Below are 236,316 nucleotides of genomic sequence, written 5' to 3' on the forward strand. Positions count from 1 at the left end.
ATCTAAAACCTTGTGACTGTTAAGACTATTTTTTATTTCATAGATCAGAACACATTTCTTTAGAAACATTCCATCTGTGACTAGTTTATGCGATTTTAAGGCACTATTTATGTAAATATCATTTTCAACAGTAGTATATAAGCCTCCTTGATTGATTCACCCAACATGGACCAGATGAACCAGGCTACATTATTGCTTAGACATGAAGAATTCAATGGGACTTTTCCCCCAAACATTGCAGGGAAAGTGTATTGTGACCCGTATTAAATCATATTCACCGTTGAACTTCTAAACTTTGCAGAAAATGCTTTATGGATTTTCTGCAGTGGGTTCATAGCTTCCTTTGCATAGATTTTGACTGTTTCCCCTCTTTTACCTTAAATACACCTCTGAAATTTTCAGCATAACACAAAATGATGTTTCCTGACTGGTATCCTCAGGATGTTTGGGGCCTCAGCTTTCATAATTCCTAGCATAGGCAGGGAATGATTGGAGTCATCGTTGAACACCTGTAGAAAATCTTAACAGCGTTGCGACAAGGCTTGATAAACTTTCCCAATAGGAACCACGTTCCTGCAACAACCACAGCACCTACACAAATGGGCCAGGCCTGTCCTGAGCATTCAAAAGGTCAAAGCGCCAGGAGGAGAATCTCATCTGGTGTCACTTTACCCATCGCAAGGACCGCGAGGATGCCAGGGGCTTTTACCCTTCACGGAACTGCCTTCTGGCAATGCAACTTGCAAAGTAGCAAAGAAGAGTTAGCCGTCTGGTCCAGAGAATTTCGGCGAGTGGCCCGCCAGATACGAAAAATACTACAGTACCGGCTAAGAAATGCCCGCGCAAGGGCCACATCTCTTACCTTGAGAGCCCGGAAACCTCACGCGGGGAAAATTGCGCTTCCACGCCCCGCCAGATCAAGCCTGCAAAAGAAGAGTCGACGTGAACCAAGTGGAAAGTGCCTTCCCAGGGTTCCTTCACCTGCTACCCAGGGAATCGGCCCTCCGGCTCTTCTAACTCATCCCACCCACCCACCCACACTCCCCAGATCCCGCCTGCCCTGAAAGCCCACGATTTCTGCCACTCACCGTGAAGAAGCAACGCGCGAAGAAGCGCCCTGAGACGCCCGGAGCGCGGCTTCATCTGGGCGTCGCGGCGGAAAGCTTCAAGGAACGGCTGCTGGAGCCTGGGAGGAGGAGGAGGAGCGCGCTTGGTCCCCTTTCCCACGGCTTAGAGAAGGTCTCCGCGCCCAGGGAACGCGTCCGGCTGCTGGGCGGGGGGAAGGCGAGGGGCGGGCCCGCTACCTGCCTCGCTTTAACCTTCTTCCAGAACTTCTGCTCTCCCGCTTGAGGGTGAAGGTGACGGCAGCAGCAACCGCCAGACTGGGCGCTTGGGGACGCCACATTAATTATTATTATAATGTTGCCCTTTCTGGAAATACCCTTCCTTCTGTCCCGGTCATATTTGCCTGGTCTTCCAACGGGAACTTTCAAACAGCTAAGATTTCTGCTGGAAAGTCTTGTTAGAGTTAGTTAGGACAAGAGAAACAAATAATAATAATAATAATAATAATAATAATAATAATAATAATAATAATAATAATAATAATAATAATAATAATAATAATAATAATAACCACCTTCTATTCATTAAATAAACTGGATTCAGTAGAAGCATTGTTTTTCATTCGTCTCTCGAAGTGGTTTGCCACCAGTGTTTCTTTCCTAAGGCTGAGAGAGAGCGACAGGTCCAAAGTCACCCATTTTGGCTTTGTGCTGAACAAAATTCCACTGAATTCTTTCTTTCTTTCTTTCTTTCTTTCTTTCTTTCTTTCTTTCTTTCTTTCTTTCTTTCTTTCTTTTCTTCTTCTCCTTCTCCTTCTCCTTCTCCTTCTCCTTCTTCTTCTTCTTCTTCTTCTTCTTCTTCTTCTTCTCACAAAAGCAATCAATTGGTGGCTTCAGCTTGCTTCACTGGGAGCATTTGAAGATAACCCTGTTTGAGAAAATAGCCTGCAAGTGATCATAAACATGTTTTGGTCAACTTGCTGATCAGATTAGTTTCCTCAACCTAGCCAGGACCTCTCCTTTTTTTGCACCTTGAGTCAGTCTAAAAGGCGCTCCCCACCTCAGAAATGGGACAACTCAACCACCGGACAACTTGTTGTGGCCAACTTCCTGGACAATTCATCAATTCAAGTATTTAAAAGAACGTAAACATTATTTTAATTTTTGTCATTCACATTACATTTTGTCCCTGCTTTTGCATCCTTCCTTGAATGATTTCATTCCATCATTTCTTCGATATTAGTGTAACTCTTGTCCTGTTGCAAGTTGGCCTTGGCGAGCTGTCCCACAGCAAGTTGGACACAACAAACTTGTTGTGTCCAACTTGCTGTGGGACAGCTCGCCATGACTAGTTGGCCATGGCGAGTTGGCCAAGCCAATATGGCCATGCCCTATTGCTTTCTTCACTGCTGTACTCTACTCTTCCAGTGCTTCATCCAATTATTCAAGGGGGGAGCAGAGGAGCACAAAAACCCGAGGGGAAAAAAATTCTTCTGTCATCCACGCTTGTTTTTGCAATGAAGGAAAGCTACCGTGGAAGCAACAGGAACAGGAATAATTGTGGAAATGATGGCAATGATGGCGAGAGCTTTGCTGGCAGGAGGGAGAGGGGAATCCCAGGAAGTAGGAAAAAATAGAAGGTCTTACGAATGGGAAAACCTTCAGCGCCACAAAAAATATCACAAAGTCCTGTTTGCATTCCCACTGCAAGAGCCCAGCCAACCATTAATTATTCATTAGCTTAATTAAAATTAATTAGCTCAGCTTCACTAGACCCTGGCACTATGGAAACACAAGGTAGCAATGCCAGGCAGAAGTCTTCATATATTTTTTTCTACTTTTTTGATACAAAAACAGGTAGGCCAAGCTATATAAACTAGATGCCATCTGCTAAGCCATGGTTCCTAGTAAAAGCTAATGAAAGAAGTAACATCCCATTCAGCCTCCCTCCACTTCTCTAATTCTCTAGCTCTCATTTGTAGCAGGCAAAAAAAAAACTGTAAGTAGGCAAATAGGAAAAGTAAAAGTTAATAATACCTCTTTATTTAGGCCCACAGATTTAAAAAAAAAAAACAACCTTACTGGATGCCTTAGCACCAGGCCAGAAACCAGGAGGCCGTGAGTTCTAGTCCCACTTTAGGGTTGAAAGCCAGCTGGTTGATTTTGGGCCAGTCACTCTCTTTCAGTCCAAATCACACCCCAGAGCTGATGTTGTGGGGAGAAGATATTAGGTATGGTCCTACCTTGAATTATTTATACAAATAACAAAAGTTGGAAATGAATAAATATATTTCCCATGGTATATTTCAGTAATGGAAAACTCCCATTGCAAATATTTCTAAGAATTTTCATACTATGCACCTGTTCTGAATGTTGTTATTTATTATCTATTCTATTTATTCTGAGCAAACATATTTAGTTTCCCTTGTGATCATTACAACAGTTCTTAATTTTTCAATCACATTCAAAACTTATCCTTCAAGGAAGCTGCAGCTATTAATTATTCAATAAAATGTGTTTAAAAGTTAATGGTTTGGGTTGAAGAGTTCTGAATGCGCTAAATATTCAAAGCTATGTCAATATTAGCTTTCATCTATAGCTTGTTTTTTTTTAAAGTATAATCCTGAGAGATTTCAGAATCCTCTTACCCCTGTTTAAAGAAATACTTTGAATCACTTTTTTCTTTCTTGTTATCATTCTGTGTGCACTTTTCTTTTTTCTTTGCCCTTTTATCTATTTTTTCCTTTTTTCTCTCCTCCCTCTGCCATCTGCCATCCTTTCTCTCATCTCCTCTCTCATACTTCATCCTTCAACTCTCAAATAAAAGAAGCTTTAAAAGTGGCCAATGCCAGGTGAGAAATTGTCTCAGATAAAAAGGATTTTTTTTAAAGCTACCAGGAAATCTGTTAACAGTAAGAAATTTAAAAAGATATCATTCCCTCTTTGTAGTTAGCCCCCTTATATTAAATTTCCAGCTGTAATAAATGGTTCATTTCATTACAAATGATGAAACAGGACTGACGTCTTCAGCAAGAAGTTTATGCCGTTGTATGTGCCAATGGGAAAATCATAATTAGAGAAGACTGCAATTTTTATTTATTTATTTATTTATTTATTTATTTCCCACCTTTATTATTATACAAATAACTCGGGGTGGTGAACATATCCAACACACCTCCCTTCTATTTTTCCCCACAACAACAACCCTGTGAGGTGAATTGGCTGAGAAAGAGGGACTGGCCCAAAGTCACCCAACTGACTTTCATAGTTAAGACAGGACTAGAACTCACCGTCTCCCACTTTCTAGCCTAGTATCTTAAGAGCTAGACCAAACTATTAAACAGTTTAGACTGTTTTCACACTGTAAACAAACCTTGGAAGATAGGGACAAGGATAAAACCTGCTTTCAAATCTTAGATTATCTTAATAGCCAAAACTCTCTCTTAATAGCCAAAACTCTCAGTCCTAGTGCAGGGAAGAAAACTTAAGTGCTGAAGCTAACCAACAAAATGGTAAGAGAGAGCAAAGAGTCACAGACTGATTATAAGGAAAGCACAGTTTTGTTTTGTTTTCTAGAATAGAAGGGTTACCTGAAAAAGAAACAATTTTAATTTCTTCAGTTGATCCATTAGTTGTAAAAAAAAATCATACTAAATTTATACATAGCTTTTCTGAGACAGGAACTAAGACATCAAGTGTGATGGAGCTCACACAAAAAAGCTCTAAATTAAATCTAGTGCCAGTATTCATCATCCTGTTACTGATTATGGCTAGTTTTGATTTCCCTCTATTTTGGCCATTTCCCCACCCCCACCCCCAAAGAAAACTGGTTGGCTGATACCACTTGCTGTGTGGGTGTTATTGTTTCATTAAGACTCCCGATAAATTTCAGGTGGCCATTTTTTGCCCAATAGGTGTGATGTGTGTGTGGCTAAATTGTGGCTAAATTGATCCACGATTGCTACTATTTCAGCTTTTGTATTATTATTTGTATTATTCAGATTTATTCAGAAGCCTAAAAGGAGGGATAATGATAATGCTACAGCTGGGTCTGGGTGACATAATGAGCCATGATGTAGATGAGTAAACCAACTATATTATTGAGGTATCATAGTATGTCTAACTACAAGGCAGTTTAGCATCTCAAAATAATTTTCATAAGCAATAGCAATAGCACTTAAACTTATATACTGCTTCCCAGTGTTTTACAGCCCCTCTCTACAGAGTCAGCAAGTTGCTCCCAACAATGTTGGTCCTCATTTTACCCACATCAGAAGGATGGAAGGCTGAGGCAACCTTGAGCGGGTCAGGATTGAACTTCTGGCAGTCAGCAGAATTAGCATGCAATATTGAATTTTAACTACTGCGCAACCAAGGCTCTTTCATAAGACTCTAACCCAGGCTTGTCCAACCCGCGGCCCACGGGCCGCATGCGGCCCAGGTCGGCTCATAATGCGGCCCAGTGCCCACCCCAACCTTCGTGCAAGAGGACGAGCCAGTGAGGAGGAGGAGGAGAGGCAGGCGCAAGGCGAGGCGAGGCAAGGCAAGCGCCACGCCAGGCAGCAACAGAAAAGGTGGATGCCATCAGAGCGCTCCTCGTGCCAAGGTAGCCACAGCCCAAGAGTCCCGCTCCACCACCTCCTGCTGTTGCCACCGCTGCTGCTGCTGCCGGAGCTGTTGTAGTGGCTTCTGCCACCGCTGCCACTGCCACCGCCACCAGAGCTGTTGTAGCGGCTTCTGCCCCTGCCGCCGCCGCCACTGCTGCTGCTGCTGCACCGAGCCTCCCGGTCCTCGCCTTCCAGTCCTGCTGCATCCAGCCGGGCCATTTGCAGGAGGAGAGGCAGGCATGAGGCGGGCAAGCTTCCCCCCCCCCCACCCTGCATTCCTTTCTCCCTGGTTGACTATTTTTATGATATCTTATGAAAAAAATGTTTTCTATTGTTTTTTTGGATGATCAGGTATCGTTACTGTTATTTTATTTTATGTGCGGGCCAAACCAAATTTTCATCTTCTAATGTGGCCCAGGGAAGGTAAAAGGTTGGACAAGCCTGCTCTAACCCTTCTTTCAAGCCAGATTTCTAGTAATATCATGGGGATAGGCCTGTAGTTTTCTTGACAATAAGAAATGGTTTGGCATTTCTAAGATTTCTTAATAGAGTAGAGTAGAGTAGAGTAGAGTAGGATAGGATAGGATAGGATAGGATAGGATAGGGTAGGGTAGGGTAGGGTAGGGTAGGGTAGGGTAGAATAGAATAGAATAGAATAGAATAGAATAGAATAGAATAGAATAGAATAGAATAGAATAGAATAGAATCTGGAAGGGGACCTTGAAGTCTAGTCCAGCCCCTGACCCTAGACCATTTCAGACAAGTGGTTGTCCAGTCTCTTCTTAAAAACCTCCAGTGATGAAAAGCCCCAATTCCCAAAGACAAGCTGTTCCACAGGTTAACTGTCCTCATTGTTAAGAAGTTTCTCCTTGATTTCAAGTTGCTTCTTTCCTTGATTAATTCCCAAGCATTGCTTCTTGCTCTGCCCTCTGGTGCTTTGGAAAATAATTTGATCCCCCTCTTCTTTGTGGCAGCCCATCAAATACTGCTATCATGTCTCCCCTAATTCTTCTTTTCTCTAGACTAGCCAAACCCAAATCCTGTAACCAAGTCTCTCCCCAATTCATGCAAAACTTTTCAGAAAACTCTGCACTTTCACATGTTCTACTGTCACCATCTAAATGAAATTACTTTCAGATATGAGTCATCCCCTTCCGCTGTGCACCTTAAAAGTTGAAATTTTATTGCCTGGCTTTTTCATGTAAAAAGTAAACATTTCCTTCAAGTCACCGTTTTTCAACCCAATTCAGCCTTGGAAAAAAAAGACCCGTTACCATGTGTTAAAAACAACACGAACAGAGAAAATGGAGAAGGGCTGGTGCAACAAGACGCTGCCGTCTGTTGATCTCCAGCCACGGGAACTAAAGCGAAGTTAGAGCGCTTGGAAGAAAAGGGAAGTCAGGACAGATGAGGAGGTGAACGAGGGAAACGCCTCCTTTCCCTCTTGACCTTCCTTGACGTCCGCCCGCCTTTCTCACGGTGCTATGCCGCGCCTTCTAGCGGTAGTCCAGAGTTTTGCTCCTTGATCTCTCCTCCAGGACCCGGAGGAAACCGCATCCGCAGTGGGCGCTCCAAGGGACAGGTTAGGCGAAGCAAAGCGCCTCGGGAAGGTCGCTCTCCCTTTGTCATGGAAAGGAAGCTGGCCCGGGAATTCAGGCACAAGGTGAGCGGGAAGCGCTCGGAACGCCACGCCAAACGATCCCCGGGGCGCTGCGGGACCTGTCCGGTTTTTCCACGATTTGGCCATGCGCGGGGTGGGAGCGGCAGCGGCGGCGGCTGACGGAGCGAAGAGAAAGAGACATTTTGCTGGGACTCTGGACTCTTGGTATCCATTAACTCGGGCTTGGCCGAGAGGGATGAGGAGAAAAGGCGGGGGGAGATGGAAACTTTATTTCGGCAGAACGCGGGGGGTGACTCTCCAATTTGGGGGATTGGGTTCAGTTGTTTCGACAGAAGGGAGGAGAGAGGAGAAACCCTTTGCTCGGGCCGCGGGTTGCTTTGCGAAATCCACGCGTGCAGCCCAACCTGGGGATCCCCTTTGAATATACCTCTCGAAGTAGCGGGGGGAACTAGTTCAGGCAGTGTCAAGTTGAGGAAATGAGTTTACGGGAGGCATCCTTATTTTAAAAAGGGTGCCTCTTACCTTCGCTCAAAAGGAACAGACTTCAAACACCTTTTCTTTCTTTCTTTTCTTTTCTTTTTTTCTTTTTTATTTTTTTGCCTTCCCTTCTCCTTGTAGCACGTCTTTGCCGGCGCGCAAAAGACTCGCAAAGCCTATTTGCATTATACATTTTATTTTGTATTCTCGTAGAAGAATAAGAAAAGGAGTGACAATCATGGCAAGTTAACGCAACGTGCGATAAGACGTGTCTCACCTTTTTATAAACATTCTTTGAATACATTTTTTTAAAAGCCTGTGTGGGTGAAAGACAAAATTCTGTTTATTCATTGGTCTTTTTCAAATATAGTATGTGATTTCTTTAGTGGGAGAATAATGGAGGGCAGAAGGGATGACTAATTGAAATTTCCAGTTTTGTTCACTCCTAATGTATGTTTGCTACTTCTAAGAGGTTCCCCCCCCCCCCAAAAAAAGGAATTTTTTTCTAGTCTACCTTTTTGATGTGTTGGCTTACAGTTGCCTTCTTGCCCAACAAGTATGTTTCAGATGCAGCTGTCCTTCTTTTGCAGTGTACAAATCATGAATATTATTCAAAACAGTTCCACTGTAAAAGTGCTAACTTTACATTTCTTTTTCCTCTTAAAAAGATGGTGGTTGCAGTCTAGAATAGGGGTGTGGAAGTTGCATTGGCTGAAGGATCACACCATGCTCTGTGTGGTATGCTAGGGGCCAAACTCGCCCTAAGTAAGTAGGGCTAAAGTCCATTGGGGAGGCTCATGAATGTTGCATAGTGAAATGGATGCCAAAAAGAGTTTGTATGGCATTAGCAGATCTTTTGTTTTGTCCTTTAAGCTACCAAATTCCAACACTGGGGAGGAAAAAAATGGGGGACTGTAATTTTTGGCCCCCTTTATTTTTCAGACAGAACACATACAACCACTAAGCCAGAGTTTCCCCAAAATTGGCAACTTTAAGATGTCCATGTATCATAAAGTTCCTAAGTTGGAAAAACACTGTTCCAAGCCATATTCAGTACTTCTTTCATCTAGAAAACGTTCAGAAGATATCTATGCTATGATTTTAAGTCATTCTTGTTTATTTTAAAATACAAGTTGTATGGCATAATTATTTTTCACGGATTTCCTCCTTTTCCTAGGCATAAAATATATCTAGAGAGGAAAATCAAAATAAATCTTTCAGCGAACTTGGTTACAGTAAAAAGTATTTAGGATTGCTCCTCGTATACAACAAAACATTTCTCCATCATTTGTCTTTTAAACCTAAGAATTAAATTATCCAATATAGCAAAAAAGAGGTAAAGAAATCCCTGTGGATTTTACTCTGCTAGTCATTGCTGACTATAGAGGATGGTGCTCATCTCTGTTTCAAGGCCATTGAGCCAACCCTGTCCAAAGATATTTCCACAGTCATGTGGCCAGAATGATGATAGTTATCTTCCCACTGTAGTGGTACCTATTTATCTAGTCGCATTTGCATGCTTTTGAACTACTAAGTTGTCAGGAGCTGGGGCGAGGATGGCAGCTCACCCTGTTGCATGGCACTTGGATCTCGATCCTGCATCTTAATTGCTGAGCATCTCAATTCAATATCTTAGCCACTGAGCCATCATGCCCCCCATCCAGTTTATTATTACTACACTGTTTTGTACTATATTACACTACACTATGGTATGCTACTACACTATATATCCAGTATAGTATTAGGCCAAATTTTCAGAGTTCCTTGAAGTAGAAATTGGTAAGATGCTTTGTGCAGCTCTTTACCAAAGATACCAGTTAATTAATATTATGTCTGTATCTCAGAACTATTAACATTTAGCTGTGGAGCAACAGACACATTTCAACCATGTGCATAAATATATTTATGATCATGTACTTTGTACTTGTGACCTTTTGTGTTGATAATACTCATACATCACTGAAATTTAATTTGCTTATTTAAACTTCTTGTATGAACACAGTCTATTTCTGTTCGGAATCTTACTTCATTAGCATTAGTATTCAGATACCTAGAACACTTGTCAGGATTAAATTTAAAAAATTAATACTTTCAGTATTTCAGTAACTGACTCTAAGGAAAGTTTTTATTTAAAGCAAAGAATTCAATATAAAAATTAAAAGTCTAGTATTATCCAGGCTAAATTTTGTTATTACATTTCAGATTGAAATTTAGACAAATTTATTTGAAGCAATTATTTGTAATTATTTTGTGCCAATGTAGTGTCTAAGGTCATAGATGGAAAAGGTGATATGATTCTTTTTTTTAAACAAACTTTATTGACTTATATGATTCTAAAGGAACAACTTTAGATTCCAAATGTGGAATTCATCATCATTATTTATGTTTTTATTTTATGTATTTTAATGTCTTAGAAAGGTAAAATGATGCAATAGGGAATGCTAATGTCTTTTGTAAATTTATGTTCTATTTACTATTGCATATTCTGAAGACATTGAATATGTTCAGATTCTTGTAAATATTTTATTAATATATAGGAATGTGTTGCCTTCATCATACTGTATGAAATACTGACAAGTGATTCTTAATTATTTGTTTGTTCTTGGCATCCTATCAAGACAAATAATAAAAAATATCAGTAGAGAGTAAGTATGCATTGCAGATTACTTTTCTTTAGGTTGACATTTCTTACAATACTTTTGTATGCAAACCGTTTACTTTTTTAGAGTGCTGCTATTGCAAGTACTTATGCATATAACCACATACCTTGGGGTCTTCAGGTGACCTGAATATTAATTAAGGTGTATTACACCAAAGACTGTTAGACTGCCCATTCAAGCTATGTTAATCTGGATGTGAAAGTTCTCACACAGTCTGAAGAACACCATAATCAAAACAAGGGTAATAAAAAACAAAAGACTGATGGAAACAGGCCTCGAATCAAAAGATGAGGTCAAATACTGGTAGTCTTTGACTTATGACCATAATCGCACCCCAAATTCTAATTGCTAAGCAAGACCGTTGCTGAGTGAATTTTACACCCCATTTGACAACCTTTTTGCCATAGTTGTTAAGTGAATTACTGCAGTTTTAAGTGAATAATGAGGTCATTAAGCACATCTGACTTTCCCCATTGACTTTGCTTTTCAGAAGCCAGTGGGAAAGTTACACATTGTGATCAAGTGATCCTAAGGCGGGACAGCTGTCATAAATACATGACAGTGGCCAAGTACCCGAATTTTGACTACGTGACCATGGGGATGCTGCAGCAGTCATAAGTGTGAAAACTGGTTGTACATCATTTTTTCAGGGCCATAACTTTGAAGAGTCACTTAATGAATGGTTGTAATAGAATAGAATAGACTTCTTTATTGGCCAAGTGTGATTGGACCCACAAGGAATTTGTCTTTGGTGCAGATGCTCTCAGTATACATAAAGAAAAAATAAAGATGAGGCTGTATTGAAAAACAACTGACCACATTCCGGGACACAAAACACAATGGAGTGATACTGTAACAGCTTCCATTACTGACTCATGCTGTGATTTTAACATAAAGCAATTTAGTATCTTCTTCTCTTAAGTGGCTTTAAATTATATTATAACCACTTAACTCTCAGCAAAATTCACAAATAATTCACTTTTAACAGAAATGAGTAGACCGTGGAAATTCCCGGTTTCAGAAAAATACCCAGAGAAGCAAGCCATTCTGTAAGGTTTTTATTTATTTATTTTAGAAACAGTTAGTAGAGTGGAACTCTTGCAACCTGACATGAGGTGAATTGAACCTGCTGTTTCAGAGAGTGAAGAAAGGATAACTATTTAACAGCAAGCTCAGACACAATATCAAAGTGGAGTGGAATAATTTACTTGATTGCACATCTTCAGGAAGATGGTTGCATTCAGAGAAGCCGGTGAATAGCTGGTTTCGGCCCAGTCCTTCATAGTGGCATTTGCTATCATGGGCTACCTTAGTGAATGGCCTAAACGGTTTTTGAAAATATTTATGCAGATATTTAGTCAATATCAGGTAAGGGAATCAGATACGGTAATGGCTTCGGGATTAATGGTAGAGGGAAAATCTTCAGCATTTCCTATTTATGAACAGAATTATAATGGAATTTTTCATTTTTCAGGTTGACCTCTTAATTGATAATGAAGCAGAGAAAGATTATCTGTATGATGTGCTGCGGATGTACCACCAGTAAGTCTTTTGTGTTATAGTTACTGCTTTTATTTTTGTGGTGTCTTTGCACATGGCTGGACATAAGAGGTACATAGGGGGGAAATCCCTTTATTTTAACTCATAGTAAGCTAGTAAAATCTTAAAAGTATTTAATAAGAACATCAAACACCTACTTGAACAATTGCTTTATTAACTAAAAGGAAAATGATAATTTGGGAAAAATATAATCCATTTGTTAACTTATTCGTTAAACTATTGTATATAGTTTTTAGTAGATCTAAATGTATTGAATTTATGCATTTACAATGAAGTCACCAGTATATTTCGATAAAAATTGTGGGTCTGTAAAAACATTATAATATGAGCTCATGTGCTCAGAACTAATTTAATTGGATCTATGGAATAGTGTTTTGAAGTAGCAGATATATATGGACATGGAAATGTAGCAGTATGAGAAGGATTTCAAATAGTGTGAGCATTGACATCAAAGGCATTAAATGAAAAATATAAAATGATTATGCTGATGATGTTTAAATGTATACATATACATACATATGCAAACAATAATTTTATCCTTAAAGTGTCATATAACTTAAATAATAGTGACGCAGATCTCATTCAGCAAGAAAATACGTATTCCATTTTTGCTCTGTTTCTTTGTTTTCTCAACACAAATAAGATACAATTATAGTTTCATTTTCTACTCATTAATAATTGAAATAGATGTGAGCTCATTTTGTTTTGCATAGAATAAGTGGAAATATTTCTCAGAATTCAAAGGTGAGTGAAGTTTACAGTTTATTTTGTACCATCTCAGCAGAATGATATTTGGCTGTTTTCTTTGTGATTTTTCCCCAAAGATATAGTTTGGCATGGTTTTGGCTACTAATTCATTTTGATTTCCCCTGAGACTGCTTAATTGTTTCTCCATTCATAAAGGCTGGTCTGCAGCTGTTTAGAGAAGAAAGAATTTTGATCAGTTAATTGTTTAAAATGTGGGAGGAACATACAAACATCTTTTCTTAGCTCAATACTTATCTACCCTATACTGGGAAATATTATTGATAATTAAATAAATATATACTATCACAAAAGGTGGGAGAGAATTCACTCTTTCTGCAAGAAGCTGTACTTTGCTTCCTACAGAGAAATTTCAGTATTTTTAACTCCTTTGACAATGTTAGTCCCCATTGATTTTTGCTTCTAGCCTTATCCTATTTGGTTCTTCTTAAAGGGCGTCTCTTTGCCAAGGCTTTTAAAGCTAATACTTTTTATTTTATTATGTTGATCAGGACTGGATCTATATTGGATTCTGTCTTAATTTATGCTTTACATAAGGGATACTTAATGACATAATACCAAGGCAAATGAAACTTAGATTCCTACCCCATGATGGACTTTAATCCTCAAAAATATATAATATAATATAACTGTACCAACATGCATGTACATACATTTTACATAGATGAATAGGCAGTACAGAATAAATTTAACCTTTCCAAACCTGGTTAATACTATGCCTTTAAGGATTTCCAGCTATCATGATCAGAATATCTTTCTAGTTTAACCATATAATTACATAAGTGATTGGGTCCAAAGAAAGTTGCTTGCATTTATTTTGCATTGAAATAAGTGAAATTTAAATTACACATTACTTTCTTTCTTATTTACATTACTTTCCATTTTACTTAGTTTTCACTAGTCATACATGCACAGACACACACATACCCTATATATACTCTGTGTGTGTGTGTGTGTGTGTGTGTGTGTGTGTATAAAACAAAAAATGGCTGCCAAGCCTGACACACAAGATTAAAAAGAACCCAATACACAAGCCTGACGATGGCAGATGAGATTCTGCCAAAATGTCACATAATAAAAGCACAAATATATATATATATATATATATATATATATATATATATATATATATATATATATATATATATATATATATATATATATATATATTTTCTGAGGTTCTCATGGTATTTGTATGTGGATCTTTGGTTATTCCGATTTTCTCCCGCGTAAGATTGGAAATATCTAGGCAATGTTTCGATGAAGTCTCATTCATCATCTTCAGGTGTGTGTCTTCTGCTCTGTGCTTCTCAGAGTAATGTGAGCTTGCAGCTGCTCCTTCCTTTTAACTGCTAGTGGGGATGTGACTTGATTGGGTGGGGGCTCGGCTGTGTTCTGATTGGGTGGGGGGTTGGCCGTGTTCTGATTGGCTGGAGGCGTGTTCTGTTCAGGTGGGGGCTTGGTTGTGCTCGGGTTAGTCTTAGTTGCTGGGGTATTTGAGCTGGTACATATACATATACATACATACATATATACATGTGTGTGTGTGTGTGTGTGTGTGTGTGTGGATCTTTGGTTGTTTGGGTTTTCTCCCGCGTAAGATTCGAAGTATCTTCGAATCAAAAAACCCGAACAACCAAAGATCCACATACAAATACCCGCGAGAACCTCAGAAAACACACACACACACACACACACACACACACACACACACACACACACATATATATATATATACATATATATATATATATATATATATATATTTGGATCTTTGGTTATTCGGGTTTTCTCCTGCGTAAGGTTGGTAGTATCTAGGCAATGTTTCAATGAAGTCTCATTCATCATCTTCAGGCTTCTGTCTTCGGCTCTGTGCTTCTCAGAGTGATGTGAGCTTGCAGCTGCTTCTTCCTTTTAACTGCTAGTGGGGGTGTGACTTGATTGGGTGGGGGCTTGGCTGTGTTCTGATTGGGTGGGGGGGTGTTCTGATTGGTTGGGGGTTTGGCTGTGTTCTGATTGGTTAGGGGGTTGGCCGTGTTCTGATTGGCTGGAGGCGTATTCTGTTCAGGTGTGGGCTTGGTTGTGCTCGGGTTAGTCTTAGTTGCTGGGGGATTTGAGCTGGTGAGCTGTGATCCTGCTGTTTGGCTTCACATTCGTGGTCATGCCGCATCTTCATGGTGGGTGTCAGTTTGCTTCATGTATGGCTCGGAGGGGTTTGAAGCGGGTAGTGATGCAGCTGTAGTGCGGCTTCTGGTCCGTGGTCGTGTCTCATCTTCTGGGTGGGTGTGAGTCTGTTTTCTACATGGAAGTGTGGTGGTGGCATCTTGTGTGGCTCTCATGGGTGTGGGTCTGGTGTCATTCTTCATATATATATATATATCTACATACCTGTACACGTGAAAATCTATGAACGCGCGCACACACACACACACACACACACACACATATATATATATATAAAATTCAGCTTTGTTCGGGTATTTTCCCACGTCATAGTAGTTGTGCTTTTAAAGTTGTAGCAACATTTCAGCAGAATCTCATCCACCATCATCAGGCTTCTGTATAGTGTATACAGAAGCCTGATGATGGCAGATGAGATTCTGCCGAAACGTTGCTACAACTTTAAAAGCACAACTACAGTGACGTGGGAAAATACCCGAACAAAGCTGAATGCCATATATGTAAGTACCCGCGAAAACTTAAGAAAAAAAATATATATAATAATATTATACATATTCTGCTAGTCCTCTTTGAGTGTACCATACAATAAATAAATACATTTCTCTTTGAGTAAGCAGTTGTGCAAGGTGCAGAAGAGTAAAAAGTGCTAACTGCTAAACAAAAAAGACATGAGATATGGAAACAGAAATACACAGTAGTTAAATTTTACAGCAGTGCCATTCGTAGTACTTCTCTATACCATACTAGTTTTGTAAATCATCCATGTTTCCACTGACCAATTCAATCAGATCTATTTCATTTCATATAACATATCTATTTTTTTAGTTTCATTTGTTAATTCTTACCATTCACTCTACTTATAATTTAAAACTTGATATTCTGCATACCATAGTTGTTATAAGATGAACTGATAGATGGTAGATTCTGCAGCTCATCAGTAACTTGATCACTTAAGGCTTTCCTATGTTTTTTTAATAAAATAGAAAAGGTATATATTAGGTTATTAGCCAATACCACATTTTGTGCTAAATACATTATCAGTAGATTTATTCTATACCTTTTCACGATTTCATTCTATAGATCCAAAAATCAGAAGTATGGTAGCCCTTTTTCCAAGTAACAAATGTTATTAAAAATAGTAATCACCTACTTTGACATTTTGTCATGTGTTATAAGTGCATGGGGGAGCTCTTTATTAAGACAGACTAACACAAGTTTCCCAAATTCTGTAGATCAATGAATCTTCCAGTGCTGGTTGGTGATCTGAAGTATGTAATCAATGAACCAAGTCGACTACCATTGTTTGAGGCCATTTGCCCTCTTATCCCATTAAAACACCAAGTGGAATATGATCAGTTGACACCTAAACGAACAAGGTAAGGTTCAACAATATCTTTTGACTATTGGAAAAAAGCATATAAAAGCTAATTCTTACATAAAAACTCAGAGCACACTGTATATGGTCATTCTGAACAGTGTTCTGTATACCTTCATTCACCACCAAAGCACACTTTTCAAATAACTATTTTTTTTTTTGTTATAAAGTATAGAACCACTAAGAGGACCTTTCCTTCTTTTTTCCTGACCATAAAATAGGATGACAGATTTTAGCTGCCTCTTCCCCCTGCTAACCATCTACTTCACAAAAGATTGCAAAATATCATCAGATTAAACTCTACCAAAATCCAAATTCAGGCTGAAATTCTTATCACTAAGCTCCTATTTTGAAAAACGCATTAACAGCTCAACAAGGAGTTTCCCTCCTTCAAATCTATTCCTGCTCCTATAAAAAACCCAGTTAAATGAATGTGTTTTGTCTTTGGAGATCTGGTGAAGAGTAATGACTAGACCACATTGGGAAATGTGTGTGTGTTTTTAAATATCATCCAATAATGAAATCAATAGCCAAATATGAATCAACACGAAGAAGAAAGTATTTTGCAATATATATGTTTGCTAAATAAAAATTTTCTCTAGCAGCACAAGAGCTGAAACAGTTGTTGATAACTTTCTGTATCCTTGCCACAAGTTAATGAGATTGGACTAGCATAGGAGCTCCCAAAAATAATAAAATAAAATAAATTGAAAGCCTGAATAATGAAATTTGAGTGATATATCTCATACTCTTTAAAAGCCTGAAACAATTACAATTACAAAGAAAAAATAGGTGTGTTTGATTTTTAGGAACTTTTATGTTGCCACTGTTAATTATTTGAGTTGCCAAATTGTTATTACAACTTTCACAGGAAACTGAAAGAAGTGAGATTAGATCGTCTGCATCCTGAAGGCCTTGGAATAAGTGTGCGAGGAGGTGCTGAATTTGCTTGTGGCCTGTTTATTTCACAGCTAATAAGAGGAGGACAAGCAGACAACGTTGGACTTCAGGTGAGGAAAAAATATATATAACTAATAGTCTTGCAGCTACCGTAACCAAAATGCATTTTAGAAAGAAAAAATCCTTATCAGAAGAAAAAATTGTAAAGATTGTAACAAATTGGAAGAGATCACTCTACATACCAATAAAAAAGAATGCATACTAAACAAATTGGTAGTACTAAACACTACCATGCAATATCTTTGATTTCACATTGTGGCAAAATGCGATCAATGGTTATCCAACACAGATTAGAGCCCTATATGGAAAAGAAGATGTCAGATATTCAAATCTGAGTTTAGTAAAGGCCAAGGAACAAGAGACAATATTGCTTATGCTAAATAATTGAGAAAGCCAAACAGTATCAAAAAGAAGTCAATATGTACTTCAATGATTATAAAAGGTCCTTTGATTATGTTAATAAAGTTAAACCATCAGATACAAAAGTTACCATTGTATTTGCAACTTTATATCTTTATATACACAAAGAGGAAAGGAGAAGCACACCCAAATGTTGTTTATAACATGAAAGCAACCGCTTATAAACTTACACACGTTTATGTTATGAATAGTTTAAAAAAACATGAATATTATATATTATAAACTAACTCAAGAAAAGCCCAAAAGAACAAAAAAATCCATGTTTAAATAGAAAGCATATGAACAAATATTAAATTTTCCTTGTATTATCATCAAAAATTTCTAGAAATCTGCAGCAAACAGACTCTGCTGATATGTGATTTTAAGTATTAACATAAACTGTGTTCATAATAATCTAACAGAGACATCTCTGAAACTTTCTGAAAACAAGTAAATAAGAGAAGTTGACAGGAGGCCCATTGTTCTAAATTGCTGTCTCATGATAATGCCAAATGCTTCTGAAATTTCATCCATCTGCATTATTTCATTAAATCTCCACACATTTTCTAAGCTGGAAAAAATGTGGTCTGAGAAAAGTAATGAGTAGTCAAGATATCAGTTTCTTCTCTTTTTTCCATACTATTTTGATTCCTCTGTGAGAAATTAAAAGTTTTCTATACCGCAAAAACTACCCGCCTATATATTTGTAACTGAGGAACATTTCTAGCTCTGACCTATTTTCCTGTGATGTCTTCATTTTTTTTTTCCTGAATGGATATTGTTTAGCCTTTTCATGTCATTCACCTTTTCAAAATTCTTCTACCTATTCTCCTGGATACAGATATCTTTGAGGATGTTGTGGGCTAAAAAGAGCTGGAAGTTATTATGGATAATAGAAGTACAGCAAAATGAGAAAATGGAAAATTTGAAACCACCACAGTTCTGCTTCCTATAGTCCAGCTAGTAAAGAGACTGTTTTCAAAAGTCAAAACAAAGCATTTTCTGTTTAATACTTTTCTTTTTAGCCCCATAGTTCTTTAGTGATAAAACAAGCAGCTTAATACATGCTGAAAATACAAGACATAAAATGTTTCCTAAAAGTATTTCCTTGGACATAGAATTTTGTACATAAAGAAGGCATGTTCTATCTTATAATTCCCTCCATTCTAAAACACCTGAGAATTCAAACTTGTTCATTGTTTCTTTTACGATAATGATTGCAATAGCAATTTAACCATCAGCACCACCATCACCAATGTCCTTTCTTTAAAAAAGGAAACCATAGAGATTACAGTCATGAAAAAAAGTTGTCAAAGTGTGGAGTGGGAGCTTTTCAAAATTAGCTTCTGAAGGATAACCTTTAAAAGGTAGCAAAACTATTATCCAAATATAACAAGGACAGATTATTCTTAGTTTGTCTGCCTTTATTAAATGATTACATTGTTGAACCACAGGATACAGGTAGTCCTCAACTTACAACCACAATTGAGCCCAACTGTTGTTAAGTGAGACATTTGTTAAGTGAGTTTTGCCCCATTTTATGACCTTTCTTGCCATAGTTGTTAAGTGAATCTCCGCAGCTGATAAGTTAGTAACATGGTTGTTGAGTGAATCTGGCTTCCCCATTGACTTTGCTTGTCAGAAGATCACATGACCTTGGGACGTAGCAACAGTCATCAGTATGAACCAGTTGCCAAGCTTCTGAATTTTGATCACATGGTCATGGCTACAAAAGTCCTAAGTGTCAAAATTGGCCATATGTCTCTTTTTCAGTGCCGTTAGTAACTTTGGTCACTAAGTGAACTGTTGTTAATTCGAGGACTACTCGTATTCATTTAGAAAGTGCAATGTCTCTTTGCTTTGCCTTATGTCATTGTAACCATGGGCATATTTATTTATTAATTCAGTTTGATCTGAATTAATTGACGTGAATTTGGGCAACTTACAGTTAAATTAATTAATAATAGCATCACATTTCCTCATTAGAGATTTGTGCTTAATAGAAAAGGGGATGAGGATGGTAGGGAAGAGGCTTAATAGCAATAACAGTCTTGCCCAGTAGATGGAGCAATCATATCATTGTAAAGTTTATGGAGCCAATTGTTCATTCCATTATTTCAGTCTGGTCCACAAATAATACTTTGAATCTAAACTAAAATATTCTATGACCTACATAGTTGCTACCCAATTTATTCTAGCAGATCCCTTTGGGCTTAAATAACTGCATAACATGAATAAATAAGTAATCAACAAGAAGATAGGTCTTCCAAATTATTGGTTGCATAACTGTAACAGAGTTATGCCTGAGAGAATATTTAAAGAATATGAGTGAATTATACAGTAGTGAATTTGCCAAGCTATGAAGTAAGACTAAATCAAATGTTGAATTTGTAAAACATATAGTAATCTTCTGTTGATGCTTTCCTTTCTTTTTGCACTTTGTAACCTTCCCCAATTTTTAAAGGATTATATATTATTCATATTTGCACAATTACTTGTGTTTCAATTTATTTCCAAGCACAAGCATGTCAGGGTTTTATAAATAAGCAAGTCTAAGTAATAGGTATTCTAGCTCTGATGTAAAAGTGTGAAGTAGATTTCAAGCTTTGAAAATTACTAGTTTTAGGCCCCATTGGTGGAAAAAATAGCTATAGTAAGACTTAAGGGTGACAGGAGGTTCAGATAAGAAGGAAGAGGAACAAGTAAAATAAAAAGGGACCAATAATTGTTTCCTGAGGTAAAAGTGGGCATGGGGAAATGATATTTGCAGAGTCAGGGGCAATAATACATTACATAGCATCAGGATAACTTACAAAATTACTCTGTGTAATTCATATTCCTAAGTCACCTGCATCCCAGCTTTCATGTGAAGTTCCACGTGATGCCCAAGATACTGAAAAGTTTTTATACAATGAATTGTATTCATGGCCAGCAGTGTATCAACGCAAGTATCTTTTAACTAAGAGATCCCAACATTTTACTGCATGGAATGCCAAGACAAAGGTCCACTCTTCGGAAGCTTTTTCTCAGCAGCAGGAAATTACTAGAACATACATGCTCCCTTGCAATCCATGCCTATTATGTAGTTATTCATTAACTTAAAGGGATGGGTTATGCCTGTGATAGTGAACCTATGGCACACGTGCCACAAGCGGCACACAGAGCCCTCTTTGTGGGCATGTGAGCCATCACCCCAGCTCAGCTCCACCACGCATGTGCACGTACCTGGCCACCTGGTCTTCAGGTCTCTGCCTTCCATGCATGGAAAGCACGGCACATGGGGGGTCACTTGCATTAGGGGCATGTGTGGGAGACACGTGCATGCACGGGGCAGGACACATGTGCAGGAGATGCATGCACATGCATGGGGACAGGGCACATGTGCGTGGATGCACGCACATTGCATTTTGGGGATGCGCGCCTGTGCGCTTTGGGCTAAAAAGGTTAGCCATTACTGCATTATGCTGTTGTAGATTGTCTCCATTCAATAGGGTCCACTTTTCTTGGAAATGCTGTGTTGAGAGTACTGTTCACCATTTTCTAGAGAAAGTCGATGTTTTTTTTTCCTAGAAAAATATTACTGTTTCAGAAAAAAATGAAATCTATATTATAATTAAATATTTGAACCTGTGGCAGGGTTCTAGTGTTATCCTTCTGTAATAGAAGAGTATCTTCCATTTATGGAAGTCATTTTGATATAGTCAGTCCATCTATTATTAGGAATGTGGGGTTGGTGATTTTCACTGATTTTCACTTACAACCCTTGGTTTACCACTCATGGTATTCTTCTCAACATATTTGGCTAATGGTATGGTGATGGGAGGGAAAGGAGCTGGAAGAGATAAGATAGAATGAGTAGCTTCTTATGGAATTGTCCATGAGTAAACTCAATTTGTGTTAGTTAGTAAATAAATGTATTTATTAGCTTTATTCACTCAGTCATGTTCATTTGTTTATGACTTGATAGATATCATTTCACCACCAACATCTGTCAGTAACAGCACTTTTTAAAATTTTGTAAAATCACAATTGAGTTATCAATAATAGTATCTAATTGATACCTTTTCCAAGGATTAGGAATGTCTTCCCTGACTCTTGGCTATGTATTGCCTTTACATTTTGTATGGTAACAAAAAGGAATAAAAAAGCTAGATAACTTATAAGGCACAACCACAATGGCAGATCTATTGAAAAGAGTGGGCCCTGCTATGGCAGCCATTTTATGTTCTGAAATTTTCATTTACATCCAGGATCCGGCCAATGTACTATAAAGAAATTGAATGAAAGTTAGGTTTATAGAGCCAGTTAGCTATTTCTCAGCTAACCTAATCAGCTACCGCATGTTTAAGGAACTTTATGTGGCTTGCCATTTTTTTTCTTACGCATTCTATCCATTTCATAATAGAAAGTGTTTCCCTCTGTACCAGAAGCAATTTCTTTCCAAGGATGATTTGCAACTGTATACTTCTGCTGAAATGTGCTATTGAGTTTTGATTGGTTGATTCCTCTTTATTTAAGGTTGGAGATGAGATTGTTCGAATAAATGGTTACTCTATTTCTTCATGCACTCATGAAGAAGTCATCAATCTTATACACACAAAGAAAACAGTATCTATAAAAGTGAGACGTAAGTACACCTTTGCTTTGAGATTTTTTGTTCCACCTTTATTAATTTATAGGTAACTCAAACATATTTAATACTCTTTCCTCCTCCTATTTTTACCACAACAACAATCCTGTGGGATGGATTGGGATGAGGAAGAGTCAACCAGCCACCTTTCATGGCTAAAGTGGGACTAAAACTCATAGTCTCCTGGTTTCTAGCCTGGTGCCATAACCATTAGATCAAACTGATATGTGATATACTTGCCAAAATTTTATGTTAATTAGATAAGATAGATCTGAGCATTTTGTTAATCACCTTTAAATACAATTTTATTGCAGATGTCGGGATGATACCTTTCAAAAGGTAATGTTTTTTTCTGAAAATGTATCTTTAATGTACAGTATAGATGGTACGTACTATAGTAATTTTCAGTTGTATTTTTCAGTTTGTTAAAAAAAAAGTTCACCTACAAAAAACTAAAAAAACTGCATAGCTTTATACATGTTGTAATACAGATATCAGAGGTAAGTAATAAGTTACCTAATAGGCATTGATTTTATTTTGATAACATATCAATCTTACATCTTGTCATCTGCATATCTTTTCTTTTAGTTCCCCAGAGGAGCCTCTCAAGTGGCAATACGTAGATCAGTTTGTATCTGACCGTGGGGTAAGGTGCCCATTCAGCTATCACAAATTATATCCAGTGGTCTTAAAATTCTTTTTAAAACACCTGTCCTCATTACAGATGCTCTGCACTCATGTTCCTTGCCACTGGACTCACTGATTGGGACTGATAAAAGTTGATATCAAAAATGCCTGGGAACTGCTGGGTTGTTTAATGGGATGAGGCAGATATATATCTATATTTTTACTGAGTGACAGCTTACCTTTTTGTTGTTGCAATTAACAGGTTCATAGAAATAGACAGTGCTTCCCTCATATTGAAATCTACACAATTTAAATACTAGGAGGGGCAATGAAAATTCTGCAACCAACTCCTAATTTTTTTTTTAAAAAAAACGTGAGGGTATTACAAGAATAACTAATTGGGATGAAAGCTGTAAAGATAGCCTGATAAAATGTCTGTTGCTAAGTGACTAGTTTGTCTCCTAGTCTGTTGTAGCCATTCAAATCTAGATGCCATCCAAGTATTTGGACCTCTATATGACTTAAAGGTCAAATATCTGGAGGGTGCCCAGATTGGAGAACTTGGCACTGGCTGAAGAAAACGCTTACTAAATATAATGGCTAAAAGACTGAATGGGAAGATGTGGCTTTAAAGTAATTTTTGACCAACCAGTCTTTCTCACTGTAACGATAAAGAGAAAGAAACCTCCATTTTAGTTTTATTAGCTAAAATGAACACTAAAATGAAGATTAGGTAGTAGAAACCCTTAAGATTCATCTTTCCCACAAATATAGCCTGATAACTGACTTTGGCAGTGGGCATGCAAAGCTGACTATTACCCACAGGACTGATAACATGGTTAAAGTGACAGGATGGAGCAGAATAAAGCAGCTTAACATATCCAGGTTTCAACTTTACAGGTTATATCAAATATGATATCATTTTTGTGGAAGCAATTATACCTATGACAATATGTATTAACTTGGCTTTTGATTTTTGAAGATGCTTCAGAAATACCTAACGTAGCCACTTTTGAGATTTCGAAAGGCTAAGACTGTAGAATTACTTTGATCGCTGAATGAGAGATAATGATCCTAGTCTGAAAAGCATCACATCACAACATATCTATGTAATGTGTGTAATCTATGGGAGCTTCAGCAAATTATGCTCTGCTGAATGACCTTAGTCAGTTTTTCTTTACGCCATTTACTCCATTCCAAATTCCATTCATAGTTTTTTTTCCTTCCATAACCCCAACCCCATCCCAGGTAGCATTTCATCCTCTCTGGATAGTCTCAGACTTCCCTAGATTTGTGTTGTTGTTTTGGGAAAGTTTTCCCCTATTGTTTTCGGTTTTCAAAAAAACAAAAAAAGACCCTCCCAAATCTGCTAATTTCTCCCTTTTATAAATGCTTAATTCAGTTCCATTAAGAGAGGTATTTTAGGATTTGAATATATTCACCATATGAGATAATGACAAAAAAAGGTCAACCTAAGGCATTTTGGTGGTTGAGGTGAAAATGATCTGCCCCCATACCAGCTGGGTTGCAGCTGAATATAAGTTCAGGCAAGAAGATGGGGTAAAAACTTCCCCTGGTAATACGAAGCAGATTATCTGGAACATGCACATCTGTTCTCCAGCAGAGGTGAACAGATATGAAGTTGTTATTACCGCCTTATTCTTAGGCAACTGCCCCATTCTCCTAATCTCAGCTTAACTTTTCCAATATGAGTAAACAGATCATCTAGAGCTTGTGTTTCATCCTGGATTGCAGATGTTTATGAAACTTAGATTCCATTTGAATTGGGAGAGGGAGGCAGTGGAATAACTTCTCTGTTTAACTAATGGAAGTTAGTTCTCTGTTTAACTAATTGCAGTTTCAGAATGCCTGTTGTCTCTTATCTTAGGATGGCCAAAACAGCATTGCAGGTCTTGCATCATCCGGAGGAAAACAACATAAAGAAAAGAAAGTTTTCATTAGCCTAATAGGTACAAAGGGCATGGGATGCAGGTGAGTTACAGCATTTTCTTGTCACTTGTTTCTCCAAGAAATTGTAGTGAGTAAGAATGAGCCATTAATTTCATTTAATTTCAGTTAAACTTGTGCAGAGCTTTGGATTTGATTCCAAAAAGAGGCATTGAAGTGGCTCTGGGAAAAGAAGCAGAGAGTTACAGAAGAGTTCTGTGTTCATAGTCTAGTACACGGGTGTCAAATTTGATAGCATCATGGGCCAGATCACGATGTATCATGACATTTTTTGCTTTTGCAGAGCTGGGGTGAGCATGGCTTGTGCTTGACATATCTGGTCTGTGGGCCGCCAGTGTGACAGGCCTGGACTAGTACTTCAAAATATTTTTTGGATCAGAATATGAAGTGCTGCACAGCCCTGTTAAACGTGTATTTTGCTTTCACATATAAATAATTAAGTATTAAAAGGACTGATTTTAGCATTTTTATTGTTCAAAATGCTAGTACAAATTAATAAGCCCTAAAGCAGAGGTAAACTACCAATATCATGCCTGCCTTCTGGATTGGCATCTTAGTTCTTTGGCATGTGAATCTTTGTGGACATTTTTATTAATTATTGATATATGTCTTGAAAAGAACTAAAAGAGTCACTTCGTTGTAAAAGTAGTTTTCTTTTCATATGGATTAGAATACTTCAATTCTCTTAATTGAATTTATTTGTCCTAATCATAGATAGAGATGCAAGCAAAACATTTGTGTGCTGTAGTCCTTATTTAAACACACAAACAACACAATAGTTCTTCATTTTATTATAATGTATTGTAAAATGAAGAAAGCGAATATTTTGCTTTCTTATCCTTTCTCAGAAAAATCCCCAACCTACCAGATTAGATTTGGTATATAGGAAGAATGGGGAGAGGGGAATGTGATTAGTCTATTCTTGATATTATTGCCATTAATTGGTGATTTTATTTCTTTCATGTTTTGTTCCAGTATTTCCAGTGGCCCTACCCAAAAACCTGGCATTTTCATAAGCAACGTTAAACCAAATTCTTTATCTGCTGAAGTCGGGTTGGAGGTGAATATAAACCATACTAAATCTAATCGCATGGAAATGTTTAATTTGGAAGAAGTTCTAATAGTTTTTCTCTAATATTAAGCACTTTTGTTGATTGTTTTTTTTAGGTTGGTGATCAGATTGTTGAAGTAAATGGTACAGACTTCTCTAACATTGATCATAAGGAGGTAATTAAAACCCAAGTGACCCTACATGACATAGGACCTGTTTCTTCAGGGACGGTTCCTGTTTCCCATTGTATCTGCCCAAGCAGTTCAATCTAGCAGCTATCAGGACTGGAAGCTCACCTTCTCTGTAGCAGTACCTGCCCTTGGGGGAGAGGGTATAAAGTTCCCCCAAAATTCAATAGTTCCCACATAGTAGGATTTCAAAGTGCCTAAAAGAGGCCTTTGGAGATTATAATTAAACGGCCCTTTCTTGGTTTATATTCCCCCCTGGACTTGATGTTCCTTTGTCTTGTGCTGTTTTATGTGTAGTAGAATGTACACCTGCAGCAACAATGGGGGACAGTTTTGATAATGCAGAACTTTCCCAGAGAGCGGCCCAGATTAAGAGACTGCACAGTCCCAAGATGGAGGAAGAGTAAGGAAGAGGTTTAGGATAGCCATACCTTAGAATCTCTCACATATATTAGTATCTCTAGTAGATTAGAAGATTATAACTTTAGTATGGCAAAATTCTGTGCCTTAGCTGCAAGCAAATGAAGGATTGGACTCAATTGATATTATATTATTTCTGGGCCTGACGTTATGTTTACTATATTGTTTTTTGTTTTTTAGATGTTTAACCATTGAAAACTGTCCAGGGTAACTGGGAGTCAGATGGCATATAAACTTAATAAATTACTCAATGTTCCTTTGAATAAAATATAATATAAATATACAACTGATTGATTCAAGCCGATTGATTACCACATCACTATATCTACCATTTACATTTTATCTGATAAAAATTAACCAAAGATGTTGAACTAGGGAAATGTATTTTAATTTATTTTTTAAAAAGACATGTCAACTTTGTCAAAAAATTCTATACACTTGCAATCTTAACATATTGACTTGGGAATTATTCCCTTTGTATTCTGCACAAAATTGCATAATACTCAATCCACATTTCAAAACTGAAAAACCATCTTTAGGTGGTTAAAATAAAAAAAAAATGTTTAAAGTTCCTAAAATAATTGTATCATGTTGATTGAAAAAAATGTTGAAAAGAAAATATTTTGCAGCAGTGTTTATGACTGAAATTAGAATTAGGTTCCCCTATTTTCTAGAATAATAACTGAAAAAATACTACATTAAGAAGAATAAAAAGCCATTCTAACTGTAGTGTTAGTCCTGTAGACTTTTACAATATTTGGATTTTACATTTTAAGTTTTCTGTCATTACCTCCCTTTTTTTTCTTTCTTTTTTCCCAGGCTGTGAAGGTGTTGAAAAGCAGTCAAACCCTGACAATCACTGTTGTAACTGGAGCTGTAAGTATTAATGTCATAGCAATCAGCAAAAGACTTGTGAAAAGTTGTGAAAAGGCTGCTATATGCAGCAGTAAGAAATGAAACACACTCAAAGCACATATCCTGGGATCCCCCAAAGTAGAAAATGTGGGTGGAAGATACAGCCTAGTTCCAAGTTCATGTAGTTACTATCCTAAATGATTTTACTTGAGCTTAAGGAATTTAACATTACAAATCTGTATGTATCTACTTAAAAGTAAGTTGTATTAAATGTAAGGAGGCTTACAGGAAGGCTAAATCGATATAGAACTACAGGCTGGTGAAGTTATAAACATAATATTACCTTTAATCATCTTTGCCAATTCAGTATTATTTTCTCTGCTTATTTTATTGTGTTATGCATTTCTAGAATTATGACAGGCACAGTGTTGTTCAATTTGCTTTTATCATTTTGAAACATGATAAATTGCAGTAGAAGCTCAGTCTAGGGACAATGCAAGGAGAATGCTTGTAGAAATTGAATAGCTTCTGCTACAATTTATCATCCATTTCAAAAAGATAAAAACAAAGCAAACAACAGCATGCCTGCCCTAATTCTAGACATACATTCACATTTGTTTTGGATCACTGCTCAGGCACAGAGGCTGCTTCTATCACTAGCTATGTATAACACCTCTGGTGTTGTGTTCACACCTTTCAGTGTAAAGATATACAGTTACCAGAAAATAGAAGTGAGAATATAACTCAAAGGTAATCAACCACAATAAACAGGAGTAAAATGAAAAAGCATGCAGGTTTGTATTTATGAGACAATCGTGTTTCTAAAATAATTTAAAATGGATTTCAATCTTCTCAAATGCAAATTTCTACAAATGAGATTCAAAAAAACATAGGGCTTGGGCCCCAATGGCACACATAAAAATAAGAACAGAATTCGGATAACTACACCCATAACATGCTTCCAGTGTTTTTCTTTTTATATTTGTTACAGCTATTTGTTTAAAATTATTTCCGTTCTATCAAATTCCCATATTCACATTTTGTTTGTTTATTTCCAAAATAAGTCTTTTAAGTTTTGCAGAGTTTTCCCTGAAGAAAATATTGCAAAATATATTATTTCTCAAAACATTCAAGTTAATTACTATGATGGTTGACTGACTAAGTTGATTAACAGGGATTTAAAACAATGTTTAGGGCAAGGAACTGTTTATGACTGAGGAAGAGAGGCAAAGGGAAGAATATAACCGTGAGATGGAGCGCCAAGAGTTAATGCGTCAGAAGTGGCTTGCCCTGGAAACTAACAAAATCCTGAAAGAACAACAAGAAAAAGAAAAACTGTAAGAAGGGGTCTCATATATTAATGAATTGTCATAATGTGTAACTGCTGATTGGTGTAACCATCAAAACTTAGTTAACTTGATTTCTTTTCTGAAAGCTTTAGAACTTTTCAGTGATCATATAGCATGATAATTTAGCATTACTGTTTCTTACATAGGAAGACTAATTTTGAATAGAAGCATTTTCTTGTCAAAAGGCAATATTACAAAACTAATCAGGAGTAGATGATTATTAATAAAAGAGAATGATTGTAGCTGTTTTCTGACTTTCCACACTAGGGATTTATAATATCGTATAGCAGGGGTGTCAAGTTGCTGGCCCACAGGACAGATATGTCATCCGCAGGCCATGCCCGCCCCAGCTCTGTGAATGGGGAAAGAGTCATGAAATGTCATGATGGCAACATGGCACCACGAGTTTGACCCGTGTCCTATAGCTATAGCAGATATTATAAATCTTCTATCTTCCCTATGATATATTGCCATTACAATGGCTGGATGATGCTAGAAGAGCCTAAAAATAAAGTGGAATTGGCCAATGAAGAATCAATAAAACAAAGTTACATTTTATTATTCAAAATATAATGATAGCAGAAGTAGAATTCTGATTTAAGAAGGTAGTGTCAGCTTTGGAAGCCATATTAGCACCAGACACATTCAAAGTGATACAATAGCATGTTCTTTCTGTGCAATTAAATTACATGCTTATCCACCATTAATCAAGTAAAATGTTGACCAATCAGAAATTTACCTCGCTATTTGTCAGAATCCAATGTATGTCATGGTCACCATTCATCATTAAGTACTCTTGAAGAGAAGCATGACAAAACCAGGAAAGCTTTCTTGGACTCCACTACCATATGCATTGCAAAAAATAAATAAATAAACTGAAATTATGTTTGTAAATAGATCTGTCTTTTTCTGTTAAACTAACACAAAGAAAAGCACTGAGATCATAATACAACTAAGAGTGAAATGAACTAATAAATGTTACATGAAATATTGCACTCCTGGAATAGCAATTAAGTGGAACATTAAAACAAAGTGAGCATTTTAAAAAATATTTTGAGACAGTCTCAGAAGAAATGTCTTCTGTTTATGCTCGAACCTGTTGAAAAGGCCAGGAAATAGCCTCAAAATAGACGCATTAAACATCAGGCTTCCATAGTTCAGTCATCACCTTCAGCCACTTTCAAATCATAAAAGGATGTCTGTAAATAATGCCCAAGTTCAAATGTGTATCAATCCTACTAGTTACCTTTGTCAATCAGAAAGAATTAGAAGGAATAAAACTTTAGCTTCTTAGTAGATAGAGAAGTGTTGCATATCTCACAAAGCTATCTATCTCAGGGTATAATGTCCACCCATCAAACAATAGAACAAGCTTATCGACAGATTGTGACTTTATATATTAAGTATCATTCAATAGTTTCATTTGGGGTATATATTTCTAGGCGGAAAATGGAGATTGCACAGAAGGCTAGTGAGGAAGAAGAACGATATCGTAAAGAAATTGAACAGTTAAGTCATTCTTTCATGCATGCCTTTTCCTCTTGTTGTCCACATGCCTATATTTTGTTTTTAAAAGGGTACAATGACTTTATGAATGACAAAAAGGCATCTAGGATTCATTCAAGTTCATTTAAATCACCAGTGGTAGAAACATCTCTTTGAATGAGCTATAACAATTCTTTCTGACAGGTCAAGAATTATTTGGTTGAAGACCAGATTGTCGTCCATGCCTTCTACCTCTTCTCAAATGGTGCAGGAAATGGACAATTCCAACTCACCAGTCAGTTTTGGCTCATGATCCCCACCTCAGATAAATCTGTTGAATTTCCCAACAGAGTAATAATGGTGTGAAGTGATGCTTTTCAAAATTAATTAATTAAAATGGATTAAAATTGGGTAAATAGGTATAAGAATGGTTTAAGGGGAAGGAGATAAGAGAAGGGTGACTGTAATTCATCCAAAAATGCCCCCTGCAGAATTGTGGCATTACTGTGCCAAATATTTCACAGTAATGATTAGTTTTGAGGAAGAAAATGTCCACCACACACATTTTTCTCTTTTCATAGATTAGTCTCAGGAGTATGATCCACATTGGGATCTTGGCAGACTAAGGAAGTGTGCTTAGGAAATATCTACCTTTGGCCACTTCTACAGATCCTAAGCTGTTCTGTAGAGGGACATATGGGATCGTTCTTCATCTCAAATTGCAGGACATTTTCACTGCAGTCTGATTGTCTGCACTGCAGAGAGCCTCTTCTGAGAATCTGTGAGAATTTATTTTGGCAGAGAAAAATTACCAAGATTGGATCTGAAATGGAAGTGAGGGACTGTTCTCAGTATTCTTAGTGCCCACTGGGATCATTATGATAAATTGCCCATTATATGTATTCTTTCTCTGCAAGTCAGTTTTGATTTTATTTTAACAAATGCCATTTTCACTTAATTATTATTAATTATGCATTAAAAATGCTGGATTGCCTGGAATAGATATCTCTGCTGCTTCTCACTTGAGTTTTTTGAATTCATTATACCTGAAGTATTGACAAATAAGAATGAGAAATTTCTGCAGGCAAACAACTAAGCTCAGAGAGCACTAGGGACCCCTCATTTCAACCCTAGACTACAAATATTCTCTTTTATTGATAAATTACTTTGGGATGCATTTTAAGCAGTACAGACATATATAAACACTAAATACCATAACAATATAAGTTATTTTTTTAAAAAAGCAATTGCAAATTCACTTTCTTGTTCTGACTAAAAACTAGCCAAAGGCCAAGCAGCTTGGCATTTTCTATCATAGACCTAGTCACAGTTCAAGCTTTTGAACTGAAAAGTTAAGTACCTACTTAAATAGCATATTCTGAAACGAGAAGGATTGGAGAGGTTTAATTTTTGGCTGTGTTATACGATTTATTTTGATATGCTTTTGACATTTTTGTTAACTATAAGTGATAAATAATAAAGTAAATAAACTCAGTCTTGCTTGATATGTTTGTAGCACAACTTTATTCTGTCATGAAGCTCAAAATAGTTGCTTTATACAGTATATTGATTGAGTTGTTAATGTTTTAATTACCAACTTTCTAAGTCTCCTGATAGTTTACAATAAACAAGGAATGCTTCCATTTGATTTCTTGTCTAGAGACTGACTAATATCTAAGTCTAGATTATATTTAGTATAAATCTAAACTAAGGTAACTGTATCATGTCCTTTCACCCTACACTCTCTAAAGGAGCAATATTTTCCTCTTTCCCAGAATAAAGGCTGAGGAAGAGAAGTTCAAAAAGCAGTGGGAGGAAGATTGGGGTCATAAAGAGCCTCTAAAGGCTGCCAAAATTGTAACTGCAGAAGTACATTCTCCACCTCGTCCTAAACATCGATGTAAGTAAGATGTTGTGAAGTTGTATTCTTATGTGTAAGAAATGTGCTTCATTAATTCCAGCACAGTATATTTCTAAAATTGTAGGCATGGGGAGAAGCCAGAAATTTGAGCTGTGGAAGTGAATCTCCAGGATAGTTATTGATTTTTCTTCTTTCTGTGTTACTTTGATTAAATGCTGTGCATTCTGAAGGTTTTTTCGGAGGAAAACAAAAAAAATACAATAAACTAAGGAAGAATGAGTGAGTCTTCTTTTGCTTTTCAATAGGAAATAATTTCCAGAAATCCATATTTCTGGGTCCAAATACATAGACTCATTTTAACTGATATTGGGATATATAAATGGTTGGTATTTCAGGTCAATTTATAGTGGCATTGCATGGCACCCCAGAACAAACCATCCATTTATAGAACAAAAGCATGAAAGAATACAGGGCTCATCTTATTCCTAGATATGCCTACATTCTTCACAGACTTTTTGATTCTAATTCTTTCATAAGAACCACCCTCCTGCCCCAAGAATTGTCATTTCTTCTTTCTTTATTTCTTTCTTCCTTTCTTTCTCAAGTAGATGTAGAGGAAACTGCATTTGATCAGTCCACATCAAATGATACAACTGGATTGAAGCTGAAGGAAAGCCAACAGGTTTGCTGTAGCACCTTGACTTCTCTTGACTTTCTTACTGCCTGCACTATCCCTCTTGCTGACAATCATTCTTAAAATTGGACTGCACTACACTCCCTGTGGTTTTTTGTAATTCTCACATTAAGGAAAGCATTAATATTTATTTTATGTGTTAACCAATTTAACTTTATATGATTTTTCAACCCAAGAGGAAAACATGAAATGGCCCTAAATGGAATCTTTGTATGTTCTGTCTCATTACCACTGAAAACAGAGCTGGGGTCAAGGAATAGTTCAAATTAAGTGATTTCTGTCATTAGAAAACTGAGACAGTGTCCTTTGCCTGTATCCTTCTGATTAATTTCCTTTAACAATCATAATAGCAAAGTCCTAGAGAAGATTGGAAGAACTAGAAAAAAGATTTTTTAGTTCGAGAATATCATGCAGTATGCTTCTGAAAAATTAAGTTATAATACTTGGATTAAAGCACATGTATCAAACTAGTCATGAAAGTGAATAAAAATGAAAGTTACTTGTGTATTATGAAAGATTATGAAAGTGAAATGGTTACAATTCTCATAGTCTGAAGAAGAGACTTCTGCCTCTTATTTATAGCTGTTTCAAAGTTAAGATAAAAATGTACTCCATTTGCATTGCTATAATTTTCATCTTTATATGTTGTAATCTGTTGATATCAATATCTATAATGCATTGTTCTCCTTTGCATACCACATAGCTTTTGGATGGTTTTATCGGTATGAGGGAAAATTTCCTACGATTCGCAAGGTAGAAAAACGTTGAACATTTTGAAAAGTTTGCTGTGATCATCTCATTTGAATCCATGTGCATTTTCCTGTAGTTAGGGTTATCTTGATAAGCATGAAAGGAAGGAAAGGTCTGCATGCGTTATAATGATTTATATCCAAACCTGTTGGGTAGAAAAGTATTTCAGTCCTTGCCTGTCCCAAATTGAGCCAATTATCCCATAATAGTGCCTTCTCTTTCTCCTACATTAATTGGCAGAATTTTAGTTCTCAATAATTGGTTTTTAATAATGCAAGGAGATGCTAAAGGAAGGCTGGAACACTCCTTTGTGTGAATAAAAATCCACTGTCTTACTATCTAGTATACTTTATATCTACACAAATAGGTTCTATTTTGTGGTGTGCAGAACTGTAAATAATGCAAATAATCTTATTTGGAACCCTATTGGTTTATGCCATTTCAGTCATCTGACTCTAAGTGGCTTATCTCTGCAAATATTTTCTCTCTCTTTAAGATAATAGACATTGCTTTCCAGAAAGCTAATTTGGTTAAGTCCTTTAAGAACAATGGCTTCTATTAACTCATATTAAGGTAATCAAACTGAGACATATAAGCAATTTAGTGGAATTCCAAATAAGTAATTTGTTATCCATGGAAGGGTTTTGTTGTGTTGTTCAGTTTTGGTTTTGATCTTTGTGCAATTTGTTCCTTTATCATTTTGGAATTATGCATTATATCACCAGATAGAATGCTTCCATTACTTATATGAGGACCTACTCTTTAAAAGCATGCAAAACTGTACGTCTTTTGGGGGGTGGTAGTTTCAGATAGTGTAGTGGGAAATTTACAAGTATGCATGAACCTTGTTATCTCTAGCTTTCCTGCAAAACCTGATGATTTTGTGCCCATCTTACTCATCCTGAGGCTGGGTTTTATGCCTTGCTGCTTTAATAACTGGATGATTGTGTCACAGTTATCTAGGAGAAACTCTGGTGCATTAGTAGTATATATGTATAATTAATATTAATATAACAACAATCCAGAAAGGTAAAGAAAGAAAGAAAGCAAAAAGTGACAGTCTTAGTGAACAGAAAAAAAGCAAAATGCAACTGGAGTTTGAGCTAAAACTTCTCAAGGAAAAAGAAGAGAAGTTGGAAAGAGAAAAACAGTTGAAAATCAGCCGACTGGTTCAAGAGGTATGTTCTTTGTGATCTGTATACCTTTGTTTCCTGTATGAAAAGAGTGAAAAACAGCATGCTACTGACAGATATATTATGTCTGAATGTGTATATACTTAAATGCATTATTGTGGTTGAATATTAACTAACATGACCTAGCTACTAAAACATGGAGAACATAAATTAAAGCTGTAGATTATAATATAACGTCACAGTATAATTCAAACTATATATGTAAAAGTGAACTAGTTTCTTAGTTAGATGATTAAAAGCAATGTGATTCTGAAATGTATTTGATTTGGCATTTAGATTCATTGGAAGACCAACAAATCTTTCTATACTTATGAGCAGATGTGTTGAATACCATGCTATACTTTTTGGGTGTTGTATATCAAAAGACTTCAGTAAAGTGGAGAAATTCCATAGCAATGGAGTAAAATTCTCCCTTTCCAGATGTTCAAATGATATAGGAAAATCAACAAGCCTTTCCCTCTTTCTAACAGTCATGCTTTGTCCATCTGAATATAGGAGACACTTAATGAAAATCAGGGAATTCACTATTACCATTTCAATTTTAACTTGCACACATACCTATTGCTATTTGGGATAAAAAGAGGTGCAAAGAGTAGAATAGCAAGTCCCTCCATATCTGACATGTTGCCACCAAATGTGATTTGTACCATTCCAGAGGTTTTGGTTTGTTCAGCCAAGAAAAATGTAGTGACAATCTCCTGGCCTTCCTCCGTACAGCCATTCATTAGTGCAGTGTATCAATGAACCCAGACCATTAATTTAATGGACAGCCCGTTAAATAGATCACCCATATTGTGTGAACATGACCCCTCTATATATTCTATTCTGAAAATGGATTCCCCTGTGACTTTCTTACATATTTCGAAAGGAATACTGCTTTTTCCACCTGTAATTCTCACCAAACGAGAAGAATAAGTGGTTGGCAGACATAAGTAATCATATGTTTATGTTCCCTAGGAATAAATGGTTGGAGAATTGGATGACAGTTGTTCTTGTGTTTGTTACTTGGGAGTTGAAGTATGTTGGACTGTCTCTTTTTGCTTAACACAGGGATTAGTAGAATGATCACTGGAGACCGTACTCATATATATGATCAATATTTTATAAATGTGATCGAAGGATATTTTATATGTATGAAATAGATAGAGCATGTTAATAGCTCCTCTAAAATACTGATTTATTTGAACAGCTGCTTATATCAAACAACCAGGTATCTGTCATGTATTTGGGGTTTCTACTGCCCCAAGGATAATTAATGAGATGAGACTGGAAGAGTGCCAGAAAGTGCCAGATTCTTGCAGACATTCAGTTGTAAATCACTGAATGATAAGAAATTGACTGTGCAACTCTTAGATATGACTCTATTTATTTCAGCAAACCTTGTTGAGATAAACATATCAATTCGAATCTAACAATCAGCCAATTTTAATACGGAGTGTAGATGTATTCAGCAATTTGCTGAGATTGCAATAGATGAATTACAAAAATATTTAAAACTGCACACAACATTTTATTGCCAAAATATATTTCAAGTGTGCCTTTGAATATAAATTTATAAATATAAACTCTTAAATTTTCTTCTAAAATTATGCTACAACTCTCAGGTGTCTGAGACTGAACGAGAAGATTTAGAAGAATCAGAAAAGACTCAGCATTGGGTGGAAAAGCTCTGTCAAACACGTTTAGAACAAATCTCCTCGGTGGAGAATGATTCTCCTGAGGTAAAATAAGATTCTCACCCACCCAGTAAAATATTTGTTTTGTAATCTTACAAATTGGTTTTTAAGATGTCGTTTGCAGTATGATCTGTAGTAAATCATTTGTTTTATTAGGCGATTATAATGAAAAAAAAGTTTCAGATCTTATGTAAAAATAGACACATCCATTTTAATTCAGTAAAGAACCATATCATGTTAAAGAACCATATCATAAAGAACCATATCATAACCTAGATCAAAGGCCTCAAATTTGTGGCTCATGGGATGCATGTGGCCATCCATTTTGTACCTTGTATGCCTACCAGGATGGTGGGTAGTGGTGGACAAGGTGACTCTTAACTGACAAAAAAGCAGAGCCCAGCTTTGCCCTCAGGGTAGATTAAGGGAGGCTGCATCCTACCTCATGGGAAGCTCCAACTTTCTTTCCATTTTGCCACCTTTGTTTGCCTTTTGCCTTGGCTTGTTAAAAAGTTTCTTGGGCTATAGGAATTGTTTCCTTTAATACAAATTCTTATTTATTGATGTAGAACAGCTAGACAAAATGTCTCCCATAACAAGGATTGTTTTAAAGGAATTGAGAGCATTGGGGTTTTGAGCCTAGTTCCTTGCTTTTTGCTGTTAGTGGAGTTGTATCCAGTCATTTAAGCAAGTGCTGCATTAAAATAAATCTGTCATACTAGAAAACAGGTGCCCGTCCTGCTGTTTCTGCTTCTGCTACCTCTGTGCGAAGGTTTGCTGGTGGCTTGCAGCTCCATACCACTGACCTTGATGATATCAGCTTAAATGATACTGGCAAGCTTTCAAAACGCCCAGCACCTCTGCCTCCATTACCCCATACAGTATCTGTAGCCTCAGTAGCTTATCCGCTTTCTCCATCAAATATTCCAGCTACTAAAGGATCAGCACCAATACCTAATTCACCTTCATGGATTCCATCATCCTCTCCATCTCCTTGGGCACATGTCCCACCGCCTCCTTTCCCTCCACCATCTCCACCACCCATTCATCCTTCCATGCAGACTGTTGGCACTCTCCATCATCCAATGTCCAATCATTTGGATGATAAAACTGGCTGCCACAATTTTCAACCTGGGAGGGCAGAAGATTCCCTGGATAGCTGGGAAGTGATAAACTGCAAAGAAAGGAAGATTAGTCCAGTTAATGCACAAAGCAGCAAGCAGACCTATCTTTCCAGTCCAAAGGTATGATATAGAATATATATTTTGTGGCACTCACAATTCTGAGCTGCTGCTGCTGATTCAAGTTATCAAGATAATAAAATATTTTCCACTGTGACTTTTACCTTGTATGATACTGTCCTGAAGTATTTCTCATGTTTATAACTTTCCATAAGTGCATTTTAATTACCTTGCCATGTCATGTCATCATTTTTCCCCACTATACTGCATGGAAGCATTTTTATAAATTGTATTACTTCCCCTCCCCCCGTCTATACATTACTGAAGAGCTTAAGTGTAGTCCAAGATTCAGGATGAGCAGTGTTGTTTATTGGCAGATGTGATTTAGAGGGTAGAAAAGAAAGTACTGTATTGCCAAGCCCAGAGCAATCAGCACTGATTATTAGCTGTCAAGGGCAGTTCAAGATGCAGGTTGCACCTATGTTAGGGCATAGGACCTATTTATTTGGAGGGATCCACCTCTGTGATATTGGACAGAGTGTCTTATTAAGTGTGTCATCTAGTAGGACACAGAAAGAGTGTTTAGTCTGCATAAAATATACACATCCTTTCTGTAACATTCTTACATTGGAACTCCTCTAGCAATTTACTCCAGGCACCCCTGCCCAGCGTCATCCAGCTGTACCTATAGTGTCCAAACCAGTTATGCTGCATCCTGACCACAATATTGTAGTCAGACCAACAACCAAATCAGAAGCTCTGGTAAGTCTATGTTGATATATTCTGCATGCTTTGAATGTATAGGAGACCAGCTGTCCCACTATCACTGTCACTTTGCTTGCTGTGATTCTAGCTTGAATGTACACTGAATAATTCAGAAGTATTTAAAAATTAAAATATGCTAAACACTTTTTTTTCCACAATGAGCATTTGGTTGGATTAGTTGCAAAATCTCCTTGTGGTTGTTTTGTTTTTTTGTTTTACTATACTTTTGCTCTGTAGCCTATATTAAATTAGTTGAAAGGTTCAGAAATTCTTTAAGTCTACAAAGTAATGCAATTGAGGTGGGGTGAAGCTGCAAAACAGACACTTGCTTAGCCTAGGAACAAGGGGACAAATGGACTTTCATTAAATAACCAAACAAATTGGTGTTTAAAAAGGTTCACTTACCAGCCTATTGTAACCATAAAATTATTGACATTCTTAGATTCCAGGCTTGGAATCAAGGCCTCTGGCAGACCTGGCCTTCCATCTGGTCTTTCCAAATCCTTTAGGTCTCTCCTCCTGTTGCCACCCAAGGTGCCCAATGTTGCCATCTTTTATTGTCTCTTCTACAACCCAATCATCACAAAATCTTTAACAATGAAAGCTCAATGTGTCCACTAACACATAATATGAAATCACTTTCTATCAATTCCCTTGTGGTTACTACAAGCAAAACAGATTATAAAACAAAAATTTAAAATGCAGGACTAATAATAAGATTTTTTTTTCCCATTCAATCATATCCATATAATTCCCTTCAATTTTCTTGGAAAAGTAGTATAGTAAGAATAAAAGATACCATATATATTTGGAGTTTTACTTAGGATACAAACTGAATAAACTAAACTGTCCATATTGTAAAATTTAGCATTAAGTATTAATATCGATATAGAATTAGGCAAGCAGAAATGTAGAATGAAAATAAAATAGAATGTAGATACAAAATAGAAAATAAAAATAAAATGAACAGTTTTCTATATTTATCAATTAGACCATTTCTTGTTCTTTCCATAAACAGCTGAAAGATCATTTTTATACCATTTAAGGCAGGGCTGTCAAACTCCCGACCCATGGGCCGGATGTATCACACATTGGCCACGCCCATGCCTGGTTTACCGAAGGGAAAAAAGTCCCAATACCTCACGTGATGCTGCCGTGATGACATGAGTTTGACACCCCTGATTTAAGGGGTGTCCTACCAGTAAACTTTTTTTTAAAAAAAGGCAATTATCCTCGTGATGTAACACTAAGTATAAGAGCCATAGTGGCACAGTGGTTAGAGTGCAATACTGCAGGCTACTTCTGATGAGTGCTGATTGCCAGCAGTTTGGCAGTTCAAGTCCCACTGGCTCATTGAAATTAAATTGATATGCTGTCCAATTCCCAATGACTGGGCAATTTATCCATAAGTAAGCAAAGTAGACTCTCTATAAACTGCTTGCTCCTCTGATAGAGTAATAGATGGATCAATGCCTGATTTGTAAGAGAAAAAAAAACCATATGGCTATTGCCATGTTGAAAAACTCCATTTTCTTTTCTTTCCAGACTCCCTAAATGTCATTATGCATATTTAGGATAAAGCTAAATCATAAATTGGGAATATAAAGAGTACTTCTTTAAAAAAAAATAATATTATGAACATTTCAATAATAATCTCGTAGAGGGCTGTAAAGCACTGTGAAATGATTATATAAGTCTAAGTGTTATAGCTGTTGCTATTAGTTCTTGAATAATATATCTTTTGGGGTCAGCCCCTTGTGAGTTTACCTGACCTTTAGCTGAAATTTCCATCAAGAAACCGATTAGGTGACTGATAGCCATTGTTTTAATTTCTCAAATGCTTCACAGGACCTGAACAAAAGAAACATGTTAGCTAGACTCTTCATGCGTGTCAGAGCAGAGGCTCCAGAGAATGAAAGTAATAATAAGTCAGTAATAAATTCAGTCAGATTATTGGAGATCTTGTAGTTTTCTCAGAATATCACATCCGAACCTTCTTAATATTTTTGCTGATGGAAACAGCATCAAAAGAGTTTAAATAGTTTTTTCCCCTGTTTTTACTTACAACTCTTCAAATAGCTTAAAGCAGGAAAATGAGCTATTGTTTCAATTTAGGGATAGCTTCATCAGCACATTTAACTTAAGTTACTATTCTAACACTTCTGCTGACAGACTTTTATCCAGCCTCACTTCTTTACCATTGCCAGGGGGTTCTGAATTTAAAGTTCTTGTATTATTCCCTGGCCATAGCACGCTCCAGACTGATGTTATGAAATGATATGCAGAACTGATAAGGATAAACCTGCTGCAAGAAATTGAATTTGCTCTAAGGCTCTACTACAGGTTCACATTAATGACATGAAACTCTAGTCCATTTTATACAAGGCATACAATGAAAAATGCACCCTTTTATTCAAAATGAGCTTCTGAAAACACAGCTACAAATTATTTTTAATAAGCCATTGTGAAATATAATTATTTTTAACTGGACAATTTTTTTAGCTAGTGTATATGCTGTCAGCAGCAGCTTTGGCTATTGTTATTCTTTAGTTTGTACCTCATACACATTATGCCATTATATGTCCTATGGAAACACAGAAGATTAACACTCATTAGATGGGGGTTCAAAAGTCTGCAAAGTTGCTGAAACAAGGGTTGGAAGGGCTTCAGTCCTTCTGTCTTCTGAAAAGGATATAATTAAAATGCTTATGCTTCTGTAATAAATAGTTGGATATGCATTCGAATAAATTCTCTGATGGCAGTATTTGGCAAATTTTGATTGGATGGTAAAACTACAATTTCAAGAAGTGCTTAAATAAGATTTAGAGTATGTGGAAGTTTGATTAGTAGTTGAAGGTGCTGGATTAGAAGCCTAAAGACTGTAAGTTCTTATTCTCCGTTAGGTATGGAAGGTCCCTGAATAACTTTGATCCCATCATTTTCTCTCAGACCCAGGCAATGGCAAACCATTTCTGAAAAGATGGCCAAGAAAACTGCAGTTTGACTATACAGGGGAAACTCGAAAAATTAGAATATCATGCAAAAGTTCATTTATTTCAGTAAAGCAATTTAAAAGGTGAAACTAATATATGAGATAGACTCATCACATGCAAAGCAAGATAGTTCAAGCCGTGATTTGTCATAATTGTGAGGATGATGGCTTACAGCTCATGAAAGCCCCAAATCCACAATCTCAGAAAATTAGAATATTACATGCAATCAATAAAACAAGGATTGTACATAGAACAATATCGGACCACTGAAAAGTAGAAGCATGCATATGTACTCAGTACTTGGTTTGGGCCCCTTTTGCAACAATTACTGCCTCAATGCGGTGTGGCACGGAAGCTATTAGCCTGTGGCACTGCTGAGGTGTTATGGAAGACCAGGATGCTTCAATAGCGGCCTTCAGCTCTTCTGCATTGTTCGGTCTCATGTCTCTCATCTTTCTCTTGGCAATGCCCCATAGATTCTCAATGGGGTTCAGGTCAGGCAAGTTTGCTGGCCAATCAAGCACAGTAATCCCACGGTCATTGAACCAGGTTTTGGTGCTTTTGGCGGTGTTGATAGGTGCCAAGTCCTGCTGGAAACTGAAGTCAGCATCCCCATAAAGCTTGTCTGTGGAAGGAAGCATGAAGTGCTCCAAAATCTCCTGGTAGACAGCTGCATTGACCCTGGACTTAATGAAGCACAGTGGACCAACACCAGCAGATGACATGGCTCCCCAAATCAACACAGACTATAGAAACTTCACACTGGATTTCAAGCATCTTGCGGTGTGTGCCTCTCCATTCTTCCTCCAGACTCTGACTCCTTGGTTTCCAAATGAGATGCAAAAGTTGCTCTCATCAGACAAGAGGACTTTGGACCACTGAGCAACAGACCAGGTCTGTTTATCTTTAGCCCGGGTAAGACGCTTCTGACATTGTTTGTTGTTCAGGAGCGGCTTGACAAGCCCATGTACAGGATCTGTCTGTGTGTGGTGGCTCTTGATGCACTGATTCCAGCCTCAGTTCACTCCTTGTGAAAGTCCCCAACACTTTTGAATGGCCTTTTCCTGACAATCCTCTCCAGGATGCGGTCATCCCTGCTGCTTGTGCACCTTTTTCTTCCACACTTTTCCCTTGCACATAACTTTCTATTAATGTGCTTTGATACAGCACTTTGGAAACATCCAACTTTGTTTGCAATTACCTTTTGAAGCTTTCCCTCCTTATGGAGGGTGTCAGTGATAGTTTTCTGCACAACTGTCAGGTCAGCAGTCTTTCCCATGATTGTGATTCCTACTGAACCAGACCGAGAGACCATTTAAAGGCTCAGGAACCCTTTGCAGGTGTTATGGCTTAATTAGCTGATTAGAGTGGGACACTTTGAGCCTAGAATATTGAACCTTTTCACAATATTCTAATTTTCTGAGACTGGGGATTTGGGGTTTTCATGAGCTATAAGCCATAGTCATCTCAATTATGACACATCATGGCTTGAATTATCTTGCTTTGCATGTAAAGAGTCTATCTCATATATTAGATTCACCTTTTCAGTTGCATTACTGAAATAAATGTCCTACCCACCCCGCCATGCATGCACAGAAGACACCCGAAGATTGGTCAGTGGGAGGCACATGTGTACATGTGTGGCACAGCTGAGCTGGGGCAACGGCTCACATGCCCACAAAGAGGGCTCTGCACGCATGCCATAGGTTCACCATAATGGTCCTACAGGATTGTTTTTCTGTCATTCCAATTAACTTTGAATTGATACATAGAATATGTAAATCTGAAGAACATTTAAATGCATGTGAGCGTGAAGGCGTGGAATGATGCATATCTAATCTATTAGCTGAAAATTCAGTGAATTGTGTTTCTTTCTTTTCAGCCTCAAGAGATGTTTAAAAGGATGGTGTTTTACAATTCATCATTTAAAACTAACAAAAAACAAGTAAAATCCTATTTCCTTTTTGCATATGTGTGTGATATTAGTGGGCTGTCACAGTTTTATCTTTTGTTTCTGACTCATGATATTAAATAAGATGCAAATAGGAAGCTTTGATTTTTTTTCAATGAATACAGGGAATTCTTCTAGATTTTGAAGAAACTGGCTATGAATACAAAAAGATCTGATGCTGTAAATTCTTTGATCATTTGATATTACTAGTGACTCTTTGACCTTTTCATTCAAATATAACATAATATAACATAAGGAATATGGCTAATATTTTTTCTATTCAATTCTATCCTATTTCTACTGGATCCTTTGTTTAAATTAATAGAAAATGTGGTTTGGTAATAAATGAGGAAAATGATGGATTGTATGAATCCACCCAGAATGGCCAAGGTGTCTTTTCCAGTGATTGTAATTAAGGTTGGATTTTGTAAAAGAGTATATCCTGCTTTAATTTTAGTTTTTCTAGTATTAGCTAATTGTCAAAGAATGTTTAGATTTATTTTTTCAAAGACTGTTAAAAATTTACTGCTGTAGGCTTTCATGGCTAATATCTGTTGGGCAATTCTGGACTTCAGGGATTTGTGACCATGGTCTAGAAAATAGATTTCCTGATATTTCGCCAGCAACTGTGGCTGCCATATACAGAGGTATATGCTAGGTAGACCACAGGCAACTGAGCAGGAGCTGACAGGGGTCCCTCTCAATCTTTATTTCCCACAGCATAATTGCTGCCCAATCAGCTCATTCAGTCTCCGGTAAGCTGCCTGTGGTCTGCCTAGCATATCGTATCTCTGATTATGCCAGCCAGTTGCTAAAACCTGATGCCCAATTGTCAAAGGTTCTTACTGTGTAAGAAACACTAGGTAGGAAAGAATGAAGTGAAGGATTTACAAAATCCATTGTTTCTTGGAGGTGGGGGTGGAAGCTGGATCTAGTTGATGCAAATCCTAAGAGCTTCAGGAATGTTTGCTTATCTTTGCTCTCAAGATACCATTGCTGCAACCATGGTACCATGAGCTCTCCATATGTTGCCAGACCTACAGGCATTAACAAGGGACAAAGTGAAATGAAAGTGACAATGGGTGTATAGAACATCTAGCCCCATGTTGTAATGGAATGCATTATGGCCTTGAGGAAAGAGAAGATGAGAAACTGCCTAGGAAAGAATCAGAGAAGAGGGGCATGAACTCTGATTGCTTAGCTATCATAGAAGGAACCTGAGAAGGGACTTGCCAGTGGTGGGATTCAAAAATTTTTACTATCAGTTCTGTGGGTGTGGCTTGGTGGGCGTGGCAGGGGAAGGATACTGTAATATCCCCATTCCCTTCCCACTCCTGCGGGAAGGATACTGCAAAATCTCATTCTTCCCCACCCCACTAACCTGCTTCCAGCTCCGTTCTCCTGTGCAGGGCAACAAAAGAAGACCCAGTCGATCAGCTGGGACTCAGGAGGCAGAGAATAGACGGGGGTGGGGCCAGTCAGAGGTGGTATTTGCCTGTTGTCCAAACTACTCAAAATTTCCACTATCAGTTCTCCAGAACTGGTCAGAACCTGCTGAACACCACATCTACTTGCCCTAATGGATCACGGGATTAAAAGTGGTAGACTTGCAAGATTCGGTTAATGTAGCCTTACAATAAAATATAATTATTTTGTAAAGTTCTGTTTCCTGTTTGGTTTAACTGGGAGGATTTGACATCAGTTTTGTATCTCTGAAAGTCTTTTCAACCCTTTCTTAATTTCTTTCGATGTCTGTTATGTGGTTGAGGGCTCCTGGCCCTCTTCTTTGATTGTTTCATGGCAGCATTGTTCCTGCTGTTTCCTCAATTCCCCTAATGGAGGATTGTCAAACTCCTGGCCCGCAGGCCAGATGCATCACGGACTGGCCATGCCAATGCCTGGTTTAGCAAAGGGGGGAAGTCCCGATACATCATGTGATGATGTCATGTTGACATGAGTTTGACACTCCTTCCCTAATGCATTCAGTTGCACCTACCAAGGGCTATAAATATTAATGATTTTTAGAAGGAAAAAAAGTTGTAGAGATCTAAGAATTCGTTTCAGCAGTTGTCAGGGAGACATCTAAGTTTAGTGCTATGAATGTTAAATCCCTATATAACACTTTATCACTGTTAACCACTGTAGCTACTCACTTTCTTATAAATACTTTATTCTTTCCAACCAACAATGAACCAAAGGACAAGACTTCACACCTTTGTTTTATATTGATTATGCTGTGGAAATTTAAAACTTGCAAGCAACTCAAATGAGTTACATAAGTCTTTCTGCATGGAACAGAAGTTGTAGCTATTCTGTATTTTGAGGCAACAAGGACCTGTTATGTGCCATTCTTTTTTTATGATGTTATTTTAACTGATCATTTGTATTATTTTGATGAGCAAAATATTGGTGAAAATTGTTCTAGACCAACGAAAGAAGTCAAGACTTTATTTGTTGTTGGTTTTTTTATTGCAGACGTCATCATCCTCTAGGTCATCCTAGAGATTATTAGATGTTGTAGCTTTTTCTTGCCATAAGCAGTGAAGGGGATATACTGATAAAGGACTATGGGAACTGGGACTACTATTTTTATCTTTGTTGGTGTTCTGGTTATAGAGGAAGAAGGTCAGGTTAGGGACTTGATTCAAAACCTCTTTTCCTTTGAGACTCCCAAAGCAGTCCAAAAACCAACATACAATCTATTCCTCTTCATATCAATGGAAGGAAAAAGAGCTATAGTAGCAGATCCAAATAAGTATGCTTCCAGACATTCCCTCTTCTGTTCTGTCCTTACGGTAACAACACAATCAAAGAAGGAATAGCAAAAGCTAAACCGCAACATAGATCCTTCCTGCCATCTAACCATACCTCTCTGAAATTTTTTCTATGAGTGACTTCTCTTTTTGTCATAAAACACAAGGGCAATTTTGGCCTTTTGAAATTCTGTTATGATCTAGGAGTCTCTGCACCATATTTATGAGCTGGAGTTCATGAGGAGAGCAAATAGCAAGGAGAAAACTAGATATGATTAAGCCATACTAAAATGAACAAAGTAGCTCTATTCTACATGGAAATGTTATTCCTGTTTAATTCTGCTGTTAGGATTTCTTCCTAAACATTTAAGAAAATTAATTGTCTATTCTAACATTAAGAATGCATTCAAAGTTATCTCCTGCCTTCACCTGGGATTTTCTGACATCTTTCAGTGTTGCTTATTCGAGCGTATTAACACTTATCACTCAAAGAGAAAGCTACAGAGAAGCAGGTATGGGTTTGGGTAGAGGGAGCAATAGAAGTATTACAAGATTGCTTTCAGTGCAGGGATTGGGAGATGTTTAAAGAAGTGGCAACAGATAACCAACATATAAACATGAAGAACTTTGCCATCACACAATCTGCATGTATTCAAAAGTGTATTGAGGAAGTCTGAGTCCTTAAAAACATTGTTGTGAGGGCTAATGAAAAGCCATGTGTCAACTCATAAAACATTTTGTATACATGTTTATAGTTGACAACGGAAAGAAGGGGGGGAGTGAAACACAGTGTGAAATTGAAAGTACATTCCATTCATATTTTCTTCTAAAACTGATTAAATGGCTGAAGCTTCTGCCTCGAAAAAATCTAATTGGAGAGTATGATTGATGACTCTTGGCTTTGGATGTTTTTTTTCATTGGATGATACACCCAGAGGGGTGAGGGTGAGGAAGCAGGATCAAGGGTGACAGTGAATTACGTATCTCGGAGGCTCATGATTAATTGAAGTAACTGCCGGAACCCTGACACCATGGTTGACATATGAGGTTCGCAAGATGTTGAAAGCACAGAATGTCGCTTTTAAATATGTGCGATATGATGGAACTTAGAACAGCCAGAGCTAATTTGAAAAGTGCCATAAAAAGAGCAAAGCAAGCCTATTATTAAGAACATTTTTCAGCACCCAATGAACTTCAGGCATATGTGGCAAGGAATCCAGGCTATTACAGATTATAAGGTGGCTCCATTGAGTTGCAAGGGTGGCACAAACTTTTTAAATGAGCTGAACAAATTTTCAAATAAAGTCAAATAAGACCCCTGCAAGGAAAGCTGTATCCCACCCTGATGAGCAAGTACTTAGCTTACCTCAATCCAGAGACACTGTTGGAAGTTAACATTCGGAAGGCAGCAGGCCCAGATAATATCGCTGAGTATGTTCTTAGGGAATGTGCAGACAAGTTGGCTTGTGTTCTTACAGATATTTTCAATCTTTCATTGCAGCAGGCAGTGTTCCCATCATGTTTTAAGACAGCCATTATTTTGCCAGTGCCAAAAAAGTCTGCAATTATGGGTCTCAATGATAGTTATCCAGTTGCGCTTACATCCATTATTATGAAATGTTTTGAGACATTATTGTATCTAGCCTTCCTCCAGCATTTGACTCGCTTCAGTTTGCTTAGTGTCCAAATCGCTCCACAGAGGATGCTATTTCTTCTGTTCTCCATCTGAGCTCGACGCACTTAGAGGAAAGAAATACTCACGTGCAAATGCTGTTTCTGGCTATGCAGCTAATGAGTAGGCTGGTTTTGTTGCTCAACAGCGAGCACTGGTGAAGTGATCACAACAGCACCTGCATTTTCTGCATTGCATGAAAAAAGTACATCCTCCTTCCCCTGCCCTTATCACTTTCTATAGAGGGACAGTCAAGAGCACTTGTCACATTACATTACACACTGGTTTGGAAGCATTATTGCTTCAGGCAGGAAAGCGGTGCAAAGAGTGATGAGAAGCGGAGAAGATTATTGGAAGTTCACTTCCGTCTATCCAGGACTTCCGTCTATCCATACCATATAAGCGATGCTTGACAAGGATCTGCTGGGATAATACACACCCTCTTCAAAACCTTGTTACCTTCTGGGAGGAGGCTTCATGGTATCCAAAGCAGAATATCTAGATTCAGTCAGTTTTGTTCCATAAAGTATCAAGCTTCCTCTTTCCAATATGTATTCAAGATGGACAGTGATATATGTATGTGTGTATAGGTGTAGGTATGTTTATATGTATGTGTATTGCATGTGTATATGTGTGTTACATATGTACACTTTTGAGTGCAGGCAATGTACCCACAGTAAAAAGATGACAGTAAATCTATCTATGATTTATCTATCTATCCATCCATCTTGTGCCCCACTGATTTTATTCAAAATAGGAAGCTCAGTTATGGCATCTGCAATTGCGATCTTTTAAATATAGCAGTGGCCTGGAATTTTAGCACAAGGATTCCAGCCACAGTTATGTCATAACATAGTTTAATTCCTTGCCTAGGAAGTTCAGTGGAGCTGAGCTGTGAAACAGGATGTTTTGTGTTTCAGAGATTTAAAAATGTTTGTTTGCTACAGAATATTGTTGATGAGTTAAATAAATATGCTTTACAAATGCTTTCTACTTTATGTTTCTCATGACAGTCAGCAGTCCAATATCCTGCTTTTAATTCCCACATGTTCTTCTCTAATTATGATAGAGGAGTACAAAGGTCTTAATCAACATTTATCTAGCCTATGGCCTTCATGTTGAATGGATTAAAATAAATGGTCAATCTAAATGTGAAGACCAAATTCTGGAAACCTTCAGCTTAAATTATCTAACTCTTGTGTTCTAAAAGGTAGATCTAACCTTAAAAGCTTGCGTGATTTAATGTCAGGAGGAACATACAATTTATCTCTTTCTTTCTAGATTTTCTTTCTTACTTCTTTCATTTGATCACTATTTTTATGTAGAGCTTACTACGCATGTATTTGATTGCCAACCTTATTTTCAGGGCTTCCAAAAATATGTGGAGGACTTTGATCCCTACACCATGGTAAGAAGTGTACATTGTAAGTGACCAAGGGGGAAGGGCCTATATGGCTTAGTTGTAACACATGCCATGCATGCTGAACATCCTACATTCAGTACGTGGTATCTACCCATGAAAAGCCCTGCTTGATTAGATGAAAATCCTGCAGCCCCTGCTGGAAAAACCTGCCAATCCAGCTGGGTGACATAGTGTCTATCCAAATGTACCCAGAAAGCTATCAAGTAGGATGCAAAATATATACTTTTTCAGCATTGCTGTCTAGCAATTGTTATTAAAGCATATTCCCTTTTTTTCACTTTTACCATTTCTCTTCATATTTAACACATTTTTCACATCATCCATATATTTATACTATTCTGTAAGATTCCCCTTTATCCATCTTCCAAAATGAAAAATGCCACCAAATTGTAATATTTCCTCATAAGGAAGTGATTTTGATTCAGTAATTTTGGTACAAGTGGAGTGGATAAACCCTGGAATATCAGTACTGATATGGACTAATGAATGATCTCAGTATAAGGCAGGATCCTTTTTGTAACAGAGATTGTTTACTGACATTTGTTTCATTTTGTTTAGTTTTCACCAGACCAGATTATGGGCAAAGATGTACGACTCCTTCATATAAAAAAGGTACTGTTTATGATGGGAGAAAGATATTGTACTTTAATTGTCACATTCAGTAGAGGAATTCCATTTCACAAAATTCAGAGATGAGCCTTCCCACTGAAAAGATAAAACACTGAAAATTAAACTCCAATCTCAGCTGCAGCTATCATAAATTTGTTTTTGTATTATGAAGGACAGCTTCATTTTTTCAGTATAGTTGTTTCTTCATTCATTGGCTTTGAGTCAAATCTTTATTACGGTCATAGACCAATTTGTTGGCATGAAATATTATGCTATTTGAAAGAAAAAGCAAACAAAACTGATGAGGTGAGTGGGCAAGCACAGATAAAGTGGCCATACATGCAGTGAGTGAATGACAGATAAACACATGAATAGATGTCTGTAATTCCACAATTTAATATTCGTTCATTGACACTTCACTGAGGTTGAGAACACTGGGAGACCCTTCTAAATGAACCTGTCTGATCTTAGGAAATTCTTTACATGATCACTTTCCAATACTTCTGCTGCCTTTTGAAAAATGGATAGATACAGTGTGCAATAAAGTCTTTTCAGTGATGATGCATCATTTGTAGAGTATCTTTCTCAGATGACATAAGGATGGACAACCATTCTTTAGTTTTTGGTCAATTAACTAAGATTCTGTTTTTTTTTCCTCTGAGGCTTTTAATCATATCTGTGTTGCTGTGCTTACTTGTTCCTTCTGACTTAATAAGATTTTAAATATTTTCTTTGGTTAACACTGCTGACTGTGTTATTTTCATTTATACTATCTAGTGTTTTCTATTATAATTTTTATTGTAAAGCTTGGTATCTTTTTTATAGAAAAGTAATGCACAAAGATTACACCCACTGGTCTATCCACCAGTGGAACTATGGTAAACCAGATCTTCTTTTACTTACAAACCTTTAATTCCAAATCTGGTTTACAGCAAGAAGGGGAACTCATTTTGTAAGTTCATAACAGAAAATGAACTAGGAAAGTATATAAGGCTTAATTCAAGAAAGGGTGGTTGACAAATACTGTATATTTTTTGAACTCTTTAATAGGAAGGATCATTAGACCTTGCAGTAGAAGGTGGCATTGATTCCCCAGTTGGAAAAGTAGTGGTGTCTACAATTTATGAGGGGGGTGCTGCAGACAAGCATGGTGAGTATCTGCTAAGAAAAAGCTGGAATATAAGGTATCTTAACACTTGTTAAATAAAGTTAGCTTTAACTAGACATTTTCCAAAAGTGCAAATGATATCCTCAGATAGGCATAAACTTATTTCTAAAATATTTACACTTAATTAAGACTAAGTATTTACAGTTTTTTGACTGCCCTGGGAAAAATTATGGTGAGAACAAAGTTGCATGATCTAATTTATTGCTGCAATGGGATCTTTCTGTCATGTGTTCTTCCAACTGCTCAAATATCAAATATTTAACAAAATTCAGATGTCTCAATAATGTATATATGTATTTGAGATAGGTACCATTATAAAAGTTAAAAAAATAAAATGTGCTATTTTAGAACATAACACCAGTGACCCTTCATCTGTTCCCTAAATACTTTCAACAATATTGCTATTGTGGTGTCTGGTAAAATAAATGAGATTGGAACACTAATATGTTTTAATATCCATTATTAACTCAGAATGAAGATAAACAAGAACCACATATAATAAATAGCATAATTAAATAAGGGTAGTGTCATATGTCATAATTTAACATTGTGATAATTCAATTTTAGAAGCTTCTAGTAGAAAAAATGACTGCTTACAGAAAAGCATTTCTTGTGTAGCTAAACAAAATGCCTTATACTGCTATTTTATCTTATTTTTTGTGGAAGAAGAAAAATCAGAGGAGAACAGAACAGAAATATGGGAACGTTAGAAGTTTGCATACAGACACTAGTTGTCTCTATTTTTATTTCCTTTTATTGCATTCATTCTGAAAAGTGTTTTAGTTATTAAAGTATCAGACAGTGATGGTGGAGAGTGAGATTGAAATCCCTAACCAGCCATGACATTCATTGGAAGATTTGGGGCCAATTATAGACTCTCATCCTATCCTACCTCTCAGATATGATATATATATCAGATATATCTTATTTGGAAGTCGGTTTGAATGTAATATAACTACAGTATATCTTGCATAGTATGACCCAGATCTGAACATTCAGATTTTCATTTTCAGTAACAATTTCAGTAGAAGAAAGATAATATGGATTTGCTCATTCCTTTGCCCTTTATTTTCTTTATCAGGAGGTATTGTGAAAGGAGATGAAATAATGGCTGTAAATGGCAAGATTTTGTTGGATGCTAAGCTGGATGAAGCTCGGGCAGCTCTCGCGAAAGCATGGAATGTGGGAGGGGTAAGTTGGAAGGGATGAGTCTCATCTCAAAATTACGTATCAGATATCCATTTTTTCCCAAGAAGTGGCAATAAATAATTCTTAGCCTACTGATAAATTTATGTTAAAAGGTAATTACTCTTATAGTTGTTATACAGGATAGTTCCAGGAATGGTATACAGGAATGATAATAAACATAAGGACAATCCAACTCCTGACAAATAAATAGTTCGAAAACAAACAACTGCAAGTAGATAAATAGGTATCAGGTAACAGCATTCTGTGCACCTTGGTGTATAGTCATGCAGGCCACATGACCACAGAAGCATCTTCAGACAACGCTGGCTCCTTTGACTAAGAAACCGAGATGAGCACCACTCCCTAGAGTTGGACATGACTGTTCTGGAAAACCTTTTTTTATTATCATCTTAAAACTCTGTAATGAAACAGTGAAATATGAAACACGACTTTGCTAAGTAAGGATGGATATTATTAGCAGCCATTATATTTTATTAAAAAATTGTCATTTTAATTATTTTTAAAAATAAAAAAAATATTCTAACCAAATTACAAGAAAGATAAGATAAATAATGAAATAATTGATGGTGTGCAAAAAATATGTGCCAAACAACCAAATTCCTTTTTTCAATGAAGAATAAAAAGTTCACATGGCCAATTAAGAACTGATTTATTTTAACATGAAAGCTATAATATATGCAGAATAATTCGGCATTATTTCCATCCCATCTATGCTTCAGAAGAAATTCCCAATGATAGCCATGTGGCTCATCTTTTATATATATTCATATAATATTTTTCAAATAAAACTCTGTCTAGAATAGAAATTGCTCTTGGCAAAGGAGAAAGAGAGATTCTAAACTGCTTCATTTCTATTTAAGCAAAATGCTTCAGGCATATAATCCATTCTTTTAGTATTCCTTTTTATGTCAGTACATTGCATATTTTTCTGACTTGGTGGGAGGCTTATGATGGAAGACTGGGGGGATTAGTGAACAATGCAAGAGAGATGAAAGCTTCTGAATGTGAGACAAGGCTTTTTTAGTAGCATTGAAAGTGGATCTTGTGGGGGAAAAGAGCATGGAAGGAAATGAAAGAAACTGAAGTAACTGCTAGAAAAAAAATTATAAATCCTTCTGGCAAAATGATTATTCTCCCAAATATAATGGAAGGCAGGGGTGGGATTCAAATTTTTTAATAACCAGTTCTGTGGGCATGACTTGGTGGATGTGGCCTGGTGATCATGTGACTGAGGGGGCATGGCTAGGTGATCATGTGACTGGGTGGGCATAGCCAACTTAAAATCACTCACATCGAGGGGTGCTTCTCCTTGCCTGGCCTCTCATGACCATAGAAATACTGCAATGGTTGCAAGTGTGAAAAACAGTCATAAATCACTTTTTTCTGTGCCATTGTAACTTTGAATGGTCACTAAATGAATTGTTCTAAGTCAAGGATTACCTGTACAAAAATACAAAAAGCTTCTTTGCTTGCAAAAAGCTGCCTTAAATACCAATCATTAGATTAAAAATATCTTCAAACCGGAGATACAGATCAGGCCGGGTACCAGAGCAGCTTGAGGAATTAAAATAGTTAAAATGCAATGATAACTATCAGCAGCCAATTCTTTCACTCATAAAGTGAAACCTTTTAGCAGAGATGTCATTTAAGCTCTCCAGAAAGAGCACACCCAGGACAAGCAATCCTTAGATTCATTTGCACCACTTAAAGACACCAGCTGGTCTCTCTCACCTCACAAGATATCCTTAGGAAATCATCTAGATTTAAGGAAAGATCACATGCCCCCCAGAAAGGCAGTAAAAAAATCAGTGCCAAGCTTGCATCCTGCCTCTTGGAAGTGCACCCCAAAAGGATAATGCCAGGAACCACTAAAGCAGTGAAGGAAGACGCCCTCCCCAGACAGAAAAAGTAACCATATGGCAGGAAAAAATTCAAACACAATACAAATAATTATATCACAACAGTAGCTGTTGCTTGTTAAACCAATTACCAGAACAAATAGACACAAGAACTAGCCAGATTTCTCAACCCAGTTTCTTTCAGGAACAGAGATTGACCTTTTTCCTTCCAAACAAAGCTGAATAGGGAAAATTATCCCATCAATAAACACAGGATTAAACATCACCAAGTACAGAATTAAACTTCACCAAGAACCAGTTTTAGACCAAAACTCAGAAAGGGTATGTAAACTCATGTTTGAATGTCAATCTTTCTAGAAGCCTTGCTGAATATCACTCAACTTGCTTCCTTGTCATTAAAAGCTTCTTTCCAGCAGCTGTGCTTCATTATTCAATTATTTCGTCAAAGTGCTGATCCCAGCTGGAAGAACTCCAACGGGAGAGTATTTCCTCCCAACAGCAGTGTAAAACCTTAAAACAATCCTTCCCTTTAAGAAAGAACCAGCAAAGGAAAAAAAAAACCCCTCCAGAAACAGGAAGTCTATGCGTACTCCCAAGAATGTAATAAGGGTTAATAGAGAGGCAGTTTCTGTAAGCAGGTCAATAAAGATTACACTAGAAACAAAATGTTTCCTTCCTGCCTTCTTTTCAGGATTAGCCCTGTAAAGTGGAAAAAAACAAAAGGAGATTTCTTCCAACAACCGGTTCTCCAAACTGCTTAGAAAGTTAACGACAGGTTCTAGCAAATAGCTGAGTACCGTTAGAATCCCACCCCTGGAAATAAGGAAAGAAGATGTGAAACCTGTTTGAAACATGATGGAAAATATGAAAAGGATACTTGGTGGAAATAAAAAGCAAAAGGAGTACAGGTTGAGAAAAATCTGCATTAGACAATGAGTGAGAGAACGATATTGGATAGTAGAAAAGATGTTGGGTAGATAAAGTGGGGTGAATGGAGGTACAAATAAGAAGTAGGAAATTAGGATGAGAGAATGTAAAGAGTATTTTAGAGTTTTGTGTGAGGGAATCAGAGGGAAAGCAGTTTAGAGATTTGTGTGGAAATGATGGTAATGAAAGTAGACCTTGCTAAGCAACCACAGTTGAGACCAGCAACACTGTGCCATGGTGACTAATCAGAAAACCATATAACCATGACAGGATTATAACCTCACCTCTCATTTAGTTGTTAAATGAGTCACTGAAGTCATTAAGAGAGAGATGACATGATTGTGACTCTGGTAAGTCCATCTGCTTAACTCTGCTTGTCATACACCAGTTGGGAAGAAGGCACATGTGAGTGATCATATGAATGTGGGATACTGCTGTGGTCATAAATGTGTACTGATTGCAAAGTGCCTGAATGTTTGTAAATGTGAGGATTGGTTGCAAAGCTTTTTTTTTTACACTGTGTAGATTTGAATGGTTACTAAATGAGGCAGTTAGTAAGCAAGTAGTAGTCAAAGAGAGGCATTAAAATGAATGCTATAAATGTTAGTGTTCACGAAAAAAGGATGAAAGGAGGTAATTAATGTTAGAATGTTGGAAAATAATGTTGATGATGTTCATTTAAAGAAAAATTAAAGCAGTGTATGGAGACATATTTGTTTAATGTGTGTGTGAAAGCTGCTAAAGTTTCGAAGAATGCTATTATGATTTCCCTACACAAAGGGGTACCAAGATTGAATGCAAAAACAACTGGGGGAATCGTTGGTTAAATCTGCCTGTGAAAGTGTTTGGCAGAATTTTGATAAGAAGGGTTATGAAAGTGATTAGCAAAATTTCATAATTTTTTGCATTGCTTTGTATTGGGGTGGGTATGGAGTTATTGTTAGGGTGAAGATAGAAATGTTTATTTGTTTATGGCCTGTTGTCAAAAATGAATGCTTATTAAAAAAAAAGTGAAAATGTCTGTGTGTAAGATCATACTTCTGTACATGTGTTATATAAAAGTGAAAGTTGAATGTCGCAAAGAATGGAAGGCAACTTAATCCAGGGGAAACAGGGATTCTTAAGAAGTATTTGTAGTAAAACGAGAGATAAGGTCAAGAATTAGTGAGTATTTTAATTAAAATAGATTGGATACAAAAGCATAAAAGAAGTATTTTGAGTTGCTTTGGCGACAGAAAGGAAATGGATGGGTGGATGGATGGATGGATGGATGGTGTGAAGAATTATCTGTATTATTCCCATTTACTTTTTATTGCCTCATAACTTAATTAATTTGGTGCAGTTAATCTTTCTGCATTTTCCATAGAACGTTGCTTATTCAAAAAGGGAAAAAGTAGTGGATATGTTCACTATTTTTTATACCACGTTTCCATAACAAGCAACCTTCTTAATGTGTTGTATAATGAAATCATACTGATGTTGTAATTTTTCATTCCCTGATCAATTACATATCATATTGATTAAGTATTTCTTCCACAGGATTGGATTGACTTGGTCATTGCAGTGTCCCCTCCCAAGGATTATGATGATGAAATGTAAGACTTCGGTATTTGCAGACGTAAATTAGATTATCCTTTTATTCAATTTCAATTGAAGTCCTTAAGTATACCTCTAGTTGTTACCTGTTAAGCAAAATGTAGTCAAACTGGATATATTTCAACAAAGGAAAATTAGCTGCTAATCCATTTGGAAAATAGAGACATCTAAAGAAATAGGTTGAGAGGAAAATGTAGCAGTAAAAATATACAAGTAATATACAAGTAATGAAAAAAATTAATTATCAAAACAACAAGTAGAGAAGCTTTTAACTTAAAGGGCAATTATACATCTGTACTTTAACAGTAGATCTCTGAACTTTATTTATATCTACTGAAGTCTAAACTCATCTCAGATATTGATTCACAGTATCAATAGAAGATGACTCCTTGGTATCATAAATGGGACTGGTTGTTAAACATTTACATTAATTTTATTATGTACATTTTATATGATGGGGTCGGGGTGGTGGAGGAAATGCTGCTACAGATTTTTTTAAATTTAAACCTAATTTCTCCTTCTTTTAAAAGCCACTGCAATCCTGAAAGTAAGTTTAAGCTTAGAGACCTGCAAAAAAATAGCTTCCATCTTTATTTAATATTTCACGTTTTGTGTGTTTAGTGCTGCTGATCCTTAATAATCCATCAATCCCAAGCCAAATGGAAAGGCTTTGGAGGGCATGCATTTGTGTGCAGAGCATGGCTTTTCCTGCCTCTGTAAACAATGCAACATTTTCCCGTGGTTGGTAATAGAGCTAAACTCTTTTTCAAACTCTTTGCAAAATACATATCTACTTACAATTTGCATGCCAATAATAAGTCCATCAAAACGTTCTTTCTGTTGTAACATCCCTATAAAAACAAAATTGATTACATTTTCCTAATTTGTACTAACCATAATCCTGTATTAAGAATAATCCTATATTATAAAATATTTATAAAATATAAATAGTGGCATTTTCTTTAGCTGTTCAAGTTTGATGTGAATTGTTCCACTTCTTTTAAGCTATCTTTTCCATCTAGGCCCATGATGGCGAACCTATGGCATGCGTGCCACTGGTGGCACTCAGAGCCATTTGTGCCGGCACACAAGTTGCAGGCAAACTTACCTCACTGCACAAGTGTGTGCCTCACAACTGATTTTCAGTGGGTTTGAGGCCTTTTTCGGCCTCCCAAAGGCTTGAGGAAGGCTTCTGCAGGCTTTGCAGGCCAAGAACTAGCCCTGTTTTGTCACTTCCTGTTTTTCTGAAAATACCGGAAGTGACGAAACGGGGCTAGTTTTCAGCCTGCAAAGCCTGCAGAAGCCTGCAGTAACCTTCCTCAAGCTTTTGGGAAGCTGAAAAAAGCCTCAAACCTGCCGAAAATCAGCTGTGAGGCGCAGTGCAGATAAGAGGGCAGCGGCAGGGGATGTTGATTGCGTGTGCATGTGTAGGGGGCGTGGGTGGGCGCACATTGCCTTCTGGGTGGTGGCACGTGAGCGTAAGCGCACAATTTTTGGCATAGGAGCCCAAAAAGGTTAGCCACTGCTGATCTAGTCTATTGTTTAATGTGTTCCCCCCACAACAAATAATTCCCAGGATTGGATGCATTTCCACTACACATCAACAAATGTGTTGTGCTGTTGTGCATGTACTAGATTTTTCTGGAAAAGTCTAGAAAAAAATGCTATTCTTAACTTCCCTGTTTTCTGCACAGTTTATATTTTACTTGCTTTTCAATTTCCATGAAAATCAGTCTAGTATTTAAATACCTTGGAACTGGACTGTCAAAAACAAATCTTGGGCTCACAGTGGGCTTTGAATACTGTTCACAGTGGATGTTTGTTCTGTTTTCTTTTTAATTTCCTTTTTCTTGTGTCATATTGCAATGAGTTGTCTAAATATTTTTTCATACATTCTACTTCATACAATTTTCCAGCAGCTCAATCCTACTCTAGCCTAGAAGTACACATAATTGCATTTGTAGGGAATTGATTCCCAAGGAAATAATAGATCCACCAATCTTAAAGCAACAGAAAATTGTACAGGAAGGGGAGTCACCCAAATTTAATATGTCTGATTTCCTTCTTTGTAAATATTCATAGAAACACACAGTACATTAATGATACCTAAGAAGAAGAAGAAAAAATCCATACTAATGTGGTAGTTCCAGGTCCAGTTGTTTATGAACTAGCCCAAGGGGTTGGTCTAGAAGACCTCCAAGGTCCCTTCCAGCTCTTTTATTCTGTGAACTAAGAAAATTATGAATCCATTTGCTGGCAAAAGGAAAGTACAAATAAGTCACTCTTTCTTGTGTTGTATAGTACTTTGGGGCAGTGGTGGGATTCAAATATTGCTGCCATCGTTTCAGTGGTTGTGGTTTGGTGGGCACGCTTTGCATGTGTGCACACACTTTGCATGCACACGCGCACCAAACATGCACTTTGTGCAGGCACCTCGCCTCCTGCAAGCCTGCACAATCTACCAGTTGCTTCAGCAGCTGCCACGCGGCACTCTTCTGTGCCGCGCAAAGCAGCTGCGCTTCAAATGCAACGGATAAAGGTGATTATGGGAGCCCAGATAAGGGGGGGTGTCCAACAGCAGAGCCATTAGAGCAGAGGAGAGAACTGGTTCGGTCTCTACTGTTCATTGCTCCTACCGGCTCTCCAGAACTGGGCAGAACTGGTCGAATACCACCACTGCTTCGGGGGTAATTTGCTAACCATATTTTGGGTAAAGAGATAGCTCATGCAGCTCAACTTAAGAAGAACACTGTATTTTTCTTTTACTACCAAAAACATTCTTATTCCCACATCCTTTGCTAACCTTCACTCATCCTTAGGAAGTCTTAGTGCTCTTGTCATGCTGATATATTTTTTTTAGTTTCTTGTGAAAAGTAAGGAATAAGTGAAGTAAAGAAAGGGGTTCACAGTTTTTGGGGGTTCACAGTTTGCTTTTTCAGTTATCATTGCTTGACTAGATGGACATTAACTGTACTTTTGTACTTTATTCTATTTCAGGACATTTTTTTAACAAAATGAGAGATACCAAATACACCGATGATTCTTACCCAGCTACAAATCTTGGTACAAAAAAGGACAAAAGAAGAAGTATAAACAAGAACACCACAAGATAATTCAAGTGACTCAGGCCAATATGGTTTTACAACAATATATCATGTCATTTCCTCCCATAAGCTATTACTGTTGCTCAGTTATATAGTAACAGCATATAGGTAAAACAAAAAAAAAAGTCACTGTAGGTGATTTAAAAAGACAAATGCTGATTTTAAAACCAACTGCAATTCATACAAAATCTTGTAGTAATTGCCATCATTACAATGGAGAGAGTATTTTTTTTCCATAAGTGATATATTTATAGTCCCATACATAACAGAACAGAAATAAAATTAAATCAGTGGGACTTATTTTCAGAAAATATATATATAGAAATGCAGGGTGGGGGGGACTGAAAAGAGAAAGATGTGGCTGAAAATCAGTTTTATATTCTTTTGGAAAAAAATTTCTCAGTTATAAACTACCTTTCTGCAAACTTTATAGACCACACCTTTTGCAATTAATTAAAAATCTGTCCAATCTATATTCTCTACATAGATTTGGAGAAGAGTCACAAAATCTATCATCCTAAAACTTAAAATATACTATTGCAAAATTACCAAGAAATGTAGTGGGATTTTTTTCCTATGCAAATTGTAACAGAATTCACATTTTCAACTCTCTTAAGAAATTAACATTATATACTGTTATCTTACTGATCGCTTGATGACATTTCAATTAATTAGAGCAAACAAGAATCCTGTAGCAGCAAAACCCACAGATTCCTATTCAACTTTTATCACAAGATCTATTTATCAGAAATAATAAACTTGGCACGATACTAAACATATTTGTCCCACACAAAAGAGATTGCAGTTGCCGTTATGGGAATGATGAAAGCAATGGCAGGGATAAAAGGAGAAGAATAATTAAAATGGAGTGGAGTAGGAAAATATCAGACTGTTGTTGAATAGGAAGATAAATTGCAGGAAGTTTAGCCTCAGTTCTCAGTTAGAAAATTAGGAAATATAATTTGAACAGAGTAGTATGTTATATTTTACTCCATTTTAATTTCATTTTAAAATTATACTATAATTCCTAAATTGCATTTGTATATAGTTTTCAGCAAATTTCCTTAGGATCCAAGTTAAAGCTGTTCATTGCTGGAAAGGCAATTTTAAAGTGATTAAATAATACACTGTTCCTATATTCGGCTAACTTGGCAATCCAAGTTCTGGTAAAATCAATTATACAACTCATGTGTCAGATAAATTATACTAGTGAAATTCTATTGGTTCAGGCAAGGGCATCTGCAGATGTTGGGGTACAAGACACTATCATCAAGTATTTGCCACATTTTACACTACGTCTTCAGATGATTGAAGTACTTTAAGTAATTATAGAAGCATTTGTTTGATGATGGCAGTATGCATGTATCATCATTTTGACATATTCACACTTTGCTACAAAAGCCATTGCTCTAGTTTAATCAAATAATTGCCATATATGAAAACTATTTTCTCTTTATATAGATCAGTTTGTGACACTATGGATTACTTGCATAGTAGTTTTTCATATAACATTGAGCCAAAAAATAATAATTTCCATACTGGTATAAATACTGAATAGATAACATTATAAAGTGTATATATTTTATTTTAGATCATTATTTTATAATCTTCAGATACTACAGAGTATCAATATTTAATTTTAATGTGAACCAAATGTATTAAAATTTATATTCATGAACTTATGTAATAGGCATTTTGGAATCAAAGTCCTATATTGTCAATCAAAACAATTTTTGATTAAAAGAATCATACAAATTTATTCTGAATACAAGTTTTGTATTTGCAGTTTCATTTCAATTTTATTGTAAATATTATGTTGCCTTTAGCATCCTTTTCTAATTTACTTTAAAATATTTATGATAAGCAGTTACAAAAATACAGATTTTGTAAAGATTATGCTTTTGAACTTATGATCTTGAATCTAATTGTTGAATGACTAGGTACCCTGAAGCGGTGTGACAAGATACCTTAATATGGATAAAAAATTCTTAAACTATATTTTAAGGCAAAATTTTGAGATAAAATATGTATTGCCAAATATATGAACTATTCTGAATTTTAATAGCACTCTTACAGTTATTAGTGAAAGACCGCTCACATTACTGATATATCAAACAGTCAAAAACCTTTGAGGGCACAATTTAAAAAAATTTACACATTTGTTTGTTTGTTTGTTTGTTTTGGTATTGTAGAGTAGCAATATTTTGAAATGTGAAATTGATTCTAAGGTATTTTGATATCTGAAGTGAAGGACATGATATCTACCCTCATCTTTTTATGTAAAAAAGCCAGCTGGCTAGCAATTGAACACACAAGGTGGCCTCAAAATCTGCAGCGTGAGGGTGCAGTGTCATACCATGTACAAAAGGAACAAGCTTCTATCGTGACAACAAACTTGCCATCTTTCAGAGCCTCTTCTGCAGACACTGCTGAGGACTATCAGTGGTACCCCTTGTAGTAGGAAAACATTATTCATTGCAATTAGCTAGAATGTATAGGGTAAGCAGAATGACAACTCCGCCTCTATCTCCCAGTACTTTGCCACCACTTCCTGCTTCTCAGGAACTTCAGTCTGAACTTGCAACCTTATATAATTCCTAGTGGTGGATCAGTCATGGAAAAATATCCAGATATAAAAGTTTCCAGATTCAGTTCTTGGAATTTCAGATGATTCAACTAAAGATCTCTGCCCTGTATATTTTTACCCAAACTATAATAGATAGAATATTAGTCCAACAGAGCTGTCTTGACTAAATGATTAGGTATCTTAATTTCTGCATTGTTTCATTTGTAGATTCTGAGCTCATCTTTTCTATACTGCAGCAGATAATAGATAGGAATAATAATATAAAGATTTCCATATACAAAGGACCACGGAATCCCCCCAACTGGAGGAGGAGAAGGAAAAACAGAAATTCAGTTCTCTCTAAGATCCTATGTGATATAGGATCTTAGAGAGAGCGCAGAGAAATAGAAAACTGACAAAACATAGTAAACTAACACATGAAACTTTTCTTGATAGTATGGACATTCTAAAAGCAACTACAGGACACTTTATTCACAGCATTACAAGCATTTAAATAGGTTGTTCACATAATGTAGTTAACAAATATCCCATGGTCATGTGCTGTTACTTAGCTAACATAGTGTCTTATTGATAATCCAAACCCAGAGCAGCTGCCAGTGGGTTAATGGAAACTGGAATGTGTAACTCATTAAGCTTAAATTGACTTGTGCAAACCAATAATGCAGACTTCAGTCTTATATGGCACAATAAACCCCTAATCTGGATTGGAAAACTAAACTTTTTGGGTCACTGTGTTGTATAACCATTGTGTTGCTGTTATATGTATTATATGATGTGCACAAGTTTTTGCAACATGGAATAGCCATGTGCAATCAGCCTCCACCCTTTTTCAGAATATTCCAGTTCAGCATTTGCACCTCCAGACCAAAGTATGGTTTATGGAGCTTCCGTGCCTACTACTTGGCATTAATTGCTTGATTTCTCAGTTCTTTTTCCCAGATGATTTTTTTCTAAAATTTTTAGGATTGATTCTTTTGTATAAAAGTTGAATTCCTCATATGTTATTAATGAATTCTCTTCCTCTGAATTAGTAGTACTGGTTTGTCTACGTAAAGAGATGTAGCCACAATAAGTACCTCTCTTAGGAAAAGACTTTGTCATTGGTCTATAAGCTTATTTCCTTTGAAGCAATGTTTCAAGTTTCTCAGGGTACTTTATTTAATTTAAACTTTAATTTATTTATTTATTTTAAAAAGCCTTGACATCTGTATTTGAGACAATAATCTAGAGAAAAACTTTCTCACAATAATTAAAAGGCCGTCATTGTCTCTTAGGAATTTCTTGGCCATACTAAAAGCATTACACATTTTCCAACATGTCCTCACTAAACTTTGAAAGATAATGAGAATTGCAGAACACAGTCAAGAATTATATGCCACTGTAAATGCTAAGCTACTTATTTTGGCAAGAATTCTATAGACAAAGGGCTACCTTTCTAGAATTTAGGCAGAAATGTAGAAGTTGTAAATGTCTTCACACTTATGAACAGGGACATATTTGAGATTTAGTTTTTAAGTTCCCTTATACAATATTTGTACAGATGTAGGTAAATGTATTGAAATGACCTTGAGATGTTGATTACAACACAGTGTGTTAAATCCCACAGATATCTGTAATCCTAGAAATCCTTTTCTATTATTTAAACCTAGATTAAACCTCAGAGGAACAATGTTCACATATTGTATAAATTATAATTATTCCCAATGAAATACTGTCATACAGTAGAAAAGTGACATCCTTAATCACTTAAAAATGTCAGCAGTATTATTTATTCATTTATGTAATTCTTACATGGCTGCCTATCTGAGTGATCTTAGATGGCCTCAGAACAATTAAAAAAAAATAGAATAGAATTAAAACACTGTCAGACCAGCCAAACTCCTAAACTTGTATCCAAAGAATCATGAATGGAAGGAGAATGCCTCTTGATGCTACTTTTGCACAAGCTAACAAACTTCTCATTGTGTGACTGAGAAATATGATTAAAAAAAATAACAAGGTTGTGAAAATTGTCGCAAATCAATACACCACTGCTGTTCTAAACACAATTTTTCTATGCTTATAGTCATTTTCCTAATGCACAAACGATTTCATAAAGTAATCTCAATTCTTCTCCAGTAGTTATGCAAACATATCACAGAGACGGAAGATGTGCTAAACAATGTTTGGATTTCAGACTTTTTTTTTTTACTTTTCCAGTCTTGTCTCTTTTCCAGGATGCAGGTCACTGAACTCATTCTCTCTTAGCTTCAATATATGTTTGTTTACCCATTAAGAGGAAGCTGAAGAGAGGAAGAAATTTTTTTTTCCAAGCTCAGAGAGCACCAAGGACCACTCAAAGTTTTTTTTTTAATGTGAGACCAAAGTGACAATTAAACTGACATGATTTGGGGTGGAAAAATAAAATAATTTTAATACATAAAAACTTGAAGTGTGTTGAGTTTTTATACTTATTTTATTATTCACAATATTTTTCCTTCCTTGGGATTGGTGATGGGTGCTAAGATAGTCAGTTACATAGCTAAGATAACAAAAGGGCAAGACTATCTGATTGTTAGCAACTCTGCTCTGGTTGCATTAGAATGAAATGCTTTTTAGGTCAGCAATTTTATGCAGGAGTTTTGAAAACATAAATTAGGCAGAGAATATTTACAGAGCACATCACTTCACCTCTTTCTTTTGGATTGTGATTTAAAACTCTGGGTCCAAGCGTTTTAACTCAATTACAAAAGTCAGATAAGAGTTACTGAACATTTACCACTATTTATTTAATGTTTCAAAGCTACCTCTAGAGGCCTTATTTAACTATGTATATGTTTATAAACCAGTCATAGAAGTCAGGAATGTAAGGATAACTGATACAGATACAGATAATCAGAATTGGAAGGGACCTTGTAGGTCATCTAGTCCAACCACCCCCCACCCTACATCATTTCTGACAAATGGCAATCCAATCTCTTCTTGAAGGTCTCAACTGATGGCGCTTCCACAACTTCAGAGGGCAAGCTGTTCTATTGGTTGATTGTTCTCACTGTCAGAAAGTTTCTCCTTGTTTCCAGGTTAAATCTCACCTTGTTCAGTTTCCATCCATTATTCCTTGTCTGACCTACAGGCACTTTAGAAAATAGCTTGACCCCCTCCTCCCTGTGGCAGCCCCTCAAATATTGGAAGACCGCTATCATGTCTCCCCTGGTCTTCTCTTTACTAGACTAGCCAAGCCCAGTTCCTGCAACCATTCGTTGTATGTTTTAGCCTCTAGTCCCCTAATCATCCTGGTTGCTCTTCTCTGTACTTTTTCTAGAGTCTCAACATCTTTTTTATAATGTGGTGACCAAAACTGGATGCAGTACTCTAGGTGTGGTCTTACCAAGCTATTGGGTCTGCGAACTTTGAAAATGATTCAAAAATGCCTTTTGCAAGAAAGACATCTCAGGCAGGTAAAAATAGTCAAGATGTGTCATAATACACATACAGAGGGGCAGGGCTGATCACATGGTTATGGCAAGATCTTGACTTTTATCCTCTCCTTACAGACATCCCTGATTTAACTACTATTTATTAAAGTTGTGCCTAGTTTTTCAGTTCCACGTGAGTCTGGTGGGAAAACTGCTTCCTTTAGGGCCCTCAGAAGCTTGAGGCCAACTGCCTTCCGCACCACTTTCTCTTAAAGGGAAGAATGGATATAGGACAAAAATAGATCCAAGGAATCTACTGTTAAGGGAGCTGCATCTTTCCCTGCCACCTCTTTTCTAGTTTCTGGGGACACCTCAAGAAAGTTGGTCTGCCTAGATGGATAGTAAAGACATGAATGTGAGAACCAAATATTTGTTAAGGCATGAGCAGCCCTAGAAATTGTAATCATATATACATTTGGGGTAAAATGTATTCTGGAAGTCCATGTTTAAATCTGGAGGCAAAAAATATGCAGGAAGGAACAATGTACAAAAGAGACAAAGAGGCTGGCTGGCAAAAAGCTTCAAATAAAGGAACATATTTTGAACCAGCAGCAAGAGTGAAGACAATGAGCCAGATTATCAAAAACCCGAATTTAAAGATTTCACTTGTCTTTTTCATTACCAGACTAAATACAAAACCACATAGTAGCACCAAAGAAAAACAAAATACTCTTAACTTGTATTGAGAATGCTGTTGGCTCATATGTCATAAGGTAATCATGCCGACGTTGCTCTCCATCTGGACACAATGTGATTCAGCTTATTTACACCTCCTTGAAATGACAGCAGAAATGAAAAGCAGACCAGAGTCAATATGCAAGCCAAGCTCACTCCCTAGCAGACACGGCATCTTTTGTATACATGTTTCTAAATACGGTAGTGCAGAAAATTTCCACTGACCCTTGAGTTATCACACTGCTATCAGAAATCCTGCTCTTTTGCAAGGTCAGTGCCTTGTTAATTTTATAAACGAAGACTCTATTCCGTCCAGGCTCTGGAACTTCCTAGAAATTTTCCACAAGAAAAATGACTAGTTGGTTCCAGATAATCATTTTCCTGCATCCTAATTAAGACCATTAAGTATTTTGTTAGAAAAAAGTTAGACAATATGTTGGCATGATAGGAATATCTTAAAAGTACAATATACTTCAAAAATCATAATAATAACAACTGAGAAAAATATTTAAGCTGTATTCCAATTTACATTTTTTTACAGCAATAGCAATAGAATTTAGATTTATATACCACCATCAAACTGTGGGCAGAGTTAGCCTGCTATACTGCACTTTAACCATTGCACCACTAGGGCTCTTTATATAGGTTAATTACAGCTTTTAAAATACATATACAAAAATAGTTAAGAGAGAAATTATATTATAACTTAGAAAATTTTGAAAAATGTTAAATGTTAACATTTCAAAAATGTTAAACAGAAAAGGAAGTTATTTTCAGAAATATTTTCACCAGCACTGGAAAATCACTGGGGCTAAGGGAAAATTGTGATTAAAGAACACAACTTGCTTTTTTAGGAACCATCATGCAGAGTAAGATAACATAATCATGTTGCCTCTGTGTTCGCTAATCAGATATCTCCCACCCCAAAATTGTCCTGTTTAGCTTGGTTTACTCTCAATGGCCTGTAGGAAGTTAGCACCCACACCTCTCCTAGAAAAATGAAACATCCTAGGAAATATTAAAAAGGCAGAATATTTCCCCTAAAAAGAAAAGAAGAAGCTCAGAAGCAGAAATTCACCTCAGAAGCAGAAGTTCACCCCCACCTTTGTCATTGGGTGGGCCATTAAAGCCTCGGTGACAGTATTCTACATAACAAAGGCCTCTATCCATCTCACCACCTGTCTTGGGAAGATTGCTTCATCCAGCACTCAGGTGAAGCCATCTGGTCCAGACAAAGCCTACAAAATTAGCTAAGATCCCCGCCCCTGGGAGTCTGACAGCCAATGGGATACATTTCTTCCACAGAAACAGGAAACACTAAGGTGGGGCCCAACAGAGGGTATATAACTAAGGGTCTCTCAGCCCTTTTCACTTTGGAGTTCCAAGCCATGTGTTCCTATCCACTATTAAACCATCTTTCCAAACAACTTCCATGTTTCCAATGTCTTTTTCCCCACTTGAAACTGAACCCAGAAGGATAATTCTTCCAACAGGCCTCAGAAAAGGACCAAATCTGATCAGTAATCTAATCCTTGGCATCATTTAATAAACTCACTTCAAGAGACCAGTTGACAAAGCTTTCTGAATTTGTTATGCTTGAAACTAAGAGGGTTTGTAACCAGTGACATCATAGAAGTAGTTGAAACCAAACATCTTGGAGACTTACAAAGATGATGGCCTGTTGTGGTGAGGATGGGAAGATGCTTTCTTGATTTTCTTATCTTTCTATTTTCTTTCTTTTTTTTCCTCAAACCTTTTTTTCTTTCCTTTCCTTTTTCAAAATACTTTTGGTATTGTAATTAATTTTTTAAATAAAATTATCTTTTTAAACAGGTAGTTAGAGCAGGATTGCCATTAAAGTTGACTATGCCAACACTATTCATAGAATATTTTTGTTGTATTGAAAGTGATATAGCTTTATAATTTGAGTTTTCCTTCTGTGAATAACAGGCTTTCTGGAAGAAAGAGAAATAATTATGCTGCAATAATGTCAGGTCTCCAAGCTCAGCAGGAGATTGTGAGAGCACAAGGATTGAGAGGCGTGATATAATGTCAGAGTATGAAACCTTTTCTGTTTCTTTCATATCTTCACTAGCAAAAGCTATTTTGTTCTGCTTAAGAGAATGTAAGGATCTCATGTTTTATTCAGCAAAAATCCCATGTCTTTCTTTAAGAATGTTACGATTTAGATATTTGTATTGGGTGAAAAATAAGATACTGATGGGTTTTAATCAGAAAAATCTCAAGTATAAAGATATCTGAAAGGAGCTGACCTTTGTGCTGAATTTTTACCAGATAAGTAATCAGATGAATTTGCTAAGATCCAGAACATTTAATTTTTTTTATTTTTTTTAATACGGTAGAATCATATTTTCATACATACTGATTTGGAGATTTTGATTTTCGTTCTTCATAGAATGAAATAGTGTTTCTCAATCCCAGCAATTTTAAGATTTGTGGACATCAACCTGCAGAATTCTCCAAAGAGCATGCGGTATTCTGTGGAATTCTGGAAAAAGTCCATACATCTTACAGTTGTTGAAGGTGAGAAACACTGGAGTAAGGGAACAAAGACTTCAGGTATGCAGCAGTTTGTCTAATTTTATCTTGCATGCTACGCATACATTAGCTGTACCTTAAAAAAAAAAAAAAAACTTCGAGGGAAACATTTGATGACAACAGAGGTAGGAATATGCAGTGTTAAGTATGTCAGGTTAAGCACTGCTAGTCTTAGGAGACCAGGAACACTGAAGAGCTGTCATAACCACTGAGGATCTTATCCATGTTTCGATGGCCTCTGACTTTTCAGCATTAGCCATACGTCATCAATGATATCTCCTCAGTTGTTGGGGGAAAAATATTTGCAAAACAAAAGCACAAAATGAAATTTTAAGAAAGGAAAAGTATGCGACTTCAATTTTTGAAAGACTGTACTATGCACATATAGCCTATATGTGTCTCTATAAGCATTGTCTATATTCTTAGAATAGCCAGGTGTAGCAATTTAATGTGAATCTAGAACCTCTTATCATCTTTTAACCATAACTTTGTTTGTTTAATATCTTGCCTTTCATTCAGGTGCTCAAGATGATATACAATACCAAATACTTCCTCCTATTTTCCCCACAACCCCTGTACGATAAATTGGGCTGAGTGAAAAGTGAAGTGACCTAAAGTAGCCCAATGAGCTTCCATGACTGAAGATGGACCAAAACCTACTCTAACACAGAATTTTGTTCATTTGGCTCCATTGGCCTTCTAAAAAAATCAAAATTAAATATTCCCAAAGAGAGCATTTCACATTGAATATCGGTTAAATCTGTTGCTTAAATTTGAAATCAGATTATTAAAATATAAAATTAAATTAAATTTAAATTTAAAATCAGCTGTATTTTCTTAAAGCTTTGAAAGTAAACTTTCTTCAAAAGACATTCAACCTGATTTAGCCCTAATTATGAGATTTCATGTTGAAAACTCGCTTCTTCTTCTTCTTTTTTTTTGTAAAGGGCAGCTATTCTTCTGGACAAAAGTACACAGAGTAAGAAGTTTTTATTAGTAATTTTACTGTGTAAGATCATAAGCCTTTGGAATATAACTACCCTCCTTCTCAAGAAAAACAACTATCTCAAGATACGATGGGAGTGGGGTTTCCTTGTGCTGCCCATCGTAGTGCCTCAGCCGAGGCGTTGAAGTTGCATGATAGTGAGTGAGCCGGTGGGTGGGTATAGCTGGGCTTCTTTGACATCGGGCCAAATTCCGCCGAAATAACTACACGGTGCGCTTCCATTCCTATTTTACTATGCACGCTGTTTTTTCCTCTCTGCAAAGCGCGATGTTTTCCCCAGGCAGTCGAGGTTCCAAAGGGTCAAATTCTAACGCCCGCCTGCACTGAAACTATTTACAAACAGAGGACGCGGGCTTTTCCATGCACGGGCGCTTGACCGTAGGAAAAGGAGGGGAGGCCGGTCTTCGGGAGACGTGAGGAAGCGTCTCCTTTAAGTACCGGGCTGCGCCTCCTCGTTCCCTCAGCTGCTCCCGGAGCTGCGGCGAGGCGAAAGCGCTCGGTCCATTGTTTGGGGGGGAAAGCGCAGGCGCGCGCCGCTTTTGGAGCCTCGCGCCTCTGGTCAGCGCATCTCTTCCTTTCTGCACCTCACCTGCCGGCCCCCACCCCCCCGAAAGGCAGGTCCGGCGCGCGTCCTCGTAAGCAAAGCTACCCAGGGCGCGCGCGGGCGCGCGGGCGCGGGCGCGTTCTTCCGAGGAAGCGCCCACGCGTCCGCTTTCCCATGGCTTTCTCCACGCGCGAGTGGGCCGGGCTGGCCGCCGCGTCCCCCAAGTGAAGGCGCGAGAAGAGCGCCGCCAAAACCAGGAAAGCCAGGAGCTCTTCAGCCGCACTTTGTGTCTGTCCGGTCTGGCCTCGTCGCCGCCGCCGTCTCCTCCTCTTCCACCATGCCGTTAGCTTTCTGTGGCAGCGAGCAAAACTCGACTGCCTACAAGGTGACCGACGGGGTGCTCAACAACGGTTGTTTCGTGGACGCCCTGAACGTGGTGCCCCACGTTTTCCTGCTTTTCATCACGTTCCCCATTCTCTTCATAGGTGAGTGTAGCTCTGGGAGGAGGAAAGGAAGGGTGTGGGGGGGTGTACGTGTGCAAATGCTTTCTTAGTTCCTGTCCTTCCGGCCGTTTGCAGCGCCCACATTCCCCAATTCCTAGCAGATTCCCGGTCCTCCTGCTGTCCCGCGGACGGTCCACCCTGTTGGGGCTGCACTTCTGGGTCACCTTCCTTGGCGTCGCCCATCTCCAGCGGTGCTCAGGAAGCAGGAGGACCGGCTGCTCTAAGGAACGGGCGAATTGAAATAAGCGAACTACTTACGTGGGCTGAACAAACCTGACCTGCTTTCTTGCCTCAAAAGTGGGGGGTTTTTTTTCTCAAAAAAAACAAAACAAAACTAGGCTGTTTTTTTTTAATGATACCCGACGATACTTGCAGTATTTGCAAGGAACATTTGATTCCACTGAAGCTATTGGAGACCCAGTGAAAAACTGGATGGAACTCACACATCCTTTCCATGCCATTGGCTGCAAAAAGAATTGCATGGGAAAGAGGAGAAAAGTAAAAGAAGAAATCAGGTCTGTGGAGATTCTCGGTAATCCAGGTCACAGCTGTCTCAAAAGTAGTTTTTTTTTTCCTTTCTCAAAAGGCAACTGGACTGTTTTTCTTTGAGGAAGAAGAACAAAATGTTTTGTTTCTCATCCAAACGTTTTGTTCTTCCTCCAGGAAAAACAGCTCTTTGAGAAAGAAAGAAAAAAAAACTACTTTTGAAACAACTATGACCTGGATTACTGAGAATCTCCACAGACCTGCTTTCTTCTTTTACTTTTCTCCTCTTTCCCAAGCAATTCTTTGGCAGCAGGTGGAGGCAGCGTGGATAGGATGTGGGTTCTATCCAGTCTTTCCCTGGGTCTCCAATAGGTTCAATGGAATCAAATGTGGTTCTTTGCAAATACCACAAGTATTGTCACTTGTCATAAATGGAATGGAATGACTCACGGTGTGAAATGAAATCGAGCATAGTTACTTTTAAAGGAGAGAATCCAAAGCATATAAGTAGAGGGAAATAACAGAAAATAAACTCACTGTATTCATTACGAGTTGTTGTTGGGGAATGACTGTATGGTTTTAATTAGTAAAGTAGTTTTCTATCTGAAGACAGAGCTTTTCCTTAGCATTTCTTAGTTTTAAACTATTTGTACAAGTATCCAGTGTTCCTTTTGGTAAATGGGCAGCTATATAAATTTGTTTAATGAATACAATAAAATTAAACATTTTCGCAGTTAGTACAATAATCATTTCTGCTGCAAGTATGTAACAAAATAATCCAGGGAAGTCCTTGAAGTGTTAGAACTTTTAATAAAACACTTTGAATTAGAGTCCTAAGCTAATGAATCCATAATCACTAACAAATTATTTTGACAAGATGTATTTTTCAGACTTTTTATGTGAATCACAAAGAGCACCAGATTCTAACTTCCGTTGATGTTGCATTTTCTCCCTTAGTGGTTCACTGATCGTTTATAGCAGGAGTGTCAAACTCGCAGCCCATAGGCCAGATGCATCATGTGCTTGCCATACCTGGTTTAGCGAAGGGGTAAAAAGTTGCAATACGTCACGTAAAGACATGACACCGTGAGTTTGACACCCCTGGTTTATAGTATCTCCACATAATAGTGTTTTTGTTGGTAGAGAGTGTTTTTCATAATCATGATGTATGTTTATTTATTATTTTAATCTGCCCAACAAGAGTTTTCTGGATGAATTACAAAGCAATTATAAAGTTTCAAAAGCAAAGTAGCATATAAAGAAAGGCATTATTCCCAGTGATGCTGAATCCAGCCTTCCTGAACTTAGTAGTGGTTAAGGCACCAGGCTAGAAAGCAGGAGATCACGAGTTCAAGTCCCACCTTAGCCATGAAAGCAAGCTGGGTGATTTTGGGCCAGTTACTCTCTCTCAGCAGAATCTACCTCAATGGGTTGTTTTTGTGGTGATGAGGATGGAGTAGTGTGCTTGTTTGTGACCTTGTGTTATTTGTGAAAATAATAACAGTAGGATATAAATAAAGAATTTTGTGTAGAAAATAGTTCAGTCATTTCCCATAAATCCTTCATAGAATTTATAATCACCTCCCCCTTACTCTATAAGGAATGAATATGGACTTCCCAAAGTCCAGCATTCTGAATACTGTACTCACCATTGTTGCTGGATTCATGACTGTTATGAACTTAAATATATATTTTTATTCTCTTCAGAGAAACTAAAACCAAATGGTTGGTTCCTGAATCTATAGGATGGTCTACTTTCAGAATTTCTATGATTCCTTTGAATTTTTAGCCCAACTACAGGGGATCTTTGATTCCTTTGATCTGTCTGTCATGCTATACTCTTAATACAATTTAGGTGGGTTTTTTTTCTATAAATGCAGTATCAGTGCCAAATCTAGTCTTTAATCAAATATTTCCCACTTCTGTGTTTTTGAAAATCTCTTTTATTTTCTTTAAAAAAACAGAAAAGGTTAATTTTTTAATTTCCCAGTGTAGGATACTCATGATAGGAAACTACATCTGTTATTTGCACAAAAATGTAAGGTAATGGTGATCATTTGTTTTTGTTTTTATATTAGGATGGGGTAGTCAAAGTTCCAAAGTTCATATCCATCACAGCACTTGGCTTCATTTTCCTGGCCATAATTTACGGTGGATTTTGACTTTTATCCTTTTGTTTGTGCTGGTCTGTGAAATAGCTGAAGGGATCGTGTCAGATGGGTAAGAATACATAATAGGTATATTTTTATTCTAATATAATTCATTGGACTATTCTCCTTGTTAGGAATTGAATCTTAATTTCACGGTGATTTGCTTGTGACATGTATCCCTCCAAAATAAATAACTGATGTTGTATATATACATGCACAGTTGTTTGTAGTTATCCAGATGATTTTATTTTGTTTGTCACTTTGTTGTGGATATGTTTTCTATAGTTTGATATTCCCATGCCTATAAAAAGATTCATAATATCCAAATAGGAGGCTGGGAAGCACTGTTCTCAATATGTACAGTATAAATCTGAATCCAAGCTATTTAAAAAGGGGTGTAACAAGGGTTTTTTTTTCCTAATAAGAATACTTAGGACCTTCGCCCTACAGTGCTGTTCTCTCTAAATATATGATGAGACCACACCTCTAGAAAGGCAAAGGTTACCAACTTTTTTCACTGTAATGCTGAAGAAACATACACTTGTTACTCTAGAACAGAGGTGTCAAATTCAAGGCCTGCGGGCCAGATCCGGCTCGCAGTGTGCTTAAATCTGGCCCGTGGAGCTGCCCTGGAAACAGCGAAGGACCAGCCAATGGTGCCTCTGCCAGTGAAAACGGAGTTCGGGCAGGCCACACACAGTCCTTCCAGGTTCTGTTTTCGGCCTGCTGCAGCCTGCTCCCAGCAACAATGGAGCTTGGGGGGCATGCATAGCCGTCCCCAAGCTCTGTTTTTGCTGGCAGTGGGCAGCAGGAGGCCGTCTCAGCTGAAAACAGAGCCAGGGGCCCGTTTTCACTGGCAGAGCGCTTGGACCCCCTACTTGAGTGACATCAAGATGGCCACACCCACCCTGGCCACACCCACACAAGGTCAAAGACAACCCTGATGCGGCCCTCAATGAAATTGAGTTTGACATTTCTGCTCTAGGAATATGGAAGTTATATAGTTATATTATTTTATTTAATAAAATGTGTTAATTTGCAAAGGTGCTACCAGAGTCTCTGATTTGGGGCTATCTTAGATTAATATGGCTCTCCTCTGGTAATTATTATTCATTGGTTAGTCTCCTAAAGAATCCTTCCATCCACATTGGGGACAGGGGGATGTATTTTTACTAATGATATCTTCCATTTGTAGTGTTTTCACACCATATATCACATCATGCTGAAGGGATTCCACCTGAAGTGTTATTTAAGTACTTTGGTCTGGTTTGCACAAACTGCTTTTCATTGATTTTCTAAATTTATCTTTTTGTAATTCTGCACTAAAACTGAATATAACAGCTTGTTTTTAACTATTGTTTAAATGTGAAGCATACAATTAAAGGTGCATAAGCCAGTGGGAAGATTGTTGAAAACAGCAGAAAGGTTTAGGAAGAGTTACATCTGAACCACTTGTTGCTTAATTTCCCCCAATATCTAACTAAGAGCAGTTTGGGAAAGCAGGAACTGCAGAAAAAAAGAAAAAAAACATTACATTACAAATTACATAAATATTAACTCCATTCTTTTCACAGAATGAAAAGTTCAGTTAATACTGAAGCCTAGTAATTCCAAATCCTTATTGTATTTAATATTACTTACTACACCTACATCTCAGGAATGAAATTTGGAAAGGAGGACTCTACATTTTTTAATAGTTCAAATATCTACCAGCTTTGAAAGACGAAGCATTTTCTCTTTGTAATAGTCTGCTTGGAAGTTTAGAAACTGAGGACTTTTATACAGCATGTGGGAAGATCACATTCAAAAAGGCCAATGGCTAATCTGGAATGGGTTTCAAAAATTAGAAAGTTAATTTCTTAAGCTTATTTTGTTTCCAAAACTTAGAAATCTACCAAGCACTGATGATCTTCCTAGTTTTCGGTAATGAAACATCTGCAAGAAAGCAATTAAGCTCAGAGAGCATCAAGAACCCCTCAAACTCAGAAATATAACAAAATAACTACATTTGGGCCCCACTCAGTGGGAGATCTGAGATTCAAAAACAATACATTAATGGGCAACTCAAGATCTCTGGACTAAAAATTTTTTAACCCACCTCTTCTTTTTTTTAAATATTCTTCTTTGAAGTGAGCTTATTTTGTGATGAATTAATAATCCCCATGGCCATGCAATTTTCTTGGTAGCAGAATGGAAATACTTAGTATATTTATCCAAAGTTTTGAAATCTTGCTGTTCCTTGGCAGTCTTCCTTTCAAGTATTAACTGATAAGGGATCCTTGGTGCTCTCTGAACTTGCTTGTTTTCTTGCAGACATTTCATTACCCTAACTAGGTAACATCATCAGTGCTGACTTATTAACTCGTTCGCTCTGTTTAGCTTCTAAACCCAGATGAGGTCACCCAGATGTTGTCAGTTGCTGTATGTATTTAATACACCTCAGAACAGTTCCCCTTTTTTCTGTATCCTTACTCCGAATAATGCAAAAAAGTGGGGCTATATAATATTTATCTTATATACTATAATTCTGATATGCTTCCTTGTGTGTGAAAATGAAAATGCTCCATCTGGAGAGAGTTGGAGGTACACACATTCTTTTATGTATATGTATTAATGTTTTTCTTTGAATCTACTTAATAATACATGTTCCCTTTTACTTAGGGTTTCAAAATCTGGTAATTTGCACCTGTATATGCCACCAGGGATGGCATTTTTGGCAGCCATCACATCCATTGTTTATTATCACAACATTGAAACATCTAATTTTCCAAAATTATTGATAGGTATGTATCAGTCATAAGGAATGTGAGTAGCAAGCTTGGGAACATAATGCTTGATTAGATAAGCCTTTGATCTTCATATGCTCTTATGACTTTGCCTGTATTATAGACAAAATACATATTGCCATATTGCAAGAATTTAGAATAGTTTCCTAGTTTTCCGAGAAATGTTCTTGTCTCACAGGACAAGAACATTTCTCAGAAAACTAGCAAACTATTCTAAATTGAAAGGAAGAGTCTGCTTCTCCAAGATAGCATTTCCTATCATGTCTAATATTTCCCATACATTTCTTGTAATATAGTTGTGATGTTAAAACATGAACCATTCATTAAGTTTATACAACTGCATTTTTCATTAATAGTGCCCTATGCCATTTATTTATTTGTTTGTTTATTTATTTATGGGGTTTTGCTGTCATTTCAATGAATTTTAGGCAATGTACAAGCTAATGTATGGCAAAAATATATATTTTCACTGTTACATAAAGCACTTTTTTCAACACATAGTTATCTAAATTTCATGTGTTATTACCATGGTTATATCTTGGAATAAAGATGAAGATTTCATTAACCAGAAATGTATCAGGGAGCTTCCTAATAACATTATATAATGAAGTTTGTCAGATTCTCTCGAAGTCCCTGTTGTAGGATTTTTAAAAATATAATATTATATCTCTGTTTGATTTTGCTTCTTTTATCTTCTCAAAATGATATTCTGAGACATTATTAAACAAGTTTCCCCCCCCATAATGATAATACGTTAAGTCTAGCTATTTATTTAATGGAAGATTTTGATTATACTGCAGCCCAAATATGCAATGTAAAATCCATTTGGATGAATAACCTGTTTATTATTATAATGAAAATAATAAAAAGAGGTAGGCAGTACCCTTCTGTTAATTCATAGGTCAATGATGATTAATAACGCACATTTCTTAGTATGTGATACATTAGATCAGGGGTGTCAAACTCACGACTACATGTTATCACATGACATATCACAACATTTTTCCCCTTTGCTAAATTGGGGGTACACATGGCCAATGCATGACGCATCCAGCCTGCGGGCCGTAAGTTTGACACCGCTGCATTAGATGAATACAAGTTAAAGTAAAATGGATTACACCAAAATGCATTGTGTAAGTCAATGTCCAGAACTCACTACTTGATTCTGTTGTCACCTGCTCAAACCCCCACTCCTTTACCCTCAAACTAACCTCTATTGACCTCACCCCATTCCTAAGAGGTCTGTAAGGAGCTTGCATAAGCGCACAATCGTGCCTGCCATCCCTCTCCTATTGTCCTCAGTTATTAGTTCCTATTTCTTGTATTTAAAGTTATGTTTATTCTTGTTTCTGTTGTATTGTAAGCTTTTGATAAATAAATAAATATTTAAAAAAATAGATACTAGCTGGGCTCACTCACCTCACAAGATATCCTAAGGAAATCATCCAGATTTAAGGAAAGATCACATGCCCCCCAGAAAGGCAGTAAAAAAAAAAAAACAGTGCCAAGCTTTCATCCTGCCTTTTGGAAGTACACCCCCAAAGGACAGTGCCAGATACCACTAAAACAGTGAAGGAAGACCCCTCTCCATATAGAAAAACAAACCATGAGGCAGGAAAAAATTCAAACACAATACTTAATTATACAATAATTATATCACAATAATAGCTGTTGCTTGTTAAACCAATTACCAGAACAAATAGACACAGGAACTAGCCACATTTCTCAACCCAGTTTCTTTTCAGGAACAGAGATTAACCTTTTTCCTTCCAAACAAAGCTGAATAGGGAAAATTATCCCATCAATAAACACAGGATTAAACATCACCAAGCACAGAATTAAACTTCACCAAAAACCAGATTTAGACCAAAACTCAGAAAGGGTATGTAAACTCACGTTTTAATGTCAATCTTTCTAGCTAGCCAAGAAGCCTTGCTGAATGTCACTCACCTTTATTCCTTGTCATTAAAAAGCTTCTTTCTGTAGTTCTGCTTCATTATTCAATTATTTCTTCAAAGTGCTGATCATTGCATGCCGGATGGTAGTATTTCCAGCGGAGTATTTCTTCCCAACAACAATGTAAAAAGCTTTAAAAATCCTTCCCCTTTAAGAAAGTATCAGGAAAAAAAAAAAAAACCTCCTTCGGAGACAGTAAGTCTAGGCATACTGCCAAGAATGTAATAAGGGTGGGAAAAAACAAAATGAGATTTTTTCTAACTACAGGTTCTCCAAACTACTTAGAAAGTTAAGAAGGGGTTGTATAGAATCGGTCAGAACCTGTAGAATCCCATCCCTGCTTTCACTCCAGAAAAGGACACAAATGACACAGTAGATTAATCTGTACAAAGGCTTTTCTGGCCACAACTACCAGCTGTCCACACTTGGAGGAGAGCTGTAAATGCAGGAAAATAATCCAGTTTGCACATCAGTTCTATCTGGGGAAATGTAACCTCTTCTAGAGTTAAAGTTATAATGTCTTCAGTACAGGATGATCCATGTATGTACTTGCTAGAGTTGATCCTCTCTTCATTTCTACACATCCAACACATCCACATCTATTTAGGATTGTTCCTTCACCCTTGGTCTCCACTTGGCTCTCAGCTCTCACCTGTATCTCCAAGAGGCTGTAACACATGCAGCAGTCACACCCTGGTAAACCATCTCAAACCAGGGAAGAATAGCAAATTTCAGTTTGTCTATCCCAGTGTGCTTAGTCTGTCCTGGCAGATTGAGGAGACAAAACTGATCAATGATCAAGAAGACAGGTGTTGTGGAACACTAAGAACACAAGAAGACATTTAGACATCTTGATCTTGATACAGCAGGAGAGGTCACCATCCTCTCCTGTTCATGTCACGGGGTTAAAGTCTCTTCTACCAAGAGAATGGGCCTGCCCCTGTGCAAAGAAATTGACTTCAGAATCACAAGGACAACTAGACTATGAGGCACTCGTGTACTAGAATGCTCAACACAATGTCTACAGAACTGGGGTTATCCATTCTCTCCTATATGGATGTGAGTCCTGAACTCACATACTAACAACAAACTACTGGAGAAATATCACATTCACACTCATTGGCAAGATCATGTCTCCAACATGAAGGTCTTGGATCATGTAAAGTCCAACAGCACTTATTCCCTGATAATGAAAGTTCAGAAGTGGTGGGTGGGACACATAATCAGAATGGATAAAAGTACCATACAGTATGTTTTGCCAGCTGCTCTATGGTATATCGGAGACCGGGAAGAGATCTCAAGGATGTTCATGCAAGCCCAACAAATATGCTGTGAAAGAAATCCCATGTCATTGTGACTCCAGCAAGGGAACTAGAGCTGCAGCTACTGATAGAGCCCAGTGGCGATCCCTGTACTATGAAACCTCCACCAGTTTTGAAGACAGATGCCACCAAAATCTGATAACTGTTGGAAGAGATGGGAAAGGGGTAGTAGGGTTAGTTACATTGGTTAACAATGCAGGTTTTCTAGTAACCATTGTAATCTAATCTATTTATATTTATAACAATCTTTGGAGTGTAAATCCTTTTAAAAATAATATAATTGTATTTTTCTTCAGAAATTTGTCTTATCGGCATCTCAATTACCATTTTTTTATTTTCAACAGCCTTACTATTCTATTGGACTTTGGCTTTTATAACCAAAACAATCAAGTTTGTCAAATTTTGTGATAATAATATTGGACCACGCCAGCTCCGATTCTGCCTCACAGCACTCTTGGTTGTACTTTATGGAATGCTGCTAATTGTAGAAATTAACGTAATCCGAGTGAGGGTGAGTTAATTTGTATGTGCATGATAACTCAGGGAAGAACAGGAGAGAAAATTAAAGAGCTAAGTTATTTCTGCTTTGGCCTTCTGCTGGCTAGAACTTTAGCCAACTGAAATCATTGTGAAACAAGATTTATAAAATTAGCTTGTTCCATAAGATGGTGCCAACAGCCAGACCCTCATTCATCAAAAATACATCTTGAATCAGATTAGATAAATGATTCATATTAGTGAGAATTAATGCTGTTTACCATCAGTTACTTCCAAAACAATTCCATAGTTCAAAAGCTCTATGAATATTTTCTTGAGATGCTCATATACCTATTAAGTGGAAAGATAGAATATCATGTAATATCCAGCAAGTTATATTTAAATTGTATCTTTTTTATGCTATCTGAAGAAAATGTGTTTTGGGCTGGCAAGTTATCAAGTTGTAAACTTTGTAAGTCTAGCTTTACATCAATTTATTTATAATTCGTATTATTTATTCAGAAAGGAAGCAAAATGCTTAAATTTCTCTCTTCTTCCAGGTATTAATCTTACTATGATAGAAGTTATAATTCAATACTCTGGAATTATTGGATTTTAAAGATGCTTATCTATCCAAATTGCGCTTAATTTTTGACTGCTATGTTAAATAGCATCTAATAGAAACATAGCACTAATCTGACAAATATTTACTGTTTTCTCAGTCATGAAACTATTGTAAATTAACTCTAGTTATTATGTTTTTGAAAAATATTATACATTGTAAAAGTAGTTTAGCCAAAACATTTTTAAAAAATCATGTTATTTCACTTTGGTTTTAGAGAACACACATTTTGCTGATTGAATAACTTTTCCACTCAAATACTGGAAAATAAAGAACCTCTTAAATGCAAACTCTAAAATTCATGATTACTTGGTCATCTTCATCAGGGGACTAATTACAGAATAGTGGTAATTGTATCTGCCTTCTCATTAATTATCTTTTTGACTTTATGAAATTTAGAAATATATTTTCTTCAAAAAAACCAAAGAAGTAAAACCTCCTGAGGATCTTCAGGATCTTGGAGTCAGATTCCTGCAACCTTTTGTGAACCTCCTGTCCAAAGGAACATATTGGTGGATGAATACCTTTATTAAAACTGCCCATAAGAAACCCATAGATTTGAAAGCTATAGGCAAACTGCCTATTGCAATGAGAGCTCTGACCAATTATATGCGCCTTAATGAGGCTTTTCAAGCGCGAAAGGTATGTGTCAGTATTCCAGCGATTGCCCTAATTAAATCATGAGTCTCGAGCCAAGCTTCAAAAGAATCCCAAAAATTTATTAGGAGCCACATGTCTGGCATTAGCCTGTATGAAGCCAACTCTGGCACACGTAATTTACAGACACCTGTGACCCTATTTCCCCCCTCCTCCCTGGGTGCATCATAAATCAGATTCTCCAATGGAGCACCTTCACGGACTGGGTGTCATCAATCATGTTCTCCAATTAAGGATTTTCACTGTCAGAAGGTCCAGTAGCTTAGTTACAATCTTTGCAAGATAAGTGTGAAATGTACTTCTGGTTTTAAACTGTCACCCTACTCCTTCAGATTTCCTTCCCCCCACGCAACTCTAAAACAGGCATAGGAATGCTTTACGAATTGACAGTATGACTATAAAACAAACATATTTCAAATAGTATAAAGAGGAGGTCTTTTTAAAACAGACAAGCCATTTTATACACCTTTGAAGGACATTTTTTTGGAAAGCAGTTCATAGAATCCTTTGTTGCCAATTGAGTAGAAGGTATGTCAATATTTAAAATAAAAATGAATCTACTGTAAATTAAATCTATTTTAGAGCTGCCCGTTGGCAAAGTGGTTAGAATGCAATATTGCAAGCTGATTCTGCCCACAGCCAGAAGTTTGATCCTGGCGGGTTCAAAGTTGACTCAGCCTTCCATCTTTCCGGAGTCAGTAAACTGAGGATTCAGATTATTGGGAGCAATATGCTGATATTGTAAACCCAAAGAGAGGGCTAAGACTAAGTGATATTGCTATTGTTATAAAAATGTTTTTCTAACATAAAGTAATACAAAATAGAGTAATTATGAGTTAATTGTTAGACATAGCTAGATCTATAGTTTAATAGTAAGACATGGTTTGGGAGGGTAACTTTAACTCTTTAACCCATTCTTCTATGCCCAAGAAAAGAAAACAATTATGCCTCCTGGTAAAGGTGAGGGTTTATAAAACAATTATTTATGTGTTGTGTATTCTAGAACATGACATTTTTAAAATGTCACCCCCTGCCTGAATTTAACAATATTTATTATTATCGGACAGGATAAAGACACTCCATACCCACAAGGATCCAGAAGTATTTGGTGTGCCCTTTGCTATGGTTTTGGAAGGCCTTTGGCTCTAAGCAGCACTTTCCGTATTCTGGCAGATTTGCTTGGATTTGCTGGTCCACTTTGCATCTCTGGGATTGTTCATGTAAGGAAAGGAAACAGCTCTTTGCATGCCCAGGTACTTCCTTTGAATCATTTTTTAAATGTCTGCTAACTTTTTCTTGGTCCTAATCTTGTTAAAGTCACTTTTTCTAAACTTCAAGTTGTAGAACTCATAGCCTCTGTCCTAATTATATGAGGACCTGTGGGCGTTTCAAATTTACTCTTGCCTTGGGGTAACTGAGTCCTTTTCCTTTTTGTGTGCGTGAGTGAATGAGCGTGAGTGAATGAGTCACTCAGTTTTGGCCTTGACGCCATTCCAACTGGCACCAAGCCACAAGAAATGACCAAAAGGCTGTCAAAAAATAAAATACAGTATTTATACTAACAGTTATATTTTCCCATTCCCAGGATTATCAATTTCCTGTTACAAAGAAGCTGCAGATCTTCCAAATAATTGTGACTCTTGCTCTCACTCTTTTGCTCTCTCCCCACAGCAATTAAGAAAAAAAAAACAGATTCTGTTGTGACAAAACATTTCCATGGAAGTCTTGAGGGCCATCATATTGGGAAAATCATTAAGGGACCTGGTATTGCAAATATATATGCATATATATTCAAATAAAAATATACTAAAAATAAACATCCTTTGTTTTTATATTCCCAGCTAACCCACCTCCCAAAAAAGTTTGTATAAATACAAATTCAAACAAAAACCTTTTGGGTTAAGAAATGAACAATCCTAATTGATGAGTTTGTTATCTTTAAGATTCCATAAACAAGTAATCAATTTGATTGCAAATATGCAGTAGTAAAAGGTTGGCATTTGTATAATAGAGTGGAAATAGAATAATTTCTATAATTGTAGCTTTTAAAACAATATAGTTTCAAGTTCTCTTCATCAACTCAGTTTAGTTAGAGGAAACAATAATAGTATTTTGGACTATAGATTAAAATGTTTAGAAAGAAAAAAGAAATAATATAATTTATTATAGAGAGGTACTGCTTTAGTTCATGTAAGGTATTTAAAAGGTAACCACCTTTGTGATTTATAGTACGATTTAGTGGTTCTTGTGGTAACACAAAGCCTTTTAATGCTTCATCATTTATATAAGCATCATTGATGTACCGTGGCTAACTTCACCATTTAATAGAGGAGCCTTTCTAAAAAAACACACAAAGAATGGCCTTATAAAGAATAATATCAAGCTTTCATGACTTTGGAAGTTATTTTTTAATAATGCTTTACATTTTCAATGTTATATTATTCAACCATATGTTGTTTTATAATTTATGTCATGCTAATAATACTGTTTTCTTTCATAGTATATTTATTTATTTATTTTTATTGATTGATTGATTGAATTTATATTGCTGCCTATTCACCTATGGTGACTGGAGATGGCTTACAGAATGTAAAACCATATTTGAAATAAAATAAAAATAAAAACTAACAAAAAGAATCAAATAAATTAATAAAGTGCAATAGAACAAAATCTGGAAAAAAGTAAATTTAAAAAATCACCCTCAATTCCCACCCCTCGCCCTGACCACAGCATTAATTTAGGCAGCATTAATCATTTATTTTCATTCTAGTTTGCACTAATAATGGATCTTGTTTTGCATATACTTTGCTTCCAAAATTAAATGTATGAATAAAGTGAAGAGAGCGGATCATCTAGTAAAAAATATATTCAGATATACATTTAAACAGCCTGGTGTAGGAGATGACAGGGCAAAGCCTGAGGGTGGCGTCAAATACATCATCAAGCTGGTGTCCCTATGCTATTGAAAGAAACCTAAATCTAGCCCTTCTTGAAGTTCATTGACTCTTATCTAGTGTCAATTCAGATTGATAATTAGTAGATCAGATTTGTGTGTATAGGTTGAATGAATAAACTTGCAATGCTTTTGAATTCTATCCCAGCTCCAGCTTCTTGCCCACATTTGTTTTAAGTAGGAGAATTCTAATTTAGCTAGTTTTTGTTTTGTTTTTTTGAAGTAAATGTTTTATTCTTTCAACTAAATTCCAGTACTACAAGGGCAATAAAACAGTGATACACTGAAAAATTGCAGCAATAAACATTTGCTAAAGACTGATAGAATAAATAAAATCTACAAAAATGAGAAGTTCTTTATAAACCCATTCTTAACCCCTCAAAAAGTCATGGAATACAAAAATGACCTCCTAATTCATATGCACTACCATGGGCTATTTGTTTAGAAGTTGTCCAGGAATTCTAAGCAACTAGTTTTTTATATGGTAAAGACAAAAGTACGTTTAAGGAGAAGCCCAAATTATGACAGTAAAAGTAACAGTATAATAGAACTGGAAAGGACCTTGGAGGGTCTTTTAGTCCAACTCCCTGTTCAAGCAGGAGACCCAAAACCATTCTGGACAAATGGCTATATAATCTCTTCTCTCCAGTGATGGAGCACCCGCAACTCTTGCAAACATTGGAAAACAACTGAAAATATTATAAATAATGAATTGCACTATTAATGAGTTGAGTTCATTCAAACCTCTGTCCAACAGAAGTGGTCGCAATGAATTGCATTTCCTAGAGCTTCCTACCTTCTCCAGAGTCTGCCCAAAGGAAATTAAAACATAACAAAATAAAGCTAGTGCTGTTGAACATTTTAAACTTGGCATGTCAAAGATTCTAAAAATGTGCACCTTGATTTAGTTTGTATGTGATACACACACACCCTGGACAAGAGAGACCTTTCCAGACCAGAGGTGGTATTCAGCAGGTTCTGACCAGTTCTGGAGAACCGGTAGCGGAAATTTTGAGTTGTTTGGAGAACCGGCAAATACCGCCTCTGACTGGCCCCGGCCCCATCTATTCTGAGCCTCCTGAGTCCCAGCTGATTGGCTGGGTCTTCTTTGGTTGCCCTGCACAGGAGAATGGAGCTGGAAAGCAGGTTAGTAGGATGGGGAGGGAATGGGGATTTTGCAGTATCCTTCCCCTGCCACACCCACCAAGCCATGCCCACCAAGCCATGCCCACAGAACCGGTAGTAAAAAAAAATTGAATCCCACCACTGCTCCTGGCCTTCTCTCTGGACTCTCCTTTTCTTTGGACTCTTTTCTGGGGATACTCTAGAAGTCACACAGGAGGGCTTTGCTCTCACAGGGCCTCAGGAGCCTCAGAAAATCTCTCTCTTCATGTAAAGACAAAACAGTCAGGGAGGAAGAGGATTTTCTCTTCTTTTAAGTTTTAAAACAGAGTGAAAAGAAGACAGTATAAGATATTCAAAGTACCTAATTAACATATCTACTCAAAAAGGAGAGCTGATATCGGTAAGATAGGCACAAATGCCTTGGATTCCATTTTAAATAGCCCAGTTCAACACTTTACTTTACTTCTTAAGAACTTCCTTCCATTTCATCTTTCTGCTTCTCAAATACATTCCTGAAGAGTCAGCTGAATGAAATTATCCTGGTGCTTTTGCTTCCAGTCAAGGTTATTCTTGACCTACAATTCTAATACAAAAATAACACCAGATACATACAATCTCTTTAACCGCACCCAAGGGCACTTGAATTATTGTGGACAAGCAAACTTCAGATGCCAAATTTTAATCATTACTATTACCTCTTCACTTTTAACTTTGATTTTTTTAGTATTGAGAACAGACAAGTGATAATCTTATATGCAAAATGAAGCACTTCAGAGCACTATAGGTTCTAATTGCCAGCATAATTCTGAAAATAGCAAAATGGCATTTTCAGAAACATGCCCAATATTACTAAAATGATCATGTAGCATATCATACAAAATAATATGTTCCATTAAAAAGATGACGCACAATTGTTTTGAATCTCCAGCATGTGCTAGTTGCAAAATGTACTTAGGAGAACTTTCATAAATAGATCAAGGGGAGATTTTTTTAATGTATCTTTGTTTGTTTTCTGAATAAGTTTCTGCATCGGAAGAATCACATTCATCGTCTGCCCTGATTCAAAATGCATGCTTTAAAGCTTGAGAATATATATTTAAAAGCTGACCTTATTTTATCACTTCGTTCTTCTTCTGATGGCTTACATAGCTGAATAAAATGAAGTACTATGTTTTAGAAAATAGAAATAAGTATTGGAAATGTAATTATAATCAGGGAACATATTTCCACATGTGGTGGACATGCCCCCATGCATGAAAATATTGGCAAAAAATTAGAATATGGATAGAGGAAATAACAAAACAGAGAGTAAAATTCAAACTGGAATTTTTTTTATTAGGCATGTTAGAACCAAATATGAATAGGAAGCACCAATATTTAATTCTTCATATTATAACGGCAGCTAGAATAAGTTTTGCTCAAAATTGGAAATTGGCTATGACCCCTTCAGAAAATATGATAATCAATAAGGTACATGAATGTGCCGAGATGGATAGACTAACTAAGTTGTTAAAAGATAACCAAGACAGTGAATATTACAAAACATGGGATATCTGGTACGACTGGATAAAGAAAAGGTGATATCTTATGACCTGGCAACATTTTGGAAAAATAAGAGTGACATGTAAATAAATGTAAATAAACTATATGTATGCATATATAGAGTTTAAAATGACAAAGGAGTTATTATAACAATGTATAACACGCTATCAGAAGAAAAGTACAATTGTATCTACTGGTTAAACAACGCTGTAAAATGTAAACATATGTTTTTAATTTCATAACATTGAATAAATAAATTTATTAAAATAAAAAAAAAAGAAACTAGAAATAATCCATGGGGTTTTTTTTGTTTTTTTGACAGAAATAAGGCTGACTTCAATATGGGAAATACAATGAATGTTATTTTAAACCATGAAATTATTTTATAGAGGATCTGGCATTGTAATGTAAATGAAAATTAGATTATATATTTACCATTTTTTTCATTTACATCTTATAAGTAATTTCAGCAATTGTTCTATAGCTTGCTAAAATATATTCCAGTATTCTGCAGTTTCCATTTTGCATTTGTGTTATATTGCATTTATAGGAATTCTTTAAAAGCGAACAGTTTTTTAATAGCCTTTTATTTTGTTTGTTTTTCTACAGACTAAAATAATGGGTGTTTTTTTCATCTCTTCTCAAGAATTCTTGGCTAATGCTTATGTGTTATCGGTTCTCCTTTTTTTTGCACTTTTATTGCAAAGAACCTTTCTCCAGGCATCATATTATGTGGCCATTGAAACAGGAATTAACCTAAGAGGAGCAATACAGGTATTTCAAATATCCTACAGGTTCATGCTGTGACAGGTTCCTATTTTACAGCTAATTTAATGGAAAAAGCATTTTATTAATAAAGGCTAGTATAACTTTGCAGAGGTGATATGTATTTGTATAGGTGGCATCAGGAATGCTAAAGCTCAGATTGAGCTAAGATTAATGTGGTATCAGGAGAATAAGTAAAAGAGCTTCCTCAAATACCTTCAAAATAAAAAGAACAGAATTAGAAAAGGGACTGTCAGTGAAGATGACAATTGCCAGTGAAAGTGACAATATATCAAAGAAAAGGCTGATGCCTTAATAAATTTCTTGATTTTCATCTTGAATACTCAAAGTATTTAATGTCATGTCAAGTATTTGGTACTCAAATATTAAATGTTATTAAAATGCATTTTACTGTGATGACATTAATAATGTGCAACTTTACAGGTGCTCTTAAGGAAACATGGGAGATCGTCCTCTCTATACTTTTTCTTGTTTTACTGACTACACATCCATCATCTAGAATATTTGGAAAGTCATGTTTGTATCCAACCATTTGCTTTTTTTAAATGCACATTCCCCTAGACGGACCAGGATTTCACTCAACAATCTCTTTTTACTGTGACAAACTTTCATGTCCTTGCCTTTCATTATATAAGCTGCAGCTGTCCTACATGGCTCCTGAAATTAATAGCTCATCTGATTTCAGCACAAATAGATCATGGCTTGGGTTTCTATATTAAGAATGAAAAAGAAACAAGAAAAAATGAAGCAAATTGAACCTGTGGCACCAGAAAAAGCAATAATTAATTGCCAAAAATAACCATCAAATTGAAAGTCATTTTGGTGTAGTGGCTAAGCCACCAGACTAGAAATCACAAGGCTGTAAGTTCTAGTCCCTTTTTAGGCATAAAGCCAGCTGAGTGACCTTGGGCCAATCACTTTATCTCAGTCCTACATAGAACATAATGGCAAAATACTTCCAATGGTCTAGGAGTGATATTCACATATTTCTCCTCATACGCCTATAGGATTTTTTAGCCATCTATTTCTAACAAAATTCAAGCCCTATTTAACTTGAAATATTTATTTACAAAAATATCTTACTGGGAATACGTACTCCAATCTTTTTAAAAAAGATTTGGACAATAGATAGATCTCATTATTTTCAAATTACTATGGATTTCTATGATCTAATTGGAAATTATTCAAATGTAACTGGATAAGCTATTATATTACATTATTATTATATATTACTGCATTGCTGTAAAATGTTCACAAGTTAAGATATGAATCTTGAAAATTATCAGTAATACTTAGAATATAATCCATATTCCATATCAATTTATATTCAACATCAGCCACTTGGCATGCAAGCTTTCTTTGATTGCTTAATAGCACAGGGCAATGTTTCCACTAGCAAATTAAATATTAGAAGAGAAAAAATGGTACTCTTACTGAATTATCTAGTACCTTATAATAAATGAAGAAATAATATTTATAATAACTCTGGCTGAGGAATAAAAGTACCAAACTCCATATAAACGTGTGGATAACCATATGTGTACCAATTAATAAAAACAGAGGGGGAAAACTTTTTTTCTAAAACATATTCCAAAAAATTAATTTATAGCATATTAACAACTTTTTAAACTAAAATCAACTCAAGTTTTTCAGTCTGAATTTCTAAAATATTTACTAGTAATCAGAAAGCTTCCTTCTATTTATAAAATCAGATTAATGCAGTAAGAACTATGGAAAAAATATATCCTGTAATCTACATGATAATGTTACTGTTAAGCTATTAGTATCTACATTTTACATCCTTGCATCTAGGATATAAAAAAATAATTTCTAACCAATAAATTTCACAATCTGTTGGAATGTTACTCATTCAGTACTACTATTATGTAAGTCTCCGAGCATGACCCAGTTATAAATGTTATCAATATGCTCTTTCAAGAAGCCTCTTGTATGAGAAGTGAAGAAGCTTCTTGTATGAGAAGTGAAATGTCTTCAAGGAAAAACAAAGAAAGTCCAGTTGTCTCTTGAAAAAAAGTACCTTTGGGACAATAATGGCCTGGATGACTAGAATTTCCATAGATATTCTCGTAGCATGAGATAAGCTTAATTATATAAAAATGCTGCAATATATATATATTTGTATTAGATGTCCGGATGCTAGTATGTAATTTCAGCATTCTCAATATTCTTTTATGTTTTGCTACCATCATGATCAGTTATAAATGTTATCAATATAGAACAAGATATTATTAATATGGAACTTTGCTTTTTCTCTTTCAATTGAAACCAAACATTTTCATTCTAGACAAAAATTTATAATAAGATCATGAGACTGTCAACCTCCAACATGTCCATGGGGGAAATGACTTCAGGTCAGATCTGTAACCTGGTTGCAATAGACACAAACCAGCTAATGTGGTTCTTCTTCCTCTGTCCTAATCTCTGGGCTATGCCTGTACAGGTAAGAAAATGAATGGATTATTAATTAACATTAGCCCATTGGGAACAGAGATCAACGTAGAATGTTTACCCGTTACTCTCCCATGGAATCATGAGATCTGAGTTACTTGAATCTTCCTAGCTTTTTTCTCTAATTTTGTAGTTATCCTGAGGTGAAATATACCTTCCTTTTTTGGAGGACATCTCTTCCAAAAATAACAATTGATGATAGGTCTAGACTCCTCCCTTTTTCCTAAGTACCCTTACCATCCAATTTTAGAATTGTATCGATTACCCAAATCAACGTCCCTTCTCTTTCCATCATTGCAGATTATTGTTGGAATTGTTCTGCTCTACTACCTGCTTGGAATCAGTGCCTTAATTGGAGCAGCTGTAATCATAGTGCTGGCCCCTGTCCAATACTTTGTAGCCACAAAACTTTCACAAGCTCAAAGAAGCACATTGGTAAGTTCTGCTAAGTATACCTATCCAATTTCACAATTTCAGACTATAAATTTGTAATCGCCCCCAAGAATCTCTTTTGATCACAGTGGAATAGAAATATTATAAATAAATAAGAGGGGAAGAAGTATTTAAATAAAAATTATGATCTCAGTATAATCCAAAATTATTTTTTATGCCAATGGTCCAGGAATATTCCAATGAGAGACTGAAGAAAACAAATGAAATGCTTCGAGGCATAAAGCTACTTAAGCTCTATGCCTGGGAACACATTTTTCATAGTAGTGTGGAAGAAACTCGGCAAAAGGAAATGACAAGTCTTAAGTCTTTTGCTCTTTATACCTCTATATCAAGTAAGTAATTCACTTCTTTTTGTCCCTAAAGTCAGTTTAAATGTTTGCATACATGTAAATAAGTTTTCAGATAGTTTACTGCACAGTTCCATGTCAAGAAAACTCCCAAGGCATTAAAATAATCATACACTATAGTCTTTGGAAAATTGGTTTTCAAAGGCAAGATCAATTGTGTGTGTATCAAATTGTAAATCAAAACAGCCAATAGAATGAATTTCTCCTGCTAGTTCATCATTAAATCATTTATTCCATTCCAACTGGAATTCTCTATGAATCCTCAAAAATTCAGTCCAATGGACTGGGTGAATTTTCTTGAAGGTAAAAGGAAAAGAGAGTAGATCCCATTACAGAAGCATTATTTCTTCAAAAAAAATTATGAAAAAGATTTCAGTCTTTTGAGTTTTACTTGAGTTTATCTTTTTGATGTTAGAAATGTATTTGTGCTACACCTTAATATTGAGATAAAGATCCATTTTTCAATATTTTTAAAAATGGACAAAATGTGCAAATCCTCTCAATAGTCTTGAAGATTTAATTAAATGCTTTTCAAGCAGTTAGATCAATATTAGTTAATATACTTGCATGAAGTAAAAGTAAAGCAGTCAGCTGTAGCTCCAATAAATAGTTGGTTCACAGATCATGCTAAACTACTCTACTCTTTTCAAATTGACTGGTTTATATGAAAATCATGATTTAAAAACTTCAATTTACAATCTAAATCCAACTAAAACAAACTCCAATATGGTGTAACATCTTCATATCTGTAGTCAAAACAGAATAATCAAACGTATAATTGTAGATACGTGGATGTTCTTCTGCATAACAGGCTAATGGCTATCCTAAGATAAGAATAAAGTGGCTATAATTACCAGTCCTGTGTCAGGAAATGATGGATTTCCCTTATTTTCCCAACAGGAATACCTCTAGCTTTTAGGCCCATAGCATATTTAATCAATTTTACATCTGAATTGGGATTCTCATTGCAGACAGCTGTTTTATACCAATAGTAGAGAATATGTGCAGCTCAGGATCGAATTGTTGCGCTTCTCGCCATATTTAAAGATTATAAACAGACAAGAATTGTTTGTAGTTAGAAAACTTTTACAGTAGTTTTGCTCTTTTGATTCCACTTAAGTTAATGAAGCCAAGACTGAAATAATTTTAGATTTTTGACAAATGTGAAAACTAAGAACCAAACATTTAATAATGCATAAAGAAGGAATTGACTTGCAATTCCAAATGATCCTCTGAGGAGCAATTTAGCTGCCTATAATTGATTTTTTTTCTCCCTGATACAGTAAATAATGTAATATATATGTCAGACATAAAAATGTAGATATAGAAAGGAGACCATTTCTCCATGAAATTTACTTTCCTATAAATCAGACCTAATGACTACTACTGTTCAACAGTTTTTTGAGGGGTGTGTATAAGCGCACCAACGTGCCTACCGTCCCTGTCCTATTGTTTCTTTTTATTTTTCTTATATATCCATTTCATGTATTCATAACTATGTTTATACTTATACCTGTTATCTTATAATCACTTGACAAATAAAATAAAATAAATATGAATAGTGAATTGAACAAAAAAAAAACCCAAAAGGAAATACATAGAAATGTTGCAGTATTATTGTAATCTTAATCTTCAATATAGTAATAATTTCATTGTAAAAAGGGAATTTATTATAAAATAAAAAATGGCCTGCTCAGGCTTGTGAGAGCCAATAGTTAAATTTTCTGGAATGCTGTATTAAATAATAATACTGATTTTATAGGCTTATTTATCAAGAATTAATTTCCATTTTATTGAACTCATGGACGTAGAATTGGTCTCTAAACTGTAATAAACAGTTTTACAACAATATTAATTGTAACTATGCAATTAACACCAGTGCAGCATTTTAAGTGTCTCATAGTAAGAAAGATTACTACTGTGACATCTGTAAATAAATGCAGTGGATTGAAATGATTAGAAATGATTATAAGTGAAACATTTGATAACAAATAGGAGTTCTTCACTAATTATCTCCAAAAGGATAAATAGTATGTCACCCAAATCTGTTTTTAAGCAGCTGAAAAAAATAAGCAGGGGCAAGAAAAAGGCCCTGGGAAATTTTTCAAATTTGGCTGTACTTAAGACATTAACTTTAGCCTTTAGCACTAGAAAGCTGCTTATGTTTTCCTTAGCTCCTATGAGATCTTATTTATCATGCTAAATGTTCATCATGAAATAAGTCTTTTGAGATGGTGCTACACTGACCTATGATAATAAGCAACCAAATGCACAAAACAGATGGCATATTGGCAATGCTTATTATCATAAGTACTTTAACTCATTTTCTTTTCTCTAGGGAATAAACAATCTTGATGTTTTCCTTTTAAAATTAATCTGCTTGAAGAACATTACTTCAGAACAGAATTCACCCACTTGCTTCCCTCCAGATGTCTGTGAATTACTATGAACACATTTTCGTATTTAGAATAGGCCTTCATAAGAGATCACTATGGGAAATGAGGAAGGGATATTCACCCACCCATCCTTCCATCCATCATCTCTTGTTTTGTTACCTATGATTAAACAAATGTGGAATGCAAAAGACTCAACAACTTCTAGGTGACAACAAATAATACACAATAGTCTTTCTGGTGCCATCTAATAATTGTCCTGATTTTTATAGCTCGGATCTGTACATCTACTTAGTCAGACAAATCATGATTCTTTTTCACTAACCTGTGGTAGTTCATTCAGTTTACCTGCCACCAGATCCATCCTAAGAGCTGGCTTTTGGCTAGTGGGAGAAATTTGAAGAAAAGGGAACCCATAAATTGAGATCTTGAGACCACAATCCTAAGTCATAAGATATAAAAGAAAATGTATAGAAACCAAACAAACTTCATGGCTTAACATGATGTAGGAAGCCAGCCAGAAATTAAATTTGAAAATAGCCTATGATAATGAATTATTTTAAACGTTAGAATTATAAATCCAAATAACTCTCAATGTATATTTAATGTATTAATAGAGATAATGAATTGTCATTGGTATGCAGGTTGTGGGACATTTAACCTTCCAGCTCTGGGCTTAATGTAAATAGCAATAGCACTTAGATTTATATACCTCCCCATATGCTTTGCAACACTGTCTTTGCAGTTTACAGTGTCAACATATAGCCCCCAACAATCTGGGTCTTCATTTTACCCACCTTGGAAGGATGGAAGGCTCATCAGGATTGAACTCCAGGCTGTGGGCAGAGTTTGCCTGCAATATGCATTGTAACCACTATACCACCAGAATCTTTGTATTTGCATTTATGTTAGAAAAAAGTTCCCGCGAGAGGGAGATAGGGAGAGAGAGAAGAGAGATCTATATATTAATTAAGGAACAGTTCTTTATGACTTTCCACATGTAAAGCCAGATAATTCACTTTATTGAACAAACCATTTTTAAGCAAACTATAGTTTAGCACAACATATGAACCCTGTTGAAGAATCTTGTACTTTTTACAGGTTTATGGACACCCTGCAAAATTACAAAGATTGGCGCCCATCTCTACAGCATATATATTAAACTTCCTGAAATGAAATAGCACATTAATCCATGTAGTCATTATGTATTGGTGATACTGTAGCCATCTTCCAGAACTCAGGGGAGAAATCAACTTGACTTATAGATGCCAAGAAATGAATCTCAGTTTTTTTGCCCTAAAACATGTATTTTATAATGAAAATTCTTTGTCTTCCCTCCAAATTTATGTTTAATTAAACCCAGAAGGCTTATCTGTAGCTTATTTTATTAGATTTTGAAATATTTGAAATATTTCCTGTTTAGCTGCTGCAATAAAATTGCAGTGTGAACCAGGAAGCTGAAAATAATATAAGAGTATCCTATTTCTGAAATAAATTGAACAATTTGACAGTTATGACTTGTTCAAATTAGGAAGAAATTTTGGTAACTTAAGTAATAAACCATGATGATTACTATAACAGAATAGATAATTTATATTTTAATGGTCAGCTGGAAAGAAGACCCATTCCCTAGACATAGAAAAGAAACCAGTACAATACATCAAATCTACCTAGAAAATCCCTGGAAATTGCTAGTCATTATTTTATTACTATCTTTCATGGTACAGAAGCACTATCAGAACTGTGATGAATATAGTCTGGATTTCCAGGAAGGAGGGAATGCATTTCAGAGGAATAAGAGAAAACTCAATTCACATGGTTTGTGTGAGATAAAGAGAATAAAAATGGCTTCTCCATAAGAATTTTCAGGCTATATGCTTTACCAGGGTGATAGTTTGCTTTAATTTGGTAAGATTTTATCTGTAGGTGAGGATCAATAAAGAAATCTGCTTGGACATCACAATGTGTCTTTCTTTGAGTAATACAATGCAATATCGATGTATTGTAGCTATTCTACTTGACTAAAAAAACAAACTATCTAAAAGAAAAAGGCACTGCTGGAGTTGCAAATGCATACTTTGTTAAGCTAAGCATCATTTATATCGGGTGAAATGTCTGTAATTATTGGCATATTTTTTCTTACGCTGCACTTTTTTATAGCAGTTATTACTCTTCGAAAGTAAATGAAATGCATGAGAATGAAAGAGATTTAGATACAAATGTATGTAAATGTAGTAAGAAAAAAACATTTTCCCTACAGTTTTCATGAATGCAGCAATACCAATTGCAGCTGTTCTTATAGTAAGTATAAACATTTATATTAAAATGCAACTTTATTTTTTTTAAAATAGAGAAAGATGCCTTTTTAGTAATGAATGTGTTGATTCTTCTTTTGCTGATTTTAAATTATTATGAGGAGATCTGGGTCCATAAAGTTTGTTCATGCTATAGGAAGGAAAAAAGACACTAAATTTCAGCAATTGCTCTTCCCAATAGCTACTAGAAAAAAAGCTTTGCAGAGAGATAAGAAATACAGGAACAACGTGAAAGGTGATACTAAGGACTGCAGTAAAAGATGAAATAGAAATTAAAAAGGTCAGTGTAAACCACACTGGCCTTTCCCGTTATACCTCAAGATTTCAAGATGACGCTGAACTGAAACTCAGCATCATCCAGAAGCAAGAGTACTGGTTTGGAACTAGAATGGATTATATTCTCGATTCATTGGCTGGCAGAGTGATGGATGGGTAAAAAAAGAGTAGCAACTACTTTGTATTGTTTCAAAACCTATGGCAAATCATATCGTTCAGTAAGTTTCTTCAGTCTCTTAACAGTAACTGATTCTGTCTGCTACATATAGGACAGATTTCAGCTCATTCTCATTGTCATCTTCCTTTGGGTAGAACTTTCTTTTTGAACTAATCCAGTAATAAAATACAATTTATTGTCTTTGATGGGGCAAATTCAGGCGCATTTCAAGTCACAATTCATAGACTTGACTCTACATTCAGAGAAGTTTCTTTGATTTCTTTTATTTATTTACTTAATCTGTATGGCACCTATTCCAAATTGTTCTGGGCAACTAATAATAAGAAACACCATCAAGTAACAACTCCCACAAAAGAATATTGCAAACACACCCAGAAAATAAATTTAAAAAGAAAACTCTTATATAAATGGTCTATTTATAGCTGTATATATTATGATGCTTGGTAATCATAGTTCTATAAAAGTAACAGTTCTGCTGATTTTTTGAAATTTGGAACTTCAGTAAAAAAATCTGACTGAAAGTATGTCTTTAATACATAAATGGTCTGAAGTAATGCATTTGTTTTTGTTTTTCTAATAAGACGTTTGTTGTCCATACCCATCTCTTTGTCAATGCTGACTTTTCTCCTTCGGTGGCCTTTGCATCGCTGTCTCTTTTCCACATCCTTGTGACACCTCTCTTTCTACTCTCCAGTGTGGTTAGATCCACTGTTAAAGCTCTTGTAAGGTAAGGTTTCATGAGTGAACTCCCCAAAAAGTTAAGAGACTTGGTTTAAAATAGTCACCTTCATTACCGCAGGAATCACAATTTGGTTTTGATTTATTTAGGATATACTTTTGTGGGTTTTTCTACAAAAGGCCCTTTGTTGTTAGTAAATCATTATGAATTTCCCTAATTACATTATCAGCTTCTCTGGAACTTCTATTGCCAATATTCACTGTAGTATGCCTTGTGATTTTTGTGGGAAATAGATATTAGGATGTGAGAATCAATTTGATGTAGTTGTTAAGGCATCAGCTAGAAACCGGAAAACCATGAGTTCTAGTCCCACCTTAGGCACAAAGCTAGCTAGCCCCAGGAAGCAGACATTTCTGAAAAACCTTTTTAAAAAAACTGCAAAGACTTGCTTTCAATCTCTGAGAATCAGTCACAATCAACAAAATATATAGATGTAGAGATAGAGATATAGACCATTTGTTAATTGTTTAGGGGAAAAATAGCACTGATTCTGCTGCAATACTAAGGAAATATATCTTCTCAATCCTGTTAATAGTATTACAGCTGATGTCATGTTAGAATTAAATCTAAGCATAATTGCTGATGGGATTTATATAGAATAACAGAGTTGGAAGGGACCTTGGAGGTCTTCTAGTCCAACCCCCTGCTTAGGCAGGAATGATTAATCATATATTTGGGTTCTATGCAACTGGATCATCCTGTGAATATGATGGACTAGAAAACTGTGTGGACTGAAGTACAGAACTGTATACAAAACACAATAGGGTCATCCAATCCTAAAAGGGACATTACCAATTAAGGATATGCAATGTTTGCTTAGTAAGGAATATAATGTTCCAAAGAACAGTGGAATGTTCCATGTCATTCTATATTGTTCCATGTCATTCTATATTTCATCTAGAACACTTTAAATTGCTTCTAGTTTAGAGGACTGTTTTACAGAAATTCTCAAACTAGCCTGAAACAGCCTGATACAGAGAGGAACATAATGTGTTATTGTTTATTGGAATATTCCTTTCCCAAATCAGCACATCCCTATTTTAAAAAGTTTTTTTTACTTGAATTTAATGCCACCTATTTAAGATGGGTGTGTGATATATAATGAGGAATACCCAATGACAATAAAACATTTACAATTTATATAATAGTGTTATCATAGATTTTAAAATGGGTTATGTATTCTTGGTAATATGTTTATAAAATCTTAATTGTATTTTCTCGTTCCTCTCTGTTTGCCCACACTCGTACATTCTACACTCTTATATGATGACCACAAATCCACATTAATTCAATACGAATTTTACAGCTCAAACTGTGTATATGCATCCTTTTAGAAGTTTGTTCCTTAATGCTTACCACAATATAATGTGTGTGCAGAATCTGCTGCTTTTGCACTTCATTCTGTGCCTTCATCAAAAAATTTCAAGAAATTGAAGATGATCACTCAGTATTAATGTACTTTTAAATATCTCTATCTATATGCAGGTACATACTAGTTGTAACTAGTGTCTTCTCGGGCACCTTTTCTCTGTCATACTCAGAGCCAGTTTGACTAGACCTGTAAGATCTATGCAGATTATTTAAAAAGAGGCAACCTCTACCTATGGACAAGGCAATATGGAGATTTCAATATCATGGAGTCACCATATTTCCTGAATTTATTCTGTTTTCAGAAGCTATTATCCTACTTTTTTATTGTTATATGTAGGGTTCTTGGTGCTCTCTGAACTTGGTAGTTTTCTTGCAGATGTTTCATTCCCAAACTAGGTAACATCATCAATGCTAGCTAGTACTGGTCTAATGTCTTACACCTACATGTTATAAATATTCTAATAAATAATCAACACCAGACATGAAGCCATCAAAACTTCAAGTTTATACTCAAAGTATAAAGTAATGAAGTTTTTTTTATCATGATTTCAGCAATAATTACAATCCTACAACTTTGTTCCAAAGTATCTTTGGTGGATAGAGTTATTCTCCATGGAAACTGAAATGTGGCATAATCAAACAATATCTAAACAGTTATAAAAGCCCTAAAACTGACATGCAAAGCATAAAGATAAAGTCCTAATAGCAAGTTAGCTTAATATTCTTATTCCTAAAAGGGCAGTTTATAGTTTTGATCATTTCAGTGCACTGTTATGCATCCTTATCCAATCAAAATGGAATCCTTGTCTGTCCAAGGGCTGGACGTCATAATGGGATCAAGGACTGCAGTTTCCTAAAGTAACGAATACTGGTGCTGTATGCAGCAGTGATATCATTTGTTTAGCTTGCTACTATTCTTCTTTTTTCATAGTGTCCAAAAGTTAAGTGAGTTTCTCTCGAGTGAAGAAATTGCAGAAGAGCATGATAAATATTCTGAGCCAAGAAACTCAGACAACCACAGCAAATATCAGATTCTTGTAAGTGTCGTTTTAATTTGATTGTGAAACTGGCAACATCCCATTCTTAAATCTTTGCTTGTACAGTAATGCCAGTACCTGTCACTTTCCTTATAATTAATAGCCACAGTAGTAAAATTTAACATCTACTTATTGTAGATTATATGGTGATTGCTCTTTTTTTAAAGCCAGCAATGGATGATGAGACAGTTTGCTGGTAGGAACTGTCAGCTGCATTGTGAAACAATTGTAGGGGGAGAAATCCAATCCTTATCAGAATGGTTGGGATGCATCTCAGTCAACAGTACTGTGTAAGGCATGCAGTTTGCTGATTTGTTAGAATCCCCTGGAACAGGATTAAATACTCAACAGCAGTAAGAGATCCAAGATAATCAACAACTGCATGCTTAGAAAATGATTTCATGGATCATGCTGCACCATAGTCTGAATTAAGCAGTGGGTTTAAGTAGCCACAGTATCTTGTTTCAGGCATTTTGCTAAGCCATGAACCATGGTTTGCACCCAGAAAAACTTGAGATGATATTTTGCACCTTAGGGAAGGGATGCATCTACTAGGAAACTAACTCATTGTCCATTGCTGACATCTGCATCCAGGTCCCACTCACCATGTTTCTGTCTTCCTGGTCTTGCACAGACCCTCAAAGTTGTTAACCGTAAGAGGCCTGCCAGAGAGGACTGGAGCAATTACAGCTCTCCTGTAAGAAGATCTGTTAACAGCACAGAAGCAGATGATTTTTGTGTAAAGGTGATAATAAGGTCACTCTTTCTAATTATGTTGTTTCTAATAAGTATAAAAGTTCTAGTACTATAGTCCCAAGCTGAGCATACAATCCAAATTTATCTCCTGCACCAAGATTTTTCTCACTAACACAGAAAATAGACGATTTTTGGCAATATGATTATCAGACTGGAAGTTAGGCCAGTTGAAGGAGCTTAGATTAATTGCTAAGAGAGAGAAAATAATAGTTTCCCACCAGAAGTGGTATTCAGCAGGTTCTGACCAGTTCTGGAGAACCGGTAGCGGAAATTTTGAGTAGTTCATAGAACTGGCAAATACACTTCTGACTGGAGATTTTACAGTATCCTTCCCTGCCACGTCCACCAAGCCATGCCCACAGAACCAGTAGTAAAAAAAATTGAATCCCACCACTGGTTTTCACATAGTTTTCTTAACCATAATATGTTGATCACACCACAATTTATGTTCACAAATTACTCCATGCCATAAAACTGTGACGCTCAATAATCAAAATCAAGAAATCACATTATAGCTTAGCATAATGTGTGAACCTAGTCATTTACTCTTTCCCCTCCTTTAAGTTTCAGGCTTAAATTATGCTAGTGCAAGTGTAGCATCTGTAATAAATTTCATGTCAACCTTATTAAGAGTAAATAAAGGCCTCTGAGCAGATTCATTATGCATTCTTCACATTTATGTACGTACTGAGAACCCCCATGTATCAGGGGCTAGAATAAAAGACTTCTGTGGAAACAGTAGCATTTCCAGACATATCTCAAATAATTTTTAAAAATAAACACAAAGATGTTCTCTTTCTGGTATGATAACTAAAATATAGGATTGCATGTCCTCCACCTTTTGTATGAACCTCCACTTACTAACCTCTGTTCCGTAATCTGATTTTATTTTCATATGAATAAAATAAATGTGGATAATTGTAAAATTGGTTTCTCCAACAGTATATGAGGATAATTATCTGTAGAAAGTAGAAATAGGGTTGAATCAGCCTATATGCATTTTTATGTTTAGCGTTGCTCTTAGTTATGCTGCGTAATTTTATCAACTGTTAAAAATAAACAATGCTTAGTTCAGATGAATTTATTCCCAGGAGTATACAGAATTGCTTTACTGAACTAAACACTTTACGGGGAAAAAAGCTAATCTGTGTTAATTTAACCTACTTCTAGTAAAAAAAAATACTTAGAGACACATTATTCTTATAACACAACCGTTCTGTATATGAAGAAGAAAAGAACATTAAAGAATTATGGGGTTTTGGTTGTTTATTACTTTTTGCATAGAAGATCTTATTTTTAATTTAAAAATCAAGATGCAAATTCATCCAGAAAGAAATGTACTGATGAAACAGAGAAATATTTATTTGATCTACTATGTTGTATCATGCATTCTATTTAAAAATTGCTTCTTTTAATTGAATTGGAAAAGCTTGGGAAGGAGCTCATAGACCAGATAAGGATGTTCTGTTCTCTGTTATCTATGAACCAGGTTAATAGATAACAAAGTACATTATTGATAACAGTTGCCTATTATTAATACTTTAAAAAATAAATTTTAAAAGGGAAGATATGTATGATGTTTTGCACCAACATAGATCATTTATGTTCCTGTTGATGTTGCGGCCATAGGTCACGAATGGGTTTTTCACATGGACACCAGAAGGGGTTCCAACTTTATCCAGCGTTGATATTCGAATTCCTCAAGGTATTAATGCATCTATTACAATGATTAGGATTTGCAATTGTTCAAAATCAAGCACTATGCAATAATAAATGGCTGAGCACAAAACAGAAACAGGAGCACAACCATATCTACAACACAGTATATATACTGTACTATGAATAAGGATGATCTTAGCAATATGCATGAGAAGAAAACGGTCCATTTAATGGTCCATTTAAAAATCAGTTGGTTAATTGCTGTCTGGATTGTAGCGAATGTAAATCATCATTTCAAGAATAACATATATATTTTTCTATTATTGCAGGTCAGTTAACAATGATTGTGGGACAAGTAGGCTGTGGTAAATCATCTCTCTTGTTAGGAATACTTGGAGAGATGCAGAAGATATCTGGGAATGTGATCTGGAACAGGTGATTTTAGTTTATCTTTTTAGTTGCTGTGTAGCTTTTTGTTTAAGGTATAGGCCTGTCATATCTTTACTATATATGAATTACATTACTATATCAGTGAATCCTGAAATGTATTGATACTGCATATAGTTACTAAATACCTTCACTTTCCTCATTTAATTAATCCACATGAACAGCTACTGTAGATTCAACATGTGTCTTTGTGTCACCACCAGCTACATGTTCATGTGGGTCACAACCAGCTACACACTTTTTGTATCATTGCACTTGTAACTCAGAAAATTGATCACATTGCAGTAACTTTGTGTCTAATTAAAAAAGAACATTCATTTATCTTCAAACTGTGAAATATATAAAGTTGCTTTAGTGTATCAGACAAAACAGGGTAAGATCATGTTGCGGAGGAAGCGTTGTAATATGTTAATAATTTTTTTCTCTATTATTTCTGATATTACAGCAGCATTCCTGACAGTGAGACTGGGGAAGACATCAGGTATTATAATTCATTTGATTCTGTCATGCAACACAAAGAAACAAAATCATCTAATATGATAGAAGGTGTTTTTTTTTAAGAATCAAAATATTTTTATCAGAAAAATTGTATAGGCTATTTTGATAAGTATGTTTTGATGCTTGGGATGATCAACCACGGTGACTTGAATCCAGAATGAATTACTGTATATCACAAGTGTATGAATGTTGGTCATATTCATTTACTTTTAAAAGTCAAGCATTTCTAATGAGTTGCAGAAATATGTAACAACTACCAAGTTACTGTGTACCTGTTTTGCAGCTCCGACATGGAAACAACTGTTGAAATGGAGTCCAGGTAGAGTATTTTAAAAAATGGTGTTAAAAAACTAAAAAAATTCTGTCAACAAAAGCAGTTTCATTACGCTATAACTGAAAGATCAAAGATCAAAACTGTACGATCTTTTATGTGCTTTCTGTACAGTATAGTGTTATGCCAAAAGAGAGAAATCCATGCTTTCAAGTTTATACAAATGTCTAGATAACTTCTACTAACTTTGTAAACTGAGAAATTCTGTTTTATAGAGAATCTGCATTCTATCATTATAATTCTCTGACTTGCAAAAATCATAACAGTCCATATACTATATCACTGGAGCAATACTATCTGGTGCTTCTATGCTTCTTTGAAAAAATGCTTTTGGTCTGCACTGCTAAGGTAAAAAGCACATTTAACACTGTCACTCAGATTTTGCTGCAGTTGACTGACATTTCTCTGGATCTAGAGAATTAGAAAAAGGAGAAAAAGACAAAGAATTTATATCAAGACAAAAAGGCATTATTGACTAAATGTCTCAATGGTTGAAATATGTAAAATCAGGGAAGAACTATCATGACTAAAGGTACAACATAATAGCTAAATTGTGCATAATTTGGATAATCGCTAACTTGTGCATAATTCAGGAAAATGGCATAGCTAATAAATGTTTCTGCTCATTAAGATGTCTGAATCCTTATCTGTATGTTTATCAATGGAAGTCATAAGTAGAAGTCAAGGATATAAGCATTCATGATTCATATGAATTGAAAATGTCCATTAGCAGTACTTTTTGAAAGAAAAGGTTTTCTCCCAAATTCGAGACGATCTAACCACAGATATCCTCTTTTATATTTAATTAATATGGTGATACATAATCTAGAATGACTCATCACATAATTGTTCAAAGGAATTAATAAATTAAGTTCCTTTTACTATTAAAACATCAAACTGGGACATCTTCCAGGGTGGTATGGCAAACTCAAGATGACTTTGCAAAAGTAGAACTCATGACCACAGCAAAGATCAAAGAAACAACAAAAAGCTAAATGTGATTTTGATCTTAGAAAGTTATAAATAGACTAAGCATCCAAATAAAATTGAAATATTGAAACCTTTATAATAATACTTTGGAATTAATTTTGAAGAACAAACAGCTTCTCATGAGAAATCGATTCTGTTTTGTTTTTTACAAGACAAAACAAAGATGAGCAATTTTATAATTTAAAAAACTGGACACTAGGGGCAACTAAAGATTTTAGGTAAAGAATTACAACTCTGGAATGTTGCAAGACATTATAACAATAAAAAATACTGAAGGAAATTTTTGAGGAATGGAATGAGAAAATAGTAACTACAATATCAACAATGTCAGTAATAACCCTGTTTCTATGGATAGACGATGTCAAAAAGATGTTATTTAAGAAATGACAAATATAGAACAAATTTTATCTGGCAAGCTAGAGATGGTATCAAAAGTGGATTTACAACTGATGGGCCAAGATAACAACTTAGAAAAAGATGTTTCATTGGATATATAAAAGAAACTGACTGAATTTAAACAGGCTCCAGCTGTTCTTCTGCCCCACTGATCTCCGACTCCAAAGGCAACTGATAACTGTCCCATCTCTGCCTCTGACACAGAGCCCTCATCACAGCCTTCCCCAGAGTCCAGGACTGGTCCATGTTCCTCCTCAACCTCCTCACTGTCCATTTCTGCCACCAGCTCCACTGGCCGCTGGTGGGCCACAACATAAGCTGTCATATCACTCATGCCTTTTTTTTTAATGAACAATAGGAAATATTAACTTGTCTTTGAAAGAAGACATAGAAGTAATATTATTGTGAAGAATCATTTCAGTATCTTTGAAAGTGAATAGGTATCATACATAAAAAAACTTGGATGAGTTCTTTTCTTTTCTTTTTTTTCAGAAAAAGAGGGTCAGTGGCATATGCTTCTCAGAAACCATGGTTGTTAAATGCTACTGTGGAAGAAAATATCACTTTTGAAAGCCCCTTCAATAAACAAAGGTAATGTATTTAAGAGCCATGTAAAAACTAATTATAGTCTTCATTATCATCCTGTCAGTAGCATTTTTACTGTTGCCGACAATGTTATTTTCCTAGCTACATGATGCAAATGTTGAGTTGTTGTATCAGTTCTCTCTTTTCCTGAAAAGTCTCTCAAATAATGTATTTTTCCAACCTGGAAAATTACTTATAAAATAAGTAAACAATGGGTTTGAGTACATTTCAGCACTAGGTACTTTTTTTTTTAAGTTATAATATGCCACATTTGCTTCTGACATCCTTCTTTAAGAAGTCATTTATTTATGTTTGCATTAATATTATGAGGCAATACAAGTCATACTCTCAGATTCTGCAGAAATAATATGGAATTACTATCAAATAATAATTCTACAGTGCCTTAGCACTCTTTACTAAATAAAAATTTAAACATACAACTCTCACAGTTCTTCATTATATCACCTTCTCCTAAGCCCTTCTTTTTCCCTTTTTGATGTTTATTTTTTTAGATTCTGCCATCACATTTTAGATCTTTTCAATTTATTTTGTAGTAATCTACACTTCTCAGTACCAATAAATGAATGTCGTGCTCTTGAGCTAAAGTGTTGACAGGCTTAAAGTTGCAAATAATAATTTAGATCCTGAAGCCCCTAAAGGCAGTTATAGATTATATCTCCAAGGAATACAGAAGCAAGGTACACTTCTTTTAGCTTCAAAATATTTGACTGTGAGCTATTAGTTAGGGTATAATTTATTTGCCTGAAACAGGTGGGATTTCCATCGGAAAAGTAAGTGCTTAGCAAGCATGCATTTTCCATTGTGTGACTTTCCAGCTGATTAATCTTCCTTTTAAGTACATGAAATATGCTGGTGAGGCAATCTCCACATGAATTGACAATTACTCTTTCTGTTTCCACAGGTATAAAGCAGTAATTGATGCTTGCTGTCTTCAGCCTGATATTGACATACTACCTCATGGAGACCAAACACAGATTGGAGAAAGGGTTAGTGGCTATATATAATTAGAAAACATTAAGCACCCAAATGTTATCACATGGTCTTAAATCTATAACTGGTGTTTGAGAGAATGGCTTTCTACAGTAAACTCAGTTTCAAATCCAAAGGATGAAAGTGTTATAGTTAATACCCAGTGTTACAGCTTTTCTTCTATCTGCCATGCCTCAATCAATATATCTGACACTGACTGAAATACTATATAGGGAGAGTATATTTATTAAACAAAGCATTTTTTCATTATTTGGAAAGTATTTATGAAAGTCATGTTAGAATAGTTCAATTGAAGTAAGAAGTAGAAAGGCACTTGTTAATAAACATGGAATATATTTCCTTACTGACTGAAGGTTGAAATAATAAAAAAAGAAACTTATACTGCCTTAGGTACCGATGACAATTCTCTCATACTCTAGGAGCTCACATATTCAATGTGTCATCTAACAGCAATAATCTAGATTTGTTATTCATTATTCATCTAGACATTTTGTTCATTGCTTCAGTAGATCTAATTTGTAGTTGATGTTCTTTCATGGACATGGTAGTATCAATAGAACATATAATAGCTAAAATGCAATATTAAAAGGTAAAGAAAAATATTAGAATGTTAAGAGACTGTCCAAGGAACAATAGAAGATATTGAGGCCAAGCTGTGCCATAGAGGTTGACCATTGATATGTTAATTGCAATGTTAATACATAGCATTGTCAAAGGACAGTTATGTGAACTATTGCATTTTAATTTGCATTGATTTATATAATTTCTAAGTCATGAACACTGTAATCCTAAATTGTTACTTCAATCTTACTTTTCCAGCTGTATCCTGGAAATAATTATTACTGACTGCAGTAGCAGCTAATAGGATGAATAATTGAATGATGAAGCACGTTGTATTTTAGAAATAATATATACACTATTCAGATATAATTAGCATGTTTTTTAGAATGAGTATGAAAATTCTGACTATCTTGATTAATAACTTTTTATACTTCTGACTGCTTTACCTTTTAAGCATACCTTGAAATGTCAGGTTTGGGAAAGCATAATTTGAATAATAATGTCTTTAAATTGTACAGGTTTCTAATTGAATTGTTTTATCTTTTCCCCAAGGGTATTAATTTATCTGGAGGTCAGCGCCAAAGGATCAGTGTAGCAAGAGCTCTTTACCAACAGACAAATGTGGTATTTCTGGTAGGTTTCTGTTACTAATTCTACCATCTAAACTGAAAAGGCTTTCCTTTCTCTATAAATGACATACTTCAACCTAAAAACCTAGCATTCCAAAATTCCTGGACTAACAACAACCAATTCTATCAAGAATTCATACTCTGGATCCACAAAGTCATTGGAATATTTTCCCCAGTATGATGCCAGTTCCTAACATCTGATGCATCTAAGACCACAGTGGACAGATGAATTGTAGAAATAATTCTCCGTTGCTGTTTGTTCCATCAGTTCTATTCACTATATAATAAACTAGAGCAGGGGTGTCAAACTCGATTACATTATAGACCAGATCATGAGGTATCACAAAGTTTTTTGGCTTTGCAGAGTCAGGGTGGGCATGTCCTGCGCGGGCCTGCAGGCCACCAGTTTGACAGGTCTGAACTAGACTTTGGATATCACAAATTATCACTCACAATTTGCTATAGTCATAAATTGTAATGTCCTCGCTCTGGGGGAAGGTGCTGTGACAGTGAAGGTGCACTTCTGTGGTCCCAGTAGATGGCAGTGTTTAAATGAAGTAACCCAGTGCTTGTAACCCTATCAGAATAGTCAGTTGCTAAGCAAGGGCTGTTTGTAACAGCATGAGTTCTGGTGCAGTATCCATGTTATGGATCCCTTCTATTAGACAAAGTCATCTAATGAGATCAAGGAAGCATTCCTCCTCTGTCATGGCACCTGCCCTATGGATCCCCATATGTCTAGAGATTTTACCCTGACTTTGCTGGCATTCCATAAGACTTTGTAAAGTCGAACATACAAACAAGCTAAATATACTACTAACATGGGCAGCATCCTGCCCACACGCTTTTATCTTTCTTGGTGACTTCAATCTACCTCATATTAACTGGACCCTTAACGAATGTACAACTGAACCCACACATGCAACCTTCTACAATGCAGTAAAAACTCTGGGACTAGAACAACTAATAACCAACAGGACTAGACTTAACAACTGCCTCAATCTCATCTTCTGCAATAATTTGAATTCAATTTACAGAATACAAATTAAAGAACCCTTTTCCAACAGTGACCACAACATGATTGACTTTTGTCTCAACTTACGTCCACACAAAAATCATCACAATGACGGAATCCCCAATTATACCTTCAAAAAAGGCAACTATGATCTTATAAACAACGATCCCTTATCCCTTGATTGGCAATTTCTATTCTCTGGATGCAATACTGTAGAAGACCATTACAACATATTTTTACTTGAAGTCAAAAGAGTTATCTAACTATATGTACCATTAACAACTCCCAAAACCAGAAAAAACAAATTACCCATAACAATAAGGAAGCTTCAATTCAAAAAGAAATAATTTTGTCGGAAAAACAAATCTGGTCACGTTGCCAACTTCAAAACCCAATACAAAAATTTATGCCACCAGATAAAAACTGAATGCACCAATTATCACATTAAACAAGAAGAAAACCTACACACCAATTCCACCCATGCTTTCTACAATTTTGTAAACAACAAATTAAAAGACTCAAGGTCCATCCCACCCCTGATAGGACCTAATGGTAAAGACTGCAACAACAACACTATTAAAGCCAACCCCTTTAACACATTCTTTGGCTCACTATTTGTAAACAACAATGGATCATGCCCAGTATTTCCTAGTCAAACCACAGACAACTACAATGATCTAATACATATCGATTTTACAGAAGAAAATGTTGAAAAAGCACTACGCAATCTAAAACCATCTCTATCTATTGGACCAGATGGAATATGTGCCTACTTCTTAAAAAACCTATCCATTGCCATAGCCGAACCTCTAAGCATAATCTTTGAAAAATCTTTCAGGACCAGCTCCTTGCCAAAACTATGGTCACAAGCCACAGTCATCCCCATCTTCAAAAAGGGAGACCCCAGCTTAGTTGAAAATTACAGACCAATCTCCTTATGCTGCATCACCTGTAAAGTCATGGAATCAATTATTAACCAATCCATCATCCTCCACTTATAAACAAACAAACAACTCTCTAATAAACAATTTGGTTTCAGGAAAAAACTATCATGTAATCTGCAACTCTTACACTGCAAAAACATATGGACTACACAACTCGATCAAGGCAAAGCAATAGACGCAATCTACATAGACTTTTGTAAAACCTTTGATTCAGTGGTACATGACAAACTACTCCTAAAACAAATCTTATGGTATCTCTGGACACCTGCATAACTGGATAGAAGCATTCCTGTCAAACAGACAACAAATGGTCAAAATTGGGAGCATCCTATTAAATTCTGTACCTGTCAACAGTGGTGTCCCCCAAGGCAGTGTTCTAGGACCAACTCTTTTCATACTCTACATAAATGACCTCTGTGATCATATTAAGAGCAACTGTGTTCTCTTTGCTGATGATGTAAAACTATTCAACACCACAGACAATACTGCTACCCTTCAAAAAGACCTTGACTATGTATCAGAATGGTCAAACAAATGGCAACTTCAAATCTCAACAAATAAATGCTTTGTCCTACATATTGGCGAAAAAAATTCAGAAAATAAAATACAGGCTGAATAGTCAAGACCTTGTTGTTGATCCAAACTCTGTCAAGGATCTTGGAGTACTCATCTCTAATTACCTAAGTGCTAGAGCCCACTGTAACTACATAGCCAAAAAGGCATTAAAGAGTTGTTAACCTAATCTTACGTAGCTTTTTCTCTGCTAATAGTACACTAATAAGTAGAGCATACAAAACATTTGCTAGACCAGTACTTGAATACAGCTCATCAGTCTGGAACCCACATTATGGATCTGATATTAACACAGTAGAGAAAGTCCAGAAATATTTCACAAGAAGAGTTCTCCACTCCTCTACTTGTTGCAGAATACCTTATGCCACCAGACTCGAAATTCTAGACTTAGAAAACCTAGAACTATGCTGCCTTTGGTCCGATCTAAGTATAGTATATAAAATCATATATTGCAATGTCCTACCTGTCAATGAATACTTCAGCTTCAACCATAATAATACAAGAGCAAACAATAGATACAAACTCAAGGTTAATCGCATCAAACTTGATTGCAGGAAATACGACTTCAGCAACAGAGTGGTCAATGTCTGGAATACTCTCCCTGACTGTGGTTTCTTCCCCAAACCTCAAAAACTTTAACCTTAGACTGTCTACTATTGGCCTCACCCCTTTCCTAAGAAGTCTGTAGGGGGCGTGCATAAGCACACCAATGTGCCTACTGTCCCTGTCCTATTGTTTTTTTGATTTTTTTTTTATTTTTCTTATATGTATCCATGTATTCATAACTATGTTTTTACTTATACCTATGATCTTGTAAGCAATTGACAAAAATAAATAAAAAATAAACAATTTCTTCCTGAGTATTGGGATACCTTGTTGGTTTTGCTTTGATATTTTTTGAATGACTCAAAGCCCATTGGGTAGTGTTTTTTAATTGGCTTTAAGTTCTTTTCCTATTTTGGTTTCTGTTTCCATTGATCGTTAATTGTACAGTCGTGTGCTAAGTGGGTGTCCATATTAATTATTGTAGTTTAAGAGCAGACAATGTGTAAAGCACAAAGCTGGTTACTACAAGCACTATATACAACAAATAGTCCTTGCATGGGTTCTTTTATGCTTCTGCCATTTGAGCCCTTTCTGTCTAAACTGAGTTTTATTAACTTTCCCAACTAGGCCAGCTTTGAAATCTGGCTTTTGCAGCTCAAAGCCTTAACTCACTGCTTCTGAACCCTTAGTGTTAATGTTACATGTACACAGTCCAATGATGACAGAGCCCTTTCCCCAAAGGCAATAATGGCATAGTCAAACAAAGTGTTGCCAAAATTGGCTAGTTCCAGTGCCTAAATCCCATCACAACCCATTTTGTCAGCAAGCACTGATTTTAACTCTCTTAGAATATTTAAAAAGCAGAACAACTATAGTGCAGTAGTATTGAATATCTTTAGGTGGATAATGTCTTTGTTTGTTTGTTTGTTTGTTTGTTTAGGATGATCCATTTTCAGCATTAGATATTCACTTGAGTGATCATCTCATGCAAGAAGGAATTCTGAATTTGCTAAGAGCAGATAAAAGAACCATTGTTTTGGTTACCCACAAACTACAGTATCTGCCCCATGCTGACTGGGTAATGAAACTTCTTTATACTGATTTGTTAATTTTAATATGTTCATAAATATTCAAAATTGTGTGTGGGTATGATTCAGCAAGTACTTTTAAATTGTAAAAGTACTATTAAGTACTTTAAATTGTTCTGATTTGCGGGAGGGAATGAAGGCAATGAAGTCAGTAAATTGTGTCCCTGCTACATAAGGGTGTTTAACTTTGGTTTTTATGCCTCCATCTGCCCTTAGTGATTTGTTATATCATTGCAGCCCTCATAGCTTTGTAACTTGGAATTGTTACAGTTCCTGGAAATCTTACCCCAGATAATGTCATAAGACTCTCAGGGCAATTCATGCTTTATTTATTAGTCTCTGCTAAATAATGCAACCAATTATAAACAGCAAAATACATATCTCATTTGCATATTTGCATGTTTAGGACCATATTTATTTGCATTAAACAGTGAAGTATGATTTTGAAAAGAGTAGGTTTTCATTTCCCTATCTCTTCCATTACATTTAAATTATTTTTGGAAATTTATATCTATTTATACTCTAACTTTTAGGGTACTACCTTTTTGTTATGGTGATAATAAGAGAGAAAGAATATAATAAAAATTAAAGCTAAGCTTATAATTATTTAGAAAAAGCACATGTTAAAGTATTGCAGGCAAACTCTGCTAACAGCCTGAAGTACACTCTTAATGGGCTCAAGATTGAGTCAGCTTTCCATCCTTCTGAGGTCGGTAAAATGAGGACCCAGATCGTTGGGGGCATTATACTGACATTGTAAACTGCACAGAGTGCTGTAAAGCATTATGGAGGAGAGGGGTCTAGGTGCCATTGCTATTGCTATTTATGTCTATCTCAACCCCAAACTATGCAAAAGCATAATTAAAATAAATAAATGAGAGCATCATTAAATTACAATGTATTTCAGAAAAGCTCCATTAAAACTGTTAAACAGAATCAATTTGAGACAGCTTCGAGGTCGCCTAAAGTCTTTGAAGAGAAAAAACTGACCACATATCTTGGAGAAATTTTGGTTTCAGTATACAATTCATTGATTGAAAATGAATTATATGAAAACACTCACAAACATTTAATTGTGAGCCACTGCAATCTCCCCAAATCCAATTAATTTTGCTAAAAGCAAAAAAATCTTTCCAATAGATCCCACAGTAGTAGCAAGGAGGATCAGAACAATGTCACAGTATTACAGAATTGTGATGCAGGCCTCATAATGTTGTAGATGTGTCCCAAATCATATATATATCCAAGAAAGGCAGAGCTTGTAATGCAAAGTGCATCATTTACAAGATCTACAACCCCAATGGACTTTTCTATTTCTTTTGTAGTTAAACCACTTATCAAATCAAATCTTTATTAAGATCATTGACCAGCATGTTAAAGCACTTAAGCTTCCACTTGTAATGCATTTTTGATGGCTGAACACAAACAAGTGTAAAGACTTCTTACCATGATTTATGGTTCAACTCAGTTGCCCTGCTAAGTATCTAATGGAAAGGAAAAGCAAGAGGAAGGATGTTGTAAAATACTTAGGGTTATATTAATCTGTTGTTTTCTAAAATCCATATGTGTATTCCAAACTACAAGTGTTAAATATGAATCAGATGACCGGAGTTGACTTGAAAGTTATACACATAATCAATATTTGCCTTACCTTAGGAGTACAAGCTTGCGTTGCTACGTTACCTTATAATGCAGCAGTTTCATCATAGTTTAGTCAAGATGCAATAATCCTTTGTTTCCTCTTGTGAAATTTCCCCAAAATTTTTAAGAACGCTCACTTTAAATAGGTGCAATTTTTAAAAAATATCTATCCTGATTAGTTATTAGGATATTCTTTAGCTTGATTTTTTTTTTAGTTGCAGAGAATATACTATAATTGGTTAGGCATTTTGAGAGTTTGAGCTATAATGTTCTAGATGTGAAATTGAGAAAGACTGATATAGATGAACTAAGTATACAGAATACCATCTTTCTGCTCCTATTTCTTATGGAAGAATTAAATTTTAATTAAATCCCCATTATAACAAAGGCAGCTATTAATGGATAATGTAAAAAAGAAAACATTTTTGCAATGAATAAAAGGTTGATTTTTCCAGATTATTGCAATGAAGGATGGTACCATTCAACGAGAAGGCACACTGAAGGATATCCAGAAATCTGAATCTGAGCTCTTTGAACATTGGAAAACACTAATGAATCGCCAGGATCAAGAGTTAGAAAAGGCCTGTTCTGTTTTGCTTTTCTTAATCTCGGTAGTGATAGGCAAAAATGTTTATCCTAGTATTTTAACATAATTAGATATTAATATTTTAAACAATTATGTTGCATTGGAAGATTTGTGCAGCTACTATTTATACAGTGAAATTTATTAACTCCTGTAGTTTAAATTGTTATTTTAGTGTGCTCTAATCTATCTTGGGAAAATATTTAAAACTGCATAGGGTTTCATTGTCATGAGGTAATTATCTTGCTGGTTGAGAATTCTGAGAATTGAAATCTAAAACATCTAGAATGTACCAGTTCAGGAAAGATATCCTATGTGAATTAAACATTTATAATTTTAAAACACAAAGCAGTACTTGAAGTTAAAAGGAAAATATTAAAACAAAGTGACTCAAATTAAAGGATATTCTTGCATAACAAAATGGTTTATTTAAAAAACCCTCCATGTAAAGAATAATGATGAACAAGTTTTAATTGTGGTGATATTTGAATGGTCATTTTTAAAAATGAAACTTAGTAGTCAGAAATCATATATATTCAGCTTTCTTCGGGTATTTTCCCACATCATTATAGTTGTGCTTTTAAAGTTGTAGCAATGTTTCGGCAGAATCTCATCTGCCATCATCAGGCTTCTGTATTGTGTTCGTCTGTGAGTCAGACTTTTACAGTGGTTTCAGATTTAAATTTGGGGCCAGCCTACTGCTGTGCCGGAATGGTTTTTTCTTTGTCCTGATTGGTTGGGAGTCTTGGTCTGTGTTTATTCGTCTTGGAGTTTGCTGTGTTCTGCTTGATTGGTGTTTCTAATATCTTCTGTCTGTTTTGTGGCTTTTTTTGTGTGTTTTGATTGGCTGGCAACATTGTGTTCCTGTATTGGAGGCTTTTAGTGCAGCTTGGCTCCGAGTAAATGGATGGCTATCATTTGTTAGGAAGCTAGGTTTCATCTGGGTGCCTGGTTGGGGTGTGTTTGAGCTGGAGGTACCAGGGGGGATCTGTTTGTGCCCAGGTGTTTGCCTGGCTAGTGGTGTGGAGATTTTTTTGTTTGTGAGTTCAGGCTTCTAAATAATTGACAGTCTGGTGGAATCATCTCTTCTATTCATGCTTTCAGGTCTTTTTTCAATCTCTATGGCTTCTCTGATAATTCTGTGGCTGGGTTGTCTAAAATCCTAGCCACTATAGAAAGCCAAAACCCTAGCCACTATAGAAAACTGGGTAATATACAGAAGCCTGATGATGGCAGATGAGATTCTGCCGAAACGTTGCTACAACTTTAAAAGCACAACTATAATGACGTGGGAAAATACCCAAACAAAGATGAATACCATACATATAAATACCCATGAAAACTTAAGAAAACAAATATATATATATTTGTTTTCTGAGGTTCTCATGGGTATTTGTATGTGGATCTTTGGTTATTCGGGTTTTCTCCCGCGTAAGATTGGAAGTATCTAGGCAACATTTCGATGAAGTCTCATTCATCATCTTCAGGCTTGTGTCTTCGGCTCTGTGCTTCTCAGAGTGAATGAGAAAACAAATATATATATATCATCAAAACGTTGCCAAGATACTTCCAATCTTACGCGGTAGAAAACCCGAATACACACACACACACACACACACACACACATATATATTACCAGTTCCACTTAGGATACTTCTGAAACTTATCTAGTGTGAATCTTTTCTGTTGAAACACAGTATACAAAATTGTAACTCAGCCATAAAGTTTCAGAAGATTGGAATGGTTCAGTTTACATGTGATTCCATATGCAACTTATCTCCCAAAGTTTCAATCTTGTCCATCACCTTTGAACTTGGTAACATAAGAGTAAGGATATTCCAAACCAGCTTCTGAAACTCATACAATAGTTTGATTTCTTAATTCATGTTAATGGTTAAGCCATTATAATATCATAACATTATATTTTCATTAGGCTCAAATGATAGATGGAATATATGTCCTGGGAGTCCCTTAATTGAATTAAAAATGCATTGCCTCTAAATGTATTTGGCCCATTTAATTTTTAATATCCAAACAATTTTGAAATATAATTATTTGACAGAAAAATATATAAAAAACAATTGTGGTACTCAAATTATCTTGTTTTTCCTACTTTTTAGGAGACTCTAATTGAAAGAAAAACTGTATTAGATAAGAAGAATATTAAAAATATAGTGCATTCTCAAGAAGTCCTACTCCAGGATGAAGAAGAGGATGATGGTAAATTCATTTTACAAAAATATTTGTTTTCATTAACATCAGTTACTGTTTGTCAGTATTTAGATGATAGGCAATCAGAAAATTTTCTTACAACTCATTACTATTGTTCCTGTCAATTTATAGAAGAGATGCCTGAAAGTGATGATGATGATGACAATTTGTCTTCTGTCCTTCATCGAAGAACAGAGATGTCATGGAAAGCATGTGGAAAGTATCTCAGCTCAGCAGGACTTCTCTTCTTGCCTCTGTTGATCTTTTCTCAACTTCTAAAACATTCAGTCATGGTGTCCATTGACTATTGGCTAGCCTTGTGGACATCTGATGCTATTTCTTCTGAGACTGGGAAAAACTGCTCTTTTTGTCAGGTATTTGTAGTTCAAAACTCCCCTTTCCATGACTGTTCTTCCCATCAACTTTTATTATAACTTCTTATAGCATGACTTCAACAGGATGAATTTTCTTCCTCTATTCCACCAACTAGATACACTTAGTCTGGTGCTATTATATCTTAGTCACCAAGCTTGGTTAACTTAGCTAGTTAACCAAGCTAAACTTGGTTAATACTTGGAGGGCGGGCTATTAAAAATACCACAATTTGTAGGACAGACTGGAAAGAAAGAAAAAAATGATGTCAATTCAAAACCATCTGGATATAGTTGCCAAAAAAGCATGGATATATCAGTGAAGTCATAAGATCTTAAAACTTTTTCCATTTTATTAAGAATGATAAAACATATTTTTAATCTCAGACCATATCCAGTGCTTTATGAAAATTGAGCCCCAAATACTGATTACTTTTTTGCACAATAGTCAAGAAAACATGAACTCGGCTGGAAATGATTATCTTGGTCTGACCATATTGAAATAAATCTGTCACAGAATAACTAATTTTATAGTTTTGCAATAGTTTTTTTGTCTCCTTCCTTTTTATAGGAATCCAAGTTTAGCCATTTTTCCTATTCAAAGATCTTCAGCATTCTCTGTTGTGTTGGGATTATATTATGCCTTGTAACATCCATAGCAGTAGAATGGACTGGCTTAAAAGTTGCCAAGAAGCTTCACTGCAGTCTGCTGAATAAAGTTATTCTGGCCCCAATGAGGTATTGTATTATACAAAACAAGAAAACAGAATGCTATCTTAATAAAGTTATGTGCAATCTTTAAATGACTCATGATGTTCAATTGTGTCCTAAATAATTATTAATTATTTAGTTGCACCTTTGCGCATCCTGTAGAATTGTGTTAGGAAAGTACATTTTCCTGTCTCAATGGTCTCATTAAACAAACAATGACATGGGGGAGACCTTATCACTAATGATCTCATAATTTAATGCACATGGGGGAGACCTTATCACTAATGATCTCATAATTTAGTGCACCCTGTTTATATGCTCCTTATTTACCACTTAATCTAATATCATGTTAATGTAATCAAATTAATGTAATCAGCATAATCAAATAGTCTGTAATTTTAATCCAGCACAACATGTTTTACGAATCTTAGTCTATTCTTTTTTCTTTTAATATTTTTCTTCAAGGAATTGAATGGAAACCATTCCAATTGTATATATGGAGATTGGAAGCAAATTTAATAAATAAAATTTAAAAGAGAGAGATTTTTTTCACCAGTATATTATATATATTTGTGTGTGTGTATGTGTGTGTGTATACATACACACATGCATACACAAATATATACACATACAGTACATATATTCCTTGTTATGTTCAAGAAGAAACATAATGGGGCAATAAAGTAGTATTTGTGAATGTTAAAATTAGAAATATATTCCAAATCCTATATTTTACTGTATAATATGGTATGTTATGAAGTTCCATTATTAGATAGTCCACATGCTGGTTATACCATCATAATGTAAGCATTGAAGAGAAGCCTATCGCCATGTCCTTACAGAATTTATGGTGTTTAGAAGCTTGGATGATCTGACTTCATTGAAAGTTAGCATGACAGAAGGGTAACCAAAGCTGAGTCATATAACTCCTGCTTTCTAACTCTGTTTTCCTGTGCAGGGCAACAAAAGAAGATCTAGCTGATCAGCTGGACTTGGGAGGCAGAGAATAGATGGGATAGAATAATTTTAAAAGACCTAGTCAAGAAAGTCTGAAATACATACAAATCAGTTTTTAATCTTCAATATCGTTCTGCTTTTATGCTCTATTACAGATTTTTTGAAACAACACCCCTGGGAAGTATTTTGAACAGATTTTCAGCAGATTGTAACACTATTGATCAGGTACTTAAGAGACAATGGATTCTGATTTCTGTACTGAGTTTCAATACAAAAAAAATAGCAATAATTAGAATGAATGCTACACTCAAATCATATTAGGACCATATAAATAACATTCATGTGAAGTAATATCACATGTATACTATCATTTCACAGTCAAAACATGGATATGTAACATTTCCATGAGGACATCTTCAATTTTTATTCTTAAAATTAAAACCCAACAGTATCATAATATTCAGAAATCAATCCTGCTGAATGTCGTGGATCTTGTTTCTAAGTAAACATGTTTAGAGGTTGTTGTAAATAGTGCAGAACATTCCTAAGTGAAGTCACAGACGTAAATAAAATGGCAACTCTTTCACTGTTTCCAAATCTGTAGCTGGTTAAACATAAGCACAGAGTTTTTGGTTGACTTGCCTTTGGTTACATTGCACATTAGTTTTTATGCCATCAGGTCAGTGGTGGGGTTCAAAATTTTTTACTGCCGGTTCTGTGGGCGTGGCTTGGTGGGCATGGCAGGGGAAGGATACTGTAAAATCTTCAGTCAGAGGTGGCATTTGCCAGTTCTCCAAACTACTGAAAATTTCCACTACCAGTTCTCCAGAACTGGTCAGAACCTGCTGAATACCACCTCTGTATCAGGTATTCCAGGGACTGGCAAGAGATCCTCCTTTGATTTTTATGACAAATGAATATGCATTGAATGCAGTGGGTCAAAGATTGCCTCTTGCATCTCATTATAGCATTTCCAGTTTTTTGCTGTCATTGAGAACCCATTTGTCTTCTGGCTCCAAAGCAGTCTCTCTACTATTGAAGGAGGACTTTTGAATATGGACCAATAAAATTGCTTCATCCCTAGATTATCTACTTATAGCCTGGCTCTTAGGCAAAATATGCTTATTCTGCAATGGAGTCATGGCTGTTTAAAATTTAATTCACCTAATCAGACATTACTTATTTGAATAGTTGGTATTGAGCTCAAGGAACTATCTCCCCAAATATCTCCCAAGCAGGCTTCCTATCCTTCACCTTTGCTATTAAATTTTCCAGCCAGCATGGCAGGAGCTCTATGAGGTGATTTCCATCCTCTGAAATCCACTGAGAAAAATATCTAATCTGTACTTATGAACAGAGAACAGGATGAATCTGTATCATGCAAGGCTTGCTCAGTAGTGCTAATAGTTTAATATATAAACAGATGAACAATCTCTGAAAGCAGCAGTACATCATACAGATGTAATAACACATAATGCACAACACATACAGTATTTAAATCATTTTTCCCATTCCCTTGGTAAAAAACTGTTTCTGCATATAAACTCAAATAGCTGTGGTGGTTTTTATCCCCCTCTGACTGTTTGATCCCTCCTCCTGGATTAGTCTCCAATCTACTTCTCTTTTCATCTCTTCTAGCTGAAAACCTCTCCCAGCCAATTCACTTATGACACTGCCCTCCCTCCCCGCCTCTCTCTCCCTTGGCTGAGCTGCCTGGGGATATTTCTGAATCCTTTGTCCCTCTCTCTTGTTAGCTACAGAATAAAATTTGAGGAGGGGGGAAAAGCTGAAGGAAAAAAACCTTATGATTTTATCTCTTGATCATTCAGTAGATCTTTCTTCCATAACATTATATCTTTGGGTCTTAATATCTTTAAATGTAAATTAATTTAATGTTTAAATTTAACAAAATTAAAAGATGTAATCACATTTAAATTTATCTCGTAGGCTACTGCTTTCTAGCTAGCTCAACCTCCCCTTTCCCCTCTTTTTCTTTGCCCATGTCTCCAATGTCTTCTGCTTGTCTTCTTCCTCCCCTGTGCAGGTGTGTGTATCCCTGGTCTCTGGTTGTACCCATAGCTCCACACCTAACTTCCACACCTCCATTTATTGCCTCTCTACTCGTTAGGGTAATCCACCTCCTCCTAGAAGTCTTCAGTTCTGATTTCCTTCCTAATTCTAAGCTATTTCATCTTTTCCTTGCTCTCATTTCTCACCTGACTTCTTCCAGACCTTTGCACCAGATCCTTAGCGCTCATGATAACTCTCTTAATTCTTAATGTAAAATCTTGTCTTTTTGAACCAGATTCATTTATTTCCAAAATCTACTGCAACCCAACAGGTAAAAAAATTTCAATAGAACATATTTCAAATCAAATATTCAAAGTGTTTGTTAATTCCTTTTGAACTAGAGAAGATCAAACAGAGCGGCTGATTTCAAAGACTTAATTCAAGCACATCACGGGTAACGTTTATTTTTTATTTTTTGTATGTGCCTTTCTGTTTAGCATATCCCTGCCACCCTGGAGTGCCTGAGTCGTTCTACCTTGCTATGTTTATCAGCTCTTGCAGTGATTTCATATGTAACACCTATGTCTGTGATAGCTCTCGTACCTCTCGCCATCATATGTTATTTCATCCAGAAATATTTTAGAGTTGCATCAAGGTAAGAATTCCAAAATATATGGGAAGAATGTATCTCTTTATATAAAGCTATTAAGCGTGTGTGTGTGAGAGAGAGGGGGGGGAGGGAGCGAGAGAGAGAGAGAGAGAGAAAATCCTTCTGGAAACAGAAATGAAAAAAATCACAACTAATCACTTTTGAGCTCATGAATATTCCATTCAGAATAATACCCTCTTGGGACCATATATCTTATTTTACAATTTTAACAGGGTCTCATTGTAGAATTACATTTCTGGGTGACCGAGTTAGATATATTTTATGTTTGCTTGCAAAATAGAATAAAACGCTTCTTGAATTTCAAGTATTACAGGGAAAAATGGATGTTCTCACATATTTCTCACAAATTAATTTGTGTTTCTCTAGGGATCTGCAGCAATTGGATGACAGTACACAGCTTCCATTACTTTCTCACTTTTCAGAGACAGTGGAAGGACTAACAACTATACGAGCATTCAGGTATTTTTTAAAACTCTGTGTTCTTCTAAAATTGCAAGAAATACACTGGTTGTGTCCAGATTTTAGTGACTGGCATAAATTCTTGCCATCATAGAACCAACTGGCTTAAGCAATGTGAGTAATAATGCAAGATTAAACTCCTGTTAGATTTAAGCCATTAGTTCAGCAGTTAACCTGAAACTTTAAACATAACATAAGAATATTCTCAAACTTGCTGAGAGGTTAATCTTTTGGTATGTAGAACAAAGTATTAGCTTTGAATAATTCTCTGAGATAAAACTTTCTCCTTTTTTATTAAAGTACAATTCCATTACATGTTAAAATAGCCAAAACTTGAATTATAAATTGTAGATCATTTAGCACGGCACACACTGCTTCTAATACAGATAGTCCTTGCTTACCAACTGACTTCTTTAAGGACTATCAGAGTTAAAATGGTGTTTAAAAATAGCTTTGTAACCAGCCCTCACATTTGCAATCATTTTGTGATCACCCTTCAGGTATTTCACAACTGGCATACATTTATGACCATTGCAGTGCCCCAGAGTCACATAATCACCATTGTATACTTTTAAAACTAGCTTGTGACAAGCAGAAATGATCAAGAATATAGAAGTAAAATTACAATTTGCAATAAGTGCTGTTTTGCTTAAGAATTATGGCAATTCACTTAATGACTGAATGGGAAGTGGTTTCATAAATCCATTGTGGGTCACATGTCCGTCCACTTAGCAATGGAATTGCTACTCCCAGTTGTGGTTACCATGTAAGCACTAACTATAATTTTTATGGATACCAAGAACAGAGTTAAGAAAAAATGTCAGTTGCTTCTATCTCACCCAGCAGGGTATGGACCAGTAATGGTCCATCAATTGGGTGGGGGAATCAGAAACTACACAATATGCCTCCAATAGAAAATTCCAGTTTCCACTAGTGTAGCATCCTATGTCCTACATGTAGCATCCGTAATTATTTAGCATCTTCCTTCTGGAACTCCCATTGTTTCATTAACCTGAGACAACATTTTTCTTGGGAAAACATTTTCTTTCTTTATGTTGAGTCATTAATATTTTCATTCACATTAAATTGCATAGATGATGCTTCCTGTTTCTGCCATCGAACGGATGGTGAAATGTATGTTGTATACTTCAATTTAAAATTTAGGCACTGGAACAGCGGTCCCCAACTTTTCTGACTCCGTAGACCGGCACTGGTGGTGGCAGCTAGTGGGTGGGGGAGGAGATCGTTTTGCACTTTAATCTTATCCTATGTGCAAAAAAAGCTTCACATGCTCGGCCACTGCTTGCGTGGCCCAGTTCCCAACAGGGTGTGGGCCAGTAATGGTCCATCAGTTGGGTGGGGGAGAATCAGAAACTACACAATATGCCTCCAATAGAAAATTCCAGTTTCCACTAGTGTAGCATCCTATGTCCTACATGTAGCATCCGTAATTATGCTAATGTGCACTGAGTCACCATAGCCTGCAAACTATTTTCAGTTTTATGAACTCCTTGAGTAGCGACATCAAAATTAGTTCTATATTTATGTTTTAATTACTATAATTATCATACATTTGTTAGGCTGTTGGAAATTTTTTCCTGCTAATTAGCATTTTCCTGCTAATTAGCATTTTTTTTACATTTATATGTTGACAAGCAAATTAGACCTACTGTTCCATTATATTTTTTAAATTGTTGATTACTTTCTCTTTTTAATTTCTAGTTTTCCCCTTATGGGAAGACGAGAAAAATTCCCTAACCAATAATGAAATTCTCTATGCAGCTTTGCTAGGGCAAGTCATTTCCCTCATGCTACCTCCTTTATGATATCATTGGGTTAAAATGTCCTCTCCAGATTTCAGATTTTTTGCCTAAAATAATTGCTGGCAAGGCAAACTCTTGTGAATTGAATTCAAATTAGCTGATACACCTCTAACCCAAATTCAACTAGACGTTTATCAGTTCCTGTATTTTATTTACCATCAAACCTCTGTGGGGAACTCAGCTATATTTAGATACTCTTTTCAGCTGCCTTATGTGCTTGTAGAAGTGACATTTGAAGTTTGGATTCTAATCACTAAGCAAAGAACTCAGTTCTTGAGTTTCTAAAATTAGCTCAGTAGTAAAAACAAGTTAAAAAGTTAGTTAGCACCTCTTTGCTTTATTTAACCTAATGCTAACAGTTTCAGATTTTGATAGCTGCACAGTTTTCAAATATAGGCTAATAAGTCACCAACTCTGCATGCTATTACCAGACCCCCCCCACACCTCTTTCCTTTTCTCTCCATATAAATGTAGTGTAGCTGCAGCATAAACCCAGCAATAATTTATTTATGATGAAATGAATAGAGAGTAGAAGAAAAATATGAAACAAATAATTATTTTACGTAGTGTGTCCTATTTTCAAGATTCAATACTTTCACCACAAGAGACTTAAAATACCACAACTGTTATAATAACCACTGTGTTCATCTATCTTTTTTATATGCATATAAAGGTATGAATCCCGGTTTAAGCAGAAGCTTCTTGAATATACGGATTCTAACAACATCGCTTCCCTTTTCCTTACAGCTGCCAATCGTTGGCTGGAAGTTCGTATGGCAAGTACTTTACTCTTGTGTAAATGCCCCCTGCCCAAATCTTTTCTTTTTTTTTACACAAAATTAGTCATTCTTATTATCTTATTTAAGATTGCCAATTGATTTTAAATGGGATGCTCATGTTTTAGCAATTGCACCCACCAGTTTTCAGAAGTTAAAGGTTATTTCATTATTGTTTTTTTTAGCCAGGAAATTCTTAGCTGATTGAATTTATTAAATTAAAGAAAGAAAAATCTGACAAGATTAAACTCTTCCTATGAAAAAAAGAAAAAAAATATGTTTACATATCATTTCTGTAAGTTCTTAATTTAATTCTGAACTCAGTGGGGAAATGTTTACTAATATTATTTTGCATATTTAATCAGAAAACAGACATTTTGTTCAAATCCTTATTCAACCACAAGTGTTATTGGGTTAACTTCTTCAGTTGTTCTCTAGCCTGTCTTAACTCAGCAGTTGTGGCAAAATAAAATAAATAGGAAAAGAACTGGGTTCCCTACTTATAACTTCTTGTGGAAGGGCTAAATAAAAATGTGATGAAGAATAAGAACCATAGTACTTTCTTGGATGTTGGCATCACTCACACATTTCTTATATTTTTAGGAATATATTGGAGCATGTGTGGTGCTTATCGCAGCTGTTACATCTATTACCAGTGCTCAAAGCAATAAACTCTCTTCAGGACTTGTAGGTTTAGGATTAACTTATGCTCTGATGGTAAGTGAATTAAAGAAAAGATATTCTTTCCATTCAAAGGGATGCAATGTGTATTTTCTCCCAAAATGTAGTAAATTGCATGCTGAATTAACTTAAGTAAATCGATTTGGTGAACAATGCAATACGTTTGCAATCATTTTATTCATACGAACAGCCTTATTGCTGTATGGAAGAACTACAAAATATTCAGACTCTTGCATCAGGAGAATCTTCCTTTTGGGAACAGATAATTGTGGTGCATAGTTTTCAAAGCATCTTCTATTTACATGCGCACTGCAAATACTAATCTTATTTAGGTATTGTTTTTAGGTGTCTAATTACCTAAACTGGATGGTTCGCAACCTGGCTGATATGGAGCTTCAACTGGGAGCTGTGAAAAGACTCAATACCCTTATAAAAACAGAGGCTGAAAATTATGAAGGGCTGCTTTGTGAGTATATTGTATGATTTACAGAAGAACCTGTTTAGTTATATTTAATAAAGCGCTGGATTCTTTTAAAAAATTGTGTTTGCTTCCAATGGTTAATATATACATATACACAAGCAAACAGATGTGGGCTATTTTCTTTTTGGATTTAGCTCCAGCGCAGATTCCTCAGAACTGGCCTGATCAGGGGGAGATTCAAATACAGAATCTGAGTGTCCGCTATGATAGTACTCTGAAGCCTGTGCTAAAACATGTCAATGCCCATATCTCTCCAGGACAAAAGGTAATATAAATATTTATCTTGTACACTAATCATATGACAATTAAACTTAATTTAAATAAAACTACATGCAGCAGACGAAACCAGGCAATTATTCCAGAAACATATTCCTTAGATTAGAGCTGTGAATATAAAAATAATGCCTTTTCACCCCATGAGTGATCTCGTTCTTCCTCAGTCTGGGTTCTCTACTAGAAACCCGGGAGTTTGAGGATTGAGGGGAGTATCTTAGTTGTTTCTAGCCCTGCACTCTTCTGGACAGAGCTCGGATGTTATTCCTGGGATCTATTGGAGCCATTCTCCCAGCTTAAGAGTAACAGCCCTGAGTACTCTTACTACTATTGGGACCACTTTGGCTTTTACTCTCTCATTCCTCTTTCAGGTCATTGTACTTGTCCATCTCCACATTCTCCTTTATTCTGATGTTGCTGTCACTTGGCACTGCTACGTGTAACACCACAGCTTTCTTCTACCACAATGTCTGGTTGATGGCCAGTACCTGCTAGGCATCTGGATCTGGAAGTCCCACAGGGGAGAGAGGGAGGGAGATATATATATATATATATATATATATATATATATATATAATTTTGCCCCTTGAGTTAATTTTGATTCCTGGCAAATGCCTGGATTAGTGCCTACAATTTTCTTGGCAACATCCTTCAGTACTTGCCTCCTTCTCAGGATTGAGAGTGAGTGAGTGGCTCAAACTCACCCACTTGGCTTCACGTTCAAAACAAAAATAGAATTCATAGTCTTTTTCTAGCCTGGTGCCTTAAGCCTTCAAAATGGCTCTTATTAATGTTATAATAATATTATAAAGTAATCCTACATAGATGACAATGTATAGTTATCTGAAAGTAATGAACTACACTGAACATAATGGAAGTAACTGCTGAATTTTATATAGGATAGCCCTCCTATTAAAAATGATTCTGAGATGATATTGCTCTGATGAATGTATTTTCTGTTGTATATCTTTGGTATTCTTACTTGGATGTAAGCCCTAGTAAGTTAAGCTACATAATTAGTTTTAGGTAAATATGCATAGATTTATAGTCCCACAACATATAGCACCCAAGACTTCATATACTGTTTTAAGAAAAACCTTTGTTTTTCATTTAAGATTTTTCATTCAAGTTTTTATTTTTCCAATGCATCAGTTAAAATCAATCTTTCCCTTTTTTAAAACCTTTCAAAGCATTCATTAACTTTTTTTTAAAAAAAATCACATGATATGCCATTTATATTTTGTTCTTAAATTTTAAATATATTGTGATCACAATTTGGGATGATATCTCATGCAATAGATTTTTTTTGTTCCTCTCCTGGACCAGCTCTCCAAATTTGTAAAGCAGGACTTGGGTCATTCTGATCATGGACAGATAACATTGTATATAATCTCCCAATTTTTGTCTCAGGAAATTATGAAATTAAAAGAGAAATACTGAAGTGATATTTATTAATTAATAATATGAAAAGGATCCATGATATGTATAAGTGCACTTTCTGTGTAGTAGTATTTCTAAGTGCAAAGTCATTTTTAATAACTTCTCATCTTCACAAGAATCTAACCTGCCACTGACAAACTGTGTTTCTACTGTGTACTTTTAATACTAACCCCTATATCATTCCTAACTCAGATATTTTATTTATTTTTTATTTTTGTTTTCAGATTGGAATATGTGGCAGAACAGGCAGTGGGAAGTCATCCTTTTCTCTAGCCTTTTTTAGGATGGTTGATGCCTTTGAAGGTAAATCTGTACTGATGAAGTAAACACTTCCCTTTTTGTTTTATTTATGGTTGGTTTTCTTTTATAACAAAGGTTCCATCTATCTTTTGTCCATTTTTCTTCCACCAACCCCAATATCTCAAGAAGACATAAATATATATTTTGCTCTTTTTGCTTCCCTCAAGCCCCCCAAATTAGCAAAGGATTATCTAATTTTGATTTCTAAAGTTTTTTAAAAGTGGCAATATAACATTCCTGCCCATTTCATTGGAATAATGGGAGTGGAAGGGACCGCCCAATCCACTTGGATAAATTTTTGTCCAGCCTCTGTTTAAAGTCATCCAGTAAAGAAAAGGTCATCTACTTTCCTAACATTCAGTAGGACTTTTCGTATCTGAATGTAAGATCCACTATCCTTGGCATGCATGCAGAGATGATAAGAAAATTCTCTCACTCTACTTCTTTGTTATGCTCTTCAGGTTCTTGAAAAGAGCTATCACATCTCCCCATCATCTCTTTTCAGGGTTTAGTAAGTATCCCTCAGCCTCTGTTCATAAGACAAAGTTCCCTCCTCAGCCTCCTTATTCTGTTCTACATCTGATTCAGATTTCAGTATTTCATGGACTTGATAACTTGAGGTGGGGCCCTCACCAATGCAGAACAGAGTGGAAAGAAATCTTCCTGTAGTTTGGAAACTACTTCTATTCATGCAGAATAACATTGCATTTTTCTTTGTAGCTGGTATGTTACTCACATTACATCAGCATATGATCAACTACAATTCTAAATTATTTTTAAAGTATTATTTCCAAGCCAAATATCCCCTATTCTATACTATGCACTAGTTACTTTCCCGAAGTGAAGAAATTTCCATTTGTCTCCACTAAATCTCAAATTATTTCATATACTTCTTTAACTTATTGACATTATAAGAGAGAATTCTGTTTCTTTTATATAGAACAGGGGTCCCTAGTACTGGTCCACAGTATGCCAGCTATCAGGCCGCATAAACAAGTGAAGCCCCATCCGCGTGATGTAAGCAACACGCAAAACCACGCCCTCTCCTGCCCACAGAAAAGCCTATCTCCATGGAACTGGTCCCTGGTGCCCCAAAAGTTTGGGAGCCACTGATATAAAATATATAATAATTATAATATTAGCTACTTCACCAGCAAATCTGGAAGCATTCAAAAATTTTATTTTAGGTATGTCAAACATCTAATATCTAACTATTTTGCTAATCGGAATGTCATAGGGTTAGGTATTTAAAGTTGAACTGCTTTGCAATCTGCTCTAGAATTTAGAATCTCCCAGGTTTTTTGTATCATACTGATTGGTCTGTACTTCCCTGGCACTTGCTTTTTCCTTTATTGAAGATAGGGCATATTTATTTTCCTCTAGTCATCTGATACTTCAACCCCAGGACTTCTCAAAATTAATAGTTTGGACAAAATCCTTAGCAAGTTTCTTTACTATCCTACTACCCTAGGATGTAATCCATCTAATCTTTGGCATTTGTACTCATTTGAAGTCAATACGCATTATCTGACTATATTAAGTTCAAGCTGGGATGCTGATTCTACAATGTCTATTTACAAATGCATGGAGGAGTACATAATCTCTTATAGAGAAGATTGAGCCAAAATAGGACTTGGGTAAGAGTGCCTTTTCTTTTGCTATTTTCAATGAAAATTTGATATACTAGTCCTTTATCTTGAATATATGTGAAGAAGCCCTTTTTCATTTTATTTGAATCCTTTGTATCATTTTGAACATATCTGAGCTGTAGCTTTCTAAATAAACCCTACATCTCCAGACCAACCCCATGTACCCCATAGTGCTCCATACCTGTGTGACTTTTTTTGATGTTCACAGTTTAATTAAGCTTTCTGTGCAACTATGTTGATTTCATATGACATATTTCCCTTTTTCCCTTTTTGAAGTTATCTATAATTTTACTTTTAACATGCCCCTTTTTAAGAACTCCTGTCTCTTTCTTCCATTAACTCATCCTGCTATGGAATCCTATTTATCATAGTTTATTCAAATTTACTTTTTAAAATTCCAAAGTATCTTTTACACTTTGCTTCATTTCCCCTTAATATCCAGGATTTCAAGATCATGTGGTCAGTTTCTCCCTATTTTCCTTCTGCTTTATTAGACAAAGCCATACCTATTAGTTAAAATCAAATCAAGATTAGATTATTCCCATCCTTTAACTGCTGGGTGGAAAAAGTTGCCAGGAATTTGCTGATTATACCATCACTAATTAGACCCATCACTAATTAGACTCCATCCTCTTTTTTAAAAGATATGCAATTCATCTGCAACTTTTTCTTGGATGTATAAACATTTAGAAATAAGTTCTTTACAACATATAGTCTCAAGGCCTTTGATATTTATTTTTTCTCAAATCAAAGCAACCCCATCATTCCCATTTGTGCAGCTGTTCAGAAATTGGTCTTTGCTCTTTCCATGTGCGGGTACACATGCACAGCAGCTTGGTTTCATTTCTTTCCCAATGAGCATGATTATGAATACTCTAGTGCTGCTTTTATTACTTAATCCACTCATTTTATCATCATGACATTCATTCACCTTTGGTTCCATCTTTGACATTTCATCCTGAAAATCTTGGTTTTCATTTTACTAAAAAATTGATTTGTTTCATCCTTTAGATGCTTATACATAAATAATGCAAGCCTCTGTATTTTCAAGATTAAAAAAACAGCAACAACCTTGAATCACCATCCAGTTTGAATGAACTTTTTCTCATTGCACTGCTCCAAATCAGAATGTTCTGTTTCTGAGACTTAACAAGCTTTAAAAACATTTAATGTGGCTGGATCACACATTGCTTTAAAGTAGGCAACCTATAGCTCTCTAGGTTAAAGATATGTCATGCTTCCATTTCTCTATTTTTTTTTATTGTTAATTGGGCACAAACATATTTTAACTTTCCAGTCTTGTATATCAAATAATTCTCAGTGACATAAAGAATAATCAAAATAATTGTGGCTTTAAGAGCATTCCATGTTAATTGAATGAATTCTTGTTCTGTGATATGCATGTATTTCCCATCGATGTAATCTCATATCATTAGAAAATATTATTAACAGTATTAACTTTTGCATGTTTTTTTAAAAAACAACAGGGAGGATCATTATAGATGGCATAGACATTGCCAAACTTCCTTTACAAACTCTGAGGTCCAGATTGTCAATTATTCTCCAAGACCCCATTTTGTTCAGTGGCACAATCAGGTAAGGGTTCCAGTGATTAAGTTTAGTCATCCAATTTTCCCAGTTAGGATAAAGAATAATATGCAAAAACTTATTTAAATGCTGATGGAAATTGCTCTTCCATTAATATCAATAGATACAGAAGAACATGAAAGAAATGGGAGAAGATTTTAATGCTTTGATGTATTTTTGATTGAGATTGTGATCTACCATCCCCTGCCTCCACAGTTCACATGTTGCTCAAAAAAAGTTTTAACTTTTCTATATGTGCCTCTTCTTGAAATTTGTTTTAAATGATGTTCTGCTAAATTTTACTCTGAGAATATGAGTCTAATTGTTCTTATCTGAACGCATATGCATAATTTATAATACAAAATGAATATTCATTTTGCTTAATTCCTATCCAAGGAAGCAGTGTCTACAGCCCATAAAATAAACACTGTGCACAGTATGTGTTTATTTTTGTGCATTTTTATAAATATATTTCTTCATTTGATGATGTTGTTCTTAGGCTTTTGTTAATCGTATCCAATTCCAACTTCTTCAGAAATCAGGAATGTATCTATATGATGGTTATGTGGTTACATTTAAAAACTGTTTCATTTGCTAGATGCATACCTTGTATTAAAATAAGACATATCAGTAGTAATAATATATTGTGTTTGCTACAGATTAATAAAAATGCAGACAAGCTTGAGTCTTTTTACTCATGTTTATTTTTATTTTTGCAGATTTAACTTGGATCCAGAAAATAAATGCACTGATAGCACCTTATGGGAAGCGTTGGAAATAGCACAACTGAAACTTGTGGTTAAAGCATTACCTGGAGGGCTAGGTAATAGTTCCTTTAACTGTGGAGAGACTGACACTTAAAACATTTCTATTTGAATTTTAGCTGTTTTAGATAGAACTATAAATAACTGTTTTTATAATTTGCTCATTTTCTTTAGAAATGTCTTCCTCCAGAAAATGCTTGATACTATAGACATAATTTCAAAGTAATGCAGTCAAGTGATCAAGCTATATTCTCAAAGTCTGGCCATATTACCATTGTTCAATTTTAACTGAAGGTTTACTTTTGAGTGGCCCACTATGTTTCCTAAAGGAAGACATTCATAGTCAAAGAGCTGCCATGAGGAAGTCCCTGACTCAAGTTTATTATAGACCATTCCCTTTTTTAAATACTGGGGCTCAAAAGCATTAAGCAAGGATCTTTGCATTCAGTTACACCTGGTAGCTCATAGGCAATTATCATGAATTGGATCTGCAAACTTGGTAGCCAAGATCAGAGCTTTGGTGTTCCTTTGCTTCCCTTTAGAATCCTAGCAATTATATTGCAATGGCTTTCAGACTGCCTTGAAGCTTAGACCTGTGTAGAAGGAATAGCAGCCATTAAATTAAAATTTTACTAGGGCATGAAATCCTCTATCCATTACACTTGTCATGATGCAATGGGACAACAGTATCCTCAATGGGTACATTAAGCAGTGAAGTAAGATGTGTACTACTGCATTCCAAGCCTGTGCAGTCAACTGAAGTTTGCAGTTCATTTCTCCCTCCATAAGACAGAAATGAAAATAAAAATACTTGTAGGGATAGGAAGAAAACAAAACAAAGACAAAACTGATCATTGTAATCTCAGTCCCTGATCATGTGTCTGTTGGGTGTGGTTTTTCCATGCTGGTCAAAGAGATCTGTAACTGTACAAATAGTGTCAATGTGTATGTGCATATATATATAAGGGACAGAGGAACACAATACATGAATTTGGAAATTAAAGGGAAATGACATATTCGGGAATACACGATTGCATAATATAAGTAATGCTTGTGTATGAGAAAGTGAGACTTAGAATGATGAATTGGTATAAGGAAGATATCCATAGGTTTCTATATGACCTTCCTTCTCTAAATATTTGCTTTAATCAGATGCAATAGTCACAGAAGGTGGAGAAAATTTCAGTCAAGGGCAAAGACAGCTGTTCTGCTTAGCCAGAGCGTTTGTACGGAAAACAAGTATCTTAATCATGGATGAAGCCACAGCGTCTATTGATATGGCAACTGTAAGTTCAGGGATTCAAATGTTCCTCATGCATAATGGTTTTAAAAGGAGGCAAAATTCTTTAATGATTATTGAAATACTGCTCAGTGTTACCATGTATGTAAGGGAGTTCATTAATTAATATAAACATTTGTTATCTACTTATGTAGGAAAACATTCTTCAGAAGGTTGTAATGACTGCCTTTGTTGATCGTACAGTAGTGACAATTGCAGTAAGTATATTATATTTTACTGCTTAAAAATATAATATCAATTTAATATCAATATAATATTATCAATTTGTAACTCCAAACCTATTTATTTCCTGTTTCAAAAGCAGTATCCCTTTTATTGCAATTTATATAGACACATTTGCAAATCAATAAGGAACCAGATTGTCCATAATTCTCTGTAAATGGACACAGAAATGGAATATGGCTGACGGTTTGATTTTATATCTCTCTTTCCACCAGTGCAACCAATAGAATAATATAAAATCAACAAGCAAATTAATAATATGAAAACAGAATTAACATAACACTGTAGATATTAAAGTTATCTTGTTCCTTAATGAAAACCAAGGCTGCCTTTTTGATTTCAAAAATAAAGCTAGTGTAAGATTCTCTGTGAAGTGGTATACCATGTGATTTGATGAAAATAAAGTGATAACAACTTGCATGCCAGCGTGTAAAATATTTTCAGCCAAAATGGTATATTATTTTCTGAAATATGACTTTTGAATAGACTAGAATAATGAGAGCCTGCATTCCAAAATATATGAAAGATATATGAATATATGAATATATATGAAAAATATTTGATTGAAGACTTTGTATCTTTCAGAAATAGTTATATGTTGCAATTAAAACTTTAACCATATCTGTTTGTCTTACAGCACCGGGTGCACACTATTCTAAATGCTGATATGATTATTGTCATGAAGAGAGGAGTTATTTTGGAATATGACAAACCAGAAGTTCTGCTGGAAAAAGAGGACAGTGTGTTTGCTTCTTTTGTTCAAGCAGACAAATAGATCCAATATAAGTGATTAAACCATTTGAAAGGACAGTTTTATTATCAATTTTTCTAATTATGTAAAATATCTGTAAATAAAAAATATTTAATAATGAAAAGCTTATTCTATAAGTTCTTGAGAAATAAAGTACAATTGCTTTACCTTTTAAGTGTGAGCATCTTACTTCTCCAGTGGGAGCTATTGAGTTATATATATTTTCTTTTCCCCTGATTTATCACCAAGTTTCATAATAAAAATTTAAAAAGAAATAAAATCAAGTTTGCATGATGAGATATTTAAATTAATGCTCTGCCAGATGTTAAAAGCTAGCATCTTACATTAAGTCATTTCTATCTCTAATAGGCAAAAACTACACCAGCAAAATAATTCTGTAGCTACACCTGTAGTCATGTACATTATGTATATTTGAATATCACATGGATATGGAATACAGTTACAACCACAATTAAGCCCAAAATTTCTCTTGCTAAGTGACACATTTGTTGAGAGTTTCACCCCATTTTATGACCTTTCTTGCCACAGTTGTTAAGTGAATCACTCAAGTTAGTAACACAGGTTGTTAAGAGAATCTGGCTTCCACATTGACTTTGTTTGTCAGAAGGTCGCAAAAGGAGATCACATGATCTTGGGACACAACAATGGTCATAAATATGAACCAATTGCCAAGCATCTGAATTTTGATCTTGTGACCATGAGGATGCTGCAATGATCATAAAGAAGAAAAATGGTCATAAGTCACATTTTTCAGTACCTTGTAACTTTGAACTACAAAGTTTGAGAACTACCTGTACATGTTGGCAGGATAATAGACAATTTTAACATAAAACAGTTTCCCAAATTACTGCGACTTCAAGCCACTGGCCGCTGTACTGGTCAAAAGTAGTTAAATGAAAATATAATGCAAAATCTGGTACACAGAAGCAGACGTTATCTGCCAAAAACTGAACGATTAGCTCCTATTAACAATTTAGCTCATGAAATAAAATAATACAGATTATAATTGCCAAATGTGCATACTACAGCTTACTAAAGTTTTGCATAATTGACCACTGGTAATCATGTGGCATGTTAAATATCAGTCTTCACACTTTTTATTTATTTTAAAATCTCTACATTTCAATTTTAAATTCTATCAAAACCTTTATGGTTCCTAAATATGTAGAAACATGCCATTAGTATGGACAGAAGACTCATCCATGTTTTAAAATATTTTTTATTAAAAGTATTATGCAATAATAAAAATAAGCCTAAAAGAAAAACAGCAAAGAAACAAAGAAAAAAGAGAAAGAAAATAGGAAAGTAAAGTAGGGGTGTCAAACTCGATTTCATTGAGGGCCACATCAAAGTTGTTTGCCCTCGGGGGGCCAAGGTGGGAGTGGCCAGTTTGACGTCACTCGTGTTGGGGGCACCTATGATGGCCTGAGTGCTCTCCCAGCAAAAACGGGCTCCCAAACTCCATTTCAGCTGCGACAGCCTCCTGCAACCCTCTGTCAGTGAAAACTGAGCTCAGAGAACCACACGCAGCCCTCCCAAGCTCCATTTTTGCTGGCAGAGGCACTGTGGGCCAATCCTTTGCTGTTTCCAGAATGGCCCCACAGGTCAGATTTAAGCACCCCACAGGCAAGATCTGGCCCCCGGGCCTTGAGTTCGACACACCTGAAGTAAAGGATCAGCTTCCAATCTTATTTGAAGCAATTCAAATAAATGTATTGTCTATCCTTTCTCTTTAAGATTATATCATAGTTCCCTTCAAGGTTCACTCATTTTCCAGTAGACCCACGAGCCATTCATCCTGAATGCTCTGTTTTCCGACCACAAATTTCTATGCTATTTATACACACTTTTATCGGCCTGCACAGTACATTATGTCCTAAATGTGACAGAAAGATTTTCATTGTATTTGCACCCCATATTATACTTGGTTAAGAAGCGTGCACATGTTGGGGGAGATTCTGCCTGCCTGAGGGAAAGAACACACTTGGTCTGTCAGAACTGACCTGCTGCTTAGCACAGAAAAATAAAGTAGAGAGTCTGTCAAGCTATGGAAAGGGCAAGAGGAAAATCTGCTGATTTTAAAACACACAAGCTGTCAGAAGGGAATCAAGGGGTAAAGAGTAAATATTCTGTATTATCCCAGAATCACTTCTCACTGGATGGTGGTTGCAGAGAAAAATAACAGAAGGTAATATGATGGTCCCCACCTTGAGTTCCTGAAGGAAAGGCAGGCACTAACTCTAAGTAGAGGAAGTATTTGTGGAAGTGTAATATTTAGGTTATGCATCATTGAGATACAATTTGGTACAGGCTACAGTACAGGAGACTGGAAGTTCTAGTCCTTTCTTAGGCATGAAAGCCAGCTGGGTGATTTTGGGCTATTTACTTCATAGGGTTGTTGTTGTGGGCAAATTAAAGAAGGAGGAGCATTAGGTACGTATGCTGCCTTGTATTGCCAAAAAATACTGGGTGGGTGGGTGGAAATCGAATAATAAATAACTGGAGACAATGTAGCACTAAGAAGGCTCCTCTAAGTAGCTTTTTGGCTTAGCTTATCTGAAAGCACAGTCTGAAGACAGTACTGTTCATTGCACTGCTGTTTTCAAATCCTTTTCTAAAATCTGTCATACCAAGTTTGCTTTTTCCAATGATCCTGCAAACTGAACTATTCAAATTTATCAAGAAAGAAACCGAATAGCAGAGGAACTTTGGAATACCATGGGTATTTGGACTACAATCTGTAAAACGTAACTTTATAGTGCAGCCATTGTATACTAAAGTATGCTGAAATTAGCAGTTCGTATGAAATGCAACTTTGTAAAAAAGTATAATACAGATGTGTCCAATCCGCAACCCATGGGCTACATGTTTTACACACACACACACACACACACACACACACACACTATTGTGTGTATAGGTAGTCCTCGACTTCCAATTCACAATTGAGCCCAAAATTTCAGTTGCTAAGTGAGACATTGTTTCTTGCTAAATTGTTTCTTGCTAAATTGTTAAATGACTCACTGCAGTTGATGAGTTAGTAACCTGCTTCTCCATTGACTTTGCTTGTCAGAAGGTTGCAAAAGATGTCACATGACCCACGACACTACAACCTGCATTAATATGAGACAGTTGCCAAGCATCTGAATTTTGATCACATGAACAAACTTTTTTCAGTGCCACTGTAATTTGGAACAGTCACTAAATGAACTTCTGTAAGTCGATTACTACCTGTATTTTATATGTGGCCCAAGACAATTCCTCTTTATTCAATGTGACCCAGGCAAGACAAAAGGTTGGAGAACCATGGTATAAATAATACAATAAAGAAGCTGGGCTTTTATTTCCTTAAGTCAGGTGAATTGCAGATCTGTTGTCCTGCCTCTTTTTCTCACTCCAACAGTAAATTCATACTTCAATGTTTATGTTTCATGTCTGAATAGAACAGCTGTAATAGAAGTATTGTATTTACCTGTGAATCAATTTCACCGACCAGAGATTATATCTTTTCTTTTAGGAGAATATAATTCAAGAAAATCTCACTTCTACCTTCTTAGGGAAGGTGAAAGGCAGGCAACCTCCCAATTATTGGTGCACTGTACCCTTTAATAGACCAGATATCGAATGCTTGAGGTTGATTTTGAGGGGGAGAATGAACACCTTCTCCAACCCACCCGACTCTTAGCGGCGGGCGACACTCTGCCATCCAGGAGTTCTGCCTGCGCTGATCCTGAGGGAGAAACCTTCGCGCTGAGATTCCCCGGCGCGAGAGCGCCCCCTGCCGACTCTATTTGTCTTCGGATTAGAGAACGGGTGGTTCGAGCGAGGCGGCGACCACCGCCGCCGCTGCCACCTGACGACTCCTCGCGTGGGGTTTCCTCCAAGAGCCGGACAACCCTTAGTTGGCTTGCCGCCCTTCGCTGTCAGGAGCAAGTCACGAAATGCCGCCGCCTCGCCAAAGTCGACGCGAGCTGTGATTGGCGTGCGCAGCTGGAGGAGCGGGGAGGGTGGGTGGGTTGGGGGAAGCGGACGGCGCTCGCCGGGACTGGCGGGGCGGAGAAGGGGGAGTTGGGCCAGGGCCGTGCGACCGCCGGCGAAGAGGCCTTGGGGCTCCGTTGGCTGGCGTCCCCCTCCCGCACCCCCCCGCAGCAGTGGCGGGCACGTGGCCGTAGCCGGGGCAGGGAGGGTCGCTGGTGGTGGGAGGGTGGAAGCCCATGCCAACCATGCTGTCCAGGAAGGGGATCATCCCAGAGGAGTACGTGTTGACCCGTCTGGCCGAGGATGTCCCGGATCACACGCGCCACCGGACCCGGGAGCGGCGGGCCAGGTTCGTGGGCAAAAACGGGGCGTGCAATGTGGCGCACAAGAACATCCGGGAGCAGGGCCGCTTCCTGCAGGACGTCTTCACCACCCTGGTGGACCTGAAGTGGCCCCACACGCTCATCATCTTCACCATGACCTTCCTGTGCAGCTGGCTGCTCTTCGCTATGATCTGGTGGCTCATCGCCTTCGCCCACGGGGACTTGGACCACAACACCCAGCAGCTGCACCTTCAAGCCGGGCTCGAGGGCCGGGAGGCGGCGGCGGCGGCCCCCTTTGTGCCTTGCGTAACCGACATCCAATCCTTCACCTCCGCCTTCCTCTTCTCCATCGAGGTGCAGGTGACCATCGGCTTCGGGGGCCGCATGGTGACGGAAGAGTGCCCCGTCGCCATCCTCATCCTCATCGTGCAGAACATCGTGGGGCTGGTGATCAACGCCATCATGCTGGGTTGCATTTTCATGAAGACCTCGCAGGCGCACCACCGCGCCGAGACGCTCATCTTCAGCAAGCACGCCGTGATCGCCCTCCGCGGGGGGAAGCTCTGCTTCATGCTGCGCGTGGGCGACCTGCGCAAGAGCATGATCATCAGCGCCACCATCCGCATGCAGGTGGTGAAGAAGAGCACCAGCCAGGAGGGCGAGGTGATGCCCCTCAACCAGATCGAGATCCAGATGGAGAACCCGGTGGGAGGCAATAGCATCTTCCTGGTCTCCCCGCTCATCATTTACCACGTCATAGACCGGAATAGCCCCCTGTACGAGGTGGCCCCCACCAGCCTCACTCACCACGAGGACCTGGAGGTGATTGTCATCCTTGAAGGGGTGGTGGAAACCACGGGCATCACCACCCAAGCCAGGACCTCCTACCTCGCCGATGAAATACTTTGGGGCCAAAGGTTTGTGCCTATCGTGACGGAGGAGGATGGACAATACTCCGTAGACTATTCCAAGTTTGGCAACACGGTGAAGGTGCCCACTCCAAACTGCACAGCCAAGCAACTGGAAGAAGACCGGAGTATCATGGACACTATATCCTTGTCACCCAAAGGCACCATCAGGAAAAGGTCTGTCAGGTTAAAGCCCAAATTTACCATATCTGAGGAGACCTTATGACAACTTGGTGGACTTGCTTGTGACAGCAGGCATAAGAGACTTGGAGGCAGCCTCTGTTTCATTTTTCAGGTTGGTTCCATCGGTATGTGGACTACATGTAATGTTTGTGGTGCAAGACAAAGTGCGCGACTCAGGGTATAATGTCAGGAAAACTGAGTGTGCATAAAGCTTTCTTCTGTACTGTATTTGCACTTGAGATAGGTAAACCTCTCAAAAAGATAGACATCTCTTTTTTTTTCTTCTTGAGAAATTATTTTCTACGTTTGGGATTGAATTAGCTTTTTTCCACAATGAAGAGGCACTTACACTGTAATCAGCTATTTATACTTACGAAAAGACAGTATAGGCGCAAGGGTGCCCATTGAGGTGGCGATGCTATACTGAATGAATAAATGTATTGATTTAATTCATAAATGATAACTGCATGCTTTCTTTTATTGCCAGTGGATTAGGAGGTATGTTGGCTTATGGATATGCAATAGATGATATAATAAAGTTAATTCCACATGTTGTGTTAGGATATAAGGGGGAAAAATATTTTTTTTAAAGTAGATAATTAGGAGGGAAAGCAGTCACAGTTGTGATCTGCAAAAGAAAAAAATGAATTTCTGAGTAGTAAAATCCTATCCAGATCTACTCAAAAGTAAGTTCCACTGAGTTCAGGAGGGCTTATTTTTAAATCAGTGAATATAGGATTTTAACTTCAGTGGGTTTAGAGTCACCTTTTAGTCACCTTTTGCTGCTATCCCAATCTTTTTACTGTAAAATTAAACACTGTATATTATTTGTATGAATAATATTAAATTAATGTGGGGCACTTTTATATAACTTAACTGCAGGAGTAGCTCCTTCTGTATGAATGTTATAACCAAAAATTGATCTTTCCAACTTTTTGAAAAAGGATAACATTTGAAAAAATATGGATATTTTTAAGGAAAGAATACTGGGTAACCAACTGGTTTTTCATCTTCCTCGTTGCCTTGATTTTCAGTTCCAATAATATTCACTGACAAATAGAAGCAGTAGGGTTGACATATGTGATCCTAGCTGTCATGTGAATTCTCATCTCTATCGAATGACATCATTTAACAAGCTTGCATCAAATTTTATTTATTTTAATTGATGTTTTTTTTAAAAACCCTGCAATGTTGGACCTGGATGAGGGAGAACCAAGATTCAAATTCTACTCAACCATGAAATTCCCTGCTAACCTTGGGCCAGTGACTTTTGCTGTAGCCATACCTACCTCACTGAGTTCTATCTATGCTGCCTTGTCTCTTTGGAGTGAAAGCATGCTAGAAATAAAATAAATATATGTTATATTAATTGATACAGAATGAGGACATATTGAGGTGGGGGGCAATTAACCAGTTTACCAGAATAGGTCAGGAACTTAATTAATCTAACAGATGTACAAAGGTTAGAAACATTAAATTCCATAATTTATTGCTAGTATACAGTTAAGGATTAGGCATGGTGATGTTATCAAAAAAAGATGTTACTTTATTTACCAAACAGCATACTATATGCACTGAACTCCAAAGATAAAGTCTTAATGTATTTAAAATTAGCATGTATATATTTAATTATAATTGCATGCCTTAGTTTTTACTTGTAATAATAAGGCAATATTTTTATGTCATCAGTAAATCAGAAATGTCTGTAACATGGAATAAAGTGGCATAACCATGTTAATTTTATAGACCAATAACCCCAAAATAAAAAGTGCATTTGTTTAAAAAAAATACTAAAGTGTGTGGTTTAGTATAATTGACTATTTTTATATGTCATGTTTACAATTTCTGCATTTGTGCCCTTTTGTTCTAGGGATGTGTGCACTCTTAATTTCCCAGATGATCCTATCAGTCTTTGCAATATGCCTCTATTTATTTATTGTTAAATAGTTTCATATATAACTTTGCATTTATTGTGGTTAAGAAATTTGAGAACTTTAATCAAAAGGTAATAGATGTGCTTTTATTTCTGAATTCCAATCTCTAGCAATGCCCACATATTAATTCTGCTTCTTTGGGAACACAATTGTATAGAATTACTTAATTTTTGGTTAATGTAATTAATTTTATAAAAGGTGGATAATTAAACTCATCCTCCCTTTCCATATCTCAAACCACATAAGAACATTTTTTCTAGCAAACTCCCCTTATTCTAGAGGCTGAATGAGCCATTGCATAGTTTAACTAATTAACTAGCCAATCTTGAGGGTAACTATTTTGTCCTTTATTAAAAGGTATAATTAGCCACAGGAGTTAATAGTGATATAAAAAAGAAAGAAAACAAGCAAGTTACAAGTCAAAACATTCAAATTTATTTTGAAAAAAAATTCAGCTCTGTGTCAACTCATAAAACATTTTCTATACATGTTTTATAGTTGCCATTCATGAATCTTTTCTCAGTCATTCCTGAGGTCAGGAGGATGAAGTTTCAATCTTAATTAACTATAGATGGGCCTCAGAAACAATATCCAAGGAAAAGATTCAAAGGCTAAATAAAAAAAGGTAAAAGTAACTTCAGCATCTTCTTCAGAGATTTCCTGCTGCAGGGCAGTTGTCCAATTCCAAAAACTCAGGGAATCTTTAGAGCAGCCTCTGATGAAGTATGAAGAGCAGCAATCCAGAAATAAAACTGAACAGAACGGCTGTATGTGGAAAACCTTTTCACTCTTAGGCCTATATTGTTTTTTGATCTTTCCACCCAGGAAGTATATCAAAGCCGCCACCACCCCACCTTACACAACCTTGTGTTCCTTCTTGTACAGCCAGAGGGTTATTAATTTTTTTTTGCATATGTGTAGTTGGGGACTATGAACATCATTCAGAACCAGCCTCCTGGACTTTCTAGCATCTAACAGCTGGAACATGGAAATCTACAGAGGTTTCATTTCAGAGATAAACTGAAGCACGTTCTTAATCTTCATTTTGTCCGAGGTGTCTCTGAAGTCTGATTCCAGGCTTGCTTGAGTTTCAAAGTAGTGCTCCACCTTCACCAGAACAAAAAAAAATAATCGGAGCTGTCACTCAAACTCTTGTTAACCTGCTCCTGGTGCTGCTGCATTAGATGGTATCTTCAAATAGTACAGCAGGTGGTTTCCTTCTCTTCACCCCTCATTAACTGTCATCTAAGTCATGGGAACTGTCACATTCAACATCTGTTGCATGCTTTCATGTGGCAAATTTCTTACGCAAAATTTCTACCAGGAAAGATTGAAGAAGCTACTTAGATGAGCAGCGAAACGTTTCAAACAAAAAGAGAAGAAGTCCTGTTGCCATGACTAAACTTCCAAGCAACTCTACTTGGATGACTGAGAATCTTCACTGACATATTCTACCTTGAAACTATATGAGGGGATCTTCTATAGTTAAGATTGTGATAGCATTTGTTCACTTAACATACATTTTCCTTTAACATACATTCAAATCATGGTTTGGTCACTTACAAATTTAGGATGCACATCTATACTTCCAGTTCTATATAAGATGATCACTTTTTTCCTAGCTACTCTTCTGTTCTTAATCTTCCACTTTTAATTAGAATAAGATCAAAACCTACTAATTATCAAATGGACATGGCTTGGAGGATTTCTATTCCAAACGGGATAGGACATTCAGAGCTTGCCAACAAATGATTGCTTAGATTCTGTTTGAACTCCAAACCTCTCTTTGTGACTCCATTATTGTCTTCATTCCATCACAAGGTTTCTCCTAGTCTTCAACTTCTCCTACTATAAGAAAAGCCCAAGCCATCTAGTCTCATCATCTGGGCAGCAGAGAACAAATGTTTGTCCTTTTCCCTGTTGACAGTTCTGTGAATAATGAAGAAATGCTATCACCCACTCTATTAAAACTGATTTGGTTGACATGGGATCAATATTAGTTTAAATTCAAAATAGCTTTGTACTGTTATTAATGGGATATCTTTATATCTGTTCTTCTAGCAATCCCAACAATTTTGAGGCTTTAGTTCCAAAGCGAGAACTGTTCAACAAAAAAGCAGAAATAAGGATTGAGAAATGCTTATGTAGAGCACTTCATCCTTGTGGTTGTTTTGAATCTAAAATTTAAATCGGATCTAAATTTAGTTTTTTGAAATAGTTTGGATTTTTTTCTGTTTTTATGGTGTAACTGCTAGGAGTAATTTTCTGAGTCCAAAGATATGAAAACATAATAAATAAATATTAACCCCATTGTACAGAATGTAGATAACGTATATGTGTGAGAGAGAATGAGGATCAACCTAATCAATCCACTTCAGGATTAAGATCGCTTCAGTGAACATTATAAATGTAATCTACCATCTTGGTTCAATGTGGTTTAGTGGATTTCAGAAACTAGGGTTGAGAAAGAAAGTCTGGTTCACAGTTACCCAGCCAGCTATGCTTCAGCATGGAGCAGAACTTGCATCTTAGAGCATGTGCCCAGCAAATAACTAATGTATATTTCTCCTCAGCTGAGAGATTCAAAGCTCCTCCAGACTCCAAGCCAACTCCTATTAATTCCCAGAGTTTGGAGAATTTCCTAAATTCAGGAATCACCTGCCATGTGGAAAAGTGGGATGAATGCTATGAAATATTGCTCATTCCTAAACAATACATCTCAGAGGGAATGAAGGAACTGTTTTTGCCTTAATGATTTGTTAAATCAATTAGAAAATCAATACAAATGCTATAAACTATAATCTTGGCTGGCCAAGGACATTGAAACATGGCTCAGATTCAAATACATAGGGGCCTAATGCCAAGTGCATTCCTTCACGGTATTGGGTGGGAAATAAAAATGGTAACAAAAACAGAAATATGAGCTATTTGTTGAATTTTGGATAAAATGACATTGTATTCATTTCAATTTCAAAGAAAAAGTCTTTTTTTTTTAAAAAAAAAAGGTAATGCTTTTCAGAACAATAGTTTGATTTCCTAAACAGTCCACACATATCACTAGAATTTAGAATGAATTTTTCCAGAAATAGGATTCTCATTTTTTTTCCTTTGGTGTATTTTATTTATTTATGTATTAAATTTATTTGTTGTCTATCTTGCTCTGGGGCTATTCTAGGTGGCTCCAGGTGCTGTCTTGAAAACTTGAAAACTCCCTCACCCCCACTGCATCTATAGAGATCTATAGAATTCCAGTGAGAGTTCTAGTCCTGCTCTGGGCACAGAATCAGCTGGATGATTTTGAGCCAGACACACTCTCTCAACCCTAGGAAGGACGCAATGACAAATCATTTAAAAAATCTTGCCAAGAAAACTGCAGTGACTTGTCCAGGCAATCACTAGGATCCAACACATAGACACACAGATAACGGGAGTGGGGAATAGTAATTTAATATCTAACAATGCAAAAGCTGCTTAGCAATGGGGGAGGTAGACTCTGCTTTATTGGAGACTGGCTGCTCAAAGGTTTGGGATGCTATAATAATGCATTTCAGCTCTGGTCAGAGATTTAGCCAGATAATCTGCATTTTTCAAGCTCTATATGATTTTTGAATAAAATGGGGGTTATTAACAAGACCAAAAAGACAATAAGGAAACACAATATAAGCAAATGTACAATTTTAAAAAATAAATAAATTTTCAATTGGTCGAAATAAAATGAGGATTTGAATCCTAAAAATAAAAATAAATCCTTAGGAGGTAATCATGCTGCAGTCATCCATTCCCTTGAAAGTAAATCATACAAGTCTGTCTTGCAATGCAAAAGGTTATAGCAGCAGTTTGGTTTGGTTTTTTTTTTAAAGAAATCTAACACCTAAGACAGTGCCAAGGAGTTGATCAAGTGTATGTATCCATTTGGACAGTTCTAATCTATCTGGAGTGTAGGGGACTGGATCCAGACCAGCCTTCTTTCTTAGTGACAGCACCACCCACTGATTCAGTTTTGCCTGGAGAAAGACCATTACATTCTGACACAGTATGCCCATTAAGGTTGAAATCAGCCTTCCCCAACCTAGAATCCTCCAGGCCTATTGGATTACACCTCCCATCATTCCACACCAGTCTGAGCACATTGAGTTTTGGGGATTGTAGTTCAGCATATCCAGAAAGCTTCAGAATGGAGAAGGATGCATGGTTGAAACTTCCTCCTGAGCTGAATAAGGTAGAGCCTGAAACATGCAAGTACCTGGTTTGCCATGCAGGAATCCAGAAACCATCCCATATTTGGAAGTTCAGCACAGCTGATGTCCCATAATAGGAAAGCCTGACAGGCTGTAAGATAACAACTTGTACGCTTAGAACTGAAGAGAGGGAGGGATCTCGCACAATAACATCTCTGTTGTTCTCACTTGTTAGTTATTGTGTGAGTTTCTGGCTAAGCTCAGAGGCAGAGAATTGCAGTGGGAACTCTTCTAATCCATGGTTGGGGGAGATCTTCATGAAGTGGGTGTTCTCACCATGGCCAATCTGTTCAGTGGACAACTCCTGAAGAAGCTGCAGGGATATGTGAACAATAAGAACCAAACATGGTGCCTCCTTTACTAGGTAGAACATTGAGAGCATGATCCAATGGCCTTCTGCATCAAGTTTATGCGACACAATAACAGCCACATGAGAAAGAGCGGACAGTTTAGTCCAGGGAGAAAGAACTGACTGAAACGTTAACACAAATAATAGAAGATGAGATGCCCAGTTTATTTGCCTCAGCCAAGGTAAATTTTCTTGTTTATATTTTGCTTCTGTTAAAGGTAGCACACGTTAGAAGGCCACAGGCTTGACTGTCCCTTCTCACTTCATGGGTTTGAAATGCAAAGCATCCAGAGTTGGTGTAATAGGAGCAGAGCTGCGTAAGTGAATAAACACTTTGGTATGTCCTAAAGACATGGCCTCTGTCAGAGGAGCCCTCACCACACAGGAGGCATTCCAGCAGCTGTCTCTTGATGTGCTTCTGAGTCCCATCACGACTAAGGTGGAATAAACAAGCACATGTGAATGAGCAAGGAGTTTGAGGAAAATAATCCTAAAACTCCCACCTCCTTCATTAAACTTTTAAATTTAAACTTGACTAAACTCCTTCATTCACCATTAAACTGACTAATTTCCAATAGCAAAGCAAAAATAATTGTTCCTCAGAGATCACCACGTGGATATTTTATATAATTGGATTCCCAGTCTGTCACCTTTCATTGTAGATTCTTTTTCTCAATATGAAATATTGCAGAGTAGCAATACTTCACATCACCTGCAGCTCATCCTGATCTGCCGGGAAAGCTCTTCCTTCAGCCTTGAAAGACAGAAGCGATCAGAGAAACAAAGAAGGTAAGAAAAAGAATGGGTGGCCCAACCTACTCCACTCCACTCCCTGATAGCTTCACCCCTACTCAGAACACGGAGCTCAGCAGACTCTACCTACAGTATCCCATTACTGCAACCTTGTGTAGCTTGGCATCTCCTTGATCTCTTCAGCTGCAACTCCCATTATGCCTGACCAAAATCTATTCTCAAGGATAAAGTCTACGTTATTAAAAGGAGGAAAAACAGTTTAAATTAGCTATAATGTTTTTAGAGGAATGCAGCCCAGAGTCATGTTGTTTTGAATTGGACAGCCTTATAATTCTTAAAAATAAATGAGTAAATAAGTAAGTAAGCAAGCAAGCAGACCGTCCTAAGCTGGTTGAAACTTATAATTCAAGAAACTTCTCTGGAAAAGAGAAAGTCAAAAGAACCAGGTTTTGGGTGGCGCTGAATTCACACATTGCTTTAACCAGTGGGTTCTTTTAATCGTGGTTGCTTGAACAAGCCACGATGGCTAGATTCACAGAACACGCTATACTATAAAACTTGAGTTAGTAATCACAATATCTGGATTCACTCGGGACGTTAAGCTATAAGGGAATTTGCTTGGCTTTGTCTTAGTAACCAGCTCATATGACAAGTTGTACTTCTCAGGTTCCTTCATCTGTACCACATTTGAACAATTTGGTTTTCTTTGCAATGCGTTGCTTGTGCCTTCTTGTAGCCCCACTGCCTCTTTATTTCATACCTGGAGTGGGGGAGGGAAACTGGGAAGATAACTTGAGATTGGGCAGAACACAGGAATATCCTGAAGAGGGACTGAACTAATGCCGGTTTGTTTAAATTAAATCCATGATTAAATATGTCCCAGTTCTGAAGCGGTCCTTGCATTTCGATTAATGAGAAGACAAGCCTGCAAATTTGAAATGGTGTTTAGACATTTCAGTTACTGTGCAGCAAATGATGCTGTACTATTTATGATTATTTGGCAAGAAGGGGTTATGTAACACAAAAGTATATGTCCTATCTCAGATTATGGCTAATATAAGACAGAACATCAAGTTCAGTTTGTGGCTCTTCAGCTTAATGAGGAATAACTTAAGGAGCATAGATTTCTTATGTGTGTAAACACTTCCTAGCAGGGTGTTCTTTCTATGTCTGTTTTTAAAGTCACTATAGCCCTAGCAGGATGATTGGATTGGAAGAGTTCTGATAAGCAATGCTAGCATGGATGATTGATTCAAAGGATCTGCAACTCCTAATCAGATAATATGCAGAATTTTGATAGCTGTATATAGAATTCCATTAAAGAGTAATTTTTGTGAGATGGGCAGCCATATAAATTCGATATATAAATAAAACTAATGCCAAATCAAAAACTTCATTTTTTTCCACATTGCAGATTTCTTAGCTGCCTATTTCCTTCCTTCCTTCCTTCCTTCCTTCCTTCCTTCCCTCCCTCCCTCCCTCCCTCCCTCCCTCCCTTCCTTTCTTGGTTTTTGAAGCACCAAATGGACCATAAGTTTAGGTACTGTAAATCTACTTAAATTCTTTCTTCAGGATTTTTTTGTAGGCTGTCTCTGAAATATGGGACTAAAAGAGATGAAAGAGAGCCTGATGGGTTTCGGAGAACGTAATTTTTAATAGAGGTGTGTCATTTCTTTTGCATTCTTAAACTGAAATAACTTCTGATAAAAACAGTGTGGAGCTATTTTTTTCACAAGAAATCAGACCACACTTCAACAACCACCAGCAGCCAATCAAACAGTCTAAAACCAAACTATGACTCAGAAGTATCCAAACAAACAACAACTCATTTACATCACACAGATGGTACTTAAAACCAAAGACCGTGCCTCAGTAACAACAGCCATCCAATCAAACAGTCCGAAATCAGACCGTAACTGAGAAATAGCCGAACAAACAACATCCACACTGATTTGCATCAGATAAAAAGGTATTTAAAGGCCAGTGTTCTGACAGACAAGCACAAATCAAAGCGCACTGACAATGTCTCCCCAAATGGTGATGAAAAGTTTGCAACCAAATTGCCAAGCTTGGAGCTCAAACCAACAGCCCAACTGCCAACCTGAGCTACTAATATTCAAACACATTTCAGTGTGGAGCTATTACAATAATTTAACTTTTTAAAAATATATTTCTCTTTTGATTATTTATTATTAAATTATACACTAATAATATGTCCTTTGATAAAGTATATATTATGAAATGAAATGAGTATATCCAGAGGAGTGATGAGGTAGGAGTAGATAAACAGAGAAGTCTAACTTCTAATCATTTGTCCGCAAGATGAATTTTAAAAACTTTTCCTTAACTTTTATAATAAATTCAATTTTATCATGAGAGGGTCATCTTAAATTGGTCAAAGATATAATAATAAAGACTGAACTATTTTTATCTGTTTAAATATTTGACTGCTATTTCCAATTTAAAATCTTGGACAGAATTACAGGAGTTTACAATTGTAATTAAATAAACTGTAGTTAAAACAAGTATAAAACCACCCATTAAATTAATCATGGAGGAGAAAAGTGGCAATATTATTTATAAAAGTATAAATTTAATGTTTTAATTTTTTATTTAAAGTACAAGTATTTATTTTTCTATTTTTTCTGAATTTTTAAAAATGATAGCATGCTGTAAACAAAATGTATTAATATCTTTTCTTTTTTTTTAATATAAATTGTATTTGGGTTTTCCCAAAAACATATTACAAATAAAACATCTTTTTTTGAGAATAGCATGATCCTGGTTTACCACTTCTTCATACACACACAAACTCAATTTCATATTCACCTGTGTGTTCTATTCCATATCTTATTACTATTTTAACATTTTCTCCATAATTTTTTCCCTCCCTTGGTTTTCTCAACTTTATTTTTAATTATCTCATATCTAAATTCAATTATATATCTTTTTCTAAGTTTCAATGTCTTTCCAATCATTATATTTATACTTTTGTCTGTCCTGTTTCAATTTCATATTATCTTTTCTCATTAAACAAATTTTCCCCTGTAGTTACTATTGGAGTATGACACCTTTATATCTTTTAATTTTATCCATTCAACTCTTATTTAAACTTCAATTTATGCCTTTAAAATTATAACATGCAATATAGTACATAACTTCCAATTGAATTCTGCTTGGTACATTCTTAAAATACACATTATGTTCATACACACACACACACACACACACACACACACAAGTTATTCAGCTTTGTTCGGTTATTTTCTAAAAATTGAAATACGAAGCCAAAAGAACCTCTTCCTTCTTGTGCATCTTCTTTCTGTTTTTTAAGTTCCATTTTCAGTTCTTCTAAAAGTGATGCCATTTGAAACACTTTTAAACAACCACCCAATTGATTTTAGTCATTCAAATCCATTAGCCAAAAATCCAAAAATCACTAAGTAATCCAAATAATCCAAAACTGTTTCTTCTTGCTTCTTTTTTCCACTTTCTCTTCCTGGGGTTCTATTATTTTGTTACAATGTTTCAATTAGAATGTATCTTTTAGGAATCTTGTTAAGGTTTCACTCTAAGTTCCTTTTAGTTCCAGGCAGTCTCCTCCTTTTTCCAGATGCCGCCCTTTTATTCTTTCCTTTTCTCTCCTACCCTGCTTTTAAAGGTATTTGAGTATCCAAAAGTCTTTGTTATCATTTTGACATTTTATTTTCAGCTTAAATGCCTTTTGATGCCAAAGTGGATTTTTGTCAACTTCTTACTTAAATCTCTTAGCTGTCAGTATAAGGAAGGGAAAAGTGCCATTGCAGATGCCACTGCTTCTGAGAAGAATCCACTCTAGCAACCATACTAAGAATCTTCTGATTTTAAAAAAATTACATGGTACAAACATTTATGGACTAGAGCCATTTATGGACAGATCATCAAACAATTTTTCATTATCTTCAGTCTGTCAGTCTCTTAGCTTTAAAATGGTGCTATCAGTATGTCTCATACAAACAGAATAATGTGTGGCCATCACGCAGGAATTTGAAGAAAAAAAACTTTGCTTGTTAAAATAAGTCTTCCCTATTTGTGGCTCACTTTTTGAATTTTGATATATTTTTTCAGAGTTTCTGTCTTCTAATATAGATGGCATCTACCACACCAGCAAGATGAGAACTGACATAGTTTGGGAAACTTTTATGCTTTCTTCCAGGCAGCATACTTCAATCCTGTGCCAGATGCGGTTTTAGATCCATTATAGTTAGATACTTCCTTTCTTCCCTCTGTGCAGACAGATATGGATAATTAAGTCATAATAAATTTAGAGCAATGTGGGAGTAGGCTAGATGCTACTCAAGAGGTGATCTGAATGTTCATACAACCTCCTGATCTGAAGTAAAGGACCATCATTAGTACCATAGTTATATACTGATTATGGGCTATTTAGCATCTTGGTCAGTACCTATCAAAAGGTGGCTCAAAGACCCATAGGAGTCCCAACCAAACCCTCTCAGAGGTCTGCCAATTCAAAATTATTTGCCAGCCCATGTTGAAAAATAAAACAATATAAAAATCCCATCAAATATCTATGAGAAACATTAGTGGCAGTGACTGTATCAATTTTAATTTTCAATAGGATAAATATTGATATATATAACCCATATAAACAAAAGCACTTTTAAGGTTCTCCATAACTTTTAAAGGTAGGAAGGGGTACTGAGACCAAAAAAATGTAACACTGATGTGGGTCACAGTTATCAACAGCCTGAATAAGTAGATACAGCAAATGACTTGCTTTCGCTCAGTAATGTCTAGGGTGGAGTGACTAATAGGCCACTACAGAGCCCTTTTCTTTATAAAGCTAACACTGCTTACACTACAGTTTTTCTCTTTCCATTGTTATTATTTATTGAGAGAGAATTTTGGATCCATTACAACAATTGGGAGACAACTACACATTCAGTTGTTGGAAAATAGTCAATGGTCTGGATACTCCTTCAGTAAATAAAGTATTTTATATAGGTATTCAACTTACTTGTTGGATTCAGTGTTAAGCTTTTATCCTCAGTAGATGTTGAATGTTTAACTTCACATCGTATTGTATTCCCAAAGGCCAGTGTTTGGGCATCTAAGTGTACTTTACTAACAAAATAACATAAGTGATCTTTTCCAATCTCAATATTCCTGGGATTGATATTTTCAGAAATTTGTCTCCAGCCTTGGTACCATCTGACTTGTATATCAGGAGGTGCAAATTGTGATATAGAAATTTCAAAAACATTCTGATGATCTGGGGTCGCCTTTATTTCAGACAAAATGGGCCGTTTGACTAAATGAGAAGGAAAAAAATTGAGCAGAAATGACAATGTAAATAATGTGTTTCCAGACCTTGACTTATTATAAATAATGCAAGAACAATTTTTAATACAAGAAAACACTGTAAGGATTGATCCTCTGAAGTCTTGCATAGTGGAACTATTGCATGAGTCCACTGCATAAGACTAACTGCACAATTTTTACCAACTACAAGGTGAAGTTGCTTTCTGCACCCTTTGCAACAAAACCCAATGAATGGAAATCATGTCTGTAACCTTCTCTATGACCAACCATTTAAGCTGTACATAACAATCCTTTTTGTTGTTATTTTTGCTGATTTCTCTATTTTTATTTTACTAAAAACATTAAAATACAAACTCCCCCAAAAGAAAAAAAAATACAAAAGCAAAATAAAGCTAAACAAAACTACACCAAAAAAAAGTTCATCAAGACAAAACAAACACGTTGTGGTTTATTCTACAGTTTTTCCAGCATTTGGTTGAAATTCAGTTAACAGCATTACATATATAGCATAGGCATCTGCAGTGGAAGAAGAATGTATGTGTGTTGTGGTGTGCAATTCAAGTATGAAAGGACAGGGGATGTGTTGTGTCATCATGTTTCATCATTTGGGTGCCATTGTGATTGGAAATGGATGTCTATGCATCTTACTGGTAAGTCAGATAATCTTATCCCATAAATATTTTCCCACATGTGATAAAAAAAGCCAGGGGTGTCCAGATGGCATGGTCAAAGAAGAAACTGAGATGAATTCAGAGTGATGTTGAGCACCTCTTCTCCCAGATATGTCACATCTGGGCTGTGGCTTACTTCCTGGTATCCACAGCACAAAAGACAAAACAAGACAGACAACAGTGCTACAGACAAGGAGATTTTCTTTGAAGTAACACTGCACATGTAATTTATAGGAAATGAGGCTGTGCCACACTCCTCACCTGTTAAAATTCTATTACTTTTAATAAAGCCCCAAAAAGATAAACAGAACCCAACTTCATCAATTAACATCAGAAGATAACTAAATTTAAAAAAAATTGGTACGCACCTGGAAGTTTTAGATACACTTCTCTTGTAATAGGTTTTGCCAAACTTGCATGACTCACTCTGAAACAAATGGTCTTATCACAAACTGAAGCGGTAGCTCTTAGTTCAAACACGGAAGTTAATTTGTAACAACCATTACAGGCCATATCTAAATCCTCTGTGACCACACCGTTCCTTAGTGAATTATCTCCCAAGAACCACTGAGTACAAATGTTTTTAGGATTGAAATCTGTGACTTCACAAGTTAAATTTACACTTTCTCCATATTCTGCATCACTTGGTTCAATAACAATATTTGAAAGTTTGGGAAAATCTATAAAAGTGACAAGACAGAGAAGTCAACATTAGACAAGGAATCCTTATTAAATACAAAGAATACCCTACTATACCAAGCATCAAATGAGATAAGAATAATTTTTAACATTATATTGTTACCACAAGAAAGAAGGAATCATTGTTCAATGAGAACTTGTGCTATTTTACTATTTCACATAGAACAGTACTCATACATGAAATCAACTCTCAATTGATTTAGGCATATAGCAATTATTTCTGTTTCCCTGCTTCTTGTGTGCATATGTTGGTCATGCAGTAAGATATCAGTGCTTCTCACTATTTGGTTTGTTTCCACCCATTAATAAATGGCATATTATTGTATACCGATATGAACTTAGAAGTAAAATGTGTGTAACAATACCATGCAGTTTATCTGTTTGTATGTCTGTCTATCGCTGTGGTGATGCAGCGGTTAGGCTACTTCTGCTGACTGCTGACTGCCAGTAGTTTAACAGTTCAAATCTCACCAGGCTCAAAGTCAACTCAGCCTTCCATCCTTCAAAGGTCAGTAAAATGAGGACCCAGATCATTGGGGGCAATTTTAAACCGCTTAAAGATGGCTGTAAACACTATGAAGCAGTATAAAAGTCCAAGTGCAATTGCTATCTATCATCTATCTATCTTGACAATTGGTTTCTATTTATGACAGTCACAGAATCCCAGGGTGATGTGATCACCTTCTGACAAGCAAAGTTAATGGGGAATCCAGGTTTAACACCCAGGCTACTACCTTAACAACTAACTATGGAGATTCTCAAGTCATCCAAGTCATGGTTGTCCCAAAGGTGCTTTTTTCAAAAGGCAACTGGACTTTCTGGTTTTTCTTTGAAGATTTTAACCCCTCTTTCAAACTAGCAATCCTACCTGTCCATGCGTTTATGAAGTGGTTGTTTGTTGTACAAGTGATTGTGGTTGTACATTGGGGAAACAAAACAAACACTTCATAAACGCATGGCACAACATAGGAGAACAAACACATCAGGACTAGATTCAGCAGTCCATTTAAAAGACACAGGCCACTCTTTTGAAGACAACAAAGTTCATATTTTGGACAGAAAGGACCTCTGGTTTGAAAGAGGAGTTAAAGAGGCCATCTATGTCAAAATTGATCAGCCCCCTCTCAACAGAGGGGGAGGGATACGACATCATCTATTTCCAATCTACCACACAGTCCTTTCAGCAGTTCCAAGAAGGCTCCACACCAATTTGCACCACTCAGGTGACCCTGATGACACAGAGCGACCTTAACAATCCACTAAAATCCATTTAGTGACCTCCAAGTGACCTTAACAATCCGCTAAAAGAATGCAAATGACTAGCTATCTGCAAGGAGTATAAATCCTTCCATTTCCCTGCATCCAGTCAGAGCTGAAGAAACTTCTTGGACAAGAAGCGAAATGTCTTCAAAGAAAAACCAGGAAGTCCAGTTGCCTCTTGAAAAAAGCACCTTTGGGACAACCAAGACCTAGAATGACTGAGAATCTCCATAGATACTCCAAGAGACAAAGATTTTTTTGTAGCAATGATAACAATCACCTTTCAACATGACTGTATATCCCTCCCATAAAATGTTCTTGCAATGATTTATTCCAACAAAGAATTCTACTTCATGGTCTTCTGCACTGGGTGTAAAAGTTATTTCACTTGTCCTGGAGTACAGCTTTGGCATTCTGTCCAACCAGGGTTCCTCTGTTTTAATTGTAGCATCCGGGATCTCTTCAAAGCCCTTTTTCCAATAAATGTCACACTCAGGTGGATAGTATTCTGTCAATAAGCAACTCAATGTGATGGATTTCCCACACTCAGGTACAGGGGGCTTACATTCTATTTTGCCAACTTTGGGGGCCAGAACTGTAAATAAAACACAACAGCAAATGACAGAATTAGTATTCACTACAGAGCTGTGAAGTCAAAGCACAAACTTCTCTTCCCACATGACTGTTTAGCTTAAGTACCAAAGTCATCATCCAAATAAATCAAGTGCCCAAATGTATATAAATTACAAATCTGGTAAAAAATAAAATAGAAAATGGCCTCAATGATAAAATAACACCAATGAAGATTTCTACTTTGGTGTGGAAATAGATTTTCGGTTGCTCATGTAATATTCCAGAAAGGCACATTCATGCACTTTAAAAAAAGAGATCCTGTAATCTGAACATAGATGCAAATAAGGCTATTTCCCCATTTTGCACATCCAACTTCTAGCTATTTGGCAGTGGCAAGTGTTACATGAAGCTAAAGAGTAACCTACTCAGCAATGTCCCCTTCTGCTTCAGAAGAATACTGCATGAAAGAACTGAGCTGATTTCAGATACCAAAGTCAAACCCTCTGTGAGAGCATATATGTCTTCCCCTTCAAGGACGTTGGCTCAGGATTCTACTATGGATCTTTATGGCTTTCAGAAATCTACCATCTGCCCAATTGTATAGCAGGGAGGGAGGAAGGGAGGGAAGGAGTGAGGGAAGGAAGGAAGGGATTCTGTGACCTCCTAAATATCAATAGATGTATTTATTATACACAGCTTGTAAGAGACATCTTATTCTGAGATGTATGGAATACTTTTCTGAGAAAGGAAAATTGAATTGAATTCACACCTTGTGGCTATGTGGGAAGAGAAGAATTGAAAGAGGGATCAGCAAGAGAAAAAAATAAGGGATCGTCACTATTATTACAATAGCAGTAAAACTTTATGAGTTAATTGTTAAAAGAGTGGAATTACATCAGAGGAGTAGGATTTATTTATTTATTTTATTGCAAAAAGGAGCTGCACTTTATTGGAATTACTCTGTGCCTTAGGCCTTAAGAGTAAAACACCCAATGTACAATATACCGTGTTTCTCATATAATAAGGCCGGGTCTTCTTTTTTTTTTTGAGCCCCGAAAAAATGGCTAGGGCGTCTTTTTGGGGGTGATTTAATTCCCCCCCCTTGCATCTTTGGGCGGGTGGGCAGCGAAGACTTGGATTTTGACCTCGACGTTGATGGGGCACTTCGTATCGGGGTCAACGCAGGCAGCACCATATCCGGGTGTGCAACAAAAGTACTTCCTAACGGCAAGCCCCCTCCACCATTCCCCCCATTTCTCATGTTTTAATATAGGCCTTAATTTGGGGGGAGGGGCTTAATTTCATTTCATGCCTATAAAACATGCTGGGACTTCCTACTGGGGGAGGCCGTATTGTTGGAAAAACAGGGTAGGATAATAAAGACCATAGTTTTTCTCCTCTACTTACCCACAGCGTTCATCTGCCATGCAGATTCTTTGTATGTTTGTGATCCTTCCAGCTTAGCTCTGCAGACAAACCTCTTTCCAGAATCTTCCACTTGGGGGCAATAGTGGATCTTGCTGATGCAAAAGTAAAGCCCGTTAACACCTTTTGTGGGTGGCGTTGAAAAGGAACTGTCTAGAATTTCACCCTCCTTATTCCAACAGACTTCAAGAGTTTCCGGAAAATAAGAATGAATTTTGCAACTCAGAGTGAGCGACTTATTTGATCTTGGCACAGTCGTGGAACAACGAACTTTATGAAGTCTAGGTACGGCTAGGAAGAAAACCAAAAGGATTTCAATTCAAGCAGCAAAAATGTGATGTGTAGAGATATATCCAGATAATAGTGAAGAACCTTCAAAGCCACCATGAGCCTTCCAAAGCTTTGATGACATCTCTTACCATTTTTCCTTGCCCACTATTCCATAGCTGTTATTTACACAAAGCAAGGGAGGACCAAGCCAAACCCATCTGCTAAGGAACCTGGCTGTAGAAAAATCACTATCTCTGTCAGTTGAAAGGGCAAAGGTGCCTTGTTGGATACATCATCCCTGACCACCAAATGGTTTCTTTATGGTGCAGAATAGAAGAAGAGTCACTTACTGATTTTTCTACAGTCAGGTTCCTTAGCAGATGGGTTTGGCTTGGTCCTCCCTTGCTTTGTGTAAATAACAGCTATGGAATAGTGGGCAAGGAAAAATGGTAAGAGATGTCATCAAAGCTTTGGAAGACTCGTGGTGGCTTTGAAGGTTCTTCACTATTATCCATTTAGTTTCCATTTGTATTTGGCTGCCATTATATACATAAAAGAGTTACAGCTGGAAAAACCAAAGGCCTTCCTCCTTTGGGATTATCCATGCTAAATAACCACAGTTTTGTTTCCACTGGAAAGTTCTGTTCTTCTTTAAACACATATAACTAGATAGACAGATAATGTAATGTTCGTGTCATTTGAGTTTTTCTCTCTTTACTTTTGTCTGTCAGTTAACTATTTTTAATCTTTGTGATGTTTCACATATAAACATCAAGCTCTATTTTTTTTGCTAGCTGAAATGAGTGGTGTATATGTAGCTCTGATCTGAATAAAGGGATTGACTTGAATGTACTGTGTGCAAACTGAACTGAAAATTACCCACAAACAGCAGAGGAATGGTGGGAAATATCTCTGATTTAGATCTCTATCTAGAATTCAGATCAGATACAGGTACTGGAATTTCATGTGATCTTGATTCAATCCCTCTATTAATGCAATCCTAGGTTGCATTAACAGAGGGATAGACTCCAGATCACGTGAAGTTCTAGTACTGCTTTACAAAGCCTTAGTAAGACCACACTTGGAATACTGCATCCAGTTCTGGTCACCCCAATACAAAAAAGATGTTGAGACTCTGGAAAGAGCGCAGAGAAGAGCAACAAAAAAGATTAGGGGCTGGAGGCTAAAATGTACAATGAACAGTTACAAGAATTGGGTCCTGTGTGTCTAGTCTAATGAAAAGAAGGACTAGGAGGAAGATGATAGCACTGTTCCAATATTTGAGGGGCTCCTACAAAGATCAAACTATTTTCCAAAGCACGAAAAGGCAAGAGAAGAAACAATGGTTGGAAATTAACCAAGGAGAGAAGCAACTTAGAACTAAGGAGAAATTTCCTAAAGGTGAAAGCAATTAACCAGTGGAATAGCGTGCCTTTCAAGGGAAGACTGGACAACCATTCGTCTGAAATGATACAGGGTTCCTGCTTGAGAAGAGGGTTAGACTATATGACCGCTGAGATCTCTTTCAACTCTATTGTTCTATGTTCTATCTCGATACTGTAGATGTGAGTTCATTATCCAATATAAAAATGACACTTGGGACAATCTTGTGAATAATGATGTGGAAACATTTTAAACAATCTAAAATTATATTTGTAAAAAACATAATCCGTTAAAAATAATACATTATTTTGGGAAAACTCTACAGATGAAAACAAGAATAGCTCTGTGTCTATCATCAAAAAATGCTTTCCAATGAAGGCAAATTTTAGTTAGTGAACAGACATGGATTCAGCTATACCTCAGCTGGTGAAATGATAAACAGCATGGACAAAAAATTTACACCAATAAAGAGTGTGACATGGAATATCATCTTCTTTACAAATCTAAAGGATACATTATAAGGTAGGAAATGACATTTCCTTTGCAGCCTTGCTTAAGTGGCTTGCCACTGGAATACTTTTCAACTTCCTTATCCAGCCAATACCCTGGAATTCCTAAGTGGTTTTGAATTCAAGTACTAACCAAGATCCACCTTGTTTCCCTTTGAAATGCAAGGTACTCTGAATAATTTTAAAAGCGGTCTCATGAATATCAGATGCAACACATAGTCATAAATAGTGAGATACAAGTAACGCTCTTTCCAGCCCATCCATGCCAAGACATAAATAATATCCTATCACAATTCATATTCAGTGCATGGATTGTAGTCTAAGATATCTGCTGGGACCATGGCTGGACCAAAATTAGCTAAGCCTCCTTTATTTTCATACATTCTGAAACTTAGTTCTCTTATAAACCATAAGATAACTTTAAAATTTCAACATCATTTAGTACTTTGCCATAATCCTCACTTACCTATGACTTTAAATGATTTTTCCTTAGTATACGGTCCATGATGAAACCCCTTATGTTTAACTTCTAATAAAAGTTCAAATTTCTTCAGCTTCCGTATATCTGGATTTATGCAGATTTCCCCCTGGAAGTCATAGACGTTTTTTGATTTTGATTTCAACTCTGTTTTAACTTGAAACATGTCCTCCAAGTTCCCAAGGAAAGGAAAATTTTCATCATCTTCTGTAGGTTTTTCAACTGATACTGTATTCCAAGAGGCTATTTTCCGTTTTGGATTCTGAGATTCAGTTACTAAGAAGAGGTCTACCTGCAAAGCCTTGGGTCGAAAGTGTGTAATCAAGCATTGCAATTCTGTTTTTTCCAAATGCTTCAGTTCCTCACTTCCAACTATTTGCACAGATGGTGGGTCTACCAAAAGAAAAAAAAGGAAAATGAAAACCCCATTGGTTGAAATGTTGTAGCAAATATTTTAGTATTCTTTCAACATTTTACAAAGCATTTTTCTATTCATAAAAACAGTTATATGTGTTTCTACTTAGTGCATTTTGTTAGGAATCTGTCCACCAATTAGTTGGGTTGGCAATATATAAACCAACAATGTATGTTTGTAGCTTTAAGACAAAATCACTGTATTGATTTATACTATATTCTGATTGATTGATTATATAGCAAATTACCATAAGGGGGAGCTAGAGATCATAGCTTGCTCTCTCTGACATTCTGTCTCTCTGACATTCTGTTGCTATCTAAGGTTCTCTGTTGTATTTATGCTGTGCTTATACTTTGGTATTTTTGTTTACTGTAAATGACAAAAGCAACCGGTAAGACGACTTTGTAATTGGATATTCTTTGGACTGTAAAACGTATATGGCCTGGACCGTTTATTGGACTGTGCTATTTCTTAAAGTAAACTTTAACTCAGTTTAGTGTATCTGTGTGTGGCTGAATAATTATTCATAACTACTCTCATAAATGTTTCCATGTGCATATTCTTGTTACTCAAGGGTTATTCTGTACATATCATTTCACTTCTCTGATATTGTGCGTTTCTTGAATTGGCAAAAAAAAAATGCAGGCATACTCTGGCCTGCTCCAATAACCAAACCCTATTCTGGCTCAGGAATGAGACAAAAGACTGATACACATTTATGGGGAGAGAAGTTAAGAAAACTGACTGTTAGGTTCTCGCTTTATTTTCATTCTCACCAAGGATAGACATCCATCCATTACTCTCTTTAATATGGGATGGAGGGAGCAGAGAGGAGGTGAATTCCCACAAATGGCCAGACCAGTAAGTTTACTCATCTGCCAAAATTTGCTCTGATTTTGTATTTGTATTCTGCATAGGTATTAGAGTCTTGTTCCAGCTGATAATTGGGTTCCCTTCCTTAATGCTGTTCTGGAAAATGATCTCTAAAAAGATTATATAGGTGATCCTCATTTAGTGATAGCCCTGTTTAGTGATAGTTCAGAGTTACAATGCTGATAAGAAAATAATTTTGTAAACAGTTCTTGCACATATGACCTTCACAGGTCTATAAAGCAAAAGGAAGATGAAGTAAGACTATAAATGCCATTTTACTTAGTGACTGTTTCACTTAATGGCTGAGTTACCAGACCCAATTGTGATCACTAAATGAGGATTACCTGTAATTTGATATGTGCAACATAATTGCCTATATTTAATCTGTTTTCCATTTTCCCCTATTGGTCTTTGTCTCTGCATGGCTCTTCTCTGAGAATTTTCCAACAATGATACTTTAAAATTAACTTTCACAAATATAAATTTTGACTACAATTTTAAAGACAAACGATGGTACTGATAAGGCATATTTAGAATGACTTACGTTCCTGGAAAAATACAAAATACAGAAGCAATCCAGCCATAAAAAAAAGGAAGCCTAAAACCAACCCAATTATTAACTGAGTAGTCGAGTGAGGTTCTGTAGAAAGATAATAAGAAAAGAAATTATGTTCCATCAGATGCACTCAAAATATTGATTGCTCTTGGTACTTTTAATAAGCAAGCATTTTGCATGTAATTATGTAATAAGAAACAAACAATGCTGATATAGGGTATTCTGGCATAAGCAAAACAGTAAGCTATGAGAGGAAATTACTGCACCATCTAATAGCACAACCTAGTTGAGTCTGGGGGATAATCCAATCTCACATTTCATTAATAGATTTTAAAAGCAGGATCTTAAAATATATATAGAATTTATGAGATGTGGACCAATTCTTGTCAGTCACCACAGGCCTCTCAGTGCATACAAAATATTTTGGGTGGTGAGTTTCCTACAATAATGTACTACATAATGAATATTTCCTTACTCCGAAGCACAAACACCATTTTATTGTCAATTGGTACTCTTGGCCTGAAATTTTATTTTGTGGAATGTTTTATCAACATGAACAATTTGAGGTCATATAGAAATATTGCAGTACTAGCTTGGAGTTCTGGGCCTTGGAGTCCCAATGCACTTGACTTTATCTTTCTATTTCTCTTCTGTTAGTTATCTCACTTTTTCATAAACACTTTCTTTTTAGATAAAACATTGTAGACACTTCCATAATTATTTGGGGGAGGGCATATGCTTCTATCTGAGACTGTAAAATTATAGGTAAAAGTTGTTCACCACCCAGGTCAACTCTTCTGAAAAATCAGGATGACCATTGATTTAATACTTTAAGTACAGATAATCCTCAACTTACGACCAGGATTGAGAGCCCAAAATTTCTGTTGCTAAGCAAGAGAGCTGTTAAATCTTTCATAACGAGTACCTGTTACTGTTAAAGTCACACTGTAGACTGGATAGCTGGCAAATGACTTATGCTTCACAATACAATTATAGACGTTTCCTTGATCTTGTGAAGATGGTTGAAGTCTCAGTTTACTGGTGATGTTGTAAGTACCATCATCATTTCTCACAGATGATCCCATGTAAATATCCTCTGCAAGTACACTTTTATCCGACGTATGCTTAGAACGCTTTTGCCAAAGAATGACAATTGAATCAGGATAGAATTTATTCACTGTGCATGTCAGTGTCTTTACACTTCCTTTTTCAATTTCAAGTTCCTTGGGAAACAGTTGGACAGTTGGTTCAACTATATTGTATTTGAATAAAAATGGAATTGGTTATTGATTTTTCTACATATGTTGTATTTTATTTTGCCTTTCAGCCTCCCAAACAGCATTTACATTTAACATCCAATTCAAATAACAGTTAAGGGGAAAAGAAAAAAAAAACACTACAGATTTCCCAGAAACTATGAAAGAAAGAAAGAAAGAAAGAAAGAAAGAAAGAAAGAAAGAAAGAAAGAAAGAAAGAAAGAAAGAAAGAAAGAAAGAAAGAAAGAAAGAAAGAAAGAAGGAGGGGGAGGGAGGGGAAGGAAGGAAGGAAGGAAGGAAGGAAGGAAGGAAGGAAGGAAGGAAGGAAAGAGGGAGGGAGGGAGGGCAAAGCGTAGGCATGTGGTGGAAACAAGGTTGTTTTGAAAGCATAAAAAATATGGAGAGATGTGAATGGTTTGGTATAAATTAGTTTTAGCCATATTTCTTTCTTGTTTATTTTCATGCATTTACAGTAATTTCTTTGCATGTTATTTTTTTTTCTTTTCTGTACTTTGCACAGTGTTACTTATCTCCAAGAAGAGCAGCATGATGCATATGTAGGTATTACGGGGAGAGACTGCTGATGGAAACGATGATTTTTAAAAATGTAGCAGCTAGCAGGATGCATGCTGTAATGAGTATAGAGGCCTTGAAGGACAGAAGGAATAGCAATAATCAGATAACTGAGACTTGAGCCCAGGGCAAGAAAATGGTTTGGGAAAAGGCTTTGAACAGCCTCCTCTCGCCTAATTCATATGAAGATTAAAGACAGAGGAAGAGAAGAAATCCCCTGCAAGATCTTATAAATAAAAATAGCTTTGGGCCTCAAAGTGTCCATTTCTAAACCTAGTATAGTTTATACAGCTGACAAATGAACATACATGACAATAGAGCAGAAGGAATGACTTCATCATCTCCAGGCTCCTTCCTGTATAGGCCATTCTGTCCTATCCAAATGTAACTTAATTTTTTTTTAAAAAGTCACAACGAAGCAGAATCACAAGCAACATTTGTATGTAGAATCTCTCTCTCTCTCACTCTCTCACATGCTAATTTCCAGATTCCTCCAGCTTTTGTTTAGGAGATATAAGTTCATAGTGTCATTATTACACCATTCAAACCCCATCAAATATTTTTAATTTTTGTGTTGTGTTTCATGTGCCATTATATCTAACTCTTTAGGTAGATAATAGCAGAACACTGACAGGCAAGACCAACCAGAACCCAATGAAGATAGAAGAAGATATGCCTAAATTACCTTGAAACATCTAATAAGTATGTCTTTGTTTCTCACTGATCATCCAACCTTCCCAACAAGATAGCAGATAGCAAAGCCTCATCACTTGTCTATTCCCTTACACCCTTCAGCTTGAAGGAAGTTTCTTTTTAAACACCTGTTAAGCTAAGAACAACCTATAGGTGTCTCGTTCTATGGCTGAAGGCAACATCATGGAGGTATGATATAGAAAATATATTTGTTTATTTCAGTGTAGGCACTGCCTGACTGCAACTAATTAGTTGCCCTAATAACAAGAGTTATCAAGACATCTTTATGATGTGGTTAAATAAAATGAGAAAAGTGAACAAGAATGGTCCATGTTGACTCTTCGTAATTGCCAGAAGAAATCCTCGCAGTCTTTTTGGCAGGATTTTAGAAGCGGTTTGCCACTGCCTCCTTCCTAGGGCTGAGAGTGACTCACCACCCATCTGACTTCATGCCTAAAGCATGCCTAGAAGTCCCGGTTTCTAGCCTGATGTTCTAACCATAACACCGTAGCGATTCTTGAGACGATATAAAATGAGGAAATAGGGAGGGTCTTTCTATGTTTTCTATCTTCCTCTTTCCAGGGTTCCCCTTTCTTACAAGGATCTAGTTGGAGGGTGCCCATCATAAGAGGGTGACATTTAGAATACAATCTTATGCAACCAGCAGTCAGATAAATCTTAATAGAGTTTAAGAATTCCAAAAGAACAAGTTTGTTCTTTGGAAAGATGTGCCACAAACGTCACTTACCAACTAGATCTAAAATGGTGGCTCCTTCAACTTTAGCAGAAGCAACAATCACAACGCATATATATTTGCCCTCTTCATGAAGCTGTATTTGTGGAAGGAAAAGGGAGGCATTTCCATTTTTTAATTGAATTGTATCCAGTCTTGAACCATCTCTATTTGAAAAATGTTCTCCAGCAACAACTGAATAAAGTTTTTCTATTTTATTCCTTTCAGATGTCTCCAAATACCAGATGAATATTGATTTTTTTATATCCAGTTCTGGAGGAGCGTAGTCAGAGATTTTACACTGAAGTGTCACATTTGTACCCAAGACTGCTGTCTTCCGAAACGGCATGCTTACTTTCAAGGCTTTTTCACACAACAAAATGAAAAAAAAAATGGATTGCAGATTATTATGATTAATTGTATTTTCTTCTTCCCTCCCCTCCCAGTCCTCACATTCATAAAGAGCATTGCGAAACAGCAGTGGTGGAATGGCAAGAGGCAGAGAGCAATTAGAGGTCATAAAGACTAAGTGGGCTATTGACTACTTTTGGAGTAAGCCAGAATTTGGCAAGGAGTTACACAATCCAGGTGAAACAATTGTGACTGCATAATTACAAGCAAATTACTACAATGGATAGTTTTGTTTTTCCTTAGCTAATTGCAGTTCATCTGTGATCCAGCTGGAATGTTTCGATAAGGAGTCAATTGGCATCAATCCAGTATGACAATAAAGAAACACAAAAAACTCAGAGCACCCAGTTCTGGCTTAATAGAATGTCTGAACCCAGCCCTTTTGGAGAATCAGAGGGCAAGATGCAGCAATTTACTAAATTTAAACCAATAATCAGAAGTTTGTAGCATTTCATTTGCAATCTGTAAATCTTATAATACTCATTTGACTAATCCCCCCCAATATAGTGTCCCTTGTAAAAGGGACACCTGTAAATTAATTTCACCATGATGAGTTTTTTGTCAAAACTAAAGGAAAGATCAAAGTAATACTTGCATTTTGAGTCTGGGTTTTATTAAATGATGAACATATTAGATTATATTTGGAGGAGTATAAGCACTGAGGTTGTAAGTCACGGTTTACGGTTCAGGGTTTATCAGGAGACCAGGCTATTGATAGTTTAAACAAGGAGTTAATAGAAATAACAGCTGAACAGTAATAGCATTGCCGAGTTGAGGTGTTTTCAAATTCATACACAGATCCAGAGAACGGAGTTTAACGAATAAGAGGGCTCGTTCCTCTGAGGAACCGGTTAAGGAGATTACGTTTGCTCTGAGCGAAAAACGTATTTTGCAAAACGCTGTCGACGGCGCTCGTTGGAGGAGCGAGGCCAGGTGGCTCTCGCCTCCAGAGACCGATCTCTGACCTAAAGTCTCGTCCACCTGCCCCAAACTCCGTCCTCCTCCACCTCCCCAAGTCACAACATTTCTCACGCTCGACAACTTCTATTGCATTTGCCCTTGAGGCGCCATCGCCTCGTCCTCAACTCAAAACAGCAGAACGCAGCAAAGCACTTCCGCCATCCTCTCCCTGCCACCTGCGTTCCGGCCGTCTTAGATGTACAGCAGGCGCGCATATATATATAATCAATATATATATATATGTAATATATATAATTATATATGTAATATATATAATCAATATATATATGTAATGTATAGCAGGCGCGGAAGTGCCCAGAGGCTTTTGCGCTTCGTTTTTACTTCCTTACCTGCCAGGCCAGGAACACAGCTGAGACACACCCAGAGGCTAAAGAAAAAGCAAAGTCGCCTTCGAACGGAGTTTGATTCCTGGAAATTTATGTGGATACATCCAGGTAGTTTTCTTGTAAAGTGAGTCGCCATTGCCCTCTTTCCTTTTGATTTCTCAGTCTGGACTACAGTTTTCAGATAATCGCGCTCTAAAGAGTAATCAGAATCGACCCCAGCTACACAGCTCTTTAGATCTCTTGCCTGAACGACCAAATCTCCTCTCTGCGAGGAAGGATCTTTGTCCCGGAAACGTTCATTTTCACTTCTGGTCTTCAAATGAGTTTCTGTTGCTGAAAAACTGGGAAAGAAAATAGTTACCTCATGCCGTTTCAAAGTCTGAAGGTAGCATACTCAGGCATCTGCTTAATAAAGGAGGACCAAGAGTACACACCGGGACTATGGAAGTCTTTTAGATCTCCTTTAAGTGGAAGACTGCTAACAGAGACTTCTACTTAATTTTTAAAAAGTCAAAAACTTGCATTTAATTAGATTAGAAAACATTTAATATACTGAAATTTCCTGTCGGTGAAAACAAGTAATCAGTGTAACAGCTTGCCTCTATTCCTGGTTTAGCAAAGGGGGAAAAACTCACAATATGTTATGTGAAGTGACTATGTGAGTTTGACACCAGTAGTTTGGAAAACCGGCAAATACCACCTCTGACTGGCCCTGACCCATCTATTCTCTGTCTCCTGAATCCAAGCTGATCAGCTGGGTCTTCCTTTGTTGCCCTGCACAGGAGAACAGAGCTGAAAGGCAGGTTAGTGGGGTGTGGAGGGAATGGGGATTTTGCAGTATCCTTCCACTGCCACGCCCACCAAGCCACGCCCACAGAACCGGTAGTAAAAAAAAAAAAAATTGAATCCCACCACTGGTATACAGTGCTGGAGCAGGAGGTTGGACTACTAGAAGGTCTCCAAGTCTACTATTCTATGATCAATGTACTATGTTTTACTGGGTCAAAATATACTGTATTTCTCTTTTTTTTAAAAAAAAAAAAAGGCAGAGGCCTTTAGATTCTTGAACAACCTTCAAAGCTCAAAATCTACCTCCTCCATAATTCCTGCTAAAGTGCCTGAATGTAATCAATTTAGACACTGTAATCAGCAGCAGCATTCAACATCAGAAGTACAATAGTAGAACAATCTCTCTTCGAAGCCTTATTTGCAAATTCTACCTTGACACTGTTTTGCAAGACAGTCAAAATAAAACTTTTCATAGGGCCTTCTAGCTGGAGCCTAACACCTGATCAGTGTTTTATTGGAACATTTTATCTCTGTACTTTTGTCACATTTTGTTTTGATTTGCTTGCAATCTACCATGAATTGTTCTGATTTGACAGCACGTACAAATTACTGTTTTGACAGGCCTTTGTTGCGTGCCTTTGTAACTGCTGAGGCTAAGGAATTCTGATAGTGGATTGTCTGTCTATTCTGTGCAGAATACCCCTCTTTTCCTCAGCAAATGATGCCAGGGATTATGGGTTGGGGGCGGGAGGGCAATCCAAAGTCAATTTTAAAACTGGGCCTTTTCTGCCAGCAGCACAGGAACGTTCCTCACCTGCTACCTATGGGAGGAGAAATAGTACGGTAATCATCAGCATTTCTGACCTGAATAAGGTTTCCACAATGAATCCATTCTTTACCCATAAACACCATGTAGAATAAAAGCTGGAACAGAACGGAGTAGGCCAGATTTGGCCCTCACAATAGAATTAACACCAGAAATACTGAGGAGGGTTAAATACCCGTGACAATAGTATTTAATAATTTTCTTTTCAAAATTATAAATGGTCCTGAGCGCTGTGGAATAGGTTTTCATTGAGGATATCTCTGTACTTTGCTCCATTCAGTTTTCCCTTAACCCTAACCATCTCCCAGTCCCTGCTGCTTAAAAACACCGCCACAGCATGATGCTTCACGCTTCACTGTTGGGATGATATTGGGCAGGTGATGAGCAGTGTCCGATTCCCTCCAGACATAATGTTTCGAATTGAGGCCAAACAGTTCAATCTTAAGTTTCATCAGACCAGAGAATTTGTTCCTCACCGTCTGAAACATTTTCAGGTGCTTTTTTTGGCAAACTCCAAGCGGGCTTTCATGTTTTGTTTTTTTTTTGCATTGAGGACAGGCTTCCGCCTAGCCACTCTGCCATAAAGCCCAGATCCTGGAGGGCTGCAGTGATGTTTGCCCTTCTGGAAGACTGTCCCATTCCCATCTCCACACAGGATTTCTGGAGTTCAGTCAGAGTGACCATCAGGTTCTTGGTCACCTCTCTTACTAAGGCCCTTCTCCACCAATTGTTCAGTTTGACTGGGAAGAATCCTGGTTGTGCTAAACTTCTTCCATTTGAGAATTATGGAGATCACTGTGCTGTTGGGAACCTCCAATGCAAACAGACATTTTACTGTAGCCTTCCTCAGATCTGTGCTTTGCAGTAATCCTGTCTTTGAGCTCTGCAAGCAGTTCCCTTGACCTCATGGCTTTAGCTCTGCTATAGTATGCATTGTCACAGGAATGGGATTCAAACATTTTTACTACTGGTTCTGTGGGGATGGCTTGGTGGGGTGGGGTGGCTTGGTGGGCGTGCCTTGGTAGGCCTGGCAGGGGAAGGTTACTGCAAAATTCCATTCCCTCCCCACCCCACTAACCTGCTTTCCAGCTCCATTCTTCTGTGCAGGGCAACAAAAGAAGACCCAGCCAATCAGCTGGTACTCAGGAGGCAGATAAGAGATGGGGGCGGGGCCAGTCAGAGGCGGTATTTGCCAGTTCTCTGAACTGCTCAAAATTTCTGCTACCGGTTCTCCAGAACTGGTCAGAACCTGCTGAATACCACCTCTGCATTGTCTATAGAGAAGCGTGTGCCTTTCCAAATCATGTCCAATCAATTTAATTTACCACAGCTCAACTCCAGTCAAGGTATAGAAACATGTCAGCAACTGTCAAAAGAAACAGAAGGCACCTGAGCTAAATTTCAAGTGTTTCAAACAGTCTGAGTACTTACACCAATGAGATATTTCAATTTTTTCTTTTTAATAAATTTGCAGACATTTCTAAAATTCTGTTTTCACTTTGTCATTATGAGGTAGCGAGAATAAATGAGAAAAAAATGAATCTCAACAACTGTAGAATCATGCTGCAGCAGAACAAAATTGACAAAAGTGAAGTCGGTCTGAATACTTTCTGAATGCACTGTGTATGTTTTTAATTTCATCCAATGTTAAAACATCACTTAACGATTATTACAATTATGACAAACGGAGGAGCTGTAGAAATTTAAAAAAAAGATTGTACAGTATGTGCTGAGTTAACATGCCATGATTTTTAAAAAGTCTTATTTATGATTTCTATATGCTTTTGTGTTTTTTTTTTTTTCATTCCACAGCCACTGGAAGAAAAGAAGCAGTAACCAAAAGAAACTGGGTCTGAATTCAATTTATTCTGATTAAAAATTATACAAAGCACAAGTGGAACAACATTCTTCTTACAAATATTGCACTTGAGAGCATATGGATATGTACAACTTTGCCATTCTTTACATCCAAGGTATTTTTGTCCTGATAAGGTTCAAGATGAAGTTGTGCAGGAACCTGCTGATAAGCCAACCACTTCCATTATAAATTGGCCAACACCAGAAATGTACCACCTGAATACAACTTGCTTTGAGAAGAAATGAATATAACTTATCTTACAATCCATTTGGAAATGAAATGCTACAGTTGATTGGATGGGTGATCTTCTTCCTCTTCTACCTATAGATAGTTCAAATTCATGGTGTTTCCCCCCCACTTCTCAATTCTAAAATCCACTGCTATCAAATTCCAATTAACAATATCTGGGTGAAAAAGTATGCCGTCTGAAATTGTGCTCTGAAAGTTACTTTCCTTTATAATCAGCCCCTTAAGCTATACACAGCATCACAGGTTCCAATCGATTTTATAGTCAGGGCAAACATCATCCCATTTCCAATTGTCATTGTCCCTGGTGCTGTGAATAGTTTCAGTGGCCTCTGTGGGTGATCATACTCCATCTCTCTTTTCAAATTTTACTTGGTAGGGAGTAGGACATTTACAATGAGACATCGATAACCTGAATAGTTTTGAAGCACACTGAAAAAGACAATAACTGGGATTGGATTGTGCACTATCCAATTCTTTGATTGTATTTATAACTTAAAACAAAGGGATGAATGCCATATAAAACTAAAGGGCAATATATTAATAGAGTTATAAAAATGTGCATGATTGTAAATAAAAAAGAAGATAGCTTTTACCAGTCATATACCCACAGGAAAGGTTCACAATATGCATTCAAGATGTTGATTCTAGAAAACGGAAAACTTTTCTGTGGAAACTTCTATTGATTGGCTAGTTGGGTCTACAGTATAAGAAATAAATAACTAAGCCATGAATACTCTTTTGGGTTACAACTTCATGATCCAAATAAGAATTCATTCAACATGGAGTTCCCAGTGGTTCCTTCCATTTGGCTGCCCTATGCCATGCAATATGTCCTAGAACTACACAGAGCAAACAGGGAAGTATCAGTTAGCTTAAAAAAGGGAACAAACTCCATTCACAAGCCTAACAACAGTCTGACTGCAAAAAATAATAATAATAATCCAATATTATCTTTCTAACTATAAGGGGCAAGTTGTGAGAACTTACTACTTTATAGACCCTTTACGACTTTACATTCTGCTTTTGGCACATTTTGCCATTGATTCAATTACAGCCTTGGGTAAGTGAGATTAAAGGAAAATACTGAACAGGGAAGAGGCCTGAATACTCCAATTAATCCAAGAGAGAAAGAAAACTTGCACAGGGTTTTCAAATTATCCACTTGGACTCCCATGGTCCTTAATAAGATCCAAAATGAGAAACTTCCTAGTTCTATGTAATATGTAAAGCATGAAAGGGTCACTCAGGAAAGAACAGTTTTTTTAAATAGTTAAAATTGTTTTATCAAAAAGAGAATTTAATCCATTTGGAGGTCATAATCAATATTGTGCAAATCTTGTTAATCAGTAACAAGGGACCCTTTTCCTTTAATTTTTGTTAAAAGAGGGTGTTCTTCATTTTGTTATATACAAAAACTCTGGGTTTTATTTTTAAACACGCCTATATAAATAATTATACATTATGTTCCATTTCCTGGAAATAAAATTATAATTCTTCAGTAATAAGATGGCTTTGTGTTCTTATTTTTTAAATCTTTCCCTTCCTTCTGTCACAAAGAAATGTTGCCTTTGGAAAATAATTTGGATTTTAAGTTTTAATACAAATTGAGAATTTAGACCAGCAAACATTTCTATTTATATCAACACTACTTGCATCAAAATCAAAGTTAACATAATGGAGGAGCGGATGCATTTACTAGTTGAAGGAATAAATTGGATTTCACCTGTAAGGTTCTGGAGATTTCTTTGTGTGTTAAAATGACGGAGAATGTTTATAAGCATGCCTTTTGCCTTTGTAGTTCCTGTTTAAAAATGTAATTACGTATTTCAATAACATTCAAAATGCAGTTTCTGACAAACATCGTTTGAAACACACTTATGATTTTGAAATGACTCTTTTATGAAGAAGGAAAAGACAACGCCAGGGTTTTGTTAATTCTAAAAATATTTCTGCCATCTAAAGAACTTTCCGTTTGTATTTCATAGAGAGATAAATACAACTGGCATGTCACAAAAGGGAGGAGAAGAAAAGTATCCTCTTTGCAGCCAAAATGCAGCGATGAATTGCATTTAGTTAGCAACAATAAAGATGGCTAAATCAATGCACTTCAAGCAGTGTTTCAGGGTGAAGAATTGTCACATTGGTATTCATAGGCTTTTATAAAACAGAAGATACATTCACTGTTTCCGATGGCTCCGTACTGCAATTATACTTCTTTTAAAAAGTAGATATTTTTTTTTTTTGAAATTGGATCACAGATGTTTCTTTTCAATGGATCTTGAAAACCAAAGGAATTGTTACAATTCATTCATCCATAGCAACACAAAATTACAGCTCTAAGTTATTGGCACTTTTAGGAACATGCCATCATGAACTAAAATGGAGATGGAGGTGTTGTTTTGTTTAGACGAGTTTTAAACTTCTCCAACTTCAAACCCATTCGCAATGGAGAACAGCAACACATTTAAGGGGTTTACTCATCTTAACTTTCTGCTTGACAATATCTCTGTAAATGATTTAATGGTGAAACAGGAAAAAAGATTTTCAAAAGCACAAATGATAGGAAGCCAAATTATACCTGAGACAAAAAAGAAGATTTTGCAGGGAAAAAGTTGGATATCCTGTTGTCTACTTATGTGTAATGACAAAACTAGAATATCCACAACTTTAAGATCCTATATCATATCATTTGTGCCTTTGAAGATCTACACACTGAATTTGGATTTTAATCCTATATGAATCCCACCATATGAAATGAAACTTAAAAATATCCTTCTTTTCACATTTCTTTTTAGTCTCTGATTATTTCACCCTTACCACCCACCCCAAAATATGTATAAACCGAGGCACAAGTGATCAAGGATGAGACTGGATATGATCCGATCTAGCAGCTGCTTCTTGCACTGGCATACTTCCGGGTGTTAAAGGCTGATTGCCACCCACTGGATGATTTTGCACATTTCCATCTAATTGTGACACGGCTGTAACACAAAATATTTTTTGTAGTGTTAATTGCGTAAGCAATTGTTTCATAATACAAAGCTCAAAAGCTCATTTCTCATTAAGTAATGTTTTGAAAAAGTCCAAGCACAAACAGTATTTGGATAAGAGAACAGAATATTTCCTCTACGTATAAAACGTTGCACAAAATATGGAATACACGTATTTGTTTGATATATTCTGAGATAATGGTAGAAGTTTGAACATGATGCTCGCTGCTGGGACACAGTCATGTGAGACCTGGGGATGCTGAGGGATGGAGCAGCTTGCTCTCCTTCCCAACATGAGCTCCAGAATTTCCAGGAGATGATTTATGATAAAAGGTAACTAAGCAATTGGTGATAGGAGAGTGGTGGGAAGCAGAGCCTTGAGGGATGCCAAAGCTGGAAAGCAAGTGCTCAAGATGTGGAGGTGGCCCAGGACAGAACCTGCATTGGGTCTCCCAGGACCTTCCAGGGGGCTCTGTGCCACATATGCTTCACTTAATGGTCACATTGAGGAGGAGAGGGATGGGGAGGGGTTGAGTGAGGAGGTCACATGGGCATTTCACTTAATGGCCATCATGATCCTCCAAAGCACCTGAGCACAAGACAAGAAGCAATGGGTGGAAACTAATCAAGGAGAGAAGCCACTTAGAACCAAGGAGAAAGTTAGAACAATTAATCAGTGGAATAACTTGCCTCCAGAAGTTGTGAATGCTCCAACACTGGAAGTTTTTAAAAAGACGTTGGATAACCATTTGTCTGCAGTGGTGTAGGGTTTTTTGCCTAAGCAGGGGGTTGGACTAGAAGACCTCCAAAGTCCTTTGCAACTGTGTTATTCTATTCCCATGATGGTGAACCTATGGCATGCGTGCCAGAAGTGGCACACAGAGCCATTTCTGCCAGCATGCAAGCTGTCACCCAGAACTGATACACTGTGCATGCGCCTCCTACCAGCCAACTAATTGTCGACTATCTGTCGTGCATGCGCAGGGGGAGACACAAGGCTGGGAGATGCATATGCATGTGCAGGGGGCGGGGCATGCAGGGGGCACGTGCACATGTGCAGAGGAGCACGACACGGGGGGGTCGCATGCACATGTGCAGGGGAGCGGGGGATTGCGCGCGCATTGCATCACTGTTCTAGTCGAGTCTAGTCTAGTCTATTTCTGACTGTAATGGCCAGGTTCCGTTTCAGGTAGTCCTCAACTTACAACAGTTCATTTAGTGACTGTTCAAAGTTACAACAGCACTGTAATTAGTGACATGCCCATTTTTCACACTTATGACCATTGTAAGATCCCCATGGTCACGTGATTTACATTCAGATGCTTGACAACTGACTCATGTTTATGACGGTTGCAGGGTTCAGGAGTCACTTTGAGACTTTCTGACCAGCAAGGTCGATGGAGAACCCAGATTCACTTCACTACCTTGTTACTAATTTAACAACTACAAATGTGGCAAGAAAAGTCGTAAAATGGGACAAATTCACTTAACAAATTTTTCACTTAACATTACAAATCCTGGGCTCAATTGTGGTCATTAATTGAGGGCTACCTGTACAGTCATTGGTCAACGACTACCTGCATACTGTCGTGGCAAAGAAAAAGGAGTCCATTTTACTGCTTTGTTTTTTTTACTAGGCAGACAAGTAAAAGGAAACCAATGGAAGAAAAACATAGCAGCAGGAAGACAGTTACATACCTGGTTGAAATTTCAGTTCACCATCTGGACCTGAAGGCGGATGTCCTTGCTGTAACTTCTTCTGCTCCATTTGTTTAATAGCCTGTAAAACAATTAATTTACATGCAGTAAGATAGAGAACATTTAAACCAAGGTCTCCACATTTTCATTTCTTATAATAAACTGGCATTTAGCTTTCTGGCCTTTCTTGCCATGGTAACATGGCCCCTTTATGACTTGTGGACTTCAACTCCCAGAATTCCTGAGCTCAAGGCCTGGCTCAAGGATTCTGGGAGTTGAAGTCCACCAGTCATGAAGGGGCCATCATTCCCCAGTAACTTTAGGTAAAGTTACTGTCATGGCCCTTTTGGAGTTTGAATCTGAGGAGGAAGACAAACAGCTAACAGGGAGTGGGATTGTGGCTCCGTTGGCTGTGGAGGAAACTGGGGAAGGGCAAAGTCTGGCTGGACAGAGCAGGAGACCCAGGCCCACATCCTCTTCATCCTAGGGCATGCAGGGAGGAACGGAGAAAAGAGCATCGTGGGTTGCATGGCTTACGGGGGAGGAAAGGGCCTTGATTCCCTTCATTAGCCACACCTGGGAATGAGAGTTTAAAAGAGATGCAAACTGAGTGCGGTGTCTGCTGGGAATAATCATGAGTTTATCTTTGGTTATCTGCATTCCTGGCATCCTCCCAACAGTGTTGAATTACTGCCGTTCCTTCATGTCTGGAATTCCTTCTCTTGCCCTGCTGGACTAATTACCTCATCTTGCCTTGATTGGACTTAAAGTTACAGTTTTTGTTGATCACATTTTGGACTTGATTCTCTGCAGCCAAAGGCTGTTCCTGGGAGAGTTTTTCTCCAGCCCAGAAGGGGGGCAAAGTTGGAGCTAAGAAAGGGACTCCTACTGATTATCTGAACTTTGTGTCACACCCCGGGTCATTACAGTTACTGCCAAGGATCTGACATTCATTTTGCCCATCAATAAAGCTGGCCTTATCTCTCCTAGATGGGAATGTTTGTCACTAGTGAGCCCATCCCATGTAGACAATGCAGGTAATCCTTGACTTACAACAGTCCATTTAGTGATCGTTTGAAGTTACAACAGCACTGAAAAAAATTGACTTATGATTATTTTTCACATGACCATTGCAGCGTCCCCATGGTCACATGATCAAAATTTGGATGCTTGGCAACTGGTTCATATTTATGAAGTTTGCAGTGTCCCTGAGTCATGTGATCACCTTTTGTGATAAGCAAGGTCAATGGGAAAGCCAGATTCACTTAACAACCATGTGACTAACTTAATAACTGCAGTGATTAATTAACCGTTGTGGCAAGAAAGGTCATAAAACGGGGCAAAACCCACTTAACAGATTTCTCACTTAGCAGCAGAAATTTTGGGCTCAATTGTGGTCATAAGTCGAGGACTATCTGTATAGGCAGTATACATCGCAGCATAGTTGTGGTACTTTATGTCTTTCTTATTAAAAACAAATTGAATTAGCTTCCAAAGAAGCAAAGGAAACCTTGCAACTGCTGTAGTCGTACCATTTCAAGTTCTTGTTTCTGAGCCTGAAGGAAGTCTTGTTGCTGGCTTAGCTCTTCCTTCTTTTTCTGAAGTTCTAATGTCTGCTTGTGCAATTCATCTTCTTGCCGGAAAATGTGACTTTCAAATTCCTTCAGTTCTTCTTCAGTGAAGACTGGTTTCTGATCCAGAGTCTCAGAAACAAAAGAACAGCAAATCCTTAACTCCTTAAAATAAATCTTAATGGGGAAAAAAAAATCAGACTCATCTATATCTGTATGGGTGTCCAAGATTTAAGATTTTGGGTGATCACCTACTTTTGGATAAGGAGAAATGGTGCTTTTAGAGCACACTAAAATTCCTCCCAAGTAAAGGCAAGGACACAATTTCTCAACCTTGCCCTTGCTGTTCCATCAGCTTCACATTTCCTTATTACATGTAAACGCTTAGAGGTAATTTCCCTTTGGAGTACATTAAACAAACCCGAATTGCAATCAACCTCCTCCTTATTAAAAGGGGAAGAACTGAAGCCAACCACATCACCGAGCAAACCCCAACAGAGACCACCTGCCAATAGAAGACCCTGTGTCTGAGCATTTTCTGAGCTGCTTCTGAAACAGATTGTTCTTCCTCACAACAATAACAAAGATGAACCATGTCTACCATTCTTGGCATTTTCCCTGACTTTTTGTTTGGATGAAGTTGAGTCCAGAAAATATAAGGACTGTATTTGTTTTAAATGGATGGTTATTCACTGACTTAGTTTTCATATCCCCATGATTTCCCTTAGGTACCATGAAATAGAGTGGAAGCTCTTAAGGTTCCTTTGTAACTGTAAGGAGAGAAATTTCCAGATACAGTAGTATTACAATTGTATAATATTTTTAATCATAGTCAACTTTGGGATAAAATGTATACATGTTGTAGGAAAAGATAGGTAAAAAAATTCCGCTTCCAACTTTAGTTATTCCTTTGCTCAAATTCTATTGCCATAAGGTGCATGCTTACTCAGTTTTAAACAATGAAGTTGCTCCACAGAGAGAATTATGCAGTGTGTTCTTAGACTCACTGTTCAGATTTTATTTTCATGATGCCATTAATAATGATAGATAAATACAAAAGAAGAAACAGATGATGGAAAGTTCAAAACAGTTGGGCCATTTGCTGATGAGTATGATCAATCTTAGTTCAAAAGTGTCATTAGTACCTCCCAGCTTTCTGGCTCCGAAAACTCTTTTTTCTCTGTAGATCTTATGAACTCTTCCATGGTGATTAATCGATCTTTGTTGACGTCAATCTTTTCAAAGAGAAGCAAAATATATATATATATATATATACACACATACATACATACATAGTTTAGGCTATATACTTTATTTGCAGTTCTTAGAACAAATGGAAATGAGGTCGCAGAAAAGTCATGACAGAAATTCCTAGCTAGTGCTAATGCTAAGAACATTTTTGGTACACAATAAAATAAGTTAGGAACAGTTATACTGCATAAAACATAATGGGAATAGGGATGGGAATAATTGACAAGTGCCTAAGGAGCAAAACACAAATTAATCTCATCTCATGGGGTGCTGCAAATATTTCTATCCTGGTGATGTGCAATTCATCTGTAACATTTAAAATTCCATGTTACTCAAGTATCAATAGTGTGTGGAATTTAATATTTTCTTGTTAAGTGACAAAACATAACCAGATTAGAAATATCACATTTGCATGATAATGGTGAACCTGGCAGAAGAATCATTCATTGAAAAACTGGTTTTCGAAATGACAATAGGCTGGTTATTCAACAGTATGAAGGAAAGGTAAGTTGAAGTTTTAATAATTGTATAGCTTTAAATATACTTATTTTAAAAAGTTGTAAAGTTGAAAACAATAGCATTCTTATTGATTAAAAATAAAGTTGGATTCACACAAATATTCCCATCCCAAGGCAATCATATGTATCAATTTAGTAGATATCATCCAACAATAAACTATAATAAAGCTATCCATATAAGGATAAATAGACATGTGATAATAAACTTACACTGTACTGAGGTCAGGAAAGCTCTGAAATAGGCATTTTCAGAAACATGTTTGGGAAATATGCCCACTACTTAAATACATACTTACACACCTGTTTTTAACATTTAGTTAAAACAACAGAAGTTTGCTAAGTTATTTGTAAATGTGTGCTCTGAAACTTTACCTCATTCATGACATGTTCTCTCATTCGTTGCTTCTCTTCTTCCATTTCAACCATATCATCCTCTTCATTTTGGGACTCATAAACTTTTTCTAGCTAAGATTAAGAAATTTGCTTTGAACAGGCCTTCCAAAGTTTATTATTTGGTTATGAAAATACATTGCTATTAATGCTATTTATTTATTAAACTTACACCTCACTGCAAACAGACAACTCTCAGCAACTTAAAGAAGTATGTGAAATAGCAAAAGTTAAAATATCCACAGTATGATTATCATCATAAACAGCAAAACATAATACAAAGATCAACAAAAATATGTTTATGAGATAAATGTTTTCTTTCTACATATTTAATAGCATATAGTTAATATCTAACAATCAATTTTGGATTATCTTCCCTTGGGAGATATACAGAGATTATCTGCCTTAAATGTAGCACATGTTGAACTGTATAGCACAGTCAAACTTCAGTACATGAAATGTTTTAAGACATTTTGTATTATGTCATCAATAGCTTCATTGTAATGTTTATGTCATAAAATGTTTTATGAAATTTGCCAAATTTCAATTCCACAGGAGTCATGGCTCCTGCATTTTGGATGCATTCTATAATTTGGCCCGTTTGAGATACCTTGGATCAAAAGATTTTGCCCTACAGTTAAAGGGAAATTATGGTATGTTAGTAGTATATAGATTGATAGAGGAGATTGAAAATTCAATGTTCAAGGTAATTAAGAAATTGAATTAATCTTCTATCCATACAAAAACATCTCACGTATTTTTGAATTATACCTAGGCCTAGCTATGGGACATACACATGATACTGCTAGTCTCAGCTTAATAAGTGCCAGATATTTGAATGTACTTCACATTAGCTGCTCAGCAATGTTGAAGAAAATTGTTCATAGTTTATAAAACATAAAGTCCAAAATGATGGGAGAGCCTGCTTAGATTAGGATATTAAGAGTTTGAGTATGATACATTTAATTAAACTGTGGAAACTCAATTTCCATTCTAACATTTCCATTCAATAGTCATTACTTGCTCATATGCACTGAGCCAAATGAAACCTTGTGATTCTGAAATAATCCAGTTACATATATTTACCTCCCTAGTAAATAGAGCTTCTAATTCCTGTTCATCCAGAAAACCATCAGCATTGATATCTGTTTTAAAAAATGTAATATAAATATGTAATTAGAGACACTAGTACACACCCATCCATAATTCTAGACCGCAACCAATCCCACTTTAATATTTGTATATGTTGCCTCAAATCATATGGTAAACTACCTGATTAGAAAAAGTGAATGAAAATCCGTGTGTGTGTGTGTGTGTGAGAGAGAGAGAGAGAGAGAGAGAGAGAGAGAGAGAGAGAGAGAGAGACATGCAGACACATACAGTATATTGTTGTATTATATATACTGTTGTATTATACATAAAAAAAACATTTCATGCATCTGTTGAAATTCTCTGAAAAAGCACATGCCAAGATACATTTGTTAATCTGAAAAGGGCAATAGAATTGTGAATGCCCTGTGATAATTCTGTTTCTTAATGTTTTTTAACTATAAGTCTTACCATGCAACTTGAAGAAAGTCTTTGGATCAAAATCATTGGGGTCTAAGCCATCTGATTCCTCCCATACCTCTTTCAATTGGTCTTTACTTCCCTGAAAGGTGATAATACCAGTTGTGCAAATAATTTCACAGAAGCTTTGCTTTTAACATAGAGTTAAAAATACCTGAACAAAGCTGAATACCAACAAAGCTGAGTACTTACATGTATGGTATTCAGCTTAGTTTGGGTATTTTCTCACGTCATTATAGTTGTGCTTTTAAAGTTGTAGCAACGTTTCGGCAGAAACTCATCTGCCATCATCAGGCTTCTATATAGTGTTTGTCTGTGAGTCAGACTTTCACAGCCATTTCAGTTTTAAATTTGGGGCTAGCCTACGCTGTGCCGGAATGTTTTTTTCTTCATCCTGATTGGTTGGGAGTCTTGGTCTGTGTTTATTGGTCTTGGAGTTTGCTGTGTTCTGTTTGATTGGTGTTTCTAATACCTTCTGTCTGTTTTGTGGCTTTTTTTGTCTTGATTGGCTGGCAACATGGTTTCTGTATTGGAGGCTTTTAGTGTGGCTTGGCTCCGAGTAAATGGATGGCTATCATTTATTAGGAAGCTAGGTTTCATCTGGGTGCCTGGTTGGGGTGTGTTTGAGTTGGAGGTATCAGGGGGAGTCTGTTTGTGCCCAGGTGTTTGCCTGGCTTGTGGTGTAGAGATTTTTTTCTTTGTGAGTGCAGGCTTCCAGATAATTGACAGTCTGGTGGAATCATCTCTTCTATTCATGCTTTCAGGTCTTTTTTCAATCTCTATGGCTTCTCTGATAATTCTGTAGCTGAGGTTTTCTATAGTGGCTAGGGTTTGGGTGCCATTGAAGTCGATGCTATGACCTGTGGCTTTCATGTGTTGGACTAGTGAGGAAGTGTGTTCCAGCCTTTTTACTGCATTTTTGTGTTCATCCAGGTGGGTACTTATTCTTCTATTGGTCTGTCCAATGTATGTGGCCGGGCATGATGCACAGGGGATTTCATATATGCCTTGGTTTTCCAGGTCAATTTTATCTTTGGGGTTTCTTAGGATGGCTGCTGTTTTTCTTTCTGTTTTGAAGGCAGTCTTGATGTGATGCCTGTGTAGTATCTTACTAATTTTGTCTGTAGTACCTCTTATGTAGGGCAGGACAGCTGTTCCATAGGTCTGTTCATCTTCTAGGTCTCCATGATGTCTCAGTGTGTTTTTGTGGAACAAGCCGGTGATTTTGCTTTTGTGGAAGCTGTTGGCAGTCAGTACTTTAGTCAGGGTGCATAGTTCAGTCTTTATGTGTGTCTTGTCTGCCAGGCATTTGGTTCTGGCAATTAGCATTTTGGCCACGGAGTTTATCTGTGCTGGGTGGTGGTGGGATTGGGCGTTGAGGTAGCGGTTGGTATGTGTTTTCTTCTGGTATATGGTGTGTCCTAGTGTGCCACCTAGTGACCCCCTGATAGCTCAAACACACCTCAACCAGGCATCCAGATGAAACCTAGCTTCCTAATAAATGATAGCCGTCCATTTACTCGGAGCCAAGCCGCACTAAAAGCCTCCAATACAGAAACACAATGTTGCCAGCCAATCAAGACAAAAAAAGCCACAAAACATACAGAAGATATTAGAAACACCAATCAAACAGAACACAGCAAACTCCAAGATCAATAAACACAGACCAAGACTCCCAACCAATCAGGATGAAGAAAAAAACATTCTGGCACAGCAGTAGGCTAGCCCCAAATTTAAAACTGAAATGGCTGTGAAAGTCTGACTCACAGACGAACACAATACAAAAGCCTGATGATGCCAGATGAGATTCTGCTGAAACGTTGCTACAACTTTAAAAGCTCAACTATAATGATGTGGGAAAATATCCGAACAAAGTTGAATACCATACATGTAAGTACCCGCGAAAACTTAAGAAAACACACACACACACATATGCACACACACACACACACACACACACATATATATAATATTTTAATTGTTATTCTACATGAGTTCCCCAACCTTTCCAGCTTGGTGCTTGGAGTGGGGGTTGGGGGGAAAGAGGGGATGATTTTGTGGGAGGGGCAAGCACAGGTGCGCGGGTGGGTGAGCGCCTATGATGTTCATGGCCATGCGTGAGTGGGCTGAAAGTGCTGTGATGAGGCTCACACAAATGGGGTTGCAAGCACCCGCAATGTCTGAGTGGGACGAGTGCCTGCAACGATGCTTGCATGAGTGGGGCTGTGCGCATGCACAGAGGCATGCGTACCAGCCGGCCACTCACATGTCAGGGTGGTGATAAGACTGTGGCCCACAAATTGAGGACCTCTGTTCTACACTTCTCAGTGGGACTTTGTGTCAGATGAGTGACTATATCAGTTTGATAAATGAAATAAATAAAAATATACAAACCAATACATTTTATACGGTGTGGATAAAAACAGCGGGCTTACAGGATGATTAACTTTGGGGTGATCACCATGCTTTTTTTTCATTTCCTCGTATTTAGCTTCTTCTTGGTGCCTCTTTTCTTCATCCAGTGTTTTTAAATATTCCCTCCTTTCATGTTCTTTCATCATCTCATATTTCTTAAACTCCTCATGACGGGCTTTGTCATAGTTTTCTAAGTCATGTGTTGCCTGCAAATAAGAGGAGTTAAAAATTTAAACAAAATCTGTTTTTCCCCCCTAGAGTGAGCATAAACATTGTGCTAAGCAGCATTAAGAAACTCCTGTTGACCAGGCCATCTTCTCGTTTCCCTCAAGATATTTCTCTTGGGATATATGCAAGTTCGTAAATAATTCATGAACAATAAATTCCACAACCACCTTCTTCAGATGAACAGAAAATAAAGATTTGAAGAAACTTAGAATTACTGTTGGATATTAAATATCTTCCCTGCATCTAGACTTAAGAGTAAATGTGAAGTAAAAGGAATTTTTAGCCCTACTATCTAAACTACAGGTGGTCTTCATTTAGTGACTGCCTTGTTTAACAACCATTCACAAACACAACTGTGATGAAAATGTACCTTTATGACCAATTCTCACATTTATGATCTCCACAGATCTCTAAAGCAAAGAAAGCTGAAATAAGATCATAGGCAAAATTGCCGTTTCACTAAGTTTTTGATGATGTTATGTAGTTGTGTAATGACACTTCTGCAGAATTAAACCCAAATTCTATTCTTTTACTCATCTAATATTTTAATTAGATACTTTAATGAGCATTTTAATATTCTTCAGCATCTTATGTAGTTCATTTAATACTTTAATTGTCCCCCTCAGGGAGAACTCAGCACTATTTCCTTAATCCCCTGCTTCACTTATGAAGAAGGTACACATGGTGTTACAGGAATTATCTATCACGAATTATCAGATAGTAAATGTTACTGACACTAGGGGGTGCTAAAAGCTCATTTTTTAAATGTTTCTGCCTCCATCTCTGGAAAATAAGAATAAAAAAATTGACTTATTTTGAAGTGTGATTGTTAACAGTTACTGTCACAATTAAACTGACTGGCCCTGGACGTTTTATTTTATTTCATTTATTTGTAATGTTTTTATTTTATTTTATTTATTTTTAAATTATTTTATGTCTTTTATTTATTTTATTGATTACATTTGTCTGCTGTCCATCTTACTTACTCTGGGTGGCTTGCAACATTAAAAGCAATAAAATCATAAAAGATCAATATTTCTAGAAACAATAAAAATAGAATAAACAAAAATATCTTTGAAACAGAGGGGTGCCATTTGGACTCACCATGTTTGAAAGCAGCCCTCAAACACCCCCAAAGTGATTACCACAAATTTGTTTCAGTGTTCTGGTATCAGAAAAGGGAAATTATTAAATATAGGCATAGACACATTAAATATTTAATTAATTAGTTTTAGATCTTCACCCAGTTTTTGAAATACAGCTCCTAGCACATCACTCAAAGTATAGACTCAGAGGAGGCTGTGCATTTAGATTTGGGTCATTTTTAAAATAAATGATCCAGTTTGGATAGTGTTGAAGTTGCTAGCCTCGAAACCAAGAGACTGTGAGTTCTAGTCCTGACTTAGGCATGGGAAGCCAGCTGGGTGATTTTGGGCCAGTCACTCTCTCTCAGCCCAACTGGGTTGTTGTTGCAGGGAAAATAGGCAGAGGAAGGAATATTATATATGTTCACCGCTATGAGTTACATACAAAGTAATAAAGGTAGGGGGACGAGATCTAATAATAAGTAATAAATATATGCACAATATAATATATGCTTTTCAACCATTCATTTTGATGGCCTACAAAATAGGAGAGTTGATCATGAACGAATTAGTCCCAGATGTGTTTTTCAAAAGACAGCTGGACTTTGTTTTTCCTTGAAGACGTTTCACTTCTCATCCAAGAAGTTTCTTCAGTTCTGACTGAATGGTGGAAGATGGAAGGATTTCTATCCCTCGCAGCAATCCTTTCCCCCTCCTCCATTCACTCTTGGAGGAGAAGTGAAACGTTTTCAAGGAAAAAACAAAGTCTAGTTGCCTTTTGAAAAAGCACCTTAGGGACAACCATGACTTGGATGACTGAGAATCTCCACATGCATGGACCTCTAAGGTGTGGGAAAAAAGGGTTGTTTTCTTGCGGCTCAGCTGGGAAGAGAGGGGCATTACTTTCCTCCTTCCCTCCTGCAGCAGGGACTAGCACAGCTTCCTTCATAGGAGTCCACCCTATCTTTATTTTTTATTTTTCTGCTCAACCATTCCTGATTCTCAGAGACTACCTAGAGAAGTTTTCTTGGGAAAGTTTTTCAGAAGTGGTTTGTTATTGCCTCCTTCCTGGGACTGAGAGGTTGACTGAGCCAAGATACCAAAGTCAGGAATAGAACTTAAAGTGTTCTGATTTCTAGTCTGATGCCTATAAGCCAGGAGTGGGATTCTACCAGTTCGCACCTATTCGCTAGAACCGGTTGTTAGCATTCTAAGCAGTTTGGAGAACTGGTTGTTTGAAGAAATTACTGGCCTAATCCTGTAAGGCAGGCAGGAAGGAAACATTCTTGTGTTGCTTACAGAAACTGCTTCTCCGTTAATCCTTATTACATTTTTGGCAGGACTAGACTTCCTGTCTCTGGAACGTCTCTGGAGTTTTTTCCCCTCCTTTGCTGGTACTTTGCTTGTGTGGAGTGACCACTCAAAGTTACAATGGCACTGAAAAAAGTGACTTATGATCATTTTTCACACTTACGACTGTTGCAGCATCCCCACGGTCATGAGAGGCCAGGCCACGCCCAGCCAATAACATGACCACCAAGCCACGCCCACCAACTAAGCCACGCCTACAGAACCACTTGTTAAAAATTTGAATCCCACCTCTGGCTTCTATTACTAGTCTGATGCCTTAACTATTACTCTAACTGGCTCTACATACTATCTTTACACATTCATTTATTTCAGTTATATTTTTCATATCTGCAGTTCTGTTCCCCGATGGAAGCCCTCAAGAGAGAGACCATCTCTTTTATTTATTTTTTAAAGTTAAGTTTTAATTAGTAAGTTAATTAATAAATGCAATGGTTCATTTATCCGTGGAGCAGTGTTAAACAAATGTATACTTCATACTTTAAAGCTATTCAGGATCTGCTGCATTGAAGAAGCTTTTCCCGCCATCACTTTTTAAGTTGCAAGTGAGATGATACCTTTCTAACATTGCAAAATAAACTGTACTATTATTTGGAAAACTGGGCAGATTTAAACTTATTTGAATACTAATTAAACAGACTGTTAATCCAATAAAACAAGATTGGTTAACTAATATAAAGTTACTTCCAAGTATAACAAATTGTGAGAAGGAATTAAATTGGCTCAGTTTAAAGGTTTAAAGACTTAGTAAAAATATAAAGCTGCTTATATTGGCTTGAGAACCTTCATTCCATGATGCACTCACTACAAGGAACACAAGCAGATGGGTGGAGGGCACTTGTTAAGTGCACAAAACTTGTGTAACACAACATTATACTATGGATCCAAATGGAGTTCCAAGTTAAGATTCCCAAGATAATTATGAAATATATTTAAAACTGATAAATTAAGAGAAAATTTCAGACCAATATAGAAAAAATAAAATAAAAAGAGAGAAAACAAACATCTGAGAAAATATTTGCTGGACACTTACAGCTTTGATTAGCATGTCTAAATCTTTAACTTCAAAAGTGTGAGGGTTTTGATGGTTCAGATGCTCAAACTGTTTGAGAAGAGCTTGATGGTCTATGCCAGAATCTAAAAGCAACCCACACAAAAAACAGAACCATGGTAACTACATTGATAGATACAATACAACAAGCACTGGGTAGAATTCAAGAGCATATCTTAAAAGACAATTCATATTTTATGAAGATATTCACAACCTACAGCATTTCACGAGATTCAACGGAGGTTTTAAATTAGATGAAAAATGCCCAGGCAATGTAAAAGGTAACATGGTGTTGTTGATGATGTTGTTGCTACCAAGATAGAATCAAACATATAGACCCAGACTCCAGATTTTTATATTGACTAGCCCAGATCTTGAATTGTTTTCGGTCCTGTTGATAGGATGGCTTCCTCCATGGCATGTGAGGATAATAGGCCTGCTCAGGACAGGCCAAATTGCTTGGGGTGATTCCTCCCTCTAATCTGAAGACAATTTCTCAGTTGGCTTGGCTTAACGTCTGCTTATGTGGAGATTACAAAAATCTGCTTGACCTTAATGACAGGGACACGGTGTAGAGAGAATGAGAATATATGCCAGTCAGGAAAAACTATTGATAAGAGACAGAAAAACCTGTATAACTGGACCAGCATTGGGCGCTTGAGATTATGAATAAATTTAGGATGCAAAAGACAGTGCTTGGGTGTTTAAATAAGAAGAAGAAACATCCAAAGTATTCTTAATGTAATGACATTTTTAGAGAAGAACGTCTCTACTTTTGCTACTTGTTGACATGCCATGCAGTCCAAGCAAAATGCAGGTTTGCAGCTACAAATTAAATTATTAAATTATTTTCCCACAGACTTTTTTTTAATACGCTTGACAATTTTTACTAAGGAAATAAAGGCACACTAACCATTTCCAAATCAGGAAATTATAATCCTATCCCTCTCCAAAGAATTATGCCTTTTGGGAGCCTCTATATAAGATGAAGAAAATAAATTTTAAAGTCACAATATTTTATTAGTAATATTATTTATTATACCCTATTGGAGTATAATCAGAAAGTTTAAAAAATTGATATAAAATGTTCAGATCTCCATTAAGGCAACATTGGTTGGTATGAAGTGCTTTCTTCCTGTAGCCCACTCTATCTTTGTAACATTTGAGAAGTGACCTGCAGTGTAGTGATATGATTTGGAATGGAATAGATTTAGTCAAAATAAGAGAAGGAAAAAAGAAATGTAAAAGGGATAATTGTGTAAAACTGGCCCTAACTCTCCAACTTATCTTCTGGTGTTGACATACACGTATTGTTTTTCTATGTCAATATTGAAAGGGTTTGCCATTGCCTTTGTCTGGATTGTTGCTTTTTAGGATTTTCCACTTTGGTCTACATACCAAGAACTTCCTGGTTGGTTCTATCTAAACACTATTGATCTGATTCTGTTTAACTTTTTGAAATGAACCAGAGCCACTTAATTTTACCATCTGCTGTAGGGAAGATTAAAACTGTTCCACGATCAAAGTGGTCATTACATATGATGAATTTTCATGATTTGAAAATTGGATTATTATCTGAAATACTGCATTCTTCCTACACAGAGGTTTACTTGAATGGTTTATTTAAAAAAAATAACACAAAGCTACATGGCAATGTCACAATGGAAACCCGTTCTTTAAACTGATTCAATTTCACACCATTTATTTTGCAGATGTTGTTTTTTCAGAGTGAGCTTGTCATTCTCACCCCTAATTTTTGAGAACAAGAATATGTAATGAAGTAAAAAAAAACCCCGAAAGGAACAGTTTTATCTGAATCAAACACAGCTGTAAATGAAGGAGAAAATTGAAACATTATTGCTAATTCATCCATTTTCCCCTTTGTCTGCTTACCTTGATATGCATCAATCTTGGCTTTGATTAGCATCCTTAATCTTGCAACTTCTTGTCTTTTCAGTTCATCCAGCTTTGTTCTCACCTTATGGCCAACTAAGTCTAGCTCTTTGCTAAACTTTCCATTCTGTCAACAAAGCATTGACATAAAACAAAGCATTGACATAAAACAAAGCATTGACATAAAAAGTCATCACAATTATTTTTCTAGAGGATAATTTCATTGGTTACCAATGTATAACTGAATGCACTAAGTAAAATAATAATATATTCTCCTAAAAGAAACCAAGATCTGAAATTTTCAAACCCCCAAGCAAAACTTTAAAAGCAGAGGGCAGGAGCACTGATGACAGAGGTGGTATTCAGAAGGTTCTGACCAGTTCTGGAGAACCATTAACAGAAATTTTGGGTGGTTCGGAGAACCAGCAAATGCCACCTCTGACTGGCCCTGTCCCCATCTATTTTCTACCTCCTGAGCCCCAGCTGATTGGCTGGGTCCTCTTTTGCTGCCCTGCACAGAACAATGGAGCTGGAAACCAGGTTAGTGGGGTAGGGAGAGAATGGAGATTTTGCAATATCCTTCCCCTGCCACGCCCACCAGGCCACACCCACAAAACCGGTAGTAAAATTTTTGAATCCCACCACTGATTGATGAGTATCCTTTTTACTTAATAATTCAGTGAAAAACAGTAAACTGATTAAAAAGATCCTAAATAGCATATATATCAAAGACTGGTAATGATGTAACAGAGTTTATGTACAATTTCTGTCCATCCATCTGTCCGTCCATCCATCCATCCATCTGGCTTACATGACCTCCCATCTCACCAAAACTAACTATGGGTGGCATAAATTAATCCAGTAAAATAATCCAATTTTCAGCTCCTAGACAGATTTTTGAGACACTTACCCCCAGAGGCAGAGCCTTCAGCACTAGCAGCAATTTGTGTTTTCTCTGAAATGCTTTAATAGATGTGTCACTAACAGTATTTTGAAGCAAATATATTTAGACTACAATTATGTACAATATGCAGCATCTTCTACATCACAATCACTCTGAATTGTCATTTCTATATTGAACTGAAATCTTTGGAATGGATGACACCAAAAACACATGTTGTAACAAGTCATACCCTGATACTGAGATGATTTGGTTTATTAAAATGCACCCTGGAAAAGTCTGCACAATAATGTTTTTGTTTAACATTAATTTCACAGGTAGTTTCCCAACACTATGTCTCAGCTGTTGTTTTTCGTGCTGGGAGTCAGAAAGGAAAATCATTCCTCACTTGAAGTGAGCTGCTGCTTATTAGCTATTGAATACCAAACTACCTTTGGTTGGCCTGGTTGAAATCCATCAGACAATGGGCAAAGTTGCATAAGAGAATATGGATTAATGGATATTTTAATCTGGATGAAACATTTGTTCCAGGGTAGTAGAAAAAAATAACACAACTCAAGAAGATCACAGCATAGGAATGCTAAAGTATTTCTAAAACTCTTCAAAATACTTCAGCTACAATTGTAGTAGTTACTCTGCACTACAAGTACACTAGCATGGACACATATCACAAATTAGTACAGGATCCAGAATAATTCATTTTATTTTCCATAGATTCTTTTTTTCCTAGAAAACAGAGAATTCTAGCTTTTGGTGTTTCGCCCCCCAAAAGCTACATATTTAGCATTGCTTCAGAGACATGCTTATAGCAAGTGATTTAGTTCTCTCTCAAGGAACACAGGGAAGGTAAAACCACAGATCTCATTTTTTTTCATTTTATTAAAATTTACTAGTTATTATACTTACCTTTATGTCATCCATGTTTGCTGTTTGGAGTTTCTCTCTGAAATGTGTATCTGTCTCCAAAACGTCTATCACTTGCCTGAGATAGGCATCATAATACAATCCAGTGTCCTTTAAGATATACATATAATTACCATTAGCTTATTAAAGTAGAGGCAGGGATGAGAAATGTTGCTTTATCTATATAAAATATTTCATTTACAGTAGGTATTGATTATCCTTGCTGATTTTCCAACAACCAATTATAATCTTTTCTTGTTCAGTGCTGAAGATGTAGTAGTGGTAGTTTGAATCAATCCTCAACATTATGGCCATTGCGGTCACATAATTAATATTTGGGCAATTGGCAACTCGCTTGCATTTACGACTGCATATAAATATAACCTGCCTATCTCCTTCCATATTTCTGTCCTTTTGCCCCCCTCACACTGCCAATGATACCTATCACTAGTACAACCCCACTCGCTGCGTCCAGCTTATCTTCACCATCTTCTTTTCTTTGCTGCTGGTCCTGGATCCAGGCGCTGGGCAAGGGTGTAAGCCTCAAGATATGCACGCCATGAGCAACACTGGATGGCAGGGCCAAGCCTGGTTTGTGAAGAGGGACCTGCGAATGGGTCACCAGGGGCTTGCAAAGTCTCACAAGGCCTCGCACACTGCCAATAGCTGCCACCCGCACCACCACTCTGTCTCTTTCCCCAGTCATTCCCAGCAAGCTGCCTTCAGCAGACAAAGCTCTGCCACCCTGCTGCACACCTTGGGGTTGTGCCCTTGTCCAGCACCTGGATCTTAGGCCAGTAGGGGAAGAAAGAAGATGTCGAAGATGGGGAAGTATAGATAGGTATCAGTGGTAGAGTGCAGGATGGAAAAGGGGCAGAAATGGGGGAAGATAATGGAGGGCAATTGAAGCACACACTGAGGTTATAATTGAAGGCCAGGTGCCCAAATTTTAAGCAAGTAACTGCAGAGGCAATGCACTGGCCATAATTTTGAAGACTGGTTATAATTACCACTAATTCAGCAATGTCATAACTTCAAACAGTTGCTGAATGAATGGCTGTAGAGGGAGGACTGCTGCAAATGCTAAAATTTGAGCTAATTCCACCTCAGGGGTGGGATCCGACAGGTTAAACTACCGGTTCGGTGATTTACGATGTACTTCCCTGCATGCTGCGCGTGCATGTAAATCTTCGTCAACTTGCTGCCTGGACAGCTGAGCAACGCTGCGTGCAGCGAAGCAGCGTTTGAAACAGCACTTTTTTCCTGCTTTTTCAACCGCAACTGTGCCTTGAACGGCAGCAGAGGTTGAAAAAGCAGGAAATAAAGGTCAGGTAAGAGCCCAGGTGAGTGGTGCGCCAAAACAGCAGCAGACATAGAACCGGTTCTATGTCTGCTGCTCTTCAGAGCTACCGGTTCTACAGAGCCGGACAAAACCAGTAGAATCCCACCCCTGTTCCACCTGCATTTATTATTTTTGCAAATAAGGCAGTGATAATGCATCCCAAACACCTTCCTTCTCCTCTACTCCCCATAAAAACAACTCTTTGAGGTAGGTCAGGCTGAGAGAAAGTAACTGACCCAAAGTCTTGAACCATATTGATTCAAAATTGTCTACTATAAGGAGAGAACTCTGTAGAGAAACCTGTAGGGAAAAAAAGTAGTATTAACCAATGCAGATCAATGCACCTGTTTTGACTTTGGCTAGTCCTGCCTCTTTCATTAGTATAACACTTGGGACTAAAATTTGAGCTAATTCTACCTTCATTTATTATTTTTGCAAATAAGGCAGTGATAATGCATCCCAAAACACCTTCCTTCACCTATACTCCCCACAACAACTTTGAGATTGGTCAGGCTGAGAGAGAGTAACTGGTCCAAAGTTATCCAGTTGGCCTTTCATGGCTAAGGTGGGAATTGAGCTCATAGTCTGCTTCTTTCTAGCCTGGTGCCTTAACCCACTAGACCAGGGATCCCCAAACTTGGCAACTTTAAGACTTGTGGACTTCAACTCCCAGAATTCTTCAGGCAGCATAGCTGAAGTCCAAAAATCTAAAAAGTTGCCAAGTTTGGCGACCTCTGCACTAGACCAACCTGGCTATAATTAAAGATATTAAGAAATAATCTATAGCCTAGGACAATGCTTTAAACCTCACTTTGCTTTTATTTAACTTTTTTTGTCTTGTCTTTCTTTGGCTCTAATATTCCCAGAACCCAGTATGGATATATCTAGATGCAGCTAATTGTATGCCACAGAGGATCTAAACACTGGTAATGTATTAATTCTAGTCTGAAATATTGCATTGTTGGAAAAGCCGCTATTGAAAACCACATTTAATTAAAGGACTTACCGGATTATCTACTTTTTCGGTGGGTGTTTCTTCCTCCTTTACTTTTGTCTTGTCTACATCTATCGGCACTGCTTCCAATATAATTACAACATAGGTCAGCAGCAAAACACATTGTTGTAGTAAAGTAGTTCTCCATCTTATCTGAAATAAAACAAGATATCACTCTGAGCAATTTCCAGTATTAAACACTTATTTTTCCCAATGCCGATATGTGACTCCATCATAATATCCCTGCACTGGTCTCTCCTCCGCCAATCTCTATAAGGACCTTACAGCACATATCACACTGAGACTGACTCTAATGTGCAGCACACCTCTGCAAACCTAACCTGTTTCCTACCCACACATAATATTTATTACAACAGCCAGCATACTTTTATTTTATTCACACCAGACCACAGCTATCTATACCTATTTTCCTCTCCCTGTTTTCAATTTACAATCAATCAATCCATTTTTATTATGGTCACACAATAGCATTACAAATAAAAACATTAAAAACAACAATAAAAAGGAAAATGAACAACAGACAAAATAATATATTACAATTAGTGGTAGATTACCCAGTTAAGGGCCTGGCTAATTTTGCATACAGCATAACAGAATTTGGCCACATTCAAAGAAATTACTCCTTACTGATCTGATAGCAGTAGTTGTATGTACAAAAAGATCAGTATTTAGTTTAATTTTCTTTATTGTCATTGCACCTCGTATAACGAAATCAAACACCATCTTCAGTGCACATCATGACCATGAAAATAAACACAAACACACATCCTTCACCCTTCACACATTGAACCGGAAACCCTGACTCCACATCAACACTGCACTATACAGCAGAATTCAAAAGAGCTACTGCCCTGGGTAGCAGCTGTTTTTCAGCCTATTTGTCCTTGTTTTTATTATTCTGTACCATCTGCCAGATGGTAACAGTTCACAAAAAAGGTTCCCAGGATGAGATGGATCTTTGAGAACGTTTTGAACTTTCTTAAGGCAGCAGGAGCTATAAAGCTCTTCCAAAGAGGGGAGAGGGTAACCAATGATCTTCTGGGCACTGACATTAACCTCTGGAGTGCTTTCCTATCTGCCACTGTGCAATTGGCAAACCATACAGAGGTGCAGTATGTTAAAATGCTCTCTATGGTGCAGTGGTAGAAGGTCACCAGCAGTTTTTCATTCAATTGTTGTTTTCTGAGAAGTCTCAGGTAGTATAATCTCTGCTGGGCCCTTTTGATCAGGGCTGCAATGTGGGCACCCCAGGTCAGGTCCTCTTTTAGGGTAACACCCAGAAACTTAAAACTGGCCACTTGCTCCACTCGGTCTCCATTGATAAGCAAGGGCTGGATGTCTGATCTGTTCCTTCCTGTATTTATACTATACTGTAATATCCAGTATTTCCTGGGTATTATATTAGGCAAGGTGTTATAAATCGAGTCCATGAATCCTTATAGAAGATGAAATCTAGCAGGACGTGAGCTGTAGTTTCAGTGGCCTCTTGTCCACAAAGGCATAATCTCAGCTGATAATCCTCAATTTACAACAGTTCATTTAGTAATCGTTCAAAGTTACAATGACACTGAAAAATGTGACAATGACCGTGTTTCATAGTTACGACCTTGGTACCATCCCCATAATCATGTCATCAAAATTCACAACTGGTTGACAACTGGTTCCTATTTATGAACTTTGCTGTGTTCCAAGGTCGTGTGATCACTTTTTGTGACTTTCTGACAAGCAATCGGGAAGCTAAATTCATCTAACAACCAGATTACTAACTTATCAACTACTAGTGATTCACAACAATGCTGGCAAGAAAAATCATAAAATGGGGCAAAACTCACTTAACAAATGTTTCAGCCTCTGAAATTTTAGGCTCAGTTGTGGTTGTAAGTCAAGGAAGTTTTTGTGAGAAAGCCCTGAACCATGTTGATTCAAAATTGTCTACTCTAAGGAGAGAACTCAAACCTGTAGGGAAAAAGAGTAGTATTAACGAATATGCAAAAATGTACATCCATGCACCTGTTTTGACTTTGGCTGGTCCTGCCTCCTTCCTTAGTATAACATTTGGGACACAGTGCTACCTTAAATACAGCTCTTAGGAATTTGGACTGCATCCTTTCCAGAGGAATAAAAGAGAGGTCAAAAAGAGCAGTTGTGCAACAGTCTGAGCTGAATGTACCTTCACTTTTGCTGGAATAGATTGTGATCTTCTGGAGAAAAAAAAAGGTCCTTTTGCAAAGATCTTAGTTTTATTACTGTAGATTTCGAAGGCCTCTTCAGAGCAGTAACTAGCCAGAGCGTTCAAGGCTCATCTAAGTCCAACTTGCATTTGTGACAAAAGTACGATATCCTTTGTACATAACAGGGATGCATTATGTCTATTAGTTAATTTTGAGCAGAGGTGGGCAACTATGGCCCCTTTATGACTTGTGACTTCAACTCCCAAAATTCCTGAGCTAGCATGGCTTGCTCAGGAATTCTGGGAGTTGAAGTCCATAATTCAGAAAAGGGCCATAGTTGCCGACCCCTGATTTTGAGGGAGGGTGCTCTAATTGGTTTAACTGGGCCACAAGTGGATTTACAGAGAGATTAAACAGCAGAGGGGCTAGAATGCATCCTTGTCTTTCTCCTCTCTAGGCTAGAATATCAGTAGCGTAGTGGTCTTGCATGCTGCATTGATTCTGGAGTTTTTGTAAAGATTATGCATTAGCACCTGTCAATGGTTGTATGCAGAAGCTTAGACCAGGCCTTTCTCTGGGAACTACTAGATCGAATATGGACCTGAATCAATAAATATAATATATAAAGATGAGCCTGGTTTAGACATGTGCACTATTTTTCGGCTAGGTGTTGAAGAATAATGGCATGTTAATAATTAGTGTCCAGACCTCAAGCCTGCTGGCTCATCTGCAATACGTGCTCTAAATCAATCCAAATCCAATTGACTAATTTGTGGTATACATCTCTATCATAGAGTCTACTAATTATACTTAAGGGGCTAATAGTTAACTGACAGGTTTTGGGTGCCCTTTTTGTAAATGGACACAATAATGGCTAGGCCCCAATCCTCTGGAATTTCCACAGTATGATCAATATAAGTAACCGGAAGGCAAGAAAAGGGGTCTACCATTCTAGATTATTTCGTAGTATTTCAGATATGATAAAATCATTGCCTGGAGCTTTAGCAAGCTTTAACTAATCAGTCATCTCCAATTAACGACTCCATAATCCCTTGCGGGATGGAGTCTGGGCAACTTAATGGAGCCGAGTGTTTACTGCCGGATGCCCTTCCTGCCACCAATGCGGAGTTATATTTAGCAGATATATTCTCATCTTGCCCAGAGAGAGAGAAGTATTTGCCTCTACCTAGGATTGAACTCACAGCCTCATGATTGTGAGGCAAGAGCTCCACCTCTAGGCCACTGCATCAAAGCTTTCACTGATCAGTGAGTGGCTTTATTTCAGAACTTGTAACTGGGGCCCAATTTGGAAGCAGGTTAGCATCAGGAATCTTGTGTGAATATAATGCTCTAAATGCCCCCCCACCCCCATACAGAAGGAGGTTTAGGATAAGGGAGTAAAAAGGACTTAATCAAATGGGTGGGAGACTATCGGATGCCAAGACAGAGTAGAGTTCCAGGCTTGAGATACTGTTATCAATAGCTACCAGAAAATTCTGGTGAACTTTTTTTGGCTAGATGTTTATATTGTTTCTTCAGGAATATAAGCTCTTGAATAGGATGCTCTGCTGAGTTCTCTTTGTATACTTTAAATTCTCTAAATCAATTTATTTTTAAACTCAAAAAATTCTGTATATCAAACCAGAATTGAGGGGCAAAAAGAGTTGTTGTTTTCTTCTCTCTCTCTCTCTCTCTTTTTTTTTTTTTTTGAATATCTGAGTGGAGAGCACTGTCTGGGGTAACTGCATAAATTGGACAAGTATCTGCAAAGGGGAATTCTCAGAGCTCTCACTAACTATGGTAGTATGGAGATGCAATGCTGCTTCAAATAGAAGCAGCTGAGAGGTTTACTCACTAAGTTTCTGGGAGCCTTTAATACAGGTCAGCCCCATTCTGGATCGGATTCCCAAACTGGAATGGGTTCTGTTTCCATAAAACAATTATTGAGAGGTTTTATGGCTGTAATACCTAAGAGATGATCACGGTCAGTTTATCAATTTATAACAATCCTGTTTTCAAAACCTACCGGGGATTATGTGCCCATAAACCTTATGCCCTTGGTTTGTTAAGCAAGCAAGACCTTCCCAACCGCCTTCATTCTCTTCCCAAGGCTTCCCTCATTCCTGGACCTTGAATTTAAAAACCACTTGCAATCTGAATTCCTTCCAACTCAATTTCTTTTTAACATCCTCCAGTTGACCTCTGATGCAATGCTAAAGACAACTACTAGACCAGCTACTTTCTGTATTTATTCCTCCTGACTCATCTGTTTTATCTCCAGCTCTCAACGCCTATCAGTCTTGTCCTTTTCTCACTCACTGATACTTTCAAGAGGAGGCTTCCAGAGTATTTCCAAGCTTGTTCCTGAGGCAGAAAACTGTCCTCATCACTACGCATACTTTTCGTGTCCTTATGCGACCATTTGAAAAGACAATGCTGCAGCTAAAGCTTTTTGTCCTTCGCCAAGGGTCTGTGGAGCTACCCACTCACCTCCAACATTAAAAACGAAATACTGCTTCACTTTTTCCCAGATCTGAAATTTCTTTACTATCCCCTATCCCAGGGGTAGGGAAACTTGGCTGTTTTATCACTTATGGACTTCAACTCCCAGAATTCCTGAGTGAGCCATAAAAGGTTCCCCATCCCTGGCCTACTGGTTTTTCAGTTGTGGGGGAAATCAATTTTTGACTTGAATGGGACTGTTTCATATGCAAAGGTAGGACTTGAATGGGACTGTTTCATATGCAAAGGTAGGACTTGAATGGGACTGTTTCATATACAAAGGTAGGACTTGAATGGGACTGTTTCATATACAAAGGTAGGACTTGAATGGGACTGTTTCATATGCAAAGGTAGGACTTGAATGGGACTGTTTCATATACAAAGGTAGGACATATGTATATATGTATATGAAACAGTCCCATTCAAGTCAAAAATTGATTTTCCCCACTACTGAAAAACCAGTAGGCCAGGGATGGGGAACCTTTTATGGCTCACTCAGGAATTCTGGGAGTTGAAGTCCATAAGTGATAAAAGAGCCAAGTTTCCCTACCCCTGCCCTATCCATTTCAAACTGCTTTTCATTTATACCCAATCCTTTCATAATCTGCCATGGCGTTCTCTCCAATTTCCCTCTCTCATCTTCAACTAACATTCTTCTACTCCATTGTACAAAACTCCGCTCAAAAACGGTTAATCATACTAATAAAGGATATTATTTTAAAACAATAACTAATTCTATTTGCAACAATAGCAAATTTAAAAGCCTAGTTAATCTAATTATCCTTTACTATTCCAAGTTTTCATGTGGAATATTAAATATTTATTTTTGATATTGGTGATAAAAACATGAATGCACTTTATTCGAGCAAGGATGGAAACACTGGAGATAGCAGATTCTCAATAGCAGTTCAAATATCGTATGGCTTCCTGAATGGTAGAAGACAGAGTAAATGGCCTTTGGAAGGGCTTGCCTTGAAGGACAGGAAGAGTTGCTATCAAGGCAATGGTCAGATAAAGGAAACATGAGTTCTGGGCAGGAATGTAGCATGTGTAAATGTCACAGACAGGCTCTTCCCTGATTCATATGAAGATAAAGGAAGGGAGGGGGGAAGAGATGTTTGCAAGATTCTGTTGCCATAACTTTACAATAAAAATAGTATAGTATAGGCCTACATGAGACTGATGTCCTAATCTTTGTCTACCTTGAAGGACTAACTGTCAGTCAACAACAGATTTAATTCCATTCTGGTGTTGGAACACAGCCAGCCCTCACATATTTGCCAAATAAACTTTCAATCAGGATTAGGAGTTAAACCTTTTATGCAAAATAGGACAATGCACAGCGGGGGATGAATGGCAATCATAGCTTCAAATTATGCTTGGAAGTTGAAATATAAGACTGGCACGAGACTCTCTTTTTATCTCAGTCAGATAAGAGAAAAGTCTATGTTCCTTTTTCTTCTTTCTTTGTAATTGGAAGAGCAAATATAGGAAGCCTGACTCCTTTTGCACTTCAAAAGAAAGAAATGCAGAGTGAGGCCACAATCCCTGCTGGTTCTTAGGTATTCAGATGAAGAGAAGATCACGCTATGTGGCCTTCAGCAATCCCTCATCACTCCCAACTAATGACAGAGAAATGGTCAGCTTAGTAACTGTCCCTACTCCAATTCACTTTTGTGCTATAGTCAAAAGTTTAGAATTGGACAGAAGTAATTAAACTGGATGAAGAAGAAAGAAAACAGTAAAGTCAGCAGAAGACAACCAAAGTGTCACCTAGTTTACAGGTCAGCCATTCTCTCTTGGTCAAAACCATCTCATAATTTTGCCATCATGGATGTAAAATGATAAGCAGCTCCAAAAAATACATAAAATTGGAAAAGTCTTCTGTGCAAAGATTATTTCAAAATCAGCCGGAAAAGGGCAAATATGTTAACACTTTCTTTTTCTTTCTTCTCTCTCTGGTCCCTTCTCTCCCCACTCTCCCCCGGCCATGTGTGTGTGGAACCTCATAAAAACCAGACTGGATGGAGCTCCAAAGTTCACCTAATGCAAAGGCCTCTTAAATTCACATTCTCTACTCAGTGGAAATCCCATAACATGGCACAATTATAGCAGCATCTTTCTGTTCTTCTTCCCAGCAGTAAGTGTTGAGAAATACAGTGTTCTTGCCTGTGATACTATTGGTAATGTATAACTACCATGACTACTAGCCAGTGAGACATCAACAGTGAGAACAAAGTTCAATTTTCCCACTTGGCAATGAAGGTCACTAATCATTTGCCCTCCTACAACTCATGCTATAATAAAGATAGTGAACAGATAAGAATTGTGTAAAGATATCAAATGAAATGGTGGTGGTGGGGCGAATGACAAGGCAGACAAAATAGAATATATGATTTAGGTAATAATTTGCAAGTATTTCACACATTAATAAAACAAATGGGAAATGTTTAAAAGAGAAGGTGCGTCTTTGGCCCAGCAAAAGAAGAAGAGGTAGACTACTAGTCAAACTTTCCTTAAAATTATATAACTGGAATCATTGCAGCTGCAATATCTCATGACAGATGTAAACATTATTTCCAATGACAGTCATAATGCACATGTAGAATGTTTCCCGATAGCTTGGTTTCAAAGCATGTAGCACTTTTAAAGATAAATACTGGCAGTTCAGCTGAATCTTGGAAATGGATGATAAGCCACAAAGTTATGTAAGAACCTGAAAATTATGTGCTAGGAACTTTTTAAAAAGCTCTTTGAAGGGAGGCAAATCAAGAGGTTGCCAGAGCATTGAATCTCTGGTTATGTTCTCTATAAGTAAGAATGGCCTTGATCCGGCACACCAGACTCAGCTGAGCTACTAACAATTCTGATGAGACTTGTTCAAGAAACATGTATTGAACTGCACATTTTATCTCCTAAGGGGACAGAATCCCGAAAAAGAACAATTTAAAATGTACTATCCATTAACCAACTCTCTCATTTAAACTGGATTTCAAACTATTATTCTTTATCCTCATTACTTCTCTCATGCAGAAGCTCAACTCATTCATAATTTAACATGTGGCACACTGAAACATCTGCAGAATATATACCAGAGAAATCTATCACCATCTTCTACAACTCTCCTGCCAAATAAGAATAGCACCACTGAAACACATTCCTTCCAATTTTCATCCCAGGAAGGTTATCCAGAAAGGCATCACATTAAATGGTACTCAAGATTAAATCAGGCAAAGAAAAGTGAGCCAGAAGTATATTTTCTACTTGTATTTTGGTACGCTATGTCATTGTCGAGATGGAACAAATGATTAAAATGCACAGCTTGCTTATTCAATCTTCTGGACACACTTGCAATTCAGATTTTCTCTGCCCCGAGGGAATCAGAACATAAAACTATGGTTAACTGTTTAAAAACAGTTTGTTATCTAACTTCTTGCTGGCAGTAAAAGCCAGAGCCCCAGTATACATAATTTGGCTGCTTGCCTAACTATAGCAGGCTCATCTGAGGGCAAAGTGAAGAGATGCACAATCCCAACTTATAGGTTGTCCTTGCATAATGACCGCTCATTCAGCAACAGTGCTGAACCAGAGGTACTTATAATCAGTCCTCAAAGTTCCAGTCCTTCCAGCATCCTTGAGGTTACATGATTGCAATCTGGACAATTGACACCCGGCTCACACTTATGATGGCTTCAATACGTACATTTATCACATTTACACGATTGCATTTGTGACCTTCCCTGTTGGCTTCCCTCAAGCAAAGTCCATGGGGACGGTGACAGAAAGGATTACAATATACTTCAGTAAGGCTCACACACGGCAGCAACTTTCTCTCCCAAGGAGACTGACTAAGGCATCATGGTACCTCTTATCTGTGGCAACCACCTGCACTCTCTTTGGCCAGTCAGTACCCACTCCCAGTCCCATCATGTTCGCCTGTGCACCCTGGTGCACCTTTTGTACACTTAGCAGCAATCACCCCTTGGTTTCACCATATTGTGCCACATCTCAATGGCCACGAGTATACCTTCATGCACTTGACAGAAGTTATTCCCAACTCAGCTGCACTCACGTGCATTACAATCACGGCTCTCATACCCTTGCATATCTGGCAGCAGATACCCCTGGCCCACCATGTTGTGCCCCACTGGCCACTCATGCACATTCCCCCACTCATCAGCAGCCACCCCCAACCCTGCTGTACTCATGCCATGCCAGCCATGCCATGCACCTTCGCACCCTGGCAGCAACCACTCATCTACCCGCCAGCCTGCTTGTGAGCCCCCTGGGAATTGGCTGTCGGCTTCCTCACAGACTTTGTTGAAAGCTGGCAAGAACTTTGAGGAGGTCTTCGCTAAACAACAGAAATGGGGAATGTCAGGATTGCCATGTTTAAGCAATGTGGTCATGTGACATCGTGCTTTACAATCACATTGCTTAGCAACAGAAATCCCAGTCCCAATTGCCGTCATAATCCAAGGACTACCTGTATATGCTAGTTTATCATAATCTGCAGAGTGCCCCCACATTTCTCTCAGAGATCAAAAGTCATTTATACAAGGGATCTTTCTCTAGAATCTTTCTCCCTCCAAATCAGCCTAAAATAAATTCAAGGTCATTTTAAAAGAATTTAAAAGCCTTTTCTTTAGCAATGACATCATGTATATTCATTGATCTAAACAAGGGTGTCAAACTTGCGCTTTCACGCATCATCAATTGATGTATCACAACTTTTTTCCCCTTCGCTAAACTGGGCATGGGTGTGGTCAGAGCATGACGCATCTGGCCTGCAAGTTGGACACCTCTGGTCTACACAAAAAACTTATGAAATGGAACAATTGAGAAAATGGGCGTTGGTAAATTTATCTGAGAACGTCCTTTCTATCTATGCTGCTAAAGAGCACAGGATGGGTATGACTCCTCCTGATGACATCATCAAGCTGGGTCCATCTAGTATAAAAGTAGCAGCCTGTGGGAGAAACCACCCAGCTTTGGTGAAGATACTTGACAGTCTTTAATGAATGTCTCTGAAAGCCAAAACAGAATCGTGAACCACAATATACCTCACCACAATCCGGATGCAACAAGGGAGGGGCTGGGCTCTCTAGAAGCATAGATTGAAAGGGCGTTCTCAGGAAAATTTACCAACGGCCATTCTCCTCCATGCTCCTGCGAGAGCCCAGGATGGGACATACCAAAGCCTTCAGGCCCTTGGGAGGGTCCTCGTCTGGTCTCTCACTCCAAAGTAGGCACCACTCGCTGAAGAACCCGTCTGCCAAAAGCTGCACTTGTGGAGATATAGGAATCCAGGCAGTAGTGTCTGATGAACGGAGTTGGGGATGTCCATGTAGCCACTCTGCAAATCTCCTTTAGGGGTGCTTGGGTGGTCCAGGCAGCCGAAGTTGCAGCAGTTCTAGTGGAATGTGCTGTCAAGCCATGTGGTACTGGCAGAGCTTTGGCTTTGTAGGCCTGTGCGATGCAAGCCCTGATCCACCTGCTTAAGGTGGCAGGAGAGGCCTTGTTCCCCCAGCGGGAAGGGGGAAAGGATACAAACATAGCCTCTGTCTTCCTAAACGTTGAAGTGCATTTGATATAAATTCTAAGCGCCCTTCTCACATCTAAGGTGTGCCACTTGCACTCTAAGGCGTGGTGTGGATGGGGAAAAAAACAGGAACTACTATGTCTCGGGATCTGTGGAATACAGAATTTATTTTGGGTACAAAGGTAGGGTCTAAACGAAGAACAACTCTATTGTCGTGAAAAGTACAGAGGTCCTGCCGTATAGATAGAGCAGCCAACTCTGACACCCTTCTAGCTGAAGTGATGGCTATGAAGAAAACGACCTTGAAGGTCAAGAATTGAAGCATAATGGGACAAGGGAAGGAATCCCAGGAGATGATTGAAGCAAGAGCCACTACTTGACAGCGTGAAGTTTTAGGAGCCAGACCTTTGTCAAGGCCATTCTGGAGGAAATGGAGGACCTGTAGAACCCCGCTACTGTAGGAGAGAGACCTTCCCTGTGACACCAATGACAAAACCCTCCAGGTGGCATTGTACATATGCATCGTAAAAGATTTATGAGATGCCTGGATAGTAAGGATGATCTGGTCTGGGAGATTGGCTTAACAGTTGCCGCTCAAGCACCACACAGTCAATTTGAACCACTGGGGATCTGGATGAAGCAGTGTCCCCTGATGTAGTGACATCATGTGGTCTGGAATCCTCCAGGGAGTGGTTACAGACAGGTTCACCAGATCTGCAAACCAGGGTCTCCTGGGCCAATGGGGGGGCTAGGAGAATCAGCTCTGCCCGTTCCTCCAACATCTTCCGAATGACCGCCAGAATGATGGGAAGAGGGGGAAAGGCGTAGAGGAGACCGGTGGGCCATCTGCTCCGAAGTGCATTGGTCCCCTCGGCTCCCTGACAAGGAAACCTGGTGAAAAATCTGTTTACTTGAGCATTTGGGGGAGAGGTGAAGAGGTCTACCTCTGGGGTCTCGAGGGATCTCTGAGGGAGAGATCCCTGAAAATGGACTTGGGAAGGGACTATTCTGCGTGGTCGACTGGGCTCCTGCTTAGCCAATTGGCCTGGGAGTTGTTGACTCCCGAGATGTGGTCTGCTGTGATAGACAGCAGATGTCCCTCTGCCCACCTCCCCAACTTTTCGGCTTCCCTCATGAGGGCCCTGGACCTTGTGCCTCCCTGACGGTTGACATGCGCCTTTGCAGCCATGTTGTCTGTCAACACTAGCATATGGGACCCCACTATCCTGTCCTTGAAATGTTTCAGGGCTAGATAAATGGCTCTGAGTTCTAGCCAGTTTATGGGCCCAGTCCTGTCTAACCGGGACCAGATCCCTTGAGCCATGAGACACTCCATGTGGGCTCCCCAACCCAGGAGACTTGCATCGGTGGTGATGATCAGTCTGCCCGGTTCCTTGAATGAGAGACCCTTCGAAAGGGCTGGGGAAAGCCACCACTTGAAGGAATGGCGGACCTCTGGAGAGAGCAGGACCTTGGTAGATGTGTGGCTGGTTCCTGCTCATTGAAAGGGGAGCAGGAACCATTGTAGAGCCCATGAGTGTAGCCGTGCCCACCAAATGATGCCTATGCATGAGATCATTTTGCCCAAAAGTTTGGACAACAGTGACAGGGAGACAGTGTGTTGACGTTGGACCTGTCGAATGATCTCAATAAGGCTCTGCCCTTGGGCTGGAGACAGAAAAACTTGGCACAGAGTTGTGTCGATGATGGCTCCTGGATGGAGAAATCTGGTTGTTGGGAAGAGATGGGTTTTTTGGAGTTGATGGAAAAACCATGGTACTGGAGGCAATGCAGAGTAGTTTGAAGATCTTGATGGGCAGAGTGGGTGGAGGACAACAGGATCAAGATGTCATCCAAGTAGCACTGGATCCTCACTGGAACAGACCAAAGCAAAGCCACCAATGCCAGCTAGTAACTTTGTGAAGACTCTTCGGGCAGATGAGAGCCCGAAAGGAAGGGCCTGATACTGGAAGTGGGAATTCTGATAACAGAAATGGAGAAACTGGTGATGATGAGGCCAGATGGGAATGTGGAGGTAAGCCTCCGTGAGATCAGTGGAAGAGAGGAGATCGCCCTCCTGAACGCTCTCCAGAATAGAATGCTGAGTCTGCATTTTGAAGCGCCTTTATGGAATAAACTCATTAAGAAACTTTAGGTTGAGAATGGCTCGCCACCCCCCAAGGCCTTAGGGACCATGAAAAGCTGAGAATAAAGCCCATGTCCACGTTGTAATTCAGAGACTGGTTGAATGGCCCTTGTATTGACCAGGTGACTAATGGCCAATTCCATAAGTGCCTTTTGTGAACTGTCCCTGGAAACAGGGCAGAGTAGAAATTTTTCTGGGGGTGGTGATAGAAATTCTAATTGTAACCCCGACCTTACTGTATTGAGTACCCAGGTGTCTGTCGTTGACTTCTCCCATCTGGAAGCAAAAGAGCCCAAATGACCTCCAGTGGGAGGGGAGAACAAGAGATTATTTAGAGCGACAGAAGAAGCGACCCCCTCCCCCACGAAAGGGCAGTTTACCCACAGCTTGTTGTCTGCCGGTAGCCTCATGGCCTTGATCTTGACGCTGAGAATATGCTCTCTGAGGTCTGGAGAAGCGAGAAGCATTTTCGGGCCTGAATCAGGGAGGCCCAGTATGGGGTATGGCGGAAGTCTGCCCTCCTTCCTGTTGATGAAAGTACTTTCCTTTTGTCTTTTGTTTCAACAACAAATGGGTCAAGGGCATCTCCGAACAGCTTCTCAGAAGCTAGTTTCCACTTTCGTCGAGGCTCCGCTTGCCAATTTCATAGCCATAGCAGTCTCCTAGCTGCCACTGATGATGCCATGGCCCTGGAAGAGAACTTAGTGGCATTGAGGGCGGTGTCCGCTGAGAACTCTGCTGCTGCTATGATCTTATTGAGGTCTTGATGTGACCTACAGTCTGATGGAGGTATTCAGCCTTGAAGTTGGAGTAGCTAGCGGATGGAAGACCTTGTAAATAATGATGCAGCAGTCGAGGCCCGGATGGCCCAATCCGAGGCTTGATGGTTACGCTTCAGTGTTTGTTGGGAGTGTTTGTCGTCTGCCTTTTGTACATCCTCAGGCTCGGTTGGAGTGCTTGAGGAGAAGGAGGCCACAACTGGGGCGTCTACTGGGGGAACTGCCAGAGCCGTAGCTAAGGAAGGACCCATGTTGTAGAACTGCCTACCTTGGGACGATAGGCGGAGGCCTGCAGTGGGGAAGGCAAATTGTTCCTTGACTAAATCAAGAAAGATGATGTGGGAAGAAAGGACCTCCAAATGAACAATGGGTTTGGAGAAGAGGGAATCCACATGCCCTGACTGTACCACTTGAGGCTCAGGGGCAATTTCCTCCACTGACACCTGGGCTGTTAGCAGTGCCTTGTGTAGGAGAGGCTGGAATAAAGCGGATTTGAATACAGAAGCCGAAGGAGGCTGATCAGGCCTCAGATCTTCCTCTTCCTCCGAGAGGTTGGGGTCCCAGATTTCTCCCTCTTCCAGATCACAATCAGGGGAGGGGCTGCGCTCAGATGATTCCTCATACTCTCCCTGAGTGAGATCCACTCCTTCCACATAGGTAAGATGGGCCCTTTGTTCTACATGGCGAGGTAGTCCCCTTTGGGGAATCTGTGCTGGAGGAAAAGCTGGGAAGGCAGGCTGAGATCTGTCTGAAGGCCTGTGTTGAAGCCCTTCTGCCAGACCCTGTCTGATGGCTAAGGAGACTACTTTGTTGATGTCAGAAGATCTGCCACTCGATGGAGGATCCAAGGGCCGAAGACCTGCTGCTGTTGGAGTAAAGTGACCTTTGGACTTGATCGAGAGCTGCTTTGAGCCATGGATAGGATAGATGAAGAAGATCCCAAGGAGTATGGGCGAAGTTGGGACCTGACCTGCTCAAGTCTTGAGGTCCTGGTTGGATTTCAGGTCGCTCTGGGGACCAGGATTGGAGGTAGCTAAGAGGAGCTGGGGTATCTTCCCTCTCCCTAGAAGTAGCTGGCTGAACAACTAGAGGATTGGCTGGCTGGGAAGCCTGTTGCAGTTGATCCCTCATTTGCTCAACAGTTTTGATGAACTGCCTTTCTAAGGCTGCATGCCTTCATTTCTCTGTCTTTAATTCGGCCTGGGATGTTTTCTTAGGGCCCAAAGCTTTGGTTCTAATCTTGGCCGCCACCTCCCTTTGTACAGACTGGGAGCGTTGTCTCCTTCTCTTCCTTTTGCCAGCTTAGGGGCCTTGAGAGATCAGGCCTGAAGGCTCTGTGTGGGCCGTGTCTTGATCCATAATATGCATAAACAGACACAAAGGTGCTGGAAGCAATCCTCACTATGCAGTAGCCTGAATAGGAGCTTATGAATAGTAGAAGCTGGCCTTTGGGGGATGATGCCACCTAAAATAGCTGCTCGCTACTTTCTTTAGAAGAAGCTTTCAAAATGGCCGCTCGCCACATGCGGTTGAAGGAAGAAGCCTCCAAATTGACCGCTCGCAAGAGCTACAGGCTATGCAGGGGTTAAATCGCTCCTTAGACTGTAAACAGCCCCAAACTGGCGAACGGCAATAAAGTGAAAATTTATGATCAGCTGAGAGGCGCTGTTATCGCCGATGCGATCTTTACGATAGTGGCGGCCGAAATCGCTGAGAGAAGACTGTGGGGGAGGATCAAGAGTTACTCCCTACTTACAGTCTCCCTCAGATGAAGAAAACGTCGAATCCTTGGCGTTGCAGGAGAGTGGAGCCCCACTCTCCTGAAGGCACAGCTGCACCAGTTCCCTGGCAGCTATGCCAATGATGAAGATAGATTTTGCTTTTGCTGCTAACTAAACTGCTTTCAGAGACACCAGCTTATGGTCATCAGAAGAAGCTGAGTCAAAGCTGGGGGGGGTTTCTCCCGCAGGCTGCTACTTTCATACTAGATGGACCCAGCTTGATGATGTCATCAGGAGAAGTCATACCCATCCTGGGCTCTTGCAGCAGCATGGAGAACAGCAGATTCAACGAAGTGCAGTGCATTCTCATTTTAAGAAAATTCTGCCAATTATATTGGAGTCAACTAAGTTTTTTTTTTTTTTTTGTATTTGCAATCACGGACTGATCAGACATGCTGGTCTGGCATATAATGGAAATCTTAAGCATGATCTCTCACAAGTTAAGTCCTGCAGAATGCAATGGAACAGCCTATCTGAGAAACTGCTTAGGACTGTAGTCTCAGACCTAAAACAAAAACTGGATGAAGCTAGACAGATCTAAGATACATAGAACAGTATTCATTTCTTTATTGGAAAATGAATTGCATGTACCTAAACAATTTCTTCTGCCATAGTCAATGACATTTAATCAATGCATTCTTTTTTTTTAAGTGGAATGACTGGTCTGTATTTCTTCTTGGCAAAATGAACAGAGTTACTGGCTTCCAGGGACAACCTGCTATATTTTTGGCAGCTGTGATGAAGATGGAATTTTTGTTTAATACAGTTTGGCAGCCAAGGTTGAGAAAAAGTACACCTAAAAAGTTAAAGATAGAAAGGCTTGCAGATGGAGCTTTTCTCAGCCATACTTACACAACTATTAGAGGTACAGAACATATATTACCACATCGCTTGCTGAAACACAGCCAGTTTATAGCTTAGTGTTGACCAAAATAACTGAAATGCCAGTTTTCACTGTTTAAGTGAAAAATTTAAACATTATTAAAAAAAAGTAATTGCTGAGAAAGACTACTATGTCAAGATATGCAGTTAAAAGAGGAACATTTATACACAACTGAAGGCAGCATATATACCTAATGCTCCTGCCTCCAATTCCTCCCCAATTCCTCCCCCCTACAACTCTATGAAGTGGTCTGGGCTGAGAGTAAGTAACTGGTCAGAATCACCCAGCCAGCTAGCATAGTCTAGCCCAGCACCTAAAGACTACACCAAAGAAACTTTCTGTTTAGGAAATCACTGGATCTGTTTCTAGACTGAGAAGCCTATTGAAAGTCAAAGTAATTCACACGATTATCAAGGAAACCTTAAATACTGAAGATCCGTAATTCATCATTCAAAATAAACAAAAAGCGTACATTTGCTGCATACTTATCTCTCCCACAACATTGTTTATTTTGGTTGGTCCCTTTTTTTTCTTTTGTCAATCCATCAAGTCTGACTCTCAACAATATAATGGAGGACCATTTAAGATCCACTAAACCTGGGAAGCCCACACAATTGGCAGCAAATATACATCTTGTATGATTTGTTTTTAAAAAAATCTAACCAGGGTGCTCTGTATAGTATTTCAAAGGGAGGTCTGTAGAAATCCTATAACCATGGGCTAGACTAAAAAATTGAAAAAAATTGTGAGATAAAATATTTAGCTTTTAAACTTAAACATAAAAGTTTTATATTATCCTATCCACACCGAATCAAACCCTTGGTCAGTTGCTACAGAACAAGCTACTATTATAACGTCCTTATCCAAAATGTATTGATAACCACTTTACAAAAGGAATATATTAACTAAAAAAAGATTTATAAATGATAATTGATCAATAGCCTTTTTTATGTTCAGTAGCAATAGTTCACATGCACGACAATGTGGACAGGTAATCCTCAACTTACAAGCACAACTGAGCCGAAATTTTTTTTGCTAAGGAAGTACTCCATTTTACGATCTTTCTTGCCACCATTAAGTGAATCACTGCAGCTGTTATGCTAATAACGCAGTTGTTAAATGAATCTGGCTTCCCCATTGCCTTCGCTTGTCAGAGGGTCGTAACTCCACGTGACCATAGGTATGCTACAATGGTTGTAAATATGAAAAACGGTCATAAGTCACTTTTTCAGTGTCATTGTAACTTTGAATTGTCACTAAATGAATGGTTGTAAATCGAGGACTACTGGTATTCCATGTAAGACTGGAGGAATACTTTCATCACAATAGGAATGGGCGTTGGTTCTTACCTGACACGCCATTTCTCTTTGAGCTGCTCGGATCATCCAGAGAGTGGGGTGGTGCTTCAGTCTCTGCTGTTGTAGGCTGAGCTTAATTTTGAGGAACGCTCCTCCCACCATCATGTGGCTCCAGCGTAACGTTCCCCAGTTTTGCGTAGACGAGAGGAAACAGAAATTCGTGCTCTCATCTTACTAGACTTAAAGGTTCATTGGCCAAAACAAGACCCCACCAGACGGTGAAACATAAGGGAGGGGCTGGATGATCCTCGCAGCTCAAAGAGAAATGGCGTGTCAGGTAAGAACCAATGCCCATTCTCCTTAGAGCTGCTCGGATCATCCAGAGAGTGGAACATACCAAAGCTGGGCCTGTCCTACGGGAGGGGCGCCGTCTGGTCTGTAGTCCCCTCGGGTTCCCTGAGAACCCTCTGAAGAACCCTTCTACCGAAAGAAGCCTCAGCTGAGGCATACCTGTCAATCTTGTAATGCCTAATGAAGGGTGACGGGGAGGCCCACGTCACTGCCTGGCAAATGTCGATTATTGGAGCCTGGGTAGCCCAGGCAGCTGAAGTTGCCGCACTCCTAGTGGAGTGAGCCGTGATACCCCTGAGCACCTGGAGGGCCTGAGCCTGGTATGCTTTGGCAATGGCCGCCCTTATCCAATGGCCTATGGTGGTTGGAGGGACCTTGAGCCCTTGTGACTTTGGTTGGAAGGATATAAACAGGGCCTGGGACTTACGGAAGGTCTCAGTACGTTTAATGTAAATCTGCAAGGCACGTCTCACGTCCAGAATGTGCCATAGTCTCTCCCTTTCATGAGTTGGCCTGGGACAAAAATTGGGGAGGATAAGTTCTTCAGCCCTGTGGAAAACCGAATTAATCTTGGGCAAGAAGGAAGGGTCAAGCCGGAGGACCATCCGGTCGGGATGGAATATGCAAAGGTCTTTCCTAACGGACAATGCAGCGATCTCTGATATCCTACGGGCTGATGTGATCGCTACCAGGAAAACTACTTTGTAGGATAGGAACTGAAGAGAAACCTCTCTTAAGGGTTTGAAGGGTGGTTTTGTAAGGGAAGTAAGGACCCTGTTAAGGTCCCAGGTTGGGTACCGGTGAAGGGACGGAGGACGTAAGTTTGTGGCCCCTTTCAGAAAGGCTCGAATACAGGGATGGTGAGAGGGAACTGGCTTCTTTACAGGAGATGACTGTAGATAAGGCTGCTACCTGACGTCTTAGTGTATTGGGGGACAGTCCCTTGCTGAGACCCTCCTGGAGAAAGTCGAGTACTTGGGCAATGGAGGGGGCAGTTGGGTCAATAAGAAATTTGACACGCCATTTACGGAAAGTGGCCCAGGTGGCGTCGTAAATCCTTGTGGTTGAGGGTCGCCTGGCTGCTAAAATGGTATCAATGACCTTGTTAGAGAGGTTTTCCCTCTTCAAATGTTCCCACTCAACCTCCAGACGGCTAGTTGAGGCCATTGGGGGTTCGGGTGGAGAAGGGGACCTTGAGACAGGGAGATTCTGTCTGCTGGGATTCTCCAAGGAGGGGCTACTGATAGGCTGCGGAGGTCCGCGAACCAAGGGCGACGGGGCCAATAAGGTGCTACAAGAAGCAGTTCTGCCTTCTCGTGGAGTACCTTCTGAAGGACTATGGGCACCAACACCAGAGGAGGGAAAGCATAAAGGAGGCCCCTGGGCCACGGACACCGAAGGACGTTGTGGTCCTCTGCCCCTGGGGATGGGAATCTCGAAACAAACCTTGGAAGTTGGGTATTGAGGGGGGAGGCAAACAGGTCTACTACTGGTGGACTGAAAATGGATGTCGCCTCCCTGAATAGAGATGGGTGGAGACGCCACTCCAACTGGTCTATGGTGGCCCTGCTCAACCAGTCTGCTCGGGTGTTGGAGATCGTTGGAGTGTCCCATCCGGACAGACTGGCGTCTGTGGTAACGGTGAGTCTTGGGGGCTCCTTGAGGAGGCAGCCCTTGTTGATAGATGCTTTGCTCCACCAAAGGAGGGAGGTGAGCACCCTTGGTGAGACCTTGACCTTGCATTTTGAGTTGCTTGATCCAGTTCTTTGGTACGGGAGCAGGAACCACTGGAGGGATCTGGAGTGGAAACGGGCCCAGGGAATAATGGAAATATGAGATATCATTTTACCCAGTAACTGGGATAGTTCTAGAAGGGAAACCCTCTTAAGGCGTCTGATGTGTCTGACTGATTGTTGGATGCTGAGGATTCTCTCCGGAGATAGGAATACCTTCCCTTTCACGGTGTCTATTACCGTCCCCAGGTGGGTTATCCTGGTGGAGGGGGATAATTGGATTTTCTTCCAATTGATGAGGAACCTGTGTTCCTGGAGAGAGGTTAGGGTGATTTGGGTATCCCTCACTGCTTGTTCCCTGGAAGGGGATAGGATGAGGATGTCATCCAGGTAACAGTGGAGTCATACCGGGAGAGTTCTGAGGTGGGCAGCTAGGGCGGCCAGGACCTTGGTAAAGGTTCTGGGGGCAGAGGCCAACCCGAATGGGAGAGCCACATATTGAAAGTGGAGGTTATTGTAGCAGAAGCGCAGATATTTGTAATGAGAGGGTCGGGTTGGGATGTGTAGGTATGTCTCAGAGAGGTCAATGGATGGCAACCAGTCTCCCTGTCTAACGCCCAGGAGGATGGATTGCAACATGTTTATTTTGAATTTGCGGCATACGAGATGGCGGTTAAGCCGCTTTAAATCCAAAATCGCTCTTCATCCCCCCAAGTGTTTGTTGACCACAAATAAGTGGGAGTAGAATCCCTATCCTCTTTGAGACGGAGGAACGGGCTGGATGGCCTGTATGTCAAGTAGGTGCTGAATTGCTGAGTCCATGAGGCTGCGCTTGGTGTGGTTCTTGGAGAGGGGACATGGCATGAAAAAATCAGGGGGAGGGGTAGATTGAAATGGAGTCACTTGATGGAAGGAGGAGCGTTCCTCAAGAATTAAGCTCAGCCTACAACAGCAGAGACTGAAGCACCACCCCACTCTCTGGATGATCCGAGCAGCTCTAAGGAGAATGAACTGCATACCAATGAACCAATTTTATTTTCCTAGTGCATCTCAACACATTGACATATGCAACTATTGTTTCAACTCTGAAAGATTCTTGTACAGAATCTTTCGGATGGTTAAAACATTAGACCCATACAAAATGTTTTTACCAAAAATTCTAAAACAATTGTATATGGTATAATTTACCACACAGTTTTATCAAACAAAACAAACCATTCAAAATTCAGAAACAACAGCCATATTTAAAGCTGAGCTCCCATAATTATGAACAGGTTCAACCATTTATCACTGTATCAGATCTAATTAAAGCTGATGAAAAAGCCTGACATTTATGACCATATCTGCATAATAAACCTCAGAAATCTAACTTATTTACCTCCCAAAGTATAATCAGAAAACTCTGGATACCCCACTGTTTTGGAATTTGATATTATTGAATTTGGTTTTATGGATCCCATCTCAAAATTTCAGGTTACCAGATTTTGCGGAAAAAATACTTTTCATTCATTATCTCTATAAAAATAATTCTAATTATCACAGATGTTAACTCATTTTATGCTAAGTTGTCCAATAAAGTTGGATTAAAATATTTAAAAGTAGCATCTTTGCTGGCCTAGATTATCATGCTTGTATGCATTAACAACTACTTGTCTTTATCTGATTAGATTCTGTGACTGCCCAAATACCATGTGACTCACATAGTTGGCACTCTGGTCACTCCCATAGCTTCACAATACAATGTGTCAACGTCTTTTAGCTAATTCAAAGCTTGCTTATCTCTTATCCTTAAAAGTGGCTTCTTGGGGATATATTGATGGCATTTTTCATTAATACTCCCCATAGATTGGATGCATTGCAATGTTCTATCAGGACTTCACTGACTTTCATGTACCTTATCCAATACTAGAAAAATACATAATGGGCATCATCAAATATAGCATTTATAGCCAATCACAATACTAATGATAGCTGTTCAGACTCAACAGAAAAAACACAGTGATGTAAATCAAAAAAATGCTCACAAAACAAAACAAAAATAAAAGAATAAAAACATCACCAAATAGCACTAGGAATATTTTTTTCTAAATAATCCCAGATCAGAAAGCAATGTAACACTGCTTTTCACCTTCAGTTCCAATTAAGACCAGTAAAAAGAAGAAACACATTTTTAACAGCCCTTTAAAGTAAGCCTATACTTGCTAAAAAAAAGACATTGATAACAGACCCAGAAAATAAACCCCACAATAGACACAGTCTCTAGATCAGTTCAAAGGATTTGAAAAGAATTATTTTGGTAAGAAATAGCTGCTTTCGAAGTTCTTCAAAGGTTCAGCACCATTTCCCCTTAACAAGACCAAACGTTCTTACCACACCAAATGTGTTAACCAGCTGACAAATGCAAATACAACATCCAACAGCTTGTTATTGCTCACTACAATGTTAGACTGAATCAACCTAAGTGTAAATTCCAAATTATGGAATATGATGGTTTCAATTCAGTTTGCATGATCAATTCCCATTTCAGGCATTATAACAAAACTTGAACAGCAATAATCAGAATGATGATAATCATACAGTATTTCAGTCCTATGAAAATGCACTGAAGGAACTAGGAATGTTTAGCTTTCCAGAGAGAAAACTGAAGAATAGGAAAGCATTCTAGAGTGCAAAGCATGGAATAATACTTACAGGAAAACAAATTCCAACTGAATATTAGAAAAACTTTCTAGACAGGAGCAGTTCAATGATTAAAAATTACAAGTACACAAATCACTTACGTTTCTCCCCTTGGTTGGATAGTTCAAGCAGACAGCAACAACTGTCTGTGTGGGATATTTAATTTAGTTTCCTTGTCTAAGCAGGGGACTAGCTTCAATTGTCTAAATAGCTCCATTCCAATTCTTTTTTTTTTTAATCAGACTTATCAAGAAGGAATTGTTTAGATGGCATCTAATGTCCAGCATGCTTCTTTTTTTTAGAGTTTATAGCTGTTCTCCAAATTGTTTTATCCTACCTGTAGTGGAATAGTTGGAGACCATAATTTTTTTTCTAAAATTCTGCTTGCCGAAGATTTTTCTCCCCCAATTCTAAACTCAAGTAATTAAATCTATGCCACTTTTATATCTCAAATTAGCAATCTCAAATTAGAGTTTATATTGCTGTCTCATGATAAGACAAGCACTAATTTTCAATATTAAAATGTAGGAATAACAGATGTTTGAAAATGGATTGGTATGTGGTATAAGTCACATGCACTCATTTTTTTTCTACTTCATGGAAGAAATTATGGATATTTTAGTACATGTGGTACAGTAGCTACAGTAAGGCTGTGCAGCACTTTGTATATAAAGGGGAAAGGGGTCTCCAGAGCTTTCTCGACATGCAGCATGTAGCTGCCCCTCAAAGCTTCACTGAAATCCTTTGAAAACATATATTTGATTGAAGGAGCTGCTGATGTGTCCTATCTTTGTGCCTAGAACTTCCCAGACGGAAGCTCTCATATCTTGAAAGTTGCTGAGGTTGAGAAATGCTGGTCTAAAGCATCTTTTCCCTTTTAGCTCAAAGCACTGCCCACCCCAACAGGTTCTGCTAATTTGCTTGCAAAACTGAGACATTCCTAAGAAATAAAAGAATGGAGAGAAATCCACTGGATCTTCTCTCCCAGCATTAGGAAACATGTTATCCTCCAGATGTTATTGAACTACACCTCATCCCTCAACATTAACCATATTCACTTAGTGAAATGTGCCCTTTGGAAGATCTGGAAGATAAAGAACTGGATGGTTTCTCCCATGTGGATTAACAGATATATATAAAAAAGGAACAGCTTACAATCCTTCCTTTATTCCTATTGTGTTTAGCCTCAACAGTCATATGAAAACATTGCTTCTTGTTAAAGCCTCAACAGAATCATCATATTTAGTTTTATATCTAGCCTTTCTACTAAGGAAAATGCCAGAATGGCTAATAATAATGAAGAATACAGATAAAGTGAATCTACTACTAAATGTAACAATTATAAAGGCAAAAGGAAAACAATTACTAGTGAAGAATTATTGATTTTTTTGTATTACAGATCTTAGATATTTGCATTCTCAAAATATTTCACCTAATGCTTCTTCCTTCCACTTTAAAAGTACCCACCTAAGAAAATGTTGCAACTCCTTGGTAATAAAACTGTTACTGTTTCAACACTAAACAGACTAAGTGTGGTCTGTGGTTGTATGTATTACCTCAAGCTTAACAGTAATTCGACATTATTTTGAATATATATACATATATATATATATATATATATATGTGTGTGTGTGTGTGTGTGTGTGTGTGTATGTATATATATATATATATATCCATCCCTTTCTTCAAGCAGATTAAGTATTATTCTTAAACTAATTTATCTTAAAAACAGTTCTCAACTTACTTCTAAGTTGTTGAAATGAAATGGTGCCATTATATTTTCAAGAAATACTTTAAAAGAGCAATAGGTTCTAAATTAGCCAGTGACTTATTGAGGCTGATTTCAGTTCTAATTTAATATCTTGCACTATATGCTTTATTTATATAGCACCCCCAATTGTATACCATTATAACTCCATAAATTAAAAAAAGTGCCCAAGGAGGCTACAATCTTTTAAAAAAATGGGAAAGATAAAGATAGAAAAGATTGAATGCCAATGAAGTTACAAAGACTTAACTTTTTTCATTACCTCATGGTAATACTCCCACATGGCAGGGCACATAATAATGTTCTTAAATTACAGGCAGATAGTTCCCAGTTTAACTTCTTATTGATAACAGCACTTTAATCGCTTGTCACATTTTCAGGGGGAAAATGTTCAAATTTGGATTCCTGCATTATACAAGTAGATGTTTTGATGGTTCCAATAACATATGTTCAGGTGTTTTGATATATTTTTATTTTAAATAAGTCCAATATGCCAGGGGGAAAGACTAGCTTGAAAGCATGAATCATCAAACAAGGAAGGATAGAAAATTCTATGCACACAAGGACTTGCAATATTAATTTTCAACTTTATATTAAAATATTGTTAAACTATCAAATGTGGACTTTATTTCAACTGGGCATCATTATCTCTTATGCATCAAGCTATAGAAGTTAATTTGCTTCTAAGCAATATATTTCAAATAGATCTAATAACTTAATACAAATCACTATACTTTATCCTAAACTGTTCTGCATTTCATATACATCTTAATAACCAAAGCCAATAAATCATTTGCTACTTTACTACAAAAAAGCTACTAACGTCTCCTTCTCAATCTACAGAGGAGGCAGTACTTACAAAATGTGGTTAAAACATGCATCTTAACTTATAAACAGTTAATTCAGTTTATATAAATTACTGTTTTTATATATTGTTGTATGTTGCAAGACCATAATTAGAAAAATGTCTATTTAGTAGTAGTGGTTCATTTTCTCAGAATATCATAGGAGTTTTCTGAATATAAATGACCAAGCCTAAAACAATCACAAATGATAAACGTATCATTTGTATGGGATCATACTAGAAGCTGATATGACAAACATTTCATCATCCAATAATGATACAGTACTGTAATACTAGAAGCTTGTATTATTACTCATCAGATTGTGCTTAAATGCCATTTTCCACAACCCTATTAATTCCAGTTTAAAACTGTCTTTGACAACAGCTTTCCTAAACTTTGGAAAACTAGAGTCTGAAATAAGCGATGATGAAACGTAACCCCAAGGTAACTTCTACGTCTACTTTAATAAGTGATACCACATTATACTGTTCAGGCAGCATTATACAAACCTTTGCCATTTCAGTTTGTACCTTTGGCCGACTTTAAATCATTATCCACTCTTTGTAAAAACCGGAGTGTTTTCATCCCAACGGAGGGCATTCGAGAAACTTTACTTCCTTGCCATTCCTGCTGTCATCCAATGGGGAACTCTGAATCCATATGCTAAAGATAGAAATCCGAGGATGCTAATCCTTTGGACCGGGTTCTGCTTCACCCACACTGCAACCTTCTCTTGCGGTGCCTGTCAAGTTTTCCAACTTCCCGCGGAGAAATGCACACTCCAGGGCCGGTCGGCCAGCCTGGACACTCTTTCTCTAATCCACCCCCCTTGACAATGCATGCAATTGTGAAACAAAACCCCGAGCATTGTTGGGTAAGGGAAGAAACTTGGGGTAACCCAAGCTGATCACCCATTGCTCTGCTCCGGCAAGGATCCATAGCTTACCTGCTTCCTCCGGCAAGGATCCATAGCTCTAGAGGTGGAGACCAGGTGATCCTGAGCAGGTTGCTTTCTCTCGACGGGAACCCTCGAGCCGAAACAGCAAGATATCCCGGCGTCGGGGTTTGTTTCGTGCACTCCCCTCTTTCTCCCTCCCTCCCTCCTCCTTCCCCTCCCTCCTTCTCTTTGCCAATACACCCCCACCCCCGAAACTGCTCTCTAGACAAACCTAGTCCCTGTTCCCATGGTGACAAGTACCGCCTCTTGAGGCTCACGGATTGGCGGGGGCTCTCCCCTTTCTAGGGATCGCGTAGGGCGACGATTGGGCTATCTCGAGACAACCAGGTACGGTTGCGCGACCAGAAATTAAGTGACGAAGCTGCGTTGCACCGAGGGAAGGTACGTGGCGCTAATAAGAGTGGGCGGGGCCTGGTTTCTTTTTTTGTTTTGTTTTTTAAACCTCATTGACGCGCTTGCTTTGAGAAGGGGAGCCGGAGTTACGGAATGCAGAGGAGCCAATGGGGAGAAGCCTAACAGGGTGTTGTTGTTTTTCGGAATCTGAAAGGGGAAGCTGGCGAGGGTCGATTGTTTTCCTTTGCTTGTTTTATTTGGGGGTGGGATTGGGGGGAAGACTAGGGCAGCCTGCTGTCGAACGCACTACTCAGCATCTGGAATATACCGTAGAAACAACATCACCATTTGGAATAACGCTCCAATTTACAAGCCCTGAAACGAAGATATCAGGGCTACCACCCTTGTCTGGACTGCAAGAAATCCGGTTGACCACTGAACGGAGGAGGGAAACGTGATGTAGAAATCTGGGGGGGTTTGCAGCTCAGATATGCTTAGTCCTGCAGCAAATCAACTTCATGGAACTCTGCAGAATCTTTGTATACTTACTGTGCATCAGCGAAACGACGGGAGTAGTTAAGACGTTTAGTGTATGTTGTGCTTGAAAATCTGCTTTTTTTAGTTCTCTTGTAAGTTGTGGAATTTCAATTCCCAGGAACGGGGAGCTGGAAGCGCCAAGCGGATCGAAGCAAATATGCATGGGATTCATTCAAGTACATTATATTTGATAAAGTTGTGACAAGGCTCGGTTATTTTTGCTACAAATACCACCGAACCAACTTCTGGCTGTTTTAGGTTCTTGGGAAAATGGACAAAGATGCCAAATCCATTGTGGACATCTGGCTGACTGTAACCAAGCAATAATAAAAGCTATGCATGCAGGCTTGTTTTATGCTGTTGAATGTTGAGGATGGCCTAGCCAATCTTTGTTTTGAGGGAGGGAGGGGTAGATAGATATGTAGGAAGTTAGCACCCACCCCTCTCCTAGAAAATTGAAATATCCTAGGAAATATTAAAAAGGCAGAATATTTTCCCTAAAAAGAGTAGAAACTCAAGAGCAGAAACTCACCCCCATCTTTGTTAATGGGTAGGCCATTAAGGCCTGGGCCATTACATAACAAAGATCTTCAGGTAAAACTGTAGCAATTGCCAAAAGCCCTTTTCAGTGCATCATCATCCAGCAAGGCTCAACCAAGCCTGGAACTCAGGACAGCCTACAGAGTTGCCCCTGCATGGCCCCATGGGAGCCTGACAACCAATCAGAATACAAGCTCCAATTCAAATCCCAACAAAGGTTATAAAACCCAGGCACTCAGCATATCAGACCTTTCTTGATCTTTTCCTTCACCTTGAAGCATGTGATCATCCTTTTCACTCTGGAGCTCCAGGCCATGTGGTCCTGTCCACCATTAAATCTTCCAAACAGCCTCCATGTTTCCACTGTCTTTTTCCCCACTTGGAACTGAACCCAGAAGGATTTTTTGATGAGTTGCGGGTCCCAGTGCCGGGATGAATCAGCTGACGACCTGCACCCAGGCAGACTGTCTGGGTGGGCTCCTCTTGATGGCAAAGATGACAGCGACACAAAGGTTTCTTTTGGTGAGAGGAAAAGCCCAGAGCAAACTTTGCCCCTCTCTTTTATTGTGCAGCAAGCAGGGGGTGGGTTTAGGTTACATGAGGTTGACAGGAACAGGAAACACTGCCATATATGGTTAATCCTTATGCTATAGCTGACTCAGGATTTTATACAGGAACAGGAATCATTGCCATATATGGCTAATCCCTAGTGACTCAGGTTTTACACGTAGCTGTTCCTATAGTGTCACCCTATATATGTATTGTATGTGTATTGGGTTGTCTGTGTACGTGACTTCCTACTGATGTGTCATATCACAACATCTCCTCTGTTTTTATCTTGTTTTAGGGCTATTTACTCACTATCCTCACTGTTATGTCCAGTCTAGGTCCTCCGACTCATCCTGTCATAGGTTCATGAGAATTCGTGGTTCCCCTTTGGCAGCATCTTTGGTGAACTTCGTTATCAGAGTTATCGAATCCGAGGAGAATTGCAAGAGGGCCTTTTTCTCTATTAGCGCATTAATTTGTTTTTGTTTTGAGTATAAATCCAAATCAATTTGGCCAAATTTTCTTTTAAGGATTTCTAAGAATTTACCTATCACATGGTCCAATGGTACATGCCAACAAGAGAAGGATAAGTGGACCAGCTATAGCAGATAACAATGTTGTTAACCATGGGGAAAGGTTAAATAGTCCTTGATACCAAGTATGTTGTGAAGCTCGTTCCCTTTCTCTTTCTTTTAATCTGGTGTCTAGTTCTTTCATGGAATCTAGGACAACTCCTGAGCTATCAGCATAGAAACAACACTCTTCTTTAAGAGCAGCACATAGTCCCCTTGTTTCAAAAACAAGAGGTCTAGAGCCTCTGCGGTTTTGTAAGACCACCTCAGATAAAGAGGTAAGAGAGTTTGCAAGGCAAGAATGGATTTTTGACCCTTCTAAGACCTTCATCTATGGTGGCACTTAAATGGCGAAGATGCTGATCAGAAGTAACAAGGCCAGCTATACCTGTGGCCGTCCCAGAAGCCCCCAATCCCAGCAGTACAGTTAGCATCAAAGCAGTTACTACTTCTCTTTTTGCCCTAAGGTTATGTTGTCTAGGTTCTAGTAAAGAAACAAAATCTTCTGAGTTATATACATCAATTTTGGGGAAACAATTGTACCTGAATACAAAATGATTTTTTTCAATAATACATAATCATTTCAGCAAAGTCAAAATGTAATTTGGGGAAATAGGAAGAAATCATGGTGTAATTAGTTGTGGAGCTGAGTATTTGTCCATAAGCGTCCTTGATTGTCCCATGTGATGTTGTGTGGTTTGTGGGCGTTAAGGCTGGTGGATGTCCCATCAGTCCAGCGAAACGAACAGCCAAGCAGGAAGAAGAGGAGTGCTGTCATCTTTTTCGGATGATGGCTCCGCTGGTTGTGGGAGGTGATATGGGTGGACACACCTTGCAGGAACCCAAAGAGTTCTGTCAGGAAGCTGGACTGCTGCGTAGCCTTCCCACCCCAGGTGATCAATTCGGCAGGTCCTTTCCACGCAGGATCAGGTAACTGTCTATAATAGACTAGTGGTCTCGAAGTGGGAACAGGTGGTTTAGTAAAGTGTCGAGATGCAGCAGACAGGGAGGGTGCCAGTGAGATTGAGGAAGTTAAGCGTATACAGACAAACATTTAACACATTTTGTAATACTGGGAGGCTAGGGGGCCTTTAAGGCCTTTGACCCCATGTATCGTTGCAATGCCAATTTTAAGGTTTGATGAGCCCTTTCAACAATAGCTTGCCCCTGGCTATTGTAGGCAATCCCAAACTTGTGGATAATGGACCAGTGATAGCAGAACTCAGAGAATTGAGAGCTGATATAGGCTGGTCCATCATCATCTGTTTTTAGAATTTTGGCGATCCCAGCACTACGAAGGTCGAATACAATGATTGATAACGTGCTTTGACGTTTCTCCCCTTTGAGGGGCGGCTATGATGAACCCTGAATAGGTGTCAATAGACACGTGAAGGTATTTCCAAGGGGCAAAAGGTGAGAATTGAGTGACATCCATTTGCCATGTCTCACAAGCCTCTATGCCCCTGGGATTAATCCCTTGAGGAAGCATTTTTGCTTGCAAACTGCAGAGAAATGCCAAATTGTTTAACCAGAGCCTTTTTGTTTTGATGAAAATAACTATGACTTTCCCCTGCTAATAGAGGGAAGGTTGAGGGCATCTTAATTGTTTTAGAGCCATCAGTGAAAACTGTGATGGCTAGGAGTGTGAGGGAGGTGAAGCCATTCGATGATGCACAGCTTCTTTGTTTTGGGGCTGTTTGGAAGAGAATAGCTGTGGGCAAGATAGCCAAAGATAGCAGACAGTTGGGGATGATGCGATCAAGCCCTTGAGGGCATGGAATAGAGGGGAAGGGTTGCAATAACAAGAGTGGCTACTATAGTGTTAACAGGAAATGAAAAAGATCTTTCACCTCTGAGAGAGGGCAATTAAGAGCGGATGAGTCATAAAGAAAGGGGGCAGCCACCACCCTTCCATGATCAAAGAGGAGTTGGGATGATAGAAGTTGAAAGCAGAACAGGAAAAGCTGTTTGTGTGGAGCGGGCGGCAAGTTGGGAAGATGTTAAAAGCAGAGATTGAGGAGCAGGGTTTGCATTTCACCACTTGCCGGGGCTTGGAGGACCTTAGGAAAACAAGAGAGGTCCTCTGGATCTATTTTTCCTTGAATCAAGGCTTCCTGAAAGGTATTACGAGAAGCAAGGGGGAGGGGTATTAGAGGGGAAGGAGTCAGGTTTTGTAAGGGAAGATTTTGAGGCTGAAAGGCTGTAGGGAGGGGAGGGGGAAGAGGGGGGAGAGGAATGCGAGGAATGTAAGGCTTTTGTTGAAGGGGAGGAGGGAGGGGGAGCGGGGGCGTTTGGAGACAAAGAGTAGATGGGTGGACTTTCTGCTGGAAGAGGAGAGGGGGATTAAGGGTAGAGGAATGAGAGGAATGGAAGGTTTTTGTTGAAGGGGAGGGGGAGCGGGGGTGTTTGAAGACAAAGAGGAGATGGGTGAAGTTTCTGCTGGAAGAGGAGGTGGGGATTAGGCAAAGAAGCTGCTGAAAGAGCAGGGGGGATTAGAAGGAGAAGGAGGGAGGGAATCTTGTTGATTCGAAGTTGAATCAGCAGAAGGATAAAAAATATCAATCGCAGCCATGAGCGCTCTCCAGGTACAGAGAATATGTGGCGCTGCCCGAGGAGGTTGATGGATCCATTTCCCAATTTTCTCCCATGTGGAGCGTTTAAAGAGTGCCATCCTCGGAGTAAGCTGGGCAATGTTTTTGAAGATAGAGGAGGAAAGAGATTATAGCTTTCCTTGAAAGAGGAAAGACTGTCATGCCATTAGTTCTTTGCAGAGCATTGGCCTTCCTGACTAAAAATGAAGTTCATCCACATGCTTGGACAGAACTTTGGAAAGTGGCGAGCCCATACTTACGAATCTGCGCTTTACCGTTGCCCGGTGGCGTAGTACAGGAGTCAGGGGCGACGCCCCTAGAAAAGAACACGTTGTGAAGGGGCGTGAAAGCGATCACGTCGGGGTCACCAGTTGATGAGTTGCGGGTCCCAGTGCCGGGATGAATCAGCTGACGACCTGCACCAGGCAGACTGTCTGGGTGGGCTCCTCTTGATGGCAAAGATGACAGCGACACAAAGGTTTCTTTTGGTGAGAGGAAAAGCCCAGAGCAAACTTTGCCCTCTCTTTTGTTGTGCAGCAAGCAGGGGGTGGGTTTAGGTTACATGAGGTTAGACAGGAACAGGAAACACTGCCATATATGGTTAATCCTTATGCTATAGCTGACTCAGGATTTTATACAGGAACAGGAATCATTGCCATATATGGCTAATCCCTAGTGACTCAGGTTTTACACGTAGCTGTTCCTATAGTGTCACCCTATATATGTATTGTATGTGTATTGGGTTGTCTGTGTACGTGACTTCCTACTGATGTGTCATATCGCAACAATTTTTTCTTCCAACAGATAGATAGACAGACAGACGCTACAAATAAATATTAATTGGCTAGGCCAAATATATAATATATAGTTTTTTTATTCTGTTGAGCCTTCAGGCAGAATTTAGTTAGCTCTAAATTTCTCTGCAGATAATGAAGTCCTGCAGAGAGCTGGAGGGTTCATTGTCAATCAGATTCTTAGCCCCACCTATCCCACACAATTGCTATCCTTTTGAGCTTTTTTTTGAGATATTGAAATTCCTATAGTCTCTGGAACAAAAGACCCTAAACATAATTTACAGTAATAAAAATAACGTAACATTTTGTGTAACTGAAAAAAATAAAATAACTTGTCAACTTTCTGGCTCTTCATAAACAACTGAAGAAATAACATTAATATGACTATTTCCTTCTACACAATATCTAATAAATGCATTTGAGTGTTGGCTGATTCTTTAGACAAGATATAATGAAATTGTTTTAAAAAAGTACTATGATGCTGGGAAAACATTCTTTTTCGTGGCTACTTTTTAGTCATTTTAACCTGCACTTTAGTCACTGTACAAAAAAAGACCTACTTTGCCTCTTGAGGGAAAGTTATGCAAGAACCTTATAATGATAAGTTTAAATTCTCCTTTGCGAAGGTCCCCTATAAGGAATTAATCCAGTTTGAGATTTATATAATATACTGAATGATAATTTAAGCATACAGGTTATATTTACACAATTAAAATGTGATTGGCCTGTTTGATTTTAAGTTGTATGTGAAAACATTCACTATATGATTTATTCATTAAATGGTAATGCTATTAATTACAGTATATCTGGGTGGAATGAAGAATTTCCTGCCTGAACTCTTTTTCTCTTACAACAGCATGGTTGAAGGAATGATAAAATTGTGAGGTCAGAGGAAAATGAAATGCACAGGTTACAAGCTAGTGTCAACAATTTCTTACCTCTCTGGGCTACCAAATCTTTGAAGAAATAATATACACTACTCAAAAAAACAAAGGGAACACAAAAATAAGACATCCTAGAGCTGAATGAATGAAATATTCTTATTAAATATTTTGTTTATTACATAGTTGAATGTTCTGACAACAAAATCACCCAAAAATTATCTATGGAAATCAAATTTAGCAACCCATGGAGGTCTGGATTTGGAGTTACACTCAAAATTAAAGTGATAAAAAACACTACAGGCTGATCCAACTTTGATATAATGTCCTTAAAACAAGTCAAAATGAGGCTCAGTAGTGTGTGTGACCTCCATGTGCCTGTATGACCTCACTACAATGCCTGGGCATGCTCCTGATGAGGTGGCGGATGGTCTCCTGAGGGATCTCCTCCCACACCTGGACTAAAGCATCACCCAACTCCTGGACAGTTTGTGGTGCAATGTGGTGTTGGTGGATGGAGCGAGACATGATGTCCCAGATGTGCTCAATTGGATTCAGGTCTGGGGAACGGGCAGGCCAGTCCATAGCATCAATGCCTTCATCTTGCAGGAACTGCTGACACACTCCAGCCACATGAGGTCTAGCATTGTCTTGCATTAGGAGGAACCCAGGGCCAACCGCACCAGCATATGGTCTCACAAGGGGTCTGAGGATCTCATTTCGGTACCTAATGGCAGGCAGGCTACCTCTGGCAAGCACATGGAGGGCTGTGCAGCCCCGTAAAGAAATGCCACCCACATCATTACTGACCCACTGCCAAACCGGTCATGCTGGAGAATGTTGCAGGCAGCAGAATGTTCTCCATGGTGTCTCCAGACCCTGTGTCTGTCACATGTGCTCAGTATGAACCTGCTTTCATCTGTGAAGAGCACAGGGCACCAGTGGTGAATTTGCCAATCTTGGTGTTCTCTGGCAAATGTCAAACGTCCTGCACGGTGTTGGTCTGTAAGCACAACCCCCACCTGTGGACGTTGGGCCCTCATACCACCCTCATGGAGTCTGTTTCTGACCATTTGAGCAGCCGCATGCACATTTGTGGCCTGCTGGAGGTCATTTTGCAGGGCTCTGGCAGGGCTCCTCCTGTCCCTTCTTGCACAAAGGCAGAGATAGCGGTCCTGATGCTGGGTTGTTGCCCTCTTATGGCCTCCTCCACGTCTCCTGATGTACTGGCCTGTCTCCTGGTAGCGCCTCCATGCTGTGGACACTACGCTGACAGACACAGCAAACCTTCTTGCCACAGCTCGCATTGATGTGCCATCCTGGATGAGTTGCACTACCTGAGCCACTTGTGTGGGTTGTAGACTCCGTCTCATGCTACCACTAGAGTGAAAGCACCGCCAGCATTCAAAAGTGACCAAACCATCAGCCAGAAAGCATAGGAACTGAGAAGTGGTCTGTGGTCACCACCTGCAGAACCACTCCTTTATTGAGGATGTCCTGCTAACTGCCTATGCTTTCCACCTGTTGTCTATTCCATTTGCACAACAGCATGTGAAATTGATTGTCAATCAGTGTTGCTAACTAAGTGGACAGTTTGATTTCACAGAAGTATGATTGACTTGAAGTTACATTGTGTTGTTTAAGTGTTCCCTTTATTTTTTTGAGCAGTGTACATATATTAAGATCCTTAATATTATTCTGCAATAAATGTTATCCCATCCATATAATATGTGACTTTTGTGTGAAGGCCCCCACAAAGAATGAAATATTTTGGGAAATATTTAAAAAGGCAGAATATTATATTTCTCTAAGAAGAAATAGAGAAACATTTTGGAGGCAGAAAGCAGACCCCCGTCTTTCTTAATAGCCCACAGCAGATGCCAACACTTAAGGAGATAAAAAGCTTATTGAAAGAGGAAGCTAACTATCTTGATGGCTCCATTCATAAGCAAAACAAATATTGCCAGCAGAAGCCCATTCAAGACAGAATATTTTGAAACTCCTTGCAGCAAAGTTTGACACTAACAATAGCAGAATGGTAGGATTAGAAAGCAGCCCCTCACCCAAGTTCCAGGATAGGACAAAAGCCATTAGCCACAATAGGAATTGCCCAACACCCTTTCAAAACATAAGCCCCTTAATTGCATAACTCCAACCCCCAGCACCATTTCAGGACCTGTATAAAAATCCTGGCATTCATCTAGCTAATTGTTCAGCTGACCCAGAACTGCACATTGTCTTTGTGTGTGGTTCTTCAATAAACTTTCTTTCCAATCAGTTTCCATGTTGTTTCCAGCATCTTTCCCCCAGCTTGGAACTGAATCAGATGGATATTCCTTCCAACACCTTAATGCTAACTTCTCCCGGTATTACAAGGAAGGAAAAGCATATTGTCAATAACCTTTGTAAAATAATTTTTCCAATTGTTGTGTAGCCAGTTACAGGAAATCATGATTGATTTTCCAGTGAGAGTAAAGAATTTAGAACCTGTGCCAGGTATTTTCCCTTTCTCAAACAAGGAAATCAAATTTGGCAAAATTGTACCACATATCTGTTGCTAAGAAATCTGTTGTTTGTTCCTGAAAGTTAGGCTTATTTTAGAACATATTCAGACACCGTATTTCCTTAGTAATTTTTAGGAAAAAATGTCAGTGGTATTCATAGACTATCAAGTACCATTTCTGCCATCAGTTTACTTTGAAAAAGTAACTGAAGCAAGGAAAAAAAGGCAGGACAAAGGTGTGATGATCCCGAAAGTTCCCAAAATAGTAAGTCTGAAACCTTCACCTTTCACCTCATTGGCTCAGCCAGGTTGCTAGTGATGAAATTTTCAGGAAACAAAATCTGCTCATTGTTATATTTTATTACACAAAAAGGCACACAGCTCTATTTAGACACAGGTTTTCTAGAAGAAATATATTTAAGAGGATTATAGCTCTCAAATGTGACACTAAACCATTTAATACACAAAGATTTTATAGCAATGATAAATGTCAAAGAAATAAGTGTGACTTCAATTCCAGGGATTCTTGCTTCATTTGTACAGGCATCAATGAGTACGGAAGTATTTTCATAGGGAAAATAAATATTATTTAAATATTGAATAAATATACATCCCAGAATATGAACAGTTATACATGTCCTAACGATATCTTAACTGTTAGAAAGTTATACACTGATTACTGATTTGCTTCCCAATATACTGAGGAGTTATTTGAAAATAGCTATATGTGGAATCTAATGATTAGCATGCTTAATAATTGGCAGATAAATATTGCACAAATATCTAATGTGATTGTAAAAAATGTATATTAGTTTTATGTAATTTATTCTATAAGTTGTTTACTCACATTTTCAATATAACAGCCAGTGATACTTCCTATTTGATCTACAGACTGATTGCATGACCTCCCCACTATAAATATAAAATGTATATACAGTACAATGTATACCCTTATGCTATGCATAAATCTATTTCCTAGAGATCCCAGATGGAAAGATCTGATTATTTTAAGGGATATGTATATTTTACATTCATGTCACTTCTACATCGGCTAAAGGACTAGGAATAGTGGTTAGTCCAATAATGCCAAATAAACAATACACAATTCTCAGCAATTCTGGGTAATAATGCATATTGTGTGAATTGCCCATATCATTCTGATTGAATGTACATTATAAAAATATGCAATTATCTAAAAATAAAAAAATAGGTAAATATGTTCCAGAGCTCTCTACCTTTCAATATACATATACCGTATTTTCTGGACTATAAGCCACTACTTTTTTCCCACAGTTTGAACCCTGCGGCTTGTACAACCATGTGGCTTATCTATAGATTTTTCTTCGCTAACTACCATCAGGGGGCGCAAAAATGTGACACACACAAGAGGCCAATGCAAAGAAGAAGATGCTACCAGTAGTTTTTGGCACAAAAACGATGCAAGCAGCACAACACGCACGAACGCAAAATATTTTTCACACCCTCATCATGGAAAATACACGAAGAAAAGCGTATGATGCAGCTTTTAAGTTGAAAGCAATCGATCTGTCTATCCAGGAAGGAAACAGAGCTGCTGCACGTAAGCTTGGCGTTAATGAATCAATGGTGAGACGTTGGAGATGTCTGGCCACATGCAAAGAGCATTCTTCTCTTTCTGTGTAAATATCTCATTTCACAACGTATATATCTGCAGCTTATAGTCTGGTGCGGCTAATATATGTAAAAAAAAAAATTTTTCTTTTAAAATTTAGTGGGTGCAGCTTATATTCTGATGCGCTCTATAGTCCGGTAAATATGGCACTTTCTTTAATGCTCACATATAATACAGTTAATAAATACACAGTAGTTTACAATCTTGTGTCTATGGAAATTCTCAAACATCCAGGTGATGGTTGTCTCAAACACAACTAGACTTTCTTGGGTTTTTTCTTTGAAAATGTTTTAGCTTCTCATCCTGAACTGAAAAACCATTTCTTGGATGAGAAGTGAAACGTTTTCAAAGAAAAAACCCAAGAAAGTCCAGTTGCCTTTTGGAAAAAGCACTTTTGGGATTTGCTATGTTATTCACAAAGAATGATATACGGAGACAAACTTATGCGCTCTATTTCTGTATCTTTTACCTTTCATATACAGTGCTCCATCTTATCTCACCAAATATTTATGGGAGCCACAACAAAAATAACAGTAAAGTTTTGAGACTGGCACGAAACAAAGAGCAACAGCCAAGGTCATGAATTACACAGCAAAACTATCCAGTACCAGTCTGCTCAGATATATAGCTTCAGATGCATTTGGGACTTTGCCTATTTCAATTTATATGTGGATGTTTATGTTTTTGGCCATTTCTCTTATGGCAGGGAATAGTGTATACAAATATTTTTATGAATAGGGTTTGTCCTCTTGGTCTGACATTGGCCTCCTTCAATCCATGCTGTTTTTAAAATAAATGCTGTTCTGTCAATCCCACCCGTTTTAATCCTCTGGGAATATCCACTAGGAATCTAATCTCAAGAAACAATCAAGGCATTAGTAAAGGGAGTATGACTTCGAATGTATACAAAGAATACAAGCGAGTTTCCAAACTATTCTTTAAAGATAAAAACAAGGATAACAAATTCTTATCCAAAGAGAGAGCACAATAAGAAAAGGGAAGAGATTGCATAGCTAAATACACATATTGAGTATCAACGATCAAGTTAATAGGTTGGTCATTGAACAATGGTAAAGCCAAAATCACAGCAGCCAGCTCAGCACGTTCAGGTGAAGTATGCGTGGCAGTAAATTTAGAATACCATTGTTGTTGAATCTGCCAGACAACCACACCCCTTGTAGGTGATCCATCAATAAAGACTATAAGAGCTTTAGAAATAGGATTTCGCACAAAAATGGAAGAAAAGGCCGGATTTAAAGTAGTAGTAACCACTATTCTAGGATCCTTGGGTAAAGAATACAACAAGTTTCCCACATATTGAGAAAAGGCTATCTGATATGATTCTGAAATCATCATCAAATGCTCATGTTCAACTTTTGTACGAGTGAAAGCTATGCTAATGAGATCCTGTCCTGTAAGATGTAAGGCTCATTTACGACCTTTAATAATCAAATCCTCTAATGCTGATTGATAAAGATAAATGTTTCTAGGTGGAGTAGCTGACAAATTAATCCATTCATGAATGTTGACCACTTGCGGGGATGCATTAGAATAAAGACATCCTGTGGGTAAGGGTGTAGTGGGAAGAATAGCTAAGCAAAGTCCTATTGCTAAGGTTATTATCTTGTCCACATATCGATGCTTAAACTTATTCAGTATTTCTTGAAGGCATGTTCTTTGAAGATCAGTTAATACAACTAGATCTCCTGGTGATTGTGCTCCCTTCAAAGACTGAAATAAGGCCAACATATCACCAGTTTTAATGTAGAAGAATGGACGTGCCCAATTAATAATGCCAGGTAATTTTTGCCATTGTACTAATGTATATGATTTCTGTACTTGTAATTCAGGAAGAATTGGAATGGAGGAATTGTGCAACCTTCTATGTCCTAAGTAGGTATAAGGTTCTACCTTTTGAATTTTGTCTGAGGCTATATACAATCCTTGTTGTGCCACAATATCTGTTAACTCTTTTAAAACTTAGATTCATCAAAATCTGGGGCTGCTATCAATATATCATCCATATAATGATAAATAGGAAGGAAATTTATTCCGAAAGGGTTGAAGGGCATTATCCACAAAATATTGACAAAGTGTAGGGGAATTAAGCATTCCCTGAGGCAACACTCGCCAATGATATCATTTTGTGGGCATGCTATTATTAAAAACTGGGACAGTAAATGCAAATTTTTCTTTGTCTTGAGGCTGCAAAGGTATAGTAAAAAAGCAGTCTTTAAGATCAACTACCAATAATTTATAAAAATTAGGAATTAAGTTAGGGTTTGGTAGACCACATTGTAAAGGACCCATGGGTTGGATACATTTATTAAAGAGGAGATGACAGTAACCAATAACCAGTATCCAATAACCCTTGAAATGGTTGTTTATTAAGGAAGAGTGTTAACAAAGGACGAGAGGAGTTCAGCTGATGAAGTAAGCCTACAGATAAAGAAGTTGATCCAAATTCTACATCCCCACGATTACCTATACCAGGAGATGGAATTTCATATGGAAGAAGAAGCAATTGAGCAACAGAAGAATTACAAGGAAGAACTTGAGGAAGATTCACCCAAATCTGAATCATGAGGATACCAGTGTAATCTGAATCTATTACCCCAGGCACAGCAAAACAGCCCTTTTTGTGTGCAGAAGAACGAGGCAAAATTAAGCCAACTAATCCCGAAGGAAGAGGACCCTTAAATTGAGACAGAACTATTTTAACTTCCATGGGAAATTTAAACTCAATTTCCTCTTGAGTGATTAAATCGATCCCAGCGCTACCAGCTGTGGCTGGGGAGGAGTGAGAGAGACTGCTGGAGGAGCCAGTAATGGGAAAGGCACGCTTTGGATTCTGGGTGGGTGCCACACCCATTGGCAAGTTTCCCGACCGAAACTGACATTGATTGGCCCAATGAAATCCCTTTTTGCAAATAGGGCACTTCTTAGGACGATTCTGAGGCATAGAAGGTGTAGAACGACAGTCCTTCTGAAAGTGGCCAGGCTTCTTACACTTAAAAGAGTTACCAATTGATCGCTGTCCTTTCTGAATAGCAGCTGCTAACATATGCATTTTATAAGTTTGTGATCCAATATCCTGGCAGACTCGCAGCATATCTGCCAGAGTGTAATGAGCAGTAGCCTTTAACGGCTGTAAAGCTCTTTTACAATCTGCATTAGCATTTTCAATAGCTAACTGGCGAAGAAGTTCACCAGCAGCTTCCTGATGATCAAACTGCTGTCAAATTGCTTTGGACAGACGCTCAACAAAGTCAGCATAAGGCTCATTGGCACTCTGTCGAATGTTTGAAAAATTTGCTCTAGGTTCTCCAGCTTGGGGTACCTTAAGAAAAGCACAAAAGGCACATTCAGCAACAATAGTTAACATAGCTGGAGGAAGAACAACTTGAGTAGGAATTGTACCAAACGGTCCAGAATCAAATAGCTGCTCAACTGTATATGCTCCTCCTCCTCCTAAAGCAGCAGCTTGAGCATGTCTCATATATTCACTCTCCCAAACCACATATTGCATGGATGTTAAAATCATGCGCAATATGTGCTTCCAATCTTCAGGGATCATTGTATAACCATTTTATATTCCTTCTACAAGTCCTCTTGTAAAATTACTACTAATCCCATAGTTTATAACTGCCTTTTTAAACTCTCTTAAGATCTGATAAGGCAGGCCCTCCCATTCTGCTACTTGCAGTCCAAGCTGTAGCCCCTGACCAGGACAATATTGTACTGGACAAACAGACAGTAATTCTGCAAGTTCTGTTCCTGGGACAGAGGCATCCCTTTTACAAGTCTCTACCATTTTCTGAAAAGAAGACTGAACAATAGAGTCAGGAGGCTTTTGCCCTGTATCTGCAGGAGCTGAGGGAATTAAGACATATATTCAGACATATATATTAAGACATATATTCAGGTGAAGAAGGAGGATAAATGACAACATTAGTATAACATGAAGGTAGAGGTGTTAAAAGAGAAAGTTCATTGTGACCAAATGTTTCAATTGCATGCCTACATAAATGCCATACATGCAAAACTTCTATTTTTGCTCGAGGTTCAGTATGCAATGTTTTCCCAATATGTTCCCAATCAGTTAATTTTAAAGACCCCTTTTCTGGGTACCATAGGCACTGAGCTGCAATCTCCTGGACCAGCCTTAAGAGATTTCTCTGTGGTACCTCGGTATTATTTTTCTTCAACAAATAGCCTAATTCATCTACATGCTTCCTTTGTTCCTCAGAAAGCGAAGACCCCATACTTACAGAAACCAAAAGGTTGAAGAAACCACAAAGGGTTGAAGGTGCACCAAATCCTTGCCAGACAAAGTAAGAGGGTCCCTGTTCAGGCACCACTTGTTGTAATGATGAGGCAGTTGAGTTGTTTGATCATGAACAACTGAATTATGATGATGATCTTTATTGGAGTATAGTCTTGCATTTATATACATTTTTAGTTGTCCTCCATTATTGGTTAACTTTGGTTACTGCTTAACTTTCATTACTGTTTAGTACAGTAATCCATACAATTAATTATCTCTAGTTAAAGTCTAACATATGTCTACTTCCCCTCTCTAATCCTCCTTTATCCATAGATTAGTGACTTTGTTTGCCTGAGTTGTATTTGCTTGGAAACATTCTTTATCAGAGGTTTGCCATCCGAGATTGGAACATTCCTGCAATTACAACTCTACACCACACCCTAATAATTCAACACTTATTAGACTTTTTCTAGATTCTGTACTGATATCTACTTTGACCAGAACTTTAAACCCCAGTCTACATGTAACTTTCCCATGGCTTGATATATATTTAAGGACATTATTATAGTGGTAATTTTATTTTCTTTATAATGCTAAAAGTGGAAGTAATCTTTTTATAGCAACTGCAACCATAGCTGATACTGTCAACAAGCTGTCCACATCCCTTTTCTGATCAATCACTGCCAGTTTAGAGCCTATTAACACTAAAGTTTGGATTTCTTGTATCAGTGTGTATTACTTTGCATTTATAAAGTAATGAGAGATGGATATTAAGTACTGTAGATCAGACTTTGTTCTTAAACTTTTTTTCTTAATATTTTTAAAAATAGTTCAAAATCATGTTGTTAGATGATCTGAAGGGCTTTCCAATATCCATCTCCCTCACACATTCTCTTTATCTGTCTATCCAATATACACAGTATTATACTGTATTTTATGCCCTTATTTAGGTGTTCAATATATTCCACCTTTCCTCCAGGAGCTTAAGATAACACGCACAGAACTCCCTCCTCAAATATTATCCTGTGAAGTAGGTTGGTTTGATACAGAATTACAGCCTCATCGGTGAGTTTCTGTGCCTGGAGATTGATTTGAACCTACCTAGATCTTCCAGTTCTACTTCGACTCTTTTATTTTCAGAGCAGGCCCTCTTCTAATTTTAGTTCTAAAATCTTTAAAAATCTGAATCATTATCAAGTGTTCTAGAAGCATATTATTCAATAAGAAGAGTCACTATATGATAGCTATATAAATGTGATATATAAATAAATAAATTTTAAATTGACAATCTTTTTGTTTTCTTTCCAAGTTTGGATATCTCCTCATGGCTCTTTGATCCCACCCTTTCTTATTTTTAATTGACTCAGTCAGCTAGAATTCTTTAATCTTAACAGAATCTCTAGGGACAAACAATAGGAAATTAACAATGGCTACAGCATATAAGGAAAATTTATATAAGATGTTTTACAGGTGGCACCTCCCCCCAGCAAAGCTTGCCAAAATGTATAAAAATTTATCCCCAAAACACTGGAAGTGGAAGGACTTACCAGATACATTCTATCATATGTGGTGGACATGTAAACTATGCAAGAAATACTAGAGATTGATACAGACATGGTGGAAAAAATGGTGGGAGAGCATATTCCATTTAAACCAGAATTATTTATCTTGGGAATAATGATAGGTTATAGGAAAGGTATAGCATATTTAATAATACATTTGACAGCGACAGGAATAAAATTGTTCCTTTATTCCAGAGAAACAGAATAAGTGCATCCATTTACCCTTGTGTATGCTGTTCTGTGGTGAATGCACTGTAACTTCAGCATTGGGATTGAGACAAAATCTACCTACCTGTCACTGGGTAACAAGCACCACCAACTGTATATGCAATATTTTATTTATTTGCTTCGTACACACTTTGTATATAGACTTTGGTATTTTTCCCATCCTTGCTTTCTCTACCGGGATTGGTCTTCTACTGTATTCAAAACCAATAATGTTGCCATTATAGCAGATTAAGCAATGGAAAGGAATATATCTGCTTCTTTGCTCCAGGAGAATGGAAGCAGAGTGGAAAATTAGAAAGAGCAAGGAAGAAGATACAAGAAGACACGAGGAATGGTATTCTCTTTTTCTCATTGGCTAGAATGGGAGAAAGACAAACCCAAACAGCAAGCAGATAGATTAAAAGAGAAAACAGAGGAGTGTTTGAGCGAAAAAGATAGCAAAAAGTGTTACCTTTAACACTGATCACTACCAATATGGTCACCACCTATGAAAAAGGTGGAAAAGAGGCTCCCCATTCATGTTGTAAAATGATAATGCTTTTCCTTGCTTTATTTAAAGTTTTATAAAGGCAGGTTGTTTTCAATGCTTGCTAATATACATGAACAAAAACATGCATCAAACATTTCTTTACACATGCACCTGTCTGCTCTGCTCATATCAAAAGGTTTTTGCAATACAATCATGTCTAATATTGTAATGTTTGATGTCTTGATAAAGCTATGTTCCTGCTCACGAGAGGATTTAAAATTATAATGAACTGGTATAAAATGCAACAACAACTTGTCATGTGAGTTATTTATTGTTGCAGTGCGCTTTTCTTTTGGGGTTATACATTCTTTTCTGTAATGAAATCAGCTATTTAAATAGCGCTTGTTTTAAAATGGACTTTAAATGTATTAACATTCAATCAATATACTATTTACTTTAGACTTTTTTTGAAAATCCTAACATTGATGAAATAACTGTTTCACTTCCTCCACCCACTTACTGTACAGCAAATTAAAACAACATTTTTTTATTTCACAATGTAGGTAGCCTTTGATTTATGACCACAACTGAGTCCAAAATTTCTATTGCAAAGTGAGAGTTATAAAGTGAATTTTGCCCCTTTTCATGACCTTTCTTGCCACAGTTGTTAAGTGAATCACAGCTGTTGTTAAGTTAGTAACATGGTTACTAACATTGTTAAATGAATAGGGCTTCACCATTGACTGTCAGCTTTGGATGCCATATTGAGATCCAATGCTCCCATGCTGCCACAATTGAGCCTGGGAAAGTGGGAGGGAGGAAATCTTTGGAGTATATCTAGTTAGACATAATAAAATTCTTTTGCTGATTCAAGGTCAGGTAATGTTGCACACAGTGAAAAGGAAGTCTTACTTTGGGACAGGTGGTGATTGAGTTATGTGATGTGGTGATGGGTATAGGGGATGGATTTGTAGTTTTTACTTATTGCAAGGAAGCTCGGAACTTCAAATTCGGGATTCCACAGATGTGCCAGTTACTATCCAAATAAAAGGAACTTTTGAGAGATGTCTGTCTTGGAGTTATTGGTTGGAATGGAGGTTTGCTAGAATGCTGACATAGAATAGAATAGAATAGAATAGAATAGAATAGAATAGAATAGAATAGAATAGAATAGAATAGAATAGAATAGAATAGAATTCTTTATTGGCCAAGTGTGGTTGGACACACAAGAAATTTGTCTTGGTGCAAATGCTCTCAGTGTACATAAAAGAAAAGATACATTTGTCAAGAATCATAAAGTACAACACTTAACGATAGTCATAGGGTACAATAAGCAATCAAATCATACTAGGAAAGCATTGACACTGCTTATCAGAAGATTGCAAAAGATGATCACATGACCCCAGGACATTGCAACTGCCATAAACATACAGGTAGTCTTAGAACAGGCCAAAAACTGACGTATGGCCATTTTTCACATTTGATTGTTGCAGTATTCTCATGGTCATGTGATTTACATTTGGATGCTTGACAACTGGTTCATATTTACGATGGTTGCAGTGTCCTGGGGTCACATGATTCCCTTTTGCGACTTTCTGACAAATCAATAAGGCAGATTCACTTAACAACCGTTACTAATTTAACAACTGCCATGATTCGCTTACCAAATGGGGCAAGAAAAGTCATAAAATGGGGCAAAACTCACTTAACAAATTTTTCACTTAGCAACATAAATACTGGGCTCAATTGTGGTCATAAGTCGAGGACTACTACCTGTATTCAGTTGTCAAGCATCTGAATTTTGGTCACATGGCTATGGGAATGCTGCAATGGTCAACAGTGTGAATATTTGTCATAAGTCACTTGTGATAGTGGGCCATTGTAACTTTGAATGGTCACTAAATGTTGTTAAATCGAGCATTATCTGTATAAGCCACACTATAATCTTGCGTAAAGATAAAATTAAGTCCATTCTTTATAAATATTAATTAGAAAGGAGCATGCAGAAGTTTTAAATTTTTTTCCCCAGGACCACAGATTGCATACATTTTAATACATTCAAGTAATAAACTCCAGTACATCAAGAGTCTCGTTTGTAAATGATTATCCCTACTGAAGATCTTCAAATGCAGTGACAGTCTAAATATGGAGTATTATGAAATGAGTAATTGCTTCTTGTATCCTTTAGGAAAAGAATACACGCAGGCATTAAACCAATCAGATTGAAGCTTCTGTATTTCCTTCTTTCGAAGTGTAGTGACTTGGCACCAAACGGCCAATCATAATCTGAGATGTGTACATATGGAAAGAAATTT

The 236,316-nt window shown here is 37.5% G+C and overlaps 5 protein-coding genes and 1 long non-coding RNA gene across 7 annotated transcripts; 4 read left to right on the forward strand and 2 right to left on the reverse strand.

Moving 5' to 3' along the window:
• Positions 1-7,057: 7,057 nt before the first annotated feature.
• On the forward strand, positions 7,058-61,392 carry USH1C (USH1 protein network component harmonin). Of its 2 annotated transcripts, none has more exons than XM_087921018.1 (21): positions 7,058-7,334; positions 11,904-11,971; positions 16,168-16,311; positions 17,182-17,320; positions 22,188-22,296; positions 22,614-22,638; positions 22,888-22,945; positions 24,815-24,918; positions 25,870-25,954; positions 26,062-26,121; positions 27,373-27,429; positions 28,603-28,745; positions 30,200-30,265; positions 32,018-32,142; positions 32,709-32,785; positions 49,098-49,139; positions 49,713-49,766; positions 50,814-50,913; positions 52,013-52,122; positions 56,466-56,521; positions 59,520-61,392. In XM_087921018.1, exons 1-21 carry the CDS (start codon positions 7,299-7,301, stop codon positions 59,530-59,532), a joined length of 1,671 nt encoding a protein of 556 aa, XP_087777144.1. In that variant the 5' UTR covers positions 7,058-7,298; the 3' UTR covers positions 59,533-61,392. The 2 variants fall into 2 exon arrangements, with proteins under 2 accessions (XP_087777144.1, XP_026562241.1); XM_026706456.2 differs by having other exon boundaries at positions 32,712-32,785.
• An 8,847-nt stretch (positions 61,393-70,239) lies between these two features.
• ABCC8 (ATP binding cassette subfamily C member 8) lies at positions 70,240-133,256 on the forward strand. Its single transcript, XM_026706562.2, has 39 exons — positions 70,240-70,937; positions 73,520-73,661; positions 76,253-76,374; positions 80,000-80,166; positions 81,154-81,396; positions 82,479-82,664; positions 87,641-87,805; positions 90,123-90,278; positions 90,587-90,721; positions 90,909-91,071; positions 95,740-95,780; positions 96,830-96,975; positions 99,290-99,395; positions 100,030-100,140; positions 101,781-101,856; positions 102,140-102,245; positions 102,703-102,738; positions 103,039-103,074; positions 104,965-105,063; positions 105,980-106,064; positions 107,182-107,262; positions 111,277-111,414; positions 113,521-113,646; positions 115,769-115,868; positions 115,992-116,233; positions 116,802-116,968; positions 118,054-118,123; positions 120,406-120,563; positions 120,945-121,037; positions 123,534-123,636; positions 124,240-124,353; positions 124,663-124,783; positions 124,933-125,063; positions 126,736-126,814; positions 129,948-130,056; positions 130,767-130,870; positions 131,964-132,097; positions 132,246-132,308; positions 132,971-133,256. Exons 1-39 carry the CDS (start codon positions 70,790-70,792, stop codon positions 133,106-133,108), a joined length of 4,740 nt encoding a protein of 1,579 aa, XP_026562347.1. The 5' UTR covers positions 70,240-70,789; the 3' UTR covers positions 133,109-133,256.
• Positions 133,257-137,123: 3,867 nt separating this feature from the next.
• KCNJ11 (potassium inwardly rectifying channel subfamily J member 11) lies at positions 137,124-140,285 on the forward strand. Its single transcript, XM_087921020.1, has 2 exons — positions 137,124-139,246; positions 139,882-140,285. Exon 1 carries the CDS (start codon positions 137,320-137,322, stop codon positions 138,538-138,540), a length of 1,221 nt encoding a protein of 406 aa, XP_087777146.1. The 5' UTR covers positions 137,124-137,319; the 3' UTR covers positions 138,541-139,246; positions 139,882-140,285.
• An 8,078-nt stretch (positions 140,286-148,363) lies between these two features.
• On the reverse strand, positions 148,364-165,507 carry NCR3LG1 (natural killer cell cytotoxicity receptor 3 ligand 1). The gene is made up of 10 exons (XM_026706516.2): positions 165,182-165,507; positions 163,476-163,823; positions 161,131-161,457; positions 160,194-160,289; positions 158,350-158,754; positions 155,704-156,012; positions 154,004-154,318; positions 152,133-152,444; positions 150,789-151,082; positions 148,364-150,036 (listed from the first exon to the last, which is right to left on the reverse strand). Exons 1-10 carry the CDS (start codon positions 165,312-165,314, stop codon positions 149,951-149,953), a joined length of 2,625 nt encoding a protein of 874 aa, XP_026562301.2. The 5' UTR covers positions 165,315-165,507; the 3' UTR covers positions 148,364-149,950.
• Positions 165,508-168,639: 3,132 nt separating this feature from the next.
• Positions 168,640-216,587, reverse strand: NUCB2 (nucleobindin 2). The gene is made up of 13 exons (XM_026706514.2): positions 216,513-216,587; positions 191,080-191,220; positions 188,735-188,842; positions 186,928-187,054; positions 185,017-185,120; positions 181,323-181,508; positions 178,879-178,969; positions 178,405-178,463; positions 177,301-177,393; positions 176,305-176,394; positions 175,121-175,291; positions 173,589-173,670; positions 168,640-171,881 (listed from the first exon to the last, which is right to left on the reverse strand). The coding sequence occupies exons 1-13, from the start codon at positions 216,534-216,536 to the stop codon at positions 171,757-171,759; spliced, it is 1,401 nt and encodes a 466-aa protein (XP_026562299.2). The 5' UTR covers positions 216,537-216,587; the 3' UTR covers positions 168,640-171,756.
• Positions 216,588-216,782: 195 nt separating this feature from the next.
• Positions 216,783-217,738, forward strand: LOC148128114 (uncharacterized). Its single transcript, XR_015740892.1, has 2 exons — positions 216,783-216,905; positions 217,513-217,738. It is a non-coding gene; the product is annotated as an uncharacterized LOC148128114 (long non-coding RNA).
• The last annotated feature ends 18,578 nt before the right edge of the window (positions 217,739-236,316 follow it).

Source organism: Pseudonaja textilis, chromosome 1, assembly GCF_049901715.1.
Source record: "Pseudonaja textilis isolate UNSWEBS1 chromosome 1, rPseTex1.2, whole genome shotgun sequence".
Taxonomy (NCBI): domain Eukaryota; kingdom Metazoa; phylum Chordata; class Lepidosauria; order Squamata; family Elapidae; genus Pseudonaja; species Pseudonaja textilis.

Bases quoted from the DNA above. Each gene is read 5' to 3' on its own strand.
- NCR3LG1 (XM_026706516.2), bottom strand. From the start codon at position 165,314: ATGGCGACTCACTTTACAAGAAAACTACCTGGATGTATCCACATAAAT. The intron at 163,824-165,181 runs GTAAGGAAGTAA...TGTGTGAAAAAG, and splicing joins CTGTGTTCCTGGCCTGGCAG to CCTTGAAAGTAAGCATGCCG. The intron at 152,445-154,003 runs GTGATTGTTATC...TCACTTTTATAG, and splicing joins ATATACAGTCATGTTGAAAG to ATTTTCCCAAACTTTCAAAT.
- KCNJ11 (XM_087921020.1), top strand. From the start codon at position 137,320: ATGCCAACCATGCTGTCCAGGAAGGGGATCATCCCAGAGGAGTACGTG.
- USH1C (XM_087921018.1), top strand. From the start codon at position 7,299: ATGGAAAGGAAGCTGGCCCGGGAATTCAGGCACAAG. The intron at 22,946-24,814 runs GTAAGGTGCCCA...CTCTTATCTTAG, and splicing joins AGTTTGTATCTGACCGTGGG to GATGGCCAAAACAGCATTGC. The intron at 49,767-50,813 runs GTACTGTTTATG...ACTCTTTAATAG, and splicing joins GACTCCTTCATATAAAAAAG to GAAGGATCATTAGACCTTGC.
- NUCB2 (XM_026706514.2), bottom strand. From the start codon at position 216,536: ATGGATCCTTGCCGGAGGAAGCAG. The intron at 178,464-178,878 runs GTAAGACTTATA...TTTTTAAAACAG, and splicing joins GACTTTCTTCAAGTTGCATG to ATATCAATGCTGATGGTTTT. The intron at 177,394-178,404 runs GTAAATATATGT...TCTTAATCTTAG, and splicing joins AAGCTCTATTTACTAGGGAG to CTAGAAAAAGTTTATGAGTC.
- ABCC8 (XM_026706562.2), top strand. From the start codon at position 70,790: ATGCCGTTAGCTTTCTGTGGCAGCGAGCAAAACTCGACTGCCTACAAG. The intron at 82,665-87,640 runs GTACTTCCTTTG...GTTTTTCTACAG, and splicing joins ACAGCTCTTTGCATGCCCAG to ACTAAAATAATGGGTGTTTT. The intron at 113,647-115,768 runs GCCTGTTCTGTT...CCTACTTTTTAG, and splicing joins AGGATCAAGAGTTAGAAAAG to GAGACTCTAATTGAAAGAAA.